Consider the following 288358-nt stretch of genomic DNA (forward strand, 5'->3'; position numbering starts at 1 on the left):
ACTTTTAACTTAACTTTTAAAAGTTGACTTCATTGTTTCAGAGGTCAAGTTGGTTGTGGACCCATGACATAAATTTGATGTATTTTATAGCATTTAGAATGTTTCCTCGGTTGACTACATTAAAAGGGCTTACATTTATGTGATGGGCGAAATAAGTTGGTGAACCCAGGAAAGAGACCTTGCTACACATTCACTGCTGGTCACCTGCTTCATGTCACCTTTATCAGAGACCCAAGCTGATGGAGAGATCCCAGCTCTGACATTGTCCATTGCTGTAGCAGTGGGAATGAGAGCTCTAGTGGGTCTCATGTTGACAACTGAATCCTTGGGCCCAGAAGATACATATGTTGCTTCTACTCACAACTAACTCATTGACCATAATCACATGGCTTTACCGAGACACAAGGAGCACGGGGTGTATAATCTTACCACGTACCCAGAGAGAGGGCACCAGAAATACTCAGGGAACAGCACTAAACGCTATCACCCTACATTAGAACCTAAAGTTTTACATGAATCTGAGTGTTGGAAGGCCACTTATACTTATTTACCCATTCCTTTCCCTTCATTATTTTATTTATTCATTAAATAAATGTAGATTGCTACTGAGTAACACACATTGGGCTACATAATTGAATAGAGTTGTGAACAAGGGAGAAATGGACCCTGCTTTCTCTCAGGTTACAATCTATCCGGGGAGATGGATTGGAGTATGTGACTCACAAATCTATGTGCACAATTTTATCTTCCCATATTCTCCCGAAGAATGAACTTAAGGTCTGTAAGCTGCTAGCCTGTGGTAAGCTACTATCCTATGTCCGTTCTCTCCTTGCTTCTTAAAATAGAAGAACCTCTTTTCTTGGAACCCAGCTAAAAGATCACATTTCTCAGCCTTTTCTGTAGCTAAGGGTTACCAAGGAGATGTAAGAGAAAATTGCTCGAGGGACTTCTAGGAAGACTCCATAAGAGGTGGACAGAGAACCGGAATGGGCTTTTTCTTTCTTTTCCTCTCTTGTACTATTTTAAGCCTAAAATCCAATAACCGTCTTAGATTGTAAAGAAGCATTATAGATGGAAGTCACTTATCAGTAGAGTCTGGGTTCTTGACAAGAGGGCAGCTGTCATACTTGCCTTGGATGGCTGACCTCAGAAATTCTACTACAGGAGAGGGAGAGAACATTATGCAAGCAGATGTTATTTCCAATTTCTCTCTCTAGAGACTGGAACAATTTCTGAATGGCACATTGTCTACTTAAAACTTCCCTTCCACCAGGTATTGGAAAATAACTTCTCAGATACTGCTAGGATTTTTGCCTAAGTACTGGGTGTTCATGATATGGTTAGATTTGGGAAGAGTTTTAATTGCTTAGGGCTGATATCAGGTCATCAGCTGTCCATGTGCCCAACGCCTGAGATATCTTTTCTCCCATCTGAAGGGACCTCTTGGTCTCAGCTCTTTCTCCTCTATTTTTCTGCTTTCCCTGGGTCCAACAGAAACTTTTGACCCATGTGTCCAGATCCCCTCACTAATAGCAGGAGCTGTTCTCTCCTTCACCAGGACGTGTGTTGGGAATACTCCAGTGCTTTCCTCCCTTGCATGCTCTACTTGGGAATTCTGCTCTCAGATTCCCCAAGCCATCTGGAAGTTCCTCCTATTTTCCCTCCTCACATATCAGAATGGGGCCTTACAAACCTCATGTGCATCCTTTTGGCCCCATTCTTCCCTTGTCCTTGAATCTTTAGTCTTTTAGAGTTGTAGGGTTGGGTGGGGTGGACCAGAAGGCTGATGACTGCATTTGAAAAGCCTTGAATTTTAAAAGACAAGAATTTGACTTTTGTTTTCCACTGTAATTTTTTTTTTTTTTTTTTTTGATAATAGATGTCTCATGGTCTAGTTGCCTGATATGGCAGGACCAAAGCATAATAAAAATACCTGGGAAAAAACATCAATTAATATATTAAAATAGTATCCTGCCACACATGGAAATTAAACAAACAAACAAAAAATACATAAATAACTACTTGACTGTGGTTGTGCTGAGATTATGAAGGAGATATATATGGTGCTGTGACAATGAATAAATGTCCCCATAACTAGGTCTGGAGAGTTGGGGAGAAATAGAGACATGATGTTTTACTGTGGTCTGAAGGAAAAGAAGGCGTTTATTGACTCCAGGAAGGAAATAGGCACAACAAAGACAAAGAGTGTGGGACAACTGAAGAACTAAAAGAAATCTAGTTGGCCTGGAGTGCGTGGAGTGAGGGGGAATGGTTCACAAGTTAAGACCGGCCAGGCAAGTTCTTTCCCAGTAATGGGGGCTGTGTAGTCACAGGTTAGTAATCTTATTTTTAATCCTAATGGGAAGACGTTGACATCTTTAAATTGGTAGCACGACCTATTTGGGATTTTTAAAATACTGTTTTCACTAGCGAATGGAGAATGGCTATGAGGAGACAGTTAGGAGGTCCATTTGTCTGGGAGGGAGATGATAGTGGGCCAGAGGAGTGGATGGAAGGGGATCTAGAAAACTGAAAACACGTGAGATGTTTGGAGGTAAAACAAGGAGCTCTTGATAACTGGGTATGTGGGCAAGGAAAAATTACGTATCAAGGATGACCCTATATGTCCTCTAGGAGCAGCTCGATGTGAAACAGTGGAAAGGAAGCAGGTCAGGAGAACAACAATCAGAGGAGTTGGTTAGCTGATCAGCAGTCGTGAAACATCCAACTTGAGGGAGCCTGTGTGGTGCAGCTGGTTGAGTGATTGCCTTCAGCAATCTGGAGTCCCAAAATCGAGTCCCTCATGGGGCTCCCGCCCAGCAGGGAGTCTGCTTCTCCTTCTGACCTTCTCCCCTCTCATTGCTCTCTAACTTTCTCTCCCTCAAATAAATAAAATCTTAAAAAAAAATAAAGAGAAGAATCATCCAACTTGAGATGTTAATTAGAGTTCAGTATTTGGACCCGGAGCCCAGAAGTGAAGTACGAAGCCAAATGTAAACTTAGGAGGACTTTGGTATAAGGGAACCATGTCAGGAAAGGAAAACCCCCTCAGAGAAAGAGCAGAGAAGGAGAAACAAAGAGGATTTGTTCTGAGGAGATGGGCCTTTAAATGTGGGTAGAGAAAAAGCCAGAGAAATGGGTGGGAAATCAAGAGTGTGTTATTACAGGAAGCCAAGAATTAAGAAGTGCCAATTGTACTGAACCTTAATGAGAGTCAAAGACCTGGGAGGTGAGTTTCCTTGCTCTTAGAAACACAGCAGTCCTTTGAAAGTGCAAGTTCACCAGAGAAGTGGGATCAAAACTGAGATTGTAGGGAGCTGAGGCACAAACACGAGATGGGTGAGGACACTTAGGGCCTGGATAGCCTTTCTCCATAGGGCAGTGTGCACGCAGGAAATGACAGGAAGCATCGAACAGTGACTGTGGGACTCAGAGGCGGTTCTAAAAATCAGAGACTAGATCTTGTTTGAGTGCTGTTAGGACGGCTTCTAGAGGTTATTGTAGCAAGAGTGAGAACGTAGTCTGGAAACATTTTGCAACTAAAATAAATCTTAAAGAATAACTGCTGGCTTGCTCACTAAATTTGTATGGATTCTATAGTATGGATATTTATATGGATATTTAATTTAGTTAAGCTAAATATCCTTTCCTTAAGGTAAATAAAGTCTGGAATGTAGTAGAAACATCTTTGAATGAATATATCTCCTATTCCAGAACGATTTACTTTGTTTGAATGAAAATTTCATGGTGAAATTTTCTTACCTGTTTCTCTAAGATTGATTGTTTCTCCAAGATTGACTTTTCTTAGAAATATAACTTTTAACAGGATTAGAGAAACAGGAAAAAAAATTTTCAAGTAATCCCAAGTAAAATATCTATTCATTTTCCTTGGATGTCTTTTTCCTTGAATGTCTGGTCTAATTGTTCAAAATGAAACACTATGGCTCATTGCGGATGAATTATGAAATCCATTTAAGAGGACGTTACAATAATGTCAGGGAGGTGATATAAAGCTGGAGGTTTAATATTTCAGGGGGAAGGCATTTGAACCACACCCAAAGAAGATAATCATAAAGAATAAAAGAGAAAACAAAAGGAAAATTCAACAAAGAAAGGCAAGGCTATTTTAAGAAAACATATCATCAAAATCTTAGGAGAAATATTTCTTCATTTATCCTGTTAATCAGCTTATGAATAATGCAGAAATGTACTTATTTGGCTTTAAAATAGCCTTAGTTCAAACCTTAGGTTTTTGGACTTGAGTCAGACAGATGTGATTTCACAATAAAATCTTTCTTGGGCATTATCTTCATCAACCTATTTTCATAAAACCACAGAATTGGAGAGCTGGTAGGCACCTTTGAGATCATATAGTTGGTCTCGCAGGAGTTCTTTTCTTCTTTTGAAATGAAAACTCAGAAGCAAAAATAATAAAAAGCAAGGGGTATTTAGTTATTTGAGAGATAGTTTTCTTCAAATTAAAATGCTTCCTAGACTCTTTAAATCCTTGTAGAATTATTTGCAAATCTTCAAGAAAAGACTCAGCATAAATAAGATTGCCTCAAGTTAATTATCTTTCTCCTGTGTGTTAGAGAAACTTATGGTACTTAATTTAGAGAAAACCAAAGATAAAATTCGAGATTTGATTTTGTGGCTGCACAATAAAGGTATCTGAAAGCGCGCAAGATGTGCAACGTTGTGCAAATGGGAGTGGGTGCCAACATCAAGGAACAGCACAAACCGAGCACCAGGATAAATGAAGTCCACAAGTTCTCAAGCTCACCAGCAGATGGGGGCCCAGATCACAGCTGAAGAGCTCCAGTTGAGGACTGGGGGGAAGAGAAGAAAAGAACCTTGAAAATAAGCTAAAATTCTCATCTCATATTTAGTTTGTGTAATAAAAAATAGCGGAGGTACGCTCACGTGATCCTAAGTCCCTAAGCTCAGACCTGCATGAAGACACCGATTGTGGATGACAACACAGGGCCCCACAGTTTCGAGAAATGCACAGTTACACGTAGCTCACTCCTCCCCAAACTCTAATTACCAAAGTAACTTCGAGTGCTCACCAAAGTAGAGTTAATGGCACGTAGCCCTCATGAATGTTCCCTTTTTGATGTATAGATTTTAATATTTTAGCTCTCCTTTTTATATGTATTTTTATGATATGCCCTGAATATCTTCCCACATGCCCAATTATATTACAAATGCACTGACATACCCTTTATATAGTGTTGCTTGCTTTCTTTGCTTATTCACTCTTATAACAAAGAGATATGAGTAAACTTCTGTGAAATGAATTTTTAAAAATTATAGGCCTGTTGATTGTTATTAATACAAAAAGTAAAACATTTTCAATACGACCTTGCAAAACTGACAACTAATCATAGTTCATTTTTTTCAATCATAGGAGAGTTAGATTATTTTTATACCGGTGAAAAATTGCACATTTTTTTCTCCCTACTGTGCTTTAGAACTTTTAGTTTAGGAAACAGTGAAAATGATATGTTGTTCGTGGCATTAACTCCACTTAATTTGGAACCTTAGAATAATTTTATTTTCTTCCACTAAATCTTTAATGCACTTTCAGCATAAAATTTAAATATATTAACATGTCAAGTATTGATTTTATGTTAACATTTTAAGGCTATCTAAATCACACCGATACTTTTTGGTGGATCTGAAAACCAGTTGATGTGTACTTTATTATCTGCTCGATATTATGATCTAAAGTTCATTTGTTGACTAAAAAAGAATTATGTCCTTCAGGTTCATTCTGTTATGATAATCAGATTTCTAATACTGTGAAGAAGACTTAGAAAGATTCATGCACTTTTTCTGTGTGAATGATACAATTATATTTTCTTTTTCATTTTGACATTACTTGGTTAAATTCTGGCAGTCTCTTACACAATGAGAAGGCTTTAAGAAAAGAAGGCATTACTTGATTACTGCTGGAAGAATGCCATTTGGAAGGTTGACTTCATGTCTGGTTGGTCTTATCGTTTCTGCAGTAAAATGGATGAGAAAAATATAGAATGTTAGAATCCCAGTATGGTTCTGACAGACTGCTGTGCTAAGAGAAAATTTGCCTCTGGGACCATTTAAGAGAACACTTGATTTACCTACAGAGCAAGTTTTCAGTAACACCTTTATAAAATACTAACTGGTTTCAGGAAAAGACAGGGAGAGCGGAAGTGAAAAGGGGGAATGTTCTCTGAGAAATTAAGGGATTTTCTTCTTTATGCATTCCACAGGGGTTGTTCTCTTTTTCTCTACTTCATACTTCCTATGTTTGGTGGAGGGTACAAATGAGATAAGGGAAAGGAGAAAAAAAAAGGGAACTGAAAGAAGAAATAATGCAGTGAAGCATCAAGATGGTGAGCCAGGGGGCGAAAACTAGCTCTTCCCTCCTGAGACTACATAGTCAGATTTATAGACTCTATTTTAGCCTTAGCCAGAGATTTACTGACAGATCTTTGCCAAATCAAATCACTTAATTCCAGAAGCCCTCCCCCCTCCTTTTTTGCTCTTTTAAAGATATTATTGTTAGTGTTTATGAATTGCAACCAGGGCTTCAGAAACATAAAGCCATGAATATTTCATGAAGATCTTGAGATACTTGGATCTAAGTATGGTTACCAAAGACAGCCAACTCTCAAATCCCACTTAGTGGGTTACATGTGGAAAACTTTAGTTCTGGACTGAAATCCTCTTGCCACATAATATATTTCTGAGCTGTCTCCTTTTACAAGTTTGTCAGTGTGTAGTTAAGGAAAGCAATCTAACTTAATTTCAGTCTGGACACTAAATCTTCTGCCGTGAAGGTTGAGATGGAAGGAGGTGGGGTGGGGGTGGGGTGACGAGGAACTGCTTTAGGCTTTCATTCAATCATCATTTCCACACTTATTGGGCATCTGCTCCACGCTCGAGACCAAATTAGGGTAAAAATACAAGTAATAGAGAAAAGCTTGTTTCATCGTGTGATAAGGCTTTGGAGCGAGGCTTTCTGGATTTGAATTCTAGATTTGGGTTACTAGGGACTAGCCTTGAGCATGTATTTAATCCCTTTCATCTGTTTTCTTATCTGCAAAATGGGGACGTCACCTAGGTGAGAGATTTGTTTTGAAAATTAGGTGAGTAGAGCAAGTAGAGTCAGATACTGGCACATGGCTGTGTACTCACTGCATGTTACCTGTGAAGATCCAGTCTCTCTCCTCCACGACAGTCATCTAAGGGGCACTGTGGGTAAGGAATGAATCACTACAACATAGTATGGTAACCCAGACCTGCATGGGCCTTTATGAGGGCCCAGGAGACACACAGAAATCAGTCTGGAGGGTTGGTCCAGGTTGGAAAAGGAGGTCAACACCAGGTTTTGAAGAGAATTGCATGCTAAGCCAAGGTCCTGTACTGTAGTCTGAAAAGAAATATGGGTATACAGTGTATAGGCTTCTAATCTGAGCTTCAAACTCAGGAGATCTTTGTCCAAGAAACTCATTAGGGTTTTCAACCTGGGATCAACACTTCTCTTAAGACATGGAATAACTTAGTTTTACATCTTTAGCTTTTGACCCTTTTAGTCCATCAGAGATTAGGCTTTGTTCTAAGGGATCTCTTTATGTTGTCAAAATTTTAAAAATTAGCTTTACGTTTAACTTATTTTTTATTCATTAACCATATTTCTCAAATTACTACTTACTCTTTGCATTTTATTCCTATTTTAAAAATTTAATCTCTTTCTTTAGAGAATTTTGGAATTTCTTGGTCCTTATAAAATATGTTTATGCCTCACATTTTTCTTCAGGTCTGGCAGGTATTACAGAAGAGAAAGCACTGGTTTTAGGAGAGCTGGTTCCAGGGTAGTAACGGCAATGCATAATGGGGTTTGATAGAGCGAACTCTGTATGTGGAGGAGGAGGCCTGTTCCTTCATTCTGTGACCTTGAACTGCCTAATTAATTACTCAAACTCATTTTAAAAACTTTCTAAAATATGGGTATCCCATGGAATAATGAATATGGAAATAGACAGCATACAGAGTATTCTGAACAATCTAAGCTAAAGCTAGTTCATGGTCATGAACAGAACCCACCCTGGGGTTTACAAGGATTTGCTTGTCCCAGGGGGAGCAGGCTTCTACATCACAAATACTTAATGTTAGCATAGCACTGGTACATAGTTGGCAATTAAAATATATCATGTGCACGAAAAGATAAAAGAATAGGATAACCAGAACCTCCACAACTAAAATCACAGCTTCTGGCTTCTCAGCAGATGGCAAGTTAAACATTCCCCTAAGAGCACACTGGAGATTACCTGGTTTGCTTATACCCAGATCGGCTGGCGCCCAGTGGTCAAGGGGGCAGGTTAGGAGGCAGACATGCAGACGTCCAACCGCCTCGCTCCATCATGCAGCGGGAGCCGTACAGTAAATGGGAAGAAGGAGCCTGAAACCAAGTCCAAAGATATTCTCCACTAGTCATCTCCTCACAATTCTGTTTCTACAAAAAGTCACGTGGTGCTGAAACTTTCCATGAAAGCTTTCTGAAGAGAAGCACAGGATAGGGTTCCCAATTGAGTCACTAGGATACCTGCTTCCAGAATAAGCAAAACCAAAGGGATTACATTCATTTTCCTTCAGGACTGAATTTTTAGGAATGCTTTATCTCCATTCTCTACTCTCAGTGTAGAATCAAAGACGTCACCTGTGGTTGGGATCAATAGAGACCATATTTAGTACGAAGATGGATCATCTCATATAAACCAGATAAAAGACGAATTTTTATTGTCTCAATTTTATCTGTGCTAAGACAAAAATTAAGTCCACAGGAAACCTGCTGTGGTTATATCAGTTTGTCGAGCTTGTGACTTAATAATTTGAGAAAACTTGAATGTCAGCATAGAAAATGCTTTGGCAAATCTTGAACTGAGAAGTTTCCACACTAAGGGCTGGTTATAGAAGAAGTGCTTCCTGAACCATAAAGGAAATTTTCAGGTCACACAGATTCTAATATTATAGTCTAATTGAGCTACCCTCAGGCTAAGTCCTCATTTAAGGTTCCGAATGATTTACTATGAGTTCTTTTTTCCATTCTGGAGACAGATGTTTTAGATCAGGTTAAAATGACCATTCACTTACTCATTTTCATCCAGCAACTATTTATTGAGTACTTATGTAGCAGGGTATTTTCTAGGCTCTAGGGATAATGGAGCAAACAAAACAGAACAGGTCTCTGTCCCATATTCTAAGTATGACTTCACCCTTAAACTTATTCTGACCCAGAATTCCTGCCTGAATCCTGCAGTTTCCATAACCAGAAGGGCAATATTATGGGTATATAAGAATGAAGTAGAGCTAAAATATTTCGAATTATGTAGTTAATCTCCAAAGTTCCAGAAGACTCCAATTGTCCACTTACATATGGTTGAGCTTTTTTTCAAACTAAATTCCAAAGGCTTGATGATTCTTTGAAACCAATCTCAACTGTCCCATGTTCTGGAAAACAGAATTAACAGTCCCATCTCTTAGTTAAATAATTCCTAGTTTTGTTTTTTTTTTTAAATTCTAGAAAACTTTTAAGGTAGAATTTATATGAAATGATCTAGGTGCTTATATTTAAATATTTTTGCAAAAACATGGAATGTTTCAAGCTTAGGTTATCGTAGTTTACATTAGTGGAATGACAACAGGGTACGGTTGGCAATGGTAGATCTTTTTAAAGACAAATTGAAAATACAAATCCTGTTGATGTCTGGACAAACATTTCCCTCAGTTCTGCTGTGAAAAGCCATCTGAGTTTTGTAAGTTGCAGCGTTTCTGTAGCTATAACAACAACGACAACAGCCACGAAATTCTTGTGTTCTTTTAGACATCTGATCAGTAGACCAAAGCTTTGAAGAACTTTATGAGACTCCTTGTTGCCAAGAAACTTCAAACCTACCTTGGGTTGTGGATCTTCAAACCTTTGCAAACATTCTAATTAACTCTGTGTAAGTATTGTACTCCAGATAGCAATTGTACTGCATAGGTATGATTCCCTTACAATGACTCCGTGTATAGCTTACTCCATCTCCAAGTTGAGAGGCATCTCCTTTGGGAAAATTAAGAAAAAGAAACCTCATTTAGAATGGAGTCGGGAGGCCAGTAGGGGGAGCTCTCATCCCCTACCTCCCGTCAATTGCAGCGCCAATGGGAAGAGAGGGACCTTGCTCTGGAAACTTCCTTCCTTCCTTCCTTCCTTCCTTCCTTCCTTCCTTCCTTCCTTCCTTCCTTCCCTCCTTCCCTCCCTCCTTCCCTCCCTCCTTCCTTCCTTTTCTTCTTCTTCTTCTTCTTCTTTTTTTTTGAAAAGTGCAAAGTTTACTTCATATTGGGTAATACAATCATTCTTATGGCCATACATCATTTCTGATTACAACTGTTATGGTTATAGACCAAGGATGCCCACAGTGAGGGAAAAAAAGGCAAAATTCTAAAGATCACACACACACACACACACACACACACTCTCTCTCTCTCTCTCTTCCTAATTGTCCCATCATGAAGGAAATCCTTCTGTCAGCTTAGGATATGTTTCATTTAATTATATCAGAAGTTTTTATATGAAAGAAACTAACTTTTTTATCTCAGTAGGAGGAAGGAAGTTGGCTGGGCCACAGCCCAGCCCGTGAGAGACAGTCACATTCAGCCAATGAAAAGCTACTCTATTTCAGCTCTAGTTTACTCCATTGGACTTTCAGTTTCTTTTCTTTTTTCTTCTTCTTTTTTTAAAAATTATTTTTATTAACATATAATGTATTATTTGCTCCAGGGGTACAGGTCTGTGTATCATCAGGCTTACACACTTCACAGCACTCACCGTAACACATACCCTTCTCAGTGTCCATAACACAACCTCCCTCGCCCTATCCCCCCACCCCCCAGCAACCCTCAGTTTGTTTTGTGAGATTAAGAATCTCTTATGGTTTGTCTCCCTCCAGATCCCATCTTGTTTCATTTTTCCTTTCCCTACCCACCACAACCCCCACCCTTCCTCTCAAATGCCTCATATCAGAGAGATAATTTGATAACTAGACTTTTAGTTTCTAATAGCCCCTCCTAACTCCCTCCTTTCCTCCATAAAAGAGTGGTCCTCTCTTTTGGTCCCTGGACTGATTACAAGTCTCTGCTATTCCTGAATACACCCATTTTTCCTGGTAAAATAACTGACAGTTTTCTTTTTAAGATTAACACGTTAAAATTTTCAGAGTTAAAATTGGTATCCATCTTTTGTCCATTATGTCTTTCATGATTTTTCACTCCCTTGCTTTTCTGACTTCTTCAGTAAAGCAGAATATGTTGATACCAACTTACTTCACCTTTCCAAGTTTGCCTTTAGTATTACAGTGATTTGCTTAGTGCGATGGTGATTGCAGCCAGTGGACTTTTCCCCTCTTTTTTCCTATTTATCATTTACTTTCTTACCAGTGGTCTCAAAAGCAGAACTCTCTATATTATTTTAAAATTTATATTTATTTATTTTAGAGAGAGAGAGAGAGAGTATGTGTGCATAATGCATAAGCAGGGGGAGGCAGAGAGAGAGAATCTCAAGCAGACTCCCTGCTAAGCATGGAGCCTGATGCAGGGGTAGATCCCACAACCCATGAAATCATGACCCGAGCCAAAACCAAGAGTCAGATGCTTAACGACCCACTGAGCCACCCAGGAGCTGCTCTTCATTCTAATACAGTCAAGTGAACACCATAAGCCTCAAAATGGGGGAGAAATTTGTCTCAACTGAAATGTGGGAAAGGAGAGTTGGCTATTGAAAATACTCATTAGTAACATTATGGAATCAGCACATTCAAAAAAGCAGTGAAAGAATAGGGGGGCCCTCAGCAAATGTCCCATTCCTTCTTTTAAACTTCCCTTTCTTTGCTCACTCCCTAAATGCTCCTAGATTTTCTGCTCATCTCTAAAGGCACTTCTGCTAGAGTATTGGGTCCAGTCCTTTGGCTTTAAGTATCATCTCTGTCTAGAGTGAACAGCTGTGCGTGATCGCTTGACGTGGGGCCGGTTAGTCTCCACTTGCCCGCAGGCTTTTCTCTGCCCTGCTTTGTGCCACGGGAGGCCAGCTGCCATGGACCGCATCGCCCTGACTCCTTGCTCTGGCCTCTGGTTGGAATTAGACAATGGGAGGCTTGGAGGGAAGCGAATTTGGGTAATTACTTCTCTTCCCTTCTCACTGCTGAATGGTGATTCTGGCTCCCACACTTGCTGGCAGGCCCCTTCTCTGCCATGGCAGCTCCTGCTGGACTCAGGTAGCCCATCACTTCCTCCTCTTGCTCCTTCGTATCTGGAATTAATGCAGTTTTCTTCTGTTGCCGGTTTATGTGACGCACTCGGTCTTTTGAGTCCCTTCATCTTGCGCACACTTGGAACCCCGACAGAGACAGCTTCTCACTAGGTACCAGGAATCATGGTAAGTGTTAGAGATGCAGTGGCGAACAAAACAGGTAATGTTTTTGTCTTTGCCGAGCTCACATCCTAGCATGTGGGCCTAGCCAATAAGCTGGTTAACTAGTAAAAAGAAAATTACTGTTTGTGGTAAAATTTATGATAGCAAGAGGGTGGCTCCAAGGACAGACAGGTGTGGGGCTTTGGAGACTGTGCTAATTTAGGTATGAAAATCTGTTCCTGTGGAGGTAGCCAATGAGGGACAAATAAATAGCCAGTTGAAGGACAGGAGAAAAGAGCACATACAAAGGGCCTGAGGCTGGCAAAGATGTTGGTGATACTTAAATCTCCATCTAAGTAGAAGGCCTCCTATTAAAATTCTCCTCTTACATCTGAAACAGATACATATTTTCATGTATTGAACTAAGACTGGGATTGTAGCCCTCTACCAGGCACTGTCGTAAGTGCTTTATGTGATCTCATTTAATCTTCATGAAGATCTTAAAAACAGATGGCAGTTTCTCCACTTTATAGAGGAGGAAGCTGTGGCACAGAAAAGATATGTCCTATGGTCATCTCAGACTTGGCAGATTCAGGACCAATTCCATGATGTCGAATTCTATCAGTCTTATTTATATTGGTGGAATTCTCATTACGTCAGTCCCATGGGGTAGAAACTTTGATTTTGCACTGATTCTCCGCCCCCCTCCCACCTGCCCCTGTGTCTCTCATTCCCTTTATCAGGCAGGAATCTGTGTCAATGATCCCTTCAACACATCTCTTCTATGTGTCACCGTCTTTCCATTCTCAGCGATGTCCTCTTGCAAGCCCTTTCCTCCGCCTGATGGGTATCTTACAGCAGCGTTGTCCCACTGCTCCCTGCCTTAGAAGGGGGGGGTCTGAAGAAGCTGCTAGATTACTTCTTCCTAAAAAACCAATTCTCCATGTTTTTCCCCTTTTAAAAAACCACTGCAGTCCTTATAATTCTGACCAAAGGGACAAATCATTAGAGTGCTTTACAATCTAGCTCTGAGCTCTTTATCCCTAATCTCCTGTTTTTTGTTTTGTTTTGTTTTTGTTTTTTTCCACGTGGGTATTCTGTAACCAATTTTCTGATTTCTCTACTATTTTCTGCAAATTGAGGAGTCAGAAATTCCATGTGTACCACGGCCCTCAAGTCTCCATTAGGTGAACATGTTAATTATGGGGTAAAATATGTTAATTCAGGAATCTCTATTTAGAAGATTCAATTACTATATGTTATAAAGGGATTGTGCACACGTGACTGAAACATGTTTATAAATGTGAGAACTGACCTGCTCTTCTCACATCCACCATGCTGATTAAATAATGAGGTAGAGTGTTTTAACTGGTCTCGTGCATGTGCGTGTGTGTGCGTGTGCAAGTCATATGTGTGATTATCTGTCACAATTTCATTTTCTTTACAGCAGCTCTTTCGCTCAGTTGAATTGTTGTATTCAACTATGAAGAATATATTTAAGGACATTCATTCCATTCATTTAATATGTATTTATTGAGCCACTATTACGTGAAAATCCTGTTTTCAGAGTCACAGGTAATATAGAAATGTGATATGCTTTTCCCCCTAAAGGAACTTAGACTCCACCTGCATTCAAAATTAAGCTTATCCCAGGTTAGTGGGAGGGTTCCTGGGGAAGAGTGGAAGGAGGTGTTAGAGGAACCCAGCCAGGCACCGAGGTAGGTAGAAACCACTCATTCATTGATTCACTTACTCAGACTCACCACTTTGTAATGGAGTTTAAGTTTCTTTCTTGTTAGTCCAGAGCTGCTCTCTGGCTCAGTGCTTAATCTTCACTTACGCCTCTTAGCATTAAGAAACAGCCAATATTTGTCTGAAATTAAGGATTGAAAAATCAATGTTTTAAAAAAGTGCCTAGTAGCCAGTTTCCTGGGCATTCACTCACGTTCAGTATCACTCCTATTTCAGTCAATGCAAAAGTTCTAGGATGGATAGTCCTGCCTCAAGATAGAGTCTCATTGCCCCAACAGGACATGTTCTTGTGTCTGCATAATTTAGTCTAGAATAATGCCCCAGGAATTCTAGTAAGACAGTCTGTGTTTTCTTTTGTCAGTGTCTGCATCTCGGGATAGTCAGGGGAAGAAGGGATCTTCGAATTTCAAATCTTTTAGAAGTCATGGTTATGGACATAGGCACCCCAATTTTGTTCTCTTTTGCGGTCTCTCTATTAATGTGAGTTGTGTATATGCATCTTAGGTTTTTCTCATTGACTAAAATAATAACTATAGGAAAACACATAACCCCTCCCAAATACCAACCTCAGTTCTCATAGATAATACAGTTTAAGCGAGGGGGGTCTCAAATTCCTGAGGCCAGCCAGGAAAATCAAGTGAGTGTGGGGGCACAGTGTCACAGGGAGAGATAAGGACTGTGACGACCTCTAAATATCACAATTTTTGTTACTACCTGGGAATGAGTCTCCAGTGTTGTCAGACCACTGGAATTATGTCTGAGGAGCCAGAAATCCATATTTTTAAAATGAAAATAAATGAATCTTAAGTATTGTGATGGTTAACCATGTGTCAACCTCACTGGGCCAAGGGCTGCCCAGATCTCTGGTCAAACATTGTTCTGGGCGTGTCTATGAGGGACGAGATGAACACTGGAATCAGTAGACTGAGTAAGGCAGGTTTCCCTCCCTAATATGAACAGAACAAAAATATGGAGTTAGAGGGAATTCTTCCTGCCTGATGGAGCTGGGACATTGATCTTTCCAAGCCTTTAGAATTCACGCTAAGAAATTAGCTCTTCCTGGGTCTCAGGCCTGCTGGCTTTCAGACTGGAACCTATGCCATCAGCTCTCCTGGTTCTCAGGCCTTTAAACTTGAACTGAGACTACACCCTTGGTTCCTCTGGTCTCCAGCTTGTCTCCACAATTGTAGGAGAAGCCAACTCCTCTTTCTCCCTCTCAATCTCTCTTTTGTCTCCCTGTCTCTGTCTCTCCTCCCCTCTCAGTTCTGTTTTAAAACAAAATAAAGCAAAGCAATGGCATGAGGTCCTTTATGACAATGCCTGAAGCCCAGTGCCATCATTTCATGTGTTGTGTTAAATCCGTAAGTCCCCATGAGATATGGTTGTTAGAGAGGCTGGGGATGATAGTTTCATTATTCCAGTTAGGTAAGTTAAGAGATTTTATTTTAAACCAAACCACATACATTAAAAAAGTTGTTGATCTTCAAGCTAGTCTCCATATAAAACTACGTGTATTTTAATAAGGATGATGACATTTTTCTTATCTTTTTTGTCAGTTTTAAAATTTTTATTTATTTATTTATTTTTGAGAGATTGTATTTATTTATTTGACAGACACAGACACAGTGAGAGAGGGAACACAAGCAGGGGGAGTGGGAGAGGGAGAAGCAGGCTCCCCGCTGAGCAGGGAGCCCAATGTGGCTCAATGTTAATTATTTGCTTTTTGTTTTTGACCACAAGCATGATTAGCCAGATTAAAATATTTGCCTTTTCAAATAAATTTTGGTTAAAAGGTGAATTTAAATATACCCTCCAAGGAGGAAAAAAAAAGATGTATTAGCACTAATAATATATAGAAGAATGCACCATAGACAGGTTGCTAAAATAGTTTAAGCAATAGCTACATCACTGGAATAAATGCTGTTTCAAAATTTGTGGAGAAAGCAAGGGAGTCTGGTGGCTCAGAGGTGACTGGTACCATTGATGGTCAAGTTTCAGTCATGTGGTGGCCCGAACATGGGAGGAATTAAAGACCCTGAGTGCAGATTGTGCATTTGAGAAATTTACCTGGGAAAGGAAGAAAATAAATTAGGATGTTTGCAAGGTCCAGTGGATTTTCTTTAAGGTGGATATAAGGGGAGAAAGGAAGGATTTTGAGGGTAGAGTATGAATAGTGTGAGTAGAAAAGAAACAGTGAAGATGTAGAGAGCAGGACTGACTAAGGAAAATGGAATCAGGGAACTTGGAAAGAATGAAGCCAGGGGCCCAGGAAGAAGCGAAAATTGTGGGAATAAGGAAGAAGATCTCATCCTTTGGGGAAGAGATTTATTGTGGTAGAGAAGACAAATTATTTGGATAAAAATAGAAAACACACTTATCAAATTCGTGCATGCTACTAATCTGTGAGGAGTCACTAACATGATTGATAATAGAGTTAAGATTCAAGAAGTCATATTGGAATGTGGGAGTGATGAATTGAAACAAACAAAATGAAGTTTAGTGGTGATAAATGCAAAATTTTCCCTTTATACTAAAGTACATCATTTAAAGTACAGAAGGGAGGAGAAAGACTTAATACCACTTCATGTGGAAAGGATTAGCATTTTACTTGATGAAAAGCTTACATACTAATGATGCCAGGAGGGTAACATGATTGCCTTAATGCTAATACAAACCTAGTTTAATGAATTGGAAGAGTATAGGGTCCAACTCAGGAGAATCTGTAATTTGGTATGTGCAATGTGTTAAACTGAGACAGAGAGAACAGCCCATAACTAGGGCACTAATTAAATAAATGATGATACATTCTCATAATGGAATACTTTGCAGTTATGAAAAAGAATAAAGAAGCTATCTGTGTGTTAATTGGGAAAGATTGTTAGGATGTATTGTTAAGCAAAAAAAAAAGGTGTATAATAGTATATATTGCATACTATCCTTTGTGTATGAAATAGAGGAAATAAGAATATATAATCATGTTTGTTTTTGGTTGCAAAACAAAATTCCAAAATAATAAAAAAGAAATTAAAGAACGTGGTTACCCCTGGTAGGCAGAGTGGGAATGGAGTAGGCAGGGACAGGAGAGGAAAAAGGTTGCTCCATGTAACCTTTTACATTTCATTTTATTTGGATCACATGAACAAATTGCCAAATCAAAAATTATTTTTAAAAATGACCTGGGAGGACGGTTGAAATTTACAATGGAGAAGTTCAGGGACACTATCCAAAATCATCTTCTTCCTAACAATAAGGTTCACATTTACTCTCTCTGTTCTTTTTCACAAGTATCTTTAGTAATACTTGCCATGTAGAAGGCTATCAAATATTTACTGGTCAAAGAAAGAAATGAATGACTATGTGAATAGATATGACACAAGATCACATCCTTCCTCAAATGTATGAGTGACTCTTGTTTCAAAGAGGAATTAGCTCTGTTTACAGTTCTACATGATCAAAGTAGAAAGAATGAATGATGTCACAGGAAGGCAAAAAAACCAGTTTGTTCTTTCAAGAAGCATTTTGGAGAGGCCGTTCCATAGCAGGGACTGGGATTATCAAATGGAATAAGAAATGGCTTATGTTTTCATGAGGCTCACCATTGAGAATGAGGGTGTTAGGTACAAAGATCATGATAGTGATAAGCAAATGGTCACAATGCTGGGGACAGACGGGAAGTTTGGAGAGTGCTGAACCCACCAGGAGGTGTATGTGTGGGTTCAGGGAAGCCAGAGTTAGCTTCCTTCCTGGAGAAGGGCAGGCCTGAGCTCAATCTTAAGATGAAGGGGGGAAGGGAAGGGGAGAAAGGAGGGATAATGAGAAGGGAGAGGAATGGCCAGAGCAGGGACTCGGGGCAGAGAAGAGTGGAATGTGTTGTGAGGAACATCAAACAGTTCATCCTAGTAGGAGCACGGATGTCAGGCAGCAATGGCAGGATATGTGACGAGAAAGGTATGCCACCAACCCTGAGTTCAGTAGAAGAAAGATGCATCTAACAGGCTGCCTCAGCCCAAGAGGGAATGCGCCTTGATGAAGGTTTGCACGTTCAAGCCCAGGCAGGTGACAGGACTACTTATTAGTGCTATAGAAAATGAAAGAGCAGGGGCTCAAAATTTAAAATAGAACCTTGAATTTAAAAGAACTGGATTGCAGGAAAAAAGGAGGGTCGGACCATTACACCTGAATTCCCTGACACAGCAAAATAGGAGATTTTCTTTTCTACAAGTGCAACTTCAGATCACCTCCCCCATTGCCTGCTGGTTAGCTGGGGAAGAGAGGCGCCATGACACCCAGGGAATAGAGAGGAGTCGCCATGATACCAAGCAGTGGGGTACTCGCTTGAAGCGAGTAAACCTGAAAATGGCTGTTTGCAAAGGGTGGTAATAACACACATTTGAAAAGGGCTTTGTAGCCAGCAAAGCATTAAACAGCTATTATTTTGTGGAAGCTCGAATTTTCCCTAAGGACTGTCATATAGTTCTGTCTTATTACAAAGGGGCTGATTTTTGTTGTTCAATAAGGATAGTAAAGAGACAATCTAAGTATGCTCTAAGGGGTTGGGCCAGATGGTCATTTATGATCCTTTATAGTCCTGAGTTCAGTCACATGAAGGATTGCTGTTAAAGTCTGCCTTAGGACGATACAGCCTCATATCCCTCCTACAGAAAGAATCTCTTAGAGAGGAAGGAAGGTTTTTCTTTGCCTTTGCTCCCTAGAACTTAGCATAGGATCTTGCAACCTAGCAGAGACATTAAAAAAGTTCTTTTAATAAATACATGTGGTAGACGAGGATCGGTGTCTTCTATGTTTATACTAATGTCTCACAGTTCTATGAATCTTTTAACACACACGCACCTTTTATCGAAGCAAAAGCTGACGAGCTGTGAGATGAGGTAACTTGGCTGAGATCACACAGCTAGTCTCAGTCAGGGACGAAACACACGAGCCTTTCTAACTCCCAAGCTCATGGTCATAGACTACAGTAATGAGAGATTTATTTGGCTTATTCTGTGATTCATTCCCTTTCTATGCTTTTTTTTTTCTTTCAGATTTTAATTATTTTTGAAAGCTACACAAAGGAAACAAGGTGGGATACTTTCTCCTCAAATTAAACCTCAAGGTCCTCATGCTTGTTAAGAAGGATGCTCAGGATAGCACGAGCATTTCCCATGGGAAGCCCATGTCTGCTTTAGAGATTTGTCCTGTAATTTGGTGGACCGGTAGAAGCTGACAGTGTAGTGAAAAGGGGACAATCAGCTTCCTGACATGGGAAGAAAGCCTGGGAAGAGGTCAACTCCCTGGAGCCCCTGGGCGCCAACTGTGGGACAGAACTAACAACTTCCAGAGGGAGCTGGGGCCAGCCTTTCCTCTCCAGATGGCTCATTGCAGGATGGAGGGCCCCACAGTCGGGGGCTGTGGAAAGAGCTGTCCTGGAGGCAGGGACAAGCACTAACAATGAGGAACCCTTCTGATACCAACTGGGGCACAGCTATCCTTGAAAAGGAAGGATCCAAACTCCTGTCGCCTCCCAGTGGGTAGCTGTCTCTCACACCGCTCAGCGGACTCACCCAGCACTTCCTTTGATGTGAATAGTCACAAATACACTAGAAACGATCTTGCATGTGTTTCATTCTTTGGCAAAAGTGATTATGCTAATTACTAGCATTTTTGAATGTGTGTCATTATAATCGAACACTTGAGGTGAATGATTTTTTACCTCCTAAGAGAATCAATGATACCCTGCACGCGTGGGACTGTATTAATGAGGTTCCAAGAATATAATTTAAGCAATTTTGGTGTTTTCCCCTGATGTATGTTTTTTCCTCTCCACTCACCTGAGTGACAGTGCTTGCAAATTCTGCAGCGACGTCACACTGTAGCCATCATTTCTGGAACTTCTTGAATTTCTTGAACTCAAACAAATAAGTAGAAAAAGCAAATATAAAACCCACAAAGTTGGTTTCACTCCACATAACTATAAGTGGCTGCACTATATCTTACTTCTACAAGTCTAAAAATAATGACTTTTCAAGAAATCTTATTTTAGTTTTTCTGAGATTGTAATTATGATAATGTTCAGTTTTATCTCGTCTCGTGTTGCTATCCTTAAAGACCTTGTCACAACTGCTAAGGGATTAAATGTCACCCATTTGAAAACCACTCTTTGACTCAATGTTTCATTCTTTTTAAATCATCAAATGATTATAACATTATATACTTTTAAAAGAGCTTTGACACAGAAGTTATTTGTTCGTTAAAATAATTGGTCTTATTTTATAGCTATTGTCTTTGCTCAGGAAGCTGAGTGCCTTGCAGGTTGGCAGGTGGTAGATGGAAACTGGCCTCTGTTTTTTTTTTTTTTTTTTTTGTCTGGAGCTTCACTCACGGTGCTATCTCCCATTTCTGAGGGGAGACATTTATCTCAGTTACTAGGAACACGAGCACCAGCCATTTTCCTCCCTATTTCCAGCTGCCTCTTGTACAGCTTTTTAAAACAAGGGGGAGAAGAGGAATGAAGCACCCAGAGGAGGACGGGCATAGGGGAATATGTGGAGGGGGTGGGCCTGGACTGATTTCTTCCACCTCCCAGGAATATTTTCTGCTCACTGTTGTTCAGGTTGGAAGCACCATTTCTCGGAACGTTGGCTTTTTTGGTTGCTCTAGAAGACAAGATAAGGATCGGGAGAAGCTGAAAGATCAAGCAGCCCACCTCCTTAAATTTTTTTTTTTAAGATTTTATTTATTTATTTGACAGACAGAGATCACAAGGAGGCAGAGAGGCAGGCAGAGAGAGAGGGGGAAACAGGCTCCCTGCTGAGCGGAGAGTCCGATTCGGGGCTCGATCCCAGGACCCTGGGATCATGACCTGAGCCAAAGGCAGAGGCTTTAACCCACTGAGCCACCCAGGAGCCCCTCAAGCATCCCACCTCCTAAATGGAGTGGGGGTGTGACAAGAAAACGTTTCGGAATCCCCCAGAATCCCCTGGGTCTCTCCTCCCATCTTCCCTTCCACTCGCTCTCTTCCCCACTCCTCATTCTCTTTTGCCTTTTCCTTAGTGTCCGTCTCTCTCCCCACACCGGGTCTGTGAATTTCCTGCCCTTTCCGTTTTCTTGTCAATGTCCCCGAGGTGCGCCGGGAGAGAGGATGTGCTTGGCCTCAGGTGAAACAAAGGATCCTGGGCACTGTTTAACAAACACTTAAGAAGTCAAGAGATTAGTGGCCGCAATGTTCTGCCGTGCTTGTCCTTGTCAAGTGATCACAAATAGTAGTACCTCCTCTTTTTACCTTTCGAGAGTGAGGGCAGGCAGACAGAGTTCTCTCTTTATCTCCGTCCTTGTGTCCACTCGCACCTGCGTCTCCTTCATCTTCCTTTTTATTTCTTTGTCTCCATCTATGTGTCTGTGTATCCCATCTCTCTCTCTCTCCTTCTCCGGCTCATTTGTTTACACTTTCTCTCTCCTTTCTCCAAAAATGGAAAAAAGAAAACTACGAGTTCTCTTTTGGTTTTAAATATCTAAATAACAAATTTTTTTTTTCTTTTTTTTCCCAAGGACCTGTAAAACGAGAGTCATGTCGTGGCACTTATATAAATAAGAGGTCGACATAAGAAACTTAACATTTAATAAGAAAATCAAAAAGTATAACATCTGGGCTGGGGAGGCTGAAAGATGTCTGGCTCCCATTAGACAAAATTCATCTGAGGAGATCCTTAATTATAAAAATCTGGATATCTGGTAGTCACTAAACTTGGGACATTGCCCCCATTTTAATAAACTTTATGTCAAAATTTATGGAAAATGTTCACAATACATAGTGATATTTGTGGTTAAGTATCTGTTATAAATTCAATAGGTAGTAATATGACAGGTCCTCCCATGTGTTTTACTAAAGGAAAATATAAAAAATCTGTGATAGTTAAGCAAGGATGAAAAACCAGGAACAAAATGCCAGATGAGTAGAATAAACTTCAACAAGAAGTCAACCTGCTATGTGAGTGAGAAAATGACTATTTAGGTTCTTTGAGTGTATGTTTAAGGCAATAATTAGAAGAGGAAAAAAAACCCTAAGTACTTAACACTAAAATTTATACTATTAGTTTAAGATTCTCTTAGGGGAGGCTAAGATGAATTACGACTTTATATTAAAACTATTGTGGTAGAAATTATTAGTTGCCTGACCAATATCTACTTGTCCTTTCTTTTTTTCACTAGAAGAACCTCAATATTGGTGAGTAACTATCAACCAAGCTAAAAAACATTCCCCAGTCTCCCTTTAGATATAGGTGTTAGTGAGATATAAGCCCAAGTCTTTACCCACGGGGCTTACTCAGCTGTAGGTGCCTTTCTTGTGCTTCTTTCTTTTGACTTTGACTTGGAATGTAGAAATGATAAATGGAGAACAGTGACTATGTGTGATCCAGAGGTGGTTTTGAGACTTGGGGCCATGAACATGGCGAGCAGAAAGAGAGAAGAGCCTCGCGTATTGATTCCACAATCGAACTTCCACACCAACCCTATACCGATGCCCTCATCTGCCGTGACAGCAGAAACAGAAACATTATCCCACGTATAAATCTGTGTGTATATACAAAATGTTATCCTGTACATCATTTATATGTAATCAATCCAATCAATTCCCTCAATAGTTCTTCCCCGTTCTTCAGCATTCTCAGTCATATTGTACTACTCTATCTTTTCTTTGTTTTCTGTATACTTAACCCTTCTTCACTGCTCTATAATTTCTTTTCTATTATGTTTATTGTCTGTCTCTCTTTGCTAAAATATCAGCTCCGCTAGGGCAGAGATCCCTGTTTCACTGAGGTATCCTGAGTGCTTAGAAGAAGGTCTGGCACATAGTAGTTACTTAGGAAATAGTCATTGGATGAATGGAGGTGTTGTTACCTACAAAAAGGTCAGTGAAGTGCTTGGCAACACCTATTAATAAATTGCAAGCAATAGAGAACATACTCTTCAATGTATATGTGGGCTATCTGTCCTTGGATTTTATGGACAACGTTGGTTATTGAAACTCAAGGAAGCCTAAGAGGATGGGATAAGGACTACAAAATGGTGGCTAAAGAGGGCTGGGTGTAAGGGTCGGCTTAGAAAGAATTAGGACGGTTTAGTTTGGTCAGCCAAACTTAAAGGACGTGAAGAGGAATCATTTTTCAGATTCCAATCCCAAGTATCAGGGGTTGTCCATTTTAAGGTGATAGAGAGAAGTTTCATATAAATGTTAGGATACAATGTAAAGATATCAGTGCTGTCCATGTAGAAGTCATTGCCCTGACTAGCATATGTATGTCAGCACTGAATCTGGAAAGAAGGTTGGAGCATGGACACAGAGGGTTCCTCTTGGCTAGGACAGAGGTGAAAGTAAAGTCCAACAGGACGTACTGGGTGAGACTGTAGCTGGGTGAGCTCAACACAACTTCGTGGGACCACTGGCAGAGGAGAGACAGAGAACGTGCAAAGAACTGGAGATCAGAAACAAGGCTCCAGTGCCAGGACAGAACTGGAAAGGGGTGAAGGGAGAGAATGGAGAGCTAGATAAGGAAAGGATGCAGGGAGACCCAACCCTGGAACTGAGGTAGGAGGCCAGTACCTACTGCCCCTGGGATGTGTTCTCCAAGAACAGGGCGGGTTAGAGCACGGACCATGTCATCATCCCTGCTTTGGGCTTTAACTATTCCCAGAGCTTGAGCAAGGCTGAGCATATAGGTGTGCGGTGGATGGCCCCAAGTCGAATTCTTGAAGTGCCATTGGAGCAGGGAACAGAATGCATGAAATGGCAGAAAACAAGTTTCAGTGAAAGGCATGGCCTATATCTGTGTCTTTAATTCGTGAACACTTCTGGTTCTTTACCATTTCAAAGAGAAGAGAAAACTTGAAATACAAATAACTCCTCATAAAATCTAAATAAGTTGAATCACTTGGGATTCCTAATAAATAATTTAAGGGAGCGGGGATGATCTGGAATGTATCCGTGACATTTTTGGAGCCGATCTCTATGGAACAATCACATCTCTCATGAACCTATTTCGGTGTCCCACTTGGAAAAGTATACCCAAGTGGAGAAACCAAGAATCTAATTGAGTTTATCAATTTGTGTTTTTAAGTGAGCTTGTAAAAAAAAACTCCACAAAAAAACAGAACAAAAACTTTTCCCTATGGAGTGTTATTTAGTATCAGAGCCACTACTAACACACTTGTTTGTAATTGGACTTCTCCTTTGGCTTACTTTTTACATTTGTATAAGAAGAATTTGAAGAATCACATTGCCCTATTGCCCATTTTAGGGCCAATGTGGCAAAACATTTATCTGCAAAATTATCTCACCGCATGTCCCCAAGTTTGTTTCTATAAATGCCCTGACTTGGCATTTCTTATAGGCCATACTCTAAAGGAAGATATTTTGGCATCAATAAAACATTCCTTTGAGAAAACCGTAACATGATTGGTTTGTATGTATGTGCATCGATTATGTATACAGGCCTAGGGACCAATGAATTCATACTCAGAGCACTGGTACGTTTTCAACAATAAATATATTATCATTAAAAATGGGGATTTTTCGGGGGACGCCTGGGTGGCTCAGTGGGTTAAAGCCTCTGCCTTTGGCTCGGGCCATGATTCCAGGGTCCTGGGATCAAGTCCCACATAGGGCTTTCTGCTCAGCAAGAAGCCTGTCTCCCCTTCACTCTCGCCTGCCTCTCTGCCTACTTGTGATCTCTCTTTGTCAAATAAATAATTAAAATCTAAAAAAAAAAAAAAAAAATGGGGATTTTTTGGCACCTGGGTGCCCACATTCTGGTTTCTAGAGGTGATTATTTGGTTTGAGGACAGACGTTTCTCTGGTAGGTGGTCCTGCCAATAACTTTCCCTATAGCCTTCATGCGAATAAGGTTAGCCCTACTTATAAGCCAGTACTGCGGAGAAATCAGTACTAGAAAAAGAATGATCCTTTTGTCAGTGGAGGAAACGAATACTTTTTATTCTTTATCTCCCTCTGGTCACGATGGATAAACGCATTAATTCACTGTGTACAAAGGACACGCAGTTCAATTATTTACTAGAGGCATAAATTAAATCTTGAGCATAGTTCAGGCGGCAGGGCAACTTTCTTTCTTGAAAAAAGTAAAGGGGGGAAAGAAAAGCCTTAGATGCTCCTACTCCTGCCTGTTCATATTACAGTGAACCAATCAAGTTTAATCCATGTCAGCGTCGGACTTTATGTTTTCATGTTTGCTTCCTGTTTTTCCACGGACGCTGGCCTGCAGACCAGCCACAGTGCCTGTTTGTTTTTTTTGTCTGAACAAATGTCTCCATTCTCACCAAAGGAATTGTGTATTCTTTACCCTTTCTCTTCCAAACGACCTGCCAAAGCTCAGAAGTGTCATGTTAATGTTTTATGGACAGAGGACCCCAGCTGCTTCAGAAAATGGCAGGACCATGTCAATAATTTACATTGCTTTTCTGCTCTACTTTTCCTGGTGTCCGTAAAGATTCAACGGTGAAAAACCAGACAGCAATAGGGCTTCTAGGCAGTGTATCTGTCTCTAGAGCTTTGTCCACTTTTAATACTATTTTTCCCCTCTTAAATGAAAAAGTCAAGCCTTTTCTGTTTTCCAGTGCTGGTGGGAACCATCAATCTGTCTGCATACTGGGGGCGATGTTTCAAGTGGATTCTGTGGTTCAACTTTCACACTTGTTTTCACCTATTGGATTTATTCACTGCGCTTCATAATAAGCAACATATTTTATATTAACTTGTCCATTAAGGATTCCATTCATAAATATCTTGGTTTCTCACGTTGATGAAATGTCTTGGCCCAGAGAGAATGCATACTTCTTCTGTGCCAATTTGATAGTTTCATATAAAATCTGACACATTAAAGCCTCATGTATTTTTTAAGATTTAAAAATATTACCACGAGGGGCACCTGGGTGGCTTGCGGGTTAAGCAACTGCCTTCGGCTCAGGTGTTGAGCTCAGGTTCACTGGACTGAGCCCCAGGTCCTGCTCCCTGCTCAGCGGAGAGTCTGCTGCTTCTTCTCCCTCTGCCTCCCCCTGCCCCCCCACCCCGTTTGTGTGTGTGCATGTACTCTCTCTCTCTTTCTCAAATAAATAAAATCTTTTAAAAAAGTTATCACTAATTGAACATAATAAAAAATAAATTAACAAAAAAATTATCAAACAAAAATTGCCTTTGGTTTAAATATAATGCGGTAGAAGGAAAAACTTGGCGGTCGGGGGCTCCAACTAGAGTTCTAGCTGTGTCCCTGACCTTTTTTGGAATCAGAGTCAAGGATCTCTGTTTCCTTGTCTGGGAGGCAAGAACGCTAATACTTGCCTGACATCTTCCAGGAGCTGTGAAGATAAAACGAGATGCTGTATGTAAATGTTTCATAAACAGAAGATCCTCTCAAGTTTATAAAGGACTCTTGAATCACACATCCGGGGCCTCTATCAACCACCTTTCTGGGCCTTTGTGCTCTGAGTGAGCAGAAGTCCAAGTGACAGGGCCTATTGAAAGCAACACAACTTCACGGCTTCCGGAAGTGTTAAAATACCTCCCAAACAAGGGCAAACACAGTTTGTTGCAACTTTTTGTCAGAGAGCATGAAGGGGATTCTGTAAGAGAAACCGCTTCTGCTGGTTTCCTTCCCATAAAAGAATGCCCGACACCAAAGCCTGACCGCCTTTTTCTAAACTCTCACCATGAGATATTAAAAGGCACATCATTTTTTTGAAGAATCTTAAACGTATAGCTCTTCGGTAAAGATTTTTAAAACAGGAGTATCGCTTTTCTTTAGGGATCGGTTTCCAGGGCTGGTGCCCTTCTGTGCAGAATTTAAAGCTTGGAGTTTATAAAACACAAATCTACCCTCCACGAAGAGGGGAATATTTTCCACTTTGAAGATGCATCCTTGGAGTTTTGCTTCACATATAGATTATTTTTATATATGGCACTAAGTATCTATAATGGAAACAAGTCTATAAACTTGAACACGAAAACTCGAATCTTGTGGTGTGTTTAATTGACCCGAACCTCAATGGTTTGTATACAGCAGAGTCTGAGATTCCCAACGTTATTTCTTATCAGGTTATTATCTCCCTTACTTAATGGGTTATTGCCTTGATGTGGGGATGGTAAGTACTGAGGTTTAACTTACATACATCTCGCGTTTATAGTCTGCCTGATGTTACGGTTCTTTCTGGGCTTATCTCTCCGTTGATGCAAGAGACTCAATCATGTTTTCACAAGCCACATAACTGCTTGAACAGGAGTTGCTCCATAGACAGATGTACAAGGACCTGTACTGTGTACTGTCTTGATGGGATGATTTTTTTTCCTAAAAGATTTTCATAATATTTTCCTTTCAGCTGCTATGATGGCATGACTTAAAGCAATCTAAACTCTTGAGCCCGTTCAGCATGAATTCACGAGGGGAGGGATTTCACGTCCGCAGGTGTCCGTTTCCTACTTGTAAAGTGAAGAGGCTGACACGGACAGTTCCCAAGGTACCGAAAGTGGATCCCTTTGTCTTTCTCATCACTCAGCTCAATGGCAGCTCCCTGATTCGTATGCCATCACTCCTACCTCGACTCTCTCACATGCACTACCCCACACACCATCATAGGGCAATTATGCCATTCTCATTCTATTACATCTCATTTCCCTAGAATTTCCTTGCACCTTTGAAGTAGAAATTAGGCAGAAGCAGGAGTGTGGGTGGGTGTGTGCATGCACGTGCATGTGGACGTGTACAGAAATGGAAAGAAAGATGTTTGTAAAAACAGACATCATGTGCAAGTGGACAGAGTTTTCTTATCTAACCGAAGAAAAGGAAATGGGTTTATTGAACCTGCAAAGGGTGATTTGCAGAGCTCTGGAGAACTCCCTTATCATCTGCAAATGAGGATGCTGAGACCTGGGAGACCCACAGTCAGTATCTTGGAGAGGTAGTTACGGAGAATAGGGAAACTGTTTGGAGCTGGGGGCAGGGGGAGGATGTCCTTCTAAGAAGTAAGTGATGCAAGTATCATTCTTTACTCCAAGGAAATGACTTTTATCAGCTCAACCTAAATAATGTTACTAAGTAGATGCAAGCGCCATAACTTGTGTTTAACATTTTAAATAAGGAAATATGTGATCACGAGCGGAGTTTCTTATATCTCACTGATGGCTCATGTTCACCCACGTAGTCGGGGCTGGTATCTCGCCGCACCACCCTCCCACTCACGTTTCGGCGGAGAGGGAAGCGGCCCTGGCAGTCATCACAGGGGTGTTTATCTTGCAGGACGTGGACGCCGAATCTCTCGTGCTGCAGTGTTCCAACTGTTCTCTCTCAATTTTGATCTTGGCTTAAGAAAGGACCCCCCCCCCCCCCCCCCGTCTGCCACGTGCAGACAACAGCGAACCGCTTACCAGGGCTACAGGTCACCAGCCCGCAGACGTTACCACTGTCTTGAACTGGGCGTGAGCAATAAAAGTAATTTCAATTTTCAACTAATGGAAAATAACCTATTGTTTAATTTTCTATGTTGTAATTTACTAAAGGCAGGCAAGCAAGAGGCTTTGCCTTCCCAGAGGGAAGCAGAAGGGATACGGTTACCAATTTGGGTAGCTTGTTATAACTTTAGAAAATGAAACCTAGGTGAAGAATATTGATGGCTGCACTCAGAGAAAAATACAACGGGGCATGAATACTAGGTACGGAGGGCTTCTCGAGTGCTAAAACACGTAGTTTGTGACATCTCCCTCTTGAAGGAAGCTGGGCACTAAGAAATGTGCTCTGCGTTTGGCAGGAAGTCGCTGGCTCAGTCACCGAGCGGTTTGGTCCCAGCTGTGAGCTGATTGATGGCACCGCGTCGGAGAACACTCTTAGGGGAGCTGTTTACCCCCATCTTCCATCTGGAGCTGCTGGGACGTAGTTCACTGTGATGATGGCTACTGAATGAGCTGCACTGGCAGGACCTCCGTGACAAGGAAGGATGGTGGCTGGGGAACCGGCCCAGAATCAAAGGATGTCAGGGAAATGAATGGAGCTAAGCGCCAAACAGCCAACTCTTCTCAAATACGATGGGGTGGCAATTCCAAAGGAAAGACGGCGCATGGCTTTCAAAACTACGAGATGGGGAAATATTATGTTCCTTTGTTCTGTCCCTTGGAGGTTGCTTTCTAGAGATTTATTTCAGATCAAGGGAACATGCTACTTATGACTGAAATGTAATGACTTCGTTGACAGCTACCTATTGTTTATAATATATTTGACCACCTTCGATGATCAGTTTGGGGCAGGCATCCAGCATTTATCCAGGCACATTAACAACCAGTATAAGAGGTGCAGGTTTTCTAGGAGTCTGCAATTATTATGTATTAGATACAGGCAAAGGAGGTATCTATAGCTCTATCATTTAAAATATTTTTCCCCTGTATTATGTATTATGGGGGATCATCCAGAAAGGCCTATAAGAATACTATAGAAAAGACAGTCTCGAAAAGACAGTCCCCAAAAGCACCTGCGAGAGCTTGCCATATGCAAACACACAGTCCACCAACCACAGATGTAGCCGGAGTGAGTGCTAAGTATTGCAGGAACGAGAGGCTACTGTGGCAGGGGGGTGGGACGGTGGGGGCTGTGGGGTGGGGGTGGGGGTGGGGACATGTCTGGGAAAGAAGCCTGCAGGAGAGTGTTTAGAAAACCTCCGTGGAGGAGGGTTGTAACCAAAGCTTGAAAGGAGCAAGCGATGTGATTTTCTATTTAGCTTGTTTGAGGGGGAGGTTTACTCCGGACGGGTTATATATCCCGCTTTGGCATTCTAGTTTTGCGTGGTGTTATTATATCACCTCCACTTTTCATAATGGAATCCATCTCCTTCTCCACAGGGACAGGTACAGAGCATGGGGTGGGAACATCCCAGAGATGAAAAATGTATGACTTTCAGGAAGAGTGACCCGTTAAGCAAGATGCTGAGTTGGGTTAGAATTGGGGGCAGTTTATCTGGTGGAATAAACTTTGTGAGCATTACTTGTCATTCCAGAGAAGAAATTCTTGCTGCGTTGAGACCAAAGTGATGGTTGAAGGTGGAGTTAGCTGCGTTGAGTTGCTTAAGATTGTGGCTGGGAAGAGGTCTGAAGGAGGAGAAGGTCAAGTTGTGAGAACACGGATGACGCATCTGTGCCCTTGGTTTTAACGCAAGCAAGGAGGGAACCAATCTGAGAGGTCATCCTTGTTAGGCAACACCTTCTTCTACGAAAGTCTTGTTCCTTTTGTTACATGGAGTTCAAGGACTGATTCTGTGATTCCTACTATCCTGGGCATGCCATGTTTTATCACTCTGTTCCCCCATTTTTGCACAAAGTGAATATAATATTTTCATTTTTTGCAATAAACTTAGATTTTTAAACTATGCTGGTTAGATCAAAGTAAGTGCATTTTGGAAGTAAAATTGCAACATCGGCCATATTTGCTGTATGGGCAATATTTTTAAAGGTCTGCACTGATAGACAAGATTCTCATTAACTGAGGCAAGTACAAACAGGCTAGAAATAATTAACGCTTGAAAATCAGTAGAAGGCACCAACCAAGCACTTAACTTGTATCCACTGCTTTGTATTTGCTTGCTCTTTAATCTCTCTGCAATCTCCAAAGATGTAGGGATTAAAATGAATTGAATCACTTGCCTAAGGTTGTGTAGTTAATGGAAGAAAGAGCAGGGATTTGCACTCAGCTCTCTGACTGGACTCCCCTTCCCTCATTCCAATTACTCAATTTTACTTGGATTTTTACTACGCTTGATTATAGAGTTTGAGATTCTCATACCTTTGACATCCTCGGGCTTTTTGTTAGTTACCGGCTCCAAGGAAAAGAAAAGAAGGCAGAATATAAAATTTATCAAGCTTTTCCCATAGTACAGCTTCTGAACAAACTTTTGCTAATGAGGAAATTGAAACAAATGCCTGAAATTAGAAGTGTGGTTAATAACTGTAATTTCAATTTTTAAAATTCTCTTTCTGACCTAGAGAATTGTGACTCAAAAGCAAGAGTCAGTATGAAAAACCTATGCACTTGAAGTCAACATTTTAAGGGAATGGAGATTTTCCATTTTTCCTCATGTTCTCATGAAGTGTGACCAGCATTATTTTATTAGTTACAAATATGACTAGCTATACTAAACAGTATTCTAAGGCACTTAGCTCAAGTTACAATGCTTTTTCACTTTTTTATTATAATAATTTTACTCAAAATTTGGTATTTATTAAATAAAATTTGTATAATGCCCTAATTGAAGTATAATTGACATATTAGTTTCAGATGTATAACATAGTGATTCTACAAGAATATATGTTATGAAATGCTCACGACAATAGGTATACTTTGTCACTAAACAAAGTTATTAAAATATTATTGACTATACTCCCTATGCTGTGCTTTTCATTACTATGACTTACTTTATTTTATGACTGGAAGTTTGTATCTCTCAATCCCCTTCACCTGTTTTGCCCATCCCTCAACCCCCTCCCTTCTGGCAACCACCAATTTTTCTATGAGTCTGTTTTTTATTTGTGTTTTAGAATCCACACGTAAATAGCATCATATAGTATTTGTTTTTTTTCTCTCTGACTTATTTCACTTAGTATAATATCCTCTAGGTCCAACCATGTCACTGGGAATGACAAGATTTCATTCTTTTTTATGGCTGAGTAATATTTCATTACACATAGATACGTACACACACACACACCCACTCCCACACCTTTATCCATTCATATACTGACGAACACTTAGGTTGCTTCCCTATCTCAAATACTATAATTAAATGGTTCAAGTTACATTGAAATTATCCTTTTTAAATGAGCTGCTGTTTCAATTAGTAAATGCCTTCTGAAAAATTTATGAAAAAGTATTTCTTCAGAAAGATTATGGAAGAGTTTAAATTTTGAGTCTATTTAGTATATTTGAGTCAGATGTTGCTGTGAGGTGAATTGTGTTACCTCAAACTATATGTTCATGTCCTAACTCCTAGTACATGTGAATGTGACTTTTTTGGGAGACTACGTTATCGCACATGTAATGAAATGAAGATGAAGTCATGCTGGATTAGAACAGCCCCTAATTCAATGATGATTATTCTTTTTAAAAAAAGATTGTATTTATTTAGTTGAGGGAGGGATCAAACAATTTACCTTGGTTCTTGGGCATCAGTTAACATCTGCAGAGTAAGAAGTAGTAGGTTGTACTACTGTTATGAACCAGTGTGTGGTCCAATCTCTGGGGAGACAGAAATTTGTTGGGAAAAGGGATGGTGGGCACATACCAACAAGGAGACACACTTATTTCTAAGATTTTGAGTCCCTGCCCTTCACCAGCCTTGCTCATACTTTTCCATTTATAACTGGGAAGAAGGCCCTTCAGTTGAATGTCTGTTTGGTGATTAAACAAAAAACGACAAACAAAACTCAAAGAAAACTATTAAAAAGGACAGAGCCATAAAAATCATTTAGGAAACCAAACACCAATAGAGTATTATATATACTTGGTGCTTTTGCATATGTAATCTTGTTACTCCTTCAGTAAACTTCATTAGTTATAAAGGTCATGGAAAACTTCCCCAATTTTTCTGTCAAGGGAACAGCGTCAAGGATGTTTAACGACTTGACTGAGGCTACACGGCTTCTCATGTGCAGGATAAGAATCTAAACTTCTAATCCAAGTGTTCTGACCGTTGCCTCTCTTACACTACATGGCATTGAGATGAACTTCTGTCCACTCATCTAGAATATAAAACGTGTTACAGAACACATTCAGACTGAAGTAAAACTCAGTGTAAAAGGTGTAGAAATGGTTTCTTACCTACAGACTAGAAGCTTGACTCTGCCGAGTCAGATCAGGTCTATGGAATTCAGACATTTTTATGTATCAACTTGAGCATTTTACAAAAGGATCCTTTTGGAGTGTCTGAACCTACATTCAACTAAGGAGAAGTGGAAATAATAAACAAAAATATAAAGTGAACAAACATGCTGTAGGTTCTGATATCATCAGTCTTCAGTGTTTTACTCCGAAAGAGGTTGCTGATAATTTGTCATTGGTGGCTAAGACTTGTCTGCAGCTGGTCCCGTGGTACTCCAAGGAATTCCACTCCTGGAAGCATGGTCGGCACTGTCCCAGGGCATCTGACTAAATTTCAGTATTAACTTTTGCAATGGACCCAACTACAGAGAACTGAGTCCTAAGTCTTGAGCAATGGACACCCACAATGCTGACATACACAATGGCATCATGCATTTATTCTCTGTCATGCCCTAAATTGTGTAGTTTATGTTCACAGATGTCCTTCAACCCTTTAGCCAGGATAGAATGACTTACAGACCCTCTTCTCTTCTCAGCTTGTCTCTGTATTCTCTTATATCCTAACCAAAGAAAGCTCACCTGGGATTTTGTCCTAGCAAAGATGTATTGACATACAAAAATACCTCCCTTTCTTCTCTTCTTTCTCGTTTTCACATAGACTTTTTGGCTTAGTCGTGCTTTTAATAGACTTTTCCTTGCTCTTACTTTGACTAGGTCTTCGCAGGAAGGATGTTTCTGGTCACTGCAGTCAGGCTGTACTGAGAAAACTATCTCTGGAGGCTCTAAGTGGGTCATTACAGCCGAGGAAGAAGTTCTTTTGCCATTTGGAAATCAGTTTGCTTTTTAATATATTTTATAGGATTCTAAGTCCATCTTAAACACTCAGTTTCTATTTTTTATTCAGTTTTCCACTAAGACTATATTTGCCATTAAAGAACTTTTTTGTTCTTAAGAAATGTCTAAATTTCCAAAATGCCATGCATTACAATTAAAGATGAAGTAGAAACCAAGACATCCATTTCCCTCCCCCTCCTCAAAATGATAGCGGGAGAGTACCCACTAGAGGGTGTCATTGAGCTGTAATGGCGTGATATGGCCAGCTCCCACAGAGCGTTTGTTGCCTGGCAGTCTTGCCTCTCTGGAATGGACAATGTGGGTAGTTCTGCTTGCAGGGGAGGGAGCAGTGATGTTTCACAGGTATTCCCAAGCTCCTAAGGGTCCAAATGGAAAAAAAGAGAGGGGTTTTGCATATCTTTAAATTTGATGAACAAACTCTGAAGATAAATCATTGTTCACAAACAAGCCCCCCCCCATACACACAGACACAGACACACATACACAGACACACACTCTAAAACAAAACTTCATAAAAACCTAAAGGTACTTGGCTTTAGTAGAGATAGAGCTTTCTCTGAAACTCAATGAACTTAAGACCTGAAGTTTCGTTTCAGTCACACAGACCGATGCACGAAGATTCATGGAATCAAACATTTCCCTGAGCTTAACTGTGTGTTACTTAGTCACTCTACATCACTGGTTTTGAGTGTAGAAATTCCGGTCTAGATGAACAGCAGTGTCAGATCAGACGAACGCTCATGGGGCACCAAGATGCCGTATAAACATTATCACAGGCTCTTTAAAGGTTCGCATTCAAGATGCCAGTTTGTTATTTTTCTCTTGATCTTTGAGGGCTGTTGGATGTTATAATGATTCAGCGTCAATGCGGATGTGTATGTGCTAGCCTGCTTCCTTTCATTAGATTTTCACATAAAAGGAAGTCAGCTGCTGTTCTTAACGAAGGTGTCATTTTTGCTCACCACGGCTTTTGCATCATCAGTGTAAATACTGATATAGTGAAAAAGGCAAATAGGTTCATGTCTTCATGATATTATTTAAATAGACCTTGTGAGTTTCCTGCCAGTGTTCAGAGAACACGTGGGGTCAGTGGACCACACGTTGCACGGATTCAAAACCCTTTCTTGAGACCTAGACCCATATGTGCAGTGTTCTACTAGATAGCCTCTAGGCATTGTGAACTCAAGAATCCTAACTGGATAGTGGCCACCTTTTCTTCCCTTCTGCCAAGTTGCTTCTCTTTCATTCTCCAAGTCACTTGATCAGAGACCTAGGAACCATCCTTTTCTATTTTGTTTTGTTTTGTTTTTGTTTTTGTTTTTGTTTTTTTGGGGGGCATATATTTTGAGTTTATTCTGAAGTTTAATAATTTGCAGTATATACCAATATCCACATAGGATTCTCTTTGTAGTAGGAATGGAAGATTATGCTTTTTATATGAGGGTTCTTTCTCCATCCTCTCCCTTTTCAAACTGAGAATTTCTTATTGGACAGACTGGCTCAGTCAGAAGAACATCTGACTCTTGATCTCAGGGTAATGAGTTTGAGCCCCACATTGGGTATAAAGATTACTTAAACAAACATCCTTGATTATTCCCTTTAACCTCTTTGTGCTAATTAGTCACCAAGTCCAGTTTCTCAAATATACTTCCCGTCCAAACATATCAAGATTGTGTTAGTTTTGGGGTGCCTGGGTGGCTCAGTGGGTTAAGCCTCTGTCTTTGGCTCAGGTCATGATCTAAGGGTCCTGGAATCGAGCCCCGCATCGGGCTCTCTGCTCTGCAGGGAGCCTGCCTCCCCCCTCTCTCTGCCTGACTCTCTGTATACTTGTGATCTCTCTCTCCTTGTCAAATAAATAAATAAAATCTTAAAAAAAAAAAGATTGTGTTAGATTCAAATTTTCAGTAACTCAGACAACTGCCTGTAGCCAGTATGCCCCTAACCAAGTCTTACTCTTCTGTCCACCCTCCACATGCCTTCTAGAGTTAGCGTTAAAAAAAGTGAAGCTAGATAATGCAAACATGACCTTGGCTCTCTGGGTTAGAATAAAACATTGGAAAACAATTTTTTAAATAAAAATACTACATTCAGCTGTAAAGATAGTTGGCTCACATAGCCTGGCATATAGCAAGTTTTTAATAAAGATTTTTAAAATCAGCTCTACTTCCAAAGCCCTCAACATTTTACTGTAAGCATTAGGTGATATAGTCTTTATCTTACTCTCTGTTTTATTCCCAGGGCATAGCACAATGTCTGAAACACAGTTGATGATTAGTAGTTATTGGCTTAATGATGAAAAGTTTAATCTCTATTATCTATAATCATAGACTTTCTTAGTTTTACTACCTTTCACATTTCAGTGTCTTAAATTCTTGAAGATGCTACTAATTACAGATGAAAAATATACCATAGTAGCTTAAAATATATTATCTAAACTGTAAAAAAAGATTAACTGCAATCAACCTCAACCCTCAAGTTGGCAAAGACGTAGTTCATTTTTAAGAACATACTTCTTCTGAAGTCCTAAAGGAACAGAAGTCTTAACCTGCCTATGGGTGCGCCTGAGGAGGGGGCGGGTGGGCAAAGTCCCTGAAAACTTCTGAAATTATTCGCCATATCCAGTGTACTTTTTTTTTTTTTTTTTTTTTTGTGATAAGGGTAAGGAGGGGAGGATCCATTGCTTTTGTCAGATTCTCAAAAGAGATTTGTGCCCAGACAAGTAATAACTGTTGTTACAGAAGATGGCAAGCATCATAGTACCAGGGGTCACCGGGTTCCAGCAAAACTACAGGGATGTATCTTTCAGCAGGGAAAATTTTTGGAAGATGTCAAATCACACAATGAAGGCAATTGTCCTATACTTAGGACTGAACTTTGAAAATAAATTATCTGAAGTCCATGACCTTGAACTCAAGTACCTGACCCCTGAACAAGAGCCAATAAATAAAATCATTGAGTCACAGTCCTGGTTTTATTCATGCTTCTTCAGTGTCCCCTGGATCTGCTGCCGACACTGCCCATAGATCCTGTCATGATCATAACCTTGGGTTTCATTTCTTTGGTGTAAGTCTCCTGACTGTTTCTTTCATTCTTTACACGTTCTCAATGTGATGCCTTTTATTTCTTATTTTTAGGATAGAAATCAGAATAGATCTAAAAGCGGAACATCGTGGCTTCCCCATTTTAAAAAGCCTGAGTAGAAAAAAAAGGAGCTGTTCTGTGACCTTCTGACATCTTTTGAAAACATGTTTGTTACCAGAGTTTTTTATGATGTTCCTTTTGAACTTTGAATTGACTATGTGGATAGTTCAGTTGAAACTTAGTAAAATATTGTAAGATTCCCTTGGATGAAATACAGAGTCTTAATGTAAGATCACAGCCAGAGGGGACAGGAATCTGTAAAAAGCCTAGAAACAATGAGGAGAATTCTCAAACTACCCAGAGTGGAAGTTTCACCTGGTGCCTTTGATCTGAAGTTTTATATGCATTGTTTGGGGGTATGATCTGAGTTAGGATCTGGGATCCAGTGTCTTCTCTACTGGGTGACCGTATGTCTCCATTTGCCCCAGACAATTCCAGTTTATACCAACTGCCCTGCAATCTTGGTGGTTCCTTTTGCACTCTCAAAAGTACCTTGGTTTGGACATGCTCTCTCTGGCTAACAATGCGGAGTCTACTGATGCCTCTAGAATCAGGCACCAGTTAAAACCAAAAGTGAACCATGGAGACGGCATTACGCTCTTTTTTGTAGAGGCCCAGAATCTTAGCCTAGGGGAAATGCCATAGATGGTGTTGCCTTAAGATTCAGCATTATATTGGAGACACGAAGCATGACTGCACAGAATAACCTGACCTCATCATTCAGTGTGTTTTTGGTGGACAGCCCTTGGCTCAGTGGTCTGTGCAACAGGGTTATGATCAAGATCTTGTCAACAGAAAATGGAGAAATGCCTCGATGGATACTGTGGTTGGCCTTTTTTCATGTGATGTATTTCATTACCACGTGTGTGAAAGTTTGCTGAATCAGCCCACATGAACTGAATCCCTGATAAGGATGTGGGGTTACGAGAGGGAACCCTGGTGCTCTGGGCCCTGTAACTGATAAGGAGCGTGTTTTCATCTGGTTTTTCATTTTTTCTTATGTGTAGCTTTTGTAAATAAAAAGTAGAATCCTCTATTGAAATGCATCAAAAAGTAAGGATTGCCAAACACTTTAAAAATAAGGCAGGCATTGAAATAGGTTAATGAGAACAGTAGCCTTTGTCTGGTTTGGTGCCTTTCTTTCTGACTCTTTACTGTGGAGATTTCTGGTCATTTCCTTCTCCACTTATGGCTTCAACAGAGACATTTTGGGCTTTTTTCTTTCTTGGCTTCTCATCTGTTGGTCTCTGTTGGAGTATGTGTAGCTCTGGTGTGTGAGTGTCCTTTGTTCCACTTCTTCCTGTGGCTACGCTTGTCCCTCAGCTACTCCTGCTGCGTGAGGCAGACAAATAGGTGAGAAAGATGTGGCTCCTCTCCTCTGATGGTCTAAGACCCACTTTATGTGTTTCTTTGTTTCCTTCTGAAACTAGAAACAAAAAGGACATTTCATTTCAGTGGAACTCTGTGTCTCAGGATGTCAGGCAAGTTTTACTCCCCCCTTTTTTAAAAAAAATTTTTGAAGAAATATTTCTAGACCCTCGTGTGTGTGTGTGTGTGTGTGTGTGTGTGTATGTGTGTGTGTGTGTGTGTTACGGTCTGTCACTGGAATTCGCGTACAGTAAAATTTAGGTTATAGCAATAAATCTTAGTCACAGACTTTTCAGAAACAAACTACTTTCTGACACAGAGCTTCTGGTTATAGGACTAGATTTTTAAAATAGCTTTTAAAATGGTTTGATTTAAATACGAGTTTTGAACAGATTGAATGCAGTTTTATGATGAATACTTCGTTTTCTTGTGTGTACAGTTCATACCCTACCAATAGCCAGGAAAATATTCCTTTCTTTTCTTTGGCTGTGGCCCTGCTTATTCATTCTCTACAATACATAACAGCTGTAAAGCCTCTGACTTAGCATTATCCTCATAGGCAAAGTGTTTCAGGAATAGAAGAATCTTCAGGAAAAGAACAGTTAAATGTGGGATCTATTGAATGATACCTAGTTACATGTGTTCTTTTTCTTTTTTTTTTTTTTAAAGATTTTATTTATTTATTTGACAGATAGAGATCACAAGTAGGCAGAGAGGCAGGCAGAGAGAGAGGAGGAAGCAGGCTCCCTGCTGAGCAGAGAGCCTGACGTGGGTGGGGCTCGATCCCAGGACCCTGGGATCATGACCTGAGCCAAAGGCAGAGGCTTTAACCCACTGAGCCACCCAGGCACCCCTACATGTGTTCTTTTAATGAAAGACGGGTTAATGTACATTGAGAAACGCTAAGAGGTGGAGGGACCCTACGCAGGCTTCCCTCGTATATCTGCCTATATAGGAATCTTGTCCATGGGATATGTCTCTGGATTTGAATATTTCATGAGAACAGAGGCCCAGGGTAGAGATTTGGGGAAACGCTGTGTTTGTTCTATGGAGAGAAAACAGTTGTGGTTGCATACCTGGGACAACCTCTGCATGTATCAGAATGGGACTGTGTGTGTCCATGCACGCATATATGTATTGGCAATAAACGCTTGGCCGTGGGAGGCACTGTTCTGTTGGCACCCTATCTGTATGTGTGGATTGATGCCTGCATGAGGGATGAGTCTGTCACCCCATGGGGTGGGGATGTCGGTGGGTGTAGACGAATATACTTTATGTCGGTAGTTCCTGTGTAAGACAAGGTGAGAATCAGTTTTCAGCATGACTGGTTTCAGGCCAGCAGAAGATGGTGGCTGGCATTCGGCCAAGATGACTATTTCCTTACCAGATTACATCTACAGATAGGCTGGCATAAAGAACGTGCATTTAAAAAATTGCAAGAAAGTTAACTGTGAGCTTAGAGTAGAGATTGGAGCTGGGTTGAAGGGAACATGTGTAATGGGAGAGCCAGGGCCTCCAGCACCACAGGGAACTGCAGCTTCACGGCTTCAAGTACGTGAGATTTGCATAGGCTAGAGCGGAATCAGTCTTATTTCCCTTTTGCTTAGATCGGGCGATGACACACCAATTATCACTGGTCAAATCACTTAGCGTTCCAATTACCATTCACTCCAAAGTGGGTGCTTTTGATCTGAACGCCTAGATCAGAGGGTAACTTGGAAAAGGATGTTTGGCTAATGGCTAAGGGCTCTCCCCTACGCCTCCTCCTGATAACAACGCCGCCCTCATTGCATGCTTTTGTCCGGCAATAAAAATACAGAATTTCTTCCAAGGCGAAGCAAATAAGTTATTTGACACAGGGCTCCCAGTGCCTTATCCCTGGTGAGATCTCCGCGTCCTCCTGTATTTAGAACTCCTTCAGGTCGATGACAGATTATACAATCACAACTGAATCCTGGGAGGAATGCTTCCTAGATTATCACCGGTTTAAAAGCAGATCCATGTCATGAAGGAGACAGAGTTAAAGTGACCTAAGTGGAAGCTGACAGGTCGTGAAGGTGAATTAGCTGCTCTGGTGTCAGTGGGTGCAAATCAGTGCGGGGGGTGCGGTGACCAGGAAGGAAAGGTCTCTTCTGGGTTAGCTGCTGGGCCAATTAGGTGCTAATGGCGGCAGAGAACTATTCTTTTGGTGGCACAAGAGGCCCGCTGAGATCGGTGTCAGTGGGATTGCAAAGATGAACATTTGGTCCCGATGTGGAAACAAGAGATGCGTTTTAACCTTCTCCTTTCACAACATGTTACAAAGGCACACAAGCTTTTGCTGGTCCATGGAAGTTTAATTTGCCTAAGGACCTCTGCCTTCATTACAAAATATGTCACCTCTTCCTTGTTTTATCTTTGTGTGTTTTCCTTCTTTTATTTTATCTTATTCAGCAACATGTAATTCAGATACACCCTTGAAAGGTTTGCTTTATAGTGTGATGTGGGTTTTGAACTCTATTTTTCCATCCCTCCATCCCTCCTTAGAATATTGGATGTCAGTTCTTCTAGGAAATAGTCTGTGCTCTAATCCTAAAGAAATACCATAGATGTGATTAAAGTTTCGTTAAAATTAAAATTCTATTTTAAAATCACACATTTTTCAAAGGCAGATTAATTATTTTATCTTTTTCAATTAATGTCTTACATGTTACTCAAATAAAACCAGGAATTACGATGCTATAAACCAATTCCACAACAAAATGCGATCTCTAAAGTAAAATGTGTGTGGTGTTTCCCATATGCTAAGATTTAAGAGCGTGTAGAGTCCCAAGAGGTTTGCTTTTAAGTAAAGCCCTGGCCAAGGGGGTAAACCCTTTCTACCTTGAATTTCTTTATCTACTGAATGTCTTTTGCTTTTGCACCATCTTGGCACTCAACGTTACAGAAAGGAATATGACAAGGACATTGATCTGACAAGGAGTAACAGGAGGTATGAAACTGAGATTATTGTGATTGTTAAAAAGGACCAAAAAGAAGACAATGCTTGGGTAAGAGGAATGAATCAAACCCCTGCCCGCCCACCTTTTCCCCACCCCCGTATGCACACATGACACAGACAGAAACAGGTCCTCTTGCAGGGGGGAGGGCGTGGCCCTTCCTGCCACCTTTTATCAATTCCAGGAGTACACAGCCTACTCCATGTCCTCATTCTGGGCACATTTTTGTAGCATTTAGAAAAGAATACTTCTTTCCTCTTGGAAGCTCATAAAACATTTGATAAACATGGGGCATCTTTTTGGTTAACTGGGTGGAGATGGTTTAAAAAAATTCAAATTCCTCACAAATGTCTATCAAGCAATCTATGGAAACATTGTTGAAGGGGCAAAGCGGCAGGCCTCTTCAGAAAGGGTTCCTCTCCGCTGTTTTTCTGCGAGGCCCCATTTACCTGTGTTCCATATGTTGCCTCTGAATAAGCCAAAGAAGCTATATTCCCACTTCAACGGGAAAGCAAGAACATTAGTCATTCTCTAAACTTTGTCCTTGGCCCCGGACACCTGATAAAACCTAAGAAGAGCCAGATCCCAAATATGTTCCAGGACGCTAGCCTCAAACAAAGCTTGGCTAACTCTGGAGTCCATACCCTAAACTTTGGTAATTTATAAAATAACATCTATTCACCTGACAATCACCTTTGATTGGCCTGAAATTCCCAAAGAACACCTACTCTAGACCCCTTTTCTTTATAAATCCCTAACCCCAAGCAATGACAAGACTCATTCTCCTCTCCTTTCTGAGTCTCCTAGACTTCCCATCTGCTCTTCTCTGTCTGTCACTCACCCTCTTCAATAAACTGTTTCCACTTTCTCTGGCTTGTGTTTGATTGTTATCCTGCAAGAAGCCAAGGACCTTCCCCTGGGTTCTGTGACCCAGCCCGCCTGCATTGCTGTCATCTCATACAGTTCCTTTGTAGCATTCCCAGGAGAACGCATATTATTACAGATTGCATTTTAGAAAATAATAATTTCAATGAAAAAAAGAGGGAGAGGGCTAAGTGCTTTAGACCTACGGTAAGGAAGTTACATTTTCTTTCAGAAATTTCATGAACGAGGGTCTTCTAAAGAGCTCTAAGGGAAAGCTCTGAGTCCCAAACATTAGAGAGTAAATCTGCCATTCAATCACATCCATTTCTGCTCAAGAGTGAAGAACTTCCAGTCACTTTTTTAAATTTATTGATTGATTGGTCTTTTTATTGAAGTGTCGCTGACGCACAATGTTACATTAATTTCAGGTGTACAACACAAGGATTCGACAAGTCTCTGTATAACGCTGTGCTCACCGCGAGTGCGGCTACCATCTTTCACCACACAAGCCCTCACAGTTTTGTATCTTCCACTGCTGTGAAGACCAAAGTACAAATCACCTCAAATTCAGCAACCCCATTGTAGCAGAACTTTTTCTTAGCTCTGGCCCAAGCCAAACCGCATTCTAATCTATTGTGGTTAACATAATGCCACACATCCCTAATTAATCTCTTCTGTTGTATCTAGTCCTTGTTATGAAAATTTAAGCCTACAGAGAGAGACATCTGGATTTTTTTTTTCTTTTTCCTTTCTCTTTTTTTGAAAGGAGAAGCAAGTTTTCATGACAAGACAACATGTGGTAAGTTGGGTCATTCCAGGAGATACAGACAATCAGGGCTTGGCAAAGACCGCCAAAGGGATTGGCAGACTCCACGCCAGAAACTGCTAGTCTGTGTGCTCTGGAAGGGGAAACTGTCGATCTCCTTCATTTCTGCTCTTGCTTTTGTGGGCACTGTCGAGAGGAGGGCGTGGGGACTTTTCCTGAAGCTTGGTAAGGAGCATCCAGAGAGCACAACAAGGAAAATGAGAGAAAATATTGGAGAAGGGAGACATTGGGAGGAGAAATAGGGATGACCAGAGGTCTGGGAAAAAGAAAAATCCTCAAAGCAGGTTGTCATTTCCTGTATGTATTGTGGTGAAGAATTTGGGGAGCTCTTGTACTCAACACATTTCGGATGCTTACTTTTTTTCTCTGCTTTTGACAATTTCATCTTGAACTTCCTGTCTTCTTTGTTGCTGGGAGCTGCCGGGCCCCCTCTGTGCTGGTCAACACACAGTCTGTTGCCGTTGTCACTTGCTCGTCATCTTCCTGTGCACTGCCATGGGCATTCACATCTTGTCAGCCTCGTCACTCCTCAGCACCTATCAACATTACACTTGTCACCTCCTTGATAGACGCTTTTGGAAATTGGTTAACATTTCACTTTTGCTTTAAACCATGTAAGAGTGTCACCTTATGGACCAGGTAGAAAAAAATTGAATTAAGAGATTAGGAAACAGGGAAAATGAAGATCACCAGAAATAAAATTTTGCCATGAAAGTGCTAAGCTTGAAGATTATTAAAACCAAACTGGATAGATGAAAAGTGACCCCAACTTATCTTTCCATAAAAATACCATTTTGGGTGTCTATAGTCCACTTCATACAATCAAGTCATATAGCTCAGTTGGAAGCATTGTCCATCTACCCAGAAGCAGAAAGTTAAGTATGAACAGTGATCACCTCTGGGTGACAAAATTATAGGCAATTTTGTTGTTTTTAGAAATATTTCTTTCAGTTCCAAATTTTCCACTCTATGAGCATTGAAAGATACTACTCTATTGTTATAAAAGAAGGACTTTTATAATCCTGAGAAGTTGAAGAAACAAAACTTATTAAAGTAGTATATACACAATGCAATTTTGTCACGTGCTATCATCATATTTTTCATCTGCATCACTACTCAGTGCTTTTGGTAGGGTTGGGGGAGAGGAATAACACAGCAGTAAACTCTTCCGTGACTAGCCTAAATGTATCTTTTTGCCAAAGATGGGTGCCACCGTAATATTTACTGAGGACCATCAATTTTCCTTCTTCTACAACTTGCTATTGACTAGACTGTTATCCCCTTCAGGCCAATAATTATTTTATTTATTTTCACTTTCAAGACTCTGATGCAGTGTGCAAGATACATAGACAAAGTATTTTTAAGTAATTTAATGGATGATTTGAAGCCTTTGAATAACTTTTTAGGATTCTGGCAGTCTAGAGCACTTTTATAAAAGGAATCTGTATACTTGAGCTAATGTGAGTCACAGATTTTGTAGTATCTCCAAAGAATTTGTCACCACCCGGACATCATATATTTATCCTGTATATTTGTTGCTTGCTTTTCCTTTTCCACCCAAGCCAAGTAGAAATCAAGTAAAAAGTGTTGTCCCAAGATGCCAGGGACATCTTTTTTTCAATGTGCCAGTTTTGTGGCCCTTCTGCCTCCAATGGTGTCTACTAGGTATGCAATAAAAATTTGTTGGATAAATGAATGGAGTATCCTTCTCTAAATTATAACTGTAAGGAATCTTTGCAGCAAAAATAATTGGCATATATAAATTGTACATTAAAGGCAATAGAAATCATTCACAATTCAGTTACCCAGAGAGAATCACCATTAAACATTTAATGTGTTTCTGAGGTTTTCCTATGTATATAATATAGAAAAGAGATTATAATTATAAAAAATGAATTATTATATATACATCTATCTTTATATAACATATTTTCTCCCATTTTAAATATGAGCTGGACATCCTCAGTTGCAATGGTTGTGTTAGGAGTTGGTTGGACAGTTAGGTAGTCAAGGCCAAGGTCCCCAACCAGAAAACAGGGAGCCAGGGCAGCTAAGATAAAACAGCCCTAACATCCTGTTTTGCAGCTTAGACAGGATCACACTAGCTTTCCATTTTTGCAGACTTTGCAAAAGTGACTTCTACAAAACATCTAAAATAAGACAATTACCACAAGGTATTTGTCCCTATCACTGGTAAGGGGCATTTAAGACACAAGCCCCAGATGTCAGCAAAAGAAAGACCATCAGAACGGAGACATGAACCTAATGGGTAGACAGATACATGACCGAAGCCCTGATTGGCATGACTCAGCACACCCTGATTGCTTAAGATAGTTCTGCAAAAGAGCTCATAAAATCCCCTAAACTTAGAAACTCCAGGGGCAACCCTCTTGGGCCCCTCTCCCTCTCTGGGAACTTTGCTTTACAGCCCACCACTCTGCGTCTAGTCTACCTCTTCATTCTTCAAAGTGGCGGGACTAAGAATCAGGGGCACTAAAGGCGTGAGTTCCTGCAACAGCTGACAATATTTCATGACAATGTTTCAAAGTCTGCAACATGGGTTTGTGTTTTATGGAAAGAGCAGAAGTTTTGGGATCAGTCCAGTTTTGAATTCTGGCTCTTCTATTTACTACCTGTGTAATCTTGGGCAGACGACCACCATTTCTGTAGTTTTGGGGTGTAGAAGAAAGAAGAAAGGAATGCTAGAGAAACAAGGAAGAAGAGAAAGGCGACAGTCCTGCAAAGGCGGGAGAGGGAAGGCTGGCAACTGGATGCCGCTGGATTTCAGCACCACACCCAGCTCTTGCAGTGCACGGTCTTCTCTGCCCAATACCTCCAGCCCAGATGGGGTGGCTTTCTGCTCAGTCTCAAAACCTTCTGGGCTCTCAGCTCTCATAGTCAATTATACACACATCACAGATACAGGTTTTTTTTTTTTTTTTTAAAGATTTTATTTATTTATTTGACAGAGAGAGATTACAAGTAGGCAGAGAGGCAGGCAGAGAGAGAGGAGGAAGTAGGCTCCCCGCTGAGCAGAGAGCCCGATGCGGGGCTCGATCCCAGGACCCTGAGATTATGACCTGAGCCAAAGGCAGAGGCTTAACCCACTGAGCCACCCAGGTGCCCCCACAGATAGATACAGTTTTAAACACAATCATCTTTCCTGATAGATCAGTGTCTTCAGAGGGTTCTGGTGTTGATATCTCACCACACTAGCCTTCTGCTGAGATTATGAGGTAACATTATCAGCAAAGAGTGATTTATGTCCCCCCCCAAAGGAATGCCTTTTTTTTGGCACCAGTTTTGCACCAGTTGCTTTTCTGCCTTAGTCATTCATATTTTTGAAGGAGTTCATTATATGCTATTTCATTTGTCAATAGCTTAATCATTTCCTTCTTGTCTTCTCTCTTCTCTTAAAACCTTAAACACTTAGGACCACATGTAATTTTAGAATGTGTTTTTCTAGGGCATTAACTACAGGCCATTTCTTTGGAGCTATACATACTTCCTATAAGTATAGCTAATAGTGGTGATCTGTGCCGCGTAATTTTTTTTTTTTTTTTTTTAAGAATCTCAACCCTTCCCCTCTCCTCCACCTTAGTCCAATCCCCAAAATATCCCTCTGGAGTCTGAGTCATTGTAATTTAGGATCCTTTCTGAATATTCTTTCCTTGAGATAAATGTTATCTTAATCAAATAAGTATCTACCATCCTGGTGCCCAGATACATTTTAGAGCCATTACGTTTGAATGATTCATCAAGAAGCAAGTTATTAAAGCAGACCTTTTATTTTAGGGTCTATTTTATATTCAGAGGTCTCACTGAAGTTCTTTCCTGATTAAGGTATTAGGTGGTAACAACCTCTCGAAATAGTTTGTGCAGGGAAAATCTTAGGATGACATTCTACTTGTGCAAATGCTTCAGACAGATTTAAAGTTCTTCCCCACAAAAAACCTTCACTCTTCCAGTGGAAGCCATGTGCCAAGGCTTTAAAAGGTTAATGTTTTATTTGGCAGAAAACATAGATCCAACTCTAGGACTTTCACAATAGAAGCTTTCTCTCTTTTGAGTCCTTTGTTTTTGCTCCATTTTCGGGAAAGGAAGGTTCTTTCCAAGAGGTGACAAACTGACAAAATGGCCACCAGTGGCTCCAGGTTGATATCCTACCAATGGAATAGTGATTCCAATCGAAAGAGAAGACGTCTTTCTCACAAGCTGCTGTAACAGTTTTGGACCTACATCTCACTGGTCTAGCCTGAATGGTATGATAAACACACAGAGACACACAGACATAGACGCATAGACACATAGATGCACACACCCCCCAAATCACCAGATTGCCTGCTGGTCAAAGAGAGGCTCATGACTCAAGCTCAGCCAACCATTTTCTTTCCTAGGAACCTGAATCATTTTGTGGAGACACACAAGACAAAGGTAGGAAATGATTTGGGATGATTCAGTCTTGATGATGTGTTTTTGGAGTGGAGTTGTTGGGGTCTGGAGCCGATGGCCAAGAAAGTATTCTAGAGATGTCTTTGGTGCAAAAAGGTGGTTTTATTAAAGCACAGGGACAGGACCTGTGGACAGAAAGAGCTGCAGCACAGCCCCACAGTTGTGAGGTAACTGATTATGTACTTTGGGCTTGAGGTTAGTAAGATAAGGGAAGTTCCAAAAGGACCTTCATATACTAAAGAAAACTTAGAGGATCCTGGAGGTCTTGCTGTTAGCAAACTAAGGTAGTTTTTCCCTCTAGCCAGACATGAATATTAATAAGACAATTGGGAGCTTCCTGGAAGAATGTTGTACTTTACCTGCCTGAAGTATTTGTCAGTGGGCTGCAGGTTATAATGAAGTTTAATTTTATCTACCTTTCCTTCTGCCTTTGTCTCCCACATCAATGGCACCCCAAAGATGGCCCTTAGGTTCAACTTCCTTCTAATAGCTGAAGAGCTGCTTGGTGGGAGCCTTCTGGTGTGCCCGGGACAATTATGTTATGTGAAAACAGAACATTTTCAAACTCAGACAGCCAGTGGCCTTCCAGTACAGCAAAAAATTGTGAAAAATACCTATCTTTTTTTTTTTTTCTTTTAAGTAGGCTCCACACTCGGCGCAGAGCCTAATGTGGGCTTGATCTCATAGACCTGAGCAGATATCAAGAGTTGGATGCCTAACCCACTGAGCCACAGGCATCCCTATAGTGTTTAAAGTAAGAGAATGAACTCACAAAATTTCATTAGATATACTGACAGAATCTTTTCAAGACTAATTGTTTTTAGGACTTGGGACCCAGACTGAGAGGTTACCATTATTTTTCTGGGCCAGATTTAGAACATTTGTATCAAATTCAAATCAATGTTTATTTAATTAAAAATTAAATAATTATTACAGAGAAAATGTCTTAGGTTAATAAATTTTAAACATTTGCTCCAAAGTATAATCAAACCAATTTTCATTAAAATGGGATGATAATGGGATGAAGTATAATTCATTGCAATATATTTGTATTTCTGGATCCCTGGTTTTAAACTGATTAAGCTGAAAAATAAATGTCTGCCCACTCTGCTCACACTCACATACAACCAAACCCATCTGAAGGGTCATTACAAAAAAAGATGGTACACAGGAGAAAAATAACCCTGAACAGAGGTTGTTAGAATATTAGTATGACACAAAATATAAAGTGGAAGTCAAGATAACCAATTCTCTTGCAAAGGAAATACCAAATTGTTCTATGCCATTTTAAAATTTATTCTTCAGTCTGATTGCTTCTTTCTGGGATGTTCATGCACCATCAAACATTGAGCACCGAATTGCTATACTAAGTCAAATGCATTATATTCTGTTGTCAGCTGAGCAGGAAGGCTTGATACGCTTCCCCCAATGGCACTGGCAAAGGTGAGGACAATCCCATCATCTTCTGGTAGTCTGTTATGTCTTACATTCATAGATCAACTCAAAGTCTTTTAAAAATTACTTCAAAAACTTCCTGTACAAAGTCATATATATTTATTATTCTCAGTATAAAGTAGGACTCTGAATTTTATTTTTAGTTTAGTTTAACATTATTTGAGTATCTGATATGGGCTAGACATTGTACTAGGAGCTGGAGATGGCAACATGAGGCAGATACCCCTGCACTTTGATGCATGATTTTAGTTGATTTTTTTTATATGATTTTTAAAAAGATTTTATTTATTTATTTGACAGACAGAGATCACAAGTAGGCAGAGAGGCAGGCAGAGAGAGAGAGAGAGAGAGAGAGAGAGAGAGAAGGAAGCAGGCTCCCTGTGGAGCAGAGAGTCCGATACGGGACTCGATCCCAGGACCCTGAGATCATGACCTGAGCTCAGAGGCTTAACCCACTGAGCCACCCAGGTGCCCTGTTTTAGTTGATACTTATTGGACTTTTTGGGTATGAGTTGCCTTTTTTTTTTCTTTTTAAAAATTTATTTATTTGAGAGAGAGAGAAAGACAGGCAGAGGGAGCAAGATTCCCAAGCAGACTCCACGTCAAGTGTGGAGCCCCATGTGGGGCTCAATCCTATGACCCTGGGTTGGAAGTTTAACCAATACAAGGGCCCCTTGAGTTGCCTTCTCAAGTAAAGATGTTTAGTAGATAGTTGCACCTACAGCTCTGGAACTCAGAAGCAAAATCTGAGAAGCAGATGTGGAGCTGAGAGTTTTCTGCCTTTCCGTGTGGGTGCCACTGGAAGCCCTAGATGTTACTGAGATTGTCTGTAGAGATCATTCACGTAAGAAAAAAGGAGAATGAAGAGTGGGATGTAGGCAAATTGACACTGGGGTTGGAGGGGTAAGAGCTGTTGGAGGGACTGAGGTAGGGCCAGGAGAGAGTGGTGTCTGCCTGTGTGCGACTGGAGACATTTGGTTGCTGCTGGGTCGCTTGGTTGGAACATCCCCTCCTCGGGGGCTGAAAAACAGGGTGAACAGCAAGTAATCTTGTGAATTTCTTAGCAGAAAGCGGCTGATAGGACAGGAAGTTTCCATTTCTGGGGAAATCCTACTCTTAACATGCAAGTCAGCAAAACCCCCCTTTTCCTTCTAGCTCACTTTCTGTTTTCCGTGCTCTGCCTCACCAGCTGGCTGCCTCTCGTCTCACCCTTTCTGAGAACATCTGTCACAACTAACACAACTGTTTAGGTACGGAGGAAGCACAGCTCCTTGGAAAGAAAGATAATATTTTTAAAATTATTTTCAATGCTAAAGACTTTGTTGAGCTCATTTACTGAAGACACATTGTTCTGATTGTGTAGGCATCTAGCGTTCCTCCATGATTCATGGTTCCTTGACTGGATTACACAGAAGCTCTCATCTCTTCCTCTACATGCCCTTGGCAGCCCTGGATGGAGAAAGATTCCTCCACTGCCTCTGAGGAAAAGTTCTTCCCTATTCTAAACTCTCCCCAGAGCTTCCCTCCACGGCTGAGGATATAAACTTTCCTACCGATTTGGAAGCCAGAGCAATGACCAGTTATCTCATCTTTATTTTCCATGTTATATGGATAACTCCGAACCAGAGACAGTTTAAATACATAAACGGACAAGTGAGAGTGGTTTGATCATGTATTCAGTGGTACCAATGACACAGACTACATATTATAGAATGGAACATATTCCCGTTAGCTCACATACTCTGTCTGTGTAGAATCAGAGCTTATTGTTTTATTGGTATCACTAAATCAAATCTTGACTTCAGCCTCAAAAATGTTTGAATTCATTTCCATATTGACTCTAGTGCTATGAAAGCTGTCTGTAATCTTTGCGAAAAGAGCACTTTGATATAAGGTAAATGTCATCTATGAGCATAAACTGCTTTTTTTTTTTTCTTCCTTGGGTTTTATTTTGGAGGTGAGAGTAAACCACAAAACAAGAAAATACCTGGGAAAAGCTGTAGTGTCAATTTTAGGAAAAAGATTCCTTTCACAATATAAAAACATTTTTCTTTTGTGAGGACTATTGAATCTGTGTAGTTCTCTGCGGATTAGGTACGCTTTCAACCTGCGATGGGAACCTTGAAATGTAGGATTGGCAGATGATCCTTCTTGTTTACCGTCACTGAGCAAACGAACACAATACTGCTTGGCATCTTTGAAAGACTAGCATGCATATTTACACTATAATTATTAAGGATTTGTTTCCTGTGGTTTTTCTACAACGATGGGTTTGCATTTCTCCACAAGGTGTAAAAAAAAAAAAAAAAAAAATTAGCCCGAAACAAAAGAATAAGGACAGAACAATATTTAAAGCAGCTTTCACTTGCAAAATGTTGATGTTGTTTATGACTTTAGATATCTGGATGTTATGAAAAATCCGGTATCTCAATTATCTATTTTTTACTTTCTCTTTTATTCCTTTTTTCACTTTATTTCTACTTAAATATGCGGCTTCTTGCTTGTCCGCAGTGTTGGGACTGCCATGTTTCTCCCATCACTGCATAAAGAGGCCATGTTGTAATACAGTCAGTGCTCATGGGCTCTTTGGCAGGGCGGGGGATGGGGGATAGGGATGCGAGGATGCTGTGAAAACCAGACAAGCAGAAGACTCTGGCTGCATTCACAGCATTCAAAGGTACCATCAGTTTAAAGATTGAGTTCAGATATATCACGCGAGTGTCCTCAACAACCGTGGTCTACTGGCTCATCTAGGGCTCCGCTCCAAGAACTCTCCCATTAAGTATTTCATTTCATTGTTACCAATGCTTCCTCTGACTACAGATGAGAAGCTGTTCTTACTTGAACATTTCTTTTAGGATTATGATTCACCAGTTTTACTTTTCCAAATCCATTTTTAAATGATTATTGTACAAGTATTTCTGTTGGTTTAAGACCGTTTTACCCACGCCTTACACACCATGCTTCAAAAATGGATAGAATCTGTGCTAGACGTTCCCTCCATCCACTAGCCCATCAAATGTATTGGCTTAACTAGTGACAATTTAGGGGGCTCTAAAATAATTTTTAACTCGGTGTTCTCCTGTCTTTGTGTACCATTCCTATGGTCAAGTATTGTAAAGACTTGCTTAGGAAAGAACAGAATTTCAGATGATATAAAAAGAATATGTACATTCAATTTCCTCATTCGAATAGCTTAGCAGTAAGAAGACCGATTCGGGGTCTCATTTATTGGTGGTGCTCGATAAGCATCCCGAATGAATTGGGCAGTGATTCTGCCGCAGGGCCCAGTCCCATTAGCTGTCACAGGTTAAAGGGAATGGAACCAGCCACTCAATAAGGCAGCAAACACCCTCAAGGTCCCAACTACAATGCTGTTATTGATTCAGTAGGTGGCTCATCTTTCCACAGTTCAATATCTTTAACCAGCATTCCATTCCAATATTTTTAGGTCACACATCTTTCCTTTGCTTTTTTCCCCTCAGGGTAAGAAGACGATCTGTTTCCGTTGTAATTTAATCTGTCTGCATTGGTACAATCCTGAAACAATGAGATGTAAAAGGAGATACTGTAACACTTGAGGTGCGTCTGGTATGTTTGCGTGTTTGGTGGCGGGCCTCCCCTGTATTCGCCAGTGGTAGGACTGACTGGTAGGATTCTTGTCTTTGTTCAGCTGATCATTTGATGGAATTTTCTTTCTCTTTCGAACTTTGCCTGTGCTTGTAATCTGTCACCTAAACGGAATCCTAGAGAAGAATGGAAATTCAGAGTTCACTTAGTTCAAAACCTCGGTTCCAGGGGCGCCTGGGTGGCTCAGTGGTTTAAAGCCTCTGCCTTCAGCTCAGGTCATGATCCCAGGGTCCTGGATTGAGCCCTGCATGGAGCCCTGCATCGGGCTGTCTGCTCAGTGGGGAGCCTGCTTCCTCACCCCGCCGTGCTGCCTACTTGTGATCTCTGTCTGTCAAATAACTAAAAATAAAAATCTTAAAAACAAAAAACAAAAAACAAAAAACACGAAACCTCAGTTCCTAAACAAGAATTCCCTCTATGTTTTTGAAAACGTTCTCCGGGCTCTATTGAATACTTCCAGCATGCTAATTCTCATTTCCTCCGGGGGCGGTGAAGTTCATGGTTATATATTCCTTCTTATTATGAGCCAAAGTCTCCTAAATCTTTCCCCTATTCCCACCCCATTGCTCCGAGTTTGGCGCTCTAACACATGCAGAATAGGCTCATTTTATCTCCCAGGCGACAACAATTTCAGAGATTTGAAATTAGCTCCATTTAGAGTCATCTTCAGTTAGGATATCAATAATTCTTACAATTGTTCTTCTCACTTCATAGTTTCCAATCTATAAAAATCCAGGTTCTTTTCTAAATATTCATAGGGTTTCTTTCATACTCATTAATCCTCTCCTGTATAGTTTGAACACATTTATCTACTCCAATTCTCAGTGTTGTTCTCGGGAGAGTCTCCACATCTTGTATTTCTTGAAATTCATTTGAGAGTCTAGCATGGATTGTGTGTCTACACATCAGTGAGCTCAAAATAAATACTTTTTTTTTTTAAAGAAAGTATTAAAAGAGTATTACTAAAATAGAATTGCTAACTTTCTAAATCAGTGAATTGTCTGAAGCAATTAGTTGTTTGCCCATTTGCTGAAATGTATCTTCACAGTATGTCCATAGGCTTAGAGAGTTGAAAAGGAACTTGGAAATTTATCCAGTCTAGTCCTGTTGTCATCAGGGCCTGGCAGTTGCTGGAAACCTTGCTTTCATGGAAGGTTTCCCTTCCATGAATCCCTATGAGTTTAATGGGATTCTTTCTCTTTATTCTAATTTCACCAGGTATATGATTTCAGAGTAATGAGGATCAAGTTATATCAAAGTTGTTAGGATTCTGTGTCTCCTTATTAGACTACTATTACTTTTCTAACTTGCCATGGTTTATTTACATTATCATGCTTAACCTTCTATTCTTTTTTCTGATTTGGAAACTGAAGCACGTGCATGGTTAGATTAAGTACCCAAGGTCAAATAGCTATAAAGGGGTGAAGATGGGGGACCCAGTATGTTATCTTTGCATTTCTAGCACCACATTGTGCTTATCTCGTCATATATGTTTGTTGTCTCATACACTAGTGTCTCAACAAATGTTCATCGAAGAAAAAAATATGTTTGTGTTAAAATTAAATTAGATTAAATTTGTATTTATATTATATTTATTTATGTATTGAACGTAAAAGGTCAAGTAGTTTTATAAGGCACATCATGAAAAAGTATTTGCTCTCTCACTCACCCTTCCCAAACCCTAATGATGAATTTCAGGGACAATTTTCAGTATTTTGCCTGCAGTATCTGACATTTATTCCCAACTTACTAAATAGAAAAACTATGTTTATTTTGTAATTTTTAATGTTGGATTTGACTTCTTACTGTGGAAGGTAAGGACTTAGCTTTCTTCCCTCCCTCCCATACATACATGGATTCACTCTCCCTCTTGCACTCTTCTGGGATAGATACAGCACAACTTTTACTGATTCATATTTAGCAGTTACTCTACCATGATGATGTGAATATTTATTGCAACTGAGCCACATATTAAACTACTAAGATAGGGTTTCCTATCTCGCACAATACTTTTCACTTTCTAGGAGTTAAGAATTTTCTTCCACTTAAAAAATGCTCCGTTTTGGTTTACTATGTATCACCAACTCATCCCCAAACTCTATGATAGAACTTGAGGTCCCTGCAAATACTGTCAAATATATGAAATGATACATTTTTTTCCCCAAGAAATATTCTTCCAGACAGTTTTAACTTCTTGCTCCTGTCTGAACTGTTTCTGTCTAAACTTGCTGATGAGGTTCATTTAAGAACCTTCTCCTACTGTCATTCTGGGGATTCTCCTGTGTCCTTTCTTGTGTTGACTATCCTACTTCCTAGATTGATGTCCAACTTTTTTCTTAGCTTATGCTTTTGCTTTCCTGGAGCAGAGTCCTCAGAAAGAGTACATGGGAAGTTCAAATTTCAAATGAATTATTTGAAAATACTTTTATCTTCTCCTTTCTATTGGAAGATAGCTAGTTTATATATTACATTTCAAATTGAAATTGAGTTTAAAAATTAGAACTTTGAAGACATTGTTCTCTTGCTTTGTAGTTTCCAGAACTGTTGTGGAGATATATTGTTCTTTTTATGTGAACAGATTATTTTTTCCTCAGGAAGCATTTAGCAGCTTGTCTTTGTCTCCACTGCTCTGAAATTTCATGGTGATGTCTTTTGTTATTGTCACATTCCATCCCTCATGCTGGGAATTTGATAGATCTACCCCCCCCCTTTTTGAGAGAGAGAGAGAGAGAGAGAGAAGTGGGAGGGGACAGAGGGAGAGAAGGAATCTCAAGCAGTCTCCACACTGTGGAGCCTGACATGGGGCTGGGTCTCATTACCCTGAAATCATGACCTGAGCTGAAATCAGGAGTTGGTCACTTAACCGACTGAGCCACGCAGGTGCCCCCTGCTAGATCTTTTTAATGTATAGTTCTCCATTCAGTAAAGTTTTCTTAGAATTTTTCTTTGATAATTTTGTTTATTATGCTTTATCTTTGTTTTTGGAACTCCTATTAATTGCTTGTTAGATTTCTTTTTTTTTAATTCCAAAACATATTTTATTCACTTGAAATTATGTTTTCTAAAATTCATTATAATACATGAAGATACATTTGCTTTTTTTTTTTTAATTTTTTATTTTTTCAGTGTAACAGTATTCATTATTTTTGCACCACACCCAGTGCTCCACACAATCCGTGCCCTCTCTAATACCCACCACCGGGATCCCCCAACCTCCCACCCCCACCCCCCGCTCCTTCAAAACCCTCAGATTGTTTTTCAGAGTCCATAGTCTTTCATGGTTCACTTCCCCTTCCAATTTCCCTCAACTCCCTTCTCCTCTCCATCTCCCCTTGTCCTCCATGCTATTTGTTATGCTCCACAAATAAGTGAAACCATATGATAATTGACTTTCTCTGCTTGACTTATTTCACTCAGCATAATCTCTTGCTAGATTTCTTAGCTTAATTCTCTGTTTTCTTTTCTTATATTTACCTTTTCTCTTCTTTTTGGGAAATTTTCTTAACTCTATCTTCAGACTGTATTAATGATATTTTAAAAATCATTTAATTTTAATTTTAATTTCCCAAAGTTCTTTTGTATTTTCTGATTGGCTCTTTTTAATAATTCTATTCTTGTTTTATGAATGGAATATCTTCTATTATCTCTCTGTGGATATTTTTCTAGTTTTAAAAATAGTTTTTTTTCCCTTTCCTGCAATGTCTCTTATTCTTCACGTTTTTTCCATATACATATATGGAGGGGCAGAGGGAGAAGCAGGCTTCCTGCTGAGCAGGGAGCCCAATGTGGGGCTCAATCCCAGGACCCTGCAATCATGACCTGAGCCTAAGGCAGAGGCTTAACATCTGAGCCACCCAGGAGACCCTCCTATATGTATTTTAAACTTGACACACATTATAAATTTTCCCTAAATTGATAATGATCTTGGCTCTTCCTTCATTTTCAAGATTATAGAGCTAAAATGCTGATTTGTGCAGTTATGTACGTTGGGTTTATCCGTGGGTAGCCGTCTTTGTAAGACAGATGATCCAAATGGGGCATTTCATTTTGGTTCCCTAAATGGTCAGTATTTGTGGGGAGTTTTCTTGGATTGTTCTTTCTCTTAGAAATCCTCCAGTCATCTGCTAGGGTGAATGAAGCACCTCCCTGTTTGATACTCTTTCTTTAATCCCCCTCTTTTAGGACAGTTTCCTCAGAAGAGTTGAGTCTGATAAGTCTAATAATCCTTAGCAAAAAGCCTCTCTCCAAGAGAGAAACCCTAAGTCTTCAGCTGGGGGAGAAAGAGAAGTAATTGTGTAGATATGAAAGATGGAGGATTTCTAAGGGTCTAAGTACTTCTGATTGTAGACTTCCAACCAATTCAGTTTAGAGCCTATTCTGTAGCCAGCATCATAGGTAACTACCACCTTTCACTTTATCCCTTTTGGGGTTCTGGGATGTGAATCAACTGGCCAGGTCAGAAATGTGTTGGGTGAGGAAAAAGACTGGGGGACATTCTGAAGACCATTGTGGGCCCAATCACTCCTTGGCATTTGACTAAGATCAAGTGAAGACAATTCTGGGCCCAGAGAATAGCTTGTGCAGTGTGTCATCAAATATTCTTTTATATGTACATTTTTATTGGCCTCACAGTATTTCATTGTTATAACCAAAGCTATAATGAACATCTTTTTATGGGTAACTTTGCATATTTTTTTTCCTTTAAGGTAAATTTCCAGAAGTGGAAAATCTAGGTCAAATCCTATATAACATTTTAATACCTGTGGTAATCCAATGAATACACTAAAGTTTTCTTTCCCTCTAGATGGCCTTGCCATGTCTCATCTTAAACAGTGGTCTGAATTCTTCAGAGAGAAGAGAGAACGTGAAGAGAAATATAAATAGCTCAATTAATAAGTACTTAAAAGGAGTCTTTGGCAAATAAGTTCTTGCTGCCTCTTTCCTTGTGTTCTTCTGGAGAAGCTTTTACAACAGGTAAAAGCCAATTCTACCAACGAGTTTCATTAGAACTGACAGTATCCTTTTTTTTTTTTTTTTAAATTAAAAAGTCTTTATTTGTAACTGTAGGCTCTTTTAAACTAACTTCTTTTGGGGAAGCCAGATGAACCAGTGGAGAACTTTTTATTTTTAAAAGATACTTGCCGATTTCAACCGAAGGAGATAATAATAGTTGTTTATTATCTCAGTTGGTGTACTCAATCAAACGGACTCGGGGCACCTCGGTGGCTCAGTGGGTTAAGCCTCTGCCTTCGGCTCAGGTCATGATCTCAGGGTCCTGGGATCGAGCCCCGCATTGGGCTGTCTGCTCAGCAGTGAGCCTGCTTCCCCCCTCTCTGCCTGCCTCTCTGCCTACTTGTGATCTCTCTCTCTCTCTCCATCAAATGAATGAATAAAATCTTTAAAAAAACAAAAACAAACAAACAAACAAACAAACAAAACCCAGACTTATAGGAAGTAAAGTGCTCTTTGAACATGTTGAAACTAGATGAAAAAATTGTCCCTAATTAAGAAATATTTTGAAGGGCTAGAGGCCTGGGCATTGGTTCTCTGGGCCAGGTGGTCTCGGCACCTGTCTCTGGAAGTCAGTATCTTCAGGTCCAAGATACACAGCCTACCTGGAGCTTCCACCCAGATTAAGAAATCAATGATTTTCATAAAAGACTATTTTAAAACTCCATAGACATGTTTGGGTGGCTCAGTCGGTTAAGCGTCTGCCTTCGGCTCAGGTTATGATCCCAAGGTCCTGGAATTGAGTCCTGCATAGGGCTCCCTGCTCAGCGGGGAGTCTGCTTCTCCCTCTCCCTTTGCCTGCCACTCACCCTGCTTGTGCTTTCTCTTGCTATCTCTCTCCAAAGGGTTTAGATTTAACTTTCAGTAGAAAAAAGAAAAAAGAAAAAAGAAAAAAGAAAAGTATGGCGGCTGGGTGGTAGAGATGAGGTGTTTCAGGTGCCTGAAAATACAGTAACTGATTTCCTTGGCAGGGTGGAATTCTCAGAGACTCTGGAAATGTACACTTAAGAAGATAATATGTGACAGAAGAAATAAAATGCAATAAAATAACAAATGCGGGGCAATGTATATTATATCTTACCATACACTAATGCTGCAGAGAAAGCAAAGCAATGATACTGGCATTCCTTGCTTAGTGAACCTGTTTAAAAGAATATGTAAATGACGTGCTGGCTGGGGGTGCCTGTGTGGTGCAGTGGGTTAAGCTGCTGCCTTTGGCTCAGGTCATGATCTCAGGATCCTGGGATCGAGCCCCATGTTGGGCTTTCTGCTCAGCGGGGAGTCTGCTTCTGCTTCTTCTTCTCCCTCTACACCTCCCCCCACCACTTGCGCTCCTTCTCTCTCAAATAAATAAAATCTTAAAAAAAAAAAATGTGCTGGCTGGCATTCATGTTGCATAAATAGAACATTCCTTACAATATAATATTCACATGTAGAAAAAGTTCCTTTTCAGTTGACCTTCACTATTAGAGAGTTTTCCTGTATTTTTTCCCCGCTTCGTTTTAATTGGTTTTGACATTCAGACTCTCGGGGACAGTTCTGGGTAGCCGTCAAGCAGATAAACACCTCCAACGATAACAAAATCTAAGTAGAGACAAAAACAAACCCTTCAATATCCTGATAGATTAATGCTTCTTGGAGATGGTTTCCTTCAATAATTGATTATTTGCTGTGCTTTGACCATATGTGTTGGGGACAGCATGTCTGTTGCCATAACGAACTAATTGAGCAGTTCAAGTGATATGGGACTTCTGGCTCGTGCTGTGTGGGGAAGTCCAGGCCTAACCAGGGAACACTACTGTGCTCTTAAAACAATACATCGGGGAGACTTGAGACTTTTCGAATTCCCTTCACCTGTGACCCACTTTATGGGTTTTAAACTTGTGTGGATCTGATCCCAGAAGGGGCAGCTCACTGCGGTACCCTGTCCCGTCAGCAAAGGGAGTGGACCATCCATTACCATCTCCCTCACATTCTCAGGTTAATGACTACATTAAATATTAAACGAGTTTCCGTCCCCAGAGTGCCCATCTAAGTGATTTTACATTAGCTCATCCACTTTTGGCACTGTCCTTTCTTTGATTTCTGATAAAGCATGTTGCTCTGTGTAACATAACTCAGAGGAAATCATGATTGATTTGACAACTGTTAATGTGATGCTTAATATTAACCTTCATCTTTAAATACGGAGGAGGATGGTGGAAGAGGAGGAGGCGAGGGAAAAAGAAGAAGAGTCAGAGAGAGAAATGCGTCTTAGGCTTTTTTAAGGTGACAGAAACGGATGAGCTCATTAACATACCACAAAAAAAAATTAACACTTTTCCCCCACTTTGTTCTTTCAGATATCTTCGCGTCTCTGACTGCTTGGATCCGGAGTCTAACCCCTCCCTTACCACAGCTTCGTGGAGGTGTGCCAAGAGGGCAAAGATCATTTGGGGACACAAATACCTCGGGAGGGAAATCTGTGGGATTTTCCTGCAGGTTTCGAAAAGAGTTAGGGTTTCACCTTCAGCTACCTTCTGATTTAACACTGAGGAGGGGGGTGTGGGGGGGCTGCGAGGAGGGCAGAATTAAGACATAATCTCTCCCCACTGACAGACAGGCCAGACCTCTAGAAAGTGGAGGGTGGAGCGGGGACACCAAGGAAGAGGGCTGCCCATGGGACTCTGACTGAGAGAGTTTGACATATCTGTCAGCAGCCCTTTTCGGAATCTTTAACCAATAAAGGAAAGGCATCCCTGAGGCTTTTCCTTCTAAGGCTAAACTTATTCTTAAAAAAAAAAAAAAAAAAAAAAATCAACCTTTTTTTACATGCAGTTGAGTATAGTTCCCCATACTTCTTTTAGCTGTCGTTTTAGGAAGAGGGACTAGATTTATATATTTTTTCATTTCCCCTCAGTAGGCAGAGAAGAAGGAATCCCTGGGTTGTTTTGGAGCTCAGTCTCTGCAACATGGGGTACATTCTCACCCCAGATTGTCAGAATGAGAGCAGCAGACACTGGGTTCTGTTTATGACAGATTTGTCCTTTGTCACCTCTCAGAGACACTCATACATATTTTAACAGGATTAGGAGGATGGAACATGGGGCGAGCGACATTCCATGCCTCACTTTTATTTATGAGAGCTTCTGTATTGAATGAACCAGGTCTGGATGGAAACTTTTATTGCATTTGTATACATTTTCTCCCTCAAGAGCTGGCATATGAACATATGACTTGGGTGTTAAAGATACACGATTGAATACACTTTTATGACATGATAGGAGTTTTGACTACCTCAACTTCCTCATTTGACCCATGAGGAGCCTGAGATCTTAGCCAAGGAAGTGGTCCCCCAAGGCCACACAGCTGGTGGTACAGAGTTTAGGGGAGCCCTGCCACAGGACCCCAGTCAGTGTGACACCACAGTGGAGATGAAAACAGATGAGTTTATACACAACAGGGAAGAAAAGTGTGGTTGAAAGCCAACTAGCCAGCTTCCCCTTTATGAAGGAAAATGTTACAAATATTCCGGTAGAACAGACGGGACAAGAATCCTTTCTTTAAAAAAGCATTTTGTGGGGGTGCCTGGATAGTGCAGATGGTTAAGTGTCTAACTCTTGGTTTTGGCTTAGGCTGTGATCTCGTGGTCTTGAGTTCGAGGCCCGTGTGGGGATCCGTGCTCAGTGGGGAGTCTGATTGAGTTTGTCTCTCCTTCCTTTGTTCTTCGCCAGCCCTCCAAATAAATAAATAAATAATTTGTTTTTTTTTAAGATTCTATTTGTTTGAGAGAGAAAGAATGAGTGAGAGAGAGAGAGAGAGAGAGAGAGAGCCTAAGAGGGGGGGAGGGTCAGCGGGAGAAGCAGACTCCCCGTTGAGCAGGGAGCAGGATGCAGGCCTCCATCCCGGGACTCCAGGATCATGACCTGAGCCGAAGGCAATTGCTTAACCAACTAAGCCAACCAGTGTCCTAAATAAATAAATCTCTAAAAAAACAAAACAAAAACAAAACAAAAAACCAAAAAACCCCACAATTTTGTGAAAAATCTATCATTTGCTACACAGGCTGGCTGGGAAAATCAAGTGGTAAAATTAAAAAAAAATTATTTAACACAAAGCTGCCTAGGTGAGAATTCATTATCTTTTTATAGGAGTTGCTCCTTTGTCTGCTCAGTAGGTATGCAAACAAAGAAATCTGTAGTGAAATTCAAGTTTATGCAAATATATGAATTGTATACCATAAGATATCCACTCCGTGATTACTGTCAACAGCTTTGGGTCCTAAATGGTCTCTCTGTGACCCAGAGGAGCTCAGAAGCTACAGCAAGCATGCAGCAGTACGGAGGTATAGAGGTGTGTGTCCTTAGATCAGACTTCCTTCATTGACTATTGACACTTTGGACCCAAGAATTCTTTTTGGAGGGAGGTCTGTCTTGTGCATTAAGGATATTTAGCAGCCCCTGCTGACCTTTACCCACTAAATTCCAGTATCACTATACCCCCTCCCTGCCAACTGTAACAACGAAGTATGTCTCCAGACATTGTTCCTTGTGGGCGGTGGAGGGGCAAAATATCCACCATTTGAGAGTCACTTCATTAGATGATATAGTCACTTCAGAATCAACTCACATGGCCAATTTGTTCCAGATCACAAAAGACCTGCCTTTGTTTCTTTTAACAGAGGTGACAGCACCGCGGTGTATGGGTGTCTGTGCATGTATGTGTGAAGGGAGCCATTTTCTAAACCAATCAGACAAAAGGAGGAGACAGAAATAATACAGAGGATCACTGGATCAATCAGGGTTTAACTAGGAAAACAGAAACCACAAGAGCATTGGTTTTACCAGTCATGTGTTGAGCTGAGAGTTATACATGGAATTACAAGGGAAGCCAGAGATGAACAACAACAACCATTACCCCAAGTGGGAGACAAAGAGAGGGGTGCCATTACCTGGTGCTCGTGGATCAGGGTCACCGCAAAAGATGCTGGCACCAAGATGGTCCTCTCTGGTGGGAGCTGGAACCAGGAAAGAGGGAGACATAAAGCTGCCCTGGGCACAGAGAGAGGAGAGAGATACCTTGGCTTCTCTCTTCCTTTGTTTCTCACCCTCCAATTTCTTGATGGTGCGTCTCCATTGCAAGAGCTAGTTTTCCGCTCACCCCACCTGTGTCATTTCAAGTATAGTAGGAAAGATTGGAAACTGATCCAAGGGCACACAGGCCCAGGACTGGCACAAATAACTATATTCTAACCCGCTCAGAAGCAGCAAATGGTATATCCTTCTTCTGGAGAACTTGAACCAGGGCTATTAACATATCTTGTTTTTGTCCAAAATATGACACAATTTCTACTTCTTTAGTGACTTTATCCTGCTCTCCCAAAGCTAATGAGGAACGAATATAACTGCCAGGTGGGTAACGTTTCCTGTCCTGGGGCAATACCCAAGGCTACTTTATATTGATATTAATTTAAGAATAAAAAAGAAACAAACCTCACAGTAGTGAGGAGCTTACTTTTCTGGAGCAATTGACCATGTGACAGATTCTGTTAATTATGTTTATTTTACATGTTTACTTGTAACTATCCAAGAGGTTTTATGATGCAGGCAATATTATTATCCCTTTTCTAGAGATAACAAAACTAAAGTAGAGAGAACTTAAGCAAGTTGCCCAAGGTCACATACCTAGAAGGCGAAGGGACATAATTTGAATTTGGCCCTAAGGTACTGCGTACCTCAAAATCTTGGCCACAGGTTGACAGCGCCTTGTTGGGGGAATATGATGATGACGATTGTTAACATTCGCCAAGAAGCTAGAGTGTGTCTGGCTGTGTCTTAAGTGCTTTTCCATTTAGTACTACGAACTTATCAAAGTCACACACAGTTTATTTAACAAATGCAGAAGCGCAGGCCCAGGGAGGTGAAGTCACCAGCCGAAGATCACAGAGCCACCGGCTGGTAGAGCTGGTCTCAACCTTGGAGCGATCCCAACGAGGAGGGCAGGAGTGAGCAATTCAGGCTTTAGTGGGACTCCTTGTTTATCGAAGTGTTCACAAACGGGTAACAAATGATGGTGATTTCATGTGACAGGTAAGAGAAGTTCGCCTGAGGAGAGGGAGGAAGACTGGGAATTTTCTCTCCGCGGAACGGAACATGCTAGGTCCATCCACGAGAGCCAGGTCAGAGCGCTGGCCCCTGAGATCTACTTGCAGCGCCCAAGTCGTGCCCGTTGGGCAAGAGAAGTGACGGGAAAGAAAGTGAACCCGAAAGAATACGCATTTGGCTGGAGCGTGGGGTTGGGGCCGGTTGGGCAAGGAAGTCGGAGACGCAGACGAGACCCAGAGGAACAGAGGTCTAACGTGATCCCGTGAGGTGCGGGAGGTTTTCCTTTTGCAGCGCTTTTAAAATTCTTCGGGGCACATGCTGCGTTTATTTTCTATTTTCATTTGCTGCCAGTTATAAAAATCACATTTTCTGGTGCCTTTGCATGCCCTGTGTACTGTCGGTGAGAATTAATAAAATCTTCCTCTGCCTGTACTTTGCCGTCCCCGCGGTGTGAGTGACACCCGCAGACACTCTAAGGTTGGTCCAGCTGGCACTGAGGCGGCTCCCGTGACCTGAATTTGGAAGGGCCTTGACCTGAGGCAGTAAAAGCCCTTACGGAGAGACTGATGCAAGGGAGCTGCTGAAATGTCACTCCAGGCTTGCTCCGCCGGTCAGCTAGTCCCCAAAAGGCTCTCTTTGGTGCTTAGCTTCATGTTGAGTGTTCAGACACAACCGACAAAGTGGAAACCTGCAATCTGTGATTGAAATGCATCGTTGGAGCTCTAGCCTGAAGATGTCACCGCTTTTGTTCTTAGAATACGCAGAACACAGAAAGATAATGAAATTCTCCCATCCTGGAAGCCATGCTTGGGTCCCTAATTGAGGAGGAGCCTCCCTGGGCAATTTGGCCTCTGCCTCGTGTCCACTGGGCATTTGTGTCACTTGTCCAGTGTCCAAAGCCCTGTTGGGACATAGATCAAGGGGGAAAGTGGGGACAGGGACATCTGCTTCGGTGTGATTTCGCCGTGATGCCATGAGCTCACTTTCGACAAGTAGAGCCATCTCCTGGGCACTGTTGCTTTTTTCCCGAAGTGTAATCTTTTGTTTCTTGGTTACTGACAATAATACAGTGAATAAGGGAAATGGTAATATTAAAACCTAATAGGGTGAAAACACCAGCAGAAGTCAGGAGAACGTGGACTTGAGTGTCCGTTCTCCTACTTTTCTGCTGTATATCCACTGTAAAACCATTTCATCTGTAAGTTTGAGTTTTCTTATCTGTAAAGTAATTCCTGTCTCATGTAGCTGGCGTGAGGCATACATGAATTCATGCAATGATAGTGTCTGGGGAACAGTGAAATGCTGTGCAGTTTAACATATTCCTGTTAATTAACTGACAAGATCAATACTTGGGGCCTGTTAGCCCCACGTATTTTTATGACATTGGGTATAAATATCATGTAGTATAGAGGTTGAGTGGTGTAAATATTGGTATCTGTTAGCAGTGGGGTCTTTTCCATACGAAAGCTTTTTCTGAGAGCTCACCCTTATTCCTCCATTTGTATATTTGTCCAGAGTTTGCAAACCATGGAGAGAATAAAAGTTGTTATTGAACCACGGTAATCTCATCCTGGCAGACAAATGACATGGGAGCCCCTAGGTCCCCCTGGCTTGAGTCTGCATCTGGAAAAGGGGGACAGTAATACTTACAAGAGAGCAGTTTGCAAGACTGAATGAGTTAATGCTTGAAAAGTCCTTAGCATAACAGGTGAAACAGAGTATTCAATGAATGTTAGCACTTGTTTTTATTAACATTATTATAATACCCATAATCTATGGGCCCTAGTGAGGACTTTTCAGTTTCATTCTGGGCACAGCAGGGAACCATTGTGGGATTTTACATCACTTTTGAGGCACCAGTTCATGTCTTGAAAATCACCCTCATTTTGCATAACTCAGGGTAATGTCTGAGCACCATGTCTCAACTAGCTCCTACACCTTGTTTTTTTGGTAGAAAACCATGTGAGCTTGTGTATCTAGTATAAAAAGCAATGTTAACCAAGATGATTCATGGGCTAACTAGTAAATGGAAGCTGACAGTTTAAGGGAGTCCTCTTAGGAATTTTTAGAAGATGTTCATAAACTTTTTTGATGAATAACCCTCTGCTAACTTATTTGAGTATGTTTAGCTTTTCATTGCACAATCGATCCATATTAATACAGGAAAATTAGAAAGGAAAACTAGCATAGAGAAAGAAATATACAATTTCCTATTACCTCACTACCAAATTTTTTGGTTCAGATTTTCAAAATTGTACTCACTTGAATTGGGCATGTGTCTTTAGCATTGAAGTCTGAGAAGATGAAAAGCCTGTCATGAGAACTTTATTTCAGATTCAAAAGAAATACAGTTAAAATTTAAAAATCCTTCTCCAATGCAGAATTACATTTGTAGTCCCATTTAAACATATAATTCAGATGAAAGGTATGGGAAGTCTTTTGTGGATTTCTTCCCCAAACTGAAATAACCAACTCCCCTTTATATTTTACCTTATTTGCACCACAAGCAATAAATCACAAATTGTCACCCCTGTATGTCGTGCTTTGTAGCTAAATTATCCTGAAATGTCCAAAGGGAGAGCCATTCAAAGAATGATTTAAAAGGGGAGAGTATATCTGAACGAAATATGTTTCATAAAGTATTCACAGAACATGTCTTTTGTGAATTCTTGAATGTCGTTCTGAATTTATTTTGTCTCCATCTTCTTTGTCCGTTTTATCCTTACACTCGTACAAATCGCTGGTAATTAGTATTGACATGCCTGTTCTCATGACTTACTATTTTCTCTTTATTTGATACAGTAGACAGAAGAAAATGGGTTAGGATATTCTAATATAATATTTGGAAGGATACATTTCAGAAGCCTGGATACACTATTGATTCAAGGGAAGCTACAGATGGTTTTTGTACTTGTCTTACTTTGTGGATATACGGTCAGGCTAAAAAGTCACAAACCTATGCTGTCTAGATATATTAATGGTGTTCGTTCTCTTCCCTAAACTACAAAAACTCCTCAAGATTAAATCAGACTTAGCTTAATCAAAGCATCTGGATGTGGACAATTATTACTGTATCATCCTAAGAAATGGGTGGTTATATTAACAGCTGGACTCTGCTGTGAAAAGTTAGAGGGGAACAGAGGAACACAACCAATTCTTACAGAAAAAAATTCCCATTTTAGATATTTGATTCTTTTTTCAACTGAACTTAATCCCCAGAAGCAGTAAGTAGGATGCTTTTTCCTCCCATCTTACCCTTTGCATATGACCATGGGATCATAAAGGTGGGGAGCATTAACAACCTGTCATGCCAGTTTAACTCTCATCAAAGGATGATCGCTGATGACACATTGAAACTCGCCTCACTTAAATGGTCAGCAGCAATGCACAAGCTCGCTCAGCTTGTCATGTCAGAGAGAAACTGTGCCGGGCAAGTTAAACAGGCAAGGAAGACTTTATTGAAGACTATTGCAATTGGGGTCAAGACTATCGAAATGGGGGGGGGGGGATAGTGAACTCAAGTTGACTGAAACAAAAGGCAGAGAGCTTTTAAGCCCTGGGGAGAGCTAATGGATAAGTACCAGAGGATGTCAGGGGGAGGTGCCAGTGTGACTAGGTCATCTGTGTTTGCTAATTGGCCCTTATCTAAGTTAGACTCCTATCCTCCCACAGAGACTGGGAGATAGGGGTGCTATCTTTCTTAATGATTACATTTCAAAGGGATGGCTCCCAGGGCCTCGAGAAAGACATTCCCAGGTTATAAAAGTGGCAAGAGGCTGAGAAGATTTTATCTCGAAGAGGCAGAGAAAGAATTTACAATTGCAAGCTTCCCAAAGTATATGATCTAAGGAAGTGAGGTCAGGCTTCTGTAGTCAGGAAGAAGTCTGTCTGAAACTTAGTCAAGCTGAGAGGCGTGGTCGGCCATGTTGTCTTAGTCACCAGAGTGAGATATTCAGGAAGGAGGCCGTGCAGTCAAGAGTCTTTCTTTCTATCCTTCCAGCTCTTGATTGATTTCATTAATCAAAATGAGAAGAGGTGGGTGTGGATTTTCCAGAGGAGATGAATTATATGTTTGAGATCTGAATATGTATATAATATACATACATAACACATACACACAGATGTGTAGTAGCATACAGGTGTAATCAAGTTTTTGTCTTTGTCTCTTTGAGGGGAATGCCTAGAGTTAGGAATCTCTCTTAGGAAGAAGGGTCTCTCCCTGTTGAAACAGCAACTCCCATGTGAATTAAATGTCAATTCTTGGGGCACCTGGGTGGCTCAGTTGGTTAAGCATCTGACTCTTGGTTTTGGGTCAGGTCATATTCTCAAGGTTATGAGATTGAGCCCACGTTAGGCTCTGGGCTTCGCAATGAGATTCTCTTTCCCTCTCTCTCTGCTTCTCCTTCTACCTCCTTTTGCTCTCTCAAAACAAAACAAAACAAAACAACCCCACAAAACAAAACAAAAAAATAAACCAAAACAACAAGAACAAAAAAAAAAACCAATAAAAAGGACAAAAAAATTGATTATTACCCAAAACACATTACTTTGGTGTTGAAAACTATCCGATCTCTTCTGTTTACTGTAATTATTGTAGAATCTGATTTTTTGAAAACTTTTACAATAATTAAACTTATTATAACAGTAACCATTATAACAGTATTTTTTTTAAACACAATACTTACTTGGAAAGAGGAAGGGGGTATAGTACGTAGACCTATCTATTTTATTTATCAAATAACACGTTATAAGATTTGGAAAGCATATTTGAGAAGGGAAGTGATAAGGCATTGTGAACACAGAAGAAGGAATGGTTAGTTTTGACTGTGGATGAAGAAAGAGGCAGCATTTTGGGTGGGTCTTGAAGAATGAGATCTGGCAGCATGAGAGAAAGGAGGCCAGCTCAGACTGAGGTGGCTAGAAGCAGGAACGAAAGGTGTGGACTTGTGCAGGGTGTTTAGGGAGGAGTGAGTAGATGGATTAGACTGGGTTTGAAAGGTATGCAATTCAGGACCAGATCATCAACAGCCTTTTATGCTAGGCTGGGAAATTCTGATTTTTTTCTCCTTTAGAGAATAGGAAAGAACTAAACCTTTTTGAAAATTGAAATGATAGCAACTCTACTTAAAGAAGTGATGATTGGACTTGTGGTTCCTGAGGAGTGAGGATGGGGTTAAAGGCAGTGAGGACAGAGAGGGGGCTGGGCACTGGGAGGGATGTGGTGTGACTGGGTAGAGACATGCAGGTATCAGAACATCTAGGCATATAGTCAGTATGCTTTGAGTGAATGCAGGATTACATGAACAATTCAGCACAGAGGTAAACAAAAGGGAGAAATGGGAAAAAAAGAAATGAAGGGTTTTAGCTGGAATTATTGAGAGCACAATGAAGCAATCATCGTATAGAGTTAAACAAGGATTTGGTTAGGCGGCTGCCTTCGGCTCAGGTCATGATCCCAGCATCCGGGGATTGAGTCCCACGTTGGGCTCCTTGCTCAGCGGGGAGCCTGCTTCTCCCTCTGCCTGTCTGCCTGCTTGAGCTCACGCTTGCACGCTCTCTCTCTCTCTCTGAAAAAAAAAAAAAGAGTTATACAAAGATTTGCAATGTATTATGCTATAGGAGCGTGCAGGGAGTAAGAACTCCCTCTGCCTGGGGGTCAAGGAAGAGTCAGTAAAGAGGTCCTGAGGGTGTTGGGCAGCAAGAAGGCACGCATGGTCAAGGCAAGTGAGCAAGTGGGTGCAGAGGCCATAAAGCAGATGGGAGTCCGGTGACAGAAACACAACTTGTGGTCCGGGTAGTCAGAGATGGACAGGGGCCAGAGCTGAATTTCCAGGCAAAGGAGTTTTGTTTTAACCCTTTAATAAGTTGTTACTATGATTATTACTATTATTATTTATTATTTACCATTTGCTTAGCTGAGTTAATCCTATTAATTTCTTAAATATCCTTCATAAAACGGCACAGCGGATGAGGACAGTCCCTGAACAGCTGTGTTAGCACATAATCATCTACACTGCTACTCACTCCACTAACCTATAACTCTAGCTGACAATGAAGTAATTGCCTTTCTCTCTTTTTAGGCATCACTGTACATAGTTCTCATTGTAGAATTATGTGGTTATCTCTCAATCATTTACAAACCTTAAGAAGCTGTCTCATTTGACATATGAATAATGACACCTTTAACTGCCTTAGTTTTCCTAAACTGTTGTCATCTACTCTTGTCCTAGGAATAAATGTCATGACTTAAAAGACATCTTTGCAGGTGTCTGAGTAGCTCAGTTGGTTAAGCAACTGCCTTCAGCTCAGGTCATGATCCCGGAGTCCTGGGATCGAGTCCCGCATCAGGCTCCCAGTTCCACGGTGAGTCTGCTTCTCCCTCTCATGCTCTCTCTCATTGTCTCTCTCTCTCAAATAAATAAATAAAATCTTTAAAAAAGAAAAGGACATCTTTGCAAAATTACTGTAATGATGCTATTGTCATATTTTTAGTATTATGTATGCAAGAAATTAATAAACTAAAATGCCTGATCTTCATAGATCCTCTTGTAAATGGCCAAACATCTTCCATTATGAACTTAGAAAGAAATAGGTAAAAAGGGCTCTTACAGATTTTTAAAACAGGATTTTAGTATGTATGTATGTATATATGTATTTAGAGTGTGAGCTGGGGGACAGGCAGAAGGAGAGAAAGAGAAAAAATCAAGCAGGCTCTGTGCTGAGTGCAGAAGCCCAAGGCAGGTCTTGATTTCATGACCCTGAGATCATGACCTGAGCTGAAACCAAGAGTTGGACTCTTAACCACCTGAGCCACCCAGGGTGACTTTGGGGAATGTTCAAATGAATAGATACTTTTGTTGCTTCAGGTAAAAGTCCTTGAATGGTAGAATAGTAGGGAACCCATACCAAGCTGTTTAAATTCTCACCATTATCCTGTCTATAAGATAAAACTGGTCAAAAGGATTTATATTCTCAGTTCAGAGCTTGAAATGATCCTTTTTGAGGTGTTCTCCCAATCTTCATTCTATTTTCAGGAAAAACAGAGAAATTATCTAAATTTAGGATTGTACTTAACCTACTATGTTGGACTGAGGTATGTATAAAGTACACCAAACACATGAACCACAGGGAATACTCATGGTTGTTTGTATTCCATTTGGGCCATACCTTGGCTCACTCTTGGACTCTTATGAGTTACAGGGACCTCGGGGATTAAGGTTTCCTGTAGCTTTCACATTCTGGTGTGCATCAGCAAATTAATTTTGACGTGACTTCTCCCTGTTTGAAAGCATTTTAACTACTAAATATTATTGATAATCTCCTCCTAAATTTAATTTTCAATCCAGAATTTACCCATTTGAGAACATGGAAACATTTCTGCCTCTTCAATTGCTTGATAATTATGTATACAATCTAGCTTATCGTTGAGAAGGCTTTCCTACCCCCACTTTCATTACATAGCCCTCCTCTTTGACTGTCTTAGACCTTCAAGATAATCCTGGTAACCTTCACCCCAGCAAATCTTACTCATTATTGCCATTGGTTTTTATAATTCTTTGTCATGGACTGATTCCTTACCAAATTCATATTTTCATCAGATGCCCTGGTATATAAAACTCATAAATTCGGTCCCTAAGAGGAACTGGTCTAGATAAATTAGTTCTCTTCAGCACTAGTGATATTAGAAAGTCAGCAATTATGGAATCATTTAACCTTCAGTGCCCAAAGGCAAATGATGGGATTTAATTGGACCCTGAGAACATTCTGGTTCATGCCTCTTAATCACTAAGATATTTTCTTGGAAAAGAAGATTTAAAATCATTGGTTTACTAAAGTTCTGACTTTTAGAGAAGAGTTTCTCTTCCATCCTAGACTTTTAGTTGATTCCATCCTTCATGAAACCTCACAGGAAACAAACTTGAGCATTCTTTTCTGATTTTAGATAATAACAGAGGGATAAATTCTGGACTTTGTACCATGTGTGGTAATGTCTTTCTCCAGATCTTACTTAATCTGGCTTCATGATAAGGTACACACACTCATACATGGAGAGATAGATATCTACATCCATGATACATACCTGAACATTTTAAGGTAGCTTGGTATAGTATTTTTTCCTTTAACTTTTATGAGAAATATTTTGTGGTCTTTTTGAACATTCAGACTTTACAAACTTTCACTGAAGCAAAATATTTACTATTTAAGCCACTTTTTATTTGGCAATAGTTTCTTGATAACCTGTTTTCTTCTATTGCCATTGTTTCAGTTATTGAAAATGTTCCATCATTTACACTAATATACACCGATTGGGCTTCTGGGTATGTAAGACACATGCTTCTCTTTGAGAATGTATGCAGATGATCTATACAAAATATGAATGAATAAGTTGTATTACTATCTACACAGTCAATACATGACTTTAAGAATTTTGTAACAATTTTAAAACATTATCATTATCCCATGCTTGTCCTTTTCTACTGGTTCTATCAGCTCCTCTTCATAGCAGCTAGCAGTAAAATCCTAGAAAACCAGAGAAGATGTGTTCTTGGATTTCAGCAAGGAAAGGCAGACGTGGAAGACCGTGTCCTTAGTCTATGAATGGGACAAAGAAGAACTCTGATGGTACCTGAGGTATGAGTAGCTTTAAAAGATAAAAGAAAGCAAGTTGCATTCATGAGCCTGCTGAACGGATAGATGAGAGAACTGGGGGAGAGTGTGGGTCTGAGTAACAGAGGCTCTGGTTATTTTCGACCTGTATGTTCCATGACATAAATAAGACACCAAATGTGTCTGTGTTTCAGAGAGAACCACAAATATCAGCACACCATCCTCCATCAATGGAACAAGAAAAAGCAAGGGTCTATGTGAATGGGAACTAAGCATGCATCCGGCCAGGTAGCGCCATCCATTTGCAGGGTCAGGGTTTGACGGAGCTGGGGGCTGAACAACAGGGCCTGGGGCAGAATTTGCCTAGAAAGTGCAGAGTCAAGGCGCCATCATTACAAATAAGTCAAAAGCCTTTTGAGATACAAGGAAAGTCACTATTCCAGGTTCAGAGCCACAAAGAATAAAATAAAACTGAGGTCCCTAAACTTGGCTTATGAAATTCACTTCTCAGAGACAGAGCAAAGGTACAGTTATAAGAACTGCTCTGTGAGGGTTATCTGAGAACAAGTAAACTAGCTCTAGATGGGATTGAAACTGAATTCCAGAGGTTTCCATATTCTTATACAAAGAAAAATTTTTCATTTCAAAAACTTAAAAGTATAGCTGGGGCCAAGAAGGGACGTAAACCAGGAATGATGGGAGTATAATTGGTCTTGATGACTGTATGACTTGTTGCCTCAGACTTAATGGTTGTGGGTTTTTCTCATCCAGGAATTCCATATGGATGTTTTCCCCCTGTGGCATGATTTGTCCCAGCTCCCACACCCACCGGGCTGAGTTAGAGACCCCTCTTTTGTTTTTCTCCTCTCTACTTTTATGAGCTCTCCTGCCTTGTAGAACTTTCAAATGCTAGTTGACCACTTTCCAAAGTGTTCTCTGTGAAGCTGGTGTGTTTATAGCCATATGCAAAAGAAAGTCTCCATCAAAGAAGACTGGGAATTTTGGGGATAAACATTATTTACTTGCTGTATGTTGTTTCAGAAACTAACTGGCTAATGTCATCTTGAACCTCTAAGAGTATAGATCATTTTCCACTCATTTTCAGGGCATGGGCCATTTTGGTGGTGGTGGTGGTAGGGTTTGGAGTGCAGCATCTCAGAGGCTAGTGCTCTCTAGAACACACTGGAAATGCTCCACATTCCAGGCATTGATTCTTTCCCTTGTTAGTTCGTGTGAGCTTTTTGAAGAGAGGGATTATATCCTGCTCATTTTAGCTTTGCCAAAGCTGAGTACAAGTACCTAAGTGTAGAAGGATTCAGCATTTTTGCCAGTTTTGTTGTTATTGTTGTTGTTGTTATGGGAAAACACACAATCATTAAATTGACCATCTTAACCATTTTGAAGTATGCAGGTCAGTGGTACAGGCCACACTTGCAATGTGTGGCTATTGGCACCATCCTTCTCCAGAACTCTTCATCTTGTAAAACTGGAACTCTGTCCCATTAAGCAATAGCTCCCCATTCCCCCCAGCCTCTACCAGTCAGCATTCTACTTTTTTGTCACCATGGTTTGGACTATTTTATGGACCTCATACAGGTAGACTCATACAGTATTTGCCTTTTTTTTTTTTTTTTTTGGTAACTGACTCATTTCACCTAATGTAATGTGGACTCATTATGAATTATTGAAAAATCGGTTAAAGTGAAAAAGACTACCTGAGAGGATCTTTGGGGATCAAAAATATGGATACCTTAATTTGAAGGACACAGTTTAATTACTTTCACTTCTTTTTCTTTTGCTTATGGACTCAATAAACATTCATTAAGTCCCCCCATGTTCCATGTACTTTGATCAGTCCTGACCTTTCAAGATGGAGAGGTTTCAAGAAGGAGAGTGTATCACCTTTTCAAAAAGAAGAAACTTTTGATCAAAATAACTCCTTATTTGCTTAGACATCTTAAAATTCAACCAGTTTATAAGACTCAGTCTTTCAGTCTCATACCTTATATGCAGAAGAAGAACATTTTCAGTACCTCACCTCTCCAAATGAACACTGTTACATCACTTTATCTTTCTGAGAGGTCAATTCAAAACACGGTAAGAATTTTTCTGCACTTATTGATCTGGTATGTACTGATGATTCTACAGAAAGGAATTGTCTATGTTCCAAAGTCTATGATCTTGTCGTAGAATAAGTTATAAATTTATTTTGACTCTTAGCCTCAATTATTGATAGAACTGGTGTGGGTGAGAATGGTCTTCAATCTTAAACAGAGTAAGAGATGACTTTGTCCCAGGTTGTCGTATCTTAAACATGTGCCTAAATAACTTGGTTACACTTTCAGTTAATTGGATCCCTGCCCTTCTGCCAGGGCAACCTGGAAAGAAATTAGTTTACTTCACGATGATGTTATTATTTTTGTGGTTATTCAGCAAGTATTTATTGAGGCGATAGTGTTATCAGATACCGCATTAGGCAGAAAGATTCAAAGTTTAAAAAGACATAACCTTCAAGGACCTCACATTCTATTGGGAGAAAGCGACCAGTAAAATAAAAGGACAGTACTTACCATACAAAGAAGTCTGGGAGGGTGTGGTGGAAGTAGAGAGGAGAAACAATAGACACTTTGTAAGGAAAAGGACATCATTTGTAGAGTAGTTAACATTTGAGTTCTTAAAAGTAGAAGTTTTCTTGAAAAAGAAAGCCAAGGAAGGATGCTTTCAGTGAAGGGCATCGAATGTGACCAGAGCTCGTGTTGTATGGCAGGGAATGCTGTAGGAGGATATTGAAGTGCGCTACACGTGCGGGAGGCTGATTGTAAAAGACCCTTCTGTAGCAGGATACAAGTTTTGAATGAGGTAATAGGAAGCCAAAGAAGGACAATTGATAGGTAATTGACAAGATCATGTGATGGTTGAATGGTAAGTAATAATACTGCTGCCATTGTCTAGGCAAGAGATGGCACAAATCTCTGTCAAGACAATGCAAATGAAGGGAACAGGGAATTTTGAAACTGGACTTGATGGTTATATGTGATGGTTGTGGAAGACATTAAAAAAAAAAACAACCAAACCCAACCTTCAAACATTTCTGTTTTAGGCAAACATGATAACATTAACACACACACACACACACACACACACACACACACACACACGATATTTTATTTATTTATTTGACAGAGAGAGAGAGAGAGAGAACAAGCATGAGCTGGGGGAGGGGCAGAGGAAGAAGGAGAGGGACAAGCAGACTCCTCACTGAACAGGGTGACTGATGTGGAGCTCAATCCCAGGACCTTGGGATCATGACCTGAGTGGAAGGCATACGCTTAACTGACTAAGCCACTCAGGCGCCCCTCATTAACTCATATTGTGAATGAAGACATGAGAAGGAGCAGAGATTTTTTTCCTTTGTGTTTTTCTTTTTAAAGATTTTGTTTATTTATTTGACACAGAGAAAGAGAGATCACAAGTAGGCAGAGAGGCAGGCAGAGAGAGAGGAAGGGAAGCAGGCTCCCTGCCGAGCAGACAGCCTAACGCAGAGTTTGATCCCAGGACTCTGAGATGATGACACGAGCCGAAAGCAGAGGCTTAACCCACTGAGCCACCCAGGCGCCCCTCCTTTGTGGTTTTATTGTTAACTGGTTTTGGAGGTGGTGGAGTGGATGAGGTTGGTATTGATCCAGGGAAGTGTGTGAGCTAACCCAGAAGGCTCTCGTGCATGAAAAAGAGTAAAGCAACTGATGGTAGAAAAACCCGATAAATACCATCTAAATTGTGTGAAGAGGAGAAGGAATTAATGAAAAAAGGCCAAACATGAATATTTGGAGAAATAGGAAAAAGAGGATAGAATAGTGTTCTTGAAACTAAAAAAGGAGAAAGTTTCACAGAAGATAGAAAAATAATAGTAGTGGAGGTTGAATAGAATGAAGTCTGAAAATGGGCCACTGGAGGGTTTTGTTCTGTTTTTGTTTTTGTTTTGTTTTTAAGTAAGCTCCACACCCAGTATGGAGCCCAGTGTAGAGCTTGAACTCATGAGATTGAGCTCAAGACCTAAACTGAGATTAAGAGTTAGATGCTTAACTGACTGAGTCACCAGGTGTCCCTGGCCACTAGAGTTTTTAGTCAAGGGACTACTGGGGATATTTATGAGACAGTTTCCTTGAACTGGAGAGAATGACAGATAAAATGGGGGTGGGGAGTAAAAGGGATTGAGACACAGACACATAGACACAGTAAAGTAGCCTTCTCCTTTAAGAAGGATCTTCATAAATAAAACAAGGAAGATAAGAAAGTGAATTGAGGGAGATATTGGGGGCACAAAGAGAGTTTTATTTATTTTTCCTCATACAGAGAAAATTGAGTTTGTTTCTGGGCAGAGGAAAAAGATCAGGAATTTGGAATCAGTTCAATCTTTTGACTTAACAAAATCAGAAAGGAGATCTCAATATCTCCTAAAAATTGCTTAGAAAACTTCCTTCTTGTGTTCCAATGGAAAATAATGCATAACCCTATCAAGCAGGTTAATATTTTCAGCAGTGTGGATTAATATTCTGCTGTGCTCAGCTTTGGAATCTTAAGCAAAGTTCCTTCAGGGGGAAACAGAAGCCTATTTGTTGGTCTGGACTGCAAGGTGGGTATGATGGGAGCTGGAAACTGAGGGATGACTTAGCCTACAGAAGAGGGACAAATTAACTCTATGGGGTAAGGAAGGAAGGAAAGACTAGAACACAAGCAGAAACTGGCAAGAATAACTATTTTTTTTTTTTTAATAACAGAATGCCAACTCTTCCGTCTGATTGTCTAAGATCTAAACTATATGCATTTCTTAATCAACTGTATAGAATATCTGCCCTTTGAGTAAATGTCTGAATCTTCAATTATGTACAGTTCAGCTCTTGGTGAAAGTGGGCTTGATACAACAGATATTTGGAAGAGAGAGTGTTAGAACTGGGTTCCCAGTATGCAGTGATTTTTTTTCCCCACAAGGTACATTTAGCAGTATCTGGAGACATTTTTGGCTGTCATAACTGGGATGGGGACTTGTTATTGGCATCTAGTTGGTAGAGACAAGGGATATTGCCAACCATCCTTCAATGCACAAGACAGCACCCCTTCCCCTTTGCCCCCAAAAAAGAATTCTTAGGTAAATAAAAAGTCAATTGTTCTGAGGTTGAGAAGGTCTTATTTAGAAAGATCATAACTACCATTCTTTTAGGTTGTTTAAATTTTATTCTGTGTCAAGTTAGATCATGATAAATACTTTTTTTTTTTTTTTAAGAGGAAGAGAGCCGGGGTAAGAATAGAAAGAGAGGGATAGGGAGAGAGAGAATCTTAAGCAGTCTCCATGCCCAGGGCAGAGGCAGCCACGGGGCTTAATCTTACAACCCTGAGATCATGATCTGAGCCAAAAATCAAGAGTCAGAGGCTTAACTGACTGAGCCACAGAGGCACCCCTAAATTATAGTGCTTATTCTAAGTTAGCAAGCTGTTAAGGACTTAAAAAAATTAATATATAAACTTTTTAAAAACAGGTTTAGGTTTACAGAAAAATTAAGCAGAAAGTACAGAGAGTTCCAATATATCTTTTCGTACCTCTTCCCAACACCCATCCCAGTTTCCTCTGTTAACATCTCGTTTTAGTGTGGTGTATTTGTTACAACTGATGGGCCAATAACAATATGCTAGTATTAACTAAAGTTCATAGTTTACGTTAAGGTTCACTCAGTGTTGTACATTCTATGGTTTTGACAAATGTGTAAAACTTTGTATCCACCAATATAGGGTCATATAGAATAGTCTCATTGTCCTAAAAATCCCCTGTTCTCCACCTATTCATCCATTCTTTTCTCCTCCTGAAATTTTGATCGTTTTACTGTTTCCATAATTTGCCTTTCGTGGAATGTCGTATAGTTAGAGACATGCACTATGTAGCTTTTTCAAATGGGCATCTTTCACTTTATGCTATGCAATTGAGATTCTTCCTTAATTTTTTTTGTGGCTTGATAGCTCATTTCTTTTAATGGCTGAATAATATTCCATAAGTGGATGCACCACAGGTTTTTAGCCATTCATCCACCACAAGACATCTTGGTTGCTTCCAAGTCTTAGAAATTATGAATAAAGCTGCTATAAACACTCCTGTGCAGGATGTTTTTCTGCGTGGAAGTTCTCAGCTCATTTGGATAAATCCAAAGGAGTATGATTGTTGAATCACACGGTAGAAGGATGTTTAGTTTTGTAAGAAATGACCAAACTGTTCCAAAGTGGCTGTATCATTTTGCATTCACTAGCAATGAATGAGAATTTCTGTTGCTCCATATCCCCATCAGCATTTGGTATTATCAGTGTTTTGGATTTTTGCTGTCCTAATAGATGTGTAATGGTATTTCGTTGTTGTTTTAATTTGTATTTCCTTAATGACAGATGATAGAAAGCATCTTTTCAAATGCTTATTTGCTATCTATATATCAACTCATTCTATGATTGAGTTGTTTGCTTTCTTATTGTTGAGTTTTAACCATTCTTTGTATATTTTAGATAATAGTCTTTTATCAGTTATGTGTCTTGCAAATATTTTCTGCATCTTGCCTTTTAATTTTCTTAACAGTGTCTTTGGCAGAGCAGATATTTTTAATTTTAATGAAGTCCAACATATTAATTTTTCTTTCATGGATTATGCTTTCGGTGTTTTATCTAAAAAGTCGTTGTCAAACCCAATGTTTTTAATATAATGGAGTTTGTTGTCTTCTATTAAGAATCAATATATGAAATGACAATTTGAAACATATCTTTACAACTTCTGCGCACCCATTGTTGAAAACATCTAAATATTTTATTCATTTTTTTTAGAAATAAGAGATTCCCTTATAGATTCCTCTTCTAATTGAATTTTGGGGAACTATTTTCTTCTAAGATGTACTTGTAGGCTTTCCTTCATTAATTAATGTGATTCAGGTTATCCATTACTGAGAAATTCTAAGCCCATAGCTTTTCGTTTTCACTTCCCCAAGAGCTCGATTTATTCCTCATGGTAGTAATTCTCTCGTTCTTATTTCCATATATGTCTCTTTCTCTCTGTGGATTTGTGGCTTCTTTTTTCCCCCATTAAATTTTAATGTAGCCATCCTGGCAGGAATGTTTTCAATTATGTCAATCATTTTTGGAATGCCATGGCATCCCCAAAAGCAGTACCATTAAATATCAAGTTTGGCATTATTTTCCCCTCTAGGTTGGAAACAAAACTGCGTAAATCAGTTTAGTTGCTTTCACTAAATGCCCGATTTTAAGTCAGAGATGAATGATCAAAAACTAGATTTTAAAACAGTTTACCTCCATTTTAATTAATACCCTATTGCGGCTGCCTGACTGAAGGCTCAGGTCACATTTGTCGTCAGAGGACGTGATAGATGAGCAGCTTGTGATGGATCTGAAGCTGCGGACCCCTCCCAGGGAAGGCATTTGAGATTCCTTTTGAGGGCTCGCCAAAGGAAACAATTTGCGGTGTTTATTTGTTGCATAGCGTGTAAGTAGAAAGTCTTTTCTAAGAGCTTTACAAATATACATGGGCTCGGCTAATATTTGGGTATACATTCCCATTTCTTTGTTCTGACAGCTCCCGATGGGGAAGACAGTGTCAGAAGACTAAAGAAGGCGTTGGAATCACTGTCCTGAGTGCTATAATGGGACTAAGGAAGGTGTTAGCATGTGTAGTAGCTTGAAGATCTTGCGAGAAGTATGAGGTACATCTGTAAAGAGAGGCAACCCCTGAGCTCCAGTGTTAGCAATCTACAAGGAGATTGATAATTACAAGAAAATTACTATTGTGTAAGGTGCAGAGAGAAAAAGGAACATGGAAAACCATAAAATCAGAGTACATGTAATTTCATTACAGTGTGATGAAAAGGCAGCATAAGGCCTTTAGGTTAAAGGCAAAAAAAAAAAAAAAAAAATTTCCTGGCAGTGAGAGCTGTTAACATTTCATGAGCATCGAGAGAATTTGTTAAATCATCCTGGCTGAAAGGGCTTCTAACATCGGGGAGATTTTCACGTGTCGGAGAGTGGCATGGGTTCGCCTGTAGGCTGGGGGGTGGATCCCATGACCTCTTCGGAGCCTTGCAGGGCTGGGAAACTCTGATTCTATTAGTGAATTTCAAAGCGGAAGATTCATCTTGTGGATTAGAAGTTACATTAAAAATGTTAAATCTGTCGCAAAGCGATAATCAGTGAAATATTTCACGCTCCGTGAGGCAAGAGCAACCTTGAAGCTTTTTGTGAGCCCGGAAGCTGCGGAATGATGGCTTCCTCGAGAGTCTGATGGGCGCTCTGGGGTCCTTCCAACTAGCTGGAGAGATAATAGTTTCTGCCTTGGAACCTGAAATGTTGACATTCAAATGGCAATTCACCATTTGTTCCTTGTTGGGTCATTCATCCACATCTGTGGCGCTGGGATTTCTATGTAATACAATTACATGATAATAGCATCCCTGTACCTTCCGTGATCATTTTTGCCTGGATCATTGTCCATACATTCCACATCGTTCTTTTGATCTAGAGGTTGACTTCTTATAGTCACGTACTGTACCATGTGGTCTTTACTTATTAGGTGTTTGTGCCAGTGGGCCGCAGGATTATTGAAATAGCAGAACATTTTAAACCACTTTTATGTTAGGTCACCCCGTCAGAGGATATAGGCAGCAACAGACAGGCAGCTCTATTCAGCAGGTGGCAAAATAAGAACACGGCTAATCAAGAAAGGTCTGCCACAGACTCCGTTCAAAGAGCCAGAAGTTAAATCCTGAAGAGCTCATGGGACTGGCATTTGGGGGCCTCCATAATGGGCCTGCCTGGGGAGGTTTATTCCAGGGGAGTCAGCCAAGGTTGGAGCGGTAGTAGACAGGTAAGCAGGTAGTAGACAGGTAAGCAGGTAGGATCTCAGGGTCCTGGGATTGAGCCCTCCATTGGGCTCAGATGCAGGAGCACAGCTGCCAGGAGACCAGCCACAGAGCAGCAAAACTTGAGTCAGGAATGGGAATCACTTGCCATTTCTTAGACCTTGACAGCTGGGAGTTTAAACTGTTAGGAAAGGGCAGACAAAGGCCAAAGCCTGTGGGTGACCAAGGAAGGGCAATACATGTTCTCAGGGACAGGGTGGAGAAGAGTGGCTCAGGGTCCACTGGAATCAGCAAACCTGGACAAGAACCCGGGTCTGCTGTTTGCTGGCTATGTGACCGCCAAGCGAGTCAACCTCTTAGATGTTCAGTGTCCACCTCTGCAAAGTAGGGAGCATGCAAGGTGCTTCATTTGTTTGCTATGCTATGACGTCAGTAGGGCACACAGCCCGTTAGAAATGCTCAGTGATGGTCAGGGACCTGTTTTATGCCCTCTTATATGGACTGTGCCAGGCACTGTGCTAGAACATACTTTGTAAACAGTGATGATTAAAAGGATGACTTCTGATAAAACGCCAATACTCTGTAATAAACAGGCATCTTCCTGCTGGGGGTATACTCTAGAGATATTCCAACATACGTGAAACTGACAAGTTTATGCCAGTCTGCTTTTCCCTCCATGCATTGACTCTGCAGCCATACCACACAGAGTAAAACACAATTCAACCTTCACCTGGCTGTTGTGGAAGAGCAGACCCAGCCTTGTAAGCTGCCAAACACTCTGTAAATGCTGGTGCTGATGATAACAATTAATTATGACTAAAGAAGACTGAGGAAAATTAATTAAAAAAAAAATCAAGAGGGGCTCCTGGGTGGTTCAGGCTGTTAAGCATCTGCCTTTGGCTCAAGTCGTGATCTTAGGATCCTGGGATCGAGCCCCCCATCGGGCTTTCTGCTCAGCGGCAAGTCTACTTCTCCCCCTCCTTTTCCCTCTGTGATCTGTCTGTCACTCTTTCTCAAGTAAGTAAACAGATTCTTAAAACAAAACAAACAAACAAACAAACAAACAACAACAACAAAAAAACCCAACAGCAACACAGAAGGACTGGGTTCAAGGGCACTTTGGACCAGTCTATCCCACCTCCTACGGGACTGAAGGCAGAGCGTTTAATCCTTCCATTTTCAGAGTGCTCATTTCTAAACTAAGACAGTCCCTCTTTATTGACTTCAGAGGAGGTGAACATAGGTAAGAATACCTTTTATTAGAAAAGTGCTATAAATTTCAGGGAAATAGTGTTATTTCTAAAGTGAAACCCAAATTTATAGACTATCAAGAAAATGTTAAACTTGATCTTCTTTCTGGGAATACTGTTATTAAATCTTCCCTGAATTCACGATGAGCAGCGTGGGAAGGCTGATGATAAGATGGAGAAGGACCGAATTGAACCCTGAGCCCCAGACTTCCATCAACTCTTGTGAGAGCGTCTGTGTCTCAAATGGAGCCATCACTAGCGGGATCCCTCCATTAAATCTTTACAGCCTACAAATTTATAGCTCTGTCAGGGAGGCTTAGGCTTCTCCACGTACCCCGATTGAATATGGAAGGAAAATAATTGGTGCTGTTGTCACTAGTTGGCAGGAAATTTGAACTTGGAGAACGACTCTTTCTCAGGGTGACCAGTGAGGGCTCCCAAGCTCACTTCTATCTGCTGGTTGGCTGCCAAATTGGAGACTCTACCATAAAATCTCTTACATGGATGTGAAATTGGTCATTGCAGAGCTGACTCCGGTAGGCTTTAAAAGCTATCTGATTCTACATCTGATTTTATAGTTCTTTTTTCAATTCGGAGCTTAGTATTTGAGGAAATTGGTAAAATAATACAAATGTGTGCTCTTCCCTTACTAGTCTCTTACGTGACTTAATTGTTGTGCTTTCCCACATTATAACCTGTGCCAATATAGCAGTTTCAGTAAAAACAACTAAACAAATAACTAAAAGATTCCTGGGTCGTCAGCTTGTAAAAAAAAAAAAAATTAAAAATCCTTTGAATCCTAGTTATAAAGGAGTTTTTTCCTCTATGCTTGAATTATGGGCTCTTATCTTTCACTGTTTCTATTCTGGGATTCAGCAAAAACCTCCAAGGACCTCAGAAAATGAGTAGTTGATAAAGAGAGATTTTTGAGACTTTTTTTTCTCTCTTCCAATGTTCAATTTGCTGAAGTTTATTGGTGATAGCAGGCTAGACCAATTGGGTTATCTAAGATTTTTTTTTTTTTTGTTTTTGTTTTTTTTGTTAAGGGAAAGCATCAGTGAGGGTTTGATTAAAAAAGCAGGACCTCTCTGAGTGATACGGCAAAAGGAATATATCATAGGGTTTAGACATTATATAATTGTCTGAGATGGCGAAGAATTCTCTGGAAAGCTATTGTCTCTGCATCTGATATGGCCTGAAGTAAGTATAGGTCTGCAGGGCTGGTGGTGAGGTGGAACAGCTGAATATGAAATGGGAGAGAGCAAGGACGTGCTGGAAGTCTGGAGGAGAATAGGGAAAAACTTTCCCCTCTATCGATTTTTCTCAACACCTTGAACCTCAGTGAGGCAGATAACCAGCAGGAAAAGCTGGTGCTCATTTGCCAGACACTCAGGACTCAAAAGTTACTGATGGATCAGGCAGGAGCTGGAGGAGCTGCCGCAGGGTCAAGGCGAGCCATTAGATCATGACAATGTGAGTGAGCTGTGCTCGTGCCTCTTGCTCTCCACAGATTTCAGAGCTTCATGGTTACTGTCTTTCTTCTGCCTTTGAAATCTCACATTTCCCTAGTGGTCGGCCCAAACTCTGAATCACACAGGGAATGGAACTCCAGGATATATCATTCCAGCTGATCTAAGTTGACACAGTTAAAGCCACCACAGGGGATTTCTAAGACATTGTGGACTGATGGTTGAGGTCAACAAATACAGTAGGTTACATGTCAAACACTGTATCAAGTCCTTCAGAAATAGTGGTGGGCAAAACAGACAAGATCCTTGCCCTCAAATGAACCATAAACAGGAACACAAAATGGTTACAATTTTGAAATGTGCAAAGAGATTTAAAAGGGCATTGTGATCCAGAATAATAGAGGAATGATTATTCTGGAGAATGCATTAGGTAGGTAGGGTAGGAGTCAACATTTGGTGAACAGAAAGGAGTCTGTTGTTGGGGGACCTTGTCAGAAAAGATGATGACTTGGGTTAAATTAGTGGGAGTGAAAGTAGGAAGAAATGGAAAGCTCTTTGTTGTATTTTAGAATAAGAAACAATAGCATTTGCTGTTAGATTGGGTGTGTAAGATAAAAGGAAAGAAAGTTTAAGGATCATCCTTAGGTCTTTAGCTTGAGGTTATTATTTGGGAAAATCCGAGGAGGACTGGTTTGAGGAGATAGAAGCAAGGATTAAGTTTTGAACCTGATAGTTTAGAGACGTTCAGTTGGAAATATCACATATAGTTATTTATAAAATCTGGAGCTCAGGGAAGCTGGAGAATAATACAGTGAAGATGGAAGTTGGGAGTTACTCTTATAGAGATGGAATTTAAGACCATGATAACAAATAAGATCTTGTAGGAAGGAAAATACAGGGGGAGAAGACAGAGGATCTAGAATAGAGCTACAAGTAACTCTGCAGTTTTGAGAATGGGTAAACAAGGAGGATCTCACCAACATTAAAAAAAAAAAAGAGAAAATCAGTGAAGACAATTAGTAGAGTGTGCTGTTATAAAAGCAAGGAGGAAAATGTCAGTTATGTTGCAGAGGGTGAGTTAGAACAAAGGTAAATTTTCAAGCATTTTGATTTCAGGAATCTTTTACAATCCTAAAAACTTTGGAGAACCTCAAGGGGTTTCTGATTTTGAGTTATACCTATCAATGTTTACCATATTAGAAATTAAAACTGAGAATAATTTAAGGTTTTATTAATTTAAAAATGGCAGAATGAATCAATTTCACATTAACACAAATAATACACTTTCATGAAAAATAACTAGCAAAACAAAAAATATTGAGAACAATGACATTGTTTTACATTTTTGCAAATCTCTTTAAGGGCTGGCTTAATGGGAGATTGCTGGATTCTCGTATCTGCTTGTGAATTTAATCTATTGTTTTCTGTTTTGTTTGAAGCATACGAAATATGTTTTTGTTTTTTTTTTCACAAAGCACAAAATTGGGACAGTAACTGAGAAGGATGTATGACTAAAGGAAGCTTTTGCTTTGTTTTGTGTAAAACCATATATTTGCATGTTGATGGCATTGTTTGAGAAGACTAGAAGATATGGCTAGGTTGTAGAAAAAGGAGATAATTGCAGGAACAAAGTCTTTGTGAAGTTGTGAGGAGATTATATTTGATAACATGGATTTGCTTTTAAAAAGAACCTAAGAATAAGAGGGTAGCTTCAGCTGTGGGTAGCTTGATGATTTTGGATTTGGATGGCTTTTTTTTTTTTCCTATGTGAAGTCTGAAGTGAATTTACCAGCAAAAACTGGGACTAAGAGGAAGGAGTTTTTGAAACTTAAGAAAAGTTATAAGGTAAGAAATATTTGGGAGAGGGAGAATATGAGTTCAGAGAAGCATAAGAGTGGCTGGTCTTCTGGACAGAGGACGCTTACGTACACACATTTAAAGTGAAATTAATTACTTGCTTGCATGGCTTTTGTCCAGCAACGTTCACCTATTTATTTGGGTGCAGGGATGGAGAATGCTGATGGTCAGGTTTGTACAAGATTAGGGTTTTTGAGGCTGATGGAAGGATGGGGAGAGGCAAGTAAAGGCAAATAAAGGCTAATGGAAGGATGGAGAGGATATTTGTAAATGCTTAATTATGTTAATGTGTCATATGATCTAAACTGACTAGGGGAGGAATTGAAGGTTGGAGGAGGTTGATGGAAAGTGATAGAAGTCTGAGGTCAACGGATTGGAGATCACTGTTAAAGGAGGACATTGCGGGGAGGGGAAGGACAAGGAGATGGAGGAGTGGTCAAAGAATGTGTTCTTTTTTAAAAATTTGAATTTTTTTCTTTTTTCTTTTTAACTCCCTCAAATTATACTTTAATATTTGACATAGTAGTTTCAAAAAATAAATATTCAAGGCCTCGGTTTTAAGTTTCCCTTCAGTGTAATGCACAAAGTTGACAACAAGTATTAATAGGACTACCCTAAAATAAATGCAGCTTTCTTATAAAAATTCCTTGTTATAATACAGTTCTCATTTTACTCCATAATTCTGATAAAGAATATATTCTTTTTGGTAATAAAACAAGAGTTTAGAAGATTCAGTCCTTGGAAAATCCTCTTGGCAGTCACTCAAATGAAGAAGTCAATCATTCCTAGAGTCACAAACACTCAAAAACTGCTATTACCACTGACTGAGTTTTTTGGGGGTGGTTTAGGTGGTTATTGCTTCAGTTGGCAATACCTGAATTTAAGACAAAAGAACATCTACCACTAAGCCTTACTTTAAATATTACGAAATGTATATGGAAGACAGACTCATAGAGGCTATAATGCTGGTGTCTTAAGAAACTCACCCATGGAACGGGGGCGTGTTTTTAGAGGATAACCATTGATCTTTTTGCCCTAAAAATAAATGCCCCTACTTTTCAGAGTCTTGCCATTCTTCAAATTCTTCAACAGGAGACTTGAGCAGCTTAACAGTTTTGCTATAAGAACAATCCACTGTTGTTAACAAACCCAAAACATAAGAGGAAACCGATAAAGGACACAGTATTCACAGTTAACGATAAATAAAAGTGCAGTAAGTGTTCAAGTAGGGTGTGTAGTTTAAAAACTACATGTGAGTATTGAGCATAGGTCATCTTTTAAAGGCTCTCCGAGGGTCCCTGCCATTACTTATTGTGGTCATGACTGTTTGATTATTAGCTGTTCCTTGTAGCTGTGAATTTGTAGGTCCCCGGCCATTGCTTCTACCAGCATATGAAAACTGGCATCCCCTTGATTCTGGGCCAGCTTGAACCCCGTTTCCCACTGGTCCAAATGTACCTGTACCCATATTATTATTCATGGAATTATTCTTCTGCTCATTGTGTGCCCCTCTGCTCTGTTGTCCTCGATAATCTGGGTTGAGTTCACAAATCACAAAATTTCTGATGATGATGAGTTCTATGGCATGACCATGAGAATGATTGGTAAGTGGAAGGGAAGAAGAAGGTTCATGAAGTAAAGCAGTAAAGAAATTGAGAGTCCAGTATATTTCATGTTCTCACTGTAGGTCAGTGATGATGATGGTGTTGGAGAGGAGAGAAGACTGAGTCGTGTATTGAAAACCGATGAAAGGTTCATCAAAGACTGTGGTGGGACACTAAAGAGAGAATAAGAGATTCAGAAAGAAGCAGACAGCCGAGACACTCAGCAGGCCAAGAACCAGGGAGCCTGACGGAAGATAGAAATGGTGGGTTGCCTGAGAAGTGAGCGAAAATGAAGCTGTTGAAAACAGCTGGACACAGGTGACTCTGATAATAACATTAGAGCTGTTTGGAGCCAAGAAAAATTTCTCATTTCGTTGTGATAGTTCCTACTATTGCTTGGCCAGTAGTTTCTAGATGAAAGGTATTCCTATAAATGAATCCGATACTTATTCCACCAGCTGGAACTTATGAACTACAAATGCTTGCATTCCTTTTTCACTATTTGAAGCTTGGTGTCTTAAATTAAAAATAAAGACAAACAAGCCAAATCCAACAAGTTAATTCATATTTTTAGTGTACAATTTCCAAATCTTTGAATACAAGAGTCCTAAAAGGTGATTTTGGAAGTTTTACTCTATTATAAATTTCTTTGAATTTTAGGAAAAGCCTCTGGAAAATGCAGAATAGAAGATGTTCAAATGAAAAAAAAAACCTCATTAAACATTTGCTCTGCTTACAAATCACATTTTAAAGATGTTTAGAATTTAGCAATACCCCTATATAGCAAGTATATAATGCACTTCTTGAATATGCCACTGAGAATGGTTCAATGTTTATGGAAATGTGATAAAATAGATCTTCCTTGACTTATGAGTCACATCTGGAGAAATCTGCTGTAAGTTGAAAATGTTGTTAAGTCAAAGAGGTATTTAATATATCGAACCTGTCACAAACATAATAGCTTCAACTAGCCTACATTAAAAGAGCTTAGAACACACCATGGCTTATAGTTGGGCAAAATCTTCTAATACAAATCCCATTTTATAATAAAAATAAAGGGTTGTCTATCTCATGTAATTTATGGACTACTGTACTGAAAGTGACAAACAGAATGGCTCTATGAGTACAGAATGTTGTAAGTGTATCAGTGGTTTACCCTAGAGACCGAGTAGCTGTCTGGGAGCCGTGACTTGTTGCCACTTCGTAGCATTGTGAGAGAGAATCATACCCCATATTGCTAGCCTGGGGAAAGATCAAAATTCAAAATTCAAACTATGGTTTCTACTAAAAAACAAAACAAAGAAAAAAGCAAAGTACAGTTTCTACTGAACGTATACAGCTTTCTCACTATTGTAAAGTCAAAAAATTGTTAAGTCATGGGGCGCCTGGGTGCCCTAGTCAGTTAAGTGTCAGACTCTTGACTTTGGCTTTGGTCATGATCTCAGGTTCATGAGATCGAGCCCTGCCTGACCAGGCTCAACACTGGGACTGGAATCTCCTTAGAGTCTCCCTCTCTCTCTCTCTGCACCTCTCCCTGCTCATGGTTACTCTCTCTCTCTCAAAAAAAATATTGTAAGCTGAACCATTGTAAGTCAGGGACTGTCTATAGTTATTAGGAATGTTAAAATGATCTTTCAGTCTCTTCTGAAAATTTATATTAAGGAAATAAATATAGAAAATATGTTATTCAGAAGTGTGGTGAGACATATATTTTATTTACTGAAAAACTGGAAACAGACCAAATATTTGTTTCTGATGGAAAATGCAGTATACCTAGTAAATAAAAAGCAATGTTTATGAAAAATATTGTTTATTTGAATATTGCTCATGAAAAGCAGAGAATTAAGAAAAATACTTAAGAGATAGTAAACAAAGAAGGCAAGAGGAAAATTATTCATACATATGATTGTACAATTATTGTATATAATCAGTTATACACCCTATGCATAGAAAATAAAAGACCAGAAAGAAATAACTCAGAATATTGAGAGTGGTTATATTTGATGAAGAAAGCTGCAGGTTATCCTTTTCTCCTTTCCACCTTTCTGTCTTTCCAAATTTTCTTTGATAAGATGATTTCTGTGAGAGCAAACATGAAATGATATTTAAAATAAAACTGCAGCTCTTCTAAAACTGTGAGTGTCAGAGACAGAGATCTTAGGTGGGAAAAGATCTTCATTCTTTTCCAGGGATTGAGGATGATTCGCCCAACTTGACAGGTGGCAATTACACATTAAGTCCCTCCTAGAACCCAGATAAGTACTCGTCCCTCCACCAAACACAAATCATTACAAAATCAGTACTTTATGTAAAACTGAGCAGGTATAACTGATAAAGCACAGAGGAGACTTGGAGATTAAAATGTGTGCTCCATCTCTGGACCTTCAAATAGAATCCCTCCCCCCAACCCAGAACACTGAGCTGCTCATATAAAATGCATGTGAGTCAAGTGGCTTTTGACTTTTAAGTTAGCAGTCATAGATCTAGGTCTCTTATTTGTATTCCTGGCTAGATAAATGCTTCTAGGATCTTCCGCAGAAGGTGGAAATCCTGAGATGACCACACAGACAGCCTTGCAGATCTCAGAAGGGAACCAAATGTTGCTATTCTTCTCCTGAATCAGAAGGAGAAAAGTTAAGCTGATACTTTATTGCATTCCATATTATGTCTCTCCAGTGGAATTCAGATCTGACCAGCCAGTAAGTCAAATAAAAAGGGCTAGCAACTGGATTCTGATCCACAATTGTGCTTTTATTCAAAAGCAGCAACAGCTTTTATGCTTGGGGAGTTAAATTTGTTTTATTATTTGGAATCAAACCTCTGCTCTGTGCCCCTGGGCTAGCTAATTATTCTTTTAGAGAGAATTAGTCTTCTGATGACTCATTAAGAGGTTCTTTTAGAAAACAATACATTTTTAACATTGGACCAAGTCCCAGGATATTTGAAATTAGTGTAAGTAATGGTTGGAAAGCCCCCAAATGATGGCTGTAAATGACATCCAGAGTGGCAGGCTCAGTGGAGGTGGGGACTTAATGGGTGCAGAGACAGACACCCTGTAGGAGCAGAATGCCATGCTGGAGGATTAAATGACCAGTGTCTAAGAGGCTGGATGCTACGATTTGAGATTATTGTGGCTGTTCTAGAATGATTTCTCCAGCATCAATGCTGGCATTTCAAATGGTGTTTCCAGAGGTATTGGCTTACAGTGCAATTCGATTTGGGTTCAACAAAACATTTTCGATATGCTTGCTAGGAATACATTCACCTTCTATTATTCTGTGTGTGTGTGTGTGTGTGTGTGTGTGTGTGTGTGTGTGTACACTTTTGTCCCTGAGGGGTAGATGTTGTGACATTAAGTATTATCGTTGGAGCTGTGAACACGATTCCCATATTAATGGTGTCCCAGATGGGTTGCAAGAAAGCACGAATGGAGTGTAGATGAGAGAAGTCATAATATACTTTTATGAAGAAGAGGTGTTTTACAAACATTGAGTAATATTGTAACGTTATATAAAAAGTAATTTTTCTTGTCTTTTTTTTTTAGCATTTTGTATCAAGGGCCATGTATTATATTAACTTGTGAGAGAGCAATTGATGACTGGATAAAATTCTTACAGAGATAGTCTGTCAAAAATAAGACATCAAAATTGGTCTCCAAAGGAAGCAAATAATATACAAAATCATTGGTTATTACCTTTTCATTCTTAGGTTAAAAAAATGATCCTTTTCTCTTCCTCTGGATGGCTCTTTTCTTCTTCCCACTTGCTGTTTATGAATATTCATTCCCCCACGGCTTTAGCCATTCTATTTCCTTCTCTGTGTATCCGTTCAGCCAATGCTGCTAACTTCCCGTTATAAATGTGTAAATGGTTCAAATCTAATGCTCTAGGACCTTCATGCCATGGCTTAGAGGCAACATGGAGAGGTGTTGAATTTCTGGTCAGTCATAACCTTTGTCCATTTGCTTGTCTTCTTTAGACGAATCTCTTTGCTCCAATAGGCATACAGTTCAAACCAATGCAATATATTTATAAGCTATAAAGGAATCCGAAAATACATATCAGGATATAAGGAAGGGACATGAGATATTGTTGAATCTAGATTCCAGATTCCAGATGAACCTCCCATGCTACTTTTATTCATTTTTTTGGTGCTGGTTCTCTATTCATATTTGTCTTATAGGATGGTTTTGGGTCTGTGATAGAAGTTCAATAAATATCTTTTATGTCCAGCGATATTTTAAATGATTTTAGAGGAAAAATCATATTTTCTGCTTCTTCATGTCCTTGGTGCTCTATTGGGTCTGTCTATTGTGGGTTTTAAGAGTGAGGGAGAGTCAGTGGATTAGTGTTCCCTGAATATGAGGTGCTAACAGGAAGGCGTGAGAGGAAGAAGATGGGAGGCACATGACATCTGCAACCGAGTTTGAGTGATTCAAAGTCACACACATGTAGCTACAAAATTGCATCTATTAATGAAGATGGGTTGAAAAACTGAAGAGTCGGTAAGATCTTCTTAAGATGAAAATCTTCCTTTGTATGAACCGCAGCCTTATGTGCTCATTAATATCAGAAATACCTATATTCTTTGCTTTACTTATGAGGTCCATTATAATCAGCTGTTTCTATACCTATCCAGGCTAATTTTATCTCTCTCTTCTTACAAAACTACTACTTTCAATTGCTCTAGTGTGGGTGGATTAAAAGCTACAGAAGAAATGAAAATTATTGGCTCAGCAGACCACAGACTTGCTCTTCGGCATTATCTACTTATTTAAAGAAAAAGGAGAAATATATGCACTTAATCCATTTTACCTAACGAAGGTATGACTTTGGGATTCAGTTGCTAGAAGGAGATAAGGTCACATTTGGCACAGAAACGCATTTGCATTTTTAGCTATAAAAACAACTGTATCAGCTATCCAGGATCATAGAATAATATCATCTTATCCCATTGTAAGGCTAATGGGGTAGCTAAATTCTAATTGAAATCGTGGATAAACTTCTTTTAACCAGTTCTAAAGGGGAACTTGTCTGTGATTGGTACTGTGTAAAATTTCCAGGGTGACTAGAGTCAGCCGAGGGAAGGGGATTGAATTGGGAAAGAGAAGTTTGGGAAAGAAGTTCCAAAGGGGACTGTGATTGAGGCCTGACCCGAATACCCACGAGCTGCCGCTGGAATGGACACACTGAACAGCTGGAAATGTTAGGTTAATTTGCATCAGAGAGCGTCGGCTCAGAGTCAGAAATGGAATTTCATTCTTTTTTTTTTTAATTTTTTTTTATTTTAAAGATTTTATTTATTTATTTGACAGACAGAGATCACAAGCAGGCAGAGAGGCAGGCAGAGAGAGAGGAGGAAGCAGGTTCCCTGCTGAGCAGAGAGCCCGATGCGGGGCTCGATCCCAGGACCCCGAGATCATGACCTGAGCCGAAGGCAGAGGCTTTAACCCGCTGAGAATTTCATTCTAGGCGCCCCTGGAATTTCATTCTAAGAATATTAATGCTTTTTCCACCCTGAACAGTAACTAAAATTTTATAACCACATAAATACTTACTGCTACATAATACATAACTACTTTGTTTTTTTAACCTAATACTGCCTAATAGTGGTAATAATCATAACTAATATCACTGAGTGCTTACTTATGTGCCAGATGCCATTCTTCTTCATACTCTATATGTACTAACGCAGTGCTCACCATAACTCCATGGTGTAATTATTACACCAGTTTTACAATCAAAGAAACTGAATCTTGGGTCAAGTAATTTTTCTGAGCCCACAAACAAGGAAGTGGCATGGCTGGGCTTCCAACCCATGCAGTCAGCTCAAAGACTCTACCTTCGGTCTGAGCTGAACCCACCCCTAGATGGGCCAGGGGCTGTCATTCATTATCAACGTGGATGCTCCTTCATTTCTGTGTGTTAGTTCACTGAGAATGCAAGCCTTTAGAATGGAAGTAAATTCACACAAAATCTCACCCCAGTTTTTTCTTTTATAGGCAAGGGCACTGAAGCCTCGAGAAAGCATGTGTGTTTATCTGACATTGCATCAAGAGGGTAGAAGTGAACCAGAGCACTGTTTCATCTTAGGCAAACACTGTATATTGAACATTTGTTGAGAGCCCTGGAAAAAAAATATCTCCAAGTTCTGATTCTGGTGGTTCTTTATTTTGTTTTATGTATATATATGTGTGTGTGCATAAATGTGTATGGAAATACATATATACACATACATATAAGATATATGAAAATACAATTAAAATATATACATACACGTATATACAGTAAAAAAAATAGAGATTTTTTTCCCTCCTTAGGGCATGTTTTTCAAAGGTAGAAGAATGCATTAGACCTTCCTCATCCCTCCACCCAGCCCTCTCCCTGCAAGCAGTTGCAGCATATGGTGATGTAATCGGCTTCTGGGGGTTCTTACAGACCCAACTGGGACTCTGTCTTCAGCAGCCTCAGGCCCATCCACTCATCTTTGCTTCTTTGGAATTGGATGGAGTCAGAAAACTGAAAGACCCACATTCTTTTTCTTCTTTTGTAGTTGTTTGTCCCCTGCTTTGATGCTTAGCATTTCTATTCAAACAGAAAGGATCAATAAGTGTATATGGCATTACCTGGTTCCACATCTTACCCATTTAGAGGATAAAGGGAACTTGTTCATTTTTTTGTTCTGAAACAAGATCTATATTAATATTTGTTTTGTTGGGCAGAGTTTGATTATTTCTTTCTCTGTCTGACTGCAAGCATCTAGACTTTTCCAAGATGTCCTTAAGTGACGGGTCCCTCACCTTCCACTGTATCCAGGGCAGATTCTGCGATATGTTATTATTCTCGATACCTTAACAACCACTTAACTTTCTTATCTCTAGGAACTGGTCTCTGGCTCTGCTTTGGATTTCACATCTCAACACCTTTCCCTTTGCCCCCGGCCCCCAGAAACTTTGGTCTTCTCTCTCTTCCTAAAATTCTCTTTCTGCTGATCTTTTCATGGTGAGCATTCTTTTGGTCATTCAGCTTAGATGTCCTAAGAGAGGATTTCCCTGACCATTCACTCTAAGGTGACGATTGTCACTGTATAACATTACTCTAGTTGTTTACAGAACATTTATTCTAGGACATTTTCTGGTTTAGTTTTTTTTTTTTTTTTAAGATTTTATTTATTTATTTGACAGACAGAGACCACAAGCAGACAGAGAGGCAGGCAGAGAGAGAGGGGGAAGCTGACTCCCCGCTGAGCAGAGAGCCCGACGTGGGGCTCAATCCCAGGACCCTGAGATCATGACCTAAGCCGAAGGCAGAGGCTTTAACCCACTGAGCCACCCAGACGCCCCACTGGTTTAGTTTTTATTGTCTGTCTCATTCTGCCAGAATCATGAGATCAGCTCACTCACTTTATCTGCTGCACTTGGAACACAGGGTAGCTCATAACAGTAACTATATATGAATGTGTTGAATTAATGTTAATAGAGGCATGAAGGCTACGTATTCAAGCAGACTCAATTTTTTTTTTAATTTTATTTTTTATAAACATATATTTTTATCCCCAGGGGTACAGGTCTGTGAATCGCCAGGTTTACACACTTCACAGCACTCATCATAGCTCATACCCTCCCCAATGTCCATAATCCCACCCCCCCAACCCCCCTCCCCCCATTAACCCTCAGTTTGTTTTGTGAGATTAAGAGTCACTTATGGTTTGAAGCAGACTCAATTTTCTGACTGGGTCTGGATCTTGAAACAAAGTCTATATCTATAAGCTGATATCTTTTTAATTTTTCTGGATTGGCAGTAAATCAGTGTATTTTAACCAAGTCAGAGAAAAGACTAAGAATAAATGATTCACCAACAAAAGAAATTGCCAGATCGATGGACTGTTTCATGTAACATACAGGTTCCTTCCTATTTATAAGGTTTTATGATGATGGTGTTTTCCTTGATGGTGCATTACATAGATATATGTATGTTTTAGGGTTAGGCCTTGAGGCTTACACGAATACCATATTAATTCATTATCTGTAGCCTTTCAAACATCAAAACAAATAAGAATGAAACAAGTTAATGGTAAGCATCTATTCTAGATGACTAGGATAAAAGAAGCTAATACTCATAACCTTTAATCAGGTTGAACGAATTCTTTTTAAAAATCCTTAAGAGAAGTGCCCATGTGTTACCACTATGGGGAATCACTGAGAGGATTCTCCCGGAGATTTATTTATCCTTTCTGACTAATGAAATTAATCTTGACTCTCAATAAATAACAGTAATTCACATACTGGCAAGTATCAAAGGATTTTATAAATATAAATGGATCATATGGATAATCAGTCTTTACAGAGTAGGTGATAGGATTTATAAAATCTTAGCTGGCAACTAATTGACATGGCAACCAATATTAGTGGTCAGGAATATAGTATATTTGAAATACTCAAGTATTAGCATTGTTTAAATGCTAGGCAATGTTTAAAAATCGGTAGATTGCAACGGAAAATCCAGATCTTTGTCTTCTCTCAAAGAATTGGATTATCTGTCCTCCAATGAGCCTTTGTTGCCACATGGTGACAGTCATCTGAACAGAGTAGTTTCTGATCTTGTCACCACCCCTTGTTCTTCTGTACATTGTCAGCCTCTCACTGCAGTCATTTGTTTTTCCTGCCTGTGTCCTGTATACAATGTATTGTCAAATCTGTCAACCGTTCTGGACGATAGTCAATTGAGTAATAATACCTAATTCATACTAGGGAAATATCAAATTGTTTTACCTGTCTTGATATCACAGAAAGATTATATATTTTTTGCATAAATGTTGTACAGTTGTGAATTAAGTCAAAAGGTAACTGAAACATTGAAGGGGGATCGGGGGCAGGGGGTAGGGAGAGGGTGGTGGGATTATGGACATTGGGGAAGTATGTGCTATGGTGAGAGCAGTGAAGTGTGTAAACCTGGCCATTCCCAGACCTGTACCCCTGGGGCTAATAATACATTATGTGTTTATAAAAAAAATTTTTAAAAAATTTAAAAAAGGTAACTGAAACTTTGAGATACTTAACTATACAATAATACAAGATAATATTATTTTGTGTTTTTAAAAAATTGGCACAATTTTGTGTTAAGTGGTATGAATGTGACACATTCTTTTACCTAAGATTACATAGTAAAATTATCAATGCAAGAGTATTATCAGAATATATTGGCACATGTCTTCCATATTGGTGAATGAAAATTTATATTTATTTTGTAACATTTTCTGATTACAGGTATTACACATATTTATGGTAGAAAAATTTGTGTGCAGAAAAATTCAGAGAAAAACAAAAAATATCCATAATCTGAGTATATTAAATAATGGGTATATATGTGTGTGTGGGAGGTGTTTGTGTGTGTTGTGTGTGAATATACGTATCTAAGCATGCATAAAAATTTTATAGTAATATTGTATAGTTTTTTGTTTTTATATTTTGTATAGTCTTTTAAAGCAAATTTAATATTAATATTTTGAATAGTTGTTCATTTTCAATACATTGTCAATAATTTCCCATGTCACTAAATTTGGTAGGCCTTTCTGAGAGAGGAAATAGATGTAGTTTTTTCTTTTTATTTATAACAAATGACAGATAAGAATATTTCATTTAATTTTAAAAGTATCAACTTTTAACTGACCCTGGTTAGGGTCCATCTTGCTCAGTTCATTTGAAAGGGGAAAGATCTATAAAGAAAAGCAAAAATTCATAATAAATAAATAAATATTTGTCCACAAAGCAGTAAAGATTTATTTTCTTCATTCTATATTCTTTACTAAGGTTCTGATTTGATTTGGCATCGTAAGCAAGACTCAGAGATATTTTTACCCTAACAGAAAGGCAAGACATGCTATTTTAAGAAAACTGCTACTAACATCTGAAAGATCCCTATTTTTCCATATTCTATTTTGATAAAAATAGAATAGTAATTGAAAATGAATAATTCAAAGAAACTATGTTATCCTTTGCTAAATAGGGTCCCCTTTCTTCCTTCATTTGATTAAGCAGAAGAACCAGTCAGTAGGATTTGGAAAAACTTTTACACTTGATCTTAGCCAAAAGGCCGCGAAGCGATGGATTTGGAGAAACTTTTAATGACCGTGTATATGTTTGGAGCTAAGTATGGGCTCCTTCACATTTCACAGCATTAAATTCATAGCTCCACTCTATGGCTAATAATTGTGTCAGCAATGGAATGACTGAGTTCTATACAGCACACCCAATGAAACCCATGTAAAATTCCATTTCCAAACAGATTTGATAAGTTTTTAATTTTTATTTCACTTTATAGATGAGAAAACAGACCCAGAGAAAAAAGTATCATGACCAAGTAACATGGGAATTTAGCAAGAGGGTGAGGGAGAAATCATAGCCCTGTATAGTACTTACCCATTAAATTACCATGTTCCTGGAAACTCATATTGCCTGGTTTACTCAATTTCAATGAATGTGCAGATCATGTGTTTTCCAAAATAATATTCTTTAAGCTTTCTATTCTGTTAACACTGTTTTTTTTAAAAGATTTTATTTATTTGAGAGAGGGAGAGAATATCAGCAGGAGGGAGGGGCAGAGGGAGAAGCAGTCTCCCCACTGAGCAGAGAGCCCAATGTAGGACTTGATCCCAGGCAAATGCTTAACCAACTGAGCCAGCCAGGAACCCTATTAAACACTGTCTTAACTTGTCATTCACATTCTTTTTTCTGACTCCAGGGCTGTGGTTTCTGACCCGACTTCATATACCAGAGAAACATAATATTATCAAAATGTAATTAGCACTTTTCTTGATTAATTGCGCTAAGATTGAGTTATTGAAAATAAAAATAAAGATAATTTTCATACTGCTTTATATATCGAGAAACACATTTTCATTTTAAAAGCAGAAAATTAACTTGGGGTAAATGACTTTCTATCCTTGCTGTTTTTTATTTTTCTCTTTTTAATGCAAATAATAAAAAAACTGCTGAATATTATACCCAACAATGCCTAATTACTATCTAACTAAAGCAGAAAGCATGCAAAGGTGACTGTTTTTGTAAATCAGTCACTGTAGGACGTTCCACTTAAGAAAAGCTTTGTCTTAAAATAAACACAGCATTGCCATCTGAGATATGAAATGATACAAGTGCACGTTTCAGTTTGTTAATACTCAAAGCAATCTTTCAGGCAGTATAGACATTTCTCTCTTTAAAAATGGTCATTTGTTATGATCCTGCAATTTATAATCCCAGATTTTAGTAAAAAATATTTTAATCGCCTGGATTAAATTGCAGCCATCGGATCATCAGTGGTTTTCTAGAAGTCCCTCTTTACTGCTCTCTTTGCTCCAGCTACCACCTGTCCTCCTGCTCATCTCTGCATTTTCAGCAGCTGCATTATTTACTTGGTTATTATGTTGATATCAAACGTCCAGTGATTTTGATCGGGCATTAGAAAGTAAATCACAGTTGAGATCCCAGAAAAGCTCCCTGTGAAGGTACCATTTTGCCTTTTGCACATAATGGGTTATTTCGTCACTGGCATTCCCATGCTTCCCAAGCCTTAACAACTAAGCTAAAATAACTACATTTTTTTTTCAGCCACCCTCTGACTGTTGAACTGTGGAACAATTCTGCTTTCGTTTCTCTCTAACCCTCTAGAAAATAAAGTTATTTAAGTATAGTCCTGGGATTCTTATTGTCTCTAAAGGTCATCTGCTATGGCCAGAAAGGTTTCGAGGCGATGAGAAATTGATTTACCCAGAAAACAAGGAGCCTCGTTTTTAGCTCTTCCTAATGGCCTTCACGAGGGAATTAGAACATCCTCCTCAGAAAGGTTGACATGTTCTGACATGGACGGGGGCTGAGCTGCACTATAAACATGTTAGTGTCTTGACTGTGAATTGCTTGCCACCTAGATGAATGCTCGTCACACTCTCCGGGCGACACTTGTCACAGCCTCGCGGGGACCTGCTTATCATTCATGTGGTCACTTCCATTACCTCTGCTCAGACTGTGCTGACCTGCTATTAGTGACTCTAATTTAATTTCCCTCACTAGTGTCATGGGTTATTTCTTCCATTACTTGAGAGATTTAATTTACAGGGTAAACTCCATCAGATGGGAGAAGGAATTTTTCATGACAGTAGGAACAAGTACCTTTGAAGATTAAGATGATGCTGGCTATTTATCTTGGTCATCTCAGTAGCTGGCAGTTGAAACTTCATTGAATGGTAATATATTTCCCGTATTGATGGTGCCTCTGACAGGAATTAAGCGGTGTATGTTTGACTGATTTTATGGAGTCACTGGTTTGGCGCTATTCATTCAGAGAATCTTAAGTAACAGGTACAGCATAATTTCCAGAAGATAGAGAAAGAAGAAAAGGATATTATTTCTCTCGTGTTCCCCTATGGACTTCAGAATATGACTTCCCTCACTCTTATTCTATTTCAAAAGAATGGTAGTGGGGGAAAAAAGGTCTTAATTGTTTAAGATTAGATTAAAGCCTTCAAAGATGTTATTTTCCCTGTTTTTAGATTTGACTTCAAGAAATGCCTAATAACAGGGTCCCTTTAGAGTACAAAATAATGAAGGCAGGACTGACGGGTGGGGCATTGGGGAATATGAAACAATTTAAGTGCATTCATTATTTTGTCTATTTTTATCACTAATTGCCAGAAAGTTTAAATATTTTCACTCACTTCCCCCCCTCATTCTTCATCTCAAGACCTTGTCTACATGGATTATTCTTTTCTCCAAGTTCTTGGCTTACAAAGTCTCAGCAGTCTTGACAGATAATCACTGCTTCTCTTGGTCTGAGTTTTGTCCCCAAATGACTAGTGTCTTGTGAAGTTTCAATAAAGAAAGTTCAAACACAGAGCTTCATGTCTCTGTGGGGAGAAAGAGAGACAGAAAGAAAGAGAGGGAGGGAGGGAGAGAGAGATATGAATGTCTATTCCTATCATTTTCCCCATCTTCATTGCTGGCTTTCTTGTTCAAGCCCCCAGATTGGGTTCATCCTCAATTCTTTACTTTCTTTCACACCTTAGATCTAATCCTTTAGAAAATACTCTGCTTTTAAAATTGATTCAGAATGTCACCACTTCTCCCAAACACAAATTTCTTTGAGTGCCAGAGCAGACATCCATCCTGCACTTCTAGAGAGCAGTGTGCTGGCTACCATCAGACATCAGGACTGGGGTGGGGAAAGGAGACAGAAGGAAGACTGACGTCAGAGAGCTCATCTATTTCAAAACTTCAGTCCTAAGAAAAAGGGGAAGATTTTTCTTCACATCCTCTCCTTTTTTCAATTATCTCAACTCTTCTACTGTCTTATTTAGGGGAATGAATAATATTTAATTTAAACCAGTTGTTATTTCCATTCCCCTTTGCCAGTGATTGGTCTAGGCTGGTCATGTGATCTCATTCTGACCAATGAGTCACACAGAAACTCCTGAGGTGATTTTATTCCAAGATAACAGAAAGAAAAAAATCTTCCTCCAAGTCTTCCTTCTCACCGGGAACACTAAAATGGTACTTGAAGCTGGGGAAGCCATGATGTGGCAGAAAGGGAAAGCGTGGGGATGACAAACCAAAGCAAAATGCCAAAGAACTTGGATCCTTAGTGACTTTGCTAAGTGACTGAAACAATACTTCTGGGATTCTAGTTGAATAAATAATAATAGTTACAAATAGTTGAGTTGAGTTGGGTTTGCTATCTGCAGCAAAAACCATTTCAAACTGATATACTTCCACATAATTTTGCCCCGGATTTCCCATTATTACGATGCTCCATCCAGTGTTGAGTGATCTCATTCTTTTTGCTTGGAACCTGGTGCAATCCATTTGCCTAAACCAAGACTGGAAAGTGCATTTTTGGTTTCTATGCCTTTTCTGCCAGATGAATTTAGACTTCATTTTCTACACTTAGTGCTTTTCACTTTCCCGGGGTCACAGGTTGGGGTGTTGTTTAGCTTGTTACAAGGTCAGGTTTTCAGCTGTGTTTTCTCTCCCGTTAACCAGCATGTACTGTTCTGAGGTACCTGGATGTCCTAATCTAAGTAAATCCTTAGATAAGGATAAATCTAAGCAGTTCTTAGATTTATGGCTATATTTTATTCCCCCTAAATGAGATAATGTTTGTGACTACTTCTTGTCAGTTATTAAGAACTAAACATAATGTGTGGATACTATTAATGTTATCACCACCATCATCATTATTATTGTTGTTATTGTCCTCTTTCTTCTCCATGTACATAATGAACTTCTACTCTCAGAGCTAGCATTCTGACTAGTATTGCCATGATCAGTATAGGGGGTTTCAATGGAATGAGATTTCAACTGAATGAGGTTTCAAATGAAATGAGATTCTTCTAAGATGTTGGAAATAAGAAAAACCTCATTGTCTTCTGAGGGTTTAGTTGGAAAATTAATGCAGGAAGACAAGAATATGTCAACACAAAGAATCTCCAAGGCTATAAAACTTGATTATAACCCGAATGAATATATGAACATATATAAAGTGAATGGATATCACCTAAAGGAGGGGCTTAGTCTTCCATGGAAACATAAATAAAAAGAGTTATAGAGCCAAACATTGACAATGATCTTCAGTATCATCCGGGGAAGAGAAACTTTCCCCACTGAATGTGAATATTCTGGCTCTTGAAGTTTGTTTGTATATTGTCATTTCTCCCCTTTCAAGGACTCCCCAACTCTTAAAATAGGATTTTCAAGTTTGACAAAACTAGTTTCTTTCTTAGGGGGACTTCTAAATGAGTTTTAAGACTATGCAGATGTACTTCTTTTTAGTGATTGAATTGGTTTTAAGGAATGTGATTTCTTACCAACTCCCAGAAAGAATATACTTTTTATTTTTTCTGTTTGGAAAGAGGGAGATGAACTTTGGGGTGATGGAGTGGGTTGTACCTTGGTAGAACTTGACTTGACTTTGACAGTTGGACACATAGAGTCATTGACCTTGAAACTATTGTGAAATTGAAAAATTGCTGAGCTTCAGAATAGCAGTAATTTTAGAAAATTTAAATAAATCTGTAATTCAATTATATGCCTAATTTAGGTTTTCTAGAGACAAGGTGTTTAGTATTGTTACAACACATATTTACTAATTATTTTCTATTAATGTGTGTACAATATATAATTTAAAATGAATAATTCATTGTGGGTTTGTTTGATTAATTCTTCTGTGCTCTCCTTTGTCCTTGGAAACCCAGAGGAGTAAAATATTACATCTGCTCTTGTGCTTGTCCATGAATGAGTGGATCTAAACGCCTAGTTGGGCAGTGATTAATCAGATCTGGCCTGCCCTGGAACAGCTGTGTCCAGGACATCTCCCCTTGGAGTTGGTCAGAAGCATAATTTACCTCTAGGGATGGCATATGTCTCAATTTATTTTACAATTTTCTCCAGTGATTTTTTTTTTTTTAAGCTTTCAGATGCAGGTGACATTTTGGTGAAGTATTAAGAGAACCAGATTTCTGGTCAAAGATCAAGGTTCTAGGTCTGTCTCACCCCACTGATTAACAGATTGACCTTTGGGAAATCACTTGTCAGCTCTGCATTGTACTCTAGGGCACAGTTTAATATTCTCTTCTTTAATTACCTTGCCATGTTGTCAAGAGCAACAAATAAAACTATCTATCTATCTATCTATCTATCTATCTAGGTAGATAGATAGATATACACTACATGTTTATATTTCGAGAGTGCCTTGAAAAAGTTAAAATGTTTTGTGTTTCTAAAACATAGTATTTGTTCTCATTGCTGTGTAAGTGCTGGGCTACAATTTTCGTGGCAGAGCTCACAGGCAAAATTACAAAGCTTTTTATTTACCTATGCCTGGCCTTAATACTTCTGGGCGTTTTCATTCCCTTTAGTGGAAGAACACTCGATCTGTGATCTCCTGAGAAATTCCAACATTTCCCAAAATTTGTCTTAGACAAATTTAGACAATTAGACAAATGTAGACAATTAAAATCTCTCCCTCTATTTCCTCTGCAAAAGCATCGCTGAATGCCAGGCTTTCTGCCACACAAAGGTGGGGAAGGCACATCTGGTCCGTGGGTACCCTGTACCCACCATGATCACACAAAGGAATATTCAATCTTCTCATATTATTCTTTTCTTTCTAGTGGTTTGCATGGGGGTCCTGCACACTGATCTGGTGCTCACACTGACATCAAATTCTACTGTAGTGTCCCTCTGCCCCAACTAGGAGACTTCTGCTTTAACCAGCCCTGTGTCACTTCTCTGCCATTCTTGGCTCCATGGGAGGAGCAGGATGGCCCCAGGCAGCCCTCTCTTATTTTCAGGCATGTGCAGGGGTGAATCTGAGAAGACTACTATCTTGTCAGAGATCAAGATGAAAGGAAAGAATTTGCTTTCCCTTATATTTGGTTTTCTGTACTCTAGATTGCTCAAAAACATCTGAAGATTCAGCTTCCCTCCTCTTTGTCCTGGGGTACCTGGCAGGGTGCAGGACTATCCCTTTTCCTTTGCTCTTATTTCATTTTTTTTCTTCTATCATTAGTATATATCTAGCAGGGTAGGACATTGGAGAGGGAAATGCCAGTTGATTCTGCTAGATAATATTTCATTCACAACTTGCTTCTCTAAAGCCTGGATGGAGGGATTTTGAACTTAACTGTCAAAAATTTGTAATTTTCCACTGTGATTTCTCTACATGTGCTGGATGAGTAAAGTTTTGGTAAAAGTGAAGAAACTCAATGAACAAGGTGAACAGAGAGGGAAAACACATGGATTATTCTGTTATATAAATTCTTTTTTGTTCAATTTCTTTTTGACAAGAAGCCTTACAGCATTGCTCAAAATGATGATTTCTGAGAAAGGGGAAAACTTGAAATGTGAACACTGAACATTTGGCTCTCCAAAATGGTTTAAGAAACATATCTGGAAGTATAAAGTATAAATACGACATATACTACAGTAATTTCATTCTGTTTTAATGAACTTTATTTTTCTTGTATTCTTACAAAACCATGCGTTGGCTGACAGCTACCTTTTGCGGAAGTATGTGTCTTTATAAAATAATTAAGTGTATCATTTAGAGGGAGATAAAAGATCTCTGTGAAGTGCTTATGGACATCATTGAGATGTCTGCATGTTTTAATTAATGCTGATCACTTGTGTGCACACTAGGAGGACTTAATAAACAGTAATTAATTACCTTTAAATATTTGGAGGAATGTGAAATGAGGTCATGATATAAATCAGGTTTAATTCAAAAAATTATTAGAACTAATACATTATATTTGTACCTGGCACCCTATTTGTAGAAAGAAGAGGGCTTAAAGAATAGGAAATAAAAAGAGGAAAGAGGTCAGAGGTTCCATCAAATATTAAATATCAAACAATTTTGACTTAGAACACATTTTTTTCCTGATTTCGTTCTAACTACAGATACATTGTGATGATCAATTCTGTAAAAGAGGCAGTGGCCCTACTCCTTGAAGTTAATAGTCCATTCAGAGTGAGAAGTAAGCACATAAAACGAAAAGAAAGAAAGCAAACAAAAAGAATATTGCAAAATACAGTGCTGTAAATGCTATAATCATATTATGACCAAGTGGTTTCAGAATTCTACAGGAGAACTGCTAAAATATCAGTCTCTTCCTAAAATTGCATTGTGTCCTCATGCATAAATTTAGACTCCATTAACCATATAAGAATGTATCACAATGTCCTGATATTGACAAAATTTACCTTGTTAGCACTTCATTATTTACTTCAACTGACCTTCCTTCAGGTCAAGGTGTCCAAGTTGCATGTTATGCTTGTCAGCCATGGAACTCTGGGACATGGCTGTGATACAATCATTCTTTAAAAACATTACAGTATGTGTATACCATTTCTTATAGGAGAAACTTTGAGAGGAAGATGTGCTGTTACTTAAAAACAAACACGTCAACAAACAAAACTTCCATGAACAATTTAGCTGAGGTTTCCTGTCCCTTTGAGCTTTTTCAAGAGCACAGAGAGTTCCTAGGTTTGGATGCGAGAGACGTGCAGCCCAGCCCACCTCAGTGCCGTCCAGCCCCATCAGGTCTAGTCCTGACAGGCAGGCTTTTTATGCAAATACTTCTTAGTTTATTTGTCTCCAGGCGTAGTTAGCCATTGCATCTCCTGCTTTCCATAAGCTTCCTCGGAGCATACCTATAGCTGGCATCTAGCGACATCACCTGGCATATTTCCAGTTTCTCTGTGTCTGTGTTCATTGAGCTTCTAGAAACTAAGCTTTGCCTTCCCGGAAGCGGAAGCCACACCGGCAGCAGCCACCGTGTGGGTCCCTGCAAGCCTGTCCCTGAGGCGGGGTGAAAGACGGCGGCGGTGAATGGATGCCATGATGCTGCTTTGCCAACACTTCACCCCAATGTTTCACAAACCAAACATTCACGTAGGCTCTTTTTAGGATGAAGTTTCTTTTAGTGCTTACTTCAAACAAGACCTCAAGGACTGTACACCTGCCACCCTCCACCTTTGAGCAACGGCTTCCCTCCCGAGCTCCTGTTCATAAAACAACCACGCAAATGTCTGCCCAGGGAGAACAGCACATGTCATGTTCTGTGGCTGTCACAGTAATGGCCGCCGTAAAACAAATGCATTCTTTAAAGAAGAAGAAAATCAGGTCCAGAGCAGTAAAGAGCTCTTCCTACTTGTTAGTGAGCTTTTTATTTTAGGATGGTCTCAGAATTACAGAAAAATTGTGAGTTTGTAGAGAGATTTCCATAAACCCCACACTCCTGTCTCTTGTTATTAATATCTTATGTTACTGTGGTACATTTGTCACAATTAATGAACCGATATTGATACGTTATTATTAATTAACGTCCATCTTTACTCAGATTTCCTTAGTTTTTACCAAAAATCTGTTTTTTCTGTACCCAAAAATTAATGTGGTATCCAGAATACCACATAAAATTGACTTGTCATGTCTCCATAAGCTCTTCTTGGCTTTCACAGTGACACAGATGGCCTCAACATTCTCCTCAGCTTAACTAAACTTTAGACAATGTTCTTCCTGATGGGAGGTCCATGATACCCCTTTTCTTAGAGAATTTTCTTTAGGAAACATGCAACTGTAAATTACGTGCCCACCTCTTTGAGACCTTTGGAAATCTCTGGGCCTCTTGTCACTTTCCCAGCCCAGTAGTGTCCTTCTTGAAGACCTGGGAACCATCTCTGAAATATAAACATACGCTAAAATACAAATGTAAACGGAGTATCAATGTAATATGATATACATATAAACTGACGACAAGCTGAGATATACATATAAGCAGGGAAACCGCACCTCTAAACCCCAGCCTCTATAGCTGAGTAGGAACCTGATTTCCTGGGGCCAATTAGCAAACACAGATGGCCTAATCACAGAGAAAAACATTTGCAAACTCAGGAATAACTCAATGTGCTTGACACATCCCATCGATCAATCTCTCCCCTAATGTCTTCTGGTACTTTTCCACTAGTTCATTCCAGCGCTTAGACACAACCTTTTGCCTTTTGTTTCCATGAGCTCAAATTCTCCCCTGTTGAAGCCTTTCTTGCTTGTTTAACTTTGTCTGGTGCAGTTTGTGTTTTCCCAGTAGTTTCTGAGATTCCCCCCCCGCCCTTTTTTTTTTAATGATCTTGATACTTCTGAGCAGTCCTGGGCAGGTATTTTGTACAATGTCCCTTAACTAGGATTTATCTGACATTTTTCTCATGATTAGACTGGGGCTGTGCCTTTTGGGGTGGCAGAGCTTAAAGGGCCATTTTCATCAGATCACATCAAGGGTACATAACAGTCACATGACTTATCATTATTAATGTTGACTTTCATTACTTGGCTGAGGTCACTTTTATCAGGCCCCCCTCCCACTTTTCTCTACCATATTTACTATAAGCAGCACACAACTAAATGGAAATATGCTCCCTTTCTTCAGGGTGGAGTATGTATATATATTCTGTGGAATTATTTTGAATGGGAGATTTTGTATCTTCTCCATTTATTAATTTGTTCAATCATTTATATTAATATGGATGTATGGATTTTTCTTTTATACTTAGGGTTATAACTCAATGCTCCTCCATTTATTTTGTTGCTCAACTATTGAGAGTCCTTTCAGTGGCTCCTGTGTCACTAATATACCTCTACCTTATCTGTCTGTCTGTCTATCTATCTATCTATCCATCTATCTTCATCTAGTTAGCTAGCTATCATCTGCCTATCTAAAGTACTTCCTTACTCTCTGGAATTGCAAGATATTTCAGGTTCATCCTGTATATTTTCTGCCTCGGTTCCAGATTCAGTCATTTTTTCAAGAAGATCTGGTTCCTCTTATTTGAGAATGGCATTAGAAATAAATAACTGGGCTTTAAGTAGGCTAGTAGTTATCGGGATATCCTTGTTTCCAGGCCTTCTGAGCTTGCAGAGGAAGAAAATATATATGTGTATACTAATTTGTATGTGTATGTATATTTATAAACATTTCTATATGTAATTACCTGTATCTAAATAAACAAGAGCTATAATTGGCTAAATCAGTTTATATTGATGTCTCCAACTCTAGTTCATTAACAATTGGATTATTCTAGCCTTCTCCCCTTGCTTATCTGTAAACTCCAACTCCCACAGTGAGAAACGTGGCTCCCACCATTTGCCTTTGCCTCCCATTTACTTGTTTAATTACAGTATAATGTATAGCAGAATTGTTAACCTGTATTCCTATGGGAAATAACTTTATCAACTAGAGTGCAATGCTTATGCACAGTTCCTTTTGCCTTTAGTTTTGTATACTCCACTCATTTCCAAAGTTACTTAGGTCAGCACTGTCCCTACCCATCCATATCAGTGAGGTTTTTTTATATATTTAAAATACAGTTAGAATCTTTTTCACATTCTATAGTCTAGCCAGGGTTTCTCTTAACTTCTTAGATGATTTTTTAAAAATTTGGATACATTAATGTCCACTCCACGATTATTGGTTTTAGACCTTTTTTCTTTGCTAATACAGTTGACCCTTGAACAACCTGGAGGTTAGTGGTGCCAACACTGTGCATAGTTGAAAATTCATGTATAACTTTTGACTCCCCCAAAACTTAACTACTAATAGTCTAATGTTGACCAAAAGCCTTACTGATAACATAAATGGTTGATTAACATGTTTTTTATGTTATATGTATTATATATTGTATTCCTACCAAAAAAAGCTAGCAAAAGGAAAATGTTATTACTATAATTATAAGGAAGAGAAAATATGTAATTTCTAGTTTAATTCTGTTTGACCAGAAAGCATACTTTTTATGATTTCTATTCTTTTTTTTTAATTTAATTAATTTATTTTTTTTTATTTTCAGCATAACAGTATTCCTTGTTTTTGCACCACACCCAGTGCTCCATGCAATCCGTGCCCTCTCTAATACCCACCACCTGGTTCCCCCAACCTCCCACCCCCCGCCGCTTCAAACCCCTCAGATCGTTTTTCAGAGTCCATAGTCTCTCATGGTTCACCTCCCCTTCCAATTTCCCCCAACTCCCTTCTCCTCTCTAACTCCCCTTGTCCTCCATGTTATTTGTTATGCTCCACAAATAAGTGAAACCATATGATAATTGACTCTTTCTGCTTGACTTATTTCACTCAGCATAATCTATTCTTTTAAAATTGTTAAGGTATGTTTTCTGGCCCAGAACATGGTCTATCTTGGTGAAAATTCCATGTGAGTTTTAGAAGATGTGGATTCTACAGATGTCAGTGAAGTAGTTTATAAATGTCAATTAGATCAAATTGATTGGTAGTGCTGCTCAGGTCAACTGTATACTTACAGTTTCTGTTAATTGGATGTATCAATTACTAAAAGCGAGGTGTTGAATCCTCTATTTGTCTATTTCTCTTTTCAGTTCTATCATTTTTTTTTTTTGCCTCACATTATAATTGTTAGGTGCATATACACTTTGGGTTGTTATGTCTTCTTGGTGACTTCGCTCCTGTCATTATGTGCCCTGCTTTATCCCTGATAATTTGTTTTGTTTTGATGCCTTCTCCTTGTCTGAAATTAAAAGAGCTACTTCAGTTTTCTTTTGATTTGCACTGGCATGACATATCTTTCTCCATATTTTTACTTATTACCTTAGTCTTCTTATATAGTGTGGGTTTCATGTAGACAACATATGTTTGGGTGTGCTTTTTAAAAATTCATTTTGTGTGACACCTTTGCTTTTTAATTGGTTTATTTAGATCATTCATATTTATTGATATGGTTAGTTCCTTTACTGCACTTGTTTTGTTTCTCTTCTCAACTTTGGGCTACCATGTTTGTAACTGTTTTCTATTTGTCGCATATGTTCTTTTTCTTCTTCCTTCTTGTTTTAAATAAGAATTTATTTAAAAGATTTTATTTATTTATTATTTGAGAGAGAGCATGCAAGAGAAAGAGCACAACTGGGGGGAAGGGGCAGACTCTCCACTGAGCAGGGAGCCTGACCCAAGGTTCCATGCCAGGACCTTGATATCATGACCTGAGGCAAAGGCAGACACTTAATTGACTGAACCACCCAGGCACCCCTAAATAAACATTTTATATAATTTCCTCTCTCTACTATCTCAGCATATGTATTAATTATGCTTCTTTATTTATTTTTTTAGTGGTTAGTTTAGTTCAGTTTATTTTTTCAGTGGTTGCCCTAGAGTATACAATATGAATTTTTAAGTAATCTAAGTCTACCTTCAAATGACTCTATACCACGTAAGTGATAGTGTGGGTATCTTATAACAGAGTCTTCCCAGTTCCTCCTTCCTGTCCCTTATGACATTGCTGTCATTCATTTATCTATATGCCATACTCACTCAATACATTGTTACTATTGTTATTTTGAAAAAAAAAAGTTTTCTTTTAAATCAATTAAGTATAAGAAAAAGACAAGTTTTTATCTTTATTTCTTCTCCAATCCTTTTCTTTATGTGGATACACATTTCTGACATATATAATTTTCTATCTACCCTATGTTGTATCATTTTCCTTCTGCCTGAAGAAATTAGTTTAGCATTTCTTCCAGGGCAGGTCTTCTGGTAATGAATTTCCTCAGTTTTTGTTTGTTTGATTATATATTTTTGTTTCTCCTTAATTTGTAAAAGATAATTTCTTTGGATATACAGTTCTAGGTTGCTGGTTTTTTTCCTTTTAATTTAATACTTAAATAGTTCACTATACTTTTTTATTATGTATGTGGTTTTTACAGATAAGTTAATTCAATTCCTATCCTTGTTCCTTTATAGGTAAAGAATTTTTCTCTTCTGGCTTTTTTCAAGATTTTTTCTTTGTGCTTAGTTTTTTGAAACCCGGAACATGTATCTGTAGGTATGTTACTTTTTGGTGTCTACACTGCTTGTTTTTCTTTGAATTTTCCTGGATTCATGGTTTGTTATCTTTCATTAATTTTGGATTGCTTTCAGTAATTACTTTTAGCAATTACTGCTCTGTTCTCTCTTCTCAACTGGCATTCTAATTCTGGTACATTGTACTTTTTGACGTTATTCTTGAATTCTTAGAAATCTGGTTCTATTTCATTATTATTATTAGTTTTTGCACTTGAAGGATATTTCTATTGATTTATCCTCAATTTGACTCCTGTGTTGTCTACTGATGATCCCATTGAAGGCATTTTCCATTTTAGCTAGTGTTGCTGATGTTTAGCCCTTATTTATTTATTTTCCCAAGAATTTCCGTCTCTCTGTTTACATTACCTATCTGTTTTTACATGTTTTCTACTTTTTCTATTAGAATCCTTACTATATTAATCACCGTTATTTTAAATTCCCTGTCTAATAATCCAGACAAGTGTATCATATTTGACTTGGGTTCTGTTGATTGCTTTATCTCTTCAGACTGCATTTTCTTACTTTTTGGCATGCCTTGTCATTTTTTGTTGAAAGCTGGATGTTGTACTGGAAAGAGGGACTACACTAAACAGTTCTTTAGTGTAAGGATTTATGTTAATCTATTAGAAGTTGGGCTGTTTTTAGTATTTGCTGAAGCTACAGGTGACCAAGGCTTCAAACTTCTTTGGTGTCCCTGCTTTTTTGTCTCTGTCTTCACAACTTTGGGCTTCCCTAAGTACTCCTGCTCTTAGAGAGTCTAGATCTCACAGCCCTTTCAACGGTATGCTATGGCGCATGAACCCGGTTGTTGTGGTGGGTAAGTTTTGGCCTTCTATAGTCCTTTGATTAAATCCCAATCATTTAGTCATTCCGTGTCTCAGGACTATGACCTTCACTATTGTGTCTCTGGTGCTATAGATCCCCCCCCATCCCCATTCCCTGTCCCCTACTCTCTTCATTGGCTGCAACATTCCCCATCCATTTCCTTGAGCCACAACCCTTGTTGAGTATGTTTTTCTCCCTTTAGGCGAGGCAGGAAAGCTAGAGCAGGATGGAGTGGGAAGAATGCCCTTTCCCCAGATGGGATAAATATCTAGTACATTCTTTTCCCCCAGAGAATAGGCTTTTGCTATGGGGAACACCTTGGAAATATTTCATAATGAACACTATTCTGTTCCTTCTGCTAGAGTTATGAGGTTTCTTTTTTGGACCTTCACTATGAACCCAAAAGGGTTCTTGGAGGTAAAACCCCTGACAGCATAATTGGTCCCATTAAGACTGTGTTACCTAGGAGTTCAGCCTCCAGCAATTCATTACAATTACCATTGAAGTATTCCTACCCACTGTGGCTTCTGCAGCTTTGGAGCCGCGAAAACAGATCTCAGTTTATCTCTAGGACACACTGTTTCTTCAGATTTTCATGTGGCAGTTTGCCCTGCAGCCTCAGTTCTCTGAGGGGTCTAAGAAAAGTCATTTATTTTCAGTTTTCCAGCTTTTCTTGTTGTAATGATGGGAATGACAACTGGTAAGCTTTTAAATGTTGGAGATAAACCAGAAGACCAACACTATTTTTTATGTAAATGGCTTGACCAATAAAATTCAGAGTGAGACAGGTAACTTCTTCTCCCAGAGATCTCCTATCAGTAGCTCCAAATGTTCATTAAATGTTATCTTACTCCTCCTACAGTCACTCTGAGGAGTAGAATTAAAGGAAATCATTCTAAGTGTGGAGTGAGGATAATCTTGGAACAGAGAAAGCTTAAATCACTTGTCAAAGGTGATATAAATGCATCACAGCAGAAGCAGGTATGGGACTCAACATATAGTCAAGTGTTATAATTTCTTGTCTCAGACTTTCTCTCAGTTTTTACTGACTCTTAATTACAAGCAAAATATGGTCCTATACTCCACTATAGAAGTGAGATTCGGGGACCCTGGGCTAAGCTGTGATCATTCAGACACATGCAGCTGCACTTACTTTTTTTTTTTTTTTTTTTGAGAGAGAGAGAAAGCAAGTGTGAGAAAGAGGGAGGGGCGGCAGGAGAGGGAGAGAGAGAGGGAACCTTAAGCAGGCTCCATGCCCAGCGTGGAGCCCACAGTGGTGCTCTAGCTCACGACCCTGAGATTATACCTGAGCCCAGATCAAGAGTCGGTCGCTTATCTGACTGAGCCACCCAGACGCCCCACTGCACCGCTTATCCTAACACATTGTCTTTGCTCATACACTAATCCCCAATGAGCCAGCGCCGCTGTGCTGTTCCAGACAAGCACAACGGTGAAATCTCAAGCAAGACTTTTATATACCAGCGATTTGATCAGCGTGGCTGTGTGAGAACACAGCTTGTAGCTTTAAAACACATGTGCGGTGGTACCCTCAGGGCACCCTGCAAATCCTCTAATACCTGGTGCGAGCGCTTAAGCATGAGTATGGGAACTAAGTGTGAAAAGCGGGGACAGGGGCCAGGCTGCTTGTCTAAGGGGCAGGACCGTGAGTATCTGTAATGTCATCGGCCACAGAGTCAGCACAAGTGAAAAGAGATCTGCCAGGGTGCCTGTAGCCAAGCCACATCTGGTTTCTAAGTCACCCAGAGCTCTCTGGTTAGGGAGGCTCAGCCTGCCGGTGGCAAGAGTGAGATAAAGAAGAGCGTTTCTGCCACATGCTGACTCAGCAGAGCACGAGGGTGTGACGGCGTCCAGCCTGAGCGCCCAGGACACAAGAGCCGCTCACTTGATAAGGTTCTGGAATCCAGAATGATCCACAAGATGTCTCCTGTCTCTGCAGCGCCTGCTCCACATGCAGAGAGCCGGCGGAAAGAAAGGCAAATATATTCCTTGATTATTTGTTCTCTCAGAAGACCGTAATAACTGAAGTCAACTGTTATTTTGTATTAATTCTCTTAAACAATAAGTAAAAAATGTTTCGAGTTGTATTACAAATCTATTTCCAAGTGGCAAAAAAGGTGAAAGAGGAGTGTGACAAGTGATGTCTTTGAGCAAGGAATGATTGTCTAGGGAGAAAAAGGCCTTGAGTCATACATTTTCACAAAATAAGTTTTTTAGGAAGCTCCTTTCAAGGAAGGCTCAATTATTAAATAAGAAGCAAATACCTCTGCGAAGAAAATAACTTATTGGGAGAAAGTAATATAAGCTAAAAATTGTAGAGTGCTTTTATATTGGATTTGAGAAAAGTCTGTAATATGCTGCCTCAAATAAAAACATAGGAGAGCGCTGGGTCTGAATAACTTAAAGGATAAAGGAGAGAGATATTCAGAAAATAAAAAAACAAAACAAAACACATGATTACCATTTGTTTTTCCCTGAGTTTTCTTTGTAAGATGAATCTGAAGGGTACATTGTTCTTATAAAAACAGTGATTGAATTACTACTATGGGAAGACCTGAGGAAAGTTCTACGAGTTAGGATAAAATAGCCTCTCTGTTATAAAAATAATCCTGTCTAGTTGGGGTATCATAGCTCCCCACATCTTTAAGTCAGAAAGCAGTTCAGGATTCACATTTACTGCCAAACAAATGGCACAGCCGTACTGTGTAACAGGAAGGAAAAATTCAGCGCTGGGTTGGCAAACCTTTAATGAAGGGCTCTCTGGGGGGAGGGGCACATTTGTAGTGTTCACTGATTCCTGTGGTGGTAAATACTCCCGCCATAGCTAATTTTAAACTGCTAGTGTGAAATGGACAATCTATCAAAATTCGTGACAATTTATAATTGGCTATAACAAATTTGTACAGCATTGTTGCAACATACCACTGGCTGACATTGCTTTGTACCTCTGTGGCCACGAAATGCATTTCGGAAAAATTGGAGATAAGGCTGAGCTCTAAGGGATAGGAACGATGAACTAGGTTTTGGGGTGGGGGTGAAGGATCATTAATCGAGGTAGAAAAGTGGTTGTGGGGAGCCCGGGTGGCTCAGTGGGTTAAGCCTCTGCCTTCGGCTCAGGTCATGATCTCAGGGTCCTGGGATCGAGCCCCGTGTCGGGCTTCTCTGCTCAGCGGGGAGACTGCTTCCCTTCCTCTCTCTCTGCCTGCCTCTCTGCCTACTTGTGATCTCTGTCAAATGAATAAATAAAATCTTTTAAAAAAATTAGAATAAAAACAATGTAAATTTAGAAAGTGGTCGTGAGCCCAGACGAGAACTGGAAATGCTTGTGAGTGAATAGAACTGAATGAGTGGTCTGGAAAAAGGGACCCGTTGTAGGGGTGTAGAGTTGAGAAGATAAGATGATGGTAAACCCCATAGAGTTTCTTAAATGATACAAAGATAGTATTTTTGCTGTAGGTACTGGGTAACTATTGAAGGTTTTTGTCAGGTCTGAGTCAAGATTATAAGGTAGTGAATTGCGAAGATTAGGTGGAAGAGAGTACACAGAGGGAGTGAGGTGGCGGAAGTGTAGAGAAGAGTTTGTACCCTCTCATGATTCAGGCTCCCCAGGAAGATACTCTGAGGAGAGTCACATGCAGCCATTTACTGGGGAGACTTCTCAGAAAGACACCTATTGAGAGAATGAAGGAAACGGTGTTGGGCTATGAGAACAAGTTAACCTGCATTTTAGTTGTCACAACAAAGATCATAATTGATCCTGTGGGGAATCCAGCTGGGAGGACCCCTCAGGGATGTCCTGATTTAGGTTGAAGGTGGTAGGTCTTTTTATTGTGACAGCAACAGATATGAGCTGCTCCCAGAAGGGGATGAGACCTTTGGAGGCATCTTTCTCCAGCCCAGGACATGTCCTAGAGAGGCACTAGCTGACACCTGTAGGCAGCCAATCCTCCAGGCAGGTGGAAGAACGGAAGCTGCTATCCTGTCATGGGGGGTCCAGATGACACATCACAGCACCACATACCTTCCTTAAAATACAAGTAAATTGGTGAGAAACTAGTCCAAGGTGAAAATGGTATTGGAAAGGAAGCTATAAACTGTGAGATACTTTTCAAGGGGAGCTTTGTTATCACAAAATTATTTTTCACTTTTACAAGTTCTCTTTTGTTCGAAGTAACTTTTACCCTCTCTTACTGCTTGCTCATTTTTATTATATTTTAATTTCCTAAAGTTTTCTTAAACATGTTTTCTTTTAAGAATGTCCTTTACCCTAAGCAGTATAGACATTTTAACAATGTTTATTCTTCCGAACCATGAGCTTGGAATTCTCTTCCCTCTTTTTTGTGTCTTCTTCAATTTCTTTCATGAGTGTTCTGTAGTTCCTCAAGTACAGATCCTTTACCTTTTTGGTTAGGTTTATTCCCAGGTATCTTATGGTATCTTGGTTCTTGGTTCTTGGTTACTTGGCTATATAAATGGAATCAATTCTCTAATTTCCCTTTCTATATTTTCATTGTTAGTGTATAAGAAAGCAACTGATTTCTGTACATTGATTTTGTATCCTGCCACATTACCGAATTGCTGTATGAGTTCTAGTAGTTTGAGAGTGGAGTCTTTTGGGTTTTCCATATAAAGTATCATGTCACCTGCAAAGAGAGAGAGTTTGACTTCTTCTTTGCCAATACCTTTTATTGCTTTTTGTTGTCTGATTGCTGTTGCTAGGAGTTCTAGTACAATGTTGAACAACAGTGGTGAGAGTGGACATCCTTGTCGAATTCCACTGGCGTTTTTCAAAGAGCTGGAACAAATAATCCTAAAATTTGCATGGAACCGGAAGAGACCCTGAATTGCTAAGAAAATGCTGAAAAAGAAAAACAAAACTGAGGGCATCACATTGCCTGATTTCAAGCTTTACTACAAAGCTGTGAACACCAAGACATCATGGTACTGGCATAAAAACAGACACATAGACCAGTGGAACAGAGTAGAGAGCCCAGATATGGACCCTCAACTCTATTGTCAAATAATCTTCGACAAAGCAGGAAAAAAATATCCAGTGGATAAAACACAGTCTCCAATAAATGGTGCTGGGAAAATTGGACAGCTATATGTAGAAGAAGGGAACTCGACCATTCTCTTACACCATACACAAAGATAAACTCAAAATGGATAAAAGACCTAAATGTGAGGTAGGAATCTATCAAAATTCTAGAGGAGAACATAGGCAGTAACCTCTTCGACATTGGCCACAGCGACTTCTTTCAAGACATGTCTCCAAAGGCAAAGGAAACAAAAGCGAAAATGAACTTTTGGGACTTCATCAAGATCAAAAGTTTCTGCACAGCAAAGGAAACAGTCAACAGAACAAAGAGAGAACCCACGGAATGGGAGAAGATATTCACAAATGACACTACAGACAAAGGGCTGATATCCAAGATCTATGAACTCCTCAAACTCAACACACACAAAATAGATAATCATGTCAAAAATTGGGCAGAAGACATGAACAGACACTTCTCCAAAGAAGACATACAAATGGTTAACAGACACATGAAAAAATGTTCACCATCATTAGCCATCAGGGAGATTCAAATCAAAACCATATTGAGATAGCACCTTACACCAGTCAGAATGACCAAACTCAACAAGACAGTAAACAACAAGTGTTGGAGAGGATGTGGAGAAAGGGGAACCCTCTTACACTGTTGGTGGGAATGCAAGTTGGTGAAGCCACTTTGGAAAACAATGTGGAGATTCCTTAAGAAATTAAAAATAGAGATACCCTATGACCCTGCGATTGCACTACTGGGTATTTACCCCAAAGATACAGATGTAGTGAAAAGAAGGGCCATCTGTACCCCAATGTTCACAGCAGCAATGGCCACAGTCGCCAAACTGTGGGAAAAACCAAGATGACCTTCAACAGATGAATGGATAAAGAAGATATGGTCCATATATACAATGGAGTATTATACTTACTTCAGAAAGGATGAGCACCCAACTTTTATATCAACATGGACAGGACTGGAAGAGATTATGCTGAGTGAAATAAGTCAAGCAGAGAGAGTCGAGTATCATATGGTTTCACTTACTTGTGGAGCATAAGGAATAACATGGAGGACATGGGAAGAGGGAGAGGAGAAGTGAGTTAGGGGAAATTGGAGGGGGAGACAAACCATGAGAGAATGTGGACTCTGAGAAACAAACAGGGTTTTGGAGGGAAGAGGGGTGGGGGGTTGGGTGAGCCTGGTGGTGGGTATTAGGGAGGGCACATATTGCATGGAGCACTGGGTGTGGTGCATAAACAATGAATTTTGGAACACTTCAAAAAATTAAAAAAAATTTAAAATAAATACATAAATGCATAAAAAAAGAATGTCTTTTACCCACTATCTCAAATACCTAAAATATTTAGTATGCAAATCCATTGTTTGTTGTTTCCCCAAACAATCACTAATGATAGCTGGTTCTTCATGTGTTTCATAACGTTTGATGATGAGACCATATTTACTTGATCATAATCCTCGGCATCCAGGTTCCAGCATCAAGATACTTCTCTGTGGAGAGGATCTGCAACTGTTCCCATAGTAGTTGGGTACTTTATCAAACTGAGCTCCTTTCTGGCATCCCGAGTTCAGTGAGGGTGTCTTAGGGTCAGCCGCTCTTGCTTAGGCCATCACACTTATGGTAGCAATACCTTCTCTACTTGTCCAATGGTCATTGTACTCTGTTCTCCAATCCTCTCTCTAGTTTCAGTTTATCGTGTGTGTTTGTGTGTGTGTGTGTGTGTGTGTTTGCTTTGTTTTAAAAGCTCTTTAGGGGGTGCAAATTTCCTCATTTGGAGCAGTTCACTAACACACTCAAGAATGGGTTTTATGGAGGAGGTGCTTCTTCTGTAGTGTGAAAGCCTTCCTGAAATACCATGCTTCTGGAAGCCAAAGTAATGGGGGACATGATATGAGGGAGATGAAGGCATGGAACAGAAATTTCAAATTTCTGGCTTAGAAAACTATAATTATGATGAACAGAAATATGGAAGTCAGGAGAGAATGTCTCATTTTTTTTCTTAATGGGTTGGGAGGAAGGCAGTATGTTCCAATATATTCCACTATACTCTATGCATGACAATATAAAAGTTTAACTACTTGAGTGTAAACCAGTATTGAATTTTTATGCAAAAATATTTCAAATAAAAGCTATAACAGCTGTCAGGGCTGTTTGGTAACCTACAAATAGTGCAAATGTATTTAATTTGAGAGTTTTTTTCCTTATTATTTTGGGTAGGAGAGTATTATATTTAGCATGGGATGTTTAACAGAAACTTGTGATATTTCAAGGAGCTGGATGCTGCAAGTGTGATCAGCTGTGAATGAAACTAGCTTAAATTCGTCAACATTAGCTATTTATATAAAGAAACACTATATCAATATAATCAAAAATGAGGCATGTAGATGAAACATTTTGCATCTTACATAAGGGTAACCCCTAATAAACCGTATTGACTGAATCTATTATAAGGTGAAAGTCTAATTTTATGAACCAATTATTTGCTTAGCTAATACCACACTGCTAATATTAGGAGCTTTCTAATATGTTTTAACATTTTGTATGACAAATTCTCCTCTTCTGCCTTTGCTTTTATTTTTCACATTTTTTCTTAGCTCATTCTTTTTTTTTTTTGAATTATACATAGACTTTCAAATCATTTGTTTAGTTTTTCCCTACCCCCATTGAAATCTTATATTTTTGTTGTTATTGTGCTAAGTTCATGAATTAACAGGATAATTTATGTCTTTATTATATCTTCCTACTTGAGAGTATGATATAGTTTTTTATTACTTACATACTAGTTTTTATCCTTTAAAAGGGCTTACATTTTTTGGACAATAGGTCTCATAAATTTATTGCCAGTAAAATGTTTAATTATTAAGAGAACTGAGATGGTGTAGGAGTAGGGTGACCCTAACCTTGCCTCCTGTCTGGAACACAGCTAGACAAATATCAAATCATTCTGAACACTGAAGAAATTGATCAGAAGTCTTAGAGAACAAAGCTGCATGTCTACAAACAGGAAAAATGACCCATGTAAGGTAGGAACTGCAGATAGTTTGTGGGAGAAAAGAGCCATGGGCACTGCTTCAGGAGGGAGCTTGATCTCAAGAGTGAGTAGTGAGAAAGAAGGAGAAAAAGAAAGTGCAGTGGGGAAAAAGAGAGAAAACACAGGCAGAGGACTGCACAAGAAAACTATTCCCCAAAACCTTTGCCAGGGAAAAAGGAGAGGGTTACAATACCACCAGTTTTCTATAAATAGAAGAGCAGAGAATCTGAAATTTCAGATGTCTTCAATATTGTCAGATTCTCACTTGGGGAGGTAAGCCATGTTCCAGGGGGACAGCAGGGCAGAGCCCCAGCAGCTGACAGCCTGATGATCCCCAAGATCAGGAGGGGAGAAGCAGTTCCCCTGCTTGGAGTGTATTTGGTAGAGGTGATATGGCCTCTCCCTGAGCAAAGGACTCTTTGGGGACCCTGGACTCTATGGCCCAGCTCCTGAGGGCAGCAATTTCTGACCCTGGCTGTGTGTTGCAATTATTTATTTATTTATATATTTATTTATTTATTTAATTAAAAAGTTAACATATAATGTACTATTTGCCCCCAGGATACAGGTCTATGAATCATCAGGCTTACACATTTCACATCACTCACCATAGCACATACCCTCCCCGATGTCCATAACCCAGTCACCCTATCCTTACCTCCCCAACCCCAGCAACCCTCAGTTTGTTTCCTGAGATTAAGAGTCTCTTATGGGGGGCACCTGGGTGGCTCAGTGGGTTAAAGCCTCTGCCTTCGGCTCAGGTCATGATCCCAGGGTCCTGGGATCGAGCCCCACGTTGGGCTCTCTGCTCCGCAGGGAGCCTGCTTCCTCCCCTCTCTCTCTCTGCCTGCCTCTCTGCCTACTTGTGATCTCTCTCTGTCAAATAAATAAAATCTTAAAAAAAAAAAAAAAAGAGTCTCTTATGGTTTGTCTCCTGTCTGATCCCATCTTGTTTCATTTTTTCCTTCCCTACTCCCCACAACTCCCCACCCTGTCTCTCAAATTTCTCATATTGGAGAGATCATATGATGATTGTCTTTCTCTGATTGACTTATTTTGCTCAGCATAATACCCTCTAGTTCTAGCCACATCATTGCAAATGGCAAGATTTCATTTCCTTTGATGGCTGCATAATATTCCATTGTGTATATATATATATATATATATATATATACACACACACACCACATCTTCTTTATCCATTCAACTATTGATGGACATCTAGGTTCTTTCCATAGTTTAGCTATTGTGGACATTACTGCTATAAACATTTGGGTGCAAGTGCCCCTTTGGATCACTACATTTGTATCTATAGGGTAAATACCCAATAATGTGATTGCTGTTTTCAACTTTTTGAGGAATCTCCATGCTGTTTTCCAGAGCGGCTACACCATTTTGCATTCACACCAACAGTATAGGAGGGTTCCCCTTTCTCTGCATCTTCACCAACATCTGTCATTTCCTGACTTGTTAATTTTAGCCATTCCGACCAGTGTGAGGTGGTATCTCACTGTTGATTTATATTTCCCTCATGTTGAGTGATGTGGAGCATTTTTTTCATGTGTCTGTTGGTCATCTGGATGTCCTCTTTGCAGAAATGTCTGTTCATGTTTTTACCCATTTCTTGATTAGATTATTTGTTCTTTGGGTGGTGAGTTTGATAAGTTCTTTATAGATTTTGGATACTAGCCCTTTATCTGATATGTCATTTACCATAAACTGAACCACTGCCCAGTTAGGAGACTGTTTACTGGGACAAGCCAGCACTGGCCACAGTGCAGAAAGACCCTCCTCCAGAGGGTCAGTGCAGGTCCATGCTGCAGGGGGCTCTGAAGTGTGGGACTTTGTTTATTTAGTTATTTAATTTTTAAAAGATTTTATTTACTTATTTATTTTGGAGAGATTGAGAATGAGAATGAACTTGAGAGAGTATAAGCAGTGGAGAGGGAGAAGCAGGCTCCCCATTGAGCAGGGAGACCCATGCATGGCTTAATCCCAGGACCCTGGGATCATGACCTGACCAAAGGCAAACCCTTAACTGACTGAGCCATCCAGGTGCCCCTGAAGTGTAGGATTTTGAAACACAACTGCACCTGAGATAAAACACCAGAGTACTGCACCGTTTAGCAAGTGGACATGTTGGACAAAGACAGGTTGTAGGTGACAGTCTGACAGAAACCAGGGACAAAGGAGGGGTTATTGCATGTCTGTGAGGATTTATTAAAGATGCATGGTATGCATTTTTGGCTCTGTAGGAGAGAACGGGGTAAAACCATTTTCTTCTCATGCCCACCAGCTTGAGCCACCTCAGTGAGGTAAGAAGTGCCACCAAGTAGAAAATGGATCTTCTACCTCAACACCCCCCCCCCCCCCGCATCTTGTAGTTGCATCTCCACCAGGACAAATATACCTGAGACTCAGAGCAGCAGGCCCTTTCCCTGGAAGACCAGCACAAACCCCTCTTCCACACCTGTCTACTCATTATAGAGTGCTGCAAAGCTTCAGCTCTAGGAGAAACAGGATCTAGTGGCCTTTGGGTTTTTGTTTATTTTCTTTCTTTCTTTCTTTCTTTCTTTCTTTTTTTTGATACAGAAAGTGATTTTTAAGTTTTATCTTATATATTTTTAAAAATCTTAGTTTTCTTTCTACTTCCTTTCTTTCTTCCTACCTTTTTCTATCAAGCTTCTCATAACAAGCAGATCAAAACACATAGATGATCTAGGTTCCTTTATGTATTTTATTTCATTTTATTTTTTAATTAAAAATATTATTTTGTTTTATTTTGCTTTTTGTGTTTCCCCACCTAAATGACAAGATGGAGGTATTCATCCCAAAAGTAAAAACAAGAAGAAATGACAGCCAAAGATTTAATCAATACAGATATAAGCAAAATGTCTGAACTAGAATTTAAAATGATAATTATAAGGATACTCACTGGGCTTAAAAAAAGCATAGAAGACACTAAAGAATCCCTCATGGCAGAGATAAAAGAACTAAAGTGTAGTCAGGCTGAAATTAAAAATGCTATAACCGGGATGCAAACCAAATGGATGTCACAAAAACAAGGATGGATGAAACAGAGAGTGAATCAGTGATATAGAAGATAAAATTATGGAAAATAATGAAGCTGAGAAGAAGAGGGAAACAAATATAAATGATCACAAAGGTAGACTTAGGGAACTCAGCAGCTTGTTAAAATCAAATAACATTAATATCATAGGAGTCCCAGAAGATGAAGAAAGAGAAAAAGGGGCAAAGGTTTATTTGAGAAATATAGCTGAAAACTTCCCTAATCTGGGGAAGGATATAAGCATCAAAATCCAAAATGCATAGAGAACTCCCATTAAATTCAACAAAAGCTGACCCTCGCCAAGGCATATTGTAGTCAAATTCACAAAATACACAGATGAGAAAAGAATCCCGAAAGCATCAAGAAGAAAATAATCCTTAATCTCCATGGGAAGACAGATCAGGTTCATAGTGAATCTGTCCACAGAAAGTTGGCTGGCCAGAAGACAATGGCAGGATATATTCAATGTGCTGAATGGGAAAAATATGCAGCCTAGAATATCCAGCAAGGCTATCCATCAGAATAGGAGAGATAAAGAGTTTCCCAGACAAACAAAAACAAAAAGAGCTCCTGACCACTAAATCATGCCTGAAAGAAATATTAAGAGAGACTCTTTGGGGGAAAGAGGACCAAAAGCAACAAAGACTAGAAAGGATCAGAGAACATCACCAGAAACACCAACTCCATAGTTAACACAATGGCACTAAATTCGTATCTTTCAATAATCACTCCGAATGTAGCCATTTACATTCTAAATGCTCCAAGAAAAAGACATAGGGTAACAGAATGGATAAAAGAAAACAATACTCATGGATATGCTGCCTATGAGAGACTCATTTTAGACTTAAAGACACCTGAATATTGAAAGTGAGGAAATGGAGAACCATCTATCATGCTAATGCATGTTAAAAGAAAACTGGAGTAACTGTACATATATCAGGCAAAGATTCTAAAACAAGACTATAACAAGAGATGAAGAAGGGCGTTATATCATAAGTAAAGAGTCTATCCTTCAAAAAGATCTAACAAATGTAAATTTTTATGCGCCCAATTTGGAAGCATCCAAATACATAAATCAACAAATATTAAACATAAAGAAACTCATGGATAATAGTACAATAATAGTGGGGGACTTTAACATTCTACTTACAGCAATGAACAGATCACCTAAACAGAAAATCAATGAGGAAACAAAGGTTTTGAATGACACACTGGAACAGATGAACTTAACATATATATTCAGAACATTTCATCCTAGAGCACCAGAATACACATTATTTTTGAGTGCACACAGGACTTTCTTCAGAATACATCCCATACTGGGTCACAAATCAGCCTTTGCAAGTACAAAATGATTGAGATCTTAGTATGTGTATTTTCAGACCACAATGCTATGAAAGTCAACCACAAGAAAAAATTTGGAAAGACCATAAGTACATGGAGGTTAAAGAACATCTTACTAAATAATGAGTAGGTTAACTAGAGAATAAATATAAAAAAGTACATGGAAGCAAATGAACATGAAAACACGAGTCCAATACCTCTGGGATACAGAAAAGGCAGTCCTAGGAGGGAAGTATATTGTAATACAGGCCTACCTTAAGAAGTAAGAGAAGTCTCAAATACAAAACTTAACCTTATACCTAAAGGAGTGAGAAAAGGAACAGTAAATAAAGTCTAAGGCCAGCAGAAGGAAAATAATAAAGATGAGAGCAGAAATAAATGATATAGAAACAAACAAAAAACCACAGTAGAACAGATCAATGAAACTAAGAGCTGGTTCTTTGAAAGAATTAATAAAATTGGTAACCCCCTAGCCAGACTTATCAAAAAGAAAAGAGAAAGGACCCAAATAGATAAAATCACAAATGAAATAGAAGAGATCACAACCAACAGCAGAGAAACATAAGAAATTATACGAGAATACAATGAAAAATTATATGCCAACAAACTGGACAATCTGGAAGAAATGGACAAATTCCTAGAACCTTACAAACTACCAAAACTGAAACAAGAAGTAATAGAAAATTTGATCACACCCATAACCAGCAAATAAATTGAATCAGTAACCAAAAATTTCCCAACAAACAAAAGTCCTGTGCCAGATGGCTTCCCATTTAAAGAAGAGCTAATACCTCTTCTTCTCAAACTGTTTCAAAAAATAGAAATGAAAGGAAAACTTCCAAACTCATTCTATGAAGCCAGCATTACCTTGATTCCAGAACCAAAGACCCCACTAAAAAGGAGACTTACAGGCCAATATCCCTGATGAACATGGAGACAAAATTCTCAATAATATACTAGCAAATTGAATTCAACAGTACATTAAAAGGAATATTCACCATAACCAAGTGTGATTTATTCCTGGGCTGCAAGGGTGTTCAATATCCTCAAATCAATCAACATGATATACCACATTAATAAAAGAAAGGATAAGAACCATATTATTCTGTCAATAGATTCAGAAAAAGCATTTGACAAAATACAACATTAGTTCTTGATTAAAAACCCTCAACAAAGTAGGGATAGATGGAACATACTCCAACATCATGACAGTCAAATATGAAAGACTCACAGCTGATATCATACTCAATGGAGAAAAACTGGGAGCCTTTCCCCTATGGTCAGGCCCAAGACAAGGATGTCCATGCTCACCATTACTATTTAACACAGTACTGGAAGTTTTAACCTCAACAACCAAACAACAAAAAGAAATAAAAGGCATCCAAACTGGCAAGGAAGAAGTCAAACTTTCTCTATTTGCAGATGACATGATACTCTATGTAGAAAACCCAAAAGATTCCACCAAAAGATTGATAGAATGAATACATGAATTCAGCAAAGTTTCAGGATATAAAGTCAATATGCAGAAATCTGTTGTATTTCTAGACACCAATAATGAAGCAGCCGAAAAAGAAATTAAGGAAACAATCCCATTTACAATTTACCAAAAACGATAAGATAAGTAGGAATAAACCTAACTAAAAAGGGAAAGGATCTGGAAACTAGAGAATACTAGTGAAAGAAATGGAAGAGAACACAAAGAAATGGAAAAGCATTCTATGCTCATGGATCAGAAGAACAAACATTGTAAAAATATCTATACCACCCAAAGCAATCTACACATTTAATGCAATCCCTATCAAAATACCACTAGCACTTTTCACAGAGCCAGAACAAATAATCCTAAAATATGTATGGAACCACAGAGGACTCTGAATAGCCAAAGCAATCCTGGAAAAAAAAAAAAGTGGAGGCATCATAATTCTGGATTTCAAGCTATTTTACAAAGCTGTAGTCATCAAGACAGTATGGTACTGGCACAAAAACAGACACGTGGATCAATAGAGCTGACTAAAAAAAAACCAGAAATGGATCCATAACTATATGGTCAATAATCTTTGACAAAGGAGGAAAGAATACCTAATGTAAAAAAAGTCTCTTCAATAAATGGTGATGGGAAAACTGGACAACAACATGCAGAAGAATGAAACTGGACCACTTTCTTATACCATACACAAAAATAAACTCAAAATGGATGGAAGACCTAAATGTGAGACAGGAAATCATCAAAATTCTATAGAAGAACACAGCAGCAATTTCTTCAACATCGGCCATAGCAACTTCCTACTAGATGTGTCTCTGGAGGTAAGGGAAACACAAGCAAAAATGAACTATTGGGACTTAATAAAAATAAAATGTTTCTATACAGTGAAGGAGACAATCAACAAAATCAAAGGCAGCCTACAAAATGGGAGAAGATATTTTCAAATGACACATTGGAGGAAGGGTTAGTAGCCAAGATCTATAAAGAACTTCGCAAACTCAACACCCAAAAAACAAATAATCCAGTTAAGAAATGGGCAGGAGGCATCAACAGACAGATGTCCAAAGAAGACATCCAGATGGCTAATAGACACATGAAAAGATTCTCAAAATCACTCATCCAGGGAAATACAAATCAAACCCACAGTGAGATACCTCACACCTGTTAGACTGGCTAAAATTAGCAACACAAGAAACAAGTGATGTGGAGAAAAGGGACCCTCTCACACTCTTGGTGGGAATGCAAACTGGTGCAGTCACTCTGGAGAATGGTATGGAAGTACCATTTCCTGAGAATGACTCAGCAAAGTCACTATTAGGTATTTACCCAAAGGATACAAAAATACAGATTCAAAGAGCTACATGCTCCCTGATGTTTATAGCAGCATTATCAACAATAACCAAATGATCGTTATTATTCATATGTTCATCAACTAATGAATAGAAAAAGAAGATGTGGTATATAGATGTATATCTTCTTTATATATAAAGGAATATTACCCAGCCATCAAAAGGCATGAAATGTTGCCATTTGCAATGATATGGATAGAGCTAGAGTGTATTATGTTAAGTGAAATAAATCAGTCAGAGAAAGAAAAATACCAAATGATCTCACTCATATGTGAAATTTAAGAAACAAAACAGATGAACCTATGGGAAGGGGGAAAAAGGAGAGGAAAATAAGCCATAAGAGTCTCTTTAGAAAATTTTTTTTTAAAAATTTTTAAAGATTTTATTTATTTATTTGAGAGAGAAAGAGTGCAGAGGAAGAGGGAAAAGCAGACTCCCCTCTGAGCAGAGTCCAATGCGGGGTGCATCCCAGGACTCTGAGATTATGACCTGAGCCAAAGGCAGACACTTAACCAACTGAGCCCATCCTGGTGCCTAAGAGACTGTAAATGATTGAGAACAAACTGAGGGTTGATGGAGGTAGGTGGGTGGGGAATGGGTTAGATGGGGGATGGGTATTGGGGGGGTACTTGTTATGATGAGCACTGGGTGTTTGTGTAAGTGATGAATCACTAAATTCTACTCCAAAAACCAATATTGCACTATGTGTTAACTAACTAAAATTTAAATAAAAAAAGAATATGTGATAAACAAACATGCACAGAAAACAGTAGCAAAAGCTTTCAGAATGTTCATGATAGTGAGAAATTGTAAATAACTATTTTCTTCTTTATACTTTTCCATATGTATAGTTTTCTAAAGGGAGCAATATCATTTTCATAATAAAAAAATAAAATTCAAAAAAGGGTTAAATTATTATAGTGATAGTGGGCATCCTACTTTATTCCTGACTTTATAGGATATACATCTAGAGGTAACTAGTGTGACTAAGCTGGGATTTTTATTTATATCTACCTTAATGCCAAGACCAAGTTTCTCTCTGCTATGATATTCTAACTCTTCGTAAATCTTTATTCTTAGGAGAAAATGTACATTTACATATTCTATAAAAGCATGTATCTGTAAAACATTATAATGACAAAAGTAGTCAAATAACAAAACTTGAACAAAATTTAGTATATACATAGGGATATTAAAATTGTGTTTAAATTTAATTGAGGCTGAGGTAAAAAGCACTGAATTTTATAATGGTCTTTATTTCCTAATATTCACCTAAAATGCTAATTTCTTATATATTTTACCTATAAATATTTCTGTGATATTTATAGATATAGATTTGAAGAATGTGACTGATTGTATTTTCCATGCTAGTCTACGATGCAACGTAGCCGTTCCTTTATTAAGTGGCTCATTTACTTCCCCTTGGCCAGTAGAGTACTGTGGAAGTAACACTGTGACTTTTGAGGCTGGTTCATAAAAGATATCGCAGCATCTGGTGTATTCATCTGAACTCTGGTACTTGGGGCTCTGAGTCACTATGTAAGGAGTCTGAGTGCTTTGAAATTGTCATTCTGTGAAGAAATCAACTACCTGGAAAGACCACATGGAATTGCTCTAGTTGGCAGCCGTAGCCTTCAAGTGACCAGACCAGGCACCAGACAGGCTAAGTAAGCAAATTTTAAGATGATTCCGGTCCCCAGCCCTCAAACCACTTATAGGCTTTGAATTTTTCCCTAGGCCTCCGAGATTATGGAGCACAGACATATTTTCCCTGGATTCCTGACCCACTGAGTCCATGAGCACATACAGTGTTGAACTTTTCTTAAGGACTGTGCTTTGGAAAAGAGTAATGGTTAACAAATCTCACCCTTTTGTGTTCTGGGAAGTGTTTTTTTTTTTTTTCATGGATGTTTGGTGGTTTTCTCTTTGGTTTTATTTGCTTGCCTTCTGCTGTGAACAAATTATTACCTATGACAAGGCCAGACACAGATCCTCCAAATTCCCATTCTTTGTCTTATAAATGATTAGCTGAATTCTTTATCTTCACTGATGAATATGGATAAAACGCCTGTTGACTTGATCAAAGTTTTTAGTCAAGTTCCTTTCATTTTCCCAGGCCTTAGAACTATTGCCTATCTTTGAGCTTAATCAAGCACTGGAAAATGGAGTCATCCTCCCTTAATGGCCCCTCTTGATCATCTGATGACTGTGGAGAAAAGTATTTCCTTTTCAACTGCCTCATTATATCACCTGCTCAATCCGTTCCCTCACACTCAGCTCTTTCCACTGGGTTGTTTTACTTCTCCTGGTGAAGGAAATCCCTTCCCATTCTACGTTCATGGAAGACATTTTCAGATCTTGTGGTTCGAGCCTTCTCCTTACTGCACGAACTCCCTTCCTTGTGTTATTGCAAGAGTCCGCTTCTCATAGTTTCTCCTTACTAATGTAAGGATGCACCTTTTTTTCTTTGACAGGCTCATAAAATGATTAATTTAGTCAGCTATTTGGTTAACTAATTGACTGGTTTTTAAGTTTTTCCTAATTTTTTCAAAGGAAAGCAAAAGTTTTATCAGTGTTGACTCAAAAATGAAGCACCGTGGGCAGAGTTTATTTCACCAAAAAATTATCAGAAATGTTTTGACTCAGATATTTACTAAATAAGGATTTGAATGACTTTTAAAGTTTTTGGTTTTTGAGTGGATGGAGTATTTCCTTGATATATTCTAGAAATCTTCAGAATTTTCACTGTAGCTGAGTATGTACTAATGAATTTTGTTTAGGTCCACCGAAAGTGTTATCTATTAGTAGATACAACATGATGTAAACTGTGTAAGGAATGTGTTACAGAAACTTGATTTTTAAGACTGTATATTCAGATGCAGAAGAAATATATTAACTGAGCATTGATTTGTGTTAGATCTTTCACATTCGTTACCTCATTTAGCCCACAAAACAACCCAGAGAAAAATGTATTTTTAATTACATTTCTATAGATGATAATTGAGTTGCTTTTTTGAAATCATCTTCATGATAATTGAGTTGCTTTTTTGAAATTTTTGTTCTCTTTAAAAATAAAACTAATCCTTTGCATCAGAGACAAAGACAAAATCAATACTATGGAAATGGAAAAGCATTTCCTTAATGTTTTCATGGCAAAGATAAGAGATGACTTTATCTTATCTGTCCATGTTTTTTACTTGGTGACAACTAAAATTGTACGAAGAGACAAAGAATCGTGGTCCACACACATGCTTAGTTAGGTAAAGGGACAGTGATAAGGGTTTCGAATCTGGATTGCACACTCATTAACATGATGGCCTTTGGCAAATTTCCTGTCCTCTCTGAATTTCAGTTGGCTGTGTCTCCTGTATCTAGCTGTGAGATGGAGATGCGAATTTCTGATTGCATGTAATTTCTGAATATTTTAAGGTTAAAATTAGATAATGTGCTATAGAGTTCTTGGAGACTGGAGGGCTTTACAAAAGCAATGCATGTAAAATCCATACTTTGTAAGAACAATGCATGTAGAATCAGAACATGTTCACATATATTCTTTCACTTGATCTTAACTTCCAAACCATATTTGCTGAAATGGTCCTACCTAGAATGTTTCTCAGCTATGAATACAAAAGGCATATCCTGATTTCAAGCTCTTCTTCAGACTACAGAACTTCATTCAAACTTTTTCCCAATCTTGTTAGCTGTAGGTACTCCCTCCATCCTTAAAACATTTCTATGGCAATCTGTACTCTTTTTTATGATATGGCTTAGCAATTATTTTTGTGGTTTACAAGTGCTAACTTAAAACAGAACAAAGAACAATTTTATTTAAGTAAAAAAAAAAAAAAGGTTTCATTTGGGAATAGCAGAGGCGTTGTAATTTAGGACAAGCAAGCTATGGTGAACCATGGCCAAGTCCAAAGAAATAAGGGAAAGGTCAATTTATTAGGTTTTAGGAAGAAATTGGGGAGGGTTTTTCTGAACAAAATCTTATTAGAGAAGGACAAGAGTTCAAGGTAGCAGTGATTTCTCATTGGCTGCTAGTGGTGGTTAGCGTGTTGTTACTGGGGCAGAGAGGGATCTTCCTTCTTTTTCTTCAAGGCAGGAGATAAATTCCTATGTGAAAATTCCTTTGTCAGAATAATTATCTTCTTTCTGGCTGGTTTTGCATGCTGCAAAGAGTGGCAGTTGAGTAAGAGCTCCCCTTTCAGCGCTCCTGACTCCATTTTAAAGAGGTTTCCTTATTTATTTTCACATGGGTCACTCTTCATGTCTAAGTAGCAAACTCTTGGAGCAAAAAGACTGCTTCCTCTTTCCTGAAGCTTCTGTACTACCTTGCCCTGTTCTTTGCAGAGAGTAGGAAGCTCAACATAAAATTTCTTTAAATTGAATTCTATAAAACAATTATTAATATTAATGATCTTCCTCTGAAATATTATGAGAATAGCAACTTTTGGCTTTGTACGTAAAGAATATAGGGTAAATAATAAAATGAAGGTTAGTAAGGTTCTGTGTCTGATTTATCACTATTGTGAAATAATCTCAATTAATTTGATTACATCCATATTCCTTGACATGTTGTTATAGTTTTTTATGTCCCCGTTAATGAAGTTTTATCTTTGCAAAGTAATAAAAAATATATCCTGTGATCTCAGGGTATATTTTATTAATATTCCTCTTTAAAGAAGATCTAAATTACATCGATTTCTTGACATCAGTAGTATATTTTACTCAATTTCTATTATTAGTTCCTTCAGGGTTATTCTCATCAAAAGAAGTGGTTGAATCTCTTTTTTTCCTTGAAGGGTTTAACCGTCCTTAGTGCCACTAGTGGATACTTTGTTGTCTATTCGCAAGGAATACTAACTTGCTCAGCACCCAGAGTGAATTACCTGAGGACAACCAGCTCTTTTGATGTGGTTCTCTTTCTTTTTATCCTTTCTTTCAGCTAGAAAACTTAGAAGGAAATGGAATATGGTACAATTTTAGTTGTTAATTAGCTGGCTGCTTATGATAACAGAGCCAAATGGTTTCTTTGGTGGAGGAACCTCTTTCTTCCACTGATGGCTGAGGTCTCTTAACCCGTATTTAACCTAATTTATGCAGGATGTGACTCAGTGACACCATGCATTACATAAAATGTCTTGTGAAATGAACATATCTGAATATACCACCAGCCTTGTGGTATGTGAAAATTTTTATTTAACCCTTTTTATACAATCTTAGGAATGCAGACAGGAAAATCCATTATAAAATTTTTTTTCCCTAAAAATTGCATATAGAATGGGAATTTGGTAAAGAAAAAAAAAAGAGGGACTGGTTTCCTTATTATTTTGAGTCCTTCTATGGTAATAAGAGTTGAAGTTATCTGAAGAGACGTGAGAAAACTCACATGTTACAGAGCATAGTGAGACTGCCTGAATTAAGACAATTAAGACTTGGTTTCATTTACTCAATACATGTATTTTGAATACCAAATATGAAGTTTGCTGGGGATGCAACATGGAACAAAGCAGATATGGTCCTTGCTCTCATGGAGCTTGCCCTTATAATGTAGTGAGACATTTATTTATGGATGAAAGGGTTATCCAAGTGCCTAGAACAGTGTCTTACACATATTAGATTCTCAATAAATATTTGTTCAATGATAAATACTTTAAACTCAAACTACCTTTGATTAAATTTCTTTTATGTACTAAGCATTTTATAAGTGCACATTGCCTTCTAGATGTTACTGGCGGTGGACATGGGGTTGGTACAAGTTTGTCACATTAACATTAGAAAGTCGTGTTTTCCTGACTCCTACTCTTACATGCCGTACCTTCCAAACCCCTCAAAATTTCACTTATTTTTTTGGAAATTCCTCAGAATGTGTCACCACACACATCTGACAGACTCTTCCCTTTGTGGTCCAGATCTACTCCCTGACATCCTCTGTCAGTGAAGCTGCTGGAAGGTGCTCGTCATTGACTTATTGATAGGCAATCAGCCTCCACCAGGATAATAATGTGGTTTGTGCCAAGCATGCTCTCTCTTAATGTTTCTGACGCGCATATCTATGTCTTCCACTTTGTACCACATTTTATCAGAGAAACTCCAAAGCAGTGATAGTCATCCTGTGGTCCTTCAGACTCTCTTTTGAGAAGAATATCTTCAGATTCTGTGAGCAGAGCTCTTTTCATAGAGCTCTAACGCAAGTTGCTAAGTAGGGCGAGAATACAAGGTTGACCTTGTTGCTCCCTCCCATTGCTCTTCTCTTCCTTTTGTGGACTGACACTAAGACATTATGGATGCAGTGTGGCCTAAGCCTGGATAGGCAGAATAAACTCAATAGCAATTGGCTCAAAGAGTCAATTACAAAACTAGAACGTAATAGGGGACAATACTATTACCATCGCAAGGGTAGCAATTTCTAATCTAAATTCCATCATTAAATCTGACCATCTCTACAGAAATTCCTTTTTCCTAATTTCAGAAAAGTGGATGCTCATGTATTTAAATAAGCAAACCACCTGAATAGGTAAAGGGGATGTAAGCTTAAATACATATTGAGGTTTCTGGCTATGTATTCTATTAAAAGCCAGGTTGAATAAAATTGTCAACTCATCAGCCACTCACTCATACTAGGCACTGTCAATTACAGAAGTAGAAAATATGGTTCTTGTTAACTTGGGGACTATCTTTTGGAGGGAGGGTGGAAAAATTCTGAACTGCAGGCAGGTGTTAGTAGGGTGTACAAGTATACATGTGGTGTGATTTTTGACTGTTTAAGCAGATCCTGTGAACCCCACAATACTTCCTTGTTCTGTGTGCTTATACATGAAATCATCCTGGGAGAAATACATTTTTCACTTTAAGTTAGTTCCCTGTAAGCCTGCCACAAAGGAATTAACACATTAAATATTTCCTTAAAGGAGGTTTTCGTGGGATTGGGTATGTCTTGGCCAAGTTGTTGAAACTCACTCAAGTTTTCTCAGTCTAAGAATAAAATGAGGAGGCTGCATATGATGACCTCCTGGACCAGTTCTAAAATCTTGTGATTCAAATTGTGGGGCTGTAATGGACAGACCTAGAGAAAGATCAGTGGTGGCTGGAACCATCTTCAGCCTTTGTGGGAAAGGTAAGTGTTATAGATTGGATGTTTGTGTACCACCCACCCCAAGTATTATGTTGAAACCTAATCCCCAATGTAATAGTCTTTGGGGGTGAGGCTTTTGGAAAGTGATTACATCATAAGGGGATAGTCTTATAAAAGAGATCCCAATTGCTCCCTTACCCCTTGTGCCATGTGAGGACACAAGAAGATGGCTGTCTGTGATCCAGGAAGAGAGTTCTCACCAGACACCAAATCTGCCAGCCAGCTTATCTTGGACTTTCCAGCTTCTAGCACTACCAGCACTGTGAGAAATCAATTTCTGTTGATTATACACCACCCAATCTATGGTATTCAGTGATAGCAGCCCAAACAGTATAAAAGAGTAAGTCTAGGGCTGGGTCATCAACAAGTATAGTAAATCGGTTCTACACCAAATTTCCAATATATGTGGAATATCTCCATGACACCAGGTAATTCTCAGATAACAGCAGGGTGTCCTACAACTCAGGTCGATTCTGATGCTACCTACCTGGAGATGGCATCAGAGTGCACAGGTAAAGGGCTCAGTCTTACAAAACGACCTCCTTTCCCCCTTCCCAAACAACACACTTCAGACACCTGTTGCAAGCCCAGATTCTCTGACTGACCAGTGATAGATAAATGGTTCCAGGGACCCCCCCCCCTCCAACAAAGGATGCCAGTCACAAGTCTATATTGTTACTTGTACTTTTGACAGACTGGCTTTAAATTAGTTGTTTTCATAACTCCCTTCTTGGGTTCAGTTAATTTGTTAGAGTGGCTCACAGAACTCAAGAAACATCTTACTAGATCATGGGGTTATTATAAAAGGATATGGGCAGCAATAGGCAGATGGAAGAGATGCATAGGGCAAGGCTTGTGGGAAAGGGTGTGAAACTTCAATGCCCTCACAGCAGGCCACTCTTCCCAATCTCCATGTGTTCACCAACCCAGAAGCTCTCTGACTCTCACCCTTTTGGGGTTTTATGGAAATCTCATTACACAAGCAGGATTGATTAAATCATTGGCTTTTGGTGATTCAACTTAATTAAGTCCCTCTCCTATCCCTGGGGGAGGTGCTAATCACACAGTTGACTCCTGTGATAACCAGCCCTCTCCTTAGGAGTGGCCCAAAGGCCACCTCATTAACATAACAAAGACACCTTTATTGTTCTCATCACCTGTGAGATTTCGAGGGATTTAGGAGCTCAGTGTCAGCATTGGGTAGGAAGACCAAATCTATGTTATTATAAATCACAATATCTCATACAGGAAGTAGATTATTGGAGAAAGAGAAGGGGAAAGAATTCCAGTAAGAAGGACATAAAGGTTGGAACAAAATGCAAATTGCAGATCTCAAGGAAAGTGGTTTGACTGGCAGAAGGTCAGATTGGTTATAATAACACTGTCTACTGTGTTTTCTAGAATCATCTTTGTGATTCCAATTCCAATTATTCTTCTGCAATGTTGTCAATGAAATTTTAAAGTCCTACCCTGTTTTCTATTACTCCTACCACACCAGCTAATTCCCTTAAAATGCCCACTTCAGGGGCACCTGGGTGGCTCAGTGGGTTAGGCCACTGCCTTCGGCCCAGGTCATGATCTCAGGGTCCTGGGATTGAGCCCCGCATCGGGCTCTCTGCTCAGCAGGAAGACTGCTTCCCCCTGCCTCTCTGCCTACTTGTGATCTCTCTCTCTGTCAAATAAATAAATAAAATCTTAAAAAAAATGTCCACTTTAACTGCACATTTGTTTTAATCACTAATATCTTGATTATTGTTGTTCTAGTTTCAATGACTGAGGTGTCCTTTCTCCTGTGCAAAGGCAACGAGCATTAATGGATTCTCACTTTTTGTAGCAGAAAATCATAATTTGAGACTGCACTTCAGGTTGCAAAACATATTTGTGTTTTTCTACTCCTTTTCCTTCATGCTGGGAGGGATTTTTCTCATCTCTGCTCTCATAATAACCTGCGCATTCTCCTCTTGTATGATTGATATTTAAATATCTATACATGTGTCTTTCTTGTCACCAAACTCTGAGTTTCTTCCGGGGCAGATTTCTTTTTTCAATCTGGAGGTCTAACATAGTGAATAACACATGGTAACAATCCACCTGTGTGAGTGAATGAGTTATTTGTTATTAAGCTATATGTTCCGTGTTTCGTAATAGAAAATGCCACCTTAATGTCAGAAACTGAAAGAACTTTTGAACCCGCCATGTTTTAATATTATCCTGCCCTCAATTTTTTCCCCTAATATTCTTAAGCTCCAGCTACATCTCTTAGCAACTGAAAAAAAATGTGAAGCTCTATTAGTAAAGAGAAAATATTCAGACCTAAAAGACCTCAAATAGAAGATCAATAGGCTGTGAAGGCAATTATCTAATTCATCTGGGTCACCCTCACCTTTATTGCTAGAAGAACTGGTTTTATTTCAATTCAGTCATAAAACCACTGGGTTATTAGCAAGAAAACAGGCAAGCAGTTCTTCTACTATAGCTACAGTTAAGAACAATTATGGTATAAGTTCATGGATACTGAAGAGATTAATAGACTTTTCAAGGAGTTTTATGGACAATTATATATGAATGATAACAGCACTATATGTTAAGGGAAAAGCCCATATATCTGCATTTTCTTAAATGTGAACAAATTTTAGAAGGAAAAGAAACCTTCTTGAATAAAGCTATTCTTCCTACTTAAAACTGCCAGAGTCCTAAAAAGTCTAGGTAAGGTCAGGATGCAGGCAGCTCCATTAATGCTTTGCATTAAAGGTTTCATTAATCTTTTATAGATTGTATGATAATAAGACTATTTTATCTCAAATGATCCCAGCCTGGGTTTTGCTTGACACGTGTTTTATTAAGTGCTCTTATCTGCCATCTTAATAATCCAGTGCTGGTATTTATTAAAATTTTTTTCGTTAAATCACATTTTTTTCTTGCAGTTCTTTCATTTGAAGAAGTTGAAAATGTTTTATGGTTGCTTTATTAATATGTTCTTTCTCTGCTGGAGATGTATAGACAACATTTCTCTTTCCATTATCCTCTCACATTCTCCGACTACTGTGTGTTACCTCTGGTTGTTATGTTTCTCCCAAGATAGTGTTTTGGTAGTAAACGCAAGTAAAGGATAGTAAAGGCAAGACGAAGATTTTTCTCTGATTGGTTCAGGGGACTACTCAATACTGCTTCTTCGTTTAAGGGAAGATGAAAGGAAACATAAAATCCCCAGAGAATTATCTGGAAAAGAATTAAACTTTGAACCATTTTAAAGAACGTTGAGTGGGTGTTTTTTTTTTTTTTTTAATGTTTCAAGGATGGGCTCTAAGTTATTCTGATACAAATTGGGCTTTTATTTTGAGTGACGCATTTTGTAAGAGGTAAATTTAGTACCGATATCATTGGTGGGCTAGTTTGGGTGGCTTTGAGAGATTGTTGTACTTAAGATTTCATTTCCCTACAGGATAGAATCCACAAGATAGAACCCACAATTACAGGGAGTAATTAGGTCTCAAGGAACAGATTCACTTTTCAAATTCTGCAGATTGGTCTTATAAAGCATCATGACAATTTATTAATTTGTAATATAGAGTATAACTTATTATAGAACTAAATATAAAAGAATACATAATAAAGCACACTGTCTAGAATATTACATGAAATAATGTATATAAAATTCCTTAGCTGGGATTTGAAGAATACATAAGAAATGATAGCTACATCTGAAGTAATAAGACACCTGGGGAAAAGACTTTAATAACCAGAGGTTGTGTTTGAAGGGAGTAGCCATGCTGAGAAATCCATGAAAGACTTGCTCTGTTACATGGAACAAATCTGCACAACACAGAAGTTAAAAAACCTGTTTATTTCTAGATTAAAAAATATTTTCATGTGTCTCAACACTGTTCTGATGATAAAAATGTTATGTTAATTAGCTACTCAATCTCTTTTGGACAGTGTTATGTAAACATTGACAAATGTTTCATCCAATTCTCCATATCACAACACACAAGGAAATATTTCTCCAGTTTTCCTTGTCTGTTCTCTTTTTTAAAAATTTTCTTTAAAATCTTTCTGGTGTTGGAAATTTTATTTGCACCAGTAAGTTATTTCCAATTTCAAATACTGTATTACTTTTGGGAGCTTTCCTATTTATAGCCAAGCATACCCATGGGACATGCATTCTTATTTGCTTTAGTCATAGGGGAGAGTCACTTAATCACTTGGACCCCTTTTCCTTCTCCTGTTCTTCTCTTTAGATTGGGGATAAAGGTTTGCTCTTGGTTCAAAACTGTTTCAGTGATCTTCCAGCAGATATCATTTTATCACCTACCTACCTCCTAACAATCCCAAAGCATTAGAAATGAAACACTCATTCCCTACAGGCATAGCTGTGTGCAATCTCTGAACCAGAAAGAAACAACAGTGCTTGGTTCCATATTAGAAACTCCATCTTCACTGAGTTGGGGGATCCTAGAAGACGGCAATTGGTTCTATGCAACTGCTCCTTGCTCTCTTCTAAAAATAGATCTCCCTATTTACTCACCCTTTACCATATTGCAGACTATCTGCTTAGGCTTCTAATTCCATTTGGATTTGAGACCTCATCCTGGTTCCCCTTTATTTAGTGCTTGATATAAACTTTATTTCCATGTTAAGGAATTGAACCTAGAAATTAAAAAAAAAAATAATTAGTTTAAAGTAAACTCTACACTCAACATAGGGCTCAAACTCACAACCCCGAGATCAAGAGTTGCATGCTCTACTGACAGAGCCAGGCAGGTGTCCCTGAACCTGGAACTTTCCTTGGATGCCTACCCAAAACTGAGATTTTCTACATTCCCGTACCCCAGAAACTCCACTGCAGTGCTCTGTTTCACATGGGGTCCATCAGCCATGGATGCCATCCATGTAAGCCCAAGCATCCTGTTAACATATCAATATGAAATGCTTCTTTTTTCCTAAGAGGGCCCACCCTAGTCAATTTTCCCAAATTCTATCTTATGTGATCCCATGGGAACTTTAGATTTTATGTTGTTAGAGCTCTCAAGAAGCTTTATTATGTATCAAGCAATGCTACCACATCTCTCTTGAGCTAGACCATTAGCACTCATGTTTTCTAAGAGGTTTTAGGCATAAACATCCACCTCAGTCTCAGACAGTATCCATGCTGTTGACTAATTGGAAGATGCTATATTTATCCCAACAGCAACTTTCTTTCTTTTAGTAGCCATATCTGTGGTGATATACTGCTAACTCTGGTATGTGGTTTTACTCTAATGAATAATGTAGACAAACTTTCAATCCAATCTAATGCCATGTTTAGTGTAATATTCTAAAAGAGGGACTCAGATTTTTCTTTCTTACCACTTTTTCTAAGCAAATATGACAGGAGCAACATCAGAGCAAATAATAGTTATAAAATAATGTTTTTCTACAAGTACAAATAAAGCCTTTTCAAATTTCCAGATCCTTTCTCAACCTTATCTGAGAATAAATGGTTCAGGGAGACTGCTGCAATTATATCTAAGTTTCAAATTTTAAGGAGACATTAATTGTTCATTTAATCTAAAGCTTCCAAGTGAAATAAAACCCTTGGGTAGAATGAGCTAATTGTACAATTCTAAAGGGCCATAAAACTTAGTATGCACAGTAATTACCTGGCATGCTTTTTCATAAGCCAAATTCCTTCATCCAGCCCAGAGATTCTGAGGCAGTAGCTTGAAGTGGGACCGGGGTGGGGGGGTCGGCCTATTTCACACGTAACTTTGGAGATTTGATGCAGTATTCTCCAGAACCCCATGTAAAAACTGTATGGTATGTAAGTAGCATAGGAAAGGTAGCAAAGGAAGACAGAGAAAGGTAATCTCTGCTCTGGGATGGGATGTTTAGAAGAGAGGGGAGTGTTTCTCGAGGTCAGTCTTCTGGCCAACTCCCATGTTTCCTGGTCTGAGTCCGAGAGACTGTGGAAATGCAAGAAGGAACAGAAACAGTGATTTTCACACCGTATTCAGAGAAAACGTTTTGCCCTGCGCCTCAGCATTTGGCATGATTGTGACAGAGTATGGCACAAAAGCACTTGAGGGTTGAGGAGGAAGTGATTCTTTCTACATCAGTGGGACAGCTTCTGAGCTTCGTGGTACTGGCACGGCGTCACTGATGCACCAGTAGTTGGAGCGACACTGAGAAGTTGGCCTGCTGTGGCACGTTCTCTTGTGCTGACACTTGTCAGGACTGTAGGAGCAGAAGGAGTCTGACGTCATGTTGAAGATGGAAAGGATTTAATGACTTTCAGAGGTATTGTGGCGATTTCCTTGATGGAGAAAGAAGAGGCATGAATTTGAGGTCTCACAACTGGATGAGAGAGTTAGGAAAATATTTTGCACAATTTAGGACACAGAGCATCATGTTTCCTGAGACTATCTATGTCACTTGAACAAAGACATGTTTTTCAATTGAAACTAGGGCAGCAGGCTTTTGAAGCTGTGAGAAGCGGAGCATTTTCAAAACCCATGAGTGTGAATGATTTCTATATACAAAGTGATATTCTCACCTAATTTAGGTGATTTCTACAGATACGTCATAACAGATTTGATGTAACTGTGGGGAAAATTCAGAGGCCTTCATACCTTTACCTAGTTTAGGTATTTATACGATGATTATAATGAATGAGCTTGAAGGTATCTATAAAATCTGGCAAATGTGTTTGGAAGTCTGGTTCGTTACAAATATCTGGGTCAGGTCTACGTGGGGGCATGGCTTTGTTGCTTTCCTTTGTTATGTTCTGGCCTTACATCTCTTTTGTTAGAATGTGGTGAGAAGCTGTTTTCATGCCACTTTCCTCAAAGCTATGTTTCTCAAAGCATACTCTATGGACCACCTCATCACAGTCATTTACAAACTTTGTTAACTGTGAGAGTTCCTAGGCTCTCCCCAGACTCTCAATGAGAATGTTTAGGAGTAAGTTGGGATCTTTATTTTTAATATGCCCCATTATTTTTAATTGATTGAGTGATTCCTAAGAGGATATAAGAGTCACCTCTTTTGTTCTGTTTTAGGTCCTCTTGTCCCCTTAAGCCTTTGGAGCCTCTGATCATTCTACTACCCAGTGAAGGTCTTGGCAGTCAATTCTGTGTGGGATCTGTAGTTTCTGCTGCAGCAAACAGCTCTGCAGATCTGCTCAGCTCAGCCATCAGAAGCCACCAGGAGTTCTGCATCCTCCCACAGCTGTAGGATTTAGGGAGTTCCCTTTTGGACTAATTGATCGAATGGAATGCTTGCCTTTTACCCCTACTGTTTACTATGCATTTGTTGTCTGTGTTTGTACTCCTGCACAATATGTATTGTTTTATATACCTGAAATAAAGGAGCAAAGTACAAATCCAGGGTCTCTTAGGACACTGTCCTGCATGTCAGGGAATTTCTTAGGTCCTCGGGGTCACCCTGAGTTTCTCATTCTTTGACAAGTCATACCCTCTACTTTGCTTCTAAAATTGTTCTCTGGTCTCTGGTCTTAACCAAACAATTTAATCCTCGGTAACTTAACGCCCGATTTTCCCTAATTTGTAAAGATATCTGTTTTAATTTCTCTTTTAATGTGTATAGCAATTTCTAAAACTGGGTGTTGATCCTGACAGGACTCTGCCATTCTCAAACATCTGCATTACATTTAACATGCATCAAACAGCAGTTCGTCCCATAGGAAAACAGGACTATAGTTAATGCACATGTACCTGGAGAGAGGGCTGTGTCATAGAATTCTGTGATTAATATAGATGTGGGAAATAAGGGACAACAAGGTGACAGGCAAAGCAAAACAGACATATTAATTCCCTTCATTTACTATCGTCTTAGCTCTTTCTTCTTTCCACAGAGTCATTTGTGCTCTGCCCTACTCATCCTCGGGTCTTTTTATTTTTCACCGATATTTCCTCTTAGTTTTGTGGGATACGGCTCAGAATGCACAAAAGAGGATTAGTGGTTTTTTTTTAGGTCCTTCTGTACCTTAAGATTTTATGAGTCTGTGATTGCTATGGATGAGTGAATGACCATTGGAATAAAGTTGAGATATAAGGAAAAAACAACTCAGAATAACATAACAGATAAAAAAAGCTCTTTCATGCTGCCCTGACTATTCTTGAAGTTGCCAGCGACTGTAACAAATCATTTGAGGGAAAAAAGCAAAGAAAGAGAAGATAAGAGAATTGTACTGTTCAGTTTTCAGTAAAAAGTATTGCTCATTTTTTTTCAGGGTTTATTTTAGTTAACAAAAATAGTGTAGGAACATACATCTGGAAAAATTATCAAATACTTCTTTTTGACACCGCCTTCCTTTTCTCGATTTCAATGTGAATTTTTCTTTTTCATCAAGTGAGTCCATGAAATAAGGTTGCTAATTTGTTTGACTAGGATTCTAGGACTCATTATATCTGATGAAAAAGATCTCAATGCTTTGAACTAGCATGTTGTAATATAGAAAAGTCACTTGTACTTGGAGTAATATTTATTGGGTGATGTACTCTTGAAATGGGAGGAAATTCCTTCCACTCGTACCTGTTTCTCTGGCAGTCTTTCCTTTCCTTTTTTGTTTTTGTTTTCAAAAACTGGGTACCTTTCCCCTCAGTGGACTCTGATAACATGTCAGTGTGAAGAACTAGTCCATATCCTGGTAATGGAAGGTCTATTCTTATCCCAGCCTATTGGGAAATACCTTCTGACCTGTCACTCTTCTCTATAAAACTGAGACTAATTTAAAGATAAATTGTCCAGAGCTACTGTGAAGCAGAAGCAAAGATAAAGTTAATGGGAATGTGATTCGATTTATAAAAATCTGATTTACGCACAACTTTTCAGTAGCACATTTATAACATCAAATGAGGACCATCTGTACTAAAGGAAACAACAAATTCCTTGAGCTTTCATTATGAAAAGAATCAAATTGTGAGAAAAGACAAGATATATAGGCAATTACTCAATATCAACATGGCTGACAAGCTCAACTATAGCTGGTTAGAAGAAAATAATTAAATTCCTTGAACCATAAGCTCGCTCACTTTTTATCTTGACTGGGTGGGAATTGAGCAGTGATTATATATTGTGAAGCAAGAACAGGCTTTTGTTACTGTGAACTTCATATCTTTCAGAAGAGCTATGATGGTGAGAGTTACACTTGACTATTTGATGATAGTTGCCTCTTAGCTGGGACATTTATTGTTCACTAAGCATCCTTGTGCTCTCTCCCATTCTGCACTCTCCTCGGTACAGTACATGCAACCACATGGCTTCCTAGCCAACAGGTTGGGGAGGAAGTGACCTTGTGACTCTGGGCCAAGGCATTTTGGATCGGTATAATTTCTCCACTGTTCTGCCACTGTGAATACCAAAGTGGAAAATCCCCTGCTGGGACCTCAAAAGGTGTATGTGGAGAAGAAGTCTTCACTCACATCCACTAACCTGTAGATGTATCAGAGGCAAATCTTGGTTGTATGAAGCCACTTAAGTTTGAGGGTTAATTTTTGATGGTGGCATAAATCAGTGTATAGTAATTAGTATGACCACATAGAACTTGTCAATTTGGACTACATACAAATTTTATTGCTCTGTTATCATCTGTTGAGGTATTTCATTTTACTTTTCAAAAACAGAAATATTTTAGAGAGGTGAAGGGAGTTGAAGACAAACCACATTTATTTTTATTTTTTAAAATTTTCTTAAAGACTTTATTTATTTGTTTGAGAGAGAGAGAGAGAGAGAGAGAGAGACAGAGTGAGAGCACGAGAGGGGGGAGGGGAAGAGGGAGAAGCAGGACATGGGGCTCGATTCCGATACTCCTGGATCATGACCTGTGGTGAAGACAGATGCTTAGCCAACTTAACTACCCAGGCTCCCCAGTTTCTAGCTCTTAATTCAACTTCATTTTAAAGCTTTTGTTCTTGTTTCATAAGTTGTTTAATGGGATCATAGTTAATACCATGGGATATAGGTAAAAATGTGAGCCCTTCTACCAGGAAACTAATTTTTCTAGTAACTTCATCAACTGAGCATTTTATTTCTTAAGGTAGAAACATCTTTCAATCAAATCAGTTTATAAGCTTCAGGGTTGATACTAGATTTTTTATGAGAGAAATAGGAGGAATTTTTTTAAAGATCTGAAAGTTCATAAACAGGGTCTGGGTTGTTATTTTCAAGCCAAGTGAGAGAATGGTCCTGAGAAATTTATATTTCAAATGTTCTAGTAAACATAGCTACTGTTCACATACGAATTTTTATTCTACTGCTGATAGAGCTTAGAATTCAGGAAGTGATTTTTAACACAAAATCTGAAGTAAAAGACAAAACTTTGGTATAATTTTGAGTGTGAATACAATGCATATCCAATGCATTTAGTAATGTTAGGCTGCAAATATGCATTTAATTCATTAATTAACAAGTACCTATTGAAATCCACAAGAATAATAATTATTTAAATTCATCATCATCAAATTATTACAAAGTTCAAAGTCAAGGCTGTATGTGCAGTGATTCTTTAAGTTTCATAAACACCTGATTGAAAATTTACCATCATTATTCTTAAATTCAAATGAAAAGCTTGAAGCAGCAGAAGGTGTAGTAACTTGCCTTAGGCCAGTGGCTAGGGAGGATTGCATTTAGGCTTTGAATAAATCCAGGATACCCAGGTCCAGAGCCCTCTCTCTTAATCCCTACACTTTAGTAAATTCATACTTGTCAGGTATTGTGCTATGCATGACATGGATACATTTCAATTACTTCATGGTACTTATGAAGTGTTATGTATTATCCTAATTTTTTACAAGTACGGAAACTGAGGAAAAGAAATGGGAAATAATGGAACCCTAATCCTACAACAGCAAGCATGGTGCTATGGGTTGATTCCAAACCCTGCTTCAAGAGGAGTTTGATTTTCAAATGATGGTGCAGATAAAACCTATCTGTTTGTTTGACTATGGAACCCAGGAGAGGAATTGAGGGGCCTCAGAAGGAAGGGGGTGGAGGGTGGGGAGTGTGCACTGGGTATTATATGTGACTAATGAATCACTGAACACTACATCAAAAAAAATGACATAAATTAGAATAAATAAATAAAGATATTGCCAACTTCAATCTTCTTTCAAAAAGGAACTTCTCTGGCTGTGCATTTTGTCAGGGTGTTAACTGCTCTGTGTATGCCAACCCTCCTAAGCTTCCCAGCAGAAGCTGTGTGAGCCAGAAGCCCCTTGAAAGCACTTACTCTGGGAACATGAGCTTTCATGGATTTTGGAAAAATTATGTTATAGAAAGGTTCATATGTAACTACCAAAAGAATGATTTTGAAGAATATTTAAATATGTAAAAGTATTCATGGTATAAAATGAAAATAAGAATAAACAAAACCCTTTCTATATTTTCATTGTTAGTGTATAAGAAAGCAACTGATTTCTGTACATTGATTTTGTATCCTGCCACATTACTGAATTGCTCTATGAGTTCTAGTAGTTTGGGGGTGGACTCTACAGTTGCATTACTGGGTATTTACCCCAAAGATACAGATGTAGTGAAAGAATGGCCACCTGTACCCCAGTGTTCATAGCAGCAATGGCCACAGTTGCCAAACTGTGGAAGGAACCAAGATGCCCTTCAACAGGTGAATGTGTAAAGAAGATATGGTCCGTATATACTATGGAGTATTATGCCTCCATCAGAAAGGATGAATACCCAACTTTTGTATCAACATGGACGGGACCAGAACAGATTATGCTGAGTGAAATAAGTCAAGCAGAGAGAGTCAATTATAATATGGTTTCACTTATTTGTGGAGCATAAGGAATAACACGGGGGTCATGGGGAGATGGAGAGGAGAAGGGAGTTGGGGGAAGTTGGAGGGAGAGATGAACCGTGAGAGACTGTGGACTCTGAGAAATAGACTGAGGGTTTTGGAGGGGAGGGAGGTGGGGGTTTGGGTGAGCCTGGTGGTGGGTATTGAGGAGGACACGTATTGCATGGAGCACCGGGTGAGGTGCATAAACAATGAATTTTGGAGCACCCACACACAAAATTAAATTAAACTAAATATGAATATTCATTATGCCTGGGCAGTAGATGATGACAAATGTATTTGATAAGTTGTTTTATGTCCAAATAAAATTGTTTTTGTTATTAAAAAAAGAATAAACAAAACTCAGAATTTAGAATTAAAAAATGAAAAACAAAAAACCAAAAAGTATCTGTTTAAAAATAGATGCATGATATAGCACAAGGTCCCATGCAAATGATCAATTTGGCAATGTCTTGGTGGCTCTCTGAGATACAAAAATGTAGCCCAAAATTCAGATTTTTAATAGGGGTGTCAGATTTAGGAAAATACAAAACAAAACTGGACTGCTACTTAAATTTGAATTTGAGATAAACACAACTCCCTTTTAAAAAATGTGACATACATCCCACGCAATATTTGAGACATACTTACACTGCAAATTGATTTGTTGTTTATCTCAAGTTCAAATTTAACTGGGCCCTTTCCATTTTATCTAGCGACCCTATATTCTAGAAGTTTCTTCATTTGTACTTTTAGTTCATAGTCATTTACCACATTCAAGGCACAACTTCCTTTTGTTATGTTTCTGGAGTGAAGGTCATGTAAAAAATGTATATAGCTCATTACTGCTATTTATTTACCTAGAACCAGTGGGGAAGATGGGATGAGATTATTTTCAGTACTTCTTCTAGTGTACAGGATATATACACATGGAAAGTCATATAAATTATTTTTTGCATTATTTTTTAGCTATGATGTATTAATTCCTCTTCCTTCTACTTATAAAATATGGACATAGCTGAAAACCACATATTTATTAGTATTTCATATACATGTTCTTGAAAGACAGTGTAAACCTTGAAAACAGACACATATAGCAGTAGATACTGTTAGTGTAGACTTTTGATAAATTTAGTGTTGTTTTGAGAGCATGACTGAGAATTTTGTTTACAAATCAGATTCTGAGAATGTCTCTTAGTTTGAATATAAATGTATTTGGAACTCTTAACTGCTGTTACTATGTGCTCTTTCATTCCTAACAAATCACAAGGTAGTCCAAATATGAAAACACTTCACAACAAAAGTTTGGAGGCAAAATGGTAGATGATCATTACCCTGGCATTTTTCTTTCTTTTAAAACTTATCTCTCCTTTCCTTCGGGTTGGGCCGTAGAGAACCCTAATTGCTGTGTAATAGGTCAAAAAAGGCCAAGACACCTGTTAAAGGAACATGATATATAAGGCTGGAGACTCGTGGTTGTTTTGAGAAACAGTCTCTGGGATGTGCCTCGCTCCTCTCTGGCAATTATTAAAGTCAGACTGAGCCTGTGACAGGAGGGGCTCCTTTCCAGTTTTCATTTGTTCTGACTCCTCTTCTTCTCTAAGTCCCTTGTTAAGGTATGAAAATCACTTGCAATTTTTTTTCAGTTTTCAGTGGAATGATTGCACTCATTGCTTGTGCTGATGCAAAGTTTGTGATAAGGAATACATTATGCCACGTGATTGTGAATTGTGTAATAATGGAGGTACATAAGGAAAGAAGAAGAGAACCACCATTGTTTCACTGCAGGAGAAAGGGAAAGAGGGGAACGATCTTTTAATTTTAGTAAGTTTCTTCTTACTTCTTCCATCACCTCATCTTCTTTTTTTTTTTATCTTTTTAAAATTTTTTTTATTTTTCAGCATAACAGTATTCATTATTTTTGCACCACACCCAGTGCTCCATGCAATCCGTGCCCTCTCCAATACCCACCACCTGGATTCCCCAACCTCCCACCTCCCGCCCCTTCAAAACCCTCAGATTGTTTTTCAGAGTCCATAGTCTCTCATGGTTCACCTCCCCTTCCAATTTCCCTCAACTCCCTTCTTCCCTCAACTCCACCTCATCTTCTTTTGAGCTCTCTCGGGGCTGGGAGAGGCTCCCAGTGGGCTTTTATCTTACCTCCACAGTCTCAAAACTCTGTAAATTTAAAATCAGGTGACCCTCCCTGTCCCTTTTTTTTTTCTGACATTTCCTTGGTGGACTTCAAAATGGATTGACCCAAAATCAGAACACAGGGAAGTTATTTACCTAGGAAAAATATCTGAAAATAAAATTTCTTTTCTTAAAAATGACAGAATAAGGGGTACCTGTGTAGTTCAGTTGGTTAAACGTCCGACACTTGGTTTTGGCTGAGGTCATGATCACACGGGTTATGACATCAAGCCCTGCATTAGGCTCCACGCTCAGCATGGAGTCTGCTTGAGATTCTCTTTCTCCCTCCCCTTCTGCCTCTCCTCCCCCATGTGTGTTCACACTCTCTCTCTCAAAAAAAAAAAATTACAGAATAAAATATATCTAAACATATTTTTGTTTAACTAGCTGTCACAAGATTACCCATTGTCCGCACATTGCATTTCCTTATAATAATGAGTTTGTTAGGAAGAAGTTTAATGATGTGGTGTGGCCTGCTTCATTCAGAGAAAAACGTCCCCAAAACAGTGTTTGAGAACATTTTCTACAAAAAGGGAGAAACCCCGGTCAGATACAGTATTTGTCATCTTCAGTAGGAAAGAGTGTCCTAGGGGCATCTCTTCAGTAATTCTAGACAAATTGGCCAGGCAGGAGGTTAAATATGGCAACATATTGATACCTATATCTTCTCATCCATATCTGGATTTTGCCATCGTAGCTCGTTTACATAAAGACTTTCAGCTCTTAAAGCCTTCTTAGCATTAAGAAAGCCGTGTAAGAAGTCCTCCTCATTACTACTCAGAGAACTTCTTTTCTACTTCTCTGACCCAGTTAGTGGGCTACACTTCAGTGCGCCCGAGAATGACAGAATCCAGGAAATTCACTTCTAAATGCATGGACTAGAGTAATCTTTTCAAGTCAGAGTACATTGGTACCTGGGGAAACATCGCATGAAATCATGTGCACTGGATAGCTTTTATGGAGCTCATTATCAAATGGGAACATTAGGCAGGAATCTGGCAGAGCAAATGTAATCAGGATTTATAATTAAGTGAGAACAGAATTGATAAACTTGATTATAATTGTAGGGTTTCTAGGCCCTTTTCCAAATATCAGCCACATGCACTGCAAATATAAAATAAGAATTTGTATACGAAGAATTCTTTATTATGATTTCAGTAGCAGTTCTGGAAACTTTGACAGGTTTAATCTCTAACTGAAAATAATCTGCACTCCTTCTGAAAAAAGTTTGGTTAAAGATATTTCTTGTCGATCCAGTCTAGACGCACTTAAACTAATTGACATAACCCCAAATTACTCCTCAAACAAAAATTCATTGAGAATGTTAGTCTGGCTCTCTTTAGATAAAAGAATCTTTGGAAGATGAAGTTCCAGAGCAAAAGTTTGTTTATTTTATATGCACCTCATATCCTGGTTAGGGTTAAAGGCAGCTCCTCTCATTCTTTCGTTGTTTTATTGCTGATCGTCTTAGGAGTTTGGAAACAAAAATACAGATGTCAGGCACCTGGGTGGATCAGCTGTTAAGCATCTGCCTTCGGCTCGGGTCATGATCCCAGGGTCCTGGGCTCGAGCCCCGCATCGGGCTCCCTGCTTAGCGGGGAGCCTGCTTCTCCCTCTCCAATTCTCCCTGTTTATGTTCCCTCTCTGGCTGTTTCTCTCTGTCAAACAATAAATAAAATCTTAAAAAAAAAAAATACAGATGTCTAGAACTAGCAGCCAGGAAGGGAGCCGTGGGTCTCAGGCATTGTGGCCGCTGAGAAGGGCTGACAAGCACAGTAGCGACTGCCCGCTATGGCAGCAAGGGCTTGGAATTCAGGTGACTTGATACTCGATGGTGACAGCCGATGGTATACAGTGTTTGCCCGCACAGAGCAGGGAGAGTATAATGGTTGAGAATTGGCTTTTATACCTTGCCTGATCTGGACCTAAACTCTGCTCTCTTATTTACTAGCTGTGAGAATATGAGTGTTCCTAAGCTTCAGACTCAGTTTCCTCATCTATAGAATGAGGCTGTTAGTGCCAAATTGAGTGATTTTTTAATGAGGCTTACAATTAACACATAGACATATATCCCTGATATATAGTGGATCCTCAAATAAGGGTACCTATTTTCATTTTTCTTATTGTACACAAAAGAGCTCTTAGCTGCTGTTTTAGCTGTGTATGTATTGCTGCATTCTTTTATAGCATCCTGTTTCCTCTCTGACTAGTATAATGCGCTCATGTACCTACTTGTCAAGTTATATAAGCAGAGACTTGTGTTTTACAATGGGGATGGAGTAGTGAGTACAGACTTTCTTTGTGGCCCCGTTCTTAGGTGAAATACAAGAAACACTCTTAAAACTTAAGATCCCTATTTTGGATTGTAAATAAAACAAAAGTTATTGACCAACTCAAAGTACTCTGACTTCAAGAGCCTTAAAATCCAGGGTGCCTGGGTGGGTCATCATGAAGCTTCTGCCTTCCGCTCAGGTCATGATCCCAGGGTCCTGGGATGAACTCCCCAATGGGCTCCCTGCTCAGTGGGAAGCTTGTTTCTCCCTCTCCCACACCCCTTGCTTCTGTTCCCTCTCTTGCTGTGTCTCTCTCTGTCAAAAAAATAAATAAAATCTTAAAAAGAAAAGAGCCTTAAAATCCGTCGAGTGAGGTAGAAGTGGGGCACCCATGAAAAGTTAAAACTGGCAGAAGACAGCGCGTTACTGATGGCCGTGGGAGTGACCAGAAGTGAGAGAGCGACACGGCTCCACGCAGAGTCCTGGGCCTGGAAGCTGGGGTCCTCCGCAACAGCCCTGAACTTCAGTCTCTGCTGGGAAATGTGGGTAAGCGGGGAGCGGTCAGGCAGAGACCTTGTCTCAGAGAGACACGAACCCGCAACAGCAAACCAAGTCGGACGTTCATGGTACAAAACAGTAACGTAACTGATCATGTCCATTTTTAAATCAGCTTAATGGAAATTAACCAGAATTGCTTCAGCCTCTCTTGAAAAAGAAATGTCCATTCGTGCATTTGAAAATATTTTTTTATGGCCTATCTTGGAAACCTGATACTAAAATAGAATAGTTTTTACAAAGAGAGTCCCGGCTGCTCCAACCTCAGCCGGCGGCGCTCAGATAATAGGAACCTCAGGGCGGGGCTGGTGGCGCTGTGGTCGCGGCAGGCAGATGCTGACGCCCCTAGTGCTGCGGGTTCTGCTGTCTGTCACACTTTAGTGATAGACTTCTTTTTAACAAGCAAAGAAAATTTCATGACGTATCTATTTTTTGTTTTGTTTGGCTACCGGGCATGGGTTGTTAAATGATAAAGAACGTGTTGATATGAGTTTGTTGTTTGCCTTCCTATAGCTCCCGGGTTGCAATGATCCCTCTCTATTATCATGGTAACACGCACATACACGCACATGTAGAATATACATATTATGAATAATTTGTTAGACGGATTCGCGAATGTGAGGCTGGCTGGGATAAAAAGGAGGAGCCCCTGGAGTTTTGCTAGGTCTGCATCCAGACTGTAAGGGATCTGTACTTGAGTTCTTTTTAGGTAAGTTTTGCATTTTCTTCAACATTGTATTCCAGGACCTAACACAGTGTTGGCACACGGCAAGTCCTCAACAATGCAGCAACAATAATGCAGTAATGATAATGAAAATACATTTTAATGTAGTTAAGTCACCAATAAATGAATAATAAAATAATAATGGACATTCACTGAATGCTTACTACGGGTGGATTTTGTGTAATATTATATGTACATATTATTTCATTTAATCCTGAGAAAACCTCTAGGAGGTGGGTAGTCTTTCTGACCAAACTTGAATGATTAAGTAACTGAGGTGCAGAGTGGTTAATTGGCTTGTCCATGGAGACATAGCTAGGACGAGCCAGAGGAAGGTAGGGAATCAGCCAGGTCTACCAGAGTGCCCTGCGTTTAACCAGCCAAACCCTGCCTCCCTGAACAGATGAAGGATCCATTAGTCAATCTACTGATATAGAAGAAGGTCTATTCCCATTGCTGCAATTTCTCTGGAATGAATCCAGGTAAGAGTCCAAACAAAAGGAAAATTTAAAAAATGGTGATTTTTTTTCCCCCAATGAAACAGTGTTACTATTGTTACTGAAAGTCAAGGTTTTTTAAAAATTTTTAATTTTTTTAATTAACATATAATGTATTATTAGCCCCAGGGGTACAGGTCTGTGAATCGACAGGTTTACACACTTCATATCACATACCTTCCCTAATGTCCATAACCCCAACACCCTCTCCCTCCTCCTCTCCCCTCTGGCAACCCTCAGTTTGTTTTGTGAGATTAAGAGTCTCTTATGGTTTATCTCTCTCCCAATCCCATCTTGTTTCATTTATTCTTTTCCTACCCCCCAAACCCCCCATGTTGCCTCTCAACTTCCTCATATCAGGGAGATCATATGATAATTGTCTGAAAGTCAAGTTTTAAAACACTTTATTATAAGATAGTATACACTCAGTTTATTATGCTTTAACTTTATTATGACCTGGAATTCGTGTTATTCATGTTGACGCTGCTTTTATCTCTGTGTATATATAGATATTCATACACAAACATACACACATATGCATAAATTATTGGCATGGGTGTGAGTGTGAGGATTATGTATATAAAGAATGTGTATATATAGGAATACCCACTTTACAAAGGATATAGACCAAGGGCTCCCTTTTAGGTGGCATTAAACTGAGAGGAACAATGAAATAGGGAAACTGGAGGTAGGAATATTTGTATAGTGTTCTGCATTGGTTGCTAATATGTTAGTTGAATCTTTAGAGATATGAATAGATACAGTAAGGTATGTTTGTAATTACTCTCTTCTCTAGGTCTTTCTGTGTGAACAGAGGGGAAGTGGATGAGAAGGTTTATTTTGAGTTCCTAACACGGGAGCCGATATAATCTAGCAGGAGGGATGCCATTCTTCTATCAGTCAGGTGAGTGTTCACAGCATTTTCCCTTCTGTATAGTTCTGCATCTCCACCGGGCCAAGGCCAGCTCAGTGATCATGCATCTGCTTGGCACAGGAGCTTGATATCGGTGCCAGATTTTCTCTCTCCACTGATCTCACATGGCACCTCATTTGTACTTTTTATATTCCATGAAACAATTATACTTTGTATTAAATATACTTGAGTATGGTGTTTATTCCCTCTGCCTGCTATTTTTATTGAAACATTTTCTTTCATTTCTGTTCAGGTGATTGGCCAGTATTTGGTTACCCATTGGAGGAATAACTATTGTTTTTGACTTGGAAAATAAGAGTTCTGTATTATCCCACAGCATGAGGTTTTAAAATCTCTGAGGGTTACATTTTCCTCTAGCTTTAGAGCAGAATGTAGACTAGTTGGGGAAAGATATTCATCAGTTAGTTTCTTTCTTTCTTTCTTCCTTCCTTTCCTTCCTTCCTTCCTTCCTTCCTTCCTTCCTTCTTCCCTATCATATCATGGCCATGAGTATTGAAAAAGAAATTCTTCCTCACATCCTCTTTAGTTATTAACCCATTTTTCTTCTTTCCTTCACTACAGATCTTTAGGACGTAGGTGTCTGCATCTCTGATGACCCTTCATCAATTGGCCTTTTACCCCACCTGGTCACTGGTTCTGCTCTGCTCAACGACACCAATAATTTCTCACCAATTTCTCATATAGTCAATTACTCCCCTCTTTTTGGAACATTTTCTTCTCTTAGATTCCAGAACATTGCAGTCTTTCTGTTTTCTCTTTCATTCCCCTCTTCACGTGAGTTGCCTTTGCTGGCTCTGCCTCCTGGGCTTCCTTTCTCTCGGGTCGCTGCAGGAATTTGTCCTCTAACACCTCCCTCACTTTCCTTCATGATCTATCCTCTCTCGGGGCTTATGAATCCTATAGCTTTCACTCCCCTTTGCATCTTCAGAATTAGACTTTACTCATGGTCCATACCCCATTTCAAGAGTGAAAAATATCTTACCATGTATTTGTCATCATTATATGCTTCTGTGTTAACACGGACAATCAGAACTTTGGGTTTTCTCCCCAGACCTGCTCTTCCCTCAGTCTTTGGCATCTCATTCAATATCAACACAATGTACCCAGTTAGTTGCTCAAGGCAGAAACCTAGGAATCACTCGATTCTTTCCTTTTTCTTCCAGCCCTACATCAAATCCTCAGTAGGTTCTGTTGTCTTTCTCTCAAAACATATCTTTGATTTTTACTTTATTTCCAGCACTATCTCCCTAGTCTAAGGCCTCCTTCATCTCTTGTTTAAGTTGCTACATTATTCTCTTAATTACTTTCCCTGCCTCCATTTTCCTTACTATCACTCCTTAAAGTATTAGGAGTAATCTTTTAAAATAATTAATAAGCTCATGTCACTTCCTTGTTAAAACACCCAAAGGCTCTCATCAGTCTTAGAATAAAATTCAAATTATGCCTCTCCTAGCTTATAACATCTTATATAAATCTGCTCCCTGCCTGCCTTGTTTACCTCACATCATATTAGTAACCAAACTTCTTGCCCCACCCCCCGTCCCCTATCACTCACCTTAGGCCACTATGATTTGCCACACTGGTCTTGTTCCTGTTCCTCAAACATACCATGTCTCTGCCTGAATTAGGACTTTAACACCAGCTATTTCTTATGTTTGAATGCTCCTTCACTTGATCTTTGCTTTCCTAGCTTCTTGTCATTAGATGTCATCTTAAATGTCATTGGTTCTGAGGATTCTTCTCTTCCCATGCAAACTAAAGTATATATCCGGTAACCAACTCCTTATTCCATGTTAAATTCTATGATGCTTGACACTTTCTGAGAGTTTCCTATTTATTTTATATTATTTATGTATATTTGTTTACTTATTGTTTTCTATCTCCATAGAACGTCAACTTCTTGAGAGAACAGACCTTACCTGTCTTGTTCACTGCAGTACCCAAAGGCCTAGACCATGTTAGAGTAGGCTCTTTTATGTAGATGTTAAATGTTGATAGAGTGAAGTCTTGTGTATTGAATTCAAGATGTTTTTGACTCCATCTTCTGAAGCTCTCAACATTTAAACCATGGGTGTTTGTATGTAAAGGATTATATAGAGTTGGGTGTTTTCTGGCGGGTACTAATCATGCTTCTGAGTAACACCACAGCTTGGGAGCTAACAAAAGTTTGCCTTATGTCGGCTTGAAAGGGCACTTACAGTTCTTGCCTCATGTACCCATAATCATTGGAATCTGGAGTACAGAATGAGAAGTGATGGCAACAGAGTTGATATTCAATAACTATTGTGTACTAATATAATATCTCAGGGAAAATAGACTGATAAACACCCTGATTCAAAATCCTCATAATCTATCTCTCTAGGAATACAGGCAAGCTGGCAAACAACCATAAACTTCATTGCCAACACGCTGATACTGCAGAGTCTACAGTCACAATTTTCTAGCTGTAAGAGTTATTTAATCAATAGTATGATCTAAAAAGCATTCTTAGTAAGAGTTGATTAAGATAAAGCTCTGTGGAAGATAAAATTTGAAGAGGCCCTTGCCACTTTCTGGTAGTCGTACAACTATGTTTCCTAACATGGCCAAGAGAATCTTGCAGATGTATCATCAGTAGATTTAAGACTGAGGGGTTATCTAGGTGGGCCTGATCTAATCCCACACGTCCCTTACTAGCAAGGGGTGGTGGCAGAAGGGGGACTCAGAAAGATTCGAACAAGGACTAGGACTTGATGCCCCATTGATGGGTTTGAAGATGGGGGGACATGAGAAGAATGTGGGTGGCTTCCACAAAAAGAAAGCAGTCCTCAGCTTATAGTCAGCTAGGAAAATGAGCAACTAAGTTTTATAGCTGCAAAGAATTGGTGGCTAATCTTCTGTTCCCTATCTGCACTCTAGAGGGTGGCCTCTTTCTTGCCAAGCACTACACACCGGCTCCTGCCTAGCCAAAGCAGCAAACTTCTCTGCAATCTGGTGGGCTTGACCACATCTACTCCACGCCTTCCAAGTGTATCCTTCTGTGGTCCCCTTCCTCAGCCATTGAGTTCCCTCCAAACTTAATGTTATTCTTTTATCATAGTTGACATTCTTTGTATTAAACTTCCACTATTTAATCTATAGCGTGAGTTCTAACTCCTGACAGGTCTACACTGCCACAGTTGATCACTGTGAGCACCCATTTTTTGGAGATGTACTGCTTGCTCTAAAACACCCAATTTAATCAAATCTATATATAAAGTTCCTCTATATCTTTGTCTTTATCTATTTTATCTCTATCTTTATCTAGTTTCTTGTTCTGGGAATCAGAGTTCAAGGTACACAGATTTTATCACAGGGAAAGAGCTACCCTTGTATTTGAAATTGTTTTAGAAGGCATTTTATTTCATTTAATAAAAGATCACGTTAGCTTTATCCTCTGTATAGCAAAAATTTCCATGCCTATCTTTGCAGCGTAAGGCAAATTTTCAGAACTAATACATAAATAGTTGCTGATGTTTAGAAAGTAGCTTAGCTTACATAGTGGGCATAATTTTCAGGTTCTCTTTGTCTTACAACAAAGTAATTCCTACTTTAGAGGATCAAGTAAGGATTGTTTGAAGTAAAATGGCTCTTACTGCATTTTAATTCTTCACATTTAAAATTTATTTATTCTTTTTAACTTACTCTCTTGATTGATCTCCTGCTTTTAATGTTTAAAGTAAGAATGATTAAGGTCAATCCTTCTCATGCATTTTGTGGCCATCACTGAGAATGCTTTGTTTTCACTTTAATGTGCATATCTATTACTTGGAGGTGAAGATGTCCAGCTGGGGAGGAGCTCACACAGAGTAGGTGGGCTAGTCCTTTCCTTCTTCACAAAGTGGGTAATATTCTTTTTTTTTTTTTTTTTTTTAAGATTTTATTTATTTATTTGTCAGAGAGAGAGCGAGCACAGGCAGACAGAATGGCAGGCAGAGGCAGAGGGAGAAGCAGGCTCCCTGACGAGCAAGGAGCCCGATGTGGGACTCGATCCCAGGACACTGGGATCATGACCTGAGCCGAAGGCAGCTGCTTAACCAACTGAGCCACCCAGGCGTCCCAAAAGTGGGTAATATTCTTAAGGCATGACCCACAAGTGTATCCTGAATGATGCTCTGGTTTAAAGAGGATATGCAAACAAATGAAATTTCAAAATAACTAAAATCATCCATTTGTATTTCTTCTTTTGGGGGGGAAGTGTAGAAGGAGTGGGAGAAAGAGTCTAAAGCAGGCTCCACACCAAGCACGGAGCCCGATGTGGGACTTGATCTTACAAACTTGAGATCATGACCTGAGCCAAAATCAAGAGTCGGACACTTAACTGACTGAGCCACCAGGTGCCCCTCCATTTGTGCTTCTTGATCATCATGAAGGGGACACTCAATGCCTATTAGTAATTCTTACCACCCGCCTTTTCTCTTTGTCCATCCATCACCCTTGTTTACAATTTCTGCTCTCAGCTTCTCACTCCCAACCTCTCTCCCTAGCATGCCCTAGCTTTTATCAGTGATGTCTCTCATTCTCTCATCCTTCTTCCTTCCTGATGCTCCATGTAAACAAGGGATCTTCTTAATAGAAGGTGGGAAAGAGAAGAGAGTTGAAGTTGGCCATGTTAAAATCCTTTTTAGTGGCAGAGTTTTAACTTAGGCTGGAAGATCTCATTTATTCTTTCTTTCTTCTTCTTCTCCTTTTTTTTTTTTTAATTCCATCACCGTTGTTTACCAATAGTACCAAATCCAATGAAAGACAATTGAAAAGTAACTTCCAGTCTCTATGTATTCAAAATTCTAAAGCAGGAAGGCATAATATCTCTAAACTAGTTTATCTATGGTCACAAATTGCAGTCCCTGGTAAACTGATTTTGAAATGGAGATTGAGGAACCAGACATTTATTAGGGATGCCTATTGGATTGGGACAGAGAGTGGAAGGAAACAGGATTGTTTCAGAGAAATTGATCTACGGTCGGTCGCCATAGCTGTGGGAGCTCAGGGGATGGAATGGCTCTTTAGAGATTTCTTTCTTTCTTTCTTTTTTTTTTTTTTTAAGATTTTATTTATTTATTTGACAGAAAGAGATCACAAGTAGGCAGAAAGGCAGGCAGAGAGAGAGGAAGAGAAGCAGGATCCCTGCTGAGCAGAGAACCCTATGTGGGGGCTCCATCCCAGGACCCTGGGATCATGACCAGACCTGAAGGCATAGGCTTTAACCCACTGAGCCACCAAGGTGCCCCTAGAGATTCCTTCTAAGGATTTCTTTTCTAAGGATGAGGGAGCGGGGTCTTCATATTCCAACACTGATGTGTGAATGCAAGCTGCCCCTGCAACAAGGTATAGCCTTCAGCAGGGCAGTTTTCTTCAGCCAAGTCTGTCCTCAAAGAGGGCTGATGATTAATGATCATCTTCTGTCAGCGTTCTCAATATCTGGGGGCAGGGGGACACAGTCCTTCATTCCTTAAGAGGGATCTAGGTGGTGTATCAGAGCATCTACCACATAGGATCACATAATGTCATTTGTCTGCCATTTGTCTGCTCAGTCAAACATGTCATTGACTACCACTTGTAGGAAATCTCAACAGAGCTTTATCATGGGACTCTCCAGGGAAATCAGACTTTATTTCTAGCTGTTAAGGAAAATTATAGAATGGCTTGCTTCTGCTGATACAGTTGTAGAGTCAGAGAGGCTATTTTAAGCTTGGAAAGGGGGAAATGAGCAAGATGAGGACAAAAATGAACCTGGACTGCGTCCAAAGTCCATGGACTCAAAGATCATTAGGAAACACTGCTTGTGCAGTTGGAAAGGTGACAGAAGACAGAGGACAAGGGTCCTAGTTTTGGATAACTTACTTTCTTTTATGGCTTCTCAGGTGACTCCTGTGTCTCTATTGCAATCTATTACAAATAAGCAAGGATTGGTGATTTAGATGAAAATATCTGTATCTTATCACTATTAGCAGGAGAAATGGCACTCAGGAAAATATGAATAGTAAATATACTCCAGGCTGCTCTTACCTTGCATTCCTGAAAACTTTGGAATTTTGAGTGACTTTCATGTTTTGGAAAATGTGCTCTATAATTTTGAGTGAAAGAGGTCTAAATCTTCATCACAGAGCTATCAGAAGATACCTCATAATCAATGATTCTGTTGATGAACTTCTTAGTTCAATTATGAGCTCTGTGGGGCAGAAACCGTGTCTCTGCTATTCTCTACCCCTGCTGACCAGCATTTCAAGCAGAGAGCAAATATTCATCAATGTTTGTTGAGGGATTGGATGAGTAAATGAATGGTTACTCTATATGATTGTTATGGTCTTGCTAGTCAGTACTTTTTTCCCTGAGAATTTAAAATTATTTTATTAACTAATCCCTAGCCTCCTACAAAACAGAGACCTACGTTGGAGCTTTATATCAAAACATAACAGGCATGTGTATTGTGTATCTAATTTAATTGGGTGAAGAGTGTCTTTTCTTAAAGACCATCTGCATTTTTTAAGAGCAGAGGGAGCTCACGTAGTTGGAGCCTCCAGATTCTAATTCAGTTAGGTACCAGGCTGAAGGGAGCTGTAATTGAAATCTAATAAGGCCATCAATATTGGTAAGAGTAGCAATCAGTCAGAACTACAACATCAGCCTGACGAACAGAGAGCGCCTGTGTTTGACCTTTATTTAACTGCAAGGTAATCTTGTTGCAGCACATGATGACGAAGCTCTGTGTGGCTTGGATGGAAAGTGGAAAGCAAAGGAAAAATTGCAGATGTGAACGTGGGATGGAAAGACCAGACTCGGCTGGAAAGGACTGACAGCAAACATAAACCAAGTCTGAAATAAATAGCCATATATAAATGGCATAGAAACTCCTGAAGTTGTTTGCGTTGGGAGAGGGTAAAGCTGTAGCTTTGTAACTTCTCAAGAGAGGACGGGAGCTCTTTAGCTGAGGTTGTAGACGTATGACCACAGCACATGGAGAAATTCTCTCTGGTGAGAAGGTCCTTCCTCACATTTTCTAAGGAAAGTAAAATATCTCTGGGGTTTCTTACATCTTGCTCTCCCACTGTATGCTACCCTGATGCAATCCTCTTGGTATTTACCTATATGTATCTAAATAACATGCTCTATTGTTAACTGCTCCCCCCCGCCTTAAAATTTTTTTAGTTCTCATTCACTGACTCTTAGCTATTGAAGATGAGGATTTAGTCCTCTTTCATTCCTTGGCCCCATTACAAACATGAATAGGTGTGTACCAACACTGTAATTTTGGTTAGACCAATATACAATGTTAGTATTACTCTGATTAGATAACAAGATTCACAATGGAGCCACACAGAACACTGTCATAAATTTTCCTTTCCTGACTATATTTTAGCCCTCAGCCCCTGACCCAGCACTTATATTGGTCATAGATTTCTTTTATCTGCCAATTTCTTTGCAACTGTTAAAATCTACCCTCAGTATGTTCAAACACATTAAGTACCCTGTCAATTTCATTTACTTGAAGACTTTTCACTTGAGACTAGTAACCTGCTCCAGAATGGCTGATTGATTTCTCAGTCTTCAACTCAGGCTCATCTCATAAACTTCCTATGGTTTTGCCCTTTCTCTTTGGTTTAATCACTGTTTCCTGATCCCATGTCTTTCTCTTTCCAGGTTTACTCCCTCTTTTTGGTAGTTCACATTCTTCATAACCTGCTGAGAGTGGATACATGGAAGGTGCATATTTTTGAGAATGTGGATGTTTGAAACATCTTTATTTACCCTTACCTTTGATTAGTGGTTTGGCTGGATGTGTATATTAGAAATAAATTTCTTTCAGATTGCTGTTGAGTAGTCTGATTCTCCTTTCCCCCCAGCTTTATTGAGATATAATTGTCATACAATATTGTATAAGTTTAAGGTCTACCATGGTGTTGACTTGATACATGCATCTTTCCCAAAATGATTACCACCATAGCCTTTGCTAACACCTTCATTATGTCACATAATTACCATTTCTGTTTTGTGGTGAGAACATTTAATATCTACTCTCTTAACAAGCATATAATGCAGTGTTTTTAAATATGATCACCATGATAAACATTAGATCCTCACCTTTTCTTCATCCTTTATAAAAAAACCTGTTTTATTTTCTCTGGGAACACGCATTATCTTATCTATTTTTCCTGAAGTCCTGAAATGTCATGATGATGTGCACTATGGTGAGCCCATTGTTTTTTTTTCCCCATGGTGCTGTACTTTTCTCAGGTCTTTCCAATAAGGCAACTCAGAGTCTCTTTCTGAGGAAATTCTCACAATAGTTATTTGAAAAATTCATTCCCTTCATATTCTATTTTTTCCTTTTAGGCTCTTTTAATCATCTTTTTCTAGTTCCATCTTTTTGTCCTTTTACAACATATACTTTATCTTCTAAACATTTCATTGAGATTGTTTTTAATTTCCGCCATCATACTTTGAATTCCAAGAGCTCCTTTTGTTTTCTAAATACTCTCTCCCTTTTTTAAAAATAGCATCCTCTTCCCTCTTCACAAATATAATGTCTTTTCTTATTTCTTTCTGGCTAATATTGGTAGTATTTATTTGAAGATTTTTTTTTCTTTGTGTGGTTTCTTTTTTCTGCAGAGGGCTTTCTTCTGTCTTTCTCTTGGTTACCATCTTTCATATTAGATGTTTCCTCAAATATGTGGTGATCTCTGCCTCATAGTTGGAGACAGGACAGTAACAAGCTGTTAAGAGCTCTGTACATGTGGGTGAGGGTCCTTAAATGTGACATTTACTCCTCCCCTTGCCTTGGGTAACTTGGTAAACCTGAATGTCAGTTTCTTTAAATGTTTTTTCTTGGGCTGGTCAGATTTCCAAGAGTGGTTTTCTCCAGTTTCTTGATCGGAGGTTTGATGTCTGATTCCCAGCATTCTGGGAAGCTAGAGGTAGACAAAAGCTGAAGATCTGAATTTCTGTGTGTCTACGTTGTAAATGGTTTTAAATTGAGCCCCTCTTACCCCCAACATCGAACTATGGCTGTGGTTAGTGTACCACAACCCTGAGACTTCCTGTTCCTAATCCAGAAAGTAAACTTACAGTCTTATGTCAGGGTGCAAAAGGAGCAGCAGTTTGTGTGAAGACTTGTGTCTTAGACCTTCAACCAAACTTTGTTCTTAGCTCCATTTTTATCCCAACTTTCCAAAATATCTGGAGCCATCAATTCCTGAGACTTTGAGGGTTTTACAATATAAAAAATTTTGTTGCTCACCTGTCCAAATTTGGGATAATTAATTAATTAACTAAGTAAGAAATTTCGAGAGCATATGAGTTGTGGGTGGGGGACAGAGATAGAGGGAGAGAGAGTCCATGCCTCTAATCAGGGTCCATGCTTAGCAGAGCCTGACGCAAGGCTTGGTCACACAACCCTGAGATCATGACCTGAGCTGAAACTAAGAGTGGGATGCTTAATCAACTGAGCAGCCCAGGTGCCCCTCCAAATTTGAGATATTTTAAAAAAATCTCAGGTTTGTAAGGCTAGTTACTACTCATCAATCTCAGTTTAAGTTTCTGGATCGCACCCTTTCTCATTGTCTTTGTGGGTTTATGCCTTTTACAAATTTTACCTATAGTAATTTTAGAGCTAAATCCCTGTGCTCAATGCACATATTTATCCAGAAGTTTTCAAATGTGTTTTTACTTCTTGTTACAAGTTATTTCTGTAACTATATATAAGCCAGTTTCTGTAGAAAATTTATAATCCAAGATTATATTAGACATCACAAAAGAAAATAAATGAATTCCTCTTTGGTTTCATTTCTCTACAAACAAGGATATGAGACTAAAAATAACTTTGTCCTTCTTCTTTGACACCACACTTATATGTCTTTTCTTTCATTTTTTTAAAGATTTTATTTATTTGTCAGGGAGGGAGAAAATAAACAAGCAAGCAGGGGAAGCAGTAGACAGAGGGAGAAGCAGACTCCCTGCTGAGCAAGGAGCCAGATGCTGAACTCCATTCCGGGACCCTGGGATCATGACCTGAGCTGAAGGGAGATGCTTAACTGACTAAGCCACCCAGGCATCCCCATAATTATATTTCTACTGCTGATATATGTATCAGCAGTAGAAATATATATGTTCTTTTGTAGTAAAATAGAATACCCAAGTCTCAATCTCCATCTCTGTAAGGACCAAGATCATCATGGCTGGGATCTGTGTCAGGGAAGTTGATGCTTGACATGAAGTCTTAAAGGCCAAAAATTAAAGCAACATAGTTTACTTTAGGTAGCTGGAGTCAAAAGAAAAAAAGAAAATGAATGAATATGTGAGCTAAAATTCTTGTTAAATATTGAGGGTCAAAGTCAAGTAAGCCAAAAGCAAACTTCAAGTCCATGAGTGAAAAATTGGTCTGGGATTGTATCTGGAAAGTTTTAAGTTATACTATGAAATTTAAATCTTAAATAGAGATGAAGAAGTATTCTTTTAATACAGGCAACTTTGATGAAGTTTAAAATATGGGACCAAATTTTTCAGGGTCATTCAGAAACTCCAGGTAAAAAAATGAGAGACAGAGCTGAGTGCCAGGAGCTGAGAAGATCTAAAGTTGAGTAAAGATGGCTGCAGATGACTTTGCAGGCTCTGGAACTTGCTTGGTATTGGACATTGACAAGTTGTGAAAGAAGTTTTTTTCTGATGAAAGGATAGATAAAAGCAGAGTATTGCATCTGAGATGTTCTCAACATGAATCTAAATGAAAACAAGTTCAGGTTGTCACTTAGGGTACTCCTGAATGTAGGATGTGTTTGGTCCTTGGCATCACAGCTAGTGGAGATAGAAAAGGAGTCTAAGGCTGGTAGAAGGGTGGGAGTAATCTTTTAGAGCTCTGAAATCTCATTCCTGGGGGACTAATGGGCTGTTCAATGTATCATTCATTAATTTTTTTTAATCCTTAATTCTTACGACCTATACATATCTAATCATTTATATTTGCCAGGGACTGTCCTCTGTACTGGAGATACAGTGGTGAACAAAATATAGTCTTTTGCCTGTAAAGACCTTATAATTTTTCTAAAAGCTCAGATTTGGATCAAGGGAAGAGGATAATGGGTACTGAATCCAACTGATGGGACGGTTACAGAGGGAGCCCAGGGAGGAAGTGCTATTCAGAGTGACACAGGCTAGTGACAGGGTCATGGGCTAGAAGGGCCTTCCATTCCTATCAGAACTCAGTCTGCGGGGATGTGTTTGTTTACTCATTCCTTTATTTCCTTGCTGAACATCGTATAGTGTACCAGGCATTGTGCTAGAGGTTGGCATGTCAGAGATAGACCGTGCAGTTATACATACATGAGATAATATGGCTTCTGCCTCCTTCTGCTGTAGTCTCAGAACAGAAGCAAGCACATAAATAAACAATTTTAACACAGGATGAGACATGCTCCAATGGGGGAATATGGACTACACCTGGGGGACGCCTGGGTGGCTCAGTCTATAAGCATCTGCCTTCGGCTCAGCTCATGATCCCAAAGTCCTGGGATCGAGCCCCGCGTTGGGTTCCCTGCTCACGGGGGAATCTGTTTCCCCCTCTCACTCTCCCTCTATGCTCTCTATCTCTTTCTCAAATAAATAAATAAGTAAATTTTTAAAAAAACAAATAAAATAAACTACACCTGGGAAATCCAGTTTTTGGAGGAAATGGCATTTCTGCTGAGGCCCAAAGAAGGAGAAATCCTGAGGTCAGGGTGTAAAGTGCTGAAGGAGGGTCTTCTCTGCTCAGAACAGAAAAGACACCATCATCAGAAGGGCATACACGTTCCAGGCAAGAAAATACAGGCCTTTAGGGCACAGCTCCAGCTCTGATGGAACGGAAAGTCAAAGAAGGAAAGCTGATGGCATTTTTGTGTGTCCTTGGGCAAGTCACTTTTCCTTCCTGGGCCTCAGTTTTCTCATTTGTAAGATGAGAACTACAGTGGAACTTACTTCATGGGATTGTTGTGAGGATCAAAGAAATGCTATACATAAAACACTCAGAGCAATTGGCACTTAGTAAGCACTCAATACATTTTGGTGACAAATGATAATTATTATTGCTAGTAGCATCAGTTGGGTCCAAGACATGTAGGATGAGGAGAGGCTGTATCTCAGAAATTATGTGGATGCCCAGAGCTTGTTTCTAAAATGCCATGTGTCAGAGCCAGTGTGGTAAGACTAATATTAGATATCTTTAGCTTGTAAGCTGACATTGCTTATACTTTTCTTGTTTTCCTTTTCTTTTTTTAAAAAAGATTTTATTTTTATTTATTTATTTGAGAGAGAGAGAAAGATAGAAAGAGAGAGCATGAGTAGGGGAAGGGCAGAAGGAGAGGGAAAAGCAGACTCCCGGCTGAATAAGGAGCCTGATTTGGGACCCTATCCCAGGACCCTGGGATCATGACCTGAGCTGAAGGCAGAGGCTTAACCCACTGAGCCACCCAGGTGTCCCAATCTTCTTGTTTTGTAAGGATTGTCTCAGAACATCCAGTGGAAGGTTAGTGAGTCTGTATTACTCAAGAAAATACACTGAGTGTGTATTAGTCATCTTGGCTTGCTATAGCCAAGTACCACAGACTGGGCAGTTTAAACAAAAATGTTTATTTTTCATAGTTGTGGTGGCTGGGAAGTCTAAGATCAAGGTGCCAGCAGATCTGGCATCTGGTGAATGCTCTCTTCCTGGCTCACACATAGCTGCCTTCTTGCTGACACCTCACAAAGAGAGAGAGATTCTGGTGTCTCTTCCTCTTTTATAAGGGCACTAATCCAACTGTCGGATTTTCCCCTCACGACCGCATCTAAACCTAATTATTTCCCAAAAGTTCTACCATATAATATCATCCCACTAAGGGGAAGGACTACAACATATGAATTTGGTGGTGGGGGGGTGGAAACGTTCAGTCTGTAACAGTGCCATTGTGGGTTCGGCGCCATTTTTTTTGCTGGAGTACATTGAAGAAAAGGTACTCAGAGCTCCCCACTAGAAAGCTCAAACGATATTGCCAGGTAGAGCCATGGGGCTGATGGAAAACTCACTGACATATGTAAAGAAAGTGACATACATACTTTAATACAGAGTTGGAAAGGGAGGAGGTTTGCTTTGTTGAAGTGGTCTATGTTGAGGTTACACTTACGCTGAATCCTGAATGACGAGAAGGAAGTGGCCATGAAATGACCCAGAGGAAGGGCATTGCGGGCAGAAGAAAGAACAACTATTACACAGATACTGGGAGGTGCAGAGGAAGATGCAGGACTCGGAAGTTCAGTTCTTGGAGTGTTGGTTGGAAGTTTACCACATGCCTCTTTGACCAAGAAGCTAGATTCCATGGCTCTGCAGATTAACCTTCACAAACCACACCACACACCCTCCGCCCTGCTGGGATTCACTGAAGGCACCTGCCGCATGCCTCAGTGCCCTGGCAAGCAGTGTTCTCTCCAGAATACTCCTTTCTTACCTGTCTGTGAAGTTCAGAATCTTGTCCAAGGTTTAAATACTTTGACAATCTTTTTTTTTTTTTTTTTTTTTTTTACATAGAGCTATGCTAGAAATTTTGGTGTAAAGTACTTGTAAAAGAAAGTCTCTGCTTCTGAAAGCATACAATGTGGCTAGATAGACCCAAAACACATAAGAACTGTTAGAAAACACTAAGAACACAGGGCTGAGAACAATGGGAGTTTGGACGAGGGGATCCTGAACGTTTTTCCTCTCTTGCTTCTCTTCCTAATAGTAATGTAGCCTTTCTGGCTAATGTAGCCACAGTAATGCAGAATAGCATTCTTCAGAAAGGAAACTGATATTATCCACGATATATTTAAGTGTATAGTTTTCAGATTTTCTTAAACCGAACACAGGGTTCTCTAGGTGTCTTAAATTGTGCAGAACAAATAAATCTGTTATGTTTCACCATTTCACTATATGTCTAGAAGACCAGATGGAGAAAAAAAATACTACGAAGTGCAGTTATCTTACTTCATGAACAAGCATTTGATGAGGCTTTTGGAAAACAACTATGACAAAAAGAAATGCTATGTAAGGGATGTTAAATTGCTAGATCTCTCTGAAAACTATGAAAAGGAACCTGGTCTACACCATAGCGATGCCAAGGGGGTTGTTTGGGGGACTCTGACAGACCTAGCTCTCGATTCTCAAACAAGTGTTTGACGCAATGTGTTTACTACAGTAAATCAATCTTGCTTCAAGTCAAGTCCGCGTCTTCAGAGCAGATAGCGCTGCCCTTAAACTCTTATTCATGTAGAAATCTGGGGCTGCCACTGAGTCTGCAGAGCATAAAACTCATGAAAGAGTTCGTCTCAACAGAAAACTCCGCAGTTTTTACTGATGGAGAGGATTCAAAAAAATACTTACCTACCAAAGCAGGTTTTAATGGATAAATCTAGTTTCGTTCAGAAACGGATGATTCTTGAAAGTTTGCTTCCTGCATTGAAGTCGAATTTACTGCCATTTTCTTGTTTTTCTCTTAACCCCATATTTTGTGTAAGATCTTTATCTTGCCAAACAAGTTTTGCTGACCACAGTGCTCTTTAGCAATACAATTTTCACAACAGAGGGACAATTCTTAAATTCCTGACCTTGTCCACATGAGCTTAGGAAATAGGTAGGGCCAGAAGCTGTGGGGGTCGGGGAGGGATTTAGAACAATGGCACGTGTATGATTGATGGGACAGCCAACCCCCAGCCCTTTTCTTTGAGTCTCCCTAAATAATACTATTTTTTTGTCAAAACATTAATAAACAACGTAGAATAATTCAAAGTGAAGAACAAATGAAGGCGTTTACCTCATACCCAGCACAGAGGGGACTCGAAAAACTTTCTTAAATGTTTTAGTTTTCCTGAAGCATCTCTGAGGCCTCGTCACTCGCTGGGAATCCTCTTTCCCTCTCAAATCACTGGCCACTCCCCCCACGTCTCCCAGCACCTCACAGAGTTTAGTTTTTCCTCTCTCTGTTTACTGTATTATGGATAGCCTCTTTCTTCTCTCCCAGGAACCCCAGGCACAGCCAAGAGATGTATGTGCTTATCCCACGTGGAGTGCACAAAAGCCTTTTTTCCATAAGGCTCTTCTCTTTGCAGAGACATTAAGCCAAGCCAGATGCTGAGATGGCTCTTGAGGAAAAGCCCATATGTAGGAAGAAATCTGGAGATTGAAACTTTCGCCAGACAGGCAGGCAGTGGGACTGTAATGCTTACCTGAGTAGAAGTTATGCCTGTTGGGCATCCAGAGCAATTGAGAACCTGATCTGGCAAAAGATTCCCTGTTTATTACTCTATCCAAACTCCATGTCATCATTCTGCATGCTTCGCATTTAAAACATTTTCATGTGAACCTTTGAGCTGAACGCAAAGTTCCTAAGGAATGGAGTCAGAGTTTCTGCACCTCATTCAGAATGATCAGTTTAGTTTCACTCCTGATCATCAGGAAATTGGCAAAACTGGAGCAGAGAGGAGAAGGGCGCCCAATTAGAAGGATAGACTTTATCCTTTTTCCACTTGTGACCTAACCTCCCAGTACCAAAAAAGACAGTGTGCATGTTAAGTAATATTTCAAGAAAAAAATGAGAATGCATACTTCATTTGCTTTAAAACACTCTAAATTTGGCATTTTTTACACGACTTTCTTTTTTTGCTTGTCCTGCCTTATTATTTATTGAATTACTCTTAACAATTTCCATTTATCTACTTTCTGTACTTTTTGGTACATTATTTAAATAGCTCTGAAATTATAACATATTGTGCTGAAAGAAAATGGCTTTTTGAATTTGCACATGTAATGAACATAAATTTCAAGGACAATATATTGCCATAATCATTTGAAAACTCAGGAATATGGAAATTTAACAACAGGGACTTCTCTGTGACATATGCACTGTTGTATTATACAGACATCTTAATGCTACCATCATTTTGGAAACGAGGCTATCTATAAGAATATAAGCATTTGCATGCATTTAGTATTTAGTATCTGTAAGCATATGACATTAATTTATAGGGAAAAAAGAATAGTTTAATCCACTTAAGAAACGGGCAAGGAAGGAAATACTAAGTAATGTGAGTAAGTAATGTGAGTCAGGTTACTAATTTCCTATTATCTTGATTAGTTTTTGTGTTCACAAATGTTCACATAATGACCTCTTAGAATTCCAGGTTATTAGAGAAATTTTATCTGACCTTTTTGTTTTATGTTAGCATTTCATAGTTAACTGAAGGAAATCAACACATGCTGGAATTCTGACAATTGCCATTTTCCTATTTTATCATTGGTTTTCTCTGAAAATCTTGATTATTAAATATGTCTAACAATGTCATATTGCCCATGACCTTGAAATCAGTTACAAGTTCCAGTGCTCAGAATTCACTATCAGCTAGAAGCTATGGAAATATATTTCTTCACTACTTCTTTAGGTTCCGCATTTTCTACCAGAAGAGATGTGCTCACCTAAGCGTCTACTTCACTAAAGGACAAGCAGCCATTCTAATTTCTGGAACTCTGTATGTTTTCCATATGTTCCCCGAGGTTGTGAATTGCTAGAACACCATGAGTGAGGCGGTGGCCAAATGATGACGGCTCAGAGGTACTACAGAAAACACATCCTCATTAGTTGGCATATTTAACCATGATGGAATCTTTCAACTTCATGATCCAAGACAAGAGAAATAGTATTTCACTTACATGTTTCAGTAGATTTTCACAGCATGGTTGGCGGAAATATTAATTGACTTGAAAATAGCAGATATGAGTTACACTCTCGACAGCATAATTTTCTGTTCACACTGAACATGTGAAGTCTGGTAAAATCATTTTCAGATCAGAAATAAGGCATGCAAACTGATGCAGAGGTTTAGTAAGATTTTGAGAGCGTAATGAACATATAAGCATTTTTTTTTTAATTTTATTTTTTATAAACATATAATATATTTTTATCCCCAGGGGTACAGGTCTGTGAATCGCCAGGTTTACACACTTCACAGCACTCACCATAGCACACACCCTCCCTAATGTCCATAATCCCACCCCCCCAACTCCCCTCCCCCCATTAACCCTCAGTTTGTTTTGTGAGATTAAGAGTCACTTATGGTTTGTCTCCCTCCCAATCCCATCTTGTTTCATTTACTCTTCTCCTACCCCCTCAACCCCCCATGTTGCATCTCCTCTCCCTCATATCAGGGAGATCATATGATAGTTGTCTTTCTCCGATTGACTTATTTCGCTAAGCAGAACATATAAGCATTTTAAAGTCTCTTGAGCATTATATTTATTTCCTGCGTGAACATTTCTATTAATTAATTGTCTTGACCAGAATGAGTCATTAAATTTTAAAGTATGATAAAGAGCTATCATTTCTTGAGTGTAGAAAGCATGTATACTAAACACATGACCTGCGTTAGTTGTCTTTAAAAAGTCAACCAAAAGACACAAAAATATTTACAGTGATTAGTGAAAGCTCTTTGTTACAAAAAGCCTCGTGACTTATTTTCTTGGCAAGTTGGACTTTGTAATAGGTTTTTATTGAGATACATGTAAATATTGTCAAATGTATAACTGGAAGTTTTACATATCTGCACATACCCATGGAAACACCCAAAGATCACTTTTTAGAAGTTCATCTTATGTTCTTTCTTAGTTGCTGTTTATTTATTTATTTGAGAGAGAGGGAAAGAGAGAGGGTGGGAGGAAGGAAGAGGGAGGGGAAAGAATTTCAAGCAGACACCGTGCTGAGTGTGGAGCCTGGTGTGGGGCTCCGTCCCATGACCCTGAGATTTTGACCTGAGCTGAAACCAAGAGCTAGACACTTAACTGACTGAGCCACCCAGGTGCCCCTCCACATCCTCGTTTCAATCCTATGTTCTTCATTCCTTTGTCCATTTGCAATGCCTTAGAATTCTTTCACTTGGTTTCTCAGATCTTTAATTAAATCTTCAACTGTGTAAAATCTGTTTAGCATATGTCTATTTAATTCTTATTTCAGTAATTCTATTCAGAATTTTTAAGTACTCTATTTTTTCTTCTTTGCTGCACATTGTTCTTCTATTATTATTTTTAAATGAATGTACTATCTTCTCAAATATCTATTAGTTTTTTCTGGTCTTTGTATTTCTTTTCTTTCTTATATAAATATTTTGTTGGTCATTTCTTTTTCCTGTTTCAGATTTATTTGTCTGTTGCATGTTGTTATTTCTCTTCAAATGTCTATTCATTCATGGGTATTTCTATTTGTAGGTGAGGATCTTGACAGATCAAAATTGTTGGCTAGAGTGTATTTTCTCTGTATAAGTGAGAATCTTTTCTCCAAGCAACAAATGTGAATGGGGGAAATGTAGTACTATCAGCTCACACAGAGGAATATGTGCATGTGTGTTTATGTGTCTTGGCGCATTATTTGAAAGTGAAACTGTTTGGACTCCTTGTCTTGGGTGATGGTTATAAGCTACCTGGGAGGACTTCCTCCCCCCTCCCCCACTGTACTTTCTATATTATAGATATGCACCCACTGTCAGATTTTCTGAGGGTAGAACCAGGAGTCAACGGCTCTGTTCTTCAACCAGTTACCTGGTGGACTTCTCACTGATCTTTCCTTTTCATAGTTCTTCTCCTTTATTCATGAATGAGGATATTTTTGGATTCTGCTGTCAGCATTCACTTTGAGGTGGTGCCCTTATTTTTCAGTTGGACAATACTTTCATTGTTCCCTCGGCTCCCTTAGGTTTTCTTATTCTGTTGTCATCTGCCTTATATTTTCAAGATAGAAGACTATTCTGATCCATTGCTAATACCATCCCAGACTTTCATCATTGTTAGAAATTTATTATCTGTGGTGCATCATTTTAATGGACTTAGGGGTTGAGAAGAGATAAATGCTTGCCTGGTTAGTCATCTTGAATCAGATATATCTTGTGTATTACTTCCAGTGTTCTACTCATTGTATAACCTCAGAGGGATTAAAGAACATACCAGAATTTAGAGAGCTGTATGTGGAGAAGTCTCATTGATTTGAAAATAAGAATTTCCCCCCATAACTCTACCTTACTTGAAACTAGTAGAGAACCAGACGCCCAATGGGTCAGTTTGATATGCTATTTATTTAGGATTTGAAAATTTTATTTATCTTCTCATTTCAGTAGCTTTGTGTTTAGTGCTGGGCTTATACTTGAATAAAATATAATTGCAGATAATGGATCTGACAGCACGAGTGGATTAGTGTATTCAACAGTGGCTTGATCATTAGAGGGGAAAAAATACTAATTTAAAACTCCACATTCCATTCTTTAAACCCATGTCTCATTATTGTAATAATATAAACAGTTCATTCCCATTAAATATGATTTAAAAATGTAACACCCTTTTGGGATAGAAGAAAGAGGGGAAGAAGGTTATGTGTGCCCCCCTCCCCCAGTTTTCAGTTTAAAACTACAAGGTTAAAGTATTATAAGTAAGGCTCATATATTGTTAAAATGTTGAAAGTATATGCAAAGTTGTTTATGTAGAATAATACCATTTTTGACTAATACTTTTTCTTTTCAAAATTATAGCAGTTGGAATGCTAATTGGTAGTTTTATTAAAGCCTTGAATATTCCTCCCATTTTTCTTTGAGCAGAGGACCCCATAAGGGAAAGAACTGATCACACCAAATATGTTTGTTTTATTATAGTAATTTAAATAATAAAAATTTAATTTTATTTGTTAGAATATTAAAATTATACTAGACATTCATTACCTGGTGCATTAATGTAATTAAAAACAAAAATAGCAACGTTTCCTAACTTAATTGCACTCGAACAAAGAAAGGAGAAGCAAATAGGTTTTCACTAGTAAAGCTGAACTCTGTGCTTTCAAAGGACATGGATTATAAGAGGGCAATGTCACTGTAGTAGATTGGAGCTTTGTTAGGTCACATTTTTCATAATGTCAGTTACTGGTGATCACTGATGATGGCAGTAATTATGGTGGAGACATTATTCGACAATGAGATGCGAACACTGAGGACTCCAGCTTTTTTCCTTGTGCTAAACCTGGACCCGGAGTCAAGTCTTTTTTTTTTTTTTTTTTTTGTGAACTTGATGTGAGGACATTATTGAAAAGGACACTTTTCCATGATAATTTGCACAGTTATTAATAAAACATCTCCTATTACACAATAATTGAATACATTTAATTAAAGATGATGCAATGACAATAATAGAAAAAGACTTTTCCCTGATGAGTCAAATATGAATGGCGGTAATCAGTCTGGATTGTGCCAAAAAGGAAATAATTCCAGGAGATGAGCTCGATGGCCCTTCTTCAGTAATTCTATGTTTCCTTATACAATGAAATTTTAGTAGGAAATGCTAAGTTATGCATCCTCTTCTTAATAAACAGTGACAGTAACTCAATATGTCATAATCTTTTCCATCATCTGACAGGTCTTGCTCTAGATCAGCTAGTCCCTGACTTCCTTTCATCTTTTTCTTGGTTCTTCTAGACAAACTCTGAAAACATGTCTTTCTGTATCCCAAATACCCAACTATTGACTCTCCAGCTCTCTTACCAGAAGAAATTGTTTTCACTCAACGGTCAAGAAAGTGCATCTAAGAACAATTAATGAGTGCACATTATTAAATTATCTGTTCCTAATGATTATCCTATTAGCTATAAAAGATTGTGATAATTATAAGCAGAGCAGATATATGAGCTCATGACAATTGCGCGGATTTAAATTTTCACTTGTGGTCTCTCTCATAAAAGAATTCCAAATGATGATTGAGTGCATTTCATTTGCTATATTACCAGCATTTAGCAACTGTTTTGCATAGATATTGAGGAATCGAAATTGACTCACAGTTCAGGAAGGTTGACTTTTCCAAAGCACACAGTGATGACCCGTATAATGAATTCTTGGAGATTTGATGTTAAATGGACATTGCTATTAACTCTGAAGCAAAGAAGATGAACTTAGAAAAGGAGGAAAATGCTGTGTTGGGAAATAGACAAAAAAAGGCTAGAAAAGAATAGACACTCTAAGAAGATAATTTTTAATGCTATAAAATTATTTACATTTAACTTTCTCTTTTTTCCCCATTGTACACTCCCATGACAACCTATACAAACCACTGCAGAACCCCAGTGCCTGTAACAGACACACTCCTTGTCCAATCCCAAGGAAGGACACAATCCCTTACCTAGCAAGGAAGCATCGTTCTATGAGATGTGGCGGTGCCCTATTAGTGGTGAAAAACATCTGACTCCTCTTCTGATTATGCTAGCCAAAGAACAGCCAGCGTTTCTTTTATTTCACAGATCTTAAGAGTTTTTAGGAGATATGGTCTTCAAATATATTGAACAATACTAATTGGACAGAAAATGCTTCTAAAGCTTTTGCAGTTGCTAAGAATATTTTCTTGTGCTTTCACAGCGACATCGTACTTGTTTGTATGTACCTGGGAACTCGCAGGACTCAGGTCTCAGTTGTGCCAATGCCACAGGTCAGCTTTGGCCTGGGACCACAGGTGCTCCCAAAGAGGAATTTGGTGGTAGAAATGTGTGAAGGGTAGCATAGGTCCATGAATATCCACAAGATGTTGGGGTTGTCCTAGTCAAGTCTGGGTGGAGAGAGGAGGGCGTATTGCCTCCGTATTGACTTGGGGGGATTGTTTCCATTTGTCAAACGGGAACAGATCCAGTGAAGGTTGGTCTGGCTGAAGGTGAAGAGAACCCAGACTTGAGAGATCTGGCCTCACTTTTCACAGAATTACTTAACATTTGAGCCTCAGTTTTATCCTCTTAGATGTCTCACTTCAAAGTTGCAGGATATTAAAATGTCATAATTTATGGTCAAAGTGATTCAAAGAGAACGTGATAAAAAATAATAATCTTACTTTCTTATATGGGAAACTTAGAGAGCTATCATACTGTTAACTCTGAAAACAAGCTTTTAGGGGTTTCTATCTACTCTCCCACACCTCGGTCTCTTTTCTGGCCCAGTGGGAAGGACTGGTGGTAAGTCTGAGCCCTCTCCTTCCTTCAGTGTCTTCCTTTGCTAATACTCAGATTAGGCATGACCGACAGAAAAAATTCACCTGAGATGTCACCAGACCACTATCAGTGGCATAAAACTCACCATTGCAGTAATTATTTTTTTCAGTTTCAATTTTTTTCTTAAAATTTAAAAAAAAAGACTTTATTTTTTTTGAAAGGGAGGGCAGGGAAAGGGGCTGAGGGAGAGGGAGAAGCAGACTCCCCACTGAGCAGGGACCCCCCCCAGCCACCGCCCATGTGGAGCTCAATCCCAGGTCCCCAAGATCATAACCTGAATCGAAGGCAGATGCTTAACCTACTGAGCCACTCAAGTGCCCCTCCAGTAATGGAGAATTCAGAATTCAGAATTCAAGAATTCAGAAATTCTTGAATTTTGAAACACAGCTAAGAAATTTCTGTTCAGTATGGTTCTTCGTTAAAACTTCTTGGGCTCTTTCCGCAGAAATATAGAAAATTTGGAGAAATCACACTTGATAGAATAGCATTTTATAAATTCTTACAAGTATTTTCTATTTTCTGAGTCAAAATGAACTCTAGTTCTTTCTCCATATGTTCCTGCAAGATAAAGCTTCTAGCCAGTACTTTGGTGGGGATAGTTCAGCAAAGAACAACAGGTTCAATGATCAAGATTCTGTAATGGCTGCTTTCTAGAAGAGAAGCAAGATTCCCTCTTTCTTATATGCTATTAACTCATGCTGATGGCTTGAGACCAGTGTGAATTCCTCAGGCACCTTCTTGGCCATCCACCTTCAGGCACAAGTCACTGTGATTTGATCAACCAGAGAGCTTGATCAGGGATATCTTGTAACATAACAACTTCTAATGGAAAGAATATACAACATAATTGGGAATCTGCCCCGGCAGATGGCCCAGGGCATCAGCTTTCAATATTGCTCTTCTAAGCTTGTAGAGAAGCATGTAGTTGAGTGCACTGAACTAATCAAGACCCAAGAGCAGCATATGTGCTGTCATAATTAACTGGAAAAAGGTAGTACACTATTTCAAACCTTCACATATGCTAGAAAGCTTTGCTTCCCATGGTGTGGTTCTTAGATCACTATCCTCTGAGGGCTTGTTGTAAATGCAGACTCTCAGGCCCAACCTCAGATATACTGAATTAAAACGTGCATTTTAACAAGGTCCCCTAATGATTTGTATGAACATTGAAGTTTGAAAACCACCATTCTAAATTTGTGGCACTCGATAACATAAAAGTTGGTTTCTAGCTTTCCTTAATTATGTCATTTTGATATGTTTTTCTGTTTTCTTTCTTAGCTTGATTTTTATTTTCTATAGAGATGGATCTATAGACCTCTAATATCTAGCTCTCTCATTTCATTTGATGTTAAAGCTTTTTGTCTCCTAGAAACCTTCTTTATCAAGGTTTTCAGAACCTTCTAGTCCCATTACACCAGACTCTGGATCAACTCTTCAAGAGAGTTCTAACTAACTAGCACCTACTATCTTGACGTCCTACCAATCCACTTCAACTTGACCTCTGCAGTTTAGACAAATGCGGGGAACCAGTATAGGTCTTTGCACAGGTCCTGCACATTTGAGGAGATGTGTACTGATCAGGAAAAATTCCAATGTATGTCACATGTTGTATTGTTTATATTGGCAACTATAGTTGAGTTGTATCTGATTAAACTACATGTATTGCCTTGTGTTTTAATGCATACAGTCAAATCGAAGCCAGGAGATCAGGAAGAATTTCCTAATGTATTCCAGCATACAGCTTGTGATAGAGTCAGGGAGGACTAGCATATGGAATATCAACAGTTTTGACTTTTGAGATTCCTTGACACTTGAGGAAAGAACGAGAGCTAGAGAAGGAAGGAGCCGTGGGGTGCTGGAGCTGATATTTTTCCTTCTTGAATTGAATGTGGGCTGTTTGAAAGGGGAGAAGTGCTGTATAGAGATGGAGTCCCTGTGACCTAATGGGAAGGAATCTCAGAGAAATCAATGACTAAATGCATCAGAATGAGTGGCCTTTTGTTAATGCATTATAGCTTGGGCACTGCTGATTGTGGTGGTTGGAAGAAATGTGGCATAATTGGGATAGTTACATATTTCTAAAGACTGAAAAAAAAAATAATTCTGAACAGTACACGATACTCCATGTTGAGGGTACGTTTGCTTGCTGGCTAGAAAGACAGTGATGTTCAGTGTTTTATTTAAGGTATTTCCATTAAGATAGGAATAAAAGGATAAACAAAACTCCATTAAGAGAAATTTTCCAGTTCAGAAGGTGCTCCTGCATATCCCTGACATCCCTACCAGCCCCCATCAGAGAGCATCAGCTATTTGCACGTGATGGCAATTGTGTGTTGGCAAGCCTTTTCTAAGCATGAGAGATTTTAATTACCTTGAGGGATAATGTTGAAACTGTCACTGGTCAAATGTCTTTTCTAATGCTTTTGGAGGATATGGAACAAAGTATGAATGCAAGTTCAGAAAAGACTTTTTTATCCCCTGTGTTTGATTCCTGGGGCTGCTGTAACAAATTGTCCAGAACTTGGTGGTGTAAAACAGCTGAAAGGTACACTTTCACAGTTGTAGAAGCCAGAAGCCTGAAGTCAAGGTGTCAGCAGGACTGTGTTCCCACTGAGGCTGTGGGAGAGAATTGATTCATTTCCTCTTCTAGTTTCTGGTGCCTAACTTAGCTTCCCTGGGCTTCCAACTGCATCACGCAATCACTGTCTGTGGCCACCTTCTCCTGTTCTTCTCTGTCTGTGTTAAACTCCTCTCACCTTTCTGTCATAGGATGCATGTGATGACATTTAAAGCCCACCTGTATAACCCAGGATAGACTCTTCCTTTCAAGAGGAATGATTAAGTAATATCCACTGCTTAGCCATAAAAGGTACTATTCAAAGGTTCCATAGATTAGGAAGAGGATATATTTCTTGGGGGGGGCATTATTTAACCCATTATACCCTCCCTACCCACCACTGGTTCTGTCTTCAAAAACCTTAGATAATTGCAAACATCTTGGATGATTCATGTTACTATGAGTGGAGAGTCAAACATCAGTCTTATAAACCCAAACCTGTCACACTTTTGGCTCAAGGTTTGTGTCCTGGCACTCAGATCCTTTGTCAGACAAGGAACAGCCAGGATCAGCTTATGGCTGGGGTGGAGATATGTGGTCCTGGCTTATGGGCCTGGGGAAATCTACCATTCTGGAAAACCTAGGACCCTGTGGTTTACACATATTGACATCCACATGGATAACATCATGTGGAGCTATACAAGAATCTTGGGGAAGGAGTCTAGCCACTGTCTGATATTCACATTGGTGTGTTATTTATAAAATTAATGTATATCACTAAAATGGTATATCATGCATAACTTAAAGGACTTTTTTTGGGGCTTCCTTCTAGGTGAGGTTTAAAAACCCCCTCACAGGGACACCTGGGTGGCTTAGTGGGTTAAAGCCTCTGCCTTCAGCTCAGGTCATGATCTCAGGGTCCTAGGATCGAGCCCCACATCGGACTCTCTGCTCAGCAGGGAGCCTACTTCCCCCTCATTCTCTGCTTTCCTCTCTGCTTACTTGTGATCGCTCTCTGTCAAATAAATAAATAAAACCTAAAAAAAAAAAAACCAACCCCAAAAAACCCCTCACAAATGTCCTTGGCTGAATTGGATATTATGGACAGAGTGAGTGGCTTCCTTAGTGGGTTATATTTTACATATTGACCAGAGATGGGTTAAGTATCAGAGATGTACATGTTCTGACTCAGAGATCCCTCCATGTGCACCCCCACCACGTCTAGTAGAGAGGTATATGCCACGGGTTAGCAGAAGTGGTGCCTCTGGGAAAAGAGAAAGCAGGTGGCAGGGAGCTTTGGGCTATCCCTGAATTGTCATCATAGCGTTCATGACTCCTATTTCTTCACTCTCATTGCTGTCCCCAGAGGAGAGGAGAGAGAATGAAGATAGGGAATGCAGAGCCTGGTGGGATGATCTGCAGCTGTGGCTGTTTGTGGAGGGCAAAAGGACCCCCAATAATGGTAGTGATCCTGGTGTTTTCCAACCTCAGGAGAGTTTCTGTAAATGGTTGGAAGGGTCTCAAGTTAATAGTGACCTGTGTGCGGTATTGCTGTGGATGTAGGTTTTCTTGTCTTAGACAAAATTCGGTGGGTGCTACATTAGACTTGGGGCTTTTGAAGAAGGGATGGAGGCCAGAGAAAATGAGAAATAAGTTTTTCTTCTAACCCAAGAAGGTAAATAAAAGAAATTCAAGCAAAATATATTACCTGTACTTAACTCATTCATCCACATTTATTGTTCCCCAAATCAATCTCCTTAAAAATGACTCACCCACATTCCACTTCTATCTCTAAAAGTAGACATTCAGAATATGAGCATTGCTGGCAATAGGCCCCTTTACATGTTATGTCAGAGAATTTCTCATCTAGATAGAAAGCATTACTGTGAGCATTCTGGGAAAACTTCTCAGTTACATACAATTTGCTCAGATCCAGATTTATAAATTTCCTGATCAGATCTGTTCTAAACAAAGGAGAAAATTGGAGAGTAAGTTGCTATAGGAAATCATTTCATTTGACATCAAAGTGTCTGAGAGATTTGGCAGAATTGTTAAATTTTGAGGGTTTTTAAAAAAAATTTATTTATTTGACAAAGAGAGAGAGAAAGAGAGAGCACGCAAGCAGGGGGAAGGGCAGAGAGAGAGAGGGAGAAGCAGGCTCCTTGCTGAGCAGGGATCCTGATGCTGGGCTTTATCCCAGGATCCCAGGATCATGATCTGAGCTAAAGGCAGACACTTAACGACTAAGCCACCCAGGCGCCTCTAAATTTTGAGGGGTTAAATGATTATCTAATAGATGAACTAAGTACATACTTGTGCCACGAGCAAAATGAAAACAACAAAACAATTTAGGAAAAAAGAAAGGGTTAAAATAGTACTAATGGAAAAATAAGATTAAGTTGAACTTTATTTATCTATAATTTTTGTTTACTTTTTTTATTAACATATAATGTATTATTTGTTTTAGGGGTACGGGTCTGTGTATCATCAGTCTTACACAATTCACAGCATTCTCCATATGTGCCTGTCATTTTTATTTTGACTTACAAATGGGCACTCCCAGAATCTTTTTGGTGCTTAAGTCTTCTAAAAATCTAACTGTAGTATTTTCTAGACTGAAGAAGTCATGATGCTATCAGGAATGGACAAATGTGTGGGCTTCCTCTGTCCTGCATATAGTGCTACTGGAATAATGTTACCAGTTTCCCTCCTTGTTTATTGATACTTAAGTTGGAGCCAAAGACACTCATCAACCAACAGGGGAGGCCAGATGGATAGTGTTCACAGTTGTATGGTTGAAATGAAGAGAAACATTCAAGTTACACAATACCATTGGATACGTAGCACACTGTACCAACACACTGCAGCAACACTGTACCAATAAAGGCACCTTAACTCAAGTGACATGCAAGAAGAGGCAATCCAGAGGGAGAAAGGGTCTTACCGAAAATTTTAGACATTCATGGTAGATATATAAGTTAGTGGACCATGGAAGTGGCTTTTACTTAGTGGTGAAGTAGTTAAGATTCTTATTAGTGGAATAGTCCCACAGAACTGAAGCTGTTAAGGTAATAGTTTCTAACTACCATTTATAGATTAAGTAACTTGTGGTGAGGCGGTGGGTGAGGGCAGAGATGTCAGTGGTGATGGGAGGCATCCATCGCTTCCTCCTGACAGTAACGCTCATGACTGGATGAGCTGCCACTCACTCAATGGATCTGGTTAGCAGTGGATAGTCACCTAAAGGAGGGAGGGAGGTCTGATAGCACATGGAAGTGGAGACCCAATAACTCTACATTTTTGAAGAGTTTCCAAAGAAGAATGAATACCTCCTAAAAATGGACAACTCTTGGACTCAGTTGGGTAAGTGTCTGTCTTCGGCTCAGGTCATGATCCTGGAGTTCCAGGATCGAGTCCCACATCAGACGCCCTGCTCGGCAGGGAGTCTGTTTCTCTCTCTGACCTCTCTCCTCTCATGTTCTCTCTCTCTCTCTCAAAAAAGAAAAAAAAAAAGACAGCTCTTTCCAAATTATTATTATTTGGATTATTCCGCCCAATATGAAACTGACAAAATGCCTGAGAAGATGCTCCCCACGTAGGTAGGTAGTTCCCAGTGTGTAAATTGCCACAGTAAACCCAAGGCTGGGCACTCTTCATTTAAAATGGATCTGGAGTAATTGTATAAAATACATTCTCTTTTACGCACTCTTAGATAAGCAAGCAAGTGAGTCAGAGTTCATTAGCAGCAAGCAAAAACAACAATAACAAATAACTCTCATTTTTGAAAAAAGGGATTAACTAGTAAGATAAACAATAGCTTACATTACTGAAAAAAAAATTAAAAAACAAACAAACAAACAAAAAATAGGCCAGAGAAAAATCAAGAACCAGGTAGCTCCAGGAGTCTTAGGAGGAGAAATTGAAGAATAATTTTTTGAGGGTTTTGCCATTAAAATGCATCAAATTCATCTGTTCTCTGGCTGCATGACATTCTGTTTAAGCTACAGGTACTCAAGCTCTTCCATGTCTGATGGTCCCAGCTGGCAGTAAGGGTCCTGCTTGTCCTGGAGAGTACTTTGCTGAGACGTCTGGACACATTTTATAACAGGAGGGGACTCTGTCCTCTAAGGTGAAAGCAATGTGATGTTGGCCATATGAGAAGTAATGCTCAAAGGGAAAAGCAACAGATACGCCCCGTAGCCCAGAACTATACTTTCTTTTTCCAATCTTGTCACCAACCCTCTAGTTATGCTGCTTCATCCACCAATCTTTAGAGGGCGTCAGAGCGAAGAATTTACCCCATAGCAATAAACTTCTGCTTGGTGTCAGCATTTTCTTCAGAACCACCTCTGAATTAAGATCATCAGTTTTCATTCCTTGCCAGGTCACGGGGAGTCCTAGCCAGCAGGCCACAAGTGGAGTGGAAGGTGAGATGATGGTGTATCTAGATACCGTCACTGGATGAGAACCACCTGCTCTGGCCCATCATTGGGCCTTCAGGGCCTGTGCGGTCCTGTCCCATGTGTACTCCGACTGCCCAGCATGGTGACGAAGTAGAATGGGCAGCACTTACTTCATGAACAGTCCTGATTACCGTTACCCAGTGACCCCACGCCCGTGTTCGGTACCTTTCAGACCCTAGGAGGGAGTCAGGAACCATTTCCCAGGGGGGATGAAGTACTGTCAAAGGGAATATTGCTTGATTCTAAAGTTTTGGAGGTCTATGCTGTGTTTCCTTTCTTGGAGCTTAATACTAATCCCATAAAAAATTCCAATCCACATAGACATTTTGAGCTCTGTAATATTTGCTGTATCAATGCAGTGTTCCCACCCATGCCGGAAATGGGTCAGAGCAGACCACCCAAATGTGATTTGTATTGCCTCCAAAATTCTGAATATGCTTGGTCTTTTTTTTTTTTTTTTTTTTTTTTTTTTTTTAGGGGTTGGAGGTGAAAGTTGTTGTGATTTGTCTTTTGTGGAAGTTCTCCTGAAGCAGATTGTGTTAGTTTTCTATTGTTGCTACAATATGTTACCACAAATTTAGAGGCTTAAAAAAATATGAATATATTATCTAACAGTTCTGTGGGTCAGAAGGCCAACACAGGCCTCACTGTGCTAAAACCCAGAGGTTGGCAAGGATGTGCTCTTTTCTGGAAACTCCAGGGAGAATGTGTCTCCTTGCTCTTTCTGGCTCCCGAAGTCTACCTTCATTTGGTGGCCCATGATGCCCTTTCTCCATATTCAAAATGGGTTAGCATCACATCCCTCTGTCCTTTCTTCCATTATTACCAACGCTCTCTCTTTTTAACTGAGCCAGAAATTCTCTACTTTAAGGATTCTTGTGATTACATTGAACCTGCTAGGATATCCTGGATAATATCTCTAACTGAAGGTTCATATCCTTAATCACATCTGCAAAGCTCCTCCTGCCATTTAAAATAACATATTTGGGGGCGCCTGGGTGGCTCAGTGGTTAAAGCCTCTGCCTTCGGCTCAGGTCATGATCCCAGGGTCCTGGGATCGAGCCCCGCATCGGGCTCTCTGCTCAGTGGGGAGCCTGCCTCCTCCTCCTATCTCTCTCTGCCTGCCTCTCTGCCTACTTGTGATCTGTCAAATAAAAAAAAAAATAACATATTTGCAGGTTCCAGGGGTTGGAGTGTAGATATCTTTGGGGGAGGGGACATTATTCTGCCTACCACAGCGATTAATCCTCATAGGGTGTCTCGAAGATATAACCTAATAGATCCAGATGCCAGACACCAGAAGCTTCCTGGTTCCTGTTTACTCTGAAAGCTATTGTTCAGTCATTCCTTCAGTTTTGTGAATCACCATCTACCATCCAACAAATTTCTTCTTCTTCTTTTTTTTTTCACCTTAAGTTAATCAGACTTAGTTTTATTTGCCTACGTAAGAAATTTATATGACAAGGTGGGAAGGGATACTGAGCTTGAAGAAAAAAAGAATAACAATTCTCCCTAAGGATGAATTGGTCAAGTTTATAACGCAGCCCCGAGCAGAGAAGGAGAAGTGATTCCTTGTGGATGGGTGGTATGCAGTACAGGAAGGAGACCGGATTAAGCCTAGATAGAAGTTAATGCCCTTTGACTTACTGGGCTGGTGTGGGGAGTGGGACAATGATCAGAAACTGAAACCAAGTGGGGATACAGCATACTCAATTTGGTCCATGTGGGGAACAGACAGTCAAGGAACGTCTCCCAGAAACATGAACCCCATGGCAGCTTCCTGTAAAAATGGAAGTTATAGATTTGTTTGATACAAAATAAGATTGTCCTAGAAATGGAAAAGCAAGAGGGCAGAACAAGACCTCTAGGAAAACAAAAGCTAATGGAAAACAAATAAGTACATTTCAGACACGTATTTAGGCTTGACAACATTCTGGGTTTGGACTACAGCAGGAGAGGTTTGCACGGTGGTGGTAGGTTGAATGTCTGGTTATGCTACATATATATGCTACATATACATACATATATATATATATGTACATATATATGTATTTATGTATACATATACATATGTATTGCATTGCAACTGAAAATTTAGATATTGTTTCAAAATACACTAGTGTCTGGGGTGAGAGTTCTTAGTATACTGACCAGATAGTTTCTCAGGGTCTCAGGAAAGGGTTGGGTGGATGGCTTGCAAAGGACTGATATAAAAGGAAAAAATAAAAGATAAACGAGATAGTTAGAGAACAAAGGCTTTTGAAGACCTCACATACCCTAGCACCTGGGTAGGTGCTTTTCACAGAGCAGTTAATGAGACTGATCTCCACAAGTACGCAGTTTATTTTAGGAGCATCTTTTCCTACATAGGCACATAATTTTGGGTGGCAGAATGATTCATTCTGCGCTCATTGAAATGATTTGCTATAGATGTTCCTTTTCCTAAGTTGGTGATTTCACCTTATTTTAACTGCCAATCTTCTCTGGCTATGTTATTAACTCTCTGCTCGATTTGGGGTAGATCCCTTTACTTTTTTAGGTTTTGTTTTTCACATCTGTAAACATAAAAGACTATTAGGTGGACTCCACAATTCATTCACTCAATAAATATTTATCACACCTCATCAGTAGGGGTGCAACGATAAAAACACATCCTCATCCTCATGAGCCAGGCAAATAGGAATTTAATTTTAAAAAAGTGTGATTAGTTTCTGCATACAGACATTTAAAGGGAACCAAGGAGGTGTTGGGGGCACAGAGCTGAGCAATGGGAAGGACAGGCAAAGAGAGTCTGCCCTTGAAGTTCTTCTGTATGTGTGGTATCGTATCTGAGTCTGGCGATTCAGAGGGATTTGGGAAAAGCCAGCCTCATATGCGAAAGCCCAGGGGACCACTGGGGGCATGACACCATCTAGCAAGAGTAAATGTGTGTTGGCTCCTGCAGCCCAATAGCCAGATACTGGCTGTTGCTGCTGGATGAGATCTTGAAAACAGCCTAGGAAAGCTGTTCAGCGACACATACCTCCTCTTCAAAAACAGCGGATGCAAGCCTTCTCAAGTTCTGACCTGTGGAAGGCTCCAGAACCCACAAATCTATAAATAGGTATGCCCATGACTTCACGTCCTTCTGGTCTTGTTCAAAGGTTGACTCTTTTTTTTTTTTATTTTTAATATTTTATTTATTTATTTATTTATTTGACAGAGATCACAAATAGGCAGAGGCAGGCAGAGAGAGAGGAAGGGAAGCAGACTCCCTGCTGAGCAGAGAGCCCGATGCGGGGCTCGATCCCAGGACCCTGGGATCATGACCTGAGCCAAAAGCAGAGGCTTTAAACCACTGAGCCACCCAGGCGCCCAAAGTTTGACTCTTTATGGAGGCCTCTGCTACTTACTCATTTAATTATTTCTTCAACTTAAAGTTAAAATTGCTACCCTGCCTTCCCGATATTACCACTCTTATTCTGCGCTTTTCCTTTTTACGAAGGACTTACGCATTCTCAAAGTGTTATATAGTTTACTTGTTTATCATGTTCACTGTTCATTAAGTATTTCTCATGCTAGAATGAAAAACGCCATAAAGATAGAAATTTTTTCTATTTTTCTTCTTCTTTTTCTTCTTTTTTTTTTTTTTGATATACACTAGGCAGTAACTGGCACATAGCAGGTGCTCAGTAAATATTTATTGAGTGAACGAACCACGGAGGAGTTTAAACTTAAAGGCCATGTGGTATTTAAAGACTGGACATATGAGAATATCAGAGGCAGAGGCGTGGAGGTGGGTGAGCACACGTCGAAACAGAGGCTCTGACTGACCAGGGTAGTGGCATCCAAATCCATGTTGTGATGGGTAAGAAAGAATCTAAATAAAACTTGAATACCAGGTTTCTCGTAAGACTTTGCAGAATTATGTGCTTACTATGAACTTTCAAATATCAGTGTCAAGGTGAGACCCTTCTAGAATTCTGAATATACTATAACGTTCTGGCTGTGTTAGGTCAAAAGGAAAGTGATGTAAACGCGAAGATAAAAATGTGACCCAGGTTATGCTCCCAAACCAAAAGGAAGTGTTTAGGAAAAAAGGGAAGCACATATAGACATGCAACATCATTTTAGAGAAAAATGAAAGTAAAACAAAAGCTGAAAAAAGGCCATCATTGGACAAAGGGAAAAAGAAGAGGTTTTAAGGCACGCAGGCTTTGATGGACAGCGGAACAGGAAATGAGAAATCCAGTGAAAAGGTTGGAAGATGTCTGACATTAACAGCACCACAGAACCTACAAGGCAAATTTGATTAAAAATATTTTGAAAGCCTTTTTTATTCTGTTTTGTCCATTTTTCCCCCATTATACTCACTGGGAAAAAAAATGTCACTTTTCTTGTTCTGTGTGTTTTTGGAATTATAAAGCCCTGGGGTGACAGAGCTCATTCTGCCCTTTCTCATTTGTTCAGTGCACGGAGACGCCAAATTGACAATAAGCACAGAAGATCCTCTCGCTAATTATAGATATGATGTCAGCTGGAAAGAGAGGGAATAATGACCCGGTAGATTGGTTACTAACCTGGAATTCGTAAATGGGTCAATGATCTTCTGAAATTTAATGGAACCTTTTGTGAATACGTATAAAGAAAAGACCCACACTTTTCATCATTTTAAAAGAATCTATGATAGCACAAGGTGTTCCTGATTATGAGTTACACGTACAATTCTAGTACACGGTTAGTCATCTATGTCTGGGACTGAGGAGTTTCCCTGGAAGCAGGCTTTTCAGGACTTAATTAATTAACTATTTATTTAGTTAGCTAATTAATTTAAATATTTTATTTATTTATTTGACAGAGAGAAAAAGAGAGCAAGCACAAGCAGGGGCAGTGGGAGGGGGAGAAAGAAGGAGCAGGTTCCCTGCTGAGTAGAGAGTCTGATTCGATTTGGGGCTTGATCCCAGGTCCCTTCCAGTTTTAAATCTAGACACCATCTCAGGTAAACTGGCTCAGGTTGGTCCCCCTAATGACTAGTGTAATCCTATATATACATATATGCATGTATATATGGAAACAAACCCAGAAGAGTGGCACCAATTTCCAGAGATTCCAAATTTGCTGCAAAAGCTGAGGCCTCCAGGTTCCAGCTTTTTCCATGTGCATAGGTAATTCTTAGGTTACAATCTTCGCTCTCTATAGTAATTCCATTTCTTCCTCTAAACTATTGACTATGAAGTAGTTACACAGGCAAAAATATATGTTTTACCTTTGTCCACATAATTTCCCCCTTTAGAACATATGTTTTCCATATAAATATAGAACTATAAGTATTTAGAAGGAAATCTGGTACAAAGGAACAGACATGGTAAAATATGGCTTGAAAACAAAGTTTTAGCGAGGTTCTGCCCTGTTTATTTTCTCAAATTCAGCCTCCTAAATGCAGGATCGCAGCAAGGTTGATCACATGAACTAGATCATGTGATCTAGATCGATGACATGAACTAGAAAAACATATTCTGTACTTTGCTATTAAAAGAGAGTAAGATGCCTCCTTTGCCTGGATTTCATTGCAAGAACTAATTTTCAACTATAATGTGACTTTTTGAGTAAGTTTGAGCACTGTGTAATTTATTGTTGCTGATGGACTCATCTACAATGGCATCCTCTAAATCATATTTCATGGGATATAGTCTACGTTTTTCAACATGTGTTTTTTTTTATTCACAGAGAGGCTGTATCATGATAAATATTATCTTAGAGTAGTAGTTGGGTTGTTAGGCTGACACGCATGTGACAGTACTGAGGTTTCAATTATCCACTTGCATCAATCAATCTTCTAGTTTTCAACACTGTTGCCTGCAGTAATGTCACAGCTCTTCTGTCAGACAGAAGAGCTTTGCGGGAAACGTTATTCATTACAGCTGCAGATCTGTCACCAGGCCCGGCATGGCTTGTTAATGACAACATTTATTTCAAAGGGCCATGTTTCGCTTTGTTGCAGGAGAGTTGACTTTGTGATCGTAAAGTATAATGAAATGCCAAAAAGATGAAGTGAACAAAGTTTTCCCAAAATATACTAAAGTGATCCAAATTTGTTTTTTAAAAAGAGAAGAATACATTTGCATTCATATTTTTATGCCCTTCCTCGTAGTTGCACATGAGCACCCTTGGAAACAGGAAGGCTGTGTTTGGGTGGCTGCAGAAATATCCAAAGATTGTTCTCGTAGGTTGAGATAAGATTTCCCGTGAACACAGGTTAATTGACCAGGCTTGGGTGAAACATAGAAACGGGTTAGTAACATTGCACTTCTTCTGAAAACCTTCCACGAAAGGTGTCCAAGGACAAATAACAGTGCGTAATGATTCATGAAAACTAATTCTTACTCATTTATGTATAGTATTTTTAAAAATTGCGAGATACAAAACAAACTGAAGATTGCCGGGAGGGGGAGGGGTTAGGGAGAAGATGGTGGGATTATGGACATTGGGGAGGGTATGTGCTATGGTGAGTGCTATGAAGTGTGTAAACCTGGCAATTCACAGACCTGTAATACATTATATACATTAATATAATAATATTATAATATAATAATAATATTATTATTATTACACATTATATACATACAATATACATTGTATATTGTATGTATATAATAATACATTATATGTTAATACATATGTTATTGTTGCATAAATTATATAATAATACATTATATGTTAATATAATATATTATATGTTAATTTAATACATTATATGTTCATATAATACATTATATGTTATACATATAATGTAATAATAATACATTATATGTTAATTTAAATAAATAAATATAAACAAACTAAATAAAAAAAATAAAAATTGTGAGATAAAAACAGATATGGGTTACCAGGTGAGCGTCAGAAATAATGGAGGGATATAACTCAATTCAGACTGATAAAGTTAATTTCTGGTGTTCTTAACGGCTAGATGATGCAGAAGTTGCTTTGGAGTAAAAATAGCACTGTGAGTCATAAAATTTCTGTTTGGCAGGTAGAGTTTAAAAAAAGCCATAGTTTTTTGCATCTCCTTCTATCCAGAGAGGGGAGGTGGAATTTTTTCTCCACTCCTGGAATCTGAGCAGGTTTTGTCACTTGTTTGGACCAACAGAATGGGAGACGCCACACTGAGCTGGCTTGGTGTGGGCCTCAGGTGGCCTTGCACACATCCTCTTTTTCTCTTGGAGCCCAGCCACGTACCCAGGCTGACCTGCTGGGGAGGCCGTGAGGATCTAAGATAAGCCGTTGTGCCAGGTGAGTGATCTTAAATTAGTCCACTCCCATCACTCTGGCAACTGACCCGGGAACCATGAGTGAATCCAACCGAGCTCACCAGTCAGAGCACAACCCACAGATGCGTGGATTAGATAAACGGAGCTTGTTGCCAGCTACTGAGTTCGGGGTGCCTTATTGTCCAGTTTCTTTATCTGGAAGGCGAGAGCATTGAACCAAATGATCTTTCAGTTTGTTTCCAAACCTATCTCTTTTGTGGATCAGGTGAACCAAGGCAAAGAGATTGTACAAGAAAATCAAGATTGTAGGTCTGGAGCAAAAATTTTGCAATATCTTTTTAAGAAATATCTACATGCATCCAAATGCTATTATCTATTCCATTCACGTTTCAGCTGATTTATTTCTCTGCATACATCTCTCCATGTCACCTGTTTTCTAAAAATCTTCATTGTTTTCCCTCCACTTGTAGCATAAATTCTAGGCAAGTTAGCAGGTGAATTTTGGTTTCTTCTAGTGTTATTGAGATATAATCAACATATAACATTGTATACATTGAAGGTACACAACATAATGATTTGGTATAGGTACATACTGCAACACGGGGGAGTATTTGTGTTCCCCCCAAATTCAAATCATATGTGGAACCTCTTCTTCAATGTGATGCTATCAAGAGGTAGGGCCTTTGGGAGGTAATTTGGATTTGATGAGGTTGTGAGGGTGGAGCTCTTGTAAATGGGGTTAGGGCTCTTATAAGAGACGCAGAAGAGCTTGCTTTCCCTCTCTGCTCTCCAATATGTAAGAATACAACAAGAAAGCAGACATTTTCAATCCAGAAGACATTGAAACCAGAACCCAACCACGCTGGCATCCCAAACTTGGACTTCCAGCCTCCAGAGTTACGAAGAAAGAACTTCTGCTGTTTATAATTCCCCCAGTCTATGGTCCTTTGTTACAGTAGCCCAACCTGCCTAAGACATCAGGACATACAGACCACCAGGGTACTTGTCCCTTTCTGAGTATGCCAAGTGGTCATCCCTTATTTGTATTCCCGTTTATATCTCTGGGTATATCCTTCTCTCCCTTCTTCAGTGGTGAACAATTACTCATTCTTCAAAGATCACTTTGAAATGTGGTCTTCTCTATGAAATCTCTCCTAAAGTCTCCAAGCAGGAGATGTTTGTTATATCGACACTCTGTTACGGCTTCTACTGCATTGGGTTGTGAGTTTTTGCTTATATGGTTGTGTCTACTCTTAGATTATGCAGTTGTGGAGAACTTTGGATAAAGGGAAGAAAAAGAATTACCACCTATGCTGTTTAGCATGAAGACATACATCTTAATAATCAAATGGAAGAAAAGAGAAGGAATAATTGATTTACCTTTTAGATACAATCCAATTTTGTTAGTATAGATAAAATTCATTTATCTCTTTTTTCAATGATCTCATTGGTTTGCCTTAAGATAAATTACTGAAGGTAAGTGTTAGGACCAAAACAACAGTATATTAAAGGAACAGTTCATGCAGCATAAATAAGTTATTCTCCGTGCCCTTTAACACCAAATATTCTTCTATCAGTAGAAACGTATTATGACTGAAGGAAATCTAAGGTAGCAGCTTCATTGGTAGTAGTAACTGTGTACATGCAGAGGATACCTTGTAGCCATTTAAAGCCAGATTATTATCGATTAATTTGTCATCTTCCAAGAGCTTGAGTTACTGAAGCTCTTGAAGCTTCCTTTGCAAAAAAAAGTGGACAAGCTGCATAATTGTTGCTTGTTAATTTTCTTGGGAGAAAAACATGAACTCACTTTGTCTAGACATGCTGATTGTAATCCATCAAGCAATGATTAAAGAGTAATACTATTCTTCATTATACAGAATGCTAAAGAGACCCTTGAATAACAATTAGTATTCTTGAAACATAGAACATAAAGGGTCCCAGCCCATAATATATTTTCTGTGAAACAAAGGATTTATAGGAACTCAATGCAAAAAAAAAAGTGAGGATAAATGCTTCATTCTTAAGAAAAAGATAATGAAGCAACAATCACGTTACAATTAAATGACATATCACGTAATCCAAACTTGGGAATAATTCAAATGTAAACATTTCAAGTATAAATGTATGTATGTATATATATATGTGTGTGTGTGTGTGTATGTGTATATACAATATAATTCAACCCCAAGTGAGTTAACCGTGCCATTTGTTCCACCAGTGGTATTATAGGTTCCATAAAAATGCACCAGTTTTCATTTAATTATTATCTCATCTTTAATCCTATTTGCATGTCTTTTCTTCTATTGGGTTTTCAACTGTTAGAATATTTCTTTTACTAGGCTTCTTGTCACTGCAGCTGAGTGAATGTTCAATTTTTTTTTTGAGACTTTATTTATTTATTTGACAGACAGAGATCACAAGTAGGCAGAGAGGCAGGCAGAGAGAGAGCGGAAGGGAAGCAGGCTCCCTGCTGAGCAGAGAACTCGATGCGGGGCTCGATCCTGGGATCATGACCTGAGCCGAAGGCAGAGGCTTAACCCACTCAGCCACCCAGGTGCCCTGAATGTTCAATTTGAATCAATAATGTATTGATGGAAGGAGGAATGTTAGATAATATAAATTATTAGTTTCTATTATTCCTCACTTATATAGTTTATCTTCTTATGAAGTTAAGCTATCCCTTCCAAACCTTGCCCAAATTGCTCTTCCTCATAAAAATGTTCGCATCTGCATCTTGTCAATGTTGATCAACCTTAAGCCTCTCAATTCATAACATTAACCCTCTATGAATCTCCTCTGACTATTAATTTTGTGCCAACCATCTTATATTGTTACATGTTTTGTATTTTCCTTCATTTGTCATTAACTTAATAAGTGCTTATCTCTCCTTTCTTTCAATAGATTGGAAACCTCTTGAGTGCAGGTTTTAAGTCTTATTTACTCATGTATTGTCCTCAGTGCCTTCCTGAAATCCTCTCATATACCATAAATGTTGTTTTAAAAGAATTTATTGGTTCTAAAAACAAATGACAGTAACTGATCTATCAATTTTCCAATAATATTTTCATAAATCCTGATCATGTTTCTCCCTGCCGACCCCTTTCCAATTGTCCCCTTTTCTCTATTACCTCTGTGAAAGTAGGTTTAATATCATCTACATGGGGTGAAAAATGAGCAGGAGCCTATTTGGGAGGAAGCAAAAAGTGACAGCAGCAAATACAAGGATCATATTAGTAACAGAAAGCTGAAATTTAAAAATATGTAACATATTTTAGTGAAGGATACTTCGGATTAATATGTACTCAGTAATATCAAGAGTAACAACTGGGATAAATAATTCGTTACGGTATCCCGTGGATATATCCAAGAGTCTCTTGGCTGCTTCCATTGCCTCCTATTTGAAAATGCCTCACTTTAAGACAGGAGGTGCACTCTGGATCTGACTGAATGACAGTCATCAACTGTCACCAGACCGTTTAAAAGCAAAGTACACTTGCCACCAACCGTCAGTGCCGGATGCAACAGCAAATCGCTTTGCCGATTGCCGACAAATTGCATTGATATAATTTCTGAAGAGTCTCAATAATTTACACTAAGTAGGAGTGGGCCAGTCTGAAAAGTGAGACGTCTGAGCTACTTTGGGAATCTTTATAAAAAAATGCACTGTCTTAAGTTTTAGGCTCTGAGAGTTGCGTAGACTTGGTTAAGGACATCATCCCGGGTCATCCGTGTGGGTGAGCAGACGAATGCCGCATCAGCATATTCACTGTACACTCACAGACACAACGGAGAAGTGAAGATGGAGGAATGGCCCATATAACAGAGCCAGACACTTAAGTGCTCTTCAATAGGTTCAAATATTGGGCTCCTTTAGGAAAACGAAATTCTCTGGGCACATGTCTATACCTTCTTATATGTACTCTTTGAAAAAGATCCCAGACTATTGGCCATGTAGAGATTGCGTAAGCCACAGTAAGACATGGCACGACTAACAAAAAGGCAGACAAAAAAGATAAACAAAACAAAACAAACCTCAGGTTTCTATTACTCAGAAGCTTAATATGAAGTAACAGCATCAAATGACCAACTCCTGAAAAATAAGATGGCGAGTTTTTTTTTTTTTTAAAGATTTTATTTATTTGAGAGAGAGAATGAGAGAAAGAGAGAGATCAAGAGAAACGGGAGTGTCAGAGGGAGAAGCAGACTCCCTGCCAAGCAGGCAGCCCATTGCAGAACTTGATCCTGGGACTTTAGGATCATGACCTGAGCTGAAGGCAGTCACCCAACCAACCGAGCCACCCAGGCACCTAAGATGGTGAGTTATGATAACAGCCTAGCACTATTTTCTTTGATGCAGAAGTAATAGTTTAAGTCTCAGCACTGGCCAGATCTTGAAACTATAATATTGTGTCTGGTTTGGGATATCAGGGGTAGAAGAGACATTGGCAGAGGAGAGTGGGTCCAGAGGAAAATGACTGGACAGGCGAGACACATGGAACCACGGTCTACAATGCAGAGACTAGAGACATTTAGTCTAGGCCAAAACAAGTTGAGGACTGCCCACAATCTCTCTCTCATGGGAGAGTTAATCAGATGTCTTATCTTTGTCTCTGTGGAACAGAAGCAGGGCAAATGAGTAAAAGTAAAAGAGGAACAGATACCATCAAAATATAAAGAACTCTCTAATAATTTGAGCCATTGGAAACTGCAACAGAATGCCCCAGGGATTGTGAATTGTCAGTGATTGGAGGGATTCAACAGGAATGCTGGGAATATTGTAGAGGACACTCAACCATGGACTTGGATCCTGTCCAATTATGAGATACAGTTATTGCAGTATTCTCAAGTTTTATTTATGAGTTAAGCCATAAATAAATTTTGCCAGACTCTTCTTGATCATTTTATATTTATATGAATATAAATATGTTTTGATATATTTATATTTATATATATACATTTATATAAATACACATATATAATTTATATACATTTACATATATACATTTATATATATAAATATACATATATAATTTATATACATTTACATATATACATTTATATATATAAATATAAATATATATTTATATTAAGACTCCTCTTGATCATTTTATACTTATCTTGGCCTTAAAATAGGAACTTACAGCTTCATAGTCTCAGTTTCTCCTAATTTGCCTGCATTTTTTTACTCTTCCCCTGCCTGACGGTGAGCCTGGTAAGCCTGTTAGAGTGTCTCACTGCAAGCCTCTCTACCTATGGCTGATGTTGCTTCATTTAGGAAAGTAGAAATCCCATTTCAGAATCCACTACAGAGATGTTTTTCAATTCAGCTTCACTCAGAATGTCCTTGTTAGTTTACTTTTGAGCTACTGAGTAGGAGAACAGCATAGTGGCTGAGTGTCAACTTTGGAGCTAGAGTGGCTTGTCTTAACTCCCATGACATTGGGCAAGTTACTTAACATTTATGTACTTGAATTTTTTTTTTTTTTGGTTTTTGTTCTTTTCACCTGTAAATAGGGAATCATAGAAATACTTATCTTATGGATTGTTGTGATTATGAAATTACTTAATTTATGTAAATCATACTGAACCAATAGTCACATGCTAAGTGTTAGCTATCATTAGTATGAGTCGGACTCAAACATTCAAATTTGAGTAGGAGAAACAGTTATTGGTAGAATTAAAGAGACTCTGCTTCGGGAGTGGTGTGGGGGGCTAGAGTTAGATCATGGAGAAAGTGACACATGATCTTAAATTGTGAATACCGGTTTTTCAGGCAGACAAAGTGGGGCTGGGGAATGTGAATTCCATTCAGATAGGGTGGAAACTATTTTCAAAGACATGGAATGAAAAGGATAGGGTGAATTCAAGGTGAGAGCGTAGGGTACAGTGTTGACAGGAGCATAAGCCTGAGGAGTCTCAGCAATGCCAGTCCTTGGAGGGCTTGTCTTACTGTCTTTGGGGAGGCTGGGTGTTAACCGTCCCCATAACACAGAAAGAAGGTATGTGGACCAGAGCTTGGTACACTTCTTCGTAAGAAGCTGGATATTACTGACTTCAGGTTTCACAGGCCATTTAGGTCTCTGTTGCATAGACTTTCTCTCCCAACAATTAAAACTCTAAAAATCATTTTTAGTTCAAAAGCCAGACATAAACAAGTGGTATGCTAGATTTGCCGAACCTTAGAGTCAGACCTTTGAGTTTGCATGATATATCTACGCTCAGAAAAGCTGGCTGGAGCAGAACGTGCGTGCTAGCAAAGACTCGAGCAGAACCATACATGAGGTAATACTGATGATGGCAAATTGAGAGCCATTGAAGGATTTTAAAATGTCCCAGTTCTCCGTGAGAAAGGACATTCTGATTAAGGCATCAAAGATGGGTGAGATGATGAAGGGCCATTGAGGCACACTGAAGAGTTGTATGATGTCACCAGCCAGTTCCAGAAAGTCAATAATCCTGGGACTCCGACCAAGAGGAAAAGAAGGTATGAGGAGCTAAGCCACTAAGTCCTCTTCCTTCCTTTCTCCTGTGAACTACTCGGAGGATGATTTCTTCTGTCAGCCTTCGCAGAGTCCAGTTTCCTGAGTCAACGCATCTACTGAGCAAACAGCTCTTTATCTCATTGCTCATAGGCTTTCCTTTCTCCATCTCTCTCCTTGACCGGGCTTGCATTATCTAATAAAGTCATCACACTTTAAATCTCGCCTCAGCTCCCTTTTCTAGAAAACCACGGTAAAGGGACAAGTGGATGAAGGGAGGAAAACTTGCAAAGAAGTCCAAGAAAAAGGTCAGCAAGAAGGGAGGAGAAGTAGGAGAACATATGTGGGAGTAGAGAGAATTTCAGTGAGGAAGGGACAGCTGGTGACAAATGACACAGAGAGGTTAAGGGAAGTTCAGGCAGTTGGGCCACTGGGAAGTCACTGATGATCTTGGTGGAGCAGCTTCCTTAGCGAGGTGGGGGTAGTCACATCGCAGAGTTTTTGAGGCCAAGTGGGACGTGAGGAAAGGTGCACGAATTGCCTGTGGACTTGTCTTTATAAGACCTAGCTTTGAAGAAAAAAGGAGGCACAGACAATACTTAGCAATTTTGAGGACATGGAGTTTAGACATATATTTTTGTTTAGAGTTTTTAATGGTGAACTCTTAATGTGTTTATATTTAGGGATCAACACAACTAGGAAAATCATCCAGCCGCTTTTAAACCCATCTGTGGCCATCCAAAGGAGAAACATCCGTACTCACCTCATCCCGAAGTTTGGCATTTCCTGTTGCCTTTACCCTGCTTTATTTTTGCCATTTTATTTCTCTAGATAGAAGCTATATATTTACAAGAATATATTTTTATTCTATATCTCTGCCCTTTCAAATGTAAACTCTCTTGGGGCAGGGACTCTTGCTTATTGGTTCTTTTTTTTTTTTTTAAATTTTCAACATGTAGAAGATTGTTGACCTATGGGAGGTACATGGTATTATTTTTGTGGAATGAATGAATTTGACACATATAAGATGCACTACTCTGAAAAAAATGAAACATGTTAAAAAAGGAGGGTGAATCAATTCTATTAAGTAGAAATAACTAGGACAAATGCTAACAGATGGGTTTGAAATTTATTGAGCTCAGCCTGATCTCCAGGATTACAGAAAATGAAGGCCAGTTTGCTAAGATTCTTATAACTATATGTCAGAGACAGTAAATGCCACCTCTTTATAGTCTGTGAAACTGGCTGGTTTTATCGCCCAAGTGTGTTTGCCACTCCAATGTCTCCATAAACTCCTTAAAATGCAAAAGTCCATGCACCTAATTTTTAACTAAGAAGTTAAGGAATTTTGGGGACTGCTGTAGATTGGGAAGAAAGGGAGAGGGCAGGGCAAAAAGCACATACACCCTCGCATTCTGTTTTCAAAATTATTTTGCAGGCTCTGCATTAAAAGGTCCGTGAAGTAGTGGTGGCCCCCATCTCAGCTTCCGGTGTAAGGTGGCAGTTATGGTTATTCTAAAATAAAGGGTTAAGAAACTGAAGGGGGAGAACGGGTATGGAACATAAATAAAAAACAGATGTACAGTCCTTGGCCCTACAACTTCAAACTAAATGAGCAGGCAAACATGATTCAATGAGGAGAGAAAAATCAATGAGGTACAGTTTTCCTCAGAAAGTGAATGGGGCAAAAACAGACTCTTCCCTTTATTGAGTTTTGGTGCTGCTAGAATCCTGTGGATCTGTTGATGGTAATTTTATTAGCTTTTGATGTTTGTTTATTATTTATTTAATCAGGGTCCGTGCTGATCACACATCTGAGGACAGAGTCCGGGGTGATCCGAGACTGAGGGATAGCAGAGTGTGGTGCTGTTAGTGCCATGAGACAGGAGTCAGGCACAGAACCGGGTAGAGCACCAAATACCTCGAGCCATCTTAAAACAAAAATTTATCCACAAATCGAAATCACTTTTTCTCTTTTTATATACATATTTGTTTTGAGAATGAAGGAAAGGTATAAAAAGTTGATCTTTATTTATATTCCCCACCTAGAGGTAAGGACGGATCATGATGTGGTGTATATCTTGCTGGGCTCTTCTGAACGCGTTCACACCTATGTGTGCATGAGGTCTTAGCCTTACACACCCGAGCACGCCTGCCTGGTAGAGTCATGCTCAAAATGCTATGATGTAAACCTTGTTTTTTTACTTTGAGGTTAGTCAGGAATAAGGAATGTAGGGAAATATCGGTTTCTACTGGGAGCTAAAGCACGGGAACACATGCAACAGGAGAGATGTATAGATAATTTTAATCAGAGAGAAAATTTTTATTATAATAGGGAGATATTGGAAAATTGATTAATATTTTGGCAAGTGTACCTTTTAGGTGGTTCTGCAGGTGGTCATATGTATTAGAGAATATTTTTAGCTTTTATGTTTTGTCTTCAAAATAGAAAATGTTAAATGAGTAGAATGAAAATATCAAGAGTTTTATCATTACGAAAACATTGGTTATTAAGAAAAGTGTATTTTGCTCAACAAGCTTTTTGGCGACGGATATGGCAACGGAGGAAAGAATAAACAGACTTGAAATTCTTGAGCCTATAGAGAGAGGAGAGTTAGAATAATGTGGGAAGAGTCTGTAAGGAGGAGGAAGGTTGAGGTCCTATGGGCAAGGATTTAGGTCAAAGGTGCCAGGTTGGTGACATTCTGGACCCTGACTTTTCTGCTCTTATAACCTGCTAGTTTTCCTAATTCATATAAATAAAACAAACATTTCCTTACCTGTCCTTCTTACTGACCTCACTATCTGGAAGAAATCCAGTAGTGGGAGATGACAGAGTTCACATTATACAGCATTTTACCACATAAATCTTTCTATGCCATAAACTTTTTTGTTTTCAATGGTTGCCAAGAAGTTCATTATAAGATTATGCCATAGTTCATTAAGTCAAACCATTCTTGATTGTCATTAAAGAGTGTGGTAGGCAGATAATGTCCTTCCAAAGATGTCTACATCCTAATCCTGAGAACCTGTCAAGGTGTGATGTTCCACAACAAAAGGATATTAGGTTTGCAGATGAAATTAAGGTTTATCAGCTGAAGTTAGAAGAGAGACATTCATTACCTGCCATGATTAGGCTAGGCCCAGTGGAATTATTAGGGTCATTAATAGTGGAAGGGGAACACTGAAGAGAAAGTTGGAGTCAGAGCAGCATAAGAAGTTCTTGGCCTGATGGTCTGAAGTTGCTGGTTTTGACAATGGAGGAAAGGGTGCTTGGGCCAAGGAAATCAGGCAGCCTCAAGAAAATGGGAAAGCCAAAGGAACTGATTTTCCCTGAGAGCCTTCAGAAAGGACCTCACATCTTGACCTTGGCTCAGTGAGATCTATGTGGGATGCGGACCTATCGAGCTGTAAAATTACAAATGTGTGCTGTTTAAGCACCAACGTCTTGCTGATTTGTCAGCGCAGCGACAGAAGACAAATCACAAGGCCCAATTTCAGCCATCCAGAGGCTTTCCAGATTTTAGTCTCGATCCAATCCAATTCTCACTTGTGTTTTAAAATGTAAATTGTTTCACTTTATAGCTCTTCTTAAAACTGGTAAGTGGCTTCAAATTGCCCTTCAAAGATAAAATTTAAACTTTTGCAAAAAAAAAAAAAAATTAGAAAGCCCTGCATGATCCAGGTCCTTCATATATAATCTCTAATACCCCTCTGGCCACCACTCGATTCAGTCCCTGAGACCATCCTATCCTTCACTGAGTTCTTAAACAAGCCAGCCCCTTCAGACGTAGGCAGTAGGCACGGTGATTAAGCACACAGACACTAGAACCAAAGTGCCTGAGTTTAAATCTTTGCTCCCTGCTGACTACCAGCTCTGTGACCTTTGGTAATCATTCTGCCTCTCTGTCTCTTTCTTTCTCTGCCACAAAATGGGGTTAAATATAGTTATTTTTTTTAAGATTTCTTATTTTTTAAATTTCTTTTCAGTGTACCAGAATTCATTTTTTATGCGCCACACCCAGTGCTCCATGCAATACGTGCCCTCCACAATACCCAAGTTTTATATTTAGAGCGTGTGGAACAAACAGGTCTGGGTGCACAGTAACCCCAGTGTGACTGTTTAATACCATCACAGGTAAAAACACCTGTTCTTGGCTCACTCTTCCACCTGCACTTGGCATTGATGGGTCCTTTTCTTTTTTTTTTTAATTTTTAAAATTTTTAAATAAACATATAATGTATTATTAGCCCCAGGGGTACAGGTCTGTGAATCGCCAGGTTTACACACTTCACAGCACTCACCATAGCACATACCCTCCCCCATGTCCATAATCCCACCAACCTCTCCCTTCCCCCTCCCCCCCACTCCCCTCAGGTTGTTTTGTGACATTAAGAGTCTCTTATGGTTTGTCTCCCTCCCGATCCCATCTTGTTTCATTTATTCTTCTTCTGCCCCCCCAACCCCTCACGTTGATCTCCACTTCCTCATATCAGGGAGATCATATGATAGTTGTCTTTCTCTGATTGACTTATTTCGCTAAGCATGATACCCTCTAGTTCCATCCATGTCACCACAAATGGCAAGATTTCATTTTCTTTTGATGGCTGCATAGTATTCCATGGTGTACACACACACACACACACACACACATATATATACATATATATATATATATATATGATGGGTCCTTTTCATCTGTAAAGCCTCACTTTGACTATCATCTCAGAGGGACCTCCTCGGACAACCCTATAGAGTCTGCCACTCCTTTGTTATTCATTATCAAATACCCTGTTCCTTCCCTTTAGGCCACTTCTCACCATTTGAATATGTTCTGCACTTGTTTTTTCTGTATAAAGTGTGATTCCTTTACACTGGAATTTCTGTAAGAGCGAGAGCCATGTCTGTGTCTTCAAACTGTTGCGTGCCTCATGCACCAACCATGTCGTTGGTCTGGTGTTACCAGTTTTCCTGTTCTCAGAAGTAGGATGCGTATCTTTACCAGCACCCTTACAGCTGGAGAGGGCCCCCTTCTAGTCAATGGCAGAAATGACATTTAATTGCCAGTGTGAGACCCTCCAGTTCTGTCTCATGCTGAGGAAAATCTTCAAGTAGCGTGTTGGGTTGAAGGTGCAACATGCTGAAAGCATCCTGACATGCTAAGCCAGGGCATAGAGAGCGGCCTCCCCGGGGAGTTATAGAGACTTTGCGTACGAGAAAAAGGACGCTATGTTAGAATAAGCCCCTGTGACGTGGGTGCCTTTTGTTTTTGCAGCCGAACCTGGACTATCCGGCTGGTACAGTTGGTGATTGTGTTAGTTCACGAGGGCTGCTGGAACAAAGTGCCACAAACTGGGCTGTTGAAACTATCAGGCATTGTTGTCTGACAGTTCTGGATGCTAAAATTCCGAAAGCAGGGTTGTTCCTTCCCTTTGAGGGTTGTGAGGGAAGGATCTGCTGCAAACTCTCTCTTTGGCTGGTGGATGGTTACCTTTATGTGTGGGCCTCTTCACATCATTTTCCCTCTGAGCTTGTCTGTGTCCAAATTTCCCCCTTCTATAGGGACACCAGTCATTTGGGATTAGGGCACAAACCACACCAGTACGATCTCATCTGAATTTAACTAATTATATCTGCAACAATCTTATTTCCAAATAAGGTCACATTCCGAGGTCCTGGTGGTTAGGACTTCAACATTTGAATTTGGGACAATTCAGCCCATAATGGTTATTATGCACATTGATGATTATATACATACACTGAGGAGATGAGTACATGAAGCTTTTTTTTTTTTTAAAGGATCTTTGAAACTCTCTGTCTAGCATCCTTTACCGTCCATTCTCCCTTATAACAGAAATTTCCTAAGAACAAAAGTGTGCTCCTTCAGGTTATACAGAACTTAGAAAAAACAATTAACCATTTATTAAAAAATAAAAAAAACTGTTTATGAAATAAACCTGTCAAAACGACACCACACCCCAGGGTTTCTTGTTTCTGAAGACTTCGTTCTTAACCATTATGTTTAAAGATTTTATTTATTTATTTGAGAGAAAGGGAGGGAGAGAGTAAGTGAACATGGGGCAGGAGGAGGGGCAGAGGGCGAAGCAGTCTCCCTGCTGAGCAGGGAGCTCAACATGGGGCTCAATCCCAGGACCCTGAGGTTACGACCTGAGCAGAAGGCAGATGATTAACCGACTGAGCCACCCAGGTACCCCTTTAACCATTATGTTTAATGCCCTCCTCATCCTTGTGAGATGTCTAATTGCTGTTTCTTCCTCTTTTCTTAATTCTTGTTAACTTATTCTGAGATGAGGCTCCTGGGTTCATTACTTACTAACTATATGACTTTGGGCAAGTTTTATGTTTTTTGAATGTCAGGTTTTGCATCTAAAATATAGGGAGAGTAATAGTACATCACAGAATTTCTGTGAAGACTCAAGATAGCAAACCTACAGTGACCACCACAGAGGTAGGCACATATGGATGCCTGAATGTTAGCTGTTAATAATAGTAATAATAACACTAACAATAACTGTTGACATCTGAGTATTTACTATGTGTCAGGAACTGTCCTAAGAGTATAATAAATATTTGTTGGTTTAATCCTCATAATTAGCTTAACGATATTGGTGCTGTTTTTTCCAGTTTGTGGTAAACTGAGGCACAGAGAGTTTGAATAAGCTGCCCAAGGGCACATGAATCGTGGCAGAGTCAGGATTTGAACTCACTGTCTGGCTCTAAGGTATTGAAAAAAACCAAACTCATTTAAAGTTGTATTAAAAAGAATAATAGAAACAAAAATGACAGCAAATCTACAAACAAACCAACAAAAAGCTAACCAACCTAGTGAACTTTTAAAAGAGCTGCAGAACACTTTGGAGGTGAAACACTTTCAGTCTGCCACGGTCTGGGTCTCAGAGGATGACTTTTCGCTTCTATCCCAGAGTAGAGTGTTATGCTTTTGAAGATAGAGATAACCAATGGCATGACCTCAGGAAACATAGAATTTCTACTCCGTGCCTTTTTACTAAAAGTTTAAATCCAGTGCCCATCTCCAGACAGCTTCAGACAGGAAGAACAAGTGATGAGTCAGCAATTTGAGGTCCTAGGAATGAAACACCGAGAAAGCCACACTGCAGCAGAGCTGGCCCCAGGCTGTGTGAGGGGGTGATGCCCGATGGTGGATCCCGAGGTTGGGGTTCTTCTGGTTCCTTCTTACAGCCCCAGTCTGCAGCCCAGAGTCCAGTCAGCACTTGGTGAAGGTTTGTTGAAGTGATTTAAGCTGAAGTTTGTCTCTGTGACCTGCAGCCATTCCTGTCACAATGGGCATTTTTCATCTTTCCCAAATTAACCCGGACGCAATCCTTCCTTATAACCCGGGTTTCAATCCCTGCTACTGAATGAAGCTTGCCATCTCGAAATAGATGTGAGCATTTTAACAAGGAAGTCTAGACAAGTGATTCTCAGCAAGGGGTGACACTATTGTGATGGTGTGCTTGATCTAGAAGCTACAGTTAGGGGTGCGGCTTCACAGCGTTCCCTCCCCTCTGCCTCCAACAAAGCCAAGAGTTGCATGCCAAAGCGTGGGACTGGTATTTTGAAGATGGTGACTGCTGAAAGCTCCATGGTAGCTGTAGTTTCTTCCTTGTTGGATCAGGATTGGAGCGAGAATTCGAGGCTTCCTAAGACCCATCCATTTGATCCCTGTGTCAACTGGTGATTTGGGTAACGGCAAATCCTAGAGTGACTGTAATGAACTAGGAGACAGTGGCAAGAAGAGTTAAGAATTTAAGCTTTTTAGGTGACATGGTTTGTGTTCAAATCCCTGCCCAACATCTCCAAAATTTCATGACTTTTGTACATCTCTTTAGGCTCTCTGGGCTTCAGTCATTTCATTACTAAAATGTGGATAACACTGTATACCTCATGTGATAGAAACAAGGTTTCAAGAAGATTAACATGTACAAAAAGTTTTAGCACATAATCAACACTGATTAAATGCTAACTGTATTAGTAATCATAGTAATAACTACTATTATTGAAATAGTATGGTGTATCGAAAACCCCACAAAATCTACAATTAGAAAATTTCAGTTTTCTCATATGTAACATTGGGATCATAAAGTCACAGGGCAGTATGAAAACTAGTAATAATGATAGAAGTAATATTAAAATGCATAATACTTAATAATATTGTGTATACCAGGTACTGTTTCAGATTCTCCTCAAGTCTTAATGGATTTAATTCTCACAGCAATCTTACCATGTGGGTAATAATCTTATCACTATTTTTGCAAAAGAAGAAGGTTAGGGTGCATGGTAAACTTAAATCCCACAAATATGTTCATTGCTATCCCCAGTCATGTATTTCAAAGTTTTTACCCTACTCTTATCTATTTATCTTAATGGGATATCCCACAATACTTAGGTGATATTTGCCGTGGCTACTCCAAAGGCATGTTGACACCAGTTCTGTTATCCATGAAAGAAACATGTATCCGTTACTTAAAGGAAGCTGAAACCCTGCCATGCATTTCCCACCATTAACTTTCTCCCACATGTCAGGACCAGCGCCAGCTCTTTGCTGTCTTGCTCAGTCCAGGCCCTGGCCCGGACTGACACTTCAGATGCAAAAGGCCCTTCCTGACCAAAAAAAGCACACAAAGGCCTCAACTGTCCTTTGCCATATCTCAGTCAAGTGGGTTACAGGCAAAGGAGTGTCAATAACAAGGGATTTTGTGATGTTTTGGTTATTCCAGTCAGAAAATGTCCACACAGAGCAAAGAATCTCACTCCCAACTCCACTGCAGGGCTAACACTTCTGGAGGAGGAAGAGGGGGAAATCCATCCACAGCGCCGTCTTCCCCACGGCTCTCATGCTGCAGAGGGAGGATTGAGGTGATGGGTGAGGACCAGGACTTAGCTAGACTCCTCGGGTTCCTTGTGGGTGACAGACTCACCACACAGCAGCCACACCACAACCTCTGCTGTGACAGACTGACGCACGGCTCTTCTAGAATTTGTTTTGCAGGTGACTTCTGAGACTCAACAAGAAAATTCCTGTCCGCTCGGGGCAAACTTAGCCTAGGTTTTCATGGAAATGAAAAGACAGATTTCCACCCCCTCACTTTGTCTGCTCAGAAGAAAGTGTTTTTTTACACCCTCTTTGAAAGCTAAGAGGACAATTACATTGATGTTATTTAAAAAGTATTGTGAATTAAATGAATGATGCTTGACTGAGTCAGGGAGAAAAATTTTATTATGCCAAATTTTAATTCTCTTTGGACACTCTAATTTGGTAATATTTCCTTAATTACTTAATGTTGCAATAATGCACTTCCTCCTTTCATTTTCTTTTTCAAATGGCCACCATGGATTAGAAAACATTTCTGGGAATCTGCTTGCATTATCGTATATTGTCTCTGATTATAGATGCTATTTTTAGCACAATTGCTATTAGGAAAGGAAGTATATTGCAATGAAAAGAAAATATCTAGGCATAATATTTCTAAATCTAGAAAGGTGTGTGCTTTACTCTTCTAGTAATATCAAAACTCTCCTTCTTCCTCTGATGTAGATTATTGCATTTTTTGGTGTATTTTTGATTCTGAATTTCTTGTTTTAACTAGAATGATTTTCCCATTCACAAGTTAGGACTGAAACTGTGCTAAGGGGCATAAATAGTTTTAAATAAATGATTTTTAAAAAGCCTTTATGAGGGTTTTCCTTCTTGTTGGCTTTTCTTTAATTCTAAAAACATACTGATTTTACAAATGTAGATTACAATTCTGTGTCAATGTTTAAATAAGAGAGTTGATAATTTTTTTCTTTGAATTAATAGTTCCTATTGTCATTTTATGGTCTGTTGGTTTAATGGTGATTTTCTAAACCTTATCTTTGGTGTACGGATATTGTACAAATGATTTTTTCTTTGCCTATAATTTGTTCCAGATAATAATCCCTGATATCACACCAGGAAATTTCTGAGTAATGTAAATTTCAATGTTAAATTATTTATTGCATATAAATTTTCTATCAGATGGGGATCAACACACTGAATCCACTAATGCTGGTCTAATAGAAAATTAATGGCTTATTCCAACTGATTTTGCGAGAACAAAGGGACACGCTAACCTCGATGACAGTGTGCAATTAGCCAAACACCTAGGGAATAGGTTTTCTAGAGTCTACATTAAGTCTGCAGAACTACAAAGGTAGCCACTTCTTTCTAATCCACATTCCTTATTGGATTATCACCATTAAACCTGTGGAGAGCTAGAACTGAAAACCAGTAATACACTCAGGTGGACAGTGGTCTTCTGAGACAGGTTGTCTGCTTAATGAATGCCTGATATGAGGCTACTGCTCAGGCCCAAGAAGTCGCACAGCATGACTCCTTAGGAATATCCTTGCTCTGCTTTTCTCATCTAAAAATTACATCTGAGGAGGCAGCGTGAGGACCAGGGATGCAGATTCAAATTATTGGCTCCTGACTATGCTTTGGGCAGTGACTCCCCTTCCTTTTGGTAAACGAAAGCAGGGCTCTGTTTATCCACACAGAATTCTCTACAGCTTCTACAGTATGGAAGCCCTGACTCTGACTTCGTCAAAGTGAAACACTTCTGCTCTTCAAAAGACATTGCTATGAGCACAAAAGGCAAAGAACAGACTCATGTCGCTCCTTGAAGAAACAATTCAACAAGATGGGGTTGGAAAAAAAAAGTCTTCGGCTTTTTGAATGTTTCTTTTATCTTCCTAATGAGATGCAAAGCCATCTTTCTGTTTTCTTACCTTATCTCTCTCCATCCTTTCTATCTTCTATTTTTGTTATTGATATTTATTCGTTTAGGCATGGGACAGATATTTATTGAGCATGTTCTCTGTGCCAAGCACTGTTCCAGCTTCTGTGGATGTATTAGAGGACAAAGCACAGTGACTTCTCGGAGGAAGCCGACATTCTTGACGAAGACACTGATTCATTTCAAAACAAATTACGAAGAGATTGTTGCAGAAGGTGCCCTAAGAGAGAAGTGAGGGATACTATGAGAAAGTGTCACACAGAGCTGACCTGGTCTGTAGGGGGCTAGAAATCTCACTGAAGGAAGTGACACTCAGTGTAAACTTCTCAAGAAAAGGCATTATGGACTCAAAGTACGTTGCATCTCTAGATAGAGGCTGTAAATCTTTCTGAATTAAGTGGAGCATTTCCTTACGCTAAATAAGTTAAATATATTGTTAATAATTTGTTTGCCTCCCTTTCAAGGTAACCTCTGAACATTTAAGCACTATTAATAATTAATGTTAATTAATAAATAAAAATAAAATATTAATTAACAAATAAAACAGATCTAATCAAATTGAAATGACATTTATCTTTTAACTTTCATATGTGCCTTTTTCTTAATTGGAATATATATCTCTTTACTTTAAAAAAAAATCACCATAAACCCACGACAAAATCGTAAGAGTTGAAAACAGACAATCGAGAGGGAAATGTTCAGGCATTTACTTTATTAAGGAGAGTGCCTAAATTACATGTTCACTTTCTATGGTTGCACTGATTAATTTTAATTTTTATTATTTTTTTTTAAGACTGACATTTTCTTTTCTTACAATGTATTTTCCCCTAGAGCTCAGGAAAAGGTGGTGCTGGAGAATCAAATTGATCATAGGGCTTAGTCTCTCTGGGCACCATTATTCTTCTGAAACTCGCACTTTTAAGACCAGCAGATCTCCTCCTCCAGCCAATGGACCTGCATTTGGAGGCTTGATGGAACAGGTCTCATATATTTTTTTCTCACTTGTCTGTCTGATTCCATGTCAGATGTTTTTCAAATAAATTTCAACTAATATTTACTCAAGATCAGTACTCCACTCAAAAAATTAAGTTGTTTCTCACCTAATACAGACATAAATAAATTTAAAAGGTTATCTTTTTGAAATGGCTATTTAAAAATTAGAGCTAAAGCTATTTTAGATATGACAATAATGATTTATGTTAAAGTCTCTTTCAAAATGTTACATTTTCTATTCTTTAACATACTTAAGTGCTCAGTCCCAAGCCATAACTCACTCGGAAGATCAGATTACAGAGATTTTTGTTCTGTAAATTCTCAAAGAGCCTTTGGCCAAAAGCAATAAGACCAGACTTGATCTGGAGGGGGCATCAAGAAAAACAAGGAGCCTTATTTAATACTTTTCTGCACCGCAGCCTGGAGCAAGATGGAATTAGATGTTACTTCCGTTTTACCGAGGAGGAAGAGGAAAATCTTGGAAAGGTCTCTGACCATCAAGGAGGTTGAGGTGTGAAACATTTCTTTGCCTCTCCCTCCCTGATGAGACTGACATGTTTTCCTAGAGGATAGCTGCCTTATCTCCTTCACAAAAAAACTCCTTTTTTCCCTTCAATGCTTTAGTGAACCTCTGTTACTGAAAGATGTAACTATTTTTAAAACATTTTTGTTACTGAAGTATAGTTGAAATACAATGTTATATTAGTTTCAGATGTACAACATAGTGATTGGACAGTTTCCACAGAGTACACAATGCTCACCATGGTAAGCGGAGTCCCCATTTGTCACCATACAACACTATTACAATATTATTGACTATATTTCTTAGGCTACACTTCTCATTCCTGTGACTATTTATTTTATAACTGAAAGTTTATACCTCTTAATCCCTATCACTATTTTGCCTATTCTATCCCCCACTCCCACCCCCTCTGACAACCACCAGTTTGTTCTCTGTTTAAATGAGCCTGTTTTTGCTTTTTGTTTCTTTGTTCATTTGTTTTCTTGTTTAGATATCATGCGTAAGTGAAATCATATGGTATTTATCTTTCTCTGTCTGATTTATTTCACTTACTATAATATGCTCTATGTCCATTCATGGATGTTGTTGCAAATGGCAAGATCTCATTCTTTCTTATAGCTGTGCAATATTTCATTGCATGTGTATACCACATCTTCTTTGTCCATTCATCTATTGATAGATACTTAGGTTATCTCCATATCTAGGCTTTTGCAAATAATACTACAATAAACATATATATTTTTTCAAATGGTGGTTTTTTTTTTTTCCTTTAAGTAAATACCCAGGAGTGGAATTGCTGAATCTTATAGTATTTCCATTTTTAATTTTGAGGAACCCCCAAACTTTTTTCCACAGTGATTGCACCAATTCACACTCCCATCAAAGGGGCACGAGGGTTCCTTTTTCCCCATATCTTTGCCAACATTCATTTTTTTCTTCTCTTTTTGTGACTAACCATTCTGACTTGTGTAAGATGGTATATCATTGTGGTTTTGATTTGCATTCCTGTGATGATTAGTGATGCTAAGCATCTTTTCTTGTGTCTTCTGGACATCTGTATGTCTTCTCTGGAAAAATGTCTATTCAGGTACTCTGCCCATTTTTAAATTGGATGATGATGATGACGACGATGAAGATTTTGGAGCTGAGTTTTTTAAGTTCTTTATGTCTTTTGGATATTAACCCTTTATCAGGTGTCTCATTTCCAAATATCTCCTATCAAGTAGGTTGCTTTTTCATTTTGTCGATGGTTTCATTTGCTGTGAAAAAGTTTTTTATTTTGGTGTAGTCCCAATAATTTATTTTTGCTTTTGATTCCCTTGCCTCAGGAGACATATCGAGAAAAATGTTGCTACGGCAGTATCAGAGAAATTTCTGCCTCTATGCTCTTCTAGAATTTTTATGATTTCAAATTTCACATTTATGTCTTTAATCCACATTGAATTTATTATTGGGTATGGTATAAGAAAAAGGTTCAGTTTCATTCTTTTGCATGTAGCTGTCCACTTTCCCCAACATCATTTATTGAAAAGACTGTCTTTTCCTCATTACATATTTTTACCTCTTTTGCTATAGATTAATTGACCATATAGGTGTGGGTTTATTCCTGGACTCTCTATCCTGTTGCATTGACCTGTGTGTCTAGTTTTGTGTCAGTACCATACTGTTTTGATCACTACCCCTTTGTAATATATCTTGAAATCTGGAATTGTGGTACCTCCAGCTTTGTTTTTCTGGAAGAAGTAACTTTCCTAGCACTTAAGCATGTTGGCTGCTGAAAAATTAAACATTGAGAAAACCTGGACTAGGGCATCACCATAGAGAAATCAGAAATATGTAACAGTATTTCAGCTCTGACTGCATATTAGGATTATCTGAGGGGCCTCTAAAAGATGGTAATGCTTCCCCAGAAATTCTGATTTAAATGGTCTGGAGTGGGACCAGCTGTTGGTACTTTCAGGAGTCCCCTTGTAACTTCCACTCCGTTGGCAGAGTTGAGAATCAAGGATATATGCTCATCATTATCCCATCATTCAGATTTTAGGCAAAGGTTTTCGTAGTCTTTGTGACCAGTACTCTTCTAAGCAAGAAACTCTTCTAAACATTCCCCCTGCTCAATTCTGTTCATTGATTAAATCCAGACTAGGCAAAAGGAAAGGATTTAGTGAACTCTTTTCCACCTCCTGGACACTGGCTTAACAACTGCCCTGATGATAATTGCTGCAGGGCTGAACAAGTGATGAACCAAAACACTATATCCCCTGTTGACGCCATTGAAAGGGTTGCATTGTATGTAATGCTAAGCAGAGTGGCCCAGCCCAGGGCTTTTCTCTGAATGGTCAGGTCTTATCAAAGACTTTCGTTTGTTGAAGAAAAGTTACTTTTCTTCTGTCATAGCCTTAAGATGCTTGGGAACTTAGGGGTGGAGCTGTTTATGATTTGTGCCTTATAAGTCTGTAGCCTTGGATGCTATTGGGGAAGAAATATGACCATCTTTTATGGACTTCTCTGAGCTAGGAGTCCAGCAAACTGAGTTTGGTGAAGCTTAATGGAGATAGTAGAGGCAACCAGCTCAGAGGGATCATAGAATTGTGAGTGTGGAGAGTATTAGATTGGAAAAGATAAGACCTCGTTTCTAAGGATTTCTGTCACAAACAGGCCTTGCTATCTTGAGAAGTTCCTTTGGCTTTTGGGTCTTTCTTTTCCTTCACCAAAAGGGGTCTGGGATGGGGTTAGAAAATATCCAAGACTTTTTATAGCTCCAGTATTATAGAATTCTCCAAGATCTATTGGTGGATGTTTATCTATTGATACATATAAGGGGAGATGTTAGAGGAAATAGAGGCTCTTTGCCTATTTTAAAATAGTAATAGCACCTTAGAGCTTGAATTTCGTCACATTTCCTGAGTACCTACTGTGAGCAAAGAGCTATGTGAGGGTTAGGGGTTGAGCATCCAAAGAAGCCATTTGTGGTTCCTGCCTTTCCCAGACTGGCATGGCATGGAAAGACAGAGGAAGCCATACAAAAGGCTGATAGAAAGCCAACTCAGATGAATGATTTAATAGAGGTGCCAAGATCAATAGGGGAAGTCAGAGGGAGAAATGAAGATCATTTAACTTCATCATGGTAATTAAGGATGGCTTTACAAAATCTGCTTCTGTTCTTTGGAGGTATTGGAAGACATTGTGGTGGTAGATTCCTCTGGGAAAAGCACCATGTCCTCCTTGTTTGTAGGCCCTATGGTGTTAGCTGGGCACCCGTGTTGGCCGAGGGCTCTGTACATGCTACTCTTGACTGATCACAGAATAGAAGTTATTGTTTGTATTGTTTTCAAACCAACTCCATCCAAGAGCAGCATTAGCAATGGCCTGGAACCCGCTGTATAGATTTATCATATTATAAGGAGTAAAGCCATTTGGCAGTGCCTTGCTCTAGGCCTCTTTGCTGCTCTGCACTGGGTTCTCAAATTAGAAGTGTATAATCATGCCAGTATGTTCCAATGGCACTGTCACAAGTCGTTTGGGCTGTCATGAGGGTGTGGTGATCATCAGCCCAGAGTGTGCATGTGCAGCCTCCTGTACTTCCCACAGCTTCTCTCTCATGGTGGCAGTCACTGAGCACTGGGGCAATGAGCTCTGTCATGGGGCATGATGACAGTGCCAGGAAGGATTATGAACAGAATGTACCCAAAGAAGCTGGTGGTGCCTGTGAGTGCCAAGAGGAACAGATTGTACTGCAGAGGGTGTTTAGGAAGGACCATTAAGACAACTTAAGTTATCAAAAGACTGTGACAGGAGATTCGTGATGTACAACAATAATAGGCTTAGGTAGTGGAAAGACAAAGAGAGGAAGTTGGGTACAAAGTCAAGGTAAAGACAGCACAAGACATATTCTGTATTTCGGGTGTATGGAAAAGCTGGGAACCCAAGGAAATGATACATATTGCTCAACTTTTATTTGGGACCAGAAGGAATATAGATATAGTATGTCTGTATCCGAAGTCCCTTCTACTAGCAGGCACTGGCTATGTTCCAGCTAATGGGGATAGGTGTGGCCTCTAGGAAGGAACATCCTATGCAAGAAAGGGAGCATGAAGCAGGCTCGAGGTAGACATGGAGCTGTGGAAGGTCTCCTCCATACCTTACTGTTGTAGCCAGTTGAAAGCCAACATGGGATCACTTCCCAAAGTTGATGTCTGAGGCCCAGAGATGAGTGTAGAAGGTCTGCACATTTGCATGTTACCTTCAAGAGGCCAGAATCTGGGTCTTATTGAGATTATAAACCAGAAAGACACAAGCAAGTTTTTTCAGAGATCAGAATCAGTGCTCATACTTCCAGGGCTTCTGGTCATCTCTGAGCCCTGGTTCTGAGATGGCCCCCTGTCCCTATATACACTCCACAGCACAGGGGTGCACGCTGAGTGGATGGTTGCTCAAAAGGAGACTGATCTGGGTTGCTGTGTCATCTCTTTTACTAAAAGATGATGGCATTTATAGCGATGTCAACTTGGAAATTAAGGAATCCTAGAATATTAGAGATGGAGGTTAATCAGACACATGGAGTGAGCAGTTGTTATGAGCAAAGGGCTGTGTGTGAGGGCTTGGGATTGAGCAAAAGACGAACCAAATGTCGTCCCTGCCTTTCCTGGAGAAGCACCCCATGGAAGGGCAGAGGCACACACCCAAATAACTGATAGAAATCAACTCGGACAAGTGATTTAATTGGGGTGCAAAGCTGAGTGGGGAAATGAGACAGAGAAATGAAAACCTTCCAGATCAAATCCTTCAATTAATGCTTGAGGAGTGGGAGGCCCATGTAGCCTCAGGGCGAGCTGGTGCCAAACAAAACTGGACTGGAAACCAAGCTTCCTTCAGGGAAATCTGTGAAGCGCTTATCTCTGTGTCCCCTGATTTGGCACCGCAATGTCTGAGATTACAGCATTCACCAAATTACCTCTTAAGTTTGTCTCGAATGTGGTCATTTTAAATGGAAATTTTTTGTTTGTGATTAAACTCATGTATCCTTCATTGACTCACCATCTCGAAGGTAAAACATATGAAACGCAACTGAAAGATAGTGTATTCAGTGCTATGATCCCATTTCTTCATGAGTTCAAAGACCACTCTGGCTTGTCCATATCTGAGGCTCATTCTTTCAAACATGAGAAATCCTATTTGAACAGTTTCCTCCTTCGAGTCAGTGTGAGTCCTGCTCTTCAAAGTGTCATCCCTGGACCAGTGGTACTGGCATCACCTGAGAGCTACAAAGAAATGCAGAATTTCTCTGCTCCCACCACAGACCCGTTGAATCAGAATCTGCATTTTAACAAGATCCCTTAATGATTTCTCTGCACATTAAAGTTTCAGAAGCTCTGCCTTAGATTCCTCTCTGACTCCAGATTTGTAGTTCCCAATACTGACTTTATGTCTCCATCTGGCTGAATCAGAGGCAGCTTTTATCCCCCTGCAAATAGAATTTATGATCATTTTCCCAGAATGGCTCTTCCTATATTTTGAACTCAGGAAGAAAGTTTTCCCAGGAACAAAGCCTTCTTTTTCAGTGTCTCAACTACTTCTCCCTGTACTCCCTCCTCTCACTTCCAACCCAACCAATTTCCCTCTGAAAACCATTTCCATTTTCTCCCAACTGTTGGCTATAGCCAGATCTGCTACAGGCGTTGTATGAAAACTGGGGTCAACATCTGTTTTTTTTCTAGCAGGACACACCGCATATAGACTGTCTACCACCCTAACCCTCTATCTCTCTGTACATATATATATATATATATACACACACACACATGGGGACAGAGTTATAGATATGTACACACACACACACACACACAACTTTTCAAGAATTTAAGGGTCAAGTTAGAGTGGAAAAAAATTACCAATTACATTGGAAATTGCAAAATTGTCTCTTTCACCTTAAAACAATTGGAGTGCAGTTGATCCTTAACAACGCAGGTTTGAACTATATGGGTCCACTTATAAGTGGATTTTTTTTTTGCAGTATAGTACTGTAAATGTATTTTCTCTTCCTTGTGATTTTTAAAATAATTTTTCCCCTCTGGCTTAACTTATTGTAAGAGTACAGTATACAATGCATATACAAAGTATGTGTTAATTGGCTGTTTATGTTATTGGTAAGGCTTCCAGTCAACAATAGGCTATTAGTAGTTAAGTTTTGGGGGAGTCAGAAGTTAGACTGAGAAGGGAGTCATCATAGTAATAGAAATAAGCTCTGTTCCCTTCCGAACTTGGCAGTTTAATAAAATAGATTATATTTTCTGATCAAAAGAAGAACAACAACTAAAAAACCCCAGAAACTTCTGTATGTCCTCCTTTTGGGATAATTAAGAATTACTCTGGTTTAATAGCATTTTTATAATGAAGTTAATCACTTAATAAATTTTAGTTTTACTATATGGGAATGATGGTTTATTTCTAAGGACATTACATTTAGAATTTTTTTCTGAAGAAATTTTGTTAACGTGCTACATTTATGTCCCTGCTCTTAATTTTAATGTAATTTTGGAAATTATTGGAAGGCAAAGACAATAATACAGCCTTCACTGGCAAATCTCGGGGGGGGGGGTCTTGCATGGATTACGCTATCTTTCTAGATGTGATTCACCTGTAGTTTTCAGTTGAACCTTCTTTTTGTATGAAACACGCATGGGAGGAACTGTGTTGATTGTATTGTGGGCTTCAGAGGGAAAAAAAGCAGACGTGATTTTCTTCCTTTGGCATGTCAAGGATTTTATCCCCTCCATCTGACCTTTTTACCTTGTCTCTATAAGTCATCCTTACAATTCTTAAGGGTAATGACAACACTGGTTTATTTTCATTGCTCTATGAAATCTGATTTAAAATGGTTCTTTTCTTGCTCAAGTTTGGTGCCTATTTATTTATTTAATGAAAAGTTGCACTCTCTATTGTGACATTCACATATTAATGTTTAATGCAGAGAACATGAAAAATATATCAAAGGTATTGCTTGTGATAAAACCTGAATCAGAGTCTGATCTGCTCAATATGGACACTAATGACTCCATGGTGCCTTTGCGAGGCCAGAGTGCTTGCTCCACAAGATTTTTAGCCCCAAGCTGCAAACCTTGGCCAAATGAGTTCAGCGCATCCCTCAGGATTTATTATATTAGGCTGGCTGACAACGGGTAAGGGACAGATTTGTTCAGACCCAAAAGGGCATGCTGTTCCAGTGCAGTTAAAAGTAGCCAAATACTCCTGACTTCACATCTCCATTTCCACTTGGCAGGGCTTTTCCTGCTTAAAACCAAAGTGACATTCCAAGTTGAAGCTACAATTTATCATTTTCTAACTGAGAAAATACCTTTGTGTTCTTTTCCTGTAATAATACCTTTTACTTGTGTAGCAATTTGCGATCTACGCAATTTTCACCGCCGTCATCCCCTTGAACCCCCACAAAAGCTCTGGTGGTTATTGCCTTATTGTTCTCATTTTTGCAGATAATGGAGTTGATACTCTGAGAGCATAAGTGATTGTCCAAGGTCACACAGGTGGTAATTGAAGTCAGAACTCAAACCCAGATCTTTGACTCTGAGTATAGCTAAGGGCTTTTTTGACTATAGACCATTTTACAACAGCGTGGGATGTCTTAACCTTACAAATTGTAAAAGGTTTTCAAAATTTCTTTAGAATGTGGATTGCAATACAGGGACATTTGTAATGAGTGTTTTTCTTTCAACTAGAATCAACAGTGAGTCATTTTGCTGTTTTCCCTCAGAGCATTCTCATTTTTCATTCTATACACAAAATGCAGTGTTCATTACATTTGATGATACTTTGGGAAAACTTGTTTTTAATATTAAATATTTCATTGGTGAATATTCAAAGGGCTTATGCCTCGCTCTGTGGCTAGCCTGCTGTGTGACCTTGATAAGGTTACTTAACCTTTTTTGTGTCTCTGTAAATTTAGGGTAAAATCTTTCTCTTACTTGGCAATTGTAATGCATAATTAATTAGTACTATCAGAGTGAAATAAAAGGCTTTGCCACTAAAAGCAAGGGAAATGCAGCACACAGCATTACCCTAGGTAATCACTGGGGCTAACCGCTCCGAGCCCATGACTGCGAATTTGGAGCTGAGATCCATTTGCTGTCATTGATGACAGTAGGTAACACAATACAGAATCAGGACACTTTCTTTTTTTTTCCTTTAAACCACCATCTGCCCTTCCTTGTATACCCCAACCCAACACACAGAAATCTCAAGGAGTGATTGCAAGATTTTTCTGTGGGCTCAACCCCTCACCCAATCTCATTACACGTTTGTATTTTATATATGGTACACTTTTTGAAAAATATCGGTCTCCTCAAAGGGACATAATTACACTTTTTGCTGCTATTTCCTCATTTTTTTTTCTTTTTCAGTTAGTTAAAGGTTTTATAGTGCCGATGTTCGTCCTATCAGTTGTGGTTACTGAAATACCTTAATTAAAGAGTTTTCTGCAAATAGAGAATGGTTTGGGAATCATGGGAATGGTTTGGGGGATATCTTTTTTTTTTTTTTTGTGCTGTGTAATTCTGTTGTCTGATGCAAAGAAATTATGGAAATGGTGGTGCCGAGGGGAGAGAGTGAGACAATATGTGTTGTTATCATTTTTTTAACTGTTAAAGGAACTCAGGAAATAAGAGGTTAAGGAATACGTTCCCAGTACGTGTACATGTGTCAGTGTGTGTGTTTGTGTGTGTTTTCTGTTCCATGTAAGAATAAAATTGCTGGGTCTTCGGACAAGTATATGTTTAGGGTTAGTGGACACCAGCTGATCGTTTCCCATGGAGTGTGTACCAATATACACTTCCTAGAAATATAGGGTTTGTTGCTCCGTAGTCTTCAACAATGTTTGGTATTTTTCATTGTGGCCATTAAGACAATATTACATTATTGTTTTAATTTGCCTCTGGGCGGGGAGAGATTGAATGTCATGTCATATATTTATTTGCCTCATCAGTAAAATGCTTATTTTCCTCTTTCGTGAAAAGTCCGATGTCTTTTCTCTTTTTTTCCACTAAATTATCTTGCCTTTCTCTTATTGATTTGCAGGTGTTTTTCATATATTCAGAAAACAAATTCTTTGTTGATTAGGTATATTGTAAATAATTTTTCCTTTCTTGGTTGCTTTTCACCTCTTGATAGTGTCTTTTGAGGAACAAGTACTCTTAATTTTAATGTAGATCACTTCACTTTAACCTTTTTTTTTTCTTTTATGACTTGTGACTTTTGTGTTTTTTTTTTTTAAAGAACATTTTGACTACTTCAATATCATGAGGATGTTTTCCTCTGGAAACCTTATTGTTTTACCATTTATACTTGATTCATCTGGAAATAGTTTTTGTCTATAATGGTAGGTAGAAGATGATGGTATAGATATATTTGGAATATACACATTTTATATGGATATACAATTAGATCCAGTAAGGTTTTTATTGAAAAGGCTCTCCCTTCCACACTTCACTGCACCATCATCTTTTAAATAAAGTGGACAATATCTGTGCAGTTATGTTTCTGGACTCTGTTTCACGGGCTAGCTTTCTCATCATTGTGCCAGACTCTACTGCATTGACTAGCATGACTTACTGCATGTTGATGTCAAGGTGCTTTGTCCTTCTTTAAGTTTGCTTTGATTTTCTAAATAATTCTCAGTTCCGTGTGAATTTTTACAACTTTTTAAAATTATACACACGCCTTCTTTTTCTTAAAGATTTTGTTTATTTATTTCAGAGAGAGGAAGAGAGAGAGCGCACAAGCAGAGGGAGCAGCAGGCAGAAGGAGAAGGAGGCTCCCTGCTGAGCAAGGAGCGTGATACAGGACTGGATCCCAGGACTCCGGGATCACGACCTGAGTTGAAGGCAGACCTTTAACTGACTAAGCCACCCAGGCACCCCATGCCTTCTTTGATTTTTAAATGTTTTCTGATGATACTGTAAATTGCATTGTTTAAATTATATTTTCTATTTGTTCCCCTGATTAAAAAAAAAAATAGCTTTCCTGGAATACTCCTTTCAAACATTTCTCTTGTATTGAAGTTTGCTTTTTTAGTCACTCTGTAATTTTTTTTTCACTTCATGCTTGAGTTAAACTTATTTACAATGATCATAACTAATAACTTTGGTTATAAATTTTAAAAAAATGTTTCATTATACTTACTCATGCCCTTTTATATTTACTCTATGTTTTCTCTATGTGTTCTGTTTGCTATTTATTTATTCTCCATCTCTTCATATATTCTTTCCTACAGTTTCTTAAAATTTTGTCACATTTTGTCTCCTTTTGTACATTGTTAAAAAGAAGTCTGATGCCAGCCTTTCTTTTCTTTTTATTTTTTTAAGATTTGTTTATTTATTTTCGAGAGAGAGTGAGCACGTGCACGACAGGACACAGGGGCAGAAGAAGAGGGAGAGAGAATCTCAAGCAGACTCCCCTCTGAGCATGGAGTCCCTCAAGGGCTCGATCTCATGACCCTGACATCACAACTTAAGCCGAAACCAAGAGTCAGATGCTCAACTGAGTGAGATACCCAGGCACCCCAAGTCTAACTTTCCTTTGCAATTGCTTTTTTCTTCCTGTAGAGCAACAGTTTTTCTCATCTTTGAAGTCTAAGAGGCATCATATGTCTCAGAATTGACCATTGTTGGTAAATTTTCCTAGTTAAGATATTATATCAATTGTAATGTCTATACAGGTAATTTTGTATTTCCAGAAACTTTTTTTGGAATGTAGTTTTAAATATCAATTCTGTTCCATTGCCTTACTTTCCTTTTCCAGGGGCTACAATTATACATACTTTGAATCCTCCTATCTTTGCAAACTCTGAACAATGGCATGTCATGGGGCTCTTTGGGTCTTTGGGTCTTCTTTAATTTTCTACCAACACCTATAGCCCAGGGGTTCTCATCTGGTCCCATAGTCTCAAGTGCCACATAAATACTGCAGCTGTCACAGTGCTACATCCAGCTTTGACTTGCTGCTGAATGTGAGACTCATATATACGATTACCCTCTGACATCACTCTTAGATATTTAATATGCTTTTTAAACTTAACATGTCCAAAATGGATTTTTTTATCTCTGCCCCCGATCCTACTGTAGTGTGCTCTGACTCAGAAAGTGGTAACTCCAGGCTGCTTGCACGTGCTCAGGCCAAAAAACTTGCCTCCTCTTTCTTTTCCATGCTCACGTCCAGTCTAAGAGGAAATTGTTTGTTCTATCTTTTGAAATCCATCCATAGCTCTACTTCTACCACTACGATGCTCTTCCAAGCAAACATCACGTCTCTCTTTCATTACTGCTGGAGTTTCTGACTGGCCCACCTGCTTCACTCTTACCCCCTGCAGTCTGTTATCCTCTCCGTTGCCTGACTGATGCAAATCATACCATGTATCTCTTTAGTTCAAGATGGTCCCCAAGGTTTGTCCTCCCAGTATCTGTGAACTTGAAGGCCATTCCACAGCCTACATAGTTTGGATCCTGCTGCATCCTGACTTCATTTTCTACCTTCATTCATTATGAATGAAGGTCAACATTATGTTGACCATTGTGTGCCATTCCCATGCACCTTCACGCTCTCCTTCTCTCCCCTGGGCTTACTTGGCCTCAGGCTTTTGCCTTTGATATTCTCTTTATTTACCTTGCTTCCTCTGACATATCTTTATGATTTATGCCTTCCCTTCATTCAGAGCCCTATCAAATCCCTCTCCTAGTGAGGCCAAAGAGGCCTTCCCTGATCATCCACACTCTACTTGGTATAGAACTCCTCACAATGGTGTCTGCCAAGTCCTTTATCTGATTTACTTTTCTTTTAGGACCCATCACCATGTGGGGTGTGTGTGTGTGTGTGTGTGTGTGCATGTGCATGTGCATGTACAAGAACAGTGCCTGCCAAATAGTAAGACCTTAGTAAACTTTTGTTGAATGAACAAAATTGCTTTATCAAAAGGCATATTTTAATTATACTTTTAAAATGTTATTTAAATGTTATTTTAAAATGTTATTTTAAATGTTATTTTAAAAGGCATACTTGCCAATCTTAGCGTGGTGTTCAATAAGGTAGACTTATTTTTATTTTGACTGGATTGAGCAAAATCACTGAGATCTAACAGAAAACTGCTTTCATTTCCTCAAATAGTTTTCTTGTCTCATTCAGATGCCTCTAGGTTAATGTGAGAATCTGGGTCTGTATCTGAGGAAGCTAATCTTACCACTTAAATCAGAATACTGAGGAGCATTGAGCTCACTCCATTAATACTGACAAGATTTGCACAACAGGAGGTTCCTTGGAGAGAATAATATTCATACTAGGAGACTGTAAATTTTGCATGTGGGATAATAAGTGGAAACTATTCCTTAGTTCCTAATATTGCAGGAATCCTGCGTTTGGGAAACATATTTGATTTTTCATATTCCTCTTTAGTAAAATCTCTTAGCTTATTATTTCTACCTTATCTTGATGCTCCATAGATGTTTCTTGCATTTTCTTAATTTGAATTTCTCTTTAATCATCCTGCTTCATGGCTGATCATCTAGTAAATACAGATGAGAAGTGTTATGTGTTTTGCAGGAATGCTGATACTAATGTGGGCTGATTGCAGTCTGGATCATATAAATAAATGAAAATGCAGTATAAGTCAAAATGTGCTATATATCAATGTTGTTAAGTTAGTTATGGTTACAGTTATCATTGTTATTAGGGATACAAACTTTGCTCAATAAACTCAGGAGTGCAATAAATAATAGTTCTTATTTTTAAAAAATATTTTATTTATTTATTTGAGAGCAAGAGAATGAGAGAGAGCATGGAGGTTGGGGGAGGGTCAGAGGGAGAAGCAGACTTCTTGCTGAGCAGGGAGCCTGGTGTGGGACTTGATCCTGGGGCTCCAGGAACATGACCTGAACAGAAGGCAGTCACTTAACCAACTGAGCTACCTAGGTGCCCCCTTATTTTTAAAAAGAATCAATGTAAACTTATCTCAGAGCTCCCCTCTCGCTGAGCTAACAGGAAATTCAATCTTGTCATTGTTTCCCACCCCTCCCTTCACCCAAAATTGTGCAAAATTTTTAGGTCTTATCGAGAGTCGAATTATGGCAATTAGTTAAACAAAGTGGTTACTGCTGGAACTACAGATTCCTTTCTGGTTTGGTGGGTCTGCTGCTTCCATGCCATTCTTGGGGGAGGGACTCTAGAGAGATTGGGAGCCCAGATGCCTGGAGCACAACATCCCCATCTTGTAAAGCAGAAGAAAAGTCCTCTCCATTGAGGCGCAGGTATTTTATTAGTTGGAGCTCAAAGTTGCTGGAACGGAATTTGTTCTAAGCCGCTGAAACAAAATGGCCGTATTACACAACAATGTGTGGCTTACAGAATTTCCAGAGTGTCCAGGAAAATGAGTTTGAGTGGTTGGCAGCAGATAGATACCTATCCACAACATGAGACCATTCTGACAGGACAGGGAGACGCTTCCTGGCTACAGAAGTTTATCTTTCGATTTACATTTTCTGGTGGCACACTAACATTCGAGGGACAGACATACATTGGTCAATACTAAGGAGATTTCAATAGTTGGTTTACTTTGTGTCTATCTCTACTATTGATGAACTTTGAGCAGGATTGAGGCTCTGTTCCTGCTGATTTTCCGGGCACCCTCAGGTGGTGTGATCTATGCCATCGAGTGTACCCACTTCTTTGGGAGGGGAACAGAAACTCTCTGAGAAATATCAGGTTTACTTAGTAATTTGCCTCAAGTCAGGCAGGCTGAAATCCTTGGTGCTGCCTTTAGTGATAGAAACAAAATGGCTGTTTTATGCAGATGCTCTTCATCACTCGCAAGGACAATTCCAAATAACTCCATTTCATGGTTCAGTTCCCAGAGCCATCGGAGGGAACATTCTGTGGCGCGTTGATCTTGGCTGACCAATCAGTATGGAGTCTGTTCAAGAACAAATGTGCTGTAGTGGCCACACGAAGACCTTTTAAAGGTTGAAGCCACTGATTTGTAGCCGTTACCCTCAGGAATTTTTAGGACACATTTTTTTGTTTTATGGAAAGCTGTGGCTTTAATGATGCAAGTTTTCACAGGTTCCAACAGTAGAGCTGCTTCCTAGGAAGGTCTTGGCCTTGTCTTCAGACACTCCTGCAGTTTCCATCTTATAAAGGTAAAGTGACGAGAACACTTGAGGTACTTAATTTTCTCTGAGAAAATGCCAGCTTTTTCTAGTGAGAACTTATTATCGGAACGATATAAATCTCTTTTCAAGTAACACAGAAGATAGAGGTTTTAGGCATTTGCTGTTTAGACACAGTTGTGGCTTCATTTTTGTTTTGTTTGCTTTTTCCCCCCTTGCATAGCATTTTAAACACATTTGAATTAGTTGCTGAAACTGAGGCATTGACAAATTTTACACAGAAATCTGGACCTGGGTTTTCTTCTTGAGATGCTGGAATGGCAGTAACATTCGGGCCATGTTGCCACCCAGCCACAGAAGGAGGGGGCTGTGTAGCTGCGGAGCAGCAAGTCGGGGTAGATGAGGCTCTGGTCTGGTTCTCCTCACAGCTTTGGCCCATGTTCCTCACTCCTCACGGCTTTGGCCCATGTTCCTCCCAGCCCACTCCATCCTTACCCGCCCATCTCCCAGGCAGGGGAATTTGCCACCTGTAGTCTTAGCACGCAACCACTTAGTCCCTTCAAATAGAAATCTTGAGCTGTTTTTTTTTTTTTTCAATGCGTGTGTACTTTTTTTAAAGCTTCCCTGTCAAAATGTGCATATCTGTGTTTTTCTAGGAAAGAGATTCACAGCTTTCATCAAATTTTCATAAAAGCTTAAGAATATTGCTTTGGATGCTCTCTCTCCCCCTCATTGTTTAATAGTCAAGTTATGAATGTGTTTCAGTGTAACTGTTTTCAGTCCTCTTTAGGAATTAGGTAGAATATAAATAATGTCATAGAATTAATATTCATAATAAACAATGAAGAAAATAATGTTGTCTTGAAGCTAGCTTGATCTTCAAGCACGTTCCAGCCTTGTTCCAAAAATATAAGTCACAGAGGTCTCAGCTTCACCCGGGGACAGTAGTGAATTGTAGAACCTGAAATTTAGCAATATCCATTCTTGTTCATATCGACCTTGGGCGTTCCTCAGAGTCTAGTCTCTTCGCCTGAGGAAATGTCACCTTAACAAACTGTCACAGGCTTGACTGCTAAAGGGAGACACATAGCACTCTCATAGAGGCTCCCAGGTGCAGGTGACCAACCAGGCATAAAGCAGGGGTTTAAAAACAGAACCACAGAAGAGAACGATGAATTCATACTTCATGGAACACCTTGCAGGGGAAAGCTTGAGGGAATCCAAGTCTGGTGAAGAACACCTTTGCCTCTTGTCTCTGATAGCACTTGTGGTGTATCTTACGTGTTCTCCCATCTTCCTTCATGTTCCTTCGTTCTTTCTCTCTCTCTCTCTCTCTTTTCCTTCCTTCTTACCTCCCTCCCTCCCTCCCTCCCTTCCTTCCGACCTTCCTTCCTTCCTTTTGGAATACTCTAGTGGGCAAAGGAATCCTTCATTTAGAATTTCTAGAAGGTAAAGAAATTAGAGCATTGAAATGTATTGTTTATATAACATATATAAGATCCTTAAAAAATACCTCCAGAAGAAGACATTGGTATATCTAGAGGAAAAAAAAAAAATAGTGTGATCTGCCTTCCTCTTTGCTCATATTGAAAGTGTTTGAGTGACTCATTTTTCCACATGATTGAACACTTGGAGGTCATGGTAAATAATTTGGAGTTTTACCAAACTGCTGATAAGAGTGTAGTCCCAACACATCCCGATGACGACTTTGGACATTGTGTTTCTGGGATGGAAGTCTGTAGACTTGTACAGAGAAAGAATGAGCTGTACCCAGAAATGATCCCTTGGGTATATTTCTGAAGAACAGGCACTCTAGAGGAAAGCACTTCAAAAGTACAGAGCAAGAAAAGGAAAGATGTTCTTCATTTTTGAGATCTTAAAAGGTATAATTTCTCAGGATTACCTGAGTAACTCAAGCTACTTCAGGAATTCCTCCATTTCAGGTAGCACCAGAAAGATAGGGAATCCTTGTGCCCTTTGTACATAGAGTTATCTTGTCTCAACACAGAGGAAATATATTGTAGGGGTAAATCGAGTTATAGTTCTGAACAAGGAAAGCTCTTGAGGACACAGCCATGATCGTAGCTCTCTGGAGTGGAAGTCACAGCAAGCAGAGGTCAACCAGAATCTGAAGGTGTAATTTGTAAGACACTAGAACAGGCAAAGGACAATTGTAATCGCAAATCAAAGACTTATTGTTTCATTCTGGGTAGAAAGGAGGCAGGAAGGGCTGTGGGATTCTCTCCCACTACATCATTCTAAACAATAGGAACTTTCATCAAAGTGAGAGTCCTCAAATTTCACTGACTTATATATTTAAAAAAAGTTATTTGTGTGAACACATTTTAGAATACTTTTTAAAATCATTTTCAGGACTAATCTTATATTTTAAAGTATTCCCCCCTAAAAATGTCCCATCGTGGGTGTGTAGCACACAGCAGAAGGCAATACCAAGGAGATGCAAATGAGTAAGAAGGTGGCCTTCTTCAACAGTCGAACTCCAACTTTAAAACTAATTTATCTTAATTAAATTAATTCAATTGCAAACTGCTGAGAAAAGATGTGATTTGAATTAGTGTTTGTTCTTTTTCCTGGCCAAGAGTGGAAAAGGTGAGTTCGTTTGTTTTAGCTAAAACTCTATGATTTAGGTAAATTAGTAGAGCAATGATTTCAGCCAAAAGTTTGGTTTCTTGTCATCAATTCCAAAATATATCTGTTAATTTTCTCACTTATGGAGAAGCAAATCGTTAAGATTTGTCTCTGATTGCTTCTACAACAGAAGGCCCTACACCATTTCTCACGAGAAGCTGTCTCTGCATTTCCAGTTATTTTGTGATCACTGCAGGGAAGTAGAAAGAGAAAACCACAATGAGAATGCAAGCTAATGATGGGGCTGCTGGGAGGCATTTTCTCTTCTCTGAGAATCTCATTAAGCCACAGGGACTGGGGAGCTCTACCAGGTAAGCCTTCTGGATTTATTGGTATGGAAGCTTATTCTACCTGCCAGATTGTAAAATTCCCACGCATAGAGCTTTATTGCCTACAAATCTGAACTAGAGATGACATGGTATTGACATTTTCTTCTAATATGCATCTGTTGAGAAGTGGAAAAATAAAGATCAGATGTTCATAAAATGACCACTCTATCAAACATGGTCACATCTTGTATCTGTGAAAAATATCATTAATGGCAGTAATTAAAGATGTCAAAAATAGCAAGGTGATAGATAATAAACTCTCTCATCATGAAAACCATGAGGATGGTGGACTTGTGTGAGGTGACTCCCCCCTTTATGCACAAGGTAGTACAATTAAGGTCAAGACAGTGTCCTTGAAGAGGATAGTGATTTTAGTAAGAGAAAGTACACAGACATGACTATAGACACACAAAAGCATTTTTTATAACTCATAATGACAAAACATTTTAGAAAGCTATTTTCTTAAGTCCAAAGTATTGTGAAAACATGGCTGTTGGGTTTTACCAGTGGTTGCATTTTAGTCATACAATAGATATTGCATAAAATAAGATAAAGAATTTCCCCCTAAAAAGTAAAGGTCATTTATCTTTCTAGCTTACTTCATGAGCTGAGCAAGAAGGGTGCTTCCCCTGAGATACCAGGTAAATAAGGCTTTACTCCAGCAGTAGTGGTAGTAACAGTCTTGTACTAGAAGCCTCAGTCTCACCATACAAACTGGGACTGAGTATCTCCTGGGATTTTAAACGTATGGTGGCAGTTACTACCATAGGAGGGCTTGTAGGTCACAAGGAAGGGACTCTAGTAATAAATTAGGTTATACGATTGGAATAACCATTAACTAATAGATAATCACCAGTTAGCAATTGTGCAAAAAAAAAGGTATTTTATAATTAAGTACTTGCTGTTAGCTAAAATGTCTATACTATTTATTAATTATTTGGTTTCATGTCTGACCAGCCTGTTTCACACAGTGGCACCCTCTCAGAGAGGAACTGGTGTGGTTAAAGTGGTATTTTTCCTTTTCTTTTTTTTAAATTAAATTAATTTTTTTTCAGTTTTCCAAGATTCATTGTTTATGCACCATACCCAGTGCTCCATGCAATATGTGCCCTCCTTAATACCCGCCACCAGGCTCATCCAACCCCTACCTCCTTCCTTCCAAAACCCTCAGTTTGTTTCTCAGAGAAAGTGGTATTTTTCCACACGGTAACTGATGTTTCTGGATAAATATGTTATTTTACACAGAAAGAGTGACCAATATTTGGATATACAGAATGGTAAAATGAATGACAATGCCTCTTTAGCCAAATGGATAGACATCCTATTAGATTCTTTTCATTAAATGGCCAAAAAGCACGTGTCACATCTGGCCTGTTGTTCAGTCACTTTCCAGTCAAGGTTCTTAAGTGATTTCATAGCGCTATGAAATGCATGTTGAAAGGGGTCTTTTTCACTCTGCTGTGGCCTCTCCTCTTGAATTGACATTACACAGTGCACATCACTGCCACCGTCACAGCATGACCTGCATATTTTGGGCGAAGCCTTTTCATATGGATGTCAGACAGTACTGCTGGGGTTACATGTTCAGAATTCAGACTTTGTACTTTAGAGAGCGTTTTTTTCCCCCACTGGGTTGTATTGATTCTTTAAGATTTGCTATTAAACCATCTTCAGTGAGCTCTATAGTTGGCACATTTGTGGAGAAGGCTCATATAAATAATTTCATTTTATGGCAAATCCACAACGATGGCTTGACGAGAGAATGCTGATTATCTTGACATCTTAGGATCCAAGACTTTTTACTTGCTATTCATTTATATACTCTCTCTGTGTGTGTATTAATATTATATATATTATATATATCATGCTTATATAGAAAATGATGATCAAAGAATATATAGATATAGATATAGATATACACAGGTTTTGTTTTGACCACCGTTTTCTGTACTAAGTTCTTTTGTTCTCCTTTTTCTTACACAGCAAACGTCTGTGTTAAGCATATTATTCTGCACACAACCTAAGAAAAATCAGAAACCTCCAAGATACATAATCAGCTGTAGTATCATTGGTTCACTACACTGAGAATAATTTTTTATAACGTTTCTATGTTAAAGATCAAAGTTAAGCCCAACCAAGTTTTAGAACTCAGAAACTTTGGTAAATACACTAACTGTTTTTTTCTCTCAGGTCTGATTTAGATCATGGAATATCAGTCTTAGAAGTAAGAAAAAAATATCCTACCTCTGGCATTACTTACAACCTTGGAAAAGTCATTTGGCCTCTTTGAGTTTTATTTACGTCTATAAAAAGTGGGGTTTTGAAAGGTTGAAGGTAATATTTTGAAGAAATAGGTGTTAACTTTTGTTTAGAATAATTATAAAAGACAAAAAAAAAAAAAGAAAAAAAAGTGGTGAGCTTCTTAAAACTTCTTATTCAGACCCAGGTTGGAATTTTTATTCAGGGTAGAATTTCCTTCTGTGGAAGAAATGACTAGATGAGCAGTATTTCTTTCTTCCACCCAGGCTGCCGTGAGAAAGGATGACTGATAGGGGATGTTACAAAGGAGAAAGGGTTATAGTTCAGGAAATGCGTGCTGGTGTGGTCAGTCTGATGGAGCTTGGTATTTTAGAATGTAAGTGGCAGGTACTTGGGGGAAGTGTGGGATAAGCAGTGGATATCAAGGATGTCCAGCTGAGTTTATTGATGGTAAAGGATGTTTTGTAAGGCAGAGAGAGAAGCATCTAGAATCTTAATCAGGCTGTATTCTGTAATGTCGGCAGGCTGATACACGGTCAGTATCAGGGAAGCAACCGTAGATATCGAGGACTAAAGCATCATCACATGAGAGGTGCTAGACTTGGGTGACCGGGAAGTACCAGACAGAACTTTAGATCTGAAGTTGATGCAACACCAGGCAAATTATGAAGGTTGAAGTTGTGGAAGGGAAAGCTGAAAATCCTCTTCACCATTCTGTGAATTTCTTTGTAATGCATGTGGGACCATAGACCGTCTGCATCATTTTCGTACCCCTGGCACCTACCCCAGTGCCTGACATTCGGTAGATGCTCCACCAAACATCTGTTTGTTAAAAGAAACACCAAATTATCAATTCAGATGAATGGTGTGAATTTGAGCTTGATAAATCAGAGCCATAGAGGTATATCATACTTGGAATTCTGAGAAAAACATTTTTTGTTTGTTTGGTTTACCATGACGGTATAATGAGAAAAGTATGTATTTTTATATAAAAATAAATATGAATGTTGTTTATGAGACAGTTAAAAATAAAGTTTTCCCAATACTATGTTGATAACTTGTATTAGTTAAAATAAAGTTTTGTATTGTATTTGTAGTAATTAGCGGGCTTATTGCAATTAAATGTTGGTTTTGGTGCATAGACAAAATAGATGATAAATGTAAATGAAATAAATAAATGAATGCAATTTATAATAGGTTCTTTAGTACCACCAACTTAATCTATATGTATATGAAATAATCACATTAATGGAATAAACGTGGAAAGGATGGAGTATATAATAGGTAATAGCTGAACAATATACAGTACTATCTTAGTCATAGGGTTAAAAAGGTATTGAGAAAATCATTTTGCTCATTCTATCACTTTTCAGCAAAGTTAAAATATAGAGTGTGCTTTTTTTACTGTGTAATTTTTATAAATGATAATTATAAGCTGTGATCAAATATAATGAATTTTAAAAGAAATTATCTCCTCCAAAAAATCTGAGTGTAAAAACAAATTTCTTTTTGTCAAATGACATTTTTTTTAGAGTAATTGCAAATTAAAATTTAAAGTTTATTCTCAGGTTAAAAAATTAAGTCTCTGAATGGTAAAACATTCATAGGTGTAAAAACGGAGAATTCATTGGGGCGCCTGGGTGGCTCAATGGGTTAAGCCTCTGCCTTCAGCTTGGGTCATGATCTCGGGGTCCTGATCAGGGTCCATGATCTCAGCAGGGAGCCTGCTTCCCCCTCTTTCTCTGCCTGCCTCTCTACCTACTTGTGATTTCTCTCTGTCAAATAAATAAATTAAAAAAAAAAAGAATTCGTTACAAATAAAAAATTTAAGGATAAAATTATTTATTTCTTAAGGCATGTGTAATAATTGTCATAAAGCTCAAATATTCTATTAAAAGTACTATAGACAAAGGCTGTATTCTTTTGATACTGAGTCGCTGGCAGAAGGAAATGTAATCTCTGTATTGCCTGATTCTATCTTGTATCTCTAACTTTAATCCACAGTGTTTATATTTTTTTGTCCTCCCTTCTAATTGGGTTTGTTTATTTCATATGCTATGTCTTCATGGTTTATTTAGTAGCTCTGGCGAGGCCTGTGAGGAGTAGTATTTGATTTGTTTGCTTAGCATACTTTTGGAAAGAAAATAACCACTATATTCCAACAGAGAATACAGTTGCCATTAAAAAAGGATGGTTTCCCCAATATATTTTTTTCTTAAAGTGTAGCTCTTCCCTTAGTGATTTTGCTTTTTAAAAGGTAGATCTATAAACTAGAAGGATAAACCCACCTGTTCAGATGACTATATAGAGATTCCTGTTTTTAATGCTGTCTGATAGGAACTGAACATGTTAGGCAAAAAGATTGGAAATTTTGCTCCTCTGCTTCTGCTATTTGCAGTGTGGTTACATAATCCCTTTAGCTCATACATAGTGAGACATCAGAATTGACCGACTGATAGATATTGCTGATGACCTCACACAATAAGACGAGGCACTGTACGAGGCCCAGGACAAGCATGAGGCAATGCTCTCTGACTCCACGATACTAATAAAGCTGGAGACGTTTGCATGGATCTCCTTGGTCTTGGCAAACTCATTTTTATTTGATTTCCTTTTTTTTTTTGAAAGATTTTATTTATTTATTTGACAGACAGAGATCCCAAGTAGGCAGAGAGAGAAGAGAAAGGAGGCTCCCCGCTGAGCAGGGAGCCTGATGTGGGGCTCGATCCCAGGACCCCGGGATCATGACCCAAGCCAAAGGCAGAGGCTTAACCCACTGAGTGACCCAGGCACCCCTGGTTCCTTTTCATCTTATGTTCCTGACCTTCAACTTCCTCATCTGTGAAAGACTGAATTTACAACAGAGTTCGAGTTTCTAGCAGGAACATTCTGTAATTCCATCAATCTAGAATTCCAATTCTCTCTACTGCTTTTTAATTTATTAATAATAATAATTATTAATATTTTACCAAAGACTTCATCAGTCTTTATTACTTACCCTACGAGGTCATTTCCTCCTTATGAAGGTAGAGGTGACACTGACTCCTTCAAGGTAGCTAAGCCCAAGCTCTCTAACTAGTCACTTAGCAAACATACACTAAATGACTCTTGGTGCAAAGCTGTGTGCTCCATCCTGTGAAAGGCATGCAAAGCAAGCAAATATATATGAATTAAACTTTCAGTCCTACTGCCTTCATCCTTTTAAAGACAAAGATCTTTTTTTCCTTCTTGAAAAACAATTGGTGTTTATCGAATATATACCATGTGCCAGGTACATGCACTATCTTCATGCTAAGTTCTTAATATGTATTATCTCCTGATATCTTTGACTAGCAGTGTGTGTGTGTGTGGGGGGGAATGGGGAGATAGATCTATTTTTTAAAAGTGTGGTAAAATAGATACAAAATTTATCATTTTGAATATTTTAAGTATACATTTCAGTGGAATTATGTTCACAGTGTTGTACAGCCATCACTACTACCTGCCCCAGATTTGCACAAACCCAAACAGAAACTGATTAAGTAATTACTCCCCATTCTCCGCTCTCCAAGACCCTGGGAACTTATAATGTACTTTCCTTCTCCATGCATTTTGCCTGTTTTATATATTTCATATAAGTGGAACCATCAAACATTTGTCCTCTATCTGGCTTACTTCACTTGGCATAATGTCTTTAAGACTTATTTATATTGAGGCATGTATCAGAATTTCATTCTTTTCATGTGTGAGCAATATTTCATTGTGTGTATATATACCACATTTTGTTCATCCGCTCATCTGTCGATAGACACTGGCTTGTTTCCACTCCCCTCTGATTTTGTCAAGCTTCCAGTTTTCATAATCCTAGATCTAGCTGGTGTCCTGATAGTCTCATCTCTTCCTAGAGCTACAGTGAAGCCATCCTCCCTCCATACTTTCCTTCATCCTTAGTCTATTTAGAATTAGTTTTTTGAATGCCTCTCTTTATTCCCCAGTTTTACTTTCTCTCTCTGCTGTTGACTATCTTAGCATATGCTCAGAAGGCATAATTTCAGTGTGACAGTGTATATACAATTGAGTTAAATTTCTTCCAGAATTCACTGCAGTGAAAATATCAGTGTAGATTTTTTTCTCTTAACTCATTGATATTTTACCATTTTCACCCAAATAATAACCATAAGTTCCTAGTTTTTAGTTTTTATAACTAAAAACTATAAGATTTTTAGATAATTTACTGAAGTACTAGCTAGCATCCTTTGAATAATTATTTAATCTCATTGCTGAGTTTATTTTACTACAAATAAATTTTTTAACATTGAGATTACTCTAACTATGCTGTATTTACTAGAGTTGAGTTGAGGCAGAATGACTAAGGCTGTGTGTATGTAGAAAATACTTCTAGAGTTGTTGAAGTTTCTATAAACCCTTGTTACTGAACTCAATTTAAAGATTTCTTTTACTGATCAGATATTAATAAATTGGGTTTAGAAAAAAAGTATTCCATATACTTTATTCTCAGGAGAAAAAATAGTTTAGACCAGGAACATCAATGAATTATATTTAATGAGGACATTTGTGGCAATAATGATGGAGTATCAAGGTCTCGAAGATGCTGCATGCTAGCTATGTTTGAGTCTCTTTAATTTACACATGAAGGCTTAAAGAGCTGTGGGCAAGCTGCTTCAAAGAAAAGAACATCACTGCTGAACCAAAGCTAATGCAAAATTATTTGAAAACTAGAGAGTCCTTTTAACACACAATAATAGAGGAATTCAGAGCTTTCATATCACAAAATGTAAGCTTCTGTTTAAAGGATTTTCCCCTCTTTACTGTTCATATCAAGTACACCCAATTCATTTTTTATTTAGCCCCCAATTTTTTAGGTTGTGGTGGATGAGTTGGTCATGTGGGAGTATGGTGAAAAAAATGATGTTAAAAAACAATTCTATTTTAACAAGAACAGCCTGAATTTACTTTAACATTTCTTGTATTTCCATTGATTTTGTGTAATGACATGCACAAAAACATATGCAAGTGGTATCTTTAACAATCTTTGGATGAATGAAAGGATAGAGAGTTTATGCTACTATAAATTATAGTTGGAAATCTGATGCCTGAGATTATCTATACATGTCAGGGAAACCAGCACAAAGAACAATTAGTCCATCCTTTTGATTGTCTTCAAAATCAATATAGATTTCTGGGGTTTCATTGATCCAGCCACAAATCACATTGAGTCTCAACTTGGAAAAACCCAACAGTTTATTTCTCCTTCTCTCTTTAGCTCACTGCCTTTACAAAGGAGATGCTCACTAAATGCTTATGAAAGAACAGAACGAAAGAAGACTGTGTTACATGATGTCATTTCCCAGAAAAAAAACAACAGTAACACAGCAAAATGGTACTCTACAGTCCAATGTCATTTGGACTAATGATTTATTTTTTTGACTTCTTTTTTAAGAAAATAAAATAAACACCCAAACAGCATGTTATCCTTTGCCTCTTCTCTGTTAAATATTCTGTGTATGCTCAACAATTATTGAGGCAGGGTGCCTCCTGGGTGGCTCAGTCGTTAAGTGTCTGCCTTCGGCTCAGGTCATGATCCCAGGGTCCTGGAATGGAGTCCCACACTGAGCTCCCTACTCAGCGGAAGCCTGCTTCTCCCTCTCCCACTCACCCTGCTTGTGTTCCCTTTCTCACTGTCTCTTTCTCTTTAATAAATAAATAAATAAACTTAAAAAAAAACCCACAAATGTTGGGGTACCTATGGCCCTACTTTTTACTACACGTGTGTCTTTGGGGTAAATACCCAGTAGTGCAATTGCAGGGTCATAATTTCTTAAGGAATTCCTTAATTTCTTAAGGAATCTCCACACTGTTTTCCAAAGTAACTGCACCAACTTACATTCCCACCAATAGTGTAAGAGGGTTCCCCTTTCTCCACATCCTCTTCAACTCTTGTTTCTTGTCTTGTTGATTTTGGCCATTCTAACTGGTGTAAGGTGGTATCTCAATGTGGTTTTGATTTGAATCTCCCTGATGGCTAGTGATGATGAACATTTTTTCATGTGTCTGTTAGCCATTTGTATGTCTTCTTTGGAGAAGGTCTGTTGATGTCTTCTGCCCATTTTTTGACATGATTATCTGTTTTGTGTATGTTGAGTTTGAGGAGTTCTTTATTGATCTTGGATATCAGCCCTTTGTCTGTACTGTCATTTGTGAATATCTTCTCCCCATGGGCTCCCTCTTTGTTTTATTGACTATTTCCTTTGCTGAGCAGAAGCTTTTTATCTTGATGAATACCCAACTTTTGTATCAACATGGATGGGACTGGAGGAGACTCTACTTAGTGAAATAAGTTAAGCAGAGAAAGTCAATTATCATATGGTTTCACTTACTTGTGGAGCATAAGGAATAACATGGAGAACATTGGGAGAAGGAAAGGAAAAGTGAATTGGGGAAAATAAGAGGCAGAGATGAAGCATGAGAGACTGTGGACTCTGAGAAACAAACTGAGAGTTTTGGAAGGGAAGAGGGGTGGAAGGTGAGATGAGCCTGGTGGTGGGTATTAAGGAAGGCACGTATTGCATGGAGCATGGAGCACTGGGTGTGGTGCATAAACAATGAATCTTGCAACACTGAAAAAATAAAATTAAATTACAAAAATCCCCAAAACCAAATATTGAAGCAAAACTATAAACACTGTGTTTATGAGCTAGATACAGTATAATATGTTATGAGTTAGATAGAACACAATGTTTTTTGAGTTAGGTACAATACAATGTTTTATCATTATCAATAGAAACAATATTAGATACATAATGCTCATGATAAAACATATGGAGCAAGAATTATGAACTGGGGTCCATGGGTCCCCAGGATAGCATGGTAGGGGGAGAACTTCAGGGTGTCTGTGAGAAATGAAATGATATGCAAATTTTGGAGCATATTTTTCTGGGATGAGGAGACTTAACAGTGATTGAACGGTTCCTATTTGTTTGTTCTAATAGTTTCACAAGTTTTTACTCCCGTTGTTCTCATGACAGCCCTAAGATAATGTTCCCATTATCTTCCTATTACAGGTGAGAAAAATGACATACAAGGATTTTATATAACTTGTTTAGGTCATCATGGCTACTGTGGGGTCAAGCCTGCATTTGAATCCAGAAGTCTGACTCTAGGCTCTACATTACTAACCAGCTCATACACTGTGCTATCTCTTGATGGAGAATAGGTTTTATAACTTTTCTTTTCAGATTTTCAGAGGAATCTGTGACCTAAACACAATAAATATCTACAAGAGTAGAGGAGACAACACAACCACAGAAATGCTGCTGTTGGGGCTCCTGGGTGGCTCAGTTAGTTAAGCATCTGCCTTTGACTCAGGTCACGATTCCAGCATCCTAGGAACAAGCCCTGCATCAGACTCCCTGCTCAGTGGAGAGCTTTATTCTCTCTCCCTCTGCTGCCCCCCTGCTTATGCTTTCTCTTTCTCTCTTTCTGGCAACTAACTAAATAAAATCTTAAAAAAAAAAAAAAAAGAAATGCTGCTTTCATTATACATGCTGTGGAGTAGTGCAGGGGGGTTGCCATGGCTAAGGAAAATTGGATGTAGTCACCTGTGGTCACTTAGATGTTAGGCATTTTTAAGGTCTGCTGATAAATGTCCCACCCATTTATTAATTTAATCTGGCTACCCAGGATATCGTATTTCATACTACCTATATTAAAATGGAAAAAAAAGTGATAAGGATCAAGATTCTGACAATGCAGGTAAAATGAGTTGAGCAAAATCTGAGGAAAGTTGAAATTCAAGTAGAGACTATAGAATAAGGAAAACACATTTACTGAAATTGAGCCTACAATTCCTGTTGGTCAAAGCAAAATGCAAAACATGATCAGTTACATGACTCACAGTTTATAAGAAAACCTATCACTCCTTCAGAGGAATAGCACATCACTATGTTTGAAGTCAGTAATACATTTTCTTTGTGAGTGTATAGCATATGCTTTTTTCAGTAGTTTCTCTGTGGTAAATGTCATAGCTGCCACGATGGACTTAATTGTGTCCCCTCAAAATTCACAGGTTGAAGTCCAATAATTCTGAATGTAAATTCGTTTGGAGACAGGGCCTTCAAAGAAGTAATTAAAATTAAAAATCAAATTAGTAAGCTTCAATATCTGATACAACTGGTATACTTAGACGAACAGGAGATCAGGACTCAGACATGCCCAAGCACAGAGGACAGATCACATGAGGTCACAGTAAGGAGATGGCTAGCCAACAAACCTAGGAGAGAGGCCTCAGAAGAAATCAAATCCACAGACACTTTAATCTTGCAGCCTCCAAAACTGTGAGAAAAGTTTCTGTTGTTGAAGCCACTCAGTCTGTGGTTTTCTGTTATGGGAGTACTGGATGACTGATAGAAGCCGGTGCCGTAAAATACTTTATGATACTCTATACTTCAGCACCCATGTGGTTCTGAAAGTATTCTGCACGGCAGCTGAGGGAGCAGAGCAAGTTAGGTGAGGACAACCCAATGAAATTCTGAGGACTCCCAAACAATGTAGTCCAAACACAAGGCCTTCTCTGGAGATGGGCTTCACATGGAGATGAGATTTAGACTATTCAGAAGAATGGATGAGCTCTGTGTGTGTGTGTGTGTGTGTGTGTGTGTATTTGGACTTAGGATAAAATATATTGCTGTAGATGGTACTTAAACTTCATGGTGGGGGCACCTGGGTGGTTCAGTGGGTTAAGCCTCTGCCCTCGGCTCAGGTCATGAGCTCAAGGTCCTGGGATCGAGCCCTGCATTGGGCTCTCTGCTCAGCAGGGAGCCTGCTTACCCCTCTCTCTCTGCTTGACTCTCTGCCTACTTGTGATCTTTCTTTCTCTGTCAAATAAATAAATAAAATAATAATAAAAAAAACTTCATGGTAAAGCATAAAATGAAATATTGTTTCTATATTGCTAATTAAGGGTTAAACAGTGACTATTAGCAAAAGACTTGATCTTTGATGGAAATGGAAAGGTCCTACCAGGGTTTGGGTCCTTCTAGTTCATGGTCACCTTGACTCCAAACCAGAGGGAAACCTGCTCAGGAAAAAGAATTTTCATTTGAGAATTGTGGCCCAAAACTGACAAATGAAAAACAAAATTAATGAATGACAAGTTAAAATTAAAGTTGCGCATGATAGATTTTATGGAATATTTTCAAAGCAAGAGTGACCAGAGTAACCATGACCAAAGAAAATCTCATTAATGTAGGCATATAAATACAAATTTAAAAGCAATTAAATATAATGGTGATTAAATGTATAAAATGTTTTACCATGAAAGTCTCATAGTAACTTATGAATAATATTATAAATAATTGCATTTTTTATACCTCTGTTATAACATATGTCTCTAGGATTGTAATTAGTTGTTGAATTGGTTGTGTCCTCACTACACAGTTATATCTTTGAGAGCATGAATTTGCATTTAATTTCATTTTCTGTTCTATCAGTGATTCTCAATATGTGTTTGCTGAATGTTTGAGCGAATGAAAGAAAATAAATGAACACATGAACAACTAAAATTTGTATAACAGTTGGATTCTTAAACTTTTCATATATTATTTAATAATAATTAACAACAAATTTTGTACACTTTACCCCTTCATAACGTGAAATTCGATGCTACCCAATTTAAAAAAAAATATTTTATGGGGCGCCTGGGTGGCTCAGTGGGTTAAAGCCTCTGTCTTCGGATCGGGTCGTGATCCCAGGGTCCTGGGATCGAGCCCCGCATCGGGCTCTCTGCTCAGCAGGGAGCCTGCTTCCTCCTCTCTCTCTCTCTCTCTGCCTGCCTCTCTGCCTACTTGTGATCTCTGTCTGTCAAATAAATAAATAAAATCTTTAAAAAAAATAACATTTTGGAAGATGATTTAAAGTTGAGAAAATGTTCTCAGTACAGTGTCAGGTGCTGATTACAAAATTATATATAGACAATTGCGTGCACAGGCACATGTGCACGCATGCCCACACACAGACACACACACACACACACACACACACACACACACACACACACACAGAAATTAAAGGAAGTAGCCAGACTATTAACTGTGGTTATTACCTGGATGAAAGAATTCATTCTGAAATCCTCCTTCTCAGTGAGGTTTATCGAAAAAGAAACAGTGTATAAAATTCACTGTTTTTAGTGTATAATTCTATGAGTCTTTTTCTTGGACATGTAACAACAGTCAAGCTAGAGAACACTTCAGTCACGCCTCCAAGTCTCTAAATGTTCCATGGTAATCATTCCTCCTGACTTCTACTGTACATAGCCCCTCACAACCACTGATTTCTTTTCTTATGCTTTGTCTTATCCCCAAATATCATATTCTGGAATTTTACCAAGTTTTGAGTCTGCTTGTTTCATTTAGTTTAATGCTTTTGAGATGTTCATGTCATTACAAGGAGTCATTTTTTCTAGTTGTGAGGTATATGTACAACTTCTGTAGTGTCCTCTCAATTCTGTTGTGGATGTAAAACTGCTCTAAAAAATAAATTGTTTAAAAAACCTAAGAGTGGAAATGCTTAGTTGCATGGCGAGTGTATATTTAATTTTAAAAGAAACTGCTCAGCTTCTTCCCAAAATGATTGTACTATATTGCATTTCACTTGGCAATATACGAGTGTTCCGGTTGTTTTATCTCCTCATCGTCACATTAATATTGTCAGGATTTTCTTGTGGTTTTATGCATCATAGGGACGTAATGTTTTCTTATTTTGGTTTCAATTTGGATATTCCTAAGGACTACTGATATTGAGCACATTTTCGTGTGTTTATTTGCCATTTCGTTATCACCTTTGGTTAAAGTGTGTGTTCGAGTTTTTGTCCATTGAAAAAATTAAATTGTCTTCTTTTTAAAAATAATTTCTATGCCTAGATCAGCATAGGCCCTGTTGACCCTTGAACTCGTGACCCATGAGATCAAGAATCTACATGTTCTACCTATTGAGCCAGCCAGGTGCCCTCTAAAAAATTACATTGTCTTCTTGTTTAGTCTTTATATGTCACATATCAGATATGTGCTTATCAAATCTGTGGCTTTGTTGGAAGAGGTCACTGAGAGGACAGGACTGCTGGCTAACCCATGAGCTGGATCAGGGCCCTTGGAGGCTCCTCTGGCCCTCCTGTTTTTGGAACGTGTTCCACTTGCCTTCCAGGTCCTGGGGAAGCTTCCACAAGGACTCAGCTTAAGAGGGTGATGTGTTATTGAGATCCTCTGGATAACTCAGTTAAAGCCTCTATATAAACTTTTGAGATTCTGGTGGGCACATGTGGAAATCTACTCCTTTGTAATCCCTGAAGACAAGCCTTGTACGTAAGTTCCCTTGCTTGTCACCTACCAACCTGGAGTGGTCTACCTCTTTGATTCTCCTTGTCCTCCATATGTGGGACCAGGTAAGGAACCAACAGGTTTTTATTTTAATTTTATTATTAGTTTTGAAAAGCAGAACATTTTTATTTAAATGAAGTTCAATTTGTCAATTTTTGCTTTTCTGTGATAGTGCTTTGTGTGTCATATTTATGTATTTTGCCTAACCCACGGTGACAAAAATTTTCTCCTGTGTCTTTTCTAGAATTTTATTCTTTAGATTTTGAATTTAAGCCTATGATACATTTTGAATTAATTTTGATGTATAATGCAAAGCTCATTTTCTTACACATGGATAGCTAATTATTCCAGCACCATTTGTTAAAAAGATAACCATTCACCACAGAATTGTCTATGCACTTTTATCTAAAATCATTTAATTAACACTGTATGGGTCTTTTCTGATGTCTTTATTTTATTTCAGCGATCTACGTATCTTTTTGCTTTTACCATATTGTCTTAATTATCATAGCTTTCTATTCAGTTTTGAAATCAGTTAGTTATGAACTGAGTGTCCCCATAGAATCTGTAGATTGAAGTCCTTGCCTCCAGTGTGCCTGCACTTGGAGATAGGGTCTTTAAGAAGATCATTAAGAGTAATGAGGTCCTAAGGGTGGGGCTCTAACCCAGCAAGACTGGTGTCCATATAAGAAGAGGAAGAAGTACCAGAGATGGCTAGACATGGAAAAAATGCTCATGTGAGGACACAATGAGAAGGTGGCCAAGCCAAGGAGAGAAGCCTCAGGAAGAGCCAAACCTGTTGGCAGCTTGATCATAGACTTCCAGCCTCCAGAACTGTGAAAAATTGAATTTCTGTTGTTGAAGCCACCCAATCTGTAGTATTTTGTTATGGCAGACTGAGCTAAGACAGGTTTTGATACAAAGACATGGTGTATTGATACAACAAATCCCTAAAACTGTAGGAAAGGCTCTGGAATTGGAAAGCTGATAAAAACTAGAAAAGTTTTGAAGCTGGTTTCTGTTAGAAAAATTCTAGAATGCCACTGTTGGCAGGGATAAGGACATCATTAAAGGTGATTCTGGTGAGAACTCAGGTGGAAATGAGGAACATTGACAATTGGAGGACGGTGATCCTTGTTATAAAGCGGCGAACTTCACTGAACTGTGTTCTAGTGTTTTGTGAAAAGTCAAAATTGCAAGTGACAGGCATGGTTATTTATCTGAGGAGATTTCTAGGCAAAGTGCCGAGGACATAGCCTTGTTTCTTCTTGTTGCTTATGGCAAAATGAAGAGGAAAGATAAATTGAAGGATCTGTTAAGCAAAAAGGAATCAAAATGTGAACACTTGGAAAATTCTCAGCCTATCCATTTTGCAAAAATTGAGAAAGCATGTTCTGGAGAGAACACCAACGATATGACTGGACTTTCACTTGAGGAAGCAATTATAGGATTATACCAGTAGTAACAATGCAGGTTTGGACCAAAGGGTCTGAGGGTGGGACAAAGGGAAGGAAGCCTGTTGAGCTTCTTGGATTTTAAAATGACTATTATTATTATTATTTTATTCAATAGAACTAGTCACATGCAAATACAAACGGATGTTATTCTTCAAGAGAAGGGAAAAATGACCTGAGAGCATTTCAGAAATCACGAGGGCTTCCACTCTCAAAACAAGCTCAGAGCACACAGGCCTTGGAGAGCAAGGTTACCTCCTTCTGAATCAGTGGACCAGGCAGAAAATAAATTTCTCTCTTACGTAGATGGATTTTCTCTTTATCATTGATCTTCAGCATTTGAAATTTTTTTTCCTAGGTTTTTGGGAAGGGCATTTTTTTTTCTACATAGAATTCCTTAGTTTATTAGGCTTGTGATTTAACGTATTATTTTATTTTTAGAAATTTCTCACCATGATTTTTTTTTTAAAGATTTTATTTATTTATTTGAGAGAGAGAGTGAGCAAGAAAGAGCACAAGCCAGGGGAGGGGCAGAGGGAAAAGGAGCAGACTCCCTGCTGAACAGGGAGCCTGATGTGGAACTCCATCTCAGGACCCTGGGATCATGACCTGAGGCAGATGCTTAATGGACTGAGCCAACCAGGCACCCTTACCATGATCTTTTTAAAACATTTCTTCTTTCTCAACCTCTCTCTTCCTTTTGAAACTCTAATTGTGATAATGTTATCCCATTTCATGTTATTTCACAACTCATAGGTAATCTTTTCTATTTGTATTTAAGTTTGTGCTATTTCTACTGACCTGTACTCAAATTTACTGATTTTTAAAAGCTACATTCAGTCTACTGATGAGACCAGTGAAGGTATTATTCATCTCTGTTACAGTACTTTTTATTTTCAACATTTGCATCGAATTCTTTTTTGTAGTTTACATCTTATTTTTTGGCTGAAAAAATATCTACCTGATCATTCATGTTATCTACCTTACCCATAATAGTTTTTTTTATATGTATTGATCATAATCATTTGAAATTCTCTGCTCAATAGTTCCAATAACTGTATCAACTCTGAGTCTAGTTCTGTGGCTTCCTAGTCTCTTAACAATTATTTTCCTTGACATTTTGTGTATCTCTAATTTTTTTTTTTTTTTGGTGTATCTCTAATTTGCTACTAAATACTAGAAGTCATGGCTGGAATAGTACAGAATTAGGTGAATAGTGTTAAAGCCTATAGATGGCTTGGCTTTTCTACTCTATTCTTAATGTAGGTAGTTTAATTATTTCTCTTCAGTAGATGCTCTGAGTTTGGACTTTGCTGTGGTTATGGTTATCTTCACTGAACCATTAACTTTGGATTCTTCCACTGTTAACCATGTGCTTAGAGTGAGCATTTCTCTGTCTTCCTCAGACTGTGGCCTTTCCTCTGTGTCTGGTGTTTGTACATTCTCTTACTTCTTCCCAGAGATACATTGCTTTGCTTTTTACTCTTTGATTGCTCGTCTCTACTGGAAGACAGGGGGAAGGAGGGTCTCTGTTTTCTGCTGTAATCCCAGTCGTGGGCAGGCTCTGTGTATTTCAGGGATGGGGCTATATCAATATTCGAGCCACCTGTATCTTGAGCTATTCTTATGTGGGAGTTTCCTGTCCCCCTTATCTGAAGTAGGAGGTCTCAATAACATTTGATATAGAATCCTTGGTCCAGGATTTTTTCCTGCTTCTCTTCCAGGAATATATTAAAGTTTTTTACCCTTTTCCCACTGCAAAGGGTCTTCATTTGTATCCTGTCCCTTAATTGACAAGGCTTTTGTTTTGTAGGGGAGAACCCTCTGGACAGGACTTTGTTACTTTCCTTGTAGCTCTGGCTGCTTCTCTCCGTCAGGGCTGTACCATGAAGGGAGACTTTATGTAGCCTCCTGCTCCATCTCTAATCTCTTCAGAATGCTCCTTAGAAGTCTGTGGACTAGAGCTAGTGCAAACTCCTCTTATATCTGCAGATCACATGGCCTCTATACTTGCACACTATTTGGCTTCTATAAATTTGTTAACATTCTTGGAGGAGTTGTTATTTATTTACTTCTATGGTTCCTTGTGTCTTTAACTTCTGAGCTCTGCCAAAGGTGAGCCAGTGTCTACCTTCTGTTGTTCCTCTGGGCATCTACCGCTCCTTAGATTTTGGGCTATTTAGTTTCTCTGGGTCTTCAGCTCTCTGGAGATTGGGAAAAGGTTTGTATAGGGCTTCCTTATGCAAAAATCAATTGGAAAACAATTTGCTTGACCTTGAGTTTCTTATTTTGGAAAAAATAACAAACCTCAGGTGGTTAATGATTGTTTGGTGCCTAGACATTATAAAATCAAAAATCATTTATGTCAAATAAAATTGAAAGGTTTTTTTTTTTTTTTTTTTTTTTGCTTTGGATATCTTTTAATATATCATCTGTCTTTTCTTATTCTTGAATCACATAGTGAATATTTTCTTGTTACTGACTTAAATTTTACAATATTCTTTAATGCTACTCTTGTGTTTGGAAAGGAGAGTAATCAAATAGTTATTAAATAAAAAATTTAAATTCATAGTATTAATTCAAGAAATGCTATGTACTCTCAGCTAATTAGCAGAGAAGTATACATAGTTCTTTTTTTCACCACAGACATTAGGCTCTATAGATTTATTAATGGAAATATTTACTTATTTGGAAAATTGTGACTTAGATTTATTTTTTCTGAACGTAAGATAGGAAAGTGAAGTTGATAATTGATGGTTTTGTTTCTTGACTGAATGACATCATTCATTACATAATGTTCTTTGGGCTTATAGTTATACACCCTAACTACTATCATTTTGTCTTTTAAATATTTCACTTGGAATATAATGTTCAATTATTCAAATACAATTTGTATTTTTACTTGATATTTCTGGCAACTTCATGGCCCCATGTGGTATTGGTGTGATTAATCTGTCATTGCTTCATAATATTAAGTTGCAACCAACCATGCAGTAATGTATTAATGATTTGAAATGTGCACCTTTGTTTGTCTTTGTGTCTTTTTTTGGGAGATTCTGGAATATGTTTTTTCTTAGAGAGTGCAATTAAGCAATATCCTAAAAAGATCCACCTGGAATATCTTAGACTCCCTTAGGGATCAAATAAATCAGCAAATCTTTAGGAGGATAGTGGAAACAATAGATAAGAGTATTTTAAAATACTGATTTAAAATTTTTACCTTGATTAATGCAGAAAATTTCACCAAATACAATACTTCAATTCTGAAACTTTACATACTGAAACCAGCAAACAAACAAACATATTTAGGCTGCTCTCTGAGTGATTCACTTGAGAGTTAAGAAAACCATCATCAGTTTGCTGTGCTTGACATAGTAACGTTGCTCATTTCTTTATAAATATAGTTCTTGCTGCCATTTGTGGTTAATGAGCAGTCAACAACCTAGGAAACATTGCATGGTGAACCTTGGGCTGTCCTTCAACGGCATCACAGGTGGCATGAAAACACAGGTACAGGCCAGAAAATGAAACGACTCTATTCCAGCAGGAAAGAATATGGCATCACGTACAGAAATAAACTGTTTGGTTAGAGAAGGGAGCTAATTAAGGAAATAGTTAAACATACCTTCACATGTGATTAACTTATGTATTACAAGTAAAGTATGTTGTCTCTGTGATGATATCTGAGCCTTTTACATAATTTTGATGAACCTCCACTGTGACTTGTCTGTTGAACTGGAAAGGAGGTCTAGGAGGAGCCATAGACTTTAGACTGAGGGAGAGAGGGGAGATTTGCTTGGGTAATGGATAATGATGAAAGGGGAGAGAGAAAAAGGAGAATGTGGAAGACAGCCCTGTGAATTTTTCAGAGTGGTCACACACACACACAGACCATATTAGAGGATCTTGGGTCATCAGGCAGATGCAAAAATGCTGTAAGGACTATAGTGCATTCCTCAACCATTACAGCACAGAATCCATAGGACCTCATGTTCTCTCAGAAAAATGCTGCTACTTTCCACTCAAGCAAGGATATCTGTGAAGTTTTTCAGAGCATAAAAGCAGGAGACTAGAAAAAAACTCAGTTGAGATACTCCCGAGGTTTCTAGAATAACTCAGTGAAACCTTACAGTAGAACAGACTAGAGAATGTCCATTATGTTAATGAGGCTACTTCAGGTGGAATTTGAGTTATTAGTGTTACCCAGTGGAGAAAGTTTTAAGGCCTACTTATCCATTTGATTTATTTTTTAAATTTTTTAAATTATTATTATTTTTTTAGCAAGGGAGTGACAGGGGAATGGCAGGAGAGGAAGAGAAAGAATCGTAAGCATTCTCCACATCCAGTGCAGAGCCCGATCTCACAACCCTGAGATCATGACCTGAGCTGAAATCAAGGGTTAGATGCTTAACTAACTGGCAGAGTCACCCTGTGCCCCTCCATCAGATTTGATCTCCACTGTCACTTCCTCAGAGAAGCCTTTTCAGAATTCCCAGACTAGAAGGGGTCTCCTCTGTACATTCTCAGTGTCATTTCGTTTCTTGATATTTTACCAGAGTTTGATTAATAATTTGTATTAATATTATTCCCTCCATTAAACTGTAAGTTCTGAGAGGGAAGAGACTGCAAGCTTGGAGCATAGGAGATGCTCAGTATTTCTTAATATAAACAAATGAGCGAATGAATGAGTGAATGACATTTTTTGCTTAAGCAAGTCCATGTAAAATTCATTGCTTTTTAACTCAATATTAATTAATGTTTGGAAAACCTGTTAGAATCTTCTCTGGGCATTTCTCCTCTGATAGATTTTATGTTGGTTTCTGGACCCATGCTCATGGTGGGGAGAGGCTTCGTTCAGCCCCTGCTGAGGAAATCATAGTCTGATTAGAGTAAGACAAAGTAACTAGCAGAAACAGTAAGAACATTCAATCAACAGATTAATTTGAATAACTGATGCCAGATAGCCAGTTGGTTTGATTTTTACCCGTCACTGAATTGACTTAATTAACATCTTGTTTTCATACAGCATAGCTATCTCTGTGTTTATTGACACACAAAATTATCATTTACAGTAAGCAAATGATCTCCCCTGAGAATTGGAGTTAGGCTGCCCTGTTACTCTATGTACTTTTGATTAGAATTTTTAAGTTTTTTATATGATGCGACTTCATGATTTTGCTCTTCTTGGTGTACACTAAAATTTTTATCAGTTGAAACACATACTGAACGTAAAATACCTTGTTTCTAAATTTTAACACATACATATGTTTTATAATGAGCTTTGATAATTTAAAAAAATTTATTTATATATTTGACAGAATGAGAGAGTATGTGAGCACAAGCCAGGGAAGTGTCAGGCAGAGGGAGAAGCAGGCTTCCCACTGAGCAAGGAGCCTGATGTGGGGCTTGATCCCAGGACCCTGGGATCATGACCTGAGCTGAAGGTCGATGCTTAATTGACTGAGCCACCCAGGTGCCACTGAGCTTTAATAATTTTGAATACCAGAAGAATTCATAAGTAGACAGTGATGAGGTATGAAGAATTAATTCTCTTGGTTTCTGATGGGTTTATAAAACCTGATGCAACAAGCTTCTCTTATCTATGAAATCATACTATAGATGACATTACTTTTCTCAATATTACTTTTCATTGATCTTTTTACATTTCTTCTTTTGGTTAGAATTAATATTTGAAAATAATTTCACTAACAATATGAGTCTTATTTCACTAGAAGTATAATAACGGTGGACTTAGGTCACTTTATTCATCCTCTGATGATACTTTTGAATAGTATTGAGTGTGATTGATTTCTAAGCTGTGGTGTTTTAAAATAACAGGGAATCCTGTTCATCTCAAATCATAAATGAGTCTTAGGCAGCATAAGAGGGGTGAAATTCTGCAAATTGACATGTTACGGGTCTGGTTAAGGCAGGTAATATAAATGAAGGCAGTCGGCTAGATGTGACAAACAGAGCACTGTATTTTAAAATGAAGCCCTTGTTACTTGGTTCCAGTAGAAATGTAGGATGCAAAGACCTTCAGGCTTTGTGCTTCTGACCCCCTCCATTTTTTTTTTTTTTTTAAACGTGCAATTAAGAAGCAGATCTTAGGGATGCCTGGGTGGCTCAGTGGGTTAAAGCCTTGGCCTTTGGCTCAGGTCATGATCCCAGGGTCCTGGGATTGAGTCCTGCATCAGGCTCTCTGCTTCACAGAGAGACTGCTTCCCTCTCTCTCTCTCTCTCTGCCTGCCTCTCTGCCTACTTGTGATCTCTGTCAAATAAATAAATAAAATCTTAAAAAAAAGTAGATCTTATTTATTTATTTTTATTTTCATACTTCAAATAGATAGATCAATGTGCAAATCCTGGTTCTGCTGCTTAAAGCATTTATCTCAAAGACCATCAAACTCTAAGCATTCAATAAATAATAGCTGTGAATAGTAAAACTAGCACAATAGCTGTCCATGAAAAAACTAGAAGAAAAAGTGTAAGCTGGATGGACCTCCAGCTTCTGCATTGCTCAAGACTTTTTAAAACAAAATGTCTAATTATATACCCTGACTTGAGTGTGAGTATATATGTGTCCATATATACATTAGAAAATTAGAGAAAAAAGAGTTACTTGAATTTCTAGATAGATATTGATCAGGATAGGGTAAAAGCTGAACGACTAAGAAGCACGTGTTCTGCTAATTCTGCAGACATCCTACCTTAGAAATGAAGTGCTTGCTCACACTGCTCCATCGAAATGCATTTATTTACCCATGTTTGGTTCCTTGAAAGGTCTTTCTGAGTGACTGAGACTAATCTGATGAAGTAAGGCCTTAATGGAATATAATTGCTTCACATGTGGTCTCTTCCACATAATTTTGTATTTTAGCACAGGACTTCAACACGTTTACCTGGTGGAGTTTCTATTACGATTAGAACGACCAGACACAGGGACTCACCTGGAAGGACGCAAGAGTCAATGTCCATAGGTAGACTTGAGAATTTCAAGTACAGGCAAGGCCAAGGCCAAAACTTCTCCTTTTTGAGAAGGAAGACATTTCAATTTCCTTCAAATCTACATATGGGTAGGGTTTATTAGTTAGAACTTTATATATTCTAGGTTGTATGCATTATATTAAAAGAGATTAATAATTTGAATTTTAACCAGTTGTTGCTTTTAACCAGTTGTGTTGCAATTACATATACAGATTATTAGAAGATTTTAAAAAAAGGGATTAATGAGTTGATTTCTCTTTTTTAGCTCCATTTTATGCTGGCTTCCTGTGTTTTCTCTGACCACATCAGTATAATCTTACAACAAAGATCCTATATGCTTTAACAAGCAGTATTTTGGAATCATTTTTAATTGCAGGACTTTGCCTTTGACAGAATCCCCCAAGATTTTTGGGGGCGATGACCTCACAGATTAACCCTCTGTGGTGTATACATTTTTCATTTCTTCTGCTCCAGCTTTTCCCCTGCTACTAAGGCCTAAGACAGCTATGAAACTCTGCTCTACTATTTGTCCTAGTGGCCTGCATCTCACTAGGACCATTTCTTCTGTTGTGCACTGAACTGCTTAATTGGGTACCTGAGTCACCTCCGTGCCCGGCTGCTGCCTCCTCTGGGCACAGTATCTTTGACAGGCACTGCTCACATCCTGACTCATGAGTTGGGGCTTTGGGAGTTCTGTGGTGTTACCATGCTCTTCGGAGTCATCCGACCCTGGCGTGGGATTATATTCTCAGTTGAAATGAGTAGATCACCTCTCTCTTGGCTATTCTACTTTGTGCTCCAAGATTTCACAATTTTAGATGCAATCATCCTCTCAAATTTTAGTTATGGAGCCTCTTCTCCTTGAGCTCAGACGAGGTTAAACTGAGGATTTAAACTCAAGTGAGGTATCATGTCTTGGTTAGAACAGACAATCTTTCTAACAACAGAAGGTTTACTTGGACGACCTCTGTGTACCTGACTTCTCTTTCTTTAGGAAGTGTTCTTTTCTCTGGAGTCTGTCTATTATCCTCTGCAGACTGCCAGACACAGTCACACTTGGGCAGGAACACAATATGCAGTACAACTGGGTTGATGCCCATCTTCCTTTCTGTTTTTTCTTGGTACCAGCACTGGGTCTCTGTGCTTAGGTGTTCTAATTGCAATTATGTGAACAGAGAAAACTTGCAGGAGTATGGCTCTAAAAAAGGTTTTTTCTTCCATTTATCAAGATCCATAAAACTTATTTTCAGATAGACAAATGACCAGCAAAACGAAATTATCTGCCTAAAAGGCATGCAGCCCAAGAGCAGGCATAGAAATTTGATGGAGAGAATAAAAGACCCAGAGGAGTCATTTTTATTTCTTCCATCCATGAGTCAAAATAGAATCTGAACACCATCTAAAATCTTATGTCTTAACTGCTAAAACAAAGCAAAACAGGACAAACCTCACTACTGTTGTGTGATATAGTATTGATTGCCTATAAAATAACCGTTCTGTCTTCATCCATGTGACAGAACCTCCATATTTTTCAGTGGCAATAAGACCAACACCAAGGAATACAATGTTTTCAGTTAATCATGCCTCTTCTATCTCCTTTTGGCAATGACTGGCCTAGAGATAGGCATATGACTCAGTCTGACTAGGAGGATAAAAGGGAAATATTCTTCTGGGAAGTTTCTTTTCTTCTTTATCAAAGAGAGGATGCATACGAGGAAGGCCCACTCAGTGCTTTGGCAGTGTTCATGCTTTCTGTGTTTAGAAGTGGGCATTTTAGGATCAAGTACTTAGACCCATAGCAGCCATCTTGGGATTAGGTGGAATTGATCTTACGTAGCAAGGGCAATAAGAGCCAGTGGTCAGACTCATAAAGCTGCTGAATGAACTCCCAAACTACAATCTTCAGATTTCATTTTAAATAAACAGGACATATTCATACGGATTAAGTCACGGGTTGGCAAATTACAACCTGTAGGCCAAATGCAGTGCACTACTTGTTTTTTAAAGTTTTATTGGAACACAGTTATCACACTCCTTTACATATTGCTATGGCTCCTTTCATTACAATAGAAGAACAGAGTCACAGAGCCCATATGGACTGCAAAGCTTAAAATATTTACTAGTCCCCTCTTTACATACAAAGTATGCCACCCTACGCTGAGCCAGTATTAGCAGAATTTTCTATTATCTTCACATGAATGGATATGAAGGGATCATATTAACTCTAAAACATCGACATTTGTTAGCCTAATGACTACATTTTACATTTATATACCTTGACAAACTTTTCTTTAAATGAAAACCAGATTTTAGAAAGGAAAGATAAAGTATTTAGGAGCTTATGTCTACGTTTTAATTCATCCCTAAACTCCAGCCAGTGTTTTGCACTGAGATGAAATCATCATCTTAATTGTACCTAGTAAGATTTAAAATAACTTGACTTTTTCTTTCCAAATGAGATGTTTAATGGAAATGTTTTAAGGGCCCAAGCTCCTGAGTGAAGCACTATTGTCACAGCTATTTCAAAATGACATTTATGCAGACTATGTAAAATGTTCGGAGTCATTAAATAGCATCCTATATCCACCCATTTATCCTTCCTCAATCATGTGACAAAAGACCTAATCACGATCAAGTCCTACTTTCCAAAAAAAAAATTGCCTTTTTAGCAGACTGCCCTGAAGCTTCAATAAGTCAGATGGCAGCACATACCCTTAGAAGGACTTAACACCAATTTCTATACCTGTGAACTGAAGAATGGTAGAGTGGAATGAGCCTGTGATGTTTCCTGGGGATATTCTTTCATATGAAGATAATTAACTAGGGCTTAATGGCTCTCTCCTGTTTTCTAGTGTATGACATAAATATACGTTTAAAATTAACAATAGTAATGTCTTAGTTGGACTGCAGAATGGGGACTTGGCTATCTTTTCCTCTCCTGTAATTGTAGAGGGTGGAGTGTAGACAGTGTGATGGGTTGCGTTCTCCATATATATCCTCCCTCTGCTAATCTCACTTCTACTCTTATGATTAAACTGTATTGAAAGATTTTTTCCATGATTGTTTTTTAATATTTATTTTAATATGAAAGAAGGATATGCTCATTCATCATCAGAAATGTTGTTAAAACAGCACTTCTTATCAACCATTGATGATGAATGGGAAGATCTTTTCTTAGTACAGGAGAGAATATTACACAAATCTTTTTTAGTCCTGCCACAAATCTCTCTTAATAAAATTCAGATCATCAACTTGCAGAATAAGAATGTGTCTTCAGTCATAAAAGGTATAGTGACAATGGGAGATGTTTCAAAAATCTTTTTTTCCTCTCTAACTGCGCTTAGGCTTATGAGCAGATAACGGGCACAGCTGAAGTCCCATTTGTTTTTAGCAGAGAAGACTTTAGAATGATAAAGTTTGTTTTGAGTGGATAGCCTGTCGTCTTGTCATAAGTCTCTGATATTTATTTGCTATCAGTTGAATGTGTGAATAGCTGTAGATATTGGGAGAAGTTACAGTGGAAAAGCAACCAACAAACAACATTGTTTTAGCAGCTAGAGTAAACATGTGTTAAATAAAAGATAGAGCTGTATCCACTGGAATGGCGATGTTCATGCCCTGTTCAGCAGTGACTGAGAGCCTGTTGTATGCTGGGTTCTGATAGACTACAAGGTATGGTTCCGTACAGAGCAGTGTTCCTTCTATCATGGAACTAACATTTAACTGTACCCAGAGATCTTCCATTTGTCACTTGAGATCATAGCCAGTCAACACAGTCATATTTTCAAGCATCCAATAATTATAGTTTGGCAAAATTATGCCTTTTTATTTTATTTTAAAAGATTTTATTTATTTACTTGACAGGCAGAGATCACAAGTAGGCAGAGAAGCAGGCAGAGAGAGAGGAAGGGAAGCAGGCTCCCTGCTGAGCAGAGAGCCCGATGTGGGGCTCGATTCCAGGACTCTGGGATCATGACCTGACCCGAAGGCAGAGGCTTTAACCCACTGAGCCACCCAAACACCCCACCTTTTTATTTTTATTAAATGAATTATTCCTTCATCAGCAGGAAAGAAATGATGAGGCACAAATTTGAGTTGGTACTGTAGTCTGAGTAATTTCACTGGTGGTTGGGTCATCCTAAAACTGATCTTGAGACTTAAAAGCATTAGCATCTCAGGAATCAATTCTGTTTCAGAGCCTTTCAACATATCAGTAAGTGAGTTCTGTATCATTCATTCCACTGATGTCCCAGTGTTATCACTTTGTGTGTAGCTGGCAGATCGGTGGGACAAAGTTAAGTTAATACATGAGGCAGATGGACAGTAAGTAAGAACGGTCATCACAGCACTGAGCCACACACCTTTCCAGGCCACCAACACTGGCCTCAGGAGAACTGTGTAATTTCAGGGATCTCTTCAGAGTTCAGAGTCACAGACTGAAAAACTCAGACCATCTTTCTCCCAGCAAAGCAAAAATGCTTGAAAGTATGGAAAGTAGAATATTTGAATGTTGTTGGACTTGAAGAGGAAATTTAGGCAGATCTTCTTGTCTTCGGAGTCAATGTTTGAAATCCTTTGAGGCGCTTAGGGTCAGGATGGGAATCTTCCAAGTGTCCATTATCTTCTACCTGCATCTCTACTTTCTACAGTGCCATTTGGTTGGGTGAAAATGTTGCCTAGAATCTCCACAGTTGCAACATTTCCTACTCTTGTAATCAGGAAATAATGTAGGTTTAAAATAAAGACTGTAATGAAACTTCTAATGAGGTAGGAGTGCAATTGGATAAACTATCAAATTCCTTCCTATAGGTGTACAATCTCTGTAATGGAAAGGGAGGAAAAAACCCAAAGATATATTGAACACAAATAATTAAATAAATCACTGTAAAAACATATGACATTAACTTTACATTGTCATGATTTGCTTTTAAAACTTTTAGAATATTTATGATGGATTTCTGTTTATGTGAATAAGCTGTATGTAGTTTGTGTTGTGAATGATAACAGAAAGTCCATCTTTATTCATATGGCAGCATATGAAAATGTGAGATAATATTAATCAGAATGTAATATTAGCCATAGTTTATTACTTAAAATTTGAACCAAGTAGTTACATCATCCAGGTATAAATATTGGTCTGTAAATCCATCTAGTTAATTTAAGTTTTCTCAAACCTAGCACTTTCGACATGTTGGATCATATTATCCTTTTTTTTTTTAAAAAGATTTATTTATTTACTTATTTGACAGACAGAGATCACAAGTAGGTGGGGAGGCAGGCAGAGAGAGAGAGGAGGAAGCAGTCTCCCCGCAGAGCAGAGAGCCCGATGTGGGGCTTCATCCCAGAACCCTGGGATCATGACCTGAGCCAAAAGCAGAGGCTTTAACCCACTGAGCCACTCAGGGGCCCCTCATTATCCTTTTTTAAAAATTAATATTTTATATATTTGACAGAGAGAGCAAGAGCACAAGCAGGGGAGCAGCAGGCAGAAGGAGAATTATGATCACCATGATGTAGATATGCAAGAATGCAGTAAACTTACTTATAGAATTGTGCCCCAAAATTATGTCCCAAAAAGGTAATTGTTTCACTGTCTTATGCACTGATTAGTAAACATAAAGACTATTGTGTAGGGTCCTGGAAAAATTGAATTTTTAGTACACTTTTGGCAAGTACAGAGAGATTGCAGGAGAAGAATACCAAGTTAAGGAAAGTTCTTGAACCCTTGTCTAAGATGTCAGATGGGAGATGAATGTGAACCAGGAGATGGCCATTTATTTACTTATGTTTAAGACTTAATTATTTATTAAAGAGAGAGTGAGAGCACGAGCACAGAAGGGGCAGGGCAGTGAGAGAGGGAGAGAGATACTCAAGCAGACTCCTCACTGAGCACTGAGCCTGATGTGGGACTTAATCTCACCACCCTGAGATCATGACCTGAGCTGAAAACCTAGAGTCAGACACTTCATCAACTGAAACCACCCAAGTGCTATTTAGGAGATGGCTACTTAGATAAAAATAGATTTAAAGTTAGAATATAACAATTTCTGTCAATAATTTGAGATTTACTTGTGGAAGAGTGAGTCTACCTGCATTGTTTTTCTCCAGAAAGTGGACAATTGGAGAGAGAGTGGACAGTTATTATTATACTCAGCCAGCCTGATTCCTCATCTTTCACAGTTTCAATGTCATTTTAAAAAACCTTCTCCTGGGTTCCTTTATTTAAATTAGATTCTTCATTGTAATCTCTTATAGCACACTGTCTTTTACTTCATAAGTGTTATCATTATATGCAATGGAATATTTGTTTGGATGATGATTTGTTTAACATTTGTTGATCCACCCGAATGTAAGCCCTAAGAAAGCAGGTAGTCTGTCTCCTTTGGTCACCACTTTAACATCAACATTCACGTAGGGTCTGGCACTTAGTGCGGGTTCAATATATATTCAGTTAGTAAATGAGTAACACGAATGATGTGTTTAAAAGAAGTTCTTTGATAATAAAATAATATGCTGGCACAAGGGTGCTTTCACAGTTGTTATGACCATTTTGCATCATATTCTTGAGGTGCGAATAAATTGTGCGTTGGAGCTGGCTCATACTGACTCATAAGAGCCAATTGTGTGACTCTCTTCCAAACTCCAAATTCAGTGATGTCAGGAAAGTGGTCTGAAATTGGTTAGGGTGGAAATATTGACCACTAAAAATATGCAAACACCACAAATCAGGGATTTTTTTCTTTAAAGAGCTAGTTGTTAAACATTTATCAGCATAACATTGACATTGAAAATATTTCTGGACCAGTAAGAAAGTTAAAAAAAGGAGTTTCTCATTGCTCTTTCTACTCTTGAGTCTCTGCTTCTACAAAAGTAGCGATTCAACTTCAGAAAGTAAAGGACTAAGTTGTTTGGAACAAAGCTGCTTCTAAGTACAATCAGGAAAACTGAACATAGTATTTAAAGATATATGTTTAAATGTTTAAAGATAAAGATATATGTTAAAGGCAGCAGAATGCTACCAAGGTAGTGGATATTTATGGGCAAATGACCCTAAAAGTAAGGAAGCCAAGAGAGGTGAATTGGCATTTGGTGCTAGTTTTCCTCTCAAGACAATTACTAATTCTAACTTTTAGTTGAGAAATTCAGAGGCTAAACAGAGACTCTACAGGGTGGGAAGTATGAAAATGGATGTGGAGACCTTACCAAAAATAGAGATGCTTGTTAAATGCCAAGATTTTCATTGGTAAATAAGAATAAATGAAGCTGAAATAGACAGCCTTTAATGAAAACTCAAGTGCACCTCAGAATCATCTCAATCCTTAATCAGACTAAAGTGATCTGCTCTGAATTTAGCTAGCTGTCTGCCTACAACAAAAGTTAATTCTTTTTGGACAAAATGGTAGTGGGGGAGAGGGAGAATTATTTCCCCAACATAAACATAATTTATATTTATTTGTAAAACATCTCAGATAGACCTTTTTTCTACATAAAGACTTGTCTGTTAAATTGAAAGCCACCTAGCTCAGACTGGGCACCAGATATCACATTCTTTCTTACTTTTCACTTGGAATAAGTGGGTCAAAATACAATTCAAAACTGGAAATAAAAGCAAAATACCTGGAGCCTTGAGTACAGATATTTTATGTGACCAATTAAGTCAAGAATCATTTGCTTTAAAAACCAACTTGCAAGAAAAAAATATGGTAAATTTAAAGCAAAATTTGTTGGCAGTTTGATTAAGTATAAATAAACTGTACATTCCAATTAAAAAACAGACTGTCACACTGAATATAAATGCCAAATAACTTCTACCTAAAAGGTGCTTATAAAAGGTATAGTGTAATAGAAGGATACAGAAAGTTTCAAAGTAAGATGATGGAGAAAGTTGCTGTAACTAAACTAAAATCAAATAAAATAGATATTAAGTTTAAAAATGCAAATAGAGTTGGGGTTCCTGGGTGGCTCAGTCAGTTAAGTGTCTGCTTGAATGTCACGATCGCATGGTTCTGGGATCAAGCCTTGTGTCAAGCCCTAGCTCAGTGCGGAGATAGCCTCTCCCTCTCCCACTCCCCCTGCTTGTGCACACATTCCCTCTTTCTTTTTCTTTCTCTCTCTCTCTTGATCTGTCAAATAAATAAATAAATAAATAATAATTAATAATAAATTATTAATTTTTATTATTATAATTATTATATATAATATATAATATATAAAAATATAATTGTAATTATTATAATTATTATTATAAATAATAAATAAATAAGTCATAAAATTTTAAAAGATTTTATTTATTAATTTGACAGAGACACAGCTAGAGAGGGAACACAAGTAGGGAGAGTGGGAGAGGGAGAAACTGGCTTCCAGCTGAGCAGGGAGCACGATGCAGGCTTGATCCCAGGACCCTGGGATCATGACCTGAGCTGAAGTCAGACGGCTTAACAACTGAGCCACCAGGAGCCCCTAAATAAAATCTTAAAAAAAAAACCACATACAAATAGAGACACACATTGCACAATGATAAAATGTTTAATTTGCCAGGGAGATATCACTCAAAAGTTATATGCACTTAATAAAAGATAGTATGAAAACATGAAACGACAGAACTAAAATAATTATGCAACTGCACAAGTATAGTGGAAATTTTAAGTAGAAAAGAAAAAATTGGAAGAGATCATTAAAGACAAAAGTTGGTTCTTCAGAAAGATAAATAAAATTGATATTAAAATAATTGATAAACCCTGGTGATACAGGTCATGAAAAAATGAGAGAAGACACAACTAATATGGGTATTTAAAAAAGTAGCATTATTATAGATCCTACAGACATCAGAGATAAACAGAGAGATTACTTCCAAACTCAATTTATGAAGGAGCATTATATATAGCCAAAAAAAAAGCTGACAAGTCCATTTATAAAAAAACTTAAAAGCCGAAATCTTTAATGAACATTTTACAGAAATTCTAAACCAAATAGAGCAATATATACAAAAGAAAATACAGCAGTAACATGTCTATTTTAGTAGTGAAGTTTAGTTGAACATTTAGAAATCAATCAACATAAATTAACATATTAATAGAATAGAGGAGAGAAAAATAACCATAGTAAAGTCAGTTTTGTTAATCAAACACTACAAATAACTTACATGTTCACCAAGAATAGCATGGATACATAGATTGTACTATAATCATACAATGTAACATTAACAGCAAGAAAATTAAAGAATTGCTGCAACAAAAATATCCCATGGGATAATCTCAAAAATATAATATCAAGCAAAAGAAACCAGATACTTCTGTATGACTCCGTTTATATAAAGTCCAAAAACAGTATTAATCCACGGTATTCAAGATAGTATTGGCAGTTAAGGGTCTCCTATGGAATTTTAATGTTTCATTTATTTTGGGGGATGTGGTAACATAGATGTTACATTTTGTAATAGTTCATTGAGCTATGCATTATAATTTGTACATTTTCTTCTATAAATGTTACTCCTCAGTAAAATAGTTTATTTAAAAAATGACCGCATCATAGACTGGTTTACATCTCACTTGATTTTGACACATACAGTCTTTTACTGATAAACATTTTCTTTTTTTTTTTTTACCAGTTTAATTTCTGTTACTGGCTTAATCTAATATAACAGTATAAATAACTAAACTGGCTAATGTAGGGAGGCTTGACTTTAGGGGTAATATTACAGCTGTTCTAAGTGACTAAATGTTTTTTAAAAAGATTTATTTATTTATGAGAGAGAGAGAGAAAGAGAAGTGGAGGAGGAATGGGGGTGGGGAGAAGGGAGGGAGAATCCCCAGCAGACTCCTGCTGAGTACAGAGTCCAAAGGGCAGGGCTTGGTACATGACCCTGAGATCATGACCTGAGCTGAAATCAAGAGTCTGATGTTTAACCAACTGAGTCATCCAGGGACCCCATTGACTAAACTTTTTTTAAACAAAAAAATATGTCATAGCAATTCAAGGCATATATAGGAAAGATTGATATACCTTTCAGTGATGCAAAATTATTAATAATTTAAAGAAATAATACAATAAATACCAATTTTAGGAATAGGGCATTTGTTATCGAAAGTGACTTCTCCATCCTTATAGAAAGTCTGTTATTTATGATAATCCTAGAGCAAAATTTACATAACTAAATATCTGTGAATTCAGTGTTGATTTCTGAGTAAAGGATCATTAATTGCTTCTCGAGGTGTCCCAGTTTCTAAGCCATGAGCACTTGATAAGCAAATCAGGTTGTGCAAATTTGGGCAGTCACCACCAGTAGCACTGGTGGTGCTCCAGTGCTCCATTTTTTGCAAATTTTTACATATTCTTATAATACCAGCACCTACAGATCTTTTCTTCCAAGAACTGTGTGCTAGAAGGGGCTTTCTGTTAAAGAGATTTCTGTTCTCTCTCTCTCTCTCTCTCTCTCTCTGTGTGTGTGTGTGTGTGTTTCTCCTTTGCTCTGTTTTTTACACCATCAGAGCTGGGGACCCAAGAGTTGACAGTTAAGAACAGCAGCAATAAGATAGAGAAGTCAAGTGTTTGTTCCTTTCAAGTAACAGGATAAATTATTTTTCTTCATGAAAATGACACTTTCTTTTTTCTTCTTCTTTTTTGTTTTCTGGTTTTTGTTTTTTGTTTTTTGTTTTGGTAAAACACAGTCTAATCTTATTTTAACAGAGAGCAGCAGGTATTGCTCCAGAATTTAAAAATTCTTTATTGATTTCACCAAAAGACAATTGTGAGCTGCTCAGTGGATTGAGCTCCGTTCACACCTCCACACACAAAGTGATAATCAAGACATCCCTCCAAAGCTATCAGGGTGACATGGCAGCAACAGACTCTCCCTGCTTACCAGAGGGAAGTCCTTTCTAGGTCACAAGCAAGAGACGGACGTTTATTAGTTTGGGCTTTCAGATAATCTTTTCACTGTCTGAAAATCCCATTAAAGAGTAAAGTAGTCATTTCAGCTTCGTGACAAGACAAAGGTGCACCTGTCTGCAAAAGAGCGTGATTTCAAGATGTCCGATCACTTGATTTTATGAGAAATGACTACCAGAGGAAAGGCAAGCATTCTTCACAGAGGGAAGAAAGCACTTTGAACTTTTTAAGCAACGGCCCCCTTCAAGCCATCTAGCATTGCTGACAATTATTTCCTGTTTGCCAGAGTACTACAATCATAGTTTATGATATTTTGAAAGCATAAAGCTAGGAATGAAACCTTTGAGGCGGAAACTTCAGCCTCCATCAGCAGGGTGCATGCTGTAATTTACCTCATTTTTCACAAACGTGGTTTTGGAAACTGGCTCCAGAGGAGGCTTCGACACTGTTAATCGATCTAGCTAACATGATTGAGCTTTCTCTTCCAGCTCTATGTTCTCCATTTAAAGATCTATAATATTTTGAATACAAAATTCTGCATCATCTCCATCTAGAGATATTCATAGCAAGTAAAGAAAACTCTTAATGAGAAGATGCTGAGGTCCTACCTACAAACTAGTATTTTTGCAAATAGGTCATTTTTCCTTGTAGTGTGATGGGCTAATCCAGACATGGACTTGTATCCTTGTCCTACATTCAGTGGCTTCCTCCAAAAAGTGAATGCGCCATGTCTCAAGGCTACTTGAGTGATTATGGGAGTGATTATGGGAGATCATGTTTACAAAATACCTGCTAGGCTGTAGATGTTATTCTTTATTTCTGGTAGACGTTATGATTTCATTAAGCTAGAAAACCCCATCAACAGTGCATTGTAGGGCGCCTGGGTGGCTCAGTGGGTTAAGCCGCTGCCTTCAGCTCAGGTCATGATCTCAGGGTCCTGGGATCGAGTCCTGCATCGGGTTCTCTGCTCAGCGGGGAGCCTGCTTCCCTCTCTCTCTCTGCCTGCTTCTCTGTCTACTTGTGATCTCTGTCAAATAAATAAATAAAATCTTAAAAATACCAACAACAACAACAACAAAAAAAAACCAGTGCATTGTATGCACAGGAGTGACTATAACCCACATAACTGAAGTTAGACACGTAGGACTTTTAAATGAGGGAGATCCACCACCCAAAGTTATTATCAAGGTTTATAAGAAATCCAGGGTAAAAGACTCTTTTAAAAATATTTCACTGAGGGGCGCCTGGGTGGCTCAGTGGGTTAAGCCTCTGCCTTCAGCTCAGGTCATGGTCTCGGGGTCCTGGGATCGAGCCCCACATCGGGCTCTCTGCTCAGCAGGGAGCCTGCTTCCTCCCCACCCCTCTCTGCCTACTTATGATCTATCTCTCTGTCAGGTAAGTAAATAAAATCTTTAAAAAAATATTTCACTGAAAATATGGTCTTTATGGTGAAAAGAAGCAGTTGAAAGATAAATATAACAGAGGCATGGAAAAACCATGTTCTCTGGAGTTTGCATCAGTAGATCTGGGCTGGGTTATCTGCTCTCCTGCATAACAGCTGAGTGATCTCTGGAAAATCATATAAAACTCTCTGAACCTCCTTTACTTTATCCCTTAAAAGGAGATGAGAACATTTTGTCTGGCTTTCTCACAGGACTGTGGTAAATATGAAATATGGATAGTATAGGTCTGCATAAATATCATCATGTCATGTTTGTAAGCTGTAGTGGAAACATTCATGCTTCTACAGCTCCCCTCCTCTTTCCCCAGAACCAACTGCCAATGCTGCTTCTCTACTCAAGTTCACCTTCAGAAGACTGATTTTCTATGTTGAGACAACCTCTCCCTTCTACTTGTTCCCAACCCAGCTTCCAGGTTTGAGGAAGAACAGCTTTAAGAGGAGAATTTCCAAGAGGGAAGATAACAGAACCAAGTCAATACCATTAAGTTCTACTTTTTACTGGTTACTACATGGTCACCCCTGAGAACCTCTATGTTCCCCTTTTGAATGGAGAGTTCCCAAATCAACTGATGTCCTTTTGTTGGTTTCTCTAGCATAGCTGAAAAAGACTGGCATTTTCAAAAGCAACTTTAAAACATACATTTGCCACACAGAAATGAAATCATTGAAATATGCCAATAAAACCAAAGCATTTTCTTTTTCTTCAAAAATTTATCACTCTACAGTGTTGGCTGACCTCATTTCTATATACTAGAAAATGCCAAAGAAAGATCCTGAAGAGATGCTGTGTACCCTTTTGAATAGCAATGTAACAACACTTTATTATAAAATATCGCTTTATTTATAAAGTAAGAATTACAGAAATAAGCGGGGTTACATTCGCTTATACTCATAAACCCATTACTTTTTTAAAAAGATCTACTTATTTTTATTTGAGAGGGGGGATGGATAGAAGGAGAGAAAGAGACTCAGAGGGAGAGAAAGCAGACTCCCCACTGAGTGCAGAGCCCAATGCTCTGAGATCAGACTTGAGCCAAAAACAAAAATTGGATCCTTAACCAACTGTGCCACCCAGGGACCTCCATAGATGTGTTCCTCTTTAAGGTTATTATCCATTTCCTTCCTCCTACACTTGTCAGAGGCTAGCTCATCTCCACTGACTTCATTCTTCACCATCCTTTGGTCTTGAACACGTTGATATCTGTTTTCTGTTGCCAGTAGTTTACTGATTCCAGTTTCCTTCAGGTTATCAAGAACTATAAGGTAGTTGTAAATTTAACTAAGTCAAAAAGTCTAACAGTGTTCTCTCAGGGCTTAATGCTTCTTGACCTCTCCTTTAGTCGGGATTCTTAGTTGTTAGTAACAGAAACCTTCCAGTGGAGAGACTGAATTTGGGAAGAGGGGCATTTATTAGAGTCATTGTAGGGAAATGCGCAGATTTTAAAAAGTGGTTAAAAAGTCAGTCTTGGAAGAGTAGGAATGAGGTTGGCAACAGGGTCCTCTGAGATTTGAATTAGGTCAAGACCCTTTCCTCCATCTTTACTTTCCCTCTCAATATCTGTGAACTAGATCCTCCAGATTGTGGGGATGAAACCACTAGTCCAGAGTTCCAGGCTCACGTTTTTATAGCTTTGTCAACCTGAAGGGTAATTCTTCATCTTTTCCTCCCGGCTATAGAGGAAGGATTCTAATTGATTGGACTGTGTTTCCATGTTTGAATCCTAATAATTGTGGCCAGTGCCTGAAGTGCTGTGTCTGGCCTAGCTTGGGTATCATGGCACATCTGCCTCCCAGGAGAGGATGGGCAGGATATGAAGACTGATAGCCCCAGTTAGAACCACAACTGGTGCTGGGAACTATTTTCCTCAACACTACTTATAAATTCTCTGTAACTGAAAGGAGGGGGAGAAAGTGCTGTTATCTGAACACAGGGATATGGACAAGTCAAAATCATAATATATCCCCTATAATCTTCTGAATCCGAAATGTTGCAGGCAAGCTCCAATTCCTTGGCTTATGTGAGAACAGAATTCTCCTGGTTCTTCTCCTACTACTCCAGTATTCTTTCCGGGTAACTTTCCCTGGCTTGCTTTACTCTAAATTTAGGCAATCTCTTACGTTCTATTCTTGGGCCTGTTCTCTTTTCTCCTAAGTACTTGTTTCTTAGTATCTTTATCTTTTGTAGCTTAGCAAGTCTCCATACTTTCAAATATATATATCTATATATTTTTTTTCCTACTAAAACTTAGACCCATATTTGCATTGTACCCTTAATAGTTCAATTAGACATACTCAAAATTAAATTTATATCTTCCCACTCTTTTAACATTTATCTTCTTTTCATTTTGCATGTTGTACTCAGAACAACAGGCAGGAATAGGCAATCGCTAAAAAGTTTGAAATGTTGATCCATATTCTTAGAGACAGGAATGTGAGGAGGCAGTCATGGTTACTACCTTGAAGGTTACTAGACGTCGAGAGATTAGTAAAGAAGATGCTGAAAGTTTTGGTTCAAAGCTGAAATTTCTACAGCATTTAGTCAAGATAATAAGGCACAGGACTCAAGGAAATGTGATTAGTTCTCTTTTTCACTTGGGTTTGGGTTTTTTCAGGCTTTGTGTGTGTGCCCTCTCATACCCTACAACATCTTTAAGTCACCACACATCACCTGTCATATCATTTATACTATCCTGGTCATTCTAGATCAAAGCATCCTCTTTCCTCTGACTGTCTCCAAAGAATCAACAGTTAAATTCCTTAGTTTTAGCACCTCTAACCACATTATATTTTCTCTATCTCAAGCATATACTTGTGCATCTCTAGATGAGTGAGACTGGATGTGGGAATAAGCAACTCTCATTTTCACAAATCTTTAATGTTTTTCCACTGCTTGCAGAATGAAATCCATAGTAATTATTTACCTCAAGTTTTTTCATAATCTGGCCTCAGTCTACCTTTCAGCTTTATCTTCCTTTTCTTTTAAGTAATCATGGAATCCCCTGGAAAAATCTCAACTACTTCCACTTCAATAAACAACAAGCCCATCTTCTTCCTATTTCTTTTCCTTTAAAAAATCCTATTTCTATACTTCCTAAATTCAGGCCCTTTTTGTTCTCCAAAACTACTGCAATAACTTTGGCTCTGGGTTCCTTTTTCTAGTCTCTTCCTGCTTCAATCCAACCAACCAGCCGATCCAGAGCAATCTGTGTAAAGTGCAGCACTAATCACGCCACTTCTATTGATTAGAAAGAAGGAAGGAGAGTAGGAAGGTAAAGGGAGGTGGAAAGTTGATGTATGATCAGATGTAGATTTTTCTGAAATGTAATCTTTGGATATGTAAAGCGTACTCAAACCAAATACACTTATTCTTTTATTTTAATTTTATTTTTTATAAACATATAACATATTTTTATCCCCAGGGGTACAGGTCTGTGAATCGCCAGGTTTACACACTTCACAGCACTCACCATAGTACATACCCTCCCCAGTGTCCATAACCCCACCCCCCTCTCCCAACCCCCCTTCCCGCATCCACCCTCAGTTTGTTTTGTGAGATTGAGAGTCACTTATGTTTTGTCTCCCTCCCAATCCCGTCTTGTTTCATTTACTCTTCTCCTACCCCCTTAACCCCCCATGTTGCATCTCCTCTCCCTCATATCAGGGAGATCATATGATAGTTGTCTTTCTCCGATTGACTTATTTCACTAAGCATGATACCCTCTAGTTCCATCCACATTGTCGCAAATGGCAAGATTTCATTTCTTTTGATGGCTGCATAGTATTCCATTGTGTATATATACCACTTCTTCTTTATCCATTCATCTGTTGATGGACATCTAGGTTCTTTCCATAGTTTGGCTATTGTAGACATTGCTGCTATAAACATTCGGGTGCACGTGCCCCTTCGGATCACTCCGTTTGTATCTTTAGGGTAAATACCCAGCAGTGCAATTGCTGGGTCATAGGGTAGTTCTATTTTCAACATTTTGAGGAACCTCCATGCTCTTTTCCGGAGTGGTTGCACCAGCTTGCATTCCCACCAACAGTGTAGGAGGGTTCCCCTTTCTCCGCATCCTCGCCAGCATCTGTCATTTCCTGACTTGTTCATTTTAGCCATTCTGACTGGTGTGAGGTGATATCTCATTGTGGTTTTGATTTGTATTTCCCTGATGCCGAGTGATGTGGAGCACTTTTTCATGTGTCTGTTGGCCATCTGGATGTCTTCTTGCAGAAATGTCTGTTCGTGTCTTCTGCCCATTTCTTGATTGGATTATTTGTTCTTTGGGTGTTGAGTTTGCTAAGTTCTTTATAGATTTTGGACACTAGCCCTTTATCTGATATGTCATTGGCAAATATCTTCTCCCATTCTTTCAGTTGTCTTTTGGTTTTGTTAACTGTTTCCTTTGCTGTGCAAAAGCTTTTGATCTTGATAAAATCCCAATAGTTCATTTTTGCCCTTGCTTCCCTTGCCTTTGGCGATGTTCCTAGGAAGATGTTGCTGTGGCTGAGGTCGAAGAGGTTGCTGCCTGTGTTCTCCTCAAGGATTTTGATGGATTCCTTTCTCACATTGAGGTCCTTCATCCATTTTGAGTCTATTTTCGTGTGTGGTGTAAGGAAATGATCCAATTTCATTTTTCTACATGTGGCTGTCCAATTTTCCCAACACCATTTATTGAAGAGGCTGTCTTTTTGCCATTGGACATTCTTTCCTGCTTTGTTGAAGATTAGTTGACCATAGAGTTGAGGGTCTATTTCTGGGCTCTCTATTCTGTTCCATTGATCTATGTGTCTGTTTTTGTGCCAGTACCATGCTGTCTTGATGATGACAGCTTTGTAAGAGAGCTTGAAGTCCGGAATTGTGATGCCACCAACTTTGGCTTTCTTTTTCAATATTCCTTTGGCTATTCGAGGTCTTTTCTGGTTCCATATAAATTTTAGGATTATTTGTTCCATTTCTTTGAAAAAAGTGGATGGTATTTTGATAGGAATTGCATTAAATGTGTAGATTGCTTTAGGTAGCATAGACATTTTCACAATATTTATTCTTCCAATCCAGGAGCATGGAATATTTTTCCATTTCTTTGTGTCTTCCTCAATTTCTTTCATGAGTACTTTATAGTTTTCTGTGTATAGATTCTTAGTCTCTTTGGTTAGGTTTATTCCTAGGTATCTTATAGTTTTGGGTGCAATTGTAAATGGGATTGACTCCTTAATTTCTCTTTCTTCTGTCTTGTTGTTGGTGTAGAGAAATGCAACTGATTTCTGTGCATTGATTTTATATCCTGACACTTTACTGAATTCCTGTACAAGTTCTAGCAGTTTTGGAGTGGAGTCTTTTGGGTTTTCCACGTATAGTATCATATCATCTGCAAAGAGTGATAGTTTGACTTCTTTGCTGATTTGGATGCCTTTAATTTCCTTTTGCTGTCTGATTGCTGAGGCTAGGACTTCTAGTACTATGTTGAATAGCAGTGGTGATAATGGACATCCCTGCCGTGTTCCTGACCTTAGCGGAAAAGCTTTCAGTTTTTCTCCATTGAGAATGATATTTGCGGTGGGTTTTTCATAGATGGCTTTGATAATATTGAGGTATGTGCCCTCTATCCCTACACTTTGAAGAGTTTTGATCAGGAAGGGATGCTGTACTTTGTCAAATGCTTTTTCAGCATCTATGGAGAGTATCATATGGTTCTTGTTCTTTCTTTTATTAATGTGTTGTATCACATTGATTGATTTGCAGATGTTGAACCAACCTTGCAGCCCTGGAATAAATCCCACTTGGTCGTGGTGAATAATCCTTTTAATGAACTGTTGAATCCTATTGGCTAGTATTTTGGTGAGAATTTTTGCATCTGTGTTCATCAAGGATATTGGTCTGTAGTTCTCTTTCTTGATGGGATCCTTCACTGGTTTTGGGATCAAGGTGATGCTGGCCTCATAAAATGAGTTTGGAAGTTTTCCTTCCATTTCTATTTTTTGGAACAGTTTCAGGAGAATAGGAATTAGTTCTTCTTTAAATGTTTGGTAGAATTCCCCCAGGAAGCCGTCTGGCCCTGGGCTTTTGTTTGTTTGGAGATGTTTGATGACTGTTTCAATCTCCTTACTGGTATGGGTCTGTTCAGGCTTTCTATTTCTTCCTGGTTCAGTTGTGGTCGTTTATATGTCTCTAGGAATGCATCCATTTCTTCCAGATTGTCAAATTTGTTGGTGTAGAGTTGCTCATAGTATGTTCTTATAATTGTCTGTATTTCTTTGGTGTTAGTTGTGATCTCTCCTCTTTCATTCATGATTTTATTTATTTGGGTCCTTTCTCTTTTCTTTTTGAGAAGTCTGGCCAGGGGTTTATCGATCTTATTAATTCTTTCAAAGAACCAGCTCCTAGTTTCGTTGATTTGTTCTATTGTTTTTTTTGGTTTCTATTTCATTGATTTCTGCTCTGATCTTTATGATTTCTCTTCTCCTGCTGGGTTTAGGGTTTCTTTCTTGTTCTTTCTCCAGCTCCTCTAGGTGTAGGGTTAGGTTGTGTACCTGAGACCTTTCTTGTTTCTTGAGAAAGGCTTGTACCACTATATATTTTCCTCTCAGGACTGCCTTTGTTGTGTCCCACAGATTCTGAACTGTTGTGTTTTCATTATCATTTGTTTCCATGAATTTTTTCAATTCTTCTTTAATTTCCTGGTTGACCCATTCATTCTTTAGAAGGATGCTGTTTAGTCTCCATGTATTTGGGTTCTTTCCAAATTTCCTTTTGTGATTGAGTTCTAGCTTCAGAGCATTGTGGTCTGAAAATATGCAGGGAATGATCCCAATCTTTTGATACCAGTTGAGACCTGATTTAGGACCGAGGATGTGATCTCTTCTGGAGAATGTTCCATGTGCACTAGAGAAGAATGTGTATTCTGTTGCTTTGGGATGAAATGTTCTGAATATATCTGTGATGTCCATTTGGTCCAGTGTGTCATTTAAGGCCTTGATTTCCTTGTTGTTCTTTTGCTTGGATGATCTGTCCATTTCAGTGAGGGGAGTGTTAATGTCCCCTACTATTATTGTATTATTGTTGATGAGTTTCTTTGATTTTGTTATTAATTGGTTTATATAGTTGGCTGCTCCCATGTTAGGGGCATATATATTTAAAATTGTTAGATCTTCTTGTTGGACAGATCCTTTGAGTATGATATAGTGTCCTTCTTCATCTCTTATTATAGTCTTTGGCTTAAAATCTAATTGATCTGATATAAGGATTGCCACTCCTGCTTTCTTCTGATGTCCATTAGCATGGTAAATTCTTTTCCACCCCCTCACTTTAAATCTGGAGGTGTCTTTGGGTTTAAAATGAGTTTCTTATAGGCAACATATAGATGGGTTTTGTTTTTTTATCCATTCTGATACCCTGCAAATACACTTATTCTTGAGAATTTGGGGTGGGTTTGTGATGTGTGGATGGAGGTAAAATGTTTGGTTAATGGAACATCTAAAATGATATCACCACAGACCCTGCTAATGCCACGTAATTCTTCATCTTGAGGAGAAGATTGGTGAAATATACTTGTCTCTTGTTACATCAATCTAATCTAATTAATACAGTTGCTTAAAGCAGAAATAGTGGTGATTAAGGGTGCAGATTCTGGGGAAGACTCCATTGTAATCTTGGCTCTCTAATCTAAAAGATATGCAATCTTGTAAAATTACATAACATCTTTGAGTCTGATTACCTCTCCTGTAAAATGAAGATCATTGTATGGATCTATTTATTGAAGAATTAATATTAGACTATTGTGTTAATTTATTGTGTGGTTGACTGTGTAGATGTGATCAGATGTTGTATATAGAACATATAGAACAGTGTTTACAAAATAATAGTAATCATCATCATCATCATTTATTGAGTGATTACTATGTATCAAGTGCTGTTCTAAATACCACTAATAAATAGTGTTAAAGATGCTATTTTACATAATGTACCATGATGGTTCCTTTTTTATACATGAGGAAAATGAAACACAGAGATGTTAACTTGTCTAAAGCCAAGCAACTAACATGTGATAGAATCAGAATTTAAAGTAGTAGTGATGCTCAGAGTCAGTGATTTTATACTCTATGCCACATTTACCTGCCTGCTCATGGGAACCATGTTATCCTTTTTCTATCTCAAGCATACAGCTGTTGTGTATCTCCAGAATTGAGTGGGACTGGATATGGGAATAAGCAACTTTCATTTTCATAAATCTTCAATGTTTTGGGTTGCTTGCAGAATACAATCCATAGTAATTATTTACCTCAAGGTTTTTCAGTCTCGGTTCAAAGACTTTTTTCAGTTTTGTATTCTGTTTCTTTTAGCTAATCATAGAGTATGCTAGAAAAATACTCAACCACTTCCAATTCAAGAAGCACAGTTTTTTCCAGTTTCTTAATTTTGTACCTTGGGTTTGGTAGGAATGCCCCTAACCCCCAATATCTCTTTCTCTGAAAATCTTTATTGCCAACCAAAATGTCACTCTTTGAAGAATTCCCCACACTTTTACCATCAGCAATATTTTGTAACACTTAGGGTCATTGATTTTAGTTATAAGCAAATCAAGATTATACATATATACCGTAACCATTTCTCTAGAGTTAATACATTTTGAAGTACTGAAAAGTCTCATGTTTTCTTAATTGTTTTTACAGCTAGATGGACCAAAGCAGGTCAATGATCTGTAGAGAAATAGTTGTGCCTAAAACATCTGCTTACTTATTAGGGAGGATATTAGATTTAACACCTCAATTTTAAAATTTGTTGGAAAGAAGCCAAGTAGAGTTTAAAAGGATTGGCCAACTGACTAATGGGACAATAATTTGGGGAAAATTAGGGATTTCCCTTTTAGAAGATTGGGTAGAATATACTTCAAATTCATCCTGAGGGAACTATATTTGATGAGTTAATTAGAGTAAATACTTTGGCAGTGATTGGGGCCCACCATTTAGGAAAAGATTCAAACATTTCTGGCAAAAAGAGATTCTCTCTTGGGGTCCTATTTAGCTTTGGGCTATTGATCAGATGTTTTAATGCAGTTGTAGTTATTGGACTACAGATGGGGAGATCCTGTAGTCTCAAAAATGCATAGAAATAGCATCTTTAGAGCTATTTGAAGTAGCTGGTTCAGTTGCTAAGAAGGATGGATGCTCTGGATGTATCTCACAGAAACTACTCTGTTGGCCACAATCTCAGATCTCATGGGTCCGTGACCTTTATGTAAAACCTGGGAGTTGCCATTGATATCTCTTAATATCTGAGTTTTACTTTTGAGAAGATGGAGGTGCTTATGAAAGGATCTCATTTGAAAATGTTGGCTATTGTCATATAAAGGTTTTCACAGAAGACATCTAATTGTGTACTTTTGAGTAAAGACTGGTCATCCTGAGTTGGGGAGGTCTAGGTATATTGTGCAGATCCATGGCTTTGGGAGGAACCTAGGCAGAGATTCAAGGACAGGGCAGCTGCATTAGTCTTGTTGACTAATGGAAGAACAAAAGTTACAGCTATCTCTTTCCAATTCTGGTGCCCCCATATGATGATCACTTGTAAAGATTTTTCCAGTTTTATTTGGCTTTTTGATAGATAGAGCTAAGTAAACTCCTTTCCTTGGTTGTTTAGGGATCAAGATGCTGTAAATAATCTGTTGGTACAGAGTTAGAAGAAAAACATCTTAAGAAGACTACAGAGAAAAGTGATTTTCATTTTATAGTCTTCGGAAAGTTACCTGTAGAATGAGATCATAAATAGGCAAACAGCTTTCCTTCTTGTTTCTCCATAATTTCACTATTCTAGGTATATATTTGATTAAATAGAGATAGCAGTTTTAGGGACAAAGAATATATTTTTACCAAACCTTTTGTAAAATGAAATTAAATAAAAAGTGCTGGTAATTAACACTTTCTAATTTTTTTTCTAAATAATTTTTCTCTAGAATACAACAAAATTTAACACAGCCATTTCTGTGTCTGTGTTACTGTGTTATTCCATTAGAAGTTATCATTATGGCATGTAAATCAGAATGCTTTTGGTTCTTAAAATCTTTTCTATTCACTTAGAATAAAAACAAATTCCTTCCCATGGTCTCTAAAGTCCTTTCTGATCTTACTTCATTTACCTCTTTGATCTTATCTTATTCCCTCTTTCCACTACTTGCTGAGTTCAATTCACACTGACCCTTCCTCTGTTTCTCCAACACACCTAGGTAGGTCCTGCTTCAGACCTTTGCCCTTCCTTGTTCTTCCTTTCTTCCTGGGATGCTTCTCCCTGGCTCTGGCCAGCAATGGCTTTTTCTCATCACTTAGCTCTCAGTTCATAATGTTACCTCCCCAGAAGGGACCCACATGATCACTCTATGAAATAGTAATTCTAACAACTGGATAGTTACCGTTCGTCACATTTCCCTGCTGTTTTCTTTTATTAAATATGTTGCTGTTTCTAGTTATCTTGTAATTTACGTGTGCTTCCTCTCACTAGAATGTAAATTTTCTGTGAAATGGTGCTCTTTTTCTGTTATTCACAACAATATTCCTTCTAGCTAGAACACGCCTGGCAAAGAACACACTAGGGGCACTCTCTATGTATATCTATTGGACAAATAAAAATTGAAGATAGTGTTTTCAACGAAAAAGCATGACAAACATAATCTCTAGAATAACACTGTCCAATAAACCAGCCACCAGTGAGTGATACGTGGCTATTTAAATTCCATTTAAGATTAATTAAACTTAAACAAAATTCTAAATTCAACACCTCAGTTACATTAGCTACATTTCAAGCATTTAATAACCACGCATAGCTAGTGACAATTATATTAGACACATGGAGATAGAACATGTCATCTTTGCAGAAAGTTATATTTGACAATGCTCTATTCTTGAGAATGAATGTTTAAGCCAAAATAACAGAGTAGATATTGAAAGGAGAAAATTTTTAACCAAGACAGGTTATATAATTTAGGGTGTAAATGGATAGCCCTAAGATTTTTCAGTTTTAGAGCTCTCTCTCTTTTTTTTTTTTAATTTTTTAAGAGCTCTCTTAAATATGAATTCTCAGTGCCAGAGAAGGCTTAGCAGCCACATAGCCCGAAGGTGGGTCTTTGGACTTTTGACCTCCCAAGGTCCCTCCTGGATCGACACACAATTATCCTTGCGATTATAATTAAACCTGAATTGTGCCAGCCAAATGCTAAACCTTTCAGAGAACCCACAGAAGACACGGTCTTTGATCATGAGGAATTTTTCAAGACTCTTTTTAAAGTGTATTTAAGAATAGATCACATTTTGTAAGAGCTTTAATGAAAAGATTCATGATGATTGATGACTCTGAGAAAATGTGAGTGACACAGCCCAAGATTTCAAAGCATTTACTTGTCCTGTTTAACTTACAAATTAGAAGAAACTGACTTGTCCAATTTAATTTGCAGAACTTCAGAAACTCTCCAGTTCAAAGTACTAACAATTGTGGCCATGTTTTATTAGATCTTTACCTAAGGGCTTGTCAGAATTCTTCGAGCAGGGTAGTGTATCTTCCAGTTCATTCCCAGATTGCATTAAGGCTCTGCCTTCCCTTCTTATGGCAACCAGTCCCAGCTCTTTGGAATAGTCCCGAAGACAATATTTTCAAGGAGTGCTTTCCTGGGTCTGCATACAAATGTATCCGTGGGGTTTGTTTGGTTTCAGTTCAAGTCAAGTGACAAGAGAGGACATTGCTTGTCTGAGAAAATGCGATCATGGCTCAGAGAATTCTTCTGCTCCATATGCAGCGAGCATGCCGAGAAGATAGCAAAGAGGAGGACAGAGAGCTGGACGACTTTTGCTGGGAAAACCAACTCGGGCCTAACTACAGAATTACGAATCTGCATGTGGCTCCTACCTGGAGAAAGGCAGCTTACTTGATATTCAAAGAAATGAAATAGCATCAGAAAAAGCTTTCGTGAGCTGTTTTCATCTTTGCTGGCTTGCAATGTCATCATGTATTTCGGGCAAATAGAGTTTGCATCAGTTCAGTTGACAGGACTTCATGAATTTTAATATCCTGACTCCATATTCATGTTAGTGTTGATGCATCCTTGCGCCTTTTCTCCCCCTTCAGTTTTTAGTGAAAAGCTGGATTTGTGCCCAAAATACAGAGCATTGTTATTCTGCAAAGTATGTGAAACAATTAATGCAGGTTAAGTGAAAAATTGCATGAGTTTGTGAAATTGGTTCCGACACATTCATAAGCTAGAGCTTTAGCTTTCCTTTACATGAGGAAAGTGGGAGATACATTTTATCATTTTGCCCCTGGGCTCTCCGATTCATTTAAATTTGCCCTCCTTCACAAGATCTTTCACTACTTTTCAGTCTTGGGTTTGGACAACCTGGGAGTTAGTGTGTCAAGTCACCGCAGGGAGCGTTAAATGTGTGTGTGCACAGAAAAACTGCTAATGCCTTGTAAGGATGGTGTTCTCACATAAAAAGATGAAGACAAAGCCATACAGCTTCTACTTGGTTATTTACCGCCCAGGAGACCCAAGTTTGACACTTCGGAATGATGTTTTCACATGAATAACTGTGGTTCTCCTAATTAACATACTCTGAGTTGGTATTTGGTTGCCCGCACATTCCTTTACCCCAAGAAGGAACACGCAAATTATAATCCGAGGTGCAGAGAAATATAGCATGAAAGGGAAAGGTTATGCTGATAGAGAAAAATACACAAATTCACAATTGCATGAAAAAAGCAGTTCAATCAGCATATCCCCCCCCCCACACCATTCTGCAGCATATTACCGTAGGGAAGACAAGATTTGTTTCCTGAATACGCAAAGCCAGACCAAATTTCTGTTCTTGCTACATAATAGATGTTATTTAGAGACACAGAAGTACATAAATAGCTGAAAAGTTGTAGTTCTAGATACAATAATTCAGAACACTTGAGCACAGGTGTATCATTGCTTGGCTTGGTATTGTTACATTGTTGTCATATCACGTTTGAGCCCACCTTAGGAAATTGAGACAGAGCTTTTATCAGCTTTCATGAATTCAGCTAGTTGCTCAGTTTCCTGTGGATCACAGTGCCTTAAGGGTTAGCTCCCCAACTCAGCATTATCTCCTACAAATGTGTTGCTTAAATAGGGTTATCAATGAGAATATAAAGCCTGCTGTGGTTTTCTGGGTTTTTGGTTTACAAAGAATAAAAAAACCTCTGATTTAGAAGACAAGAGAATTAGGTTCAAGTATTTGGCCTGATGCTAGAGAGTATTGAAACCTAAACCCCAACTTCCTTGTAGAGAAACTGTAATGGTATATAGATTTTCTTAATTTTATTAAAGATAGTGTTTTGAGCAATTACTCTAAACATTTTCATCCAGTACTCCTTCCAAGATGATCATCTCAATCCAAATGTCAAGAAAAGAGAAATAAGATATTTCTAAGCTTATGGATGAAATATTTATTTTGGAAAAGAGAAAGCTGAAGAAGCATCTTTCCTCTAATCAGTTATTTTAGAAAGCAGAAAGGCTTTTACTTGAGACCATGGTTCCATATTTATGTGAGTTTGAAGCTATAAAAAGAGAAGGATAATTAACAAAGGGCAAGGCCAGGATGCTAAATAATGGAATAAGGTGAGTATAGCCATTGAACTTTAGAGCTGAGGGGGTATTAAAGATCTTGGTCCACTGGAACATAAGCCATTGAGGGAAAGGGCTATGGCACTTTTACTTATTTTTTCCTTCTCCCCCAGCAGCTGGCATAGTGCTGGAATAAAGTGGGAGATAATAAACATTTGTTGAATAAATAAGTTAAGCCAGGGAGGGAAATGGTTTTATCAAATTAAAACAGTGAAATTGTGAGTTGTACGGTAGATCTAAGAATCAAATCTAAGCCTTTGTGGTCTTCTCACTTCTGATATGTTACTCTTTCCTGACTCTGACACTTCATAAAATTTTTACAAGTAAACTCTTAGCAAACTGACCATAGTCAAATCAAGCAGTTTTCTTTTCAGTGGGGTGAATGCTGTGAAAGGTGAAATGAAAGGAGGTCACTTGTGTCCAGGGATCTTATTTTATTTTTTAATTTTTATTTTTTAAATTTTTTTATTAACATATAATGTATTATTAGCCCCAGGGGTACAGGTCTGAGAATTGTCAGGCTTACACACTTAAAAGTACTCACCATAGGACATCCCTTCCCCAATGTCCATAACCCAACCACTCTCTCCCTCCACCCCCTCCCCCCAGCAACCCTCAGTTTGTTTTGTGAGATTAAGAGTCTCTTATAGTTTGTCTCCCTCCCGATCCCATCTTGTTTCATTTATTCTTTTCCTACTCCCCAAACCCACCATGTTGCCTTTCAACTTCCTCATATCAGGGAGAGCATATGATAATTGTCTTTCTCTGATTGACTTATTTTGTTCAGCATAATACCCTCTAGTTCCATCCATGCCATTGCAAATGGCAAGATTTCATTTCTTTTGATGGCTGCATAGTATTCCATTGTGTATATATATACCACTTCTTCTTTATCCATTCATCTGTTGGTGGACATCTAGGTTCTTTCCATAGTTGGGCTACTGTGGACATTGCTGCTACAAACATTTGGGTGCACGTGCCCCTTTGGATCACTACATTTGTATCTTTAGGGTAAATACCCAGTAGTGCAACTGCTGGGTCGTAGGGCAGCTCTATTTTCAACTTTTTGAGGAACCTCCATGCTGTTTTCCAGAGTGGTTGCACCAGCTTGCATTCCCACCAACAGTGTAGGAGGGTTCCCAGCATCTGGTGAGGATGTTAATTGTTAATTTTAGCCATTCTGACTGGTGTGAGGTGGTATCTCATTGTGGTTTTGATTTGTATTTCTCTGATGCCAAGTGATGTGGAGCACTTTTTCATGTGTCTGTTGGCCATCTGGATGTCTTCTTTGCAGAAATGTCTGTTCATGTCTTCTGCCCATTTCTTGATTGGATTATTTGTTCTTTGGGTGTTGCATTTGCTAAGCTCTTTATAGATTTTGGATACTAGCCCTTTATCTGATATGTCTTTTGCAAATATCTTATCCCATTCTTTCAGTTGTCTTTTGGTTTTGATGGCTGTTTCCTTTGCTGTGCCAAAGCTTTTGATCTTGATAAAGTCCCAATAGTTCATTTTTGCCCTTGCTTCCCTTGCCTTTGGTGATGTTCCTAGGGAGAAGTTGTTGTGGCTGAGGTCAAAGAGGTTGCTGCCTGTGTTCTCAAGGATTTTGATGGATTCCTGTCTCACATTGAGGTCCTTCATCCATTTTGAGTCTATTTTTGTGTGTGGTATATGGAAATGGTCCGGTTTCATTTTTCTGCATGTGGCTGTCCAATTTTCCCAACACCATTTGTTGAAGAGATTATCTTTTTTTCATTTGTCCAGGGATTTTAAAATGGAGCTTGGAGACCATTAAGGAGATGGGCCTTATGCATGTTCTCACTGGATAGAATGATGAACTTCTGAACTGGGCCAAACTACAACTTTTCCAAGGACTCTGCATGGACACCTGCAATTTATTATAGTAAGGGACTTTTGCTTAGTGATAGCCTTAGCAACCGATTATATTTAGCTAAGCTTAGCTTTCTGCCACCAGCACTAATCAAAATTCTTTGTAAACAACCTATATAAGGATTCCTTTTTTTGCTTTAAAAACCCCTGACTTTTGCTCCCTGGTGGAACATTGTTTGGGTTGCTGCCCAAATCTATATACTTCAAATAGACATTTTTTGATATCAAATAAATGCTTTTGCTTAATTATCCCCTGACAATTTAAAGTTAACAATGCTTTCCCAGAAAAGATGAACTTTTGTTGTAATAAATTTAACTTTTGGGAAAATAAAAGTCATCATTTAAGGTCTAGTTATAAAGGTCTGAGATTTAGGGTGACCAACGGGTAATGGTTTGCCCAGGACTTTCCCAGTTCTAGCATTGAACTCTTTAGTCCTGAACAAACAAGGATGCTTGATCACCTTACTCTGATCTGAAAGAGGCATTATAGGCCTGGGGAGGGTTCCCGAGGATTTAAGGAGCCCATAGGGTTGCACATTTCTCTGAATACCAATCTCATTATGGTATCATGGGGAGAATAGTGTCATTAATATTTTTATAAATAAACATAAGATATCAAGAAACATTTGAGATATATCTTACAATTTCTGAGGTTCTCTGTTGTGTAAAAATTATTTTGGGTGGAAAAGGATGAGAGAGTCTGATACCCTGGTTAGGCTGGGAAAGTATGGATGAATGCAGTGGAGTCTCCCATGACTACGTAAGGCACTCTCACAGAAGGCATGAATAAAGATAAGGTACATGGTACAGCAGGAGTCAAATCACAGGCAGTTACTGAAGGTCCAAGACTTCCAGGGGCAGCTCTCCAGAGATCCCGTAGTCAAGCAAGCTGGATAGGCTTTGTCTTTGGATTATGAGCCTTCTAAGAGATGTAGGAGATACTTGATTTTCAAGAGAGCTCAGGTACTAGTTTACTGAATGTGAGTTTTTTTGTACTCTGTTGGTGACACAGCTAAAATTAGGCCAAGTAACCAATGACAGCAGGTACAAAACATCAAGCAATATACCCTAAACACTGCAAACAAGCTAGTATAGTATACTTCCAAAGAAGTTTTGAACTTTGAGTAGCACAGTAGACCTAGCCCATCTCATCTTTATCTTGGCCATTCCCAGAGACAAGCATAGAGCTTATCCAAATACCCAGATGCAAGTTAAGCCTCATTTTGCACAGTGGATACTTATTGGAGGTTATTCCTTGGCATTTTCATAGTTACATGAATTCAGAATGGAGTTATGACCAATGGGTATAAAATAATGAACTTACTTAAAGCTTGACTCTCAGAATCCTACAACTAGGGAGATGATTTTTGATACCTGAGTATTAACTTAGAATAAACAAAATGAAGTATTATTTTGTGATTTAGGTAATAAAGCCATGGGACTTGATTTTCTATAAGAAGGTTAGAGAAGACTAGATCAATAGTTTCAAAATAGGTTTAATTATTTCATGTTGCTGTAAACTTGACCAATTTTTAGAGAAAAGGGAATGTTTGTAGACATCTTTAAACTCTGAGATTGATATCCAAAAGGCCGACACACCTCTCCATCATAACTCCACAGATGCCCTGATAGAGAATTAGCACTTTGTTCAATACAGCATGCATGTCACTCAAGTTGGCATTTCTCCATTTTTAATTGAGTCAGTTGATTAAGGCTCTGGATTTGAGAGACTGGCAGCTAGAAACTCTGGTGACTTAGTCCGTATTAACAGATCCATTTAATAATCAAGCCCTACTTACTTTTTCTGATCCCCTCTTGTTCTCCATTCTGCATTACCTTGCATCCCTTTACACCTATCCTCTATTGGTCCCAACAGGTCTAGTCACTGTTCTCTGATCTTCCAAACTCTTCTTCACCTCCTTGCTTTTGAAAACATGGTTCTTTCTTCTCGAAAAATTGACAAAATCAACATTTTGCAGTCTTCCACTTTAACTGTTATGTCTTCTGTTACATCTTTTCTTTATGTGGGGACAAAATCACAGTGTTGCTAAGTAAATGAGTGGATATTAACATATTTTCTTCTTGATAAATGTGTACATTTTTTTAAAAATTTATTTATTTGATAGAGAGCAAGCACAAGCAGGCAGAGTAGCAGGTAGAAGGAGAGGGAGAAGCAGGCTCCCCGCTGAGCAAGAAGCCTGCTGTGGGACTCAATCCCAGGACCTGGGATCATGACCTGAGCCGAAGCCAGTCACTTAACCAACTGAACCATCCAGATGCCCCAAACGTGTATATTTCAATGGGCTAATTTCCTTACACACATGAATAATGTGAATATGTTTTTTAATCACAGAGGGGAAAATGTTTTTAGTTACATATACCCTCTTACTAAACTTCAAATAGCACTCTCATGGGAGATTTTCTCTACTTCGGGGTGCTCCCCATTTCTCACACTAACGTTTAAGAGAATCTGGCAATCCTGAGTCACACCAAGCTCCAGACTGCTCATCATCTAGCATCACAGAAGGTATGCAGAAGAGAGGTAAAAACAAAGACTTCCACTTGAGAGGTATAATTTAGCAATCTAGAGTAAAGAAGGGAAGGCTTGTCATTTCTAAAGAGTATTGTACATATTTGTGTGTGTTGTTTTCCTAACTCGGGAGAAAATGTAAATAATATGATGCCATAAAATTATGAGTTTAGATACTTAAAATTTTATAAAAAGATAGAAGTATGGAAGTATAAAATAAAATATTATTTCCATTTTTAATTTAAAAATAACAGGCTTTGGTTCTTTTTTTTTTTTTTTTTTTTTCTCATTCTTTGCCAACCACTCCCTCCCCAAAGGTATGGCATTTTTAATTCAGGCTACTGGTAAGGAGTGAAACAAAAATTCCATCCATGAACACCTGGTATGATTCGCACACACATGCCCACTATCATCATTGAGCACCACTGCTGGAATACAGGCCAGTAGATATTTTCAGGTATCTTGGGTCACAGCTACTTCATTGACCCTTGGGACGCACAGGTTTAGACTGGACTCTCCTCCTCTTTGGGACTTCCTTCTGTGTCCTTCTGCTCTGCAGATTCTGCTGCATATTCTTTTGGTTTCTCAGCAGCATCGACACTTGTCTCCTCTTTGCTTTCCTTTTTCTGCTGCTCCTCTGCTTTCTGCTCTTTCACCACAAGTTGGTAATTGATGCCCATACCAATGAAGAGATAGACACCTGCTACAATAAGGATCACACCACATGACCAGTAGGTGTATTTGTAGTCTCCATAGATGTCATTCAGACTACCTAAAAGTGGTGGCCCCAGGAGGACAGGACAACATTCCACAATGGTCACCAATCCCATGGTGCTGGAGATCCTCTGGGGTCCAATGAGGTTCTGTATATTATTTATAGTCTTTTTTTCTCACAAAACTCCATCATATCATAAGAATATATCTATTCCATCATTCCACTTAAATAACAAGCCAGGTTATTACTGGACGGCTTTTTGAGCAAAGAAATAGGACACACTTAACACACAAAGAAATATCCTGCATTTTCTCCTGTATGTTCCTGTTAGGTCATTCACACAGAAACTTCTCTGCAGCAACTGGTAAAAAGCTTTTTAGCCAGATAGAGTATACACAGGACTGAACATTCAAAAAGGATGTGCAGATTATTTCCAGTTCAGCCCAGTTGATTTTCAATATAAATTTGTTCAAATATTTTCTTATCCTTTTCTTTCTTTTTTTAAATTAAATTAAATTAATTGTGTGTGTGTGTGTGTGTGTGTGTGTTATTCTTTTCTTTTTGCAAATAACTTATCTTTAGGCATAAGCCACATGGACATCCATTTGTAATGGCGTGAAGATTTTCAAGACCCCACCCCACCCCCCAGCATTTAAAGTTACTTATGGCAGAATAATTTCAGCTTGGTTTTAGTTTTGTTTCTTATTGACTTTTTTTTCCCCCCTGAGGGGTGGATGGGGGAAATGCCATATTCTTTTGTTATACTATAAACCTATTTTCTAAACCATATGTATGTTGCAACCCTTGCAAAATCAGTGATGTTTTCTTTTTTCATTGCTTACGCTCCATGGCAAATTCCTTCAGGAGTCTGTTTCAGTAGATGCTGCCTCTTGAATTTTCAGTTCTGACTTGATGCTCTATGTTATACTTATAACTTCAGTCCCCTCTTCTTCCACATTACTATAAAGAAGAGTTAGGAATTGATCAGGATCACTTAAAATTTGTGGTTTCTCTCCTAGGTCACCACAAAGAAAGATATGCAACTTCCAATTCTTTAATCTCTGTGAATTATGGGAAGCAGGGACCTGGTTCAGGGCATTTCTACTGGGATTCCAGCACATTGATGTATCAATCATTTAAGCTTGACAAAGAAGCAAGAACATTCCTGAATGAGTTAAAGTACCCTAGTGAAAGAGAACTGAAAGTAGTATTACTTTATTATTTTTTTATTTTTTGGAACACAAGGCAGCATATTATCACTATTGAATATTTTTAAAAGACAAGAGAACGTTAAGAATATAAAATTAACATCACACCCCCACTCAAGAATTTTGACTATGTTTTAAGGCCTTTATGTAGTAAAAGTCTAAAAATAGGCTATATTTAGTTTGATTCTTTTTTATGTTATTATAGTATCTTCACAGTTTTTAGCATAACTTAGAATAGCTGTATAAGGCTCCATTATGTGGGTGGTCCATAAAATCCTGGGGTTAGTTTGATGGAAAATTTGGAGACCAGGTCCAATACTAGAGTGGGAATGTTCTGTCTCACCAAATATATATCTGTTGACTTTTTTCCTTTCAGTTATACTTCCCTTGTGTGCATGGGGCTCACAGTGCGTGAGCAGTGGACACTGAGCTGTCCAGTACCAATTAGTGGACAGGATTCAGATTGAGGCATGATCAAGGAGTATGACAGCTCCTTAGAAAAGATCTCCAGTAAGTTGCCAAAAGTCACACAAGAGGTGGGGGAGACTGACTTTTTTTTTTTAATTTTTATTTTTTAAGATCTTATTTATTTATTTGACGCAGAGAGAAAGGTCACAAGTAGGCAGAGCAGCAGGCAGAGATAGAGGGGGAAGCAGGCTCCTCGCTGAGCAGAAAGACTGATGTGGGGCTCAATCCCACGACCCTGAAATCATGACCTGAGCTGGAGGAAGAGGCTTAACCCCCTGAGCCACCCAAGCGCCCCGAGACTGACTTTTAAATAACAGTCCCTGTTTCTAAAATTTTTACTCTACATTATGCCACATTGTAAATTGAAGACTAACATGGTAGCTCAAAGCATATACAAGGGGTTAGAAACAAAATTAATAATAAATACTTAATTGTGGAACTAGTGATTTGGTGTTTGGTGAGAGAAATCCCGTGGTTTTTTAAACCCTTGTCCCCTTCCATCAACAATGGAGGACTCAGTTGCAGAATCCATCAAGAGGAACACAAACCCTTGACACAGCTCCTCCTGCCTGCCAGGTCTCAAGTTTCCCTCCTTACTACCAAATTAGCTAGATGTACTAGTTACTTGAAAAATAAACTAATGGTTCCATCCACAGAGGACTTATGATCTGAGAAACTTTAAAAAAGATAACCATATATCTATCTTCTCCATCACTTTCCTTACAAATCCTTTTGTGCCATATTAGTGTTCCAAAATTTATCTGAATGATCCTTAGGAAAACCAGGAATTATGTTAAAACTCAGATTCCTAGGCCATACCCCAACCTTCTAACTTTAATTATAAGAGTAAAGGCCTAATATTTTTCATATAAAAATTCGTTCCACTGGTAACTGTGATAATCAGCCTGAAATATGGATCAAAAACTGTCTCATTGTGTTGGAGCCAAATGTTTTATTAGGATTACATTTAATGTTAGTCACCTCTTTTTGGGTACTTTTTGTAAACCAAACACGGCATTTCTCATGCATTATCTTACTTAAGCATCAGATAAATAAATAAAAAGTACTACATCTCTACAGATGATAAAACTAATAATCAGAGCATTGAAATAATATTTATATAAAAAATACTTATAATATAGATCCCCCCCATACACACAGAAGTGCACATATACATACACAATACAAAGAAGGTAGGAGACAGATTGAAGATTCTAATTAGAGTCTGGGTAACTTCAAAGCCCACTACACATAATTTTGGCCAAATTAGTCAGACAGTGTTCTGAAACTGTTTTTTATTTTGACAACAGATTCACAAGACTGAACTGCCAATTATTGTTTTGACTGAAAAATCTTATATCTTAACGATTCTGGAATTGTTGGCTTTCATGGGCACAGCCATATCCCCAGTAACTTGGATGGCGAGGAAAGGGCTACAGAATGGAAAACATGGCAAAGGAATTCAATTCTCTCTTTATTGTCACCCCAAGAATCACATCAACTTTGTTTCCTGTGCATTATAGATAGTCCATGAGCACCATTAAAACTTGGCAATCTGTGCTTGCTAAATCTGACATTAGTGTCCACATCCAGCTTTGTGACCTTTGTAGATGACGGCAGTCACACTGGTACCCAACAACCCTCGTGTTTCTACCCATGGCACTGGCTCGCTGGGAAAGCTATTTCAAGGGTAAGCTGAAAATAGGACTCCACAGCAAATGTGGCAAACTAACGTGAGATGCAGATTCTTGGCTTAGTTTTGCTACTCTTCTGAAGCACTTTCTGAACAGGGCCGGTGGTGTTTCAATGTCACTGAATCCTCCAGAGGCAAAAAACGATACATCACAAATCTGCATGAAAAGGTAGCTAGAAGAGAGCTGAATGGAATTCTTTTGTTGAAGGCAGGGTAAATTATAGCAAAGTGCCACTGTAGCAAGTTTCCAAACAAATCCATAATCAAAGAAACTCAGCTGAAGATTACACTGTAGCTGAGACTTGGCCAAAGGCCGTTATTTTTTGAAGCCCAGAAAAAGCCGTATATTTCTTACCTTCAAACACGGCAGTTAAATTGATGATCTTCCTTTGTTTCTTCCTGTTTTCATTCTCTTTACTTCCACTGTTACTCTTATTATGTGCCTTGGATGATAAATGGTGAGTGTTCATGGATTTTCCTACATGATCCAAATTTCATTACTTGACCCACAGCCTAAATCACCTTCATGGAGTATAGTCCTTCATTAGACTCCTTAAATTCATATTGTTTATAGGCACAGCTTTGGAAGTGGTTTTTAGAAATTACACGTGCCTGCTCTCATATACAAATTCATTCCAGCCACACCCACACATCCAGGCACATGTAAATTGTTTCAACAGTTCGCAGTGCTCCCTTTCCCACTCTCAACCACAGCCCACATCATAGAACTGAGAAGCTATAACCCCAGAGGCGGCAAATCATATTAGAACTGTCTCAGGTCTGCTGAGGTCCGAAACAACTCTGTAATACCAGGCTGAATGTGCTGTGGACCAGGTGCGTAAAACTGGTCAACTTGAACAATTTTTGCAACATTGGTTTCCTTGAAAAGAAACAATGAATGAACTTATACTTGAAATGTTAAATGCAAATGGTTTTGTAAGTAATACAAATAGTTTCCATGACCAAAATAACAGAAATAACCTTGTGTAAAACAGTAGCAAGTCCTGAGAACAGCAGACAAATTGAAAATTGTATATCTAGTATAAAAACATTAAACACATGTGGCCCCGAATAAACAAGCAAACCCAATCCAACCCAAACCAACCATGCTGTCTGCTGCTAGACTCAGCCCATGGGCTAGCAGTGTGTAGTCGCTCTTTAAAACCTCTTTCTTTCTCTTTCATTCTAACTCTGAAATTTTATGACCTTCCAGTGTCAAAATCCTTTATAGAAAGTTTTTTTTTTTTTTTTTTTACGGTTTTCCTTTACAAAGCTAAAAAGGAGAGAAAAAAGAATATTAGATTACTTTTAGTATTCTTATATCAGACCTCATACTCTGGACTTGAAGACACCCAAGAATAAGGGACAAGCTGGGGGGCCAGACATAGTCACCATGTGGGAAGAAATAGCTTTATAACAGCTTTGTTTGGGATAATGGTTCCATCTGCTTTTAAAGGAAAAACAGGTTTGATTCAGGATGGCTGTATGCACACTCTGGAATGAGACTTGTATACCTACTGTTATTTAGTTAAACAAATTATTTACAAAACCTGGCACAAAACATGTACCAAGGTTATCATTTATAAAATTGGTGAAAACCTTTATGTAAGTAGGGATAAGACAGAAGTTACTGATCTATTCCAGTCCCACTGAGCTCTTCTTCAGGACCCAGCTAAGCTTCAGTGAACCACAGTATTTTTATGTCATTGCAGTCAATGCAGAGGTTTTGCTTCCTTGTTTTAATTTTGTGTTAGTTTTTGCTTGTGTTATTTTTCATAGTTCAGAGTAAGTAATAAATCTTTTTCATTGTATTGGAAATAGTCTTGTTTCTTTCCCATAATGTGAAAAATATCACCTTCCCACTTATTTCTCCTCAAATTAATGTTTAGATCTGAATGTAAGGTATTGTGAATCAGAGAGCAGCATTTTTTTTTTCTCCTTCCATTACATTACACTCTTCTAGGAAAGAAATTTAACTGAGATTGGAGTTTAAGCTTCAGTTCAATTTAACACATATTTTATACCAGGCGCAGAGATAGAAGGGTGAATTAAAAATAGAAAGAAGAATGAGAAGATTCTTACCCTTGGGAAAGTATTCATTTGGAGACTATAGGCATATATAGTAGGTACTTTCAGTACAAGATGATAAGTACAGTAATGCAGATCTCCAAGGTGCTTTAAGGGCTCTGAGTAGAGATAACTCACCCAAACTTGAGTTGAAGGTCAGAGGACAAGAAGTTCTTCTGGATGTTATGCATTCTGATTGTCTTATAGAAGAAGAAGCAAGGAGCTGGAGGTGGAGATATTAAAAACTGATCATGTTCAGGAAATTTTAAGTAACTCTATATTGCTTTAGTTATTTAATATATGATACGGAGAACGTTAAAATGAATTTGGCAAGAAAAAGCAGGATAACAAAGAGACTTGTACATTGCAGTAAAAAATGAGATTTTAATGAGTGATCAATGGGGAGCTATTAAAAGTTATAATTAAGCAAGTGGCACCTGATATTCTGAAAATAATATTGGTATAAAACAAAATTCAGAAAAGAGTTAAGAGTTTACCATAGTATTAAATAGAAAGATATTTAAGAACAAAAAGAGTGGAATGATTCAGATCCATGTGAGATAAAATAAGACAATTTATTGATTAGATGTTGAGGATAAAATAAAGGGAACAGGGGAGACTAAACTCTAAATTTTCTTTTGTGACATTGAATTGTAGTAGTGGTATTAAGTAAGATTAGAAAATCATATGGGGAATATGCTTTGGCAAGAAGGAAAATAAAAGAAACATTAGGTTCTGACTGTGATACATATAAGACGATGAGGTTAAAGAGCACAGCAGGAGGTAGGACATGGATTTACAGTTTGTGGAAGAGAAGGGTCTGGAGAAATAATTTGAAGAACCATTGCTATGGAGGTGACGATTGAAATCATGAATGTAGATGAGATTATACAGGAAAAGCATAGAGTGAGGGAGGGAGAATGACAAGAAAGATCCTGAGAAAGAGGAAAAGGAAACCATGACAATAATAGGAAAAGGACAGTGCATGGAAGCAAAACTGAAAGTATTAACAGTGGAATTCAGGCAGGTATAGAAAAGATAATTCATGATGAACGTTAGAGTTCAACCAGAAAAGTAAAGTTGGCTTCAGTTTTGAAAATAATGAATGTGATTCACCATAATAACACAAAAGAAAGGAATCCCCTCAATGAATGAATAGTATTTATCAAGATTTAATAGCAATTGATGATGGAAATTCTCAGCAAACTAGGAAGAGAGAAAGAATTTCTTCATACTAATAAAAGATATCTATGAAAAAACTACAGCTATCATCAAACTTAGTTTTGAAAGACTGGAACATTTCTCTTCTAAAATCAAGTTTAAAGCAGGGATGTTCATTCCTAATACTTCTATTTCACAGTGTACTGGAAGTCTGTACCAGTGCAACAAGAGTAAGAAACATTATACAGATTGGAAATGAAGAAATGAAACTGTCTCTATTTGCAGATGATATGAATACATGGATTGACTTATAAGAAATATGCAAAAAAAACTTTTACTAGAACTAATAAATCAGTTTAGTAATATGGCAGGATACAAAATCATTACACAAAAGTCTATTGCCTTTTCTTAAACAGAATGATTAGAAGTTGAAATAAAAATAGTTCCATTTAAAAGAGCATCAAAATCCACTAAATATTTGGAGATAAGCTTAAACGAAGTCTGTGCAATGCTTGTAAACTAAAAATATAAAACACTGTTAAAAGAATTTAAAGAAGATGGGGCACCTGGGTGGCTCAGTGGGTTAAAGCCCCTGCCTTCGGCTTGGGTCGTGATCCCAGGGTCCTCAGATCGAGCCCCACATGGAGTTCTCTGCTCGGCGGGAAGACTGCTTCCTCTTCTCTCTCTGCCTGCCTCTCTGCCTACTTGTGATCTCTGTCTGTCAAAAAAATAAATAAAATCTTAAAAAAAGAAAAAAAGACCCACTCTTCACTTAAAAAAAAAGAATTTAAAGAAGATTGAAAGACATAGAGATATATCATGTTATTGAAATGGAAAATTCAGTACTAGTAGGAGCTCATTTCCCCCCAAATTAATCTATAGATTTCATGAAGTCCCATTTAAATGTTCAGTAGTGTTTTAGGTGAAAATTTCATGCATATTCCAAAATTTATACTGAAATTTGGAAAAATAAGAATAAGCCAAACTCTTTTGGAAAAGAAAGAATAGTTAGATAACACATATTACTTACATTGTATGATTTCAAGACTTACTATATAATTGCAGTAATCTAAATGGTACTCGACTGCCCAGAGTAAAATAAAACAGAATTGAGAATCTACAAATATATCCATGTATATATTTTTGACAATGATAACAGTGAAGAAGGGAAAATCTGTTCAACAAAGGCTGTGATCATATGTTACTTTTTTGAAAAAAGAATGAACTCAAAGCTTGCCTTGTACTAGCCATAAAAATTAACTTAAATGAATCATAGATCTAAACATGAAAGCTAAAACTATTATATTTCTACAAAAAACACATAGAAAATCTTCATGAACTTTTAGTTGGTAAAGATTCCTTAGACTAAATAGCAGGAACATAAAAGGCAAAAAAAAAAAAAAAAAAAAAAAGAGAAAGAGAGACAAATTTCACTTCAACAATATTAACTTATTCTATTTTTTAAAATACACAGTTAAAATACATATATGAATCTAGAATGAGAAGAAAATATTCTATATATTATAGATTATATCATAGTACATCACATATAGAAAATAATCCACATATTTGAAAAATGACTTTTAGCAAGAATGTATAGAGAACTTCCACTTCAGGGCACCTGGGTGGCTCAGTGGGTTAAAGCCTCTGCCTTCGGCTCAGGTCATGATCCCAGGGTCCTGGGACTGAGCCCCGAATCAGGCTTCCTGCTCAGTGGGGAGCCTGCTTCCTTCTCTCTGCCTACCTCTCTGCCTACTTGTGATCTCTCTGTCTGTCAAATAAATAAATAAAAAAATCTTAAAAAAACCCCCAAAACTTCCACTTCAATTTTAAGAAAAACAAACCAAACAAAAAGTAGGTGAAGTATTTATGGACACGTCACAAAAGGAGATATAAAAATGGCCAGTAAATTTCTGAAAAGATGCTCAATATCTTTAGTCATCAGAAAAATGCAAATTAAAATAATAATGAAACACTTATATACACCTATTTAAAAGACCAGGAACACTAAGGGCAGAGAGAATTTGGGGCAACTGGAGCTCTTATGTATTATTGGTGGGAATGTAAAATGGTAGAAGAGTATTTTGGCAGTTGCTAAAAAGTTATTTGTTCACTTAGATGATTCAGCAATTCAGTTCTTAAGTATTTAGTTAAAAAAGAAAACAGCTCTTAAGTATTTAGTAAAAAAGAACACTATATCCTCACATAGACTTATATTTGGATATTCAAGCACTGTAGTCACAATACCTCAAAACTGGAAATAACCCAAATACCATTTGACAGGTGAATGGGTAAACAAATTGTGATCTAGCTATCTATCTAATGAAATGCTACTCATTAATTAAAAGGGAATCCACTATTCATATGCACAACATGAACACATCTCAAAAATATTCCACTCAGCAAAAGAAGCCATGAAAGCATATGACTTCATATATGTAATATGGTACTTTGGAACAGGCAAAACAGATTTATAGGAACAGAAAACAAATCAGTGGCTGTCTTGGGTTTGGGGGTTTAGGGGGAGTTATTTATTGTAAAAGGGCATGAGAAAAGTTTCTCATGTGATGGCAATGTTCTGTAACTTGATGGTCAAAATGCATTGAAATGCACACTTAAAATGAGTGCACTTTACTGTATCCTACCTAAGGAAATTGATTAGAAAAATAAGAAATATGTGCTGATAATGGAGAAATAGGAGAGATTTGAAATGTTTAAAAGCTGCTGTCAAAATGTCAATAGAGAGTAGTGAAATTGCTGGGTTGTAGGGAAGTTCTATTTTTCACCTGAGGGTTCACTAAATTCTGTCCCTGAAACTAAGAATACACTATATGTTGACTAACTTGAATTTAAATTAAAAAAAAAAAAAAAAGAAGAAGAAGAGGAAGAAGAAAGAAATTTGAAGGTCCTGAAGAAGCCTGAATAATGAGAGAGGTGTGGTATCTGGGAAGTGCTGGGAAGAAAGAAAAAAATGAAATCAAGGGCAAAGATGGGAGGCAGGTATTACATAATAAATAGGAAATTTTACATTTTGAGATAGGAGGGAGGTAAGCGGGAATAAAAACCCAGCACTGTTTCTGTTTATGGGGCTAGATCTGGAAACATAAAGTGATCCATGATGTGGACCCTCAATCCCGTTGGTGAGGTAGGAAGAAAGCCTCCTGTTGAAATGGATTTTTCCATTGGCCAAAGACTTGCTTGCAGAACTTTTAAAGTTAGAAAAGATATATAAATATATAAAGATAGTCAGAAACT

Source organism: Enhydra lutris, unplaced genomic scaffold, assembly GCF_002288905.1.
Source record: "Enhydra lutris kenyoni isolate GAN:26980312 unplaced genomic scaffold, ASM228890v2 scaffoldscaffold58, whole genome shotgun sequence".
Taxonomy (NCBI): Eukaryota; Metazoa; Chordata; class Mammalia; order Carnivora; family Mustelidae; genus Enhydra; species Enhydra lutris.